This window comes from Bombina bombina, chromosome 3 (genome assembly GCF_027579735.1).
Source record: "Bombina bombina isolate aBomBom1 chromosome 3, aBomBom1.pri, whole genome shotgun sequence".
Lineage (NCBI taxonomy): Eukaryota > Metazoa > Chordata > Amphibia > Anura > Bombinatoridae > Bombina > Bombina bombina.
Genome location: NC_069501.1, coordinates 1223421597 through 1223709954, shown reverse-complemented (window position 1 = coordinate 1223709954; position 288358 = coordinate 1223421597). Strand labels below are relative to the sequence as shown.

The 288358-nt window shown below is 38.3% G+C and overlaps 1 protein-coding gene across 1 annotated transcript; it reads right to left on the bottom strand.

The window, feature by feature from the left end:
* Positions 1-61493: 61493 nt before the first annotated feature.
* On the bottom strand, positions 61494-224885 carry LOC128652673 (retinal guanylyl cyclase 2-like). Its single transcript, XM_053705603.1, has 17 exons — positions 224141-224885; positions 202520-202821; positions 185811-186165; positions 118471-118555; positions 103011-103107; positions 101233-101355; positions 90876-90956; positions 90040-90216; positions 87906-88062; positions 87667-87816; positions 86887-87035; positions 86109-86272; positions 83856-84048; positions 82478-82652; positions 72668-72766; positions 71105-71199; positions 61494-61583 (listed from the first exon to the last, which is right to left on the bottom strand). Exons 1-17 carry the CDS (start codon positions 224883-224885, stop codon positions 61494-61496), a joined length of 3237 nt encoding a protein of 1078 aa, XP_053561578.1.
* Between the last annotated feature and the right edge of the window lie 63473 nt (positions 224886-288358).

The window sequence follows — 288358 nt, the reverse complement described above, 5'->3', positions numbered from 1 at the left end:
GCACAATTTGAGCTAAATATGTCACAAGAGAGAAGAGTTAGCCACTATTTTCAGAAATGGCTGAAGGTCATATTGACATTTCCAGAGGGAGTACAAAAGCAAATTGTATTCCCATTTAGGAAGTCTGACTTCATCAGTATGGCATTGCTAACAGGCAGATTCCCCACAACATGGGCAGACTAAAGTGGGAAAGGTAGAGGATGGGGGGGGGAGAGGGAGGAGAATTTTTTTTTCTTTTCTTTTTTCTTTTTCTCTCTCTCTCCTGCTGTTTTTTTTCTTCCCTATTAGAAAAATATTGCTAGTAAATAATTTAACTAGATATATACAGAATAAGGTCATCTGTATTTTTTTTGTATTTCTGCCACTGTATATTGTTGATGGAAGGCGACTGACTCTCTCTAGTGTTATTGTTGCTGTTATTATTATTTAAAAAACAATGGGCGTTGCATTATGGATGCCAGCTATATCACTTGTTTTAACATGCTTGTATTATACTGAACTCAACCATAGATGTGAATACTGAAATAGGGGAGAGGGGGGTTAGGGAAGAAGGGGGAAGGGGAGGGAAGGGAGAGAATGAGAAGAGAAGAGGAAGAAAAGAAAAAAATAATTTTCAGTAGACATCTGCTAGACAAATAATTACTTGAAATGCAATTTTGATGCTTTGTTTTGTTTAAAGGGACAGTCAAGTCCAAAAAAAAACCTTTCATGTTTCAAATAGGGCATGTCATTTTAAACAACTTTCCAATTTACTTTTATCACCACTCTTGCTTTGTTCTCTTTGTATTCTTAGTTGAAAGCTAAACCTAGGAGGTTCATATGCTAATTTCTTAGACCTTGAAGGTCGCCTCTAATCTAAATGCATTTTGATAGTTTTTCACCACTAGGGGGCATTAGTTCACGTGTTTCATATAGATAACATTGAGCTCATGCACGTGAATTTACCATGGAGACAGCTCTGATTGGCTAAAATGCAAGTCTGTCAAAAGAACTGAAATAAGGGGGCAGTCTGCTGAAGCTTAGATACAAGATAATTACAGAGGTAAAACGTGTATAATTATAACTGTGTTGGTTATGCAAAACTGGGCAATTGGTAATTAAGGGATTATCTATCTTTTAAAACAACAAAAAATCTGGTGTTGACTGTCCCTTTAAGTATGTGTAGACAATGGAATCTGTCTTTTCTTTTTTTGAAGTTTTCATTATGTTTTGCTGTCTTGAAACTCCAATAAAAAGATTTAAAAAAAAAAGAAACTGCAAACACGTGTAAAAAAATATCTCAGCTCCTATAGGATAATTATTATTCAAGTTCTCATTTCCCTATTGTATTGTAAGAAAAGAGATAGAGTTTGGGTTGACATATGTAAATTGTATTGTCATTTAATACTGTGTAAAGGTATCATTTACATTACACCTCCAATACAGCTGGCGATGCTGCTTTTAAAAGTGGTGAGACTGCCCTAAAAACACTGATTTCAGCCCTTTATTAAATTTCACAGCCAATCTCGGATCCCTTTACAAAATATTGCTGTGATCACAATGCTTTTAACATTGGGACCAGAGTGAGATGAAGGATATGCATTGTCACGGTTACATAACGTTTGAAAAAATAGAGACATTTGTCATTTGTTTAACATTTGCTCATTCGCTAATAGAAAGAGATTGGGTTGGTCTCATTAGCATCTGACTAGGGATAGGCGAATGTGGCTAAATCAAATTTCAAATGGTAGAATGAATATTCCTTTGGATATTTGTTTTACACAATTGAATATTGACAAGAACGAAAATTCTTTAATATTAAAAAATCGAACGGATGAAGTTATATTGTTTGGTTAATAAGCTCCTTTGTTTGTAATGATGTACAGAGGGACTTACCATTCATTTGTCCATCGTCCTCTGTCCAATCCTGCTATAGTTTTACGAACGACTGATGTTTGGGACATACGGTCAGGCTGGATTTTAGTTATATAGGAGTTGTATGTTCTTTTAACATTGAAAAATAGGTTATTTGAATTGTTCAAATCCTATAAGGTAAGATTTTTGTTAATTGTAACTGTTTATTTTTGCTGTTTCCATTGAAAATAACAATAACAAATCTTAATCCAATATTTGTCCAAACCGAATGCCTGCATAGATGAAATTCGGCCGTACTAAACATTTTTTTAAAAATCCTAAACAAATCTGTCGGATAAAACAAATTTTTCGACCTTGCAAATATCTACTAAAAAAAAGGTGAAACAAATATCTGTAAAAATGTATATATTTGTGTACTGCACATTTACTTTAATAAATCCAGCACTGAAATAAACCAAATGCTGCAGACCACTGTCATTTCTGAATATTCAAAATAATTGCACAGCCCTAGGGCTTAGTATCATTCTGAACATTCAACTATAACAAAAAACACACGGCTAGATTATGAGTTTTGCGGTAAGAGGGGTGCGGTGCTAACTTGCACGTTATTGTCACCGCTCACTTACCTACAGCGCTGGTTTTACAGGTTTTCAGAAACCCGGCGTTAAAAGACAAGAAGTGAACGTAGAGCAAAATTGAGCTCCATACTGCACTCCAATACCAGCGCTGCTTAAGTCAGCGGTGAGCTGCTTGTACGTGCTTGTGCACGATTTCCCCATAGACATCAATGGGGAGAGCCGGCTGAGAAAAAGTCTAACCCCTGCAATAAAGCAGCGTAAAGCTACATGACACAGCCCCATTGATTCCTATGGGGAAACATATTTTATGTTTACACCTAACACCCTAACATGAACCCTGAGTCTAAATACCCCTAATCTTAAAATTATTAACCCCTAATCTTCCGCCCCCGACATCGCCGACACCTACATTATACTTATTAACCCCTAATCTGCCACTCCGGACATTGCTGCCCCTATAATAAACATATTATCCCCTAAACCGCCGCACTCCCGCATCGCAAACACAGCTAAATATTATTAACCCCTAATCTGCCGCCACCTACCTACATTTATTAACCCCTAATCTGCCGCCCTTAACATTGCCACCACTATACTAAAGTTATTAACCCCTAACCCTAACCCTAACACCCCCTAATTTAAATATAATTAAATTAAATCTAAATAAAACCTACGATTAATAACGAAATAATTCCTATTTAAAACTAAATACTTACCTATAAAATAAACCCTAAGCTAGCTACAATATAACTAATGGTTAGCTTAGGGTTTATTTTTATTTTACAGGCAAGTTTGTATTTATTTTAACTAGGTAGAATAGTTACTAAATAGTTATTAACTATTTAATAACTACCTAGCAAAATAAATACAAATTTACCTGTAAAATAAAACCTAACCTGCCTTACACTAACACCTTACCCTACAATTAAAAACATTATTAAAATTAAATACAATTAACTAAATTCAATACAATTAGCTAAAATACAAAAAAAACCCCACTAAATTACAGAAAATAAAAAACAAATTACAAGATCTTTAAACTAATTACACCAAATCTAATAGCCCTATCAAAATAAAAAAAGCCCCCCCAAAATAAAGAAAAAAACCCTAGTCTAAACTAAACTACCAATAGCCCTTAAAGGGGCCTTTTGTGGGGCATCAGCTCTTTCACCTGTAAAAAAAAATACAAACAACCCCCCCAACAGTAAAACCCACCACCCACACAACCAACCAAATAAAACCCTAACTAAAAAAACCTAAGCTCCCCATAGCCCTGAAAAGGGCATTTGGATGGACATTGCCCTTAAAAGGGCATTTAGCTCTTTTGCAGCCCAAACCCTAATCTAAAAATAAAACCCACCCAATACACCCTTAAAAATCCTAACACTAACCCCCGAAGATCCACTTACAGTTTTGAAGAGCCGACATCCATCGTCAACAAAGTCGGGAGAAGTCTTCATCCAAGCGGCAAGATGTCCTCAATGAAGCCGGCAGAAGTGGTCCTCCAAACGGGCAGAAGTCTTCATCCAAACGGAATCTTCTATCTTCATCCATCCGGCACGGAGTGGGTCCATCTTCAAGACATCCGATGCGGAGAATCCTCTTCAATCGACGGCTTCTTCTACAATGAAGGTTCCTTTAAATGATGTCATCCAAGATGGCGTCCCTTAGATTCCGATTGGCTGATAGAATTCTATCAGCCAATCAGAATTAAGGTTGAAAAAATCCTATTGGCTGATGCAATCAGCCAATAGGATTGAACTTCAATCCTATTGGCTGATCCAATCAGCCAATTGGATTGAGCTTGCATTCTATTGGCTGCTCCAATCGGAATTGAAGGGACACCATCTTGGATGACGTAATTTAAAGGAACCTTCATTGTAGAAGAAGCCGTCGATTCAAGAAGGTGCTCCGCGTCGGATGTCTTGAAGATGGACCCGCCCCACGCCAGATGGATGAATATAGAAGATGCCATCTGGATGAAGACTTCTGCACGTCTGAAAGGACCACTTCTGCCGGCTTCGTTGAGGACATCTTGCCGCTTGGATGAAGACTTCTCCTGGCTGGATGAGGATGGATGTCGGCTCTTCAAAACTTTAAGTGGATCTTCGGGGGATAGTGTTAGGATTTTTTAAGGGTGTATTGGGTGGGTTTTATTTTTAGATTAGCACTTTTGCAGCCAAAACCCTAAACACCCTTTTACGGGCAATGCCCATCCAAATGCCCTTTTCAGGGCAATGGGGAGCTTAGGTTTTATAGTTAGGGTTTTATTTTGGGGGTTGGTTGTGTGGGTGGTGGGTTTTACTGTTGGGGAATGTTTGTATTTTTTTTACAGGTAAAAGAGGTGATTTCTTTGGGGCAATTGCCTGCAAAAGGCCCTTTTAAGGGCTATTGGTAGTTTAGTTTAGGCTAGGGTTTTTTTAATTTTGGGAGCTTTTTTATTTTGATAGGGCTACTAGATTAGCTGTAATTAGTTTAAAGATCTTGTAATTTGTTTTTTTATTTTCTGTAATTTAGTGTTTGTTTTTTGTAATTTAGCTAATTGTATTGAATTTAGTTAATTGTATTTAATTTTGGTAATGTATTTAATTGTAGGGTAAGGTTAGGTGTTAGTGTAAGGCAGGTTCGGTTTTATTTTACAGGTAAATTTGTATTTATTTTAGCTAGGTAGTTATTAAATAGTTAATAACTATTTAGTAACTATTCTACCTAGTTAAAATAAATACAAACTTGCCTGTAAAATAAAAATAAACCCTAAGCTAGATACAATGTAACTGTTAGTTATATTGTAGCTAGCTTAGGATTTATTTTATAGGTAAGTATTTAGTTTTAAATAGGAATTATTTAGTTATTAATAGTAAGTTTGATTTAGATTTAATTTAATTATATTTAAGTTAGAAGGTGTTAGGGTTAGTCTTAGGGGTTAATAATATTTAACTAGTGTTTGCGAGGCAGGAGTGCGGTGGTTTAGGGGTTAATATGTTTATTATAGTGGTGGCGATGTCGGGAGCGGCAGATTAGGGGTTAATAATTATAATGTAGGTGTCGGCAATGTCGGGGGCGGCAGATTAGGGGTTAATAATAGTTAACTAGTGTTTGCGATGCGGGAGTGCGGCGATTTAGGGGTTCATATTTTTTTTATAGTGGTGGCGATGTCCGGAGCGGCAGATTAGGGGTTAATCATTTTATTTTAGTGTTTGCGATGCGATAGGGCCTCGGTTTAGGGGTTAATAGGTAGTTTATGGGTGTTAGTGTACTTTTTAGCACTTTAGTTATGTGTTTTATGCTACAGCTTTGTAGTGTAAAACTCATAACTACTGACTTTAGAATGCATTACGAATCATGACGGTATAGGCTGTACCGCTCACTTTTTGGCCTCCCAGGACAAGCTTGTAATACCGGCGCTATGGAAGTCCCATTGAAAAAAGACTTTACACAATTTGCGTAAGTTGATTTGTGTTAAGGCCAAAAAAGTGTGTGGTGCCCCTAAACCTGCAAGACTCGTAATACCAGCGGTAGTGAAAAAGCAGCGTTATAACCTGATAACGCTGCTTTTTAACCTTAACGCAAAACTCGTAATCTAGCCGAAAGTAAACAATAAAATCCATCAATACATTTTTTTAACATACTACTTATCATGGTCAAATATTAATTACCCAGTCTAATAAAACAAATACACAGTTTTTATCAAAGTATATTTATTTACAGAAATATATAATTTATAAACCTAAAAATATTGCACATATAAAAAGATATATTATCTAAAAACTATAAGATTTAAGGTATAATATCTATGTACATTTAATAAATATATTCAGACTGCATAAAGATTTACAATACATATGGAAACACAGGGGTCAGTCATTTTATACAAGAACCATAAGCCCCAGCAGGATGTGTGTATATATATATACATAGAATTGTTTTAAAACATAGCTCAATGTTAGATATTTTTTTGGTTAAAAAACAAAAGTACAAATTCTATAAATACTTTTAACAGGTAACATAGTCTATGTCAAAGATTCTAAAAGGGACATTAATCTCTGAATTGATCATTCCAAAAAAATGCTTCATCATGCATAGTTATATAAAAAAAAAAAAGGTACCTGCATTAATAAACCATTTTTCATTTTTTTGTGTAATTCTCTCTTCATTTTATTATTTAGCTATTTTACCCGTTCTTTCTTTATTTTGCTTAGATCAGTGCAGGGACATTTATTATCAAATTAATTTTCTTGATATCCGTTGTCTATACCTAGGTACGCTCAGGAGCAGAGAAGCGGAGAAGTGCACTACTGGGAACTAGCTGGCAACTTGATACTGCACATATATGCATCTTGACATTGCATACAGCTAATTCCCAGTAGTGCATTGCTGTTCTTCAAAAAAACCCCACAAATTTCATAATAGAATTAAACTGGAAAGTTGTTTAAAATTATTTACCTGCTCTTTCTGAATTATGAAAGGTTACTTTTGACTTTACTTCCCTTTAAATAGTTATTTGACCACTTATGTGCCATATATGCCAACAAGAAGATGTCAGCATTTTACTCTTGCTGTAGCGGATCATGTCCGCCGCACATCGCTAAATGGTGACAGCAAATGCTGTGATAGGAGAGAATAATATTCTTTCTACTAAGCATTATGCATCCCAATTAACATTGGCATATCGTTAACTGCCCTATTTGTAATGGATATTAGTTCAGGTGGTATAATCAGTTATCGCCATGTAGGTATATGTCACCTTCTTTATGCAATCATATAGGATTCATCTGCTCCTGTCCACTTTCATAAAACTCTTCAGTCTATGCAATATCATTAAACTGCACAAGACATAAATCATTGCTAATTAGCATGTACTGTGTTCTGTCTATACAGTTATGTGATCCAGCATAGCTTTAAACATAGCTACAATTCAATACCCACCCTTTTTTATTTAGCTTTCAGAGAGCTAAATCCCTAAGGGATCAACTTATCAAGTCTGACCCCAGAGGTTGCTACACCTGGCTCCAAAACAAACCAGGGTTTGCCTAGGATGCACAACCTGTGGAGGTCTATCCACTGGGAGCGAGTTCAGACATCCATACACTAACAAGAAATTCACCATCAAACATTGAGTGACTTGCACAACTAAATATGTGGTGTACCTCTTACATTGGACTGTTTTTTGTCGGTAAGACGGTGGATGACCTTTGGACCAGAAAGGTGAACCATAGAACAGCCATTAGAACAGCTATGAATAAAGGGACTTCTGATCAGCCTGTAGCCAGGCATTTTGCCTTGGCAAAACACAGGCCTAGATTTGGAGTTTTGTCGGTAAAGACCCGCGTAGCTAACGCCGGCTTTTTTCTGGCCGCACCATAAAAATAACTCTGGTATTGAGAGTCCACATAAAGGCTGCGTTAGGCTCCAAAAAAGGAGCATAGAGCATATTTAACGCAGCTTCAACTCTCGATACCAGAGTTGCTTACACAAGCGGCCAGCCTCAAAAACGTGCTCGTGCACGATTCTCCCATAGAAAACAATGGGGCTGTTTGAGCTGAAAAAACACCTGCAAAAAAGCCGCGTTCAGCTCCTAACGCAGCCCCATTGTTTGCTATGCGGAAACACTTCCTACGTCTGCACCTAACACTCTAACATGTACCCCGAGTCTAAACACCCCTAACCTTACACTTATTAACCCCTATTCTGCCGCCCCCGCTATCGCTGACCCCTGCATATTATTATTAACCCCTAATCTGCCGCTCCGTAAACCGCCGCTACTTACATTATCCCTATGTACCCCTAATCTGCTGCCCTAACATCGCCGACCCCTATATTATATTTATTAACCCCTAATCTGCCCCCCACAACGTCGCCTCCACCTGCCTACACTTATTAACCCCTAATCTGCCGACCGGACCGCACCGCTATTATTATAAAGTTATTAACCCCTAATCCGCCTCACTAACCCTATAATAAATAGTATTAACCCCTAATCTGCCCTCCCTAACATCGCCGACACCTAACTTCAAACATTAACCCCTAATCTGCCGACTGGAGCTCACCGCTATTCTAATAAATGTATTAACCCCTAAAGCTAAGTCTAACCCTAACACTAACACCCCCCTAAGTTAAATATAATTTAAATCTAACGAAATTAATTAACTCTTATTAAATAAATTATTCCTATTTAAAGCTAAATACTTACCTGTAAAATAAATCCTAATATAGCTACAATATAAATTATAATTATATTATAGCTATTTTAGGATTTATATTTATTTTACAGGTAACTTTGTATTTATTTTAACCAGGTACAATAGCTATTAAATAGTTAAGAACTATTTAATAGCTAAAATAGTTAAAATAATTACAAAATTACCTGTAAAATAAATCCTAACCTAAGTTACAATTAAACCTAACACTACACTATCAATAAATTAATTAAATAAACTACCTACAATTACCTACAATTAACCTAACACTACACTATCCATAAATTAATTAAATACAATTCCTACAAATAAATACAATTAAATAAACTAGCTAAAGTACAAAAAATAAAAAAGAACTAAGTTACAAAAAATAAAAAAATATTTACAAACATAAGAAAAATATTACAACAATTTTAAACTAATTACACCTACTCTAAGCCCCCTAATAAAATAACAAAGCCCCCCAAAATAAAAAAATGCCCTACCCTATTCTAAATTACTAAAGTTCAAAGCTCTTTTACCTTACCAGCCCTGAACAGGGCCCTTTGCGGGGCATGCCCCAAGAAATTCAGCTCTTTTGCCTGTAAAAAAAAACATACAATACCCCCCCAACATTACAACCCACCACCCACATACCCCTAATCTAACCCAAACCCCCCTTAAATAAACCTAACACTAAGCCCCTGAAGATCATCCTACCTTGTCTTCACCTCACCGGGTATCACACCGATCCGTCCAGAAGAGCTCCTCCGATGTCCTGATCCAAGCCCAAGCGGGGGGCTGAAGAGGTCCATGATCCGGCTGAAGTCTTCATCCAAGCGGGGCAGAAGAGGTCTTCCATCCGATTGAAGTCTTCATTCAAGCGGCATCCATCCGGAGCGAAGCGGCAGCATCCTGAAGACCTCTGACGCGGAACATCCATCCTGGCCGACGACTGAACGACGAATGACGGTTCCTTTAAATGACGTCATCCAAAATGGCGTCCCTCGAATTCCGATTGGCTGATAGGATTCTATCAGCTAATCGGAATTAAGGTAGGAATATTCTGATTGGCTGATGGAATCAGCCAATCAGAATCAAGTTCAATCCGATTGGCTGATCCAATCAGCCAATCCGATTGAGCTCGCATTCTATTGGCTGTTCCGATCAGCCAATAGAATGCGAGCTCAATCTGATTGGCTGATCGGATCAGCCAATCGGATTGAACTTGATTCTGATTGGCTGACTCCATCAGCCAATCAGAATATTCCTACCTTAATTCCGATTGGCTGATAGAATCCTATCAGCCAATCGGAATTCGAGGGACGCCATCTTGGATGACGTCATTTAAAGGAACCGTCATTCGTTGTTCAGTCGTCGGCCAGGATGGATGTTCCGCGTCGGAGGTCTTCAGGATCCTGCCTCTCCGCTCCGGATGGATGACCATAGAAGATCCCGCTTGGATGAAGACTTCAATCGGATGGAAGACCTCTTCTGCCCCGCTTGGATGAAGACTTCAGCCAGATCATGGACCTCTTCAGCCCCCCGCTTGGGCTTGGATCAGGACATCAGAGGAGCTCTTCTGGACAGATCGGTGAACCCGGTGAGGTGAAGACAAGGTAGGAAGATCTTCAGGGGCTTAGTGTTAGGTTTATTTAAGGGGGGTTTGGGTTAGATTAGGGGTATGTGGGTGGTGGGTTGTAATGTTAGGGGGCTTGGGTATTGTATGTTTTTTTTTACAGGCAAAAGAGCTGAACTTCTTGGGGCATGCCCCGCAAAGGGCCCTGTTCAGGGCTGGTAAGGTAAAAGAGCTTTGAACTTTAGTAATTTAGAATAGGGTAGGGCATTTTTTTATTTTGGGGGGCTTTGTTATTTTATTAGGGGGCTTAGAGTAGGTGTAATTAGTTTAAAATTGTTGTAATATTTTTCTTATGTTTGTAAATATTTTTTTATTTTTTGTAACTTCGTTCTTTTTTATTTTTTGTACTTTAGCTAGTTTATTTAATTGTATTTATTTGTAGGAATTGTATTTAATTAATTTATTGATAGTGTAGTGTTAGGTTAATTGTAGGTAATTGTAGGTAGTTTATTTAATTAATTTATTGATAGTGTAGTGTTAGGTTTAATTGTAACTTAGGTTAGGATATATTTTACAGGTAATTTTGTAATTATTTTAACTATATTAGCTATTAAATAGTTCTTAACTATTTAATAGCTATTGTACCTGGTTAAAATAAATACAAAGTTACCTGTAAAATAAATATTAATCCTAAAATAGCTATAATATAATTATAATTTATATTGTAGCTATATTAGGATTTATTTTACAGGTAAGTATTTAGCTTTAAATAGGAATAATTTATTCAATAAGAGTTAATTAATTTCGTTAGATTTAAATTATATTTAACTTAGGGGGGTGTTAGTGTTAGGGTTAGACTTAGCTTTAGGGGTTAATACATTTATTAGAATAGCGGTGAGCTCCAGTCGGCAGATTAGGGGTTAATGTTTGAAGTTAGGTGTCGGCGATGTTAGGGAGGGCAGATTAGGGGTTAATACTATTTATTATAGGGTTAGTGAGGCGGATTAGGGGTTAATAACTTTATAATAATAGCGGTGCGGTCCGCTCGGCAGATTAGGGGTTAATAAGTGTAGGCAGGTGGAGGCGACGTTGAGGGGGGCAGATTAGGGGTTAATAAATATAATATAGGGGTCGGCGGTGTTAGGGGCAGCAGATTAGGGGTACATAAGTATAACGTAGGTGGCGGCGCTTTGCGGTCAGCAGATTAGGGGTTAATTATTGTAGGTAGCTGGCTGCGACGTTGTGGGGGGCAGGTTAGGGGTTAATAAATATAATATAGGGGTCGGCGGTGTTAGGGGCAGCAGATTAGGGGTACATAAGTATAACGTAGGTGGCGGTCAGCAGATTAGGGGTTAAAAAAATTTAATCGAGTGTCGGCGATGTGGGGGGACCTCGGTTTAGGGGTACATAGGTAGTTTATGGGTGTTAGTGTACTTTAGAGTACAGTAGTTAAGAGCTTTATAAACCGGCGTTAGCCCAGAAAGCTCTTAACTACTGACTTTTTTCCTGCGGCTGGAGTTTTGTCGTTAGATGTCTAACACTCACTTCAGACACGACTCTAAATACCGGAGTTAGAACGATCCCATTGAAAAGATAGGATACGCAATTGACGTAAGGGGATCTGCGGTATGGAAAAGTCGCGGCTCAAAAGTGAGCGTTAGACCCTTTTTTGAGTGACTCCAAATACCGGAGGTAGCCTAAAACCAGCGTTAGGAGCCTCTAACGCTGGTTTTCACGGCTAATGCCAAACTCCAAATCTAGGCCACAGTGTTTCTGATTTGAAATACATTATCATTGACCACGTCCACCCCACTTTCTAGAGGGGGGACAGGGCCAAGATGTTACTGCAGCGAGCGTCTAGATGGATCTATAACCTAGGTACTATGGCACCGCAAGGGTTGAATGTCCATCTAGACATGCTCTGCTTTCTTTAACATGCCTTTTAGAATTCCTTTGATAATTATCTGCTCTAATTTTAACCCTAGACCCTGCATTGCAGTATTTTGCCCCTCCTATATATCTTTAGTTCAGTTTATATTGAGGTGTTAGGTGTTAAAGGCCTGTTAGGTTCTTTCTGCTTAAAGTGACAGTCTACACCAACATTTTTCTTATTTAAAAAGATAGATAATCCCTTTATTACCCATTCCCAGTTTTTGCATAACCAACACATTTATATTAATATACCTTTTACCTCTGTGATTACCTTGTATCTAAGCCTTTGCAGACAGCCTCCTTATCTAAGTGCCTTTGACAGACATGCAGTGTAGTCAATCAGTGAAGACTCCCAAATAACTTCACGGGAGTGAGCACAATGTTATCTATATGACACATGTGAACTAGCACTGTCTAACTGTGAAAAACTTTCAAAATGCTCTGAGCTAGGAGGCGGTTTTCAACTGTTTAGAAATCATTTTGAGCCTAGCTAGGTTTAGCTTTTCAAAAACACCACCAAGGGAACAAAGCAAATTTGATGATAAAATTAAATTGGAAAGTTGTTTAAAATTGCATGCCCTATCGGAATCATGAAAGTTTTGTTTTGACTAGACTGTCCCTTTAATCCTAGTATAACTTGGCTCAGCACCGTATCTATTTACTTGTGTAGATTTCTGACCATGCAATTTATAATGACTGCTCCCATGTAGACATAATAGAATGTGATTATTGTCTCTTTTAAATAAAAAAGGGTGGGTAGTGATTGGTAGCTAGGTTCAAAGCTACCATATAGACCGAACGCTGTGCATGCTAATTAGCAATGGTTTCTGTCTTGTGCGGTTTAATGATATTGCATAGACTAAGAGTTTTTATGAAAGTGGAAGGGAACAGATAGACTGAATCCTATATGATCACATAAAGAAGGTGACATATACATACATGGCGATAACTGATTACCACCTGAACTAATATCCATTAGAAATAGGGCAGTTAACGATATGCCAATGTATGGGATGTATAATGCTTAGTAGAAAGAATATTATTCTCTCCCATGACTCTGTCCTCCTCGGCCTCTAATATGAACTGCTGTCAAAATGCTTTTAACTTGTTTTAAATACTTACACAGATCTGCCTTTTTGCGTCTGGTTGCCAATAGCAGCCAATGACGTAGGCGTATACCACATATATATATACACACTTCCGGAAAGCCGCAGACAGCACCGTGGGTGGGAGTTAGGAGACTTTAAATGTTGGGTAAGTAGACTAGTTTTCTGTAATGTTTGTCTGAGGACGGGGGCAACCCTGAAACGTCACTGAAATAAAAGTATTTGTTTGATTTAGATCCGGTGAGTGCCTTTTATATTGTATACTTAATTGCACCCTGGGCAGAAGATATTCATAATATGTGCTACTGTGAGTGCTGCACCACTGAAAACTTGTGTTAAATTTAATTGCATTTACTTTCAACTTGTAATACACCCGCTCCATATAATGCACGCAAACAGCCTGGATAAACCGGATATCGCTCACGCGTAACTGAAAGTGCGCCATTCAGAATCTGCGCTTGTGTGTGATCACTAAAGTGATTGGTATACTGCACAGTTCCTTTATTTATAAACATATTATGCTTTTTTTATTGTTTTAATAAATTAATTTATATTAATATTAGACAACTCTTTCTTAATTTACTGCTTATATAACATAGCTGTGACCATCAGGGCAGAATTAAGGAAGCCAGTAAGTTCACAAGTTTGTCTCTAATAAAAATCATGGACTCGAAAATAATAGAAAGGGTAGAAAACCAAAATTGTGGGGTTTGTATTATGAATTGTGGGAATAAATTAAGTATGTGATTTACCAGCACAAAATGCCATTGCTCCTTATGAAATGCTTGTCACTTTTTGTCCACTAGATGTCACTTTTTCATCAAAATCACATTTTAATGATGTTTTGTATGCAAGCAGTACTATTAGACTAGACTTGGTATAGTTTATAGGAGGTTTTATTTAATACAATTTGCAGACCAATCTAAAAAATACTATTCAAGTCAAAATTGTTTGTTGCAATAACATTTAAATAATGTACTGGACTGTAGATGGTCTATACACATTATAAAACAGGAGAGAATTTGTCTTTGTAAATTATGATGCTACCAAAATATTTTATGTGTGAAACTATTTTTTGGTAGTTGCTTGTTGTAGAAACAGAAATGCTGTACAGGTTTAATTACATCAAAATGACATATTTTCAGCATATTATCTGACTTTGAATCCATCAAACCCAATGTTTCCTCCCATACACCTTGAAATTTAGCAAATAAAAACAATGTACCTTGACTATTAATTTTCTTGATCTCCATGTAATTTACCTCAGCAAATTATGCTTTTCTTACTCCCCCATACAAAACGGTAGTGCACCCGTTTTACTTATGTTTGCTGTAGTTTACATGACCTAGATACATATTACCCAGTGATTGCTTAGATCAATACTGGAGCTTATTTGCATCTGGCTGCTGAATGACAATAGCAAAGGAGACCAGGTAAACATTTACAGGACGTGTTTTAAAGGACCATTAAATACAGTAGAATTGCATAATAAAAAGGCAATGCAATAGCACTCTGAGTCTCAAATAAACATATTTGTTTTGTCCATTAGCTGGTCCCCTATATCATGTGATAGCCATCAGCCAATCACAGAATAGTATACATATACACTGTGAATGTGTGCACATGGTCAGTTGGAACTGGTGTCTCAGAAAGAGTGCGTTTAAAACACTAAAAAATGTGATAATGGAAGTAAATTGTAAAGTTTAAAATGTCATGCTCTATCTGAATCATGACAGTTTAATGTTGACTTTAGTGTCCCTTTAAGGGTTGTATCCCTGGCACCTCTGAGAAATTATGGTAGCAAAATTATAGTTTTATATTATTTAAGAATATATGCAGCAGTGCTTAAAAGGATATTACAGTCAACATTAAACCTTCATGAATCAGAGCATGCAATTTTCAACTATTTTCCAATTTAGTTTGATCTATTTGCTACATTCTCTTGGTATCCTTTGTTAAAGAGTAATTTTAGGAGGCGAATAACAAGGCTGAGAGCTAGCTGAATACATATGGTGAGCCAATGACAAGAGTCATATATATGCAGCCAACAACCACCAGCTAACATCCAGCAGTGTGGATCCTGAGCCTACCATAGGTATGTGCTTCAATAACAGATACCAGGGGGTCTTTATAACAAGGGCCGAATGGCCCCTGTTCCCCTTGTTTCTGTGTGAGTCTTCAGGCTCGCCGGAAACAGGAGTTAAGAAGCAGTGGTCTTAAGACTGAGGCTCCTTAACTCATACGCCGCCTCTGAGGCTGCGTATAGCAATCCGTCCGATCATGTAAGATCGGGCTGATTGACACCCCCTGCTAGCGGCCGATTGGTCGCAAATCTTCAGGGGGCTGCATTACACCAGCAGTTCACAAGAACTGCTGGTGCAATGATAAATGCTGACAGCGTATGCTGTTGGCATTTATCGATGTGCGGCGGACATGGTTCGCTATAGCGGATCATGTCCGTCAGCACAATGATAAATGGACCTCCAAGAGAACAAAGCAAATTTTATAACAGAAGTATATTAGAAAGTTGTTTAAAGGTATATGTCTATACGAATCATGATTTTTTACTTTACTCTCCCTTTAATTGATGATATATACTATGCATAGATAGTTATAACAAATGGCAGTGATACCATCTTTTGTATATATCATTTTGTATGAATCAATATGATAAATTGTTTCACTTTTCTGCATATTAACCCAAAACATATAATTTTCTAAAATAATACAGAAATACCTGTGTAATAAACTACCATTTTATGAATTTTTCATTTGCCGTACACAAAAAAATATATCTTTTCATACTTATATATGTATGGGAATGTGTATTCTTTGTTTCCATATGCAGATTTTTTTTTGTCTAACAGTGAAACAGTAAAAAAGTTTTTATTACATTCTGTATAACTACATAAAGTAAATTTAACACCTAAAAGTAATTTAAGTACGTGTCTCATGTTTAGTGGAAATGAATCAAATACAGTTAAAATCTGTGTTTTGTAGTGTTACCCTTTCCTTTAAAGGGGCATAAAAATCATATTTTACCTTGATGAGCAATCTGTACCCATGGATCAGTTGTGTACATTCACACTTTTACTCAGTAGTGGACCTACTCAACTTAGGGCCCTGGTGCAAAATTATTTTTGGGCCCCCTAAAAACCCAGTAGTAACCATTAGTAATAATATACTGGCTGCTCTGTATAATGATTTTTAGGATAGATAGATAGATAGATAGATAGATAGATAGATGATAGTATGGACTAGCAACCTACACTAATAAAAGACTCCCTTGAATAAGGATCTTACACATTCTGCACATGACTATTATATAGACTGGCTGATATGGGCCCCCAAAGCACTTGGGTCCTGGTGCAACTGCACCTACTGCGCCAATGGTAGTTCTGCCCCTGCACTTACTGTTAATTGCAAGATCAATTTAAACAGCTTTAACTAAAACTTTCATGCAAAAATAGTAACCATATTTTATATGCATGATAGAAATGTTCTCAGTTTAATACCCCTTTAACTTATGCTGTAATCATTTTTGTTTGCTAAACATTTCACCATATCGGCGCAGTGAAATCCAATATCCAACTTCCAATGAAACCCCTCCCAGCTATTCCCACCCTCACTTGATGTCTGTTCAGCAACTTGTGGGCATTTAATGTCCTTCACATCTTTGAATTTAACTGATCAGGCTCTTCTTTTTTTTCCGAAAAGTAGATATGATTTCTTTGTTTATGTCATCATGCCAGTCCTGTCTGTTGAAACAGAAAACAAAATATGTTTCTAACCCAAATGTTATTACAGGGAATTTATAAAACAATATATTTTTCAGTAGGTGTTGCTGGATATGGATTCAAGACCTGATACTTAATTACTTTATACTCCATAAATTAAATTCTATAAAAACATACATACATTAAAGAAATATGAAAAATAAAGAGATATGAAAATCAAAATTAAAGTTTCACAATTCAGATAGACCACACATTTTTAAACAAAGTTCTAATTTACTATTATTATTAAATTAACTGTTAACCGTTGTTAAAGGGACATGCAACTCAACCAATAGTGTTACACTTGATTTAATTAAAGTTTATATTTGTTATATAAGACTTATTTCCACGACTGGATTTTATACCCTACTTTTCACTCACTTATTGCAAGTGGAATTTTATACAGCATTTATTTTGTTCCGTCTTATAAAAGAGGTACTGCTGCTGACCTCTTTATTTGGAGCTATCTACAGAGTCAAATTAGAGGCTTCTATCGGCCACTTGCACTGCTCGAGAAAGCTCAACAGCTGATCGTTTTTTTTGCCAGAGGGAGAGCTATCTGGACGGATCCTAAGGGTCCAGCAGGCGCTTGTAGCACTTCTCAAGTTCTTAATACTCTGTGAGTATAATGTATTGTGCGTGTGTGTATATACTATTGCATTGACCTTGCACCATTGTGGCGCCTTCTTCTTTTTGCTACTTTCCAGATTTGTTCTACTTGATTCACCCCAAGTGTTTGGAAGAATTTAGCCACCGTTACTCTGTTAAGAAGACTATTTTCGTTTGGATCCTTTGGTACTTTCATATAGTGTTTTTTATAATTATATCCACTTCACTTTTATATGTGTGTGATATTTTACACTATTATTTTGTATTGTTCAGATGTTCACTAACACTATACATCTGTTGATATTACTATTTTAATGTTAGTTTGGTGCATTTTTTCAAAATGGTTCTTTCATGTTTTACAGTAGATAGAGCAAACAATTTTAAACAACTTTCTAATTTACTTCTATTATCAAATTTCTTTGTTCTCTTGGTATGTTTCATTGAAAAATGGTTAGGATCGTGCTTGTGTCTGGATCATTATATTGTAGCAGTTTGGCAAAAATGTTATTTATTTGCAAGAGCATTAGACGGCAGCACTGTTTCCTGCCCTGTAGTGCTCCAGACAATTACCTAGGTTTTTCTTCAACAAAGAATATTATGGGAACAAAGCAAATTTGATAAAATAAATAAATTGGAAACTTTTTTTATATAGGATTATCTGTCTGGTCCACAAAGAAAATGTTGGGTTTCATTTCCCTTTAAAAAGCAATATTTGGCTGCAGTGCTTGCAACAATATTTTAAACAGTGTTATACATTGTTGCTTCTAGTGTATAATAATATAAATAACACATTTATAACAAACAATGCTGCTATATCAGTGATACATTTTGATTAAGCACATCTAATAAAAGCATATGTTTTTAAAATACACATATTGTGGGAGTGCTGCCAAAGTGGCCATAAAGTAAATATAATTTTGAAACAGGTATTGGCGCACCTCCAAACACATAAGACCACAAATTATTTCACATATTTAAACTTTTTTTTCCTTTTTTTCCCTTATATTGCAAAAAATTGCCTTCATAATATTTCTTAAATTTTTCTTACATTTTTGAATAAAAATGGGATCTTAGTCACATAATAGGGCCATATTCTGCTCAGCCAGTCACCACTTACAAGGTATCCCATAAAAGACTGGTCCTACCTATATGAAATTAGACAAACTAAGCTAAATAATGCAATATTTAATATACCAAAATAGAATTTCCAATCTCTCATCCAGACTGCATGGGATGAGGCGTCCTGGCTACATATTAGTCCAATTATTTGAAACTTATTTCTTAATGCTGCAAAGAACTGTCTTCCCAATATTTCTTAATACTATACAATTAGCCAATACAATTCTAATATACCAAAGAGACATTTCCAACATTACAATACTATACCTCTCACCCAGACTGCATGGGATGAGGCTTTCTGGCTTTATATACACACAGTTAAATTACTGTCGGCTAGATTTAGAGTTCTGCGGCCAAAGGGGTGCGTTAGCTACGCGTGCTTTTTTTCTCCCGCACCTTTTAAATACCGCTGGTATTTAGAGTTCACAGAATGGCTGGGTTTTCAGTGTGTTAGGCTCCAAAAAGGGAGCGTATAGCATAATTTAACGCCACTGCAACTCTCGATACCAGCGGTGCTTACGGACGCGGCCAGCTTCAAAAACGTGCTTGTGCACGATTCCCCCATAGAAAACAATGGGGCCATTTGAGCTGAAAAAAAAACCTAACACCTGCAAAAAAGCAGCGTTCAGCTCCTAACGCAGCCCCTTTGTTTTCTATGGGGAAACACTTCCTACGTATGCACCTAACACTCTAACATGTATCCCGAGTCCAAACACCCCTAACCTTACGCTTATTAACCCCTAATCTGCCGCCCCCGCTATAGCTGACACCTGCATATTTTTTTTAACCCCTAATCTGCCGCTCCGTACACCGCCGCTACCTACATTATCCCTATGTACCCCTAATCTGCTGCCCCTAACACCGCCGACCCCTATATTATATTTATTAACCCCTAATCTGCCCCCCACAACGTCGCCTCCACCTACCTACAATGATTAACCCCTAATCTGCCGACCGAACCGCACCGCTACTATAATAAATGTATTAACCCCTAATCCGCCTCACTCCCGCCTCAATAACCCTATAATAAATAGTATTAACCCCTAATCTGCCCTCCCTAACATCGCCGACACCTAACTTCAAACATTAACCCCTAATCTGCCGACCGGAGCTCACCGCTATTCTAATAAATGTATTAACCCCTAAAGCTAAGTCTAACCCTAACACCCCCCTAAGTTAAATATAATTTTTATCTAACGAAATAAATTAACTCTTATTAAATAAATTAATCCTATTTAAAACTAAATTCTTACCTGTAAAATAAACCCTAATATAGCTGCAATATAAATTATAATTATATTGTAGCTATTTTAGGATTAATATTTATTTTACAGGCAACTTTGTATTTATTTTAACCAGGTACAATAGCTATTACATAGTTAATAACTATTTAATAGTTACCTAGTTAAAATAATTACAAAATTACCTGTAAAATAAATCCTAACCTAAGTTACAATTAAACCTAACACTACACTATCAATAAATAAATTAAATAAAATACCTACAAATAACTACAATTAAATAAACTAACTAAAGTACAAAAAATAAAAAAGAACTAAGTTACAAAAAATAAAAAAATATTTACAAACATTAGAAAAATATTACAACAATTTTAAACTAATTACACCTACTCTAAGCCCCCTAATAAAATAACAAAGACCCCCAAAATAAAAAAATGCCCTACCCTATTCTAAATTAAAAAAGTTCAAAGCTCTTTTACCTTACCAGCCCTGAAAAGGACCTTTTGTGGGGCATGCCCCAAATAATTCAGCTCATTTGCCTGTAAAAAAAACCATACAATACCCCCCCCAACATTACAACCCACCACCCACATACCCCTAATCTAACCCAAACCCCCCTTAAATAAACCTAACACTAATCCCCTGAAGATCTTCCTACCTTATCTTCACCTCGCCGGGTATCACACCGATCCGTCCTGGCTCCAAAATCTTCATCCAAGCCCAAGCGGGGGCTGGCGATCCATAATCCGGCTGAAATCTTCTATCAAGTGTCGGCTGAAGAGGTCCAGAAGAGGCTCCAAAGTCTTCATCCTATCGGGGAAGAAGAGGAGATCCGGACCGGCAACCATCTTGATCCAAGCGGCATCTTCTATCTTCATCTGATGACGAACGGCTCCATCGTGAAGACCTCCAGCGCGGATCAATCTTCTTCTTCCGACGTCCAACTGAAGAATGAAGGTTCCTTTAAGGGACGTCATCCAAGATGGCGTCCCTCGAATTCCGATTGGCTGATAGGATTCTATCAGCCAATCGGAATTAAGGTAGGAAAATTCTGATTGGCTGATGAAATCTACCCATTGCCCTGAAAAGGGCATTTGTATGAACATTATCCTTAAAAGGGCATTCAGCTCTTTTACTGCACTTAAAAGGGTATTCAGCTCTTTAAGATTGCCCAATAGCCCTAATCTAAAAAAAAAAAAAAACACCCCAAAAAAACCTTAAAAAAAACCTAACACTAACCCCTCTTTAGGTACGCACATTTGCTGAAGTCCAGCTTGAACAATCTTCATCCCAGTGGCTCCATTTTAATCCAGGCGGCTCCATCTTCATCAAGACGGCTCCATCTTCATCCATCAAGGGACCTGCATCTTCTTCATCCCTGTGGAGGGGGAGTGGTCATTGCTCGGAGGCGGAGGTCCAGGCGGAGGTCCAAGGCTGAGGTCCATCGATCCGACATGGAGGTCCTCTTCATGCGATCGTCCGCCGCACACTGAGGATTCAAATGCAAGGTACCCATTTTATACTGGGGGTACCTTGCATTCCTATTGGATGAAAAGTTTAAATCAGCCAATAGGAATTAGAGCTGCTAAAATCCTATTGGCTGTTCAAATCAGTCAATAGGATTTAGGCAGCTATCATTCCTATTGGCAAAAGAGATTATTTCTTTAGGGCAATGCCCTACAAAAGGCCCTTTTAAGGGCCCTTGTTAGTTTATTATAGATTAGGGTTTTTTATTTTGGGTTTTTTTTTTTTTTTTAAAAAGCAGAGTATTAGAATAGGAATATTTTTTTATTGTTTTGAATAATTTCTTTTGTTATTTTTTGTAATGGTAGTTTTTTTATTTTTTGTAATTTTAGTCTTTTTTATTTTTTGTAATGGTAGGTTTTTTATTTTTGTAATGTTAGGTTTTAGTGTAAGGCATCTTAGGTTTTACTTTTATTTCACAGGTAAGTTTGTATTTATTTTAATAATTGTAACTTTAATTAAGGTCTATTTTAATTATGTTAAAGTTAAGGGGTTTTAAGTTTAGGGTTAGGTTTAGGGTTAGGTTTAGGGGTTAATACAGTTTCATTTAGGTTGTTGCGATGTGGGGGCCGACGGTTTAGGAGTTAATAGGTTTATTTAGTGGCAGTGGTGTGGGAGGCCAGAGGTTTAGGGGTTAATAACTTTATTTAGTGGCGGCGATGTCGGGGAGTGGCGGAATAGCGATTAAAATCTTTATTACAGTGTGGGTGATGTTGGGGTACGGGGGAATAGGGATTAATAACTTTATTATAGTGGCGGCGATATCGGGAGCCGCAGTTTAGGGGTTAATACATTTATTTAGGTGGTGGCGATATCGGGAGCAGCAAATTAGGGGTGAATAACATTGTGTAGGTGTCGGGCGATGTCGGGGGCAGCAGATTAGGGGTGTTTAGACTTGGGGTTTATGTTAGGGTGTTAAGTTTATATGTAACTTTTTTCCCCATAGACATTAATAGGGCTGCGTTACGGAGCTTTTAATTCTGTGATCGCAGGTGTTAGGGTTTTCTAACACTCTCTCCCCATTGATGTCTATGGGGAAAGCGTACATGAGCACGTCAAAGCAACGCTTGTATTTTGTGCAGTATGGAGCTTAACGCAACCATATCGCACGCCCAAGGCAGCTTTTCAAAAACTCGTAATGGCAGCGCTATGGAAGGTGAAATAACGCTCCCTCTATAGCACAAAACTTGTAATCTAGATAATAGTGATTTAGATTTTTTTTATTATTCATACACAATTTTTTAGTAGTATTTAAAAAATGCTGTTCACAACATGATAGAAAGTGAGTAATATAACCTATTTTTTATTTGAGGTACTTGCAAAAAATATTATAAACGAAAGTGCCATAAAGATTATCATATATCAGATACAGGACAACAATTTGAGGCATAAATCAGATTATTATTCCCTATAAAGAAAAACAGTTGTGTTAAACATATGACATATGAATGATAGTCTACATCAGACATTCTCAAACTTGGCCTTCCAGAGTTTTGGAACTACATTTCCCATGATGCTCAGCCAGCATATCATAAAAATAGTAACAAAATTCTTCACCGAAAATTGTATTTTATTAAAAACATAAAATTCATATGGAAATTGCACAGGAATAAATTGTATTAAATATGCACAGCATAAATAGTTATTTAAAGGGACACTGAACCAATTTTTTTTCTTTTGTGATTCAGATAGAGCATGTAATTTTAAGCAACTTTCTAATTTACTCCTATTATAAAATTTTCTTCATTCTCGTGTTATCTTTATTTGAAATGCAAGAATGTAAGTTTAGATGCTGGCCCATTTTTGGTGAACAACCTGGGTTGTTCTTGCTGATTGGTTGATAAATTCATCCACCAATAAGAACGTGCTACCTAGTTAAAATAAATACAAACTTGCCAGTAAAATAAAAATAAACCCTAAGATATATACAATGTAACTATTATTTATATTGTAGCTGGCTTAGGGTTTATTTTACAGGTAATTATTTAGTTTTAAAGGGACAGTCAAGTATAAATTAAACTTTCATTATTCAGATAGGACTTTTAATTTTAATTGACTTTCCAATTTACTTTTATCATCAAATTTGCTTTTTTCTCTTGGTATTCTTAGTTTAAACTAAACAAAGGTAGGCTCATATGCTAATTTCTAAGCATTTGAGGGCTGCCTCTTATCACGTGCTTTTTAAATTTCTTTTCAACACAAAGAGACAGAAAGTACACGTGGGCTATATAGATAACACTGTGTTCAGGCACAGAAAGTTATTTAAGATCTAGCACAATACAATGCTAAATTTAAGACAATAGATAATAAACAGTCACAGTCATGTGATCAGGGGGCTGGAAGAAGGTTCCTAGATACAAGGTAATCACAAAGGTAAAAAGTACATTAATATAACTGTGTTGGTTATGCAAAACTGGGGAATGAGTAATAAAGGGATTATCTATCTTTTAAAACAATAACAATTCTATGGTTGACTGTCCCTTTAAATAGGAAAATTTTAGGTAATAATAGTAGGTTTTATTTAGATATATTTTAATTATATTTAAGCTGGGGATGTTAGGGTTAGGCTTAGGTTTAGGGGTTAATACATTTAGTATAGTGGCGGCGACGTTGGGGGCAGCAGATTAGGGGTTAATAACATTATGTAGGTGTCGGTGATGTTGTGGGCAGCAGATTAAGGGTTAATAAATATAATGTAGGTGTCGGCGAAGTCGGGGCAGCAGATTAAGGGTTAATAAGTATAATGTAGGTGGCGGCGATGTCTGGAGCGGCAGATTAGGGGTTAATAAATATAATGTAGGTGTCTGCAATGTCGGGGGCGGCAGATTAGGAGTTAATAAGTGTAAGATTAGGGGTGTTTAGACTCGGGTTCATGTTAGGGTGTTATGTGTAAACATAACTTTAGTTTCCCCATCGGAATCAATGGGGCTGCTTTACTGAGCTTTACGCTGCTTTTTTTCAGGTGTTAGACTTTTTCTCAGCTGGCTCTCCCCATTGATGTCTATGGGGATATCATGCACAAGCACGTATAACCAGCTCACCGCTCACTTAAGCAGCGCTGGTATTGGAGTGCAGTGTGGAGCGCAATTTTGCTCTACGTTCACTTCTTGCCTGTTAACGCCTGGTTGATAAAAACCTGTAATACCAGCGCTATAGGAAAGTGAGCGGTGAGAATAAACTGCAAGTTAGCAACACACCCCTGTTACTGCACAACTCGTAATCTAGGCGAATGTGTTTTCAATATAGTACTGGGTGAATTGAATTTCCAAATGACTGATTTTTTTTTTTTGCATTTTCCATACTGTCCCAACATTTATTAGAATTGGGGTTGTTAATTGGAGAATTGTATAAAATGACGTGCCATATATGAATCATGAAAGTTTAATTTGGACTTTACTGTCAATTTAAAGGGACACTAAACCCAAATTTTTTCTTTCATGATTCAGATAGAGCATATACTTTTAAGAAACTTTCTAATTTACTCCTATTATCAATTTTTCTTCGTTCTCTTGCTATCTTTATTTGAAAAAGAAGGCATCTAAGCTAAGGAGCCAGCAAATGTATGTTTGGTTCAGAACCATGGACAGCACTTGTTTATTGGTGCTGTCCAATCAGCAAGGACAACCCAAGTTGTTCACCAAAAATGGGCCGGCATCTAAACTTACATTCTTGCTTTTCAAATAAACATACCAACAGAATGAAGAAAATTTGATAATAGGAGTAAATTAGAAAGTTGCTTAAAATTGCATGCTCTATCTGAATCACTAAAGAAAAAAATTTGGGTTCAGTGTCCCTTTAAGAATTTGTTTCCTGATATGTTCCCACCATGCTCAGATTAAAAAATAAATACATTCTACTAGATTTTTCTTAAAAGCATCTGGATTGGGGGGCGGAGCCAACTACCAACACAGCCAGACGTGTTCCTGTACAGCTCCGGGCTTTTTTCTATTAATATAGTGAATAATTTATATTTAATAAGCCTGAACTTTTATTATTATCTCTTAAAACACAAATACTGGCCAGTTCGAGTTACAGGTGGAGAGAAGAGGACCGTTCTGAGGATATTTCATTAATATTTCCTCTTTAGACATACCACGTGGAGCTGCCGCATATCATATACCCTTCCCTGACTCGGCCAACATGGAGGCTCTGGAGGCTTGGGAGCAACACATTCATCGTCTGTTGGATGAGCACTTTCAGAGTATGACTGAAGACATACTAATGCTCTTAGCTTATCTACCAAAACAAGAGACCAGACGCACTAACCCTGTACCAATCGCGCACAACAAAATTACTGAGATGAGACCGGCTGTTCGGAAGCAGGAGAAAGAAACGGCCCCTGCACCGGAGCCATTTCAACTTGCAGATCCTATGAATGTTCTAACCGCTCGGGCCCCAGGGGATGCGGCCGGCCCACGGGGCAAGGGGATCCAAATCGAAACTAAGGATCTGACAGCCAACTCGGACCTGCTGGCGGCTCCCAACTTACGTCCCGCTAAGTGGAAAGTGGCAGCGCTTCTGATGACACTTAGTGCCTCCTGTCTCAATGTTAACGTGTTGCCTCTTCCACCCGGAGCTCTTAATCTTACTACAGAGGCGGTTGTTACTTCTTTCCCAGCATGGGGTACATTTAATGTTTACAGCACCGATTGTAGAAGGGGAATTGGGTAATGTCCCAGTGTCTCATGCAGCTCCCCACATCGCACTGATGATCTGCTGGCTCGACACTTTGGTATGAAATAGGGACACTAACTGCATACACTCGGCTCTACCTGGTGTCTTATCCTTTGAGATCTCCCTGAGAAGCTTTCACCATTCTGAACATTATACTCCCCGCTACCCAAGATTTACAAACTGCCTTGTTCTAAACTCCTAATCTTGTCACATAAATGTTAACTGTGTTAATATACCGCCCAAATTCTCAGTTCCATTTTATTTCTTTAGTTAAATTTTTTACATATTTGAACTGTAAGCTTACTTTGTCCATCTATTTTGTATTGAACTGAGAGACTTTATGGCCTACTGTTTTTACTGCCCTACATGTTATATTTGAGACTGAGGACCTCTTGGCGTTTATAGATCTCTAAAGTCTCCACTGTTTACTTAAATATTATAGTTCAGGAATGTATATTGAGAATATTGTTTTTTTTTATTTATGCTTTACTCACCTAACATAGGGTAGAATTTAAATGCTTAAACCCTATAGTTTCAGCTTAGTATTTGGGATTATAGAATAGCCCACTATTATACATTTTTATATCAGATGGCAAATATTGAGTATGGCAGTCTATCTGTCTAATTTTTTTTTATGCAACTTCAGAAAGTCTCACCCTGTACTTGCTGTGGGACCTCCATGTAGAGTCCTTAGATAATCACCTCAGTTATTAATATTTATTCATCTCTAATTGATGTTTGAGGATGATGTGGTTTTGTTTATGATACTCTTGCTGGGCTTGTTTTTTTTTTTCGTTTTTTTTTCTCTATGTTGGAGATAGACCCAGTTAACATTATATCTTATTCTAAGATGAACCCTTGCTTTACTGGGCTCTGCAGGAAGGTTTGATGGGGTAATATAATGTTTATGCTTGTTTCTCTCTTTGGCTATCGCTAATGGGGATCTACTGTTTTATAATATCCTCAGCAGAACTAGCTCTACGGTACAGTACAAACTCTACTACTTTATAACCCAGACTATTATGCCTAGGTAAGATACTAGCCTGTACTAGCAATATAGATACAAACATCTATCCCACCTAATTACTTATCATATGCAAGCTTATTCATTCTTATTGTTTTATGTTTTTGAAGTTCACATAACTTGAATATTTAAATTTTGTTATTTGGGCCTCATAGTTATGTCATGATAAACCAGCTCACAATCCTCCTTATTTATTGTTACATATTGAGTTTGTCTGTTAGCTAGCTATCTTATCACATTATATGCCATTGCTATGGCCTTAGGCTAGTGGAAGTATAGCTCCAGGAAGATTGTCCTCCGACTAACATCTCCCCCGCATATTCTTCACACTATTCCACTTTTATATGCAATGAGTATTTTCATCCTCCTTCTTTGAGTCCCCCTCCTCATATAATTAAATAGCCCTTTAGCCTACACCTTTATAACGTATATAGCCCCAGGAAGATTGTCCTCCTACTAACATCTCCCCTACATATTCTTCACACTATTCTACTCTTATACACATTTTTGGTCCCTGCATACAATTTACCTAGGTACCATACTAGTATTTAAGCTCCTTATTGTATTTACCTTATTGGAGGTGCAACACCCTTCTCTCTTTAGCTAGTATATATACCCTTGTTTTTATTTTTATGCTCATCACCTGTTACTATATGGTTTAATAAGCTTGATTTTTGTCCATATGTCAGGGTCTCAAAATGTGCTGACCTCAGCTCCTAGTGAATCCATATTCTTTTATTTTAACATTAGCTTAGTTAGTAACTTTGAATTACACATATTCTATAGTATGCATACCACTTCTCTATAATTTATCTGCCATGAGTATTTTCATCCTCCTTCTTTTAGTCCCCCACCTCATATAATTAAATAGCCCTCTAGCCTACACCTTTATAACGTATTGATTGGCTCCGCCCTCCCATCTCCCCTTTATTATAAGCGGCTTTGGTCCGCTGCTTCCCCCCCCCCCTTATATACAGGCCTATGGGAGGCCTGACAACAGCCAACTCCCTACCTCTTACTCTTATTTAATCTCTAGAACGCCTTTATTGCAGAGTGGGGACCATTAGTTTTCAGTTACAAAAAAAAAAAAAAAATGAGGCATCTATATATGTTCCAGTCACACATGTTTTTTTTATTTATAGTTTTACATTTCATATCAGAGATCACAATAGTAGTATTATAACTTATGTTCACCCTTATTTTTCTGTTTCTGACCTAGCTATTTATCTCATGCCACTGATCCCAACTTCCATACATGTATGGCACTACTATGGATGGGACGCTGTGATAACAAATACTATTCTAGCACACCAATGTCTTAATTAACTCTTGTTTACTCTTCATATGTGAAATGTATAAGTTTTTTTTTCTGTATCTACTGTTCTGTGACTGGATATATTCTTTAAGTTGTTAATTTTCAATGCCTCAATAAAAAATTATTTAAAAAATGGATCTTCATTTTACTCCTCAGGGTTAAAAATGAACTGGTAATCCAAGTATTTTTATAGGGTTGTCATTTCGGCAATAATTAGTAGTTTTCTACGTGTAATGAACTACTTGAAAATCAAACACAAGAACAAGTATTTATCCTTAAAGAGATACGAATCTCAAAAAAAATATTTTGTGATTCAGACAGAGCATAACATTTTTAAAAGGTTTCCAATTTTGCTTTGTTCTCATGGTATTCATTGTTAAAGAGATACTTAGGTAGGTGTTTGGATTATTATATGGCAGGAAATAGTGCTTTTATCTAGTGCTATTACAAATTAATAACATTCTTGCAAAAGTGCTGCCATATAGTGGTCCAGACACGTGCATTTTTTATCTGAGCTTACGGTCCTGCTTTTCAGCAAAAGATATCAAGAAAATTTGATAAATTAGAAAGTTGTTTAAAATTGCATGCTCTATCTGAATCATCAAATAATAATTTAAAGGAATATGAAACCCAAAACATTTACTTTGTGATTCGGACAGAGCATACCATTTTTTAAAAAAAAGTTTGAATTTACTACTATCAATTTGCTTCGTTCCCATGATATCCTGTGCTGAAGAGATACCTAGGTAGGCATCTGGATCACTACATGGCAGGAAATAGTGCTGCCCTCTAGTGCTCTGGCAAATGGATAACATTCTTGCCAAACTACTGCCATATAGTGATCCAGAAATAGGCCGGCTCCTAAGCATACGTCCCTGATTTTCACCAAAAGATAACAAGAGAACGAACAGTTATAATAGAAATAAATAAGAAAGTTGTTTAAATTCACATGCTCTCAATCAAATTCAATTAAAAATGTTGGGTTTCATAACCCTTTAATGGAATAAAAGAATACAATACTTTTTAGGAAGCAGGTCTACATTTTGGCCTTGTAACATTCATATATCAAATGTAACATTCCAATACTGCAATACTGGGAGCTAACTGAATTAATTAGGTAAGCCAAGTACAAGAGGTATATATTTGCAGCCACCAATCAGCAGCTAGCTCAAAGTAATGCATTGCTACTCCTGAGCCCACCTAGGTACACTTTTCAACAAAGGATACAGAAGAATGAAGTAAATAGCAATATATATATATATATATATTGATAGTTAAATGGAAAGTTGTTTAACCCCTTAACGACCAGCACCGTACCCTGTACGACACTGGTTGTTATGCCCTGGACTTCTCTTTGCCGCAATCTTGCTCAAAATAGCGAGATTGCGCTATTTTTTCCATGACCCACGAGGGGAGCACTGCAGAAATAGATTTGCAGAGTTGTCGATGCAGAGAGAGACAATCGTTGGTGGGCGGTGGTGCCGATCGTTGGTGGGTGGGAGTGTAATGAGGTGGGAGTGTAATGAGGGAGGCATGTGGGTGGCCCATCGCTGGAGGAGGCAGAAGGAAGGCGGAAGTGGGTGGGACCGCTCTGCCACACTACAGGGAAGCCCAAAATAAATAAAAAAAACTGCGTCATTGAGGGTGAAGGGGAGAGGAGGGGCAATGAGGGGGATCCCATGTAAGATCCGTTAACAGAAAGGGATCTGCGAGGGGGTAGTGTATTGAGGGGGCAGCTACACTACAGAAAAAATGGGATTTTTAAATTTTTTTTTTTTTTTTAAATATTGCCAATTTTGCAGCAAACAGCTGCTAGTACCTAAGATGGTGGCAAATAGGTAGAGGGGGTAGGTTTAGAGAGTTTTATTTGGGGGGATCAGGGAGGTTGAGGGGTTAGGGGGAACCTACACTGCAGCAAATATAAATATATATATATATATATATATATATATATATATATATATTTTTATAAAAGTAAAATAAAAGTAAAATAAATAGGCTTTTATTTTCATACTAGCAGACTTTCTGCCAGTACTTAAGATGGCGGTGACAACTGTAAAGTGGGGGAGTAAATAGAGCTGTTTGAGGGAGGTCAGGGAGTGATCAGGGGGTGGGATGAGTCAGGTGGGAGGCTGATCTCTACACTTAAGCTAAAATTATTCTTACAAGCTACCTAATTAACCCCTTCACTGCTGTGCATAATACATGTGTGGTGCGCGGCAGCATTTAGCGGCCTTCTAATTACCAAAGAGCAACGCCAAAGCATATATTTCTGCTTTTCTGAACAAAGGGGCTCCCAGAGAAGCATTTACAACCATTTGTGCCATAATTGCACAAGTGTAAAAAAACTCTCATATCACACAGTGCTGTATAGCACTGGGCTTGTCTCTCCTTCATATATAGAAAAGAGAGAGATCTCGCAGTGCTGGAAGGTTCCAGCCTTTTTGTTTTGAATATTCAGTGAGTTCAGCACCTGTGAAGTCTGATCTGTAATTTCTAAAGGAAAAACCCAGGCGCCAACTATACGAAGGCAGGTAAATACATATACTGATGAGTAAAATTAAATAAAAACAATTTATTACATCCAGATGGTTTTAACAATACAATAAAATACAGTTGAACCAAATTTCATGGATCCATGATGGTTTTACAATAAAAATAGAGATAAAAATAAAACAATGTGTTGTCACAAAAAAGAATAATATCAAGGATAAAATCAAGTGGTGGTAAAAACAAATGGAGCCTTCTATAAAATAATAATTAAGCCTTCTAATAAAAATGTTTCAACCAGAATAGATTCTAAATGGATTAAAAAGTCAATTTGTGATACTGCTGGTGTAGGAGGATGAAGAAATAAATAAATCAGCTGGAAAAAGTTATCTCCAATGTGTGTGAGGGCTGTGCTGATCCAAAAAGTATATTTATTTGTAAATCCAAGTGTTGTGTGTTAGAAAAAAGTCAAAAATGTAAAAAAAAATCATCAATAACAAAAACAAATTATGCTTTGAAAAAATAAATAAATGCAAATTGTGCCGGTGAAAAAAGTGCTAAAGCCAAATGTCAACCAGTGATAAATGAACGAAATAGAAAAACAAACGATGTAAAAGTCAAAACCAAATCAGAAAAAATATGCTCTAAGTTCCAAAGTCTATGTCTAAACAGACACCCCTGAGTAAAAAAAGAACCGTGATGTATGCAAAAAATATATGAATGCAAACAATAATGCAAAAAATGAAAAATGCTTCAATAAAAGGTTGATCTGAAAGTGTAGTCAGATTCCTAATCCCCTTGATAGATGAAAGTCCCACCATAAAAGGTTGATAGTAGAAAATATCACTAATAGATTTTGGGAGAAATATCTGTATATGCATATTGCAGGTATGTTCCCTCCTAGAAAAAAACAACAAATATAGTGTAGATTGTACAATAGAATGTCACATATAGATTAAGGCTTACCAGTGTCTACGCGTTTATTGAAGCATTTTTCATTTTTTGCATTATTGTTTGCATTCATATATTTTTTGCATATATCACGGTTCTTTTTTTTACTCAGGGGTGTCTGTTTAGACATAGACTTTGGAACTTAGAGCATATTTTTTCTGATTTGGTTTTGACTTTTACATCGTTTGTTTTTCTATTTCGTTCATTTATCACTGGTTGACATTTGGCTTTAGCACTTTTTTCACCGACACAATTTGCATTTATTTATTTTTTCAAAGCATAATTTGTTTTTGTTATTGATGATTTTTTTTGACATTTTTGACTTTTTTCTAACACACAACACTTGGATTTACAAGTAAATATACTTTCTCCTGTTAAGTGTAGTCAGTCCACGGGTCATCCATTACTTATGGGATTATAACTCCTCCCTAACAGGAAGTGCAAGAGGATCACCCAAGCAGAGCTGCTATATAGCTCCTCCCCTCTACGTCATATCCAGTCATTCTCTTGCACCTAACTAAAGATAGGACGTGTGAGAGGACTGTGGTGTGTTAAACTTAGTTTTTATTTCTTCAATCAAAAGTTTGTTATTTTAAACGGCACCGGAGTGTGTTGTTTGTTCTCAGGCAGCATTAGAAGAAGAATCTGCCTGACTTTGTCTATGATCTTAGCGGTCGTAACTAAGATCCACTTGCTGTTCTCGGCCATTCTGAGGAGTGAGGTAACTTCAGAACAGGGGATAGCATGCAGGGCCCACCTGCAAGGAGGTATGTGCAGTAAATTATTTTCTAAGGAATGGAATTGACTGAGAAAATACTGCTAATACCGATGTAATGTAAGTGCAGCCTTAAATGCAGTAGTAGCCACTGGTATCAGGCTGATATGTATGTATGTATACTCTGAGGTATTTCTGGGGAATGGAATTTCACTAAGAAAATACTGTCAATATTAAAGTAATATTTGAGCCTGCACTACAGTGAAAGCGACTAGCAGCAGGCTTATTAATAACACTTCATCATTTTCAATACGTTTACTGGCATGTTAATCGTTTTTTCTGAGGTACTTGGTGATAAAACTTTATGGGCATGATTTTTACCACATGGTTGTCGTTTTTTTCTGAATAAAAACAGTTTACTGAGCTTCCCCACTGTTGTAATATGAGTGGGAGGGGCCTATTTTAGCGCTTTATTGCGCAGTAAAAATTTAGTCAGTCTTCCTATTTCTTCCTCCATGATCCAGGACGTCTCTACAGAGCCCAGGGGTCTCCAAAACTAGTTTTGAGGGAGGTAATCAGTCACAGCAGACCTGTGACAGTGTGTTTGACTGTGATAAAAACGTTTATTATTTCAACTGTTATCCGTTTTGGGTATTAAGGGGTTAATCATCCTTTTGCTGGTGGGTGCAATCCTCTGCTAACTTTATACATTTTCTGTTAAAATTTGGTTGTTTTAACATATTTGGTTCATTGTTAATTCAACTGTGTCACATTTTTATGTTTCTTAAAGGCGCAGTAGCGTTTTTTTATATAGCTTGTAAATTTATTTAAAAGTTTTTTTCCAAGCTTGCTAGTGTTATTGCTAGTCTGTTTAAACATGTCTGACACAGATGAATCTGTTTGTTCACTATGTTTAAAGGCCAATGTGGAGCCCAATAGAAATTTGTGCACTCAATGTATAGATGTTACTTTGAATAAAAGTCAAACTTTATATGTTAAAAAAATATCACCAGACAACGAGGGGGAAGTTATGCCGACTAACTCTCCTCATGTGTTAGTACCTTCGCCTCCCGCTCAGGAGGTGCGTGATATTGTGGCGCCAAGTACATCAGGGCGGCCCATACAAATCACTTTGCAAGACATGGCTAATGTTATGACTGAAGTACTATCTAAATTGCCAGAATTAAGAGGTAAACGCGATCACTCTGGGGTAAGAACAGAGTGCGCTGATAATAATAGAGCCATGTCTGATACTGCGTCACAATTTGCAGAACATGAGGACGGAGAGCTTCATTCTGTGGGTGACGGATCTGATCCAAGTAAACTGGATTCAGAGATTTCAAATTTTAAATTTAAGCTTGAGAACCTCCGTGTATTACTAGGGGAGGTATTAGCGGCTCTGAATGATTGTAACACGGTTGCAATTCCAGAGAAAGTATGTAGGCTGGATAAATATTTTGCGGTACCGGCGTGTACTGACGTTTTTCCTATACCTAAAAGGCTTACAGAAATTGTTAACAAGGAGTGGGATAGACCCGGAGTGCCCTTTTCACCCCCTCCTATATTTAGAAAAATGTTTCCAATAGACGCCACCACACGGGACCTATGGCAGACGGTCCCTAAGGTGGAGGGAGCAGTTTCTACTCTGGCTAAACGCACCACTATCCCGGTGGAGGATAGCTGTGCTTTTTCAGATCCAATGGATAAAAAGTTAGAGGGTTACCTTAAGAAAATGTTTGTTCAGCAAGGTTTTATATTACAACCCCTTGCATGCATCGCGCCTGTCACTGCTGCGGCGGCATTCTGGTTTGAGTCTCTGGAAGAGACCCTTAGCACAGCTCCATTGGATGAGATTATGAACAAGCTTAAAGCCCTTAAGCTAGCTAATTCATTTATTTCTGATGCCGTAGTACACTTAACCAAACTTACGGCTAAGAACTCCGGATTCGCCATTCAAGCTCGCAGAGCGCTGTGGCTTAAATCCTGGTCAGCTGATGTGACTTCTAAATCTAAATTGCTTAATATTCCTTTCAAAGGGCAGACATTATTCGGGCCCGGCTTGAAAGAAATTATCGCTGACATTACTGGAGGTAAGGGCCATGCCCTGCCTCAAGACAGGGCCAAACCAAAGGCTAAACAGTCTAATTTTCGTAATTTCAAGGCAGGAGCAGCATCAACTTCCTCCGCTCCAAGACAGGAAGGAACTGTTGCTCGCTACAGACAGGTCTGGAAACCTAACCAGTCCTGGAACAAGGGCAAGCAGGCCAGAAAACCTGCTGCTGCCCCTAAGACAGCATGAAGTGAGGGCCCCCGATCCGGAAACGGATATAGTGGGGGGCAGACTTTCTCTCTTCGCCCAGGCTTGGGCAAGAGATGTCCAGGATCCCTGGGCATTGGAGATCATATCTCAGGGATATCTTCTGGACTTCAAAGCTTCTCCTCCACAAGGGAGATTTCATCTTTCAAGGTTATCAGCAAACCAGATAAAGAAAGAGGCATTTCTACGCTGTGTACAAGACCTCTTACTAATGGGAGTGATCCACCCAGTTCCGCTGTCGGAACACGGGCAAGGATTCTATTCAAATCTGTTTGTGGTTCCCAAAAAAGAGGGAACCTTCAGACCAATCTTGGACTTAAAGATCCTAAACAAATTCCTAAGAGTTCCATCGTTCAAAATGGAAACTATTCGAACCATCTTACCCATGATCCAAGAGGGTCAGTACATGACCACAGTGGATTTAAAGGATGCCTACCTTCACATACCGATTCACAAGGATCATTACCGGTATCTAAGATTTGCCTTCCTAACCAGGCATTACCAGTTTGTAGCTCTTCCCTTCGGGTTAGCTACGGCTCCAAGAATCTTTACAAAGGTTCTGGGCTCTCTTCTGGCGGTACTAAGACCGCGAGGCATAGCGGTAGCTCCGTACCTAGACGACATTCTGATACAAGCGTCAAGTTTCCAAACTGCCAAGTCTCATACAGAGTTAGTTCTGGCATTTCTAAGGTCGCATGGGTGGAAGGTGAACGTAGAAAAGAGTTCTCTATTGCCACTCACAAGAGTTCCCTTTCTAGGGACTCTTATAGATTCTGTAGAAATGAAAATTTACCTGACGGAGGACAGGTTATCAAAACTTCTAAATGCTTGCCGTGTCCTTCATTCCATTCAACACCCGTCAGTGGCTCAGTGCATGGAGGTAATCGGCTTAATGGTAGCGGCAATGGACATAGTACCATTTGCGCGCCTGCATCTCAGACCGCTGCAATTGTGCATGCTAAGTCAGTGGAATGGGGATTACTCAGATTTGTCCCCTCTGCTAAATCTGGATCAAGAGACCAGAGATTCTCTTCTATGGTGGCTTTCTCGGCCACATCTGTCCAAGGGGATGCCCTTCCGCAGGCCAGATTGGACGATTGTAACAACAGACGCCAGCCTTCTAGGTTGGGGCGCAGTCTGGAATTCCCTGAAGGCTCAGGGATCATGGACTCAGGAGGAGAGACTCCTTCCAATAAACATTCTGGAATTAAGAGCAATTTTCAATGCTCTTCTGGCTTGGCCTCAGTTAGCAACTCTGAGGTTCATCAGGTTTCAGTCGGACAACATCACGACTGTGGCTTACATCAACCATCAAGGAGGAACAAGGAGTTCCCTAGCGATGATGGAAGTCTCAAAGATAATTCGCTGGGCAGAGTCTCACTCTTGCCACCTGTCAGCGATCCACATCCCAGGCGTGGAGAACTGGGAGGCGGATTTTCTAAGTCGCCAGACCTTTCATCCGGGGGAGTGGGAACTTCATCCGGAGGTGTTTGCCCAACTGCTTCATCATTGGGGCAAACCAGATCTGGATCTCATGGCGTCTCACCAGAATGCCAAGCTTCCTTGTTACGGATCCAGGTCCAGGGACCCGGGAGCGCTGCTGATAGATGCTCTGACAGCACCTTGGGTCTTCAACATGGCTTATGTGTTTCCACCTTTCCCGATGCTTCCTCGATTGATTGCCAGGATCAAACAGGAGAGAGCATCGGTGATTCTAATAGCGCCTGCGTGGCCACGCAGGACCTGGTATGCAGATCTAGTGGACATGTCGTCCTGTCCACCATGGTCTCTGCCTCTGAGACAGGACCTTCTGATTCAGGGTCCTTTCAAACATCCAAATCTAATTTCTCTGAGGCTGACTGCATGGAGATTGAACGCTTGATCCTATCAAAGCGTGGATTCTCGGAGTCAGTGATTGATACCTTAATACAGGCTAGGAAACCTGTTACCAGGAAAATTTACCATAAAATATGGCGTAAATACTTATATTAGTGCGAATCCAAGAGTTACTCATGGAGTAAGGTTAGGATTCCTAGGATATTGTCTTTTCTACAAGAAGGTTTAGAAAAGGGTTGATCTACTAGTTCGTTAAAGGGACAGATTTCAGCTCTGTCTATCCTTTTACACAAACGTCTGGCAGAAGTTCCAGACATTCAGGCTTTTTGTCAGGCTTTGGCTAGGATTAAGCCTGTGTTTAAGACTGTTGCTCCGCCGTGGAGCTTAAACTTAGTTCTTAACGTTCTGCAAGGTGTTCCGTTTGAACCCCTTCATTCCATCGATATCAAGCTGTTATCTTGGAAAGTTCTGTTTTTAATGGCTATTTCCTCGGCTCGAAGAGTCTCTGAGTTATCGGCCTTACATTGTGATTCTCCTTATCTGATTTTTCATTCAGACAAGGTAGTTCTGCGTACTAAACCTGGGTTCTTACCTAAGGTAGTCACTAACAAGAATATCAATCAAGAGATTGTTGTTCCATCATTGTGCCCTAACCCTTCTTCAAAGAAGGAACGACTTTTGCACAATCTGGACGTCGTCCGTGCCCTGAAATTTTATTTGCAGGCAACTAAAGATTTTCGTCAAACTTCTTTCCTGTTTGTCGTTTATTGTGGACAGAGGAGAGGTCAAAAAGCTTCGGCTACCTCTCTCTCTTTTTGGCTTCGTAGCATAATACGTTTAGCCTATGAGACTGCTGGACATTCTACTAGAGCTGTGGCTTCCACTTGGGCCTTTAAGAATGAGGCCTCTGTTGAACAGATTTGCAAGGCTGCAACTTGGTCTTCACTTCACACTTTTTCAAAATTTTACAAATTTGACACTTTTGCTTCTTCGGAGGCTGTTTTTGGGAGAAAGGTTCTACAGGCAGTGGTTCCTTCCGTGTAAAGATCCTGCCTGTCCCTCCCGTCATCCGTGTACTTTTAGCTTTGGTATTGGTATCCCATAAGTAATGGATGACCCGTGGACTGACTACACTTAACAGGAGAAAATATAATTTATGCTTACCTGATAAATTCATTTCTCCTGTAGTGTAGTCAGTCCACGGCCCGCCCTGTTTTTTACGGCAGGTCTAAATTTTAATTAAACTCCAGTCACCACTGCACCCTATAGTTTCTCCTTTCTCGTATGGTTTCGGTCGAATGACTGGATATGACGTAGAGGGGAGGAGCTATATAGCAGCTCTGCTTGGGTGATCCTCTTGCACTTCCTGTTAGGGAGGAGTTATAATCCCATAAGTAATGGATGACCCGTGGACTGACTACACTACAGGAGAAATGAATTTATCAGGTAAGCATAAATTATATTTTTTGGATCAGCACAGCCCTCACACACATTGGAGATCACTTTTTCCAGCTGATTTATTTATTTCTTCATCCTCCTACACCAGCAGTATCACGAATTGACTTTTTAATCCATTGAGAATCTATTCTGGTTGAAACATTTTTATTAGAAGGCTTAATTATTATTTTATAGAAGGCTCCATTTGTTTTTACCACCACTTGATTTTATCCTTGATATTATTCTTTTTTGTGACAACACATTGTTTTATTTTTATCTCTATTTTTATTGTAAAACCATCATGGATCCATGAAATTTGGTTCAACTGTATTTTATTGTATTGTTTAAACCCATCTGGATGTAATAAATTGTTTTTATTTAATTTTACTCATCAGTATATGTATTTACCTGCCTTCGAATAGTTGGCGCCTGGGTTTTTCCTTTATCCATTGTATTTATGGGTGCCTGCTAGACGCACCTCCCCTGGGCTACAGGTACACAGTAGGCGCTTATATATCCCCCATCCCTGATCTGTAATTTCTCTCCAAGATGGAGAACCTTTGAATATCAGGGCCTAAGTATTGGGATTGGGGTATACAAACAGAGATAAGCAAATACACACACTGCATTATTTCTAAAATGGAGTGTGAAAAAAAATGACATGCTTTTATTTATTCGAGCATGTAATTTTATCACTTACTAACCTTGAAACTCAAATTTAAACACATAGGGAAATGCTGAAAACTGCTGTACCTGTGGAAACTGACACTGACCCAGTCGCCAGCACAAGCTGTTCAGCTGGGACGTGCATCTAGTGTGATTGATTCCAGCAGTTCTCTGCAAATCAAGTGTGGTACTTTAACTATGTGTTTAAACTATTTGAGGGGGTTAAACATATAAAGCTTGATTACAAATGGAGTGCAACCAATAGTGAGGGACACATTATCTTGTGCTTGGTCTTGCACTAAGAATAATGCACAATCTGGCATTACAAATTTTGCGAGTGCATCTTAACATGGACAAAAATATTTTAGCACATCCCTACAGTTTTAATGATTAGCGCAGGGAGTGATATTAGCTTGATTGTTGTGTGCATATCACAAATAGTAAGCTAAGCGTTTAAGTGCAATCCAAAATACTGCAGTAAAATTTAGTGTTTGAGACCTTAAACGGACAATAAAGTCAAAATTAAACTTTCATGATTCAGATAGAATATGCAATTTTAAACAATGTTCCAATTTACTATTACTATGTGGGGCCAAATTATCAAGCTCCGAATGGAGCTTGATGCCCCGTGTTTCTGGCGAACCTTCAGGCTCGCCAGAAACACAAGTTATGAAGCAGCGGTCTAAAGACCACTGCTCCATAACCTGTCCGCCTGCTCTGAGGCGGTGGACAGACTTTGCCGGAAATCAACCCGATCCAATACGATCGGGTTGATTGACACCCCCTGCTAGCGGCTGATTGGCACCAGACTTGGGAACTCTTTTGGCTAAACCCTGAGGTATTGGGGTTTTTTGTGAAATAGTCAAAGGATGAGCTTTCAAAACAAACTTTTTTGAAAATTAAGTTTCCAGTTCACTTCTATTATAAAAGCATCTAGATAGGTAGCGTGCACATATCTGGAGAATTATATGACAGCAATATTACGAGAATACTTTTCACAATGTTGAACATTTTGCAAGCACTACTGCCATCTAGTGCTCAAAAGTGTATACAGCATTGTTAAAAGTATTCTTTCAAAACTGCTCCCATAAGGTGCCCCTGCTGCCCCAGAAAAACACATGCTACCTACCTAGATATGCTCTTTACCAACGAATACAAAAAATAATTAAGTAAATCTGATAGTAGATGTAAATTGGATTTTTTAAAATTAAAAATGTATGGTCTGTTTAAATCATATAAGAAAAATGTGAGTTTTCATGTACCTTTCATGGACAAAAATATTGGCACCCCTGCATTTCTGTCAGATAATGCACTATTTCGCCCAGAGTATTGTTGCAATTACAAATGTTTAGGCATTCTCGTTTATTTATTTTGTTTGTATTGGTATGATGCAAAAAAGTGGGGGGAAAAAAGCCAAATCTGACACATTCCACGCAAAACTCCAGAAATGGGCTGGACACAATTATTGACACCTTCTCAAAATTGTAAGAAATAATTACATTCCAAGTTTGTGATGCTCCTGTAATTTGTAATTAAACTCACCTGTATCAATTAACAGGTGCTGGCAATATAGAAATCACACCGGCAACCAGTTAAAATGGTGAAAATTTTACTCAAGCTTTCTGTTGTGTGTTTTTGTGTGTCCCACTGAGCATGGAGAAGAGAAAGAGCAGCAAAGAACTGTCTGAGGATTAGAGAACAAAAATTGTGGTAAAGCATAGACAATCTGTAAGGTTACAAGTCCATCTACAGAGATCTTAGCTGAACCCAAAAAAAAATTCAGATAGAGCATGCAATTTTAAGCAACTTTCTAATTTACTCCTATTATCACATTTTCTTTGTTCTCTTGCTATCTTTATTTGAAAAAGAAGGCATATAAGCTAAGCAACCAGCCAATTTTTGGTTCAGAACCGTGGACAGCACTTGTTTATTGGTGGGTAAAATGATCCACCAATCAGCAAGACCAACCCAGGTTGTTCATCAAAAATGGGTCGGCATCTAAACTTACATTCTTGCTTTTCAAATAAAGATACCAAGAGAATGAAGAAAATTTGATAATAGAAGTAAATTAAAACATTGCTTAAAATTGCATGCTCTATCTGAATCATGAAAGAAAATATTTGGGTTCAGTGTCCCTTTAATGTTCATTAGTCCTCTGTGCGCAACATTGTCAAGAAGTTTACAGCCCATGGCACTGTAGCTAATCTCCCTGGACGAAAGAGAAAAATTGATCAAAGATTGCAAAAAGATTGTGCAAATGGTGGATAAAGCCCATCATTCTACTGTTTTCAGAAAAATAAAAGAGGCTTTTAAAGAAAAGAATACAGTCCCTACAGTCAAACATGGTGGAGGTTCACTGATGTTTTTGGGTTGCTTTTTTGCTTCAGGCACTGGATGTCTTGACTGGGTGCATGGCATTAATGAAATCTGAAGACTACCAAAGAATTCTGTGGTGCAATGTAGGTCAGAAAGTTGGGTCTTTTGCATAGGTCAAGGGTATTACAGCAAGACAATGACCCAAAGCACACATAAAAAAACACCCAGCGATGGTTTAAGACAAAGCGCTGGAGAGTACTGAACTGGCCAGCAATGAATCCAGATCTCAATCCCATAGAGCACCTGTAGAGAGATCTCAAAACAGCAGTTGGGAAAAGGAATCCTTCCAATCTGAGAGACCTGGAGCAGTTGGCGAAAGAAGAGTGGTCCAAAATTCCAGTAGAGAGGTGTAAGAAACTCATTGATGGTTACAGGAAGCGATTGATTTCATTTTTTTTCCCAAGGGGTGTTCTACCAAATATTAAATTGAGGGTGCCAATAAATTTGTTTAGTCCATTTTTGGAGTTTTGGGTGGAATGAGCCAGATTTGGCTTTTATTTTTTTACACGTTTTTGTATTATACCAATACAAACAAAAGAAATAAACATGAGGATGCCTAAACAATTGTAATTGCAGCAATTTTCTGGGCGAACTGGTGCATTATCTGACAGAAATGCAGGGGTGCCAATATTTTTGGCCATGCCTGTATATATTTTACTCCCATAGGCTAACATAGGACCGCGTAGTAAATCGGTATCCAATATCCAGCGCAAGGCCTTACGTGGCAAAAATGGAGAAATCTTACTCCATTTTTACCTCGCCATAAAAGGCAGCCATAACAGGCCTTGCGCTGAGTATGGGAGCACCGTAACTCCCGAAAATGCCTGCAAAAAAACACCTAACGCATGCGCAATGTCTATCTACCTGTCAACCGCAATCCCCCACCGCAATACTAATAAAGTCTATAAACCCCTATATCCGCCATCAAACCCACACCGCAAGTAATAGCTAAATTATTAACCCCTAAATCCGCCAACCCCAACATCGCAAACTACCTGTTAAAACAATTAACCCTTAATCCGCCATTAATACACAACGCAATAAACCTCTTCAAGTATTAACCCCTAAACCGCCATAGCCCACATAGCCTATTAAATGTACTAATCCCTAATCTGCCGCCGCCAACGTCGCCGCCACTATAATAAAGTTATTAACCCCTAAACCTAAGTCTAAACCTAACCCTAACACCCCCCTAACTTAAATATTATTTAAATAAATCTAAATAAAATTACTATTATTAACTAAATTATTCCTATTTAAAACTAAATACTTACCTATAAAATAAACCCTAAGATAGCTACAATATAATTAATAATTACATTGTAGCTATTTTAGGATTTATTTTTATTTTACAGGCAACTTTGTATTTATTTTAACTAGGTACAATAGTTATTAAATAGCTATTAACTATTTAATAACTACCTAGTTAAAATAAGTACAAATTTACCTGTAAAATAAATCCTAACCTAAGTTACAATTACACCTAACACTACACTATCATTAAATAAATTAAATTAATTAACTACAATTACCTAAAATTAAATACAATTAAATAAAATAAACTAAAGTACAAAAAAACAAATACTAAATTAAAGAAAATAAAAAAAAAATTACAAGAAGTTTAAACTAATTACACCTAATCTAAGCCCCCTAATAAAATAAAAAATAATCAGCCAATCGGATTGAAGCTCAATCCGATTGGCTGATCCAATCAGCCAATAGGATTGACCTTGCATTCTATTGGCTGTTCCAATCAGCCAATAGAATGTGAGCTCAATCCTATTGGCTGATTGCGTCAGCCAATAGGATTTTTCCTACCTTAATTCCGATTGGCTGATAGAATTCTATCAGCTAATCGGAATTGAAGGGACGCCATCTTGGATGACATAATTTAAAGGAACCTTCATTCAGTCGTCGGCTGATGGAAGAAGAGGATGCTCCGCGTTGGATGTCTTCAAGATGGAGCCGCTCCTCTTCGGATGGAAGAAGATAGAAGATGCTGCTTGGATAAAGACTTCTGCCCGGCTGGAGGACCTCTTCTGCCCGGATCGGATGAAGACTTCCGCCCGGCTGGGTGAAGACGGCTCAAGGTAGGGTGATCTTCAAGGGGTTAGCGTTAGTTTTTTTTTAAAGGGGGATTGGGTGGGTTTTAGAGTAAGGTTGGGTGTGTGGATGGTGGGTTTTAATGTTGGGGGGTTGTATTTCTTTTTTTACAGGTTATAGAGCTGATTACTTTGGGGCAATGCCCCGCAAAAAGTCCTTTTAAGGGCTATTTGTAATTTAGTATAGGATAGGGAATTTTATTATTTTGGGGGGCTTTTTTATTTTATTAGGGGGCTTAGATTAGGTGTAATTAGTTTAAACTTCTTGTATTTTTTTTATTTTCTGTAATTTAGTGTTTGTTTTTTTTTGTACTTTAGTTTATTTTATTTAATTGTATTTAATTTTAGGTAATTGTAGTTAATTAATTTAATTTATTTAATGATAGTGTACTGTTGGTGTAATTGTAACTTAGGTTAGGATTTATTCTACAGGTAAATTTGTACTTATTTTAACTAGGTAGTTATTAAATAGCTAATAACTATTTAATAACTATTGTACCTAGTTAAAATAAATACAAAGTTGCCTGTAAAATAAAAATAAATCCTAAAATAGCTACAATGTAATTATTAATTATATTGTAGCTATCTTAGGGTTTATTTTATAGGTAAGTATTTAGTTTTAAATAGGAATAATTTAGTTAATAATAGTAATTATATTTAGATTTATTTAAATAATATTTAAGTTAGGGGGGTGTTAGGGTTAGACTTAGGTTTAGGGGTTAATAACTTTATTATAGTGTTGGCGGCGGCAGATTAGGGGTTAATACATTTACTAGGCTATGTGGGCTATGGCGGTTTAGGGGTTAATACTTGAATAGGTTTATTGCGTTGTGGGTTAATGGTGGATTAAGGGTTAATCGTTTTAAGAGGTAGCTTGCGATATTGGGGTTGGCGTATATAGGGGTTAATAGTATAAATAGGCATATTGCATTGTGGGGGGTTGTCGGTCTAGTGGTTAATACATTTAATATTAGTAATGAGAGGGGGGAGTGCGGATATAGGGGTTTTACGTGTCAGGCTTATTTTTGGGAGGCGTGTTAGACTTTTGCAGGAGATTTTTTATTATCTTTACTTTTCTTAGGCGCCGGCAGTTTCTAAAGTGCCGTAAGTCACTGGCGACTCCAGAAATTTGTAGTTACGCTCATTTCTGGACATCGCTAGTTTATCCGACTTACGGCACTTTATGAACTGCCGGCGGGGTTTATGTAATACCCCGATGTGTGAGGTGAAATTACGGGCGAAGCGGGTTCCCACGCTTGCGCCGAAACCTGCGCCGTATATGTGATTGCGCCCTTTATTTTTACCATTTTAAGGTACTTGGTTAAATTTGTATAATAAATTATAAAATAAGTGCACCAGGTATTTTTCTTCACTGATTACCTGTTGAGCAAGGATCTCTGATATTGCACATGGTATATTTGCATGATGTGTTAACCCCTTCATGCCAGTGGCAAGTGTTTAACATCGTAACAAATTTCGATACTTATAAAAAAAAAATGAAACCATAGCTGGAAAGTTCCCAGGTATGGCACTAGTGCAGATAGAATGATGTTTAAGAAGGTCTTATAAATAACTTAATTCAACTTAAAGGGACTTTAGAATCTTTGTTTTCACAGTATATTGATAATTAACCAAAGTATTGCAAAACATGTTCTCACAAATTTAAAAACTTTTATTTTCTTAGTAAAATTTGCATTGCTTAGTAATCCAGGGACACACCCTTTGGAAAGTCACTTTAGAATGTTTATCTTTTTTTTTTTGCTATGGCCATTTAGTTACATATATAAATTAATTACTGCACAGAGCAAGCAATCACTATGTAGAGTGTTGCAAGGTCATTCCAGATCCTTGTGGAATCCACTCTAGCCTATGTAGGCCAGTGGAATAGAGTTAAATTACAAAAAGAAGCGATCAATACAAATAATGAAAATACATTGCAGTCATTTCCTCATTATAATTTAATATTTTATAAGGAAATACATTTTGAGTTTAATGTCCCTTTAATGATAAATTATTGAAACACATAAACAAGACATGATTCAAACAAAGCAAATAGATAAAAGTGTAAGGTTGTAACTACCTCATTTCTAATCCTTTTTAGCAAGGAACTTTTCAGCTTTTTTCCTTTTGAACTCTGCAATGTCCTCCGGGGTTAAGCCATGGGCATTACACCTGTGGTAGATATATATATATGTATATCATTAGTAAAGAAACTTATTGTAAAAAGGATTACAAGAATGAAAATGGCCTAAAGTATAAAGTGACCTATTAAGTGATAGTCACTTTACTGTGCTAGTGCAGAGGTGGTCTATCTATCCTATCTATCTATCTATCTATCTATTTATCTACTATCTGTATCTCTATCTATCTGTCTATCTGTATCTATCTCTCTCTATCTACTATCTGTATCTCTTTTTGTCTATCTATTTACTATCTGTATCTCTCTCTATCTATCTATCTATTTATCTATTTATCTATCTACTATCTCTATCTCTATCTATCTATCTATCTATCTGTATCTCTCTCTCTCTCTATCTGCTATCTGTATCTCTCTTTGTCTGTCTGTCTATCTATCTAACTATCTATCTATCTATCTATCTATCTATCTATCTATCTACTATCTGTATCTATCTATCTATCTATCATCTATCTGTATCTCTCTCTCTCTCTCATTCTCTCTATCTACTATCTGTATCTCTCTTTATCTATCTATCTATCTATCTATCTATCTATCTATGTATCTATCTATCATCTATCTATCTGTATCTCTCTCTATGTATCCATCTATCTATCTATCTATCTATCTATCGATCTATCATCTATCTTCATCTCTCTCTCTCTCTCTCTCTCTCTCTCTCTCTCTCTCTCTCTCTCTCTCTCTCTCTCTCTCTCTCTCTCTCTCTCTCTCTCTCTCTATCTATCTATCTATCTATCTATCTATCTATCTATCTATCATCTATTTGTATTTCTCTCTATCTATCTATTTATCTAACTATCTACGATCTGTATCTCTCTTTATCTATCCTATCTATCTATCTATCTATCTTATATCACCTATCGTCTATCTATCTATCTATCTAGCTATCATCTATCTTTCTATCTATTTTTCTATCTATCTATCTATCTATTGTCTAGCTGTATCTCTCTATCTCTCTCTCTCTCTCTCTCTCTATCTATCATCTATCTATCGTCTAGCTGTATCTCTCTCTCTCTCTCTCTATCTATCTATCTATCTATCTATCTACTATCTATATCTATCTATCTTTATTTATCTATCTATCTATCATCTATCTGTATCTCTCTTTATCTATCTATCTATCTATCTTATATCACCTATTATCTATCATCTATCTATCTATCTATCTATCTATCTTATATCACCTATCATCTATATATCATCTATCTATCTATCTATCTTTCTATCATCTATCATCTATCTATCTATCTATCTATCTATCTATCTATCTATCATCTGTCTGTCTGTTCCATTCTGTAGTCTATGTCAATAACTTAGAGTTTCAGTAACTTTAGTGCTATATTTAGTTTTCATACAGCAATAGACACTGGAAAACCTGCAGCTCCCAGAACCCCCCCCCCCCCCCCCCCTGTATTTCTTACAATTTTTGCTCATGTGACTAATACAGTATATTTCTTACATTCAGAACCACAGATGTATGGAAGGGTTGTTAGCCTCCAATAAACAACTATGATTTTTTAAATAAAAAAAAAAACTAATAAATAAAGCATTTAAAGAGCACAGGAGTGGAAATGAATTATGTGATATATCCACCCTTTATTATTTGCTATCCCCAAAAACCCTGCTGCCCTAGGCATAGGACTAGCTAAGCTTACTTTGTTGAATTGAATTATTCTAGTCAAGTTTACAACACAACTAAACACATAATTAGGGATTAGCTGGCTATGTGATCAGAACACAAGCAAGTAGACGTGCATTCTGATACTTCGTTAGGATCCAAATGCAGAAGAAGGCAGCTGCTTGTGCCATTCTGGCTTTTCAGCGCCAGATTTATTATTGTGAAAGTTAAACACACTAATATCTGAATTTGCACAGATCTTAATGTGCTGAACTTTCACAAGAATAAATCCTACTCTGATAAGAGCCGAATGCCACTAGCAGCTGCCTTCTTCTGCATTATCCTGACAAAGTATCCGATCGCTCAAGTCTATAAGCAATTATTATTCTAATTCAATTGGAATAAAATAAATAATATAAAGCTCAGAAAACATGAATAAAATAACAGCAAAACGTCATGGGAAAAGTTAAATATATCTTAAAAAAATGTCATCTTTCTTCTCACATAGTTTAGATGAGGTAATATTACATTTTATTGTAAATATCAGCATGGCTACAAAAGGATAGTTAGATACAAGGTTCACACAAAATAAATTCATAACACAAAGCACAATTTGACAAATCTTTTGATGAAAAGATGTAAACGTTTACTTAAAAACATCTATTCATATAAAACTGACCTATCTGAAAATAATCTATATCTGTTTAATGTTAAAGAGATATTGTACTGTAAGAAATGTTATTTACACAGTCTATCTGAATTATTAAAGTATACTTTTACCTTAAAGGGACATACAACCTAAAATATTTATTTTATTATTCAGATAGAACATACATTTTTAAACAACTTTCTAATTTACATTTCTTAACACATTATTGTAGCTTGATTCTCTTGGTATCCTCTGTTGAAGGTGCAGCATTGCACTACTGGGAGCTAGCTGAACGCATAGGGAGGCGTAGATGTGTAGACACCAATCAGCAGCTAGCTGCCATTAGTGCGGAACTACTCCTGAGCCTACCTAGGTATGCTTTTCAACAAAAAATACCAAAAACAAATTAGATAATAGAAGTAAATTGGAAAGTTGTTTAAAAATGTGTAATCTATTTGAATCATGTAATACAAAAAAGGGTTTTCTTGTTCCTTTAAGGGAAATTTTATTGATAGAATAGAATGACAGATAGGTCAATAGATAGAATGATAGATATATTTATACATATACATATATATATATATATATATATATATATATATATATACACATATATACACATATATATATATATATATATATATATATATATATATATATATATATATACATATATATATATATATATATATATAGATAGATAGATAGATAGATACATACACACACACACCCAGATGCATAAATCTATCAATTAATATACTATATACACATATACTAAATTGTTTTTCAATATAAATTAAGCAATGCACAATTCTAAGTGCTTATATTTAAATAACCAGGCTCATTAGATTTACATTCAAAATCTGTTCTTCAAAGTTCTTATTGTACAAAGCCATTTTTTATTATGTTGATTGTTGTGTTTATTTTGTATCACTTTTTTTTTCTTTTACAGCTTTTCAGATCCAATTATCTAACTTAAAGTAATGCAAGCAGTTTTATAGCCCAGACATCTTAGCTTATTAAACACAATTTATTGTGTTCTATAAAAGCAGTACCTATGAAGCTGCTGACATTTATCAAAATGAAAGGTACGTTTTTATGACAGTGTATAAGCTATACAGGTATTTGCCAAAGTAGGTGCTTTATATGCAAACAGAAACAACCAATAAAGATTGTTGAAATCCAAATTCTGTTTTATTATTTTTGTGAAATATATTCCTGCTTAGTGCTTAATAGTGAAAAAACTTACAGGTAAAACTTCTGAGCAATACTTGGGAAAATAAATATACATTTGTTAAGTCTGTTTCTAAGACAAGGATTAATATCCTTAAATCACCCACTAAATTTCTCACATGGAACATTTTGTTCTCTGCATTAGTTGCTGGTTGGTAAATCTGATCACACTCTGGGAACTATAGTTATTACAATGTTAGTAAAAATAGATGGACTATAGTGACCAATGAGAACTGCTTTTCTACATTTTCTCATGAGTTTGTTTTGTGTCTGACAAACTCTTAATGTGTTTGTCGTCAGACTGACCTCTAGGTGCGGAATTCTGCCAGACAGAGGGCTAGATTACAAGGGGAGCAGAATCCGGCTGCTTTGTCTTGCACTTATTCTCGGGCTAAGAATAACACACGATATGGAATTAAAAGTGGATGTTTAAAGTGATGGCAAAGTGATGGTAAACCTTAACTAATCAAATGCCATATATTTAAACTTTGCCATTAAAAAAGTACAGGGAGTGCAGAATTATTAGGCAAGTCGTATTTTTGAGGATTAATTTTATTATTGAACAACAATCATGTTCTTAATGAACCCAAAAAACTCATTAATATCAAAGCTGAATAGTTTTGGAAGTAGTTTTTAGTTTGTTTTTAGTTATAGCTATTTTAGGGGGATATCTGTGTGTGCAGGTGACTATTACTGTGCATAATTATTAGGCAACTTAACAAAAAACAAATATATACCCATTTCAATTATTTATTTTTACCAGTGAAACCAATATAACATCTCAACATTCACAAATATACATTTCTGACATTCAAAAACAAAACAAAAACAAATCAGTGACCAATATAGCCACCTTTCTTTGCAAGGACACTCAAAAGCCTGCCATCCATGGATTCTGTCAGTGTTTTGATCTGTTCACCATCAACATTGCGTGCAGCAGCAACCACAGCCTCCCAGACACTGTTCAGAGAGGTGTACTGTTTTCCCTCCTTGTAAATCTCACATTTGATGATGGACCACAGGTTCTCAATGGGGTTCAGATCAGGTGAACAAGGAGGCCATGTCATTAGATTTTCTTCTTTTATACCCTTTCTTGCCAGCCACACTGTGGAGTACTTGGACGCGTGTGATGGAGCATTGTCCTGCATGAAAATCATGTTTTTCTTGAAGGATGCAGACTTCTTCCTGTACCACTGCTTGAAGAAGGTGTCTTCCAGAAACTGGCAGTAGGACTGGGAGTTGAGCTTGACTCCATCCTCAACCCGAAAAGGCCCCACAAGCTCATCTTTGATGATACCAGCCCAAACCAGTACTCCACCTCCACCTTGCTGGCGTCTGAGTCGAACTGGAGCTCTCTGCCCTTTACCAATCCAGCCACGGGCCCATCCATCTGGCCCATCAAGACTCACTCTCATTTCATCAGTCCATAAAACTTTAGAAAAATCAGTCTTGAGATATTTCTTGGCCCAGTCTTGATGTTTCAGCTTGTGTGTCTTGTTCAGTGGTGGTCGTCTTTCAGCCTTTCTTACCTTGGCCATGTCTCTGAGTATTGCACACCTTGTGCTTTTGGGCACTCCAGTGATGTTGCAGCTCTGAAATATGGCCAAACTGGTGGCAAGTGGCATCTTGGCAGCTGCACGCTTGACTTTTCTCAGTTCATGGGCAGTTATTTTGCGCCTTGGTTTTTCCACACGCTTCTTGCGACCCTGTTGACTATTTTGAATGAAACGCTTGATTGTTCGATGATCACGCTTCAGAAGCTTTGCAATTTTAAGAGTGCTGCATCCCTCTGCAAGATATCTCACTATTTTTTACTTTTCTGAGCCTGTCAAGTCCTTCTTTTGACCCATTTTGCCAAAGGAAAGGAAGTTGCCTAATAATTATGCACACCTGATATAGGGTGTTGATGTCATTAGACCACACCCCTTCTCATTACAGAGATGCACATCACCTAATATGCTTAATTGGTAGTAGGCTTTCGAGCCTATACAGCTTGGAGTAAGACAACATGCATAAAGAGGATGATGTGGTCAAAATACTCATTTGCCTAATAATTCTGCACTCCCTGTATGTGTACCTTTTTATTTTTAATTCAGTTGTGAAAGGGTTAAATTAGTGCATATAGTAATGCTTCTATTGCAATGTTATGCTGGCCCATGTGGTTGAACCCTTTTATTTTATTATGACAATTTCAGTGAAAATCCAATCAATGTGTGTGCCATATGACAATCTTGAAGTCCAGCCCCTTTAAAGCCCTTAGGAAGGGTGGATGTGACTGCTGTATACATCACAGGCATCCCAGCCAAAAGAGGAAATGAAGGGGACGGAGATACAATACCAATAAGGATTATAAAGCTTTTAGTACTAAAAATATACATACACTTTAAAAAAATATAAATATGGGTTTTTACTAGCAAACTAATATATTTTTAATTGCAACATTCTTATAGTCTTAAATTTACATCATGAATGATTTTTTTTTTTTTTTTTTGCTGCACCATAATTTGTTTCTTTGTTTTGAAACTAGTGCAAACAATAAAGCAAAATATGTTTGTTTTTTTTGCATTTGTCCATTGGACACCCCCCCCCCAAAAAAACAAACAAAAAAAAAAAACAACATCAACAATGACTTCTGGTGATGACAACAAGAATGACATCTGGTGATGACACCAACAATGACATCTGGTGATAACACCAACAATGACATGTGATGATGACACCAGCAATGACATCTGATGAGGACACCAACAATGGCATCTGGTGATGACACTAACAATGACATCTGGTGATGACACCAACAATGACATCTGGTGATGACACCAACAATGACATCTGGTGATAAGACCAACAATGACATCTGGTGATGACACCAACAATGACATCTTGTCAGGGTGCCAGGAATCAGACTGAGACAAGAAGTGCAAAAATAATCAAACCTTTATTAATAGCAAAAAATTATAAAAAGTCCACAAGTCAAATAACAAGCCAGGAATCAAAACCAGAACTGGTAGTCAGATGAGCCGAGTAAGGAGCCAAAGCGAATAGTCAGACGGGCCGGAATCAGGAACAAGGAGAACAGCAGAGTCAGGAACATGCCAGGGATCAGGAACCCGGAGGGGCGTCAGACAGCCAGGTAATACACAGGAGCTCTCACAAACAGGTCTGAGACAACACAAGGGCAAAGCATACTGAACAGAGGCCCTTTAAATAATAAGTGATGATGTTACAATTCTGAGACTGTATCCTGTCTCACACGGATGATGACACCAGTCTGGCCATAAAAGGAAGTGCAGGAAATGAGCAGCATCACACAGTATGCACCAGGGTCAGCAAGAGAGGTGAGTAAAATGGCTGCCAGCAGCACATGGCAAACAGATCAGGGAAAAAACCCTTACAGTACCCTCCCCTCAACGACCCCTCCCCCGCAGGAGGACAAAAGGCTTATTGGGGAAACGTGCATGGAAGGCACGGAGGAGGGTGGGAGCATGAACATCAGAGGAGGGAACCCATGAATGCTATTCTGGACCCTAGCCCCTCCAGTGAACCAAATACTGTACGCGGCCCCTGGACATACGAGAGTCAATAATGCTGCTGACCTCATACTCCTCATGGTTGTCAACAAAGATAGGGCGGGGATGAGGCAACACAGTGGTAAATCGATTACAAACCAATGGTTTCAAGAGGTAGACATGAAAAACATTGTAGATGCGCATTGCAGGAGGAAGGTCAAGAGCGTAGGCCACAGGATTGACCCGTCAGAGTATTCGAAAAGGACCAACATAAAGGGGAGCCAGTTTATTGGAAGGCACACGAAGGTTCAAGTTGTGGGAGGACAGCCAAACTCTCTCACCAACCTGGTAGGAAGGCGCAGGCAGACGCCTACGATCAGCCTGGAACTTTTGGCGCTGCATAGAACGATGAAGGCAATCCTGAATCTGCACCCATGTGGAACGGAGTTGCCGGAGATGCTCCTCCAAAGCCGGATTACCCTGAGACATTAAAGAATCGGGCAACAAGGAAACCCATAATTCGCCATGAACGGGGATAACTGTCAGGGTTTTTTCCCTGTTGTGTTTGCCATGTGCTGCTGGCAGCCATTTTACTCACCTCTCTTCCTGACTATGGTGCATTGTGGGGGATGCTGCTCAATTCCTGCACTTTCTTTTATGGCCAGACTGGTGTGCATCATCCATGTGAGACAGGATGCAGTCTCAGAATTGTGATGTCATCACTTATTATTTAAAGGGCCTTTGTTCAGTATGCTTTGCCTTTGCGTTGTCTCAGACCTGTTTGTGAGAGTTCCTGTGTATTACCTGGCTGCCTGACATCCTTCCTGGTTCCTGATCCCTGGCTTGTTCCTGACTCTGCTGTTTTCCTTGTTCCTGATTCTGGCTCGTCTGAATATTCGCTTTGGCTCCTGACTCGGCTTTTCTGACTACCAGCTCTGGTTTTGATTCCTGGCTTGTTATTTGACTTGTGGACTTTTTATTATTTTTTGCTATTAATAAAGGTGTGATCATTTTTGCACTTCTCGTCTCAGTCTGATTCCTGGCACCCTGACAATAACTTGGAGGAAGCATTAATAGCACTATTATGAGCAAACTCTGCCCAAGGTAACAGTTCAGAACAATTATTGTGGGGATCTATGACATAGCAATGGAGGAACTGTTCCAGAGCTTGATTAGACCGTTCCGCAGCCCCATTGGATTGAGGGTGATATGCCAAGGAGAAGGAAAGCTGGATCCCCATTTGAGTACAAAAGGAATGCCAAAATCTGGAGACAAACTGGCTACCCCGGTCCGACACTATCTCCTTGGGTAACCCATGTAAACGGAAGACCTCCCGGGCAAAAATTGAAGCAAGCTCCTGAGCAGTAGGCAACTTCTTCAAGGGAATGCAATGTGACATTTTAGAAAACGGTCAACCACCATAAGGATAACAGTATTGCCATTGGAAACAGGGAGCTCGACAATGAAGTCCATGGAAAGATGTGTCCAAGGACGCTCACTATTAGCAATAGGTTGAAGAAGACCTACAGGAAGACGTCGGAGTCTTATTCTGTGCACAAACTGAGCAGGAGGCAACATACGCCGCAACATCAGAACAAAGAGCTGGCCACCAGAATTGTCGAATGACAGACCAAATCATTTGGTTCTTGCCTGGGTGACCTGCGTCTTTAGGATAGTGGTAAGTGTGCAAAAGTTTAGTTTGAAGAATCTCAGGAACAAAACACTTACCACTAGGTTTCTCAGGAGGTGCATTGGTTTGTGCAGCCAGGATCTCCTCCCCCAAAGGAAAAGTCAAATTAGTACGTATGGTAGCCAAAATATGGTCAGGAGGTATAACTGGAGTAGGTACAGACTCCTCCTTGGACAGAGGCAAAAATTGTCGAGAGAGGGCATCAGCCCTAACATTCTTAATACCAGGCAGGTAGGAGACCACATAATTAAACCAAGGCAAAAATAGCGCCCATCTGGCCTGTCGGGGCGACAAACATTTTGCTTCAGATAGATAAGTTAAATTCTTGTGGTCAGTAAGAATGAGCACTGGCACGCTAGTACCCTCGAGAAGATGCCTCCATTCCTTGAGTGCCAAAATTATGGCCAGTAATTCCCTGTCACCAATTTCATAATTGCACTCCTCTGGAGACAATTTTTTAGAGAAGAAACCACACGGATGCAAGGAACCATCAGGCGTAGGACGTTGAGACAAGAGGGCACCTACTCCAGTCTCAGACGCATTGACCTCAAGAACGAAAGGCAGGACAGGGTTAGGATGAGCCAGAACTGGAGCGGCAGCAAAGGCAGTCTTAAAACTATCAAAGGCCTTAATGGCAGTAGGTGACCAATGGAGTGGATCACTCTTTTTACGGGTCATGTCTGTGATAGGTTTGACCAAGGAAGAAAAGTTTTTAATAAACTTTCTATAGTAATTGGTGAACCCCAAAAAACGTTGAATAGACTGAAGACCAACTGAGCGAGGCCACTGCAGAACTGCAGATAACTTGTCAGGATCCATGGAGAACCCTGCAATGGAGATAACATAACCTAGGAAGGTTACTTGAGTCTGATGGAACTCACATTTCTCGAGTTTACAAAGCAGGCCATTCTCACGTAGTCTCTGAAGAACCCGTGTAACATCAGAACGATGAGCCTCAAGTGTGGGTGAGTGTATGAGGATGTCGTCTAAGTACACCACAACACACTGTTGCAACATATCTCGTAGGACATCATTAATAAATTCCTGGAAAACAACAGGAGCATTACATAGGCCAAAGGGCATTACAAGATACTCATAATGCCCGCTCCTGGTGTTAAATGCTGTTTTCCATTCGTGGCCCTCCTTGAGATTGTACGCTCCTCTCAAATCAAGTTTAATAAAGACCGTAGCTCCCTTGAGGCGGTCAAAGAGTTCCATAATAAGCGGAATAGGGTAAGCATTCTAAATGGTAAGACAATTAAGACCCCTATAATCGATGCATGGTCTTAACTCGCCACCCTTTTTCTTCACAAAGAAGAAGCCAGCCCCTGCAGGAGAGCAGGATTTGTGTATGATCCCCCGCGACAGAGCATCAGCAACATACTCCTCCATAGAACAATTCTCCGCAACATACAGAGGGTAAACCCGGTCCCGAGGAGGAATGGCTCCGGGCTGCAGGTCTATGGCACAATCGTAAGACCTGTAAGGAGGCAACGTACTGGCACGCACCTTGTCAAAAACGTCTAGGAACTCTTGGTACTCCTCTGGCAATTGAGATACCGAAGACGTGCACAAGACTTTAACTGGTTTCCAAAGACAAGTGGAAATACATTGCGGAGACCACTACAAAATTTCAGACCTGCGCCAGTCGAGACTGGGATTGTGCTTTTGGAGCCAGGGATAACCCAGAATGACCGGAAAATGCAGAGAGTATATTACCTGGAACTGGAGGGTTTCAAAATGGAGAGCCCCAACAGCCATGGATAACGGAGCAGTTTTGTGAGTAACAAGTGCGGGCTGAAGGGGCCTGCCATCAATTGCCTCAATAGCAGGCGGAATGGACCGAGGCAAAACAGTAATGGAGTGCTTTGATACAAAAGCACTGTCAATGAAATAGCCTCCAGCTCCGAAGTCAACAAGAGCCTGGGTGACTATGGAGGAGTCCACCCAGGAAAAGGACAACCGTGACCAAAGGTTTCTCCTTTAGCGGTTCCGGGATGAGGATAAACCACCCACGGTCTGCCCCCGACAGGACCTTAGGTGTGAGCGTTTCCCGGCCATGTAGGACAAGACTTCAAAAGGTGACCCTGTAACCCACAATAGAGGCAGAGCCCCTCCCTCCTCCTAAAGGCCCTCTCTGCCGCGGAGAGACGCGTGAATCCCAACTGCATCGGCTCAGCAGTACCTGGGGACTCGGGACCAGAAGGCATGGGAGGAGAGGGAGGCATGGATGGGAACGAACACGTAGGAGACAATGGTACAGGAGGCTTCCGCAAGCGTTACTTGAACGAGGACCTCTCACTTAGTCTGAAGTCAATTAGGATCAAAAAAGACACCAATGCCTCAAGATCTTCTGGTAAATCTCTGGCAGCAACTTCGTCTTTAATCGCATCAGAGAGCCCATGAAAGAAGGCGGCAACAAGGGCTTCATTGTTCCAACCTACCTCTGCGGAAAGCGTACGGAACTCAATGGCATACTGAGCAACAGATCTTGTACCTTGCTGAATGGACATGAGTCGTTTAGCAGCAGAGGAGGAGCGAGCTGGAACATCAAATACCCTTCGAAAGGAGGCCACAAATTCAGGGTAATTTTAAATCACAGGTTTATTAGTCTCCCACAAGGGATTAGCCCAGGCAAGAGCTCTGTCAGAGAGTAACGAGATGAGAAATCCCACCTTAGCTCTTTCAGAGGGAAACGCCTGAGGTAACATCTCAAAGTAAATGCCCACCTGGTTCAAAAACCCTCTGCACTGATTAGGATCGCCTCCATATCGCTGAGGTAGAGGTGCAGAACCGGGCATGCTCCTGATAGGAATAGGTGAAATAGCGGAAACAGGAGCAGCCATAACTTGCTTGACACTTTGGTCCAAATGTGCAGTGCGAGTCAGCAGGGTTTACAGGGCTAGTGCAAATTGATCCAAGCGGTGATCCTGTTCATCCATCCTGGAAATTATGGCAGGTAAAGGTGGATTATTAGCAACATCAGGATTCATGGCCCTTGCGTAATGTCAGAGTGCCAGTAATCAGACTGAGACAAGAAGTGCAAAAATAATCACACCTTTATTAATAGCAAAAAATAATAAAAAGTCTGCAAGTCAAATAACAAGCCAGGAATCAAAACCAGAACTGGTAGTCAGACAAGCCGAGTCAGGAGCCAAAGCGAATAGTCAGACGAGCCGGAATCAGGAACAAGGAGAACAGCAGAGTCAGGAACAAGCCAGGGATCAGGAACCAGGAGGGACGTCAGACAGCCAGGTAATACACATCACAATAAGTGATGACATCACAATTCTGAGACTGCATCCTGTCTCACATGGATGATGACACCAGTCTGGCCATAATAGGAAGTGCAGGAAATGAGCAGCATCACACAGTATGCACCAGGGTCAGCAAGAGAGATGAGTAAAATGGCTGCCAGCAGCACATGGCAAACAGATCATGGAAAAAACCCTGACACATCTGATGATGACACGAACAATGACATCTGGTAATGACAGCAACAGTGACATCTGGTGATGACAGCAACAATGACATCTGGTGATGACACCAACAATGACATCTGATGATGCCACCAACAATGACATCTGATGATGCCACCAACAATGACATCTGATGATGACACCAACAATGACATCTGATGAGGACACTAAGAATGACATCTGGTGATGACACCAACAAAGATATCTGATGATGACACCAGCATGGACATCTGATGATGACACTTTCTATGAAATCTGATGAGGAGACTAACAATGACATCTGGTGATGAAACCAACAATGACATCTGGTGATGAAACCAACAATGACATCTGGTGATGACACCAACAATGACATCTGATGATGACACCAACAATGACATCTGATGATGCCACCAACAATGACATCTGATGATGACAGCAACAATTAAATCTGATGATAGCAACAATGACATCTGATGATGACACCAACAATGACATCTAGCGATAACAGAAATAATGATATCTGATGGTAAGAGAAACAATGCTGACTCAGGGTCATATTTTGTTTTCACAATGAAATTTAAGCAGCCAAGTGACAGTGGTATCTAATGACTCAGATGTAAAATTAAGGGCTAATGTAAGTGACAGGAACAATTATGTGATGCCTTAAATTTAAGATTCACAGTCATGTCATTTTCATAAATAATGTGACAGACACTTAAAATTAAAGGTCAAGGTCAGTCATGTGCTTCACTGCAAAATACTAAAATACAAAGTAATAGTGATTAAACACCCCTGTTCAGCTCACTATCAGAGGCGGAAAACTCATTTTACAATAAGGAAAAGAATACGCTCTGAGTTTGTATTATAATACTTATTTCTCAGTGTTTTTTGCATGTGCAGTGTAGTTATATTACGATTTTACTGTGCACCTTAAATTGTTTCTTTCCTGCACAATTTGAATACGAATCTAAATTCTTCCATTAAATACGTTTTTTTTGTGACGATTTTTAATGCGATTAAACAATGCAAACTTTTACTGCATAATTTAATATCAAGTAATTTATTTGTTTTATATCATTTTAACATTACAATTTATTGTGGTCCCTATAGTAATGTATGATTCGCCTTCACGTATTTAAAAGCAAGAAACGCCCCTTTGCAAGATAAACTGTTCTCAAGGTAAAAACTGTGTTAATAGAATTAGAGCAGGGGCTTCATATTAATGGAGAGATTTCTTATTAATCTCAGAAGCCCAGATTGCTTAACAGAATCAGCCTCTTAGTGTGACACAGTTATTTTAAACTCTGTACTTATCCTAATATCTAAATTTGTGACTTGATTGTGTTCTAATATGCACCCCGGGTCTGAATAGTATATGGCACATACACCTTCCATTCAAACAAACAAATAATAACTCAGTTTAATGTGCCAATAAAAACTGCATATAGTCAACCTAATAAAACTAGAATATATTCAGTTAATTATCACCGTGGTATAAGGAGGAGAAATAGAGATATATGTATGTATTTAAATAGGTAATTAAGTTTGGAATAAAAAAAATATAAAAATATGGAGGTAAAAATAAAGTTGAAAAAAAGATACCATCAAGAAAATGCACCTGCCCACGGTGTAGACAGTTAAAGAGGGCATTCTACAGCACGTTTAACTTGTGTAATAGTGGTTTTATATGAATTATACTAGACAGATTTCCCAATATAGCAGATATTTCTTTCCATATTATTCAGAAACGGCTAGAATATGAATGGAGAGCAATATTGCGCTTTCTCAAGCTCGATATTTGCACTCCACTTATTTACGTGTGCTGGTATTACAAGTTAGTTGCTGGAAGCCTTGCACTCACGAGAGCGCGCTTCCATAGGCTTCAATGGCAAACCACCTAGCGCAGTGAAGCGGCAATTCACGTAGCTTCGGGCAGCAAAATAAAAATATATATGTATATGAATACATACATATATATTTATGTATTTATATATGTATATACACATATTAACATCAGGAAAAAAGAGTACTGGATGCTCCGGTAAAATTAAACAAATTTATTGATACTTCTTTAAAACAACAAAATCATGGAGAAGCAGATAGACACGATTGCAGGCGCAGCACCAGGGCTTACGCGTTTCGGCTGTGAAGCCTTAATCATAGCATGCTATGTTGTTTTAAAGAAGTATCAATAAATTTGTTTAATTTTACCGGAGCATCCAGTACTCTTTTTTCCTGATGTTCATTTCTCCAGACTCACTGGTTTGCTGCCGCTCCTGAGTTTCTCCAGTCCCTCCTTGCAACTGCCCTACCCCCCTCCTCCAAGTTGCCGCTGTTGCAGATTTACCCGCTACACTGCATATCATCGGATTTCCTATCCCTCCTATATACTTACACGGAGGTGGATATAGAGGTGAATGCCGATCTAGATGCTGCTATTCCTCGGAAGTATACACAGATTCGGAACCAGCTATTGACGGCACAGCGACTTCATTACATACCGCTCAGCACGAGTCAGCCGACAGCAGTTTGTTTTTTGAGAGCTGAGGAACCACCAGTTTGAGGTGAGTCTGGCATATGACATGCCAGTGTTCCCATTGTCTCCTACGATATCTACATATTTACTTAACGCTGATACCTGCCTATATGCGAGTGTGTATCTCAAGTGACTTTATCCATCTGTTGTTTGGGGTTTTTGGGCAGTTGCATTGTGCAACGATTATTGCTGTATATACTACGTTAGTGTGACTCACCTGACTGTTATCCTCCTCTGCCTATATTGTATACACATATTAACACATAAATATATATGTATATAAGCATATACATATATATTTACAGTTAAAAATACAGTCCCCATTCACCTGTATTCACCTCACAACCCCTCACCCCTTATAACTGCTTCATGCAGTTTTTTCATAAAAAAATAAAAATGCTCATATTTTTTATTTATTGAAAAGAACTCTCCACTTTATTTGGGAGGCAAATTGGGGCACATTTCTTTCATTAACCAGAGGTCTGACGCAAGCTCGTAACTTGTAATGGCTGATTATTTAATGTGCTCCTGTAAAAGGGCAAATTTGCCCCTTTATGTCACACGTTAAAATAGCTCAAAATGTTTAATAAAAACAGTGTACTGTAGGCTTGAAGATGTCCGTAGCACTATTTAATATTTAAACATATCACAAGGTGCAAAACTATAAAATATATGCCTTGCTTCACGGTTCTTCAAACTATAGGACACTACCCAACACTGGGGCCACCCCCCTCTTTTACAGCATGAATGGGCACTACTATGTGCATATTTCTGTACATGTATTTAAAACAGCGAATGTTAGTCACATGTTGAATATTTGAATTATTTTGCAAACAAATATTGCATTCCCCTGAAAATGAGCCCTTCACTTTATTGTAGATTATAATGAATTAACTATGAAGAATCTTATCAAATTAATACAGCACGTGTGGACTAATATGTTAACAGCTTGAAATCACTAGTTAATTTGTTTTATATAACGTTAGGCATTTTAATACTAAGCAAAGGATTTGGGTCATAGGAGTATGTGATGCTATTGCATTGGTTTATGGGGAATTGAAGGCATTTATTTATTATAGATATATTGGCACAGCCAAACCATCACAGACTACCACCTGCTATCTCTGGGGGGGACACAGCTGCAGATACACTTTCAGTTTGCCGTGCTTATGATTTGTGGGTGTAGGGGGAAAAAAACTATACTCACCCTGGCCTTATATCTGGTGGAACTGGTAACGGTTTTGTGAAGCCTTCTCTTCCTACTAACCAAAATGTTTCTTCTATTCCTTTCCCCTAGAAAACAAATAGTTCATTAGTGCACATAATTATTATAGTTAAAGGGATAGGAAAGGCAAAATTAAACTTGCATGATTCAGATAGAGCATGTTATTTTAAGACACTTTCAAATTCACTTCAATTTTCAATTGTGCTTCGTTCTCTTGGTATCCCTTGTTGAAAAAGAATATGCACATATCATACACTAGTGGGAGCTAGCTGCTGATTGGTGCCTGATTACATTTGTGTCTTGTGATTTGCTAAATAGATGTGTTCAGCTAGCTGCCAGTAGCGCAATGCGGTTCCTTCAGCAAAGGATAATAAGATAATTAAGCAAATTTGATAATAGAAGTAAACTGGAAAGTAGTTTAAAATGTATGTTCTATCCAAATCATGAAAAGAAAATATTGGGGTTTCCTGTCCCTTTAATTATTGCACATTATCAAAGTGACTGAACTAAAAAATATGCAGACATTAATTTTAGAAGGTAGATGCCCTTTGCTGAGTGAAAACAATTTTGTGAGTTATTCCTAACAAATAATGAGTAATGATCTAGTTGTAGACGATCATGAACGTCTTGATAGTTTCACATTAGATTTAAACGGCTTATACTTACAAAACATATGTTTACCATGTTTAAATGCTTCTCCTTCATATACAGATAATAAACTATATCTGAGTGATAAATCCCTTTAAGCGTCCCATGACAGTGGCGTCTTTAGAAATTACATCTTGAGAGCCCTTTGCAAGAGGACTACTGGTAGTGGGCAAGGCTACATCTGGAGAGCCATTTGCAAGAGGCCTACTGGTAGTGGGCAAGGCTACATCTGGAGAGCCATTTGCAAGAGGCCTACTGGTAGTGGGCAAGGCTACATCTGGAGAGCCATTTGCAAGAGGCCTACTGGTAGTGGGCAAGGCTACATCTGGAGAGCCATTTGCAAGAGGCCTACTGGTAGAGGGCAAGGCTACATCTGGAGAGCCATTTGCAAGAGGCCTACTGGTAGTGGGCAAGGCTACATCTGGAGAGCCATTTGCAAGAGGCCTACTGGTAGAGGGCAAGGCTACATCTGGAGAGCCATTTGCAAGAGGCCTACTGGTAGTGGACAAGGCTACATCTGGAGAGCCATTTGCAAGAGGCCTACTGGTAGAGGGCAAGGCTACATCTGGAGAGCCATTTGCAAGAGGCCTACTGGTAGTGGGCAAGGCTACATCTGGAGAGCCATTTGCAAGAGGCCTACTGGTAGAGGGCAAGGCTACATCTGGAGAGCCATTTGCAAGAGGCCTACTGGTAGAGGGCAAGGCTACATCTGGAGAGCCATTTGCAAGAGGCCTACTGGTAGAGGGCAAGGCTACATCTGGAGAGCCATTTGCAGGAGGACTACTGGTAGTGGGCAAGGCTACATCTGGAGAGCCATTTGCAGGAGGCCTACTGGTAGTGGGCAAGGCTACATCTGGAGAGCCATTTGCAAGAGGCCTACTGGTAGTGGGCAAGGCTACATCTGGAGAGCCATTTGCAAGAGGCCTACTGGTAGTGGGCAAGGCTACATCTGGAGAGCCATTTGCAAGAGGCCTACTGGTAGTGGGCAAGGCTACATCTGGAGAGCCATTTGCAAGAGGCCTACTGGTAGTGGGCAAGGCTACATCTGGAGAGCCCTTTGCAAGAGGCCTACTGGTAGTGGGTACGGCTACATCTGGAGAGCCATTTGCAAGAGGCCTTCTGGTAGTGGGCAAGGCTACATCTGGAGAGCCATTTGCAAGAGGACTACTGGTAGTGGGCAAGGCTACATCTGGAGAGCCCTTTGCAAGAGGACTACTGGTAGTGGGCAAGGCTACATCTGGAGAGCCCTTTGCAAGAGGCCTACTGGTAGTGGGTACGGCTACATCTGGAGAGCCATTTGCAAGAGGCCTACTGGTAGTGGGCAAGGCTACATCTGGAGAGCCATTTGCAAGAGGCCTACTGGTAGTGGGCAAGGCTACATCTGGAGAGCCATTTGCAAGAGGCCTACTGGTAGTGGCAAGGCTACATCTGGAGAGCCATTTGCAAGAGGCCTACTGGTAGTGGGCAAGGCTACATCTGGAGAGCCATTTGCAAGAGGACTACTGGTAGTGGGCAAGGCTACATCTGGAGAGCCATTTGCAAGAGGGCCTACTGGTAGTGGGCAAGGCTACATCTGGAGAGCCATTTGCAAGAGGCCTACTGGTAGAGGGCAAGGCTACATCTGGAGAGCCATTTGCAAGAGGCCTACTGGTAGTGGGGCAAGGCTACATCTGGAGAGCCATTTGCAAGAGGCCTACTGGTAGTGGGCAAGGCTACATCTGGAGAGCCATTTGCAAGAGGCCTACTGGTAGTGGGCAAGGCTACATCTGGAGAGCCATTTGCAAGAGGCCTACTGGTAGTGGGCAAGGCTACATCTGGAGAGCCATTTGCAAGAGGCCTACTGGTAGTGGGCAAGGCTACATCTGGAGAGCCATTTGCAAGAGGCCTACTGGTAGTGGGCAAGGCTACATCTGGAGAGCCATTTGCAAGAGGCCTACTGGTAGTGGGCAAGGCTACATCTGGAGAGCCCTTTGCAAGAGGCCTACTGGTAGTGGGCAAGGCTACATCTGGAGAGCCATTTGCAAGAGGCCTACTGGTAGTGGGCAAGGCTACATCTGGAGAGCCATTTGCAAGAGGACTACTGGTAGTGGGCAAGGCTACATCTGGAGAGCCATTTGCAAGAGGCCTACTGGTAGTGGGCAAGGCTACATCTGGAGAGCCATTTGCAAGAGGCCTACTGGTAGTGGGCAAGGCTACATCTGGAGAGCCATTTGCAAGAGGCCTACTGGTAGTGGCAAGGCTACATCTGGAGAGCCATTTGCAAGAGGCCTACTGGTAGTGGGCAAGGCTACATCTGGAGAGCCATTTGCAAGAGGCCTACTGGTAGTGGGCAAGGCTACATCTGGAGAGCCATTTGCAAGAGGCCTACTGGTAGTGGGCAAGGCTACATCTGGAGAGCCATTTGCAAGAGGCCTACTGGTAGTGGGCAAGGCTACATCTGGAGAGCCCTTTGCAAGAGGCCTACTGGTAGTGGGCAAGGCTACATCTGGAGAGCCCTTTGCAAGAGGCCTACTGGTAGTGGGCAAGGCTACATCTGGAGAGCCATTTGCAAGAGGCCTACTGGTAGTGGGCAAGGCTACATCTGGAGAGCCCTTTGCAAGAGGCCTACTGGTAGTGGGCAAGGCTACATCTGGAGAGCCATTTGCAAGAGGCCTACTGGTAGTGGGCAAGGCTACATCTGGAGAGCCATTTGCAAGAGGCCTACTGGTAGTGGGCAAGGCTACATCTGGAGAGCCATTTGCAAGAGGCCTACTGGTAGTGGGCAAGGCTACATCTGGAGAGCCCTTTGCAAGAGGCCTACTGGTAGTGGGCAAGGCTACATCTGGAGAGCCCTTTGCAAGAGGCCTACTGGTAGTGGGCAAGGCTACATCTGGAGAGCCATTTGCAAGAGGCCTACTGGTAGTGGGCAAGGCTACATCTGGAGAGCCATTTGCAAGAGGACTACTGGTAGTGGGCAAGGCTACATCTGGAGAGCCATTTGCAAGAGGCCTACTGGTAGTGGCAAGGCTACATCTGGAGAGCCATTTGCAAGAGGCCTACTGGTAGAGGGCAAGGCTACATCTGGAGAGCCATTTGCAAGAGGCCTACTGGTAGTGGGCAAGGCTACATCTGGAGAGCCCTTTGCAAGAGGCCTACTGGTAGTGGGCAAGGCTACATCTGGAGAGCCATTTGCAAGAGGCCTACTGGTAGTGGGCAAGGCTACATCTGGAGAGCCATTTGCAAGAGGCCTACTGGTAGTGGGCAAGGCTACATCTGGAGAGCCATTTGCAAGAGGCCTACTGGTAGTGGGCAAGGCTACATCTGGAGAGCCCTTTGCAAGAGGCCTACTGGTAGTGGGCAAGGCTACATCTGGAGAGCCCTTTGCAAGAGGCCTACTGGTAGTGGGCAAGGCTACATCTGGAGAGCCATTTGCAAGAGGACTACTGGTAGTGGGCAAGGCTACATCTGGAGAGCCCTTTGCAAGAGGCCTACTGGTAGTGGGCAAGGCTACATCTGGAGAGCCATTTGCAAGAGGCCTACTGGTAGTGGGCAAGGCTACATCTGGAGAGCCATTTGCAAGAGGCCTACTGGTAGTGGGCAAGGCTACATCTGGAGAGCCATTTGCAAGAGGCCTACTGGTAGTGGGCAAGGCTACATCTGGAGAGCCATTTGCAAGAGGCCTACTGGTAGTGGGACAAGGCTACATCTGGAGAGCCATTTGCAAGAGGCCTACTGGTAGTGGGCAAGGCTACATCTGGAGAGCCATTTGCAAGAGGCCTACTGGTAGTGGGCAAGGCTACATCTGGAGAGCCATTTGCAAGAGACTATTGGTAGTGGACAAGACTACATCTGGAGAGCCCTTTGCAAGAGGCCTACTGGTAGTGGGCAAGGCTACATCTGGAGAGCCATTTGCAAGAGGCCTACTGGTAGTGGGCACGGCTACATCTGGAGAGCCATTTGCAAGAGGCCTACTGGTAGTTGGCAAGGCTACATCTGGAGAGCCATTTGCAAGAGGCCTACTGGTAGTGGGCAAGGCTACATCTGGAGAGCCCTTTGCAAGAGGCCTACTGGTAGTGGGCAAGACTACATCTGGAGAGCCCTTTGCAAGAGGCCTACTGGTAGTGGGCAAGGCTACATCTGGAGAGCCATTTGCAAGAGGCCTTCTGGTAGTGGGCAAGGCTACATCTGGAGAGCCCTTTGCAAGAGGCCTACTGGTAGTGGGCAAGGCTACATCTGGAGAGCCATTTGCAAGAGGCCTACTGGTAGTGGGCAAGGCTACATCTGGAGAGCCCTTTGCAAGAGGCCTACTGGTAGTGGGCAAGGCTACATCTGGAGAGCCATTTGCAAGAGGACTACTGGTAGTGGGCAAGGCTACATCTGGAGAGCCCTTTGCAAGAGGCCTACTGGTAGTGGGCAAGGCTACATCTGGAGAGCCATTTGCAAGAGGCCTACTGGTAGAGGGCAAGGCTACATCTGGAGAGCCATTTGCAAGAGGCCTACTGGTAGTGGGCAAGGCTACATCTGGAGAGCCCTTTGCAAGAGGCCTACTGGTAGTGGGCAAGGCTACATCTGGAGAGCCCTTTGCAAGAGGCCTACTGGTAGTGGGCAAGGCTACATCTGGAGAGCCATTTGCAAGAGGCCTACTGGTAGTGGGCAAGGCTACATCTGGAGAGCCATTTGCAAGAGGCCTACTGGTAGTGGGCAAGGCTACATCTGGAGAACCCTTTGCAAGAGGCCTACTGGTAGTGGGCAAGACTACATCTGGAGAGCCCTTTGCAAGAGGCCTACTGGTAGTGGGCAAGGCTACATCTGGAGAGCCATTTGCAAGAGGCCTTCTGGCAGTGGGCAAGGCTACATCTGGAGAGCCCTTTGCAAGAGGCCTACTGGTAGTGGGCAAGGCTACATCTGGAGAGCCATTTGCAAGAGGCCTACTGGTAGTGGGCAAGGCTACATCTAGAGAGCCAATTGCAAGAGGCCTACTGGTAGTGGGTACGGCTACATCTGGAGAGCCATTTGCAAGAGGACTACTGGTAGTGGGCAAGACTACATCTGGAGAGCCCTTTGCAAGAGGCCTACTGGTAGTGGGCAAGGCTACATCTGGAGAGCCATTTGCAAGAGGCCTACTGGTAGTGGGCACAGCTACATCTGGAGAGCAATTTGCAAGAGGCCTACTGGTAGTTGGCAAGGCTACATCTGGAGAGCCATTTGCAAGAGGACTACTGGTAGTGAGCAAGGCTACATCTGGAGAGTCCTTTGCAAGAGGCCTACTGGTAGTGGGCAAGACTACATCTGGAGAGCCCTTTGCAAGAGGCCTACTGGTAGTGGGCAAGGCTACATCTGGAGAGCCATTTGCAAGAGGCCTTCTGGTAGTGGGCAAGGCTACATCTGGAGAGCCCTTTGCAAGAGGCCTACTGGTAGTGGGCAAGGCTACATCTGGAGAGCCATTTGCAAGAGGCCTACTGGTAGTGGGCAAGGCTACATCTAGAGAGCCAATTGCAAGAGGCCTACTGGTAGTGGGTACGGCTACATCTGGAGAGCCATTTGCAAGAGGACTACTGGTAGTGGGCAAGACTACATCTGGAGAGCCATTTGCAAGAGGCCTACTGGTAGTGGGCAAGGCTACATCTGGAGAGCCATTTGCAAGAGGCCTACTGGTAGTGGGCAAGGCTACATCTGGAGAGCCATTTGCAAGAGGCCTACTGGTAGTGGGCACGGCTACATCTGGAGAGCCATTTGCAAGAGGCCTACTGGTAGTTGGCAAGGCTACATCTGGAGAGACATTTGCAAGAGGCCTACTGGTAGTGGACAAGGCTACATCTGGAGAGCCATTTGCAAGAGGCCTACTGGTAGTAGACAAGGCTACATCTGGAGAGCCGTTTGCAAGAGGCCTACTGGTAGTGGGCAAGGCTACATCTGGAGAGCCATTTGCAAGAGGCCTACTGGTAGTGGGCAAGGCTACATCTGGAGAGCCATTTGCAAGAGGCCTACTGGTAGTGGGCAAGACTACATCTGCAGAGCCATTTGCAAGAGGCCTACTGGTAGTGGACAAGGCTACATCTGGAGAGCCATTTGCAGGAGGACTACTGGTAGTGGACAAGGCTACATCTGGAGAGCCATTTGCAGGAGCACTACTGGTAGTGGACAAGGCTACATCTGGAGAGCCATTTGCAGGAGGACTACTGGTAGTGGGCAAGGCTACATCTGGAGAGCCATTTGCAGAAGGACTACTGGTAGTGGGCAAGGCTACATCTGGAGAGCCATTTGCAAGAGGCCTACTGGTAGTGGGCAAGGCTACATCTGGAGAGCCATTTGCAAGAGGCCTACTGGTAGAGGGCAAGGCTACATCTGGAGAGCCATTTGCAGGAGGACTACTGGTAGTGGGCAAGGCTACATCTGGAGAGCCATTTGCAGGAGGACTACTGGTAGTGGACAAGGCTACATCTGGAGAGCCATTTGCAGGAGGCCTACTGGTAGTGGGCAAGGCTACATCTGGAGAGCCATTTGCAAGAGGACTACTGGTAGTTGGCAAGGCTACATCTGGAGAGCCATTTGCAAGAGGCCTACTGGTAGTGGGCAAGGCTACATCTGGAGAGCCATTTACAAGAGGCCTACTGGTAGTGGGCAAGGCTACATCTGGAGAGCCATTTGCAAGAGGCCTACTGGTAGTGGGCAAGGCTACATCTGGAGAGACATTTGCAAGAGTCCTACTGGTAGTGGACAAGGCTACATCTGGAGAGCCATTTGCAAGAGGCCTACTGGTAGTGGGCAAGGCTACATCTGGAGAGCCATTTGCAAGAGGCCTACTGGTAGTGGGCAAGGCTACATCTGCAGAGCCATTTGCAGGAGGCCTACTGGTAGTGGGCAAGGCTACATCTGGAGAGCCATTTGCAAGAGGACTACTGGTAGTGAGCAAGACTACATCTGGAGAGCCATTTGCAAGAGGCCCACTGGTAGTGGGCAAGGCTACATCTGGAGAGCCCTTTGCAAGAGGCCTACTGGTAGTGGGCAAGGCTACATCTGGAGAGCCCTTTGCAGGAGGCCTACTGGTAGTGGGCAAGACTACATCTGGAGAGCCATTTGCAAGAGGCCTACTGGTAGTGGGCAAGGCTACATCTGGAGAGCCATTTGCAAGAGGCCTACTGGTAGTGGGCAAGGCTACATCTGGAGAGCCATTTGCAAGAGGCCTACTGGTAGTGGGCAAAGCTACATCTGGAGAGCCATTTGCAAAGGCCTACTGGTAGTGGGCAAGGCTACATCTGGAGAGCCATTTGCAAGAGGCCTACTGGTAGTGAGAAAGTTTGGGTGTGATGCAGGCAGGGTCAGTTGGAGCTGGGACGGGCCTGGGCAAAGTGATTATGGGAGAGCAAGGGAAGACCACCACTGGGGCACATGGGGGACAGGCATTATGTTGCGCGGCTAGTGCCCTCCATACCCCTGGCAATACCACTGGCTCATGATAGTATATCCTAAAATTGTAATGTTGGATGCATAAGAACAGCTTAGTTAATATCTGCATTAAAGGGATAGTAAACCCCAAAAATGTTATTGTTTAAAAAGATAGATAATCCCTTTATTACCCATTCCCTAGTTTTGCATAACCAACACTGTTATAGAAATATACTTTTTACCTCAGTAATTACCTTGTATCTAAGCCTCTGCTGGCTGCCTTCTTATCTCAGATCTTTTGACAGACTTGCAATTCGGGTAATTAGTGCTGACTCTTAAATAACTCCATGTGCGTGAGCACAGTGTTATTTATATAAAACACATGAACTAACACCCTCTAGCTGTAAAACAAACCCTGTCAAATGCATTCAATAAGAGGTGGCCTTCAAGGGCTTAGAAATTAGCATTAGAATAGAATTAGAATATGAGCTTTTAACTAAGAATACCAAGAAAACAAAGTAAATTTGATGATAAAAGTAAATTAGAAAGTTGTTTAAAATGACATGCCCTATCTGAATCATGAAAGTTTAATTTATACTTTACTATCTCTTTAAGTTATAATGGGTCTGATTATGACAACTTTGCCAGATGGAACGTTAAAAACCACATCAGCAATTGTAGGGGATTCCCTAAAGGAATTTGCTTTAAAAAAAGGGTTATAGTTGTGAGTTGCGAGATGGCTTCCATAGAAAGTATGAAGTTTGCTGGAAAGAGAAACTTCGCTGAGGAGAAAGTAATTTAGCAGGGAGTAGAGGGCAAATGTAATTTTTTTTAGTTTATCCTGTTTTTGTTGTATATTATCTTACAGTTGCCTCTATTTTTATATACATATGTAATATGTGTTTTGAGTATTTTGACATAATCTCACCACACTATAATTTGCAAGAAAAAGCAGTGAGAACTGCAGAGGGAAAATGTTTAGAAACCTAGTGGAAAAATTTCCCTGGTTCAGCCAACTAGCAGAGGCAGGAAACTAATTTTACAATGATGAAAACAATATGCTTTTATACTTGCAATATACATTCAAATTTCACAGATTTTGTGCATGTGCAGTACAGTTTATTATGATTTCTACTGTGTCAGGTAGAACAGGCGACAAATATATGTCAAACAAAGAATACATGAGTGTTTGAAAGGGACTTGAAACCCAAACAATTTATTTCATGATTCAGATAGAGCATACAATTTTAAACCACTTTCATTTCATTTGCTTTGTTTTATTGGTATCCTTTGTTGAAAATCATACCTAGGTAGACTCGGACACTAAATGCTGATTGGTGGTTGCTCATATATAGCTCTAATTGGCTTTACCGATGTGATCAACTAGCTCCCAGTAGTGCATTGCTGCTCCTTCACTAAAGGATACCAAAAGAATGAAGCACAATTGATAATAGAAGTAAACTAGAAGGTTGTTTAAAATCATATACTCTATCTGAATCATGAAAGAAAAAATGTGGGTTTCATGTCCCTTTAAGGAAAAGTAGGAACCTTGTTTAGGATTAATTGTAATTTTTACCTTTAGTTCTGTTTTTCCTCTGAGATCTATTTTATATTTTTCTTTTAGAGTGCGAAGTGTTGTCACTGTACTTATGTTGACATGGATTCTATAAGCTAAAACAAAAGAAAAATATATTTCAGAAAGAAGTCATATGAATTTGTTACTAACACTTCACCTTGCTGTACCCAATAAACTATTCTCCTAGACCCTAGGTAACTCTCTATAATGGTGCTGCTATGAAAAAATATAGCATTTTTTGAGGTGACTCAATTTTAGCAGCCTAATTGTACTCAGATCTCTGCTATATGCAGTTCACAAAATATTTGTGCCTCCATATGGTTGGTTGCTATGATCACGGGCTAGGGAGTCTCTGACCCCAGCCAATATATTCATTAACCCTACCAGCACTGCAGTTAATGTTATATGCCACTATCCAAGCCCTCCAAAATGCAGATATTGTCATCCAGTCTTCCTTAACTCAATTAACCCTCACTATGATCCTGGCGTAAGCATTATTAACCATGAAGTCTTCTGTCACTATCTCCAAAGCAGCAATAATCCCTTTCTGTGACTCTCTTCTGCCATTACTTACCATCACCAACACTTACCTAATCCTCACCACATTTAACCCTAACCATGTCTGTACCACTCAAAAAGGTAAACAGGTTCAATTTTGTCAGTGAGCAAATACCTACAACCTTGATAGATTAATCAGAGTTTTAAGATGAACCAGAATGCAAAAAGGGTCAGGAAGATATTAAACTCTGTTGCCGTCAGTCGTAAATGAAACCCCTTTTTTTTGTTTGGTTAAGGGTCAAAAAGGTTAAGATTGGAAATTTTAATGGGGGGAGGGGGCGTTGTATGTCCAATCAAACTTGAAAATCTTCACCAGTCTCCACTGCTTAAAACAAGTCAGGATTATCTCCTGAATTGTTTAAAGGGACAGTATACACCAATTTTCATATAACTGCATGCAATAGACACTACTATAAAGAAGAATATGCACAGATACTGATCTAAAAACCCAGTATAAAACCGTTTAAAAACTTACTTAGAAGTTCCCAGCTTAGCACTGTTGATGAGGTAGTCTGGGGCACCCACTGAAAGGGGCTGGGTAAACAAAAAGAGCAGACACTCTCCACCTCCCCCCTCCCTTCATGTGAAAAGACAGATAACATAAACAGGAGCCAGCAGGAGTCTGTAAACGTGTGTATACATCTGACACTGTGGGGCTTGGTTAGGAGTCTGAAAATCAGCACAATGTTCTTAAAAATAAGCAAAACTATACATTTTTATAAAAACACTACCAGAAGGGCTATATCAATGGATCATCTACAAAACATTTATGCAAAGAATAATCTAGTGTACAATGTCCCTTTAATATGAATGTCTTTTTTTATTTTATTTTAGTATTTCCTCGGTTTGGATTACAGACCTTTTTAGCACTTTGAAACATTCACTCATCCTTATGTAAACATATTTATACAATTCAGCGGGGCAGTTTTGACCCAAAAATAAATAAACTGCTGATATGCAGCACTTGTAAACAATAGAATATATAAGAGATAACGCAAGACTTACGCAGCCCTGTGGATTCCATTCGGGAAGCAGTATTAACTGTGTCGCCAAACAGACAATACCGTGGCATAGTAAGGCCTACTACTCCAGCTACGCATGACCCTGAAATAAAGTGACAAAATATCCAATTATTTTACGGAGTAAAGGAAAAACTAACAAGTTGGTACTATATACAATATATATATTTCAGGCCATCTTAACTCTCCCTATTCAAGAGGGACAGTCCCTAATTTTGAGCTTTGTCCCACTCTGAGATATCCATATGTCTCTATTTGCAGAATTTTCCTTAGACCCGCCCATAGATCATCCAGATACACCCACAAACTGACTGTTAGAAATGCCCATAACCCAACCACTATCCAACTGTGACCCTCCCCCTTCCAACACAATCCCAGCACAAAACAGCAATGGCCCTTCTCAACCTCCCAAGTCCCTAATAGCTAATCACAAATGTTGGTAGGTATGATATATATATATATATATATATATATATATATATATATATATATATATATATATATATATATATATATACATATATATAACGTTAATACCGATTTATCATGGCACGAATGGGGCCAAATACATCTGTTCTGCATGAGCCTTCAGCCTTCTTAAGACCGCTGCTCCTTAGCACAGTCCCATATGATCGGGTTGATTGACACCCCCTGCTAGCAGCTGATTGGCCTTGAATCTGCAGGGAGTGGCATTACACAAGCAGTTCACCAGAACTGCTTGTGCAATGATAAATACCGACAGAGTATGCTGTCTGAATTTATCGATGTCTGGCAGGCTTGAACGCTACAGCAGATGAATCGGCCCCTTAGTATCTAATGCAAAAGAAGATATGCACTTAATCATCTGGTGCCTACAGCCTCCTGGTATAAACCCAGTCTCCTGGGATAGTAGTACTGACACCTACCTATGTATCTCTTCAACAAAGAATACCATGGGAGGGAAGAATATTTATTAATATAAGTGAATTGGAAACTTTTTAAAAATAGTATGCTCTTGAAGCTATACTTTTACAGTAGTCCTTATGGATTCTTCAATACGTATTCTTTTAAATTTTAATCACACTAAAGAATCTTTTTTTTGTCAATGGGGGGCGGGTCGACTGATATTTTAGTAAAGACATATGGTTTTGTACTGATTTACATTTATACTAAAATTGTCATAAGTAACACCTAATACATTATTTTTAAAGCTTTGAAATGAGGACTTTAAATGCTAAACAGCATTATAAACCTAAAAATATAGATTGTATCATCCTCAAACTAAGTTTAATGAACAAAAACATTTGCTAACAGCACCTAATAAAATAATCACACAACAGACTGCATCATCATCAAACTAAGTTTAATGAACAAAAACGTTTTTTTTACTTGCATTTTTCTGCATTCAGTTCTCTGCATTGTTAGCATGTTAGATAATATTGGGTCTGCACCTATTCTATGCATTTCAATCTGCAGTGATTAATAAGTAGTTAGGCACCCTCATCTCAAGCAGCTGAAGATAATAGGGAAGTGCCTGCTAAATTGTGCTCGATAGATCTGGTCTGATCTGTGTATACAGATCATTTTAAGGCTGTTAAATTGCATAACAATCGGACAGCTCCACCTACTGGCTATTTTAATTAGTGCAATAGCAGTCACATGACTGAAAAAAAAGGTTGTTATTCTGAAACGGCGCAAATTGAACCGGCGTAAACCGAGGGCCACCTGTATGTATATATATATATATATATATAGTTAACAGGTAGTATCTAATGCAAAAGAATAAATGCACTTGATCATTTGGTACTTACAGCCTCTTGGTATAAGCCCATAATTATTATTTTAGAAAAAATATAGAGAGAGAGTGAGAAAGGAAAAAGAAAGCAGGGTTTATGGTGCACAAAACTCTGAAACTCTGAGCTCTAAAATAGATTGAACTCCTCAAAAGAGAATAAAAAAAACAAGTCCAGGCTAAAGATCTAAGTAAAAAACAAATTATTTGTTTGAAGCTAAGAAAACGCTTGCAGTAAGTCACATCTGAGCAGCAGAAAAAAAGGCAAAATAAACCAGAAGAAAAAACTAAAAGGGTCTTTATCCCACCCTATGTGTTAATTATTTTGATAGATTAAATATTTTTTTTTCAACACCTTTGTTGCTAACGTTTTTGGACCATAAACCCTTCTTCCTTTTTTCTCTGTCTTTGGTAATTATGGATTATCACTTTTACAGTAGTTGTTATAGATTGGTTGCTGTATGGAGTTGTAGTGAATTACATTTACACCGTGTTTCAGATGTCGATGTGCATTTTCTATCTCAAGACAGTAGGAAATAATTTATTGAATCAAATATTTATTACATTTATTTATGAAAGTAAAATAACATTGGAAGTATTATAACAATGCACATTGCAATATCTAATTTGAAAACAGCATTATTTACCTTCACTTTAAATAATATAAATTAGGAAGTTTTTTTTTTTTATTTTGTGTTTTTATTGAGGTTATAAAACATACAAAGAAAAACAAGGTTACATTGTGTACATGGCCAGCATTTTGGTGTGATCGTTAGAAATCCAACTGATACATTAAGGTTTCGACATGTATTAAAGTATTCTTGAGCTTAAAGGGACAGTCTAGACCAAAATAAACTTTCATGATTCAGATAGAGAATGTAATTTTAAACAATTTTCCAATTTACTTTTATCACCAATTGTGCTTTGTTCTCTTGGTATTCTTAGTTGAAAGTTAAACCTAGGAGGTTCATATGCTAATTTCTAAGCCCTTGAATGCGGCCTCTTCTCTAAGGGCATTTTGACAGTTTTTCACCACTAGAGGGTGTTAGTTCATGTGTGTCATATAGATAACACTGTACTCACGCACATGGAGTCTAGGTGAGCCAGCTTTGATTGGCTAAAATGGATGTCTGTCAAAAGAACTGAAATAAGGGGCAGTTTGCAGAGGCTTAGATACAAGGTAATCACAGAGGTAAAAAGTGTATTTATATAACTGTGTTGGTTGTGCAAAACTAGGGAATGGGTAATAAAGGCAATATCTATCTTTTTAAACAATAAAAATTCTGGTGTAGACTGTCCCTTTAAGCAGCAAATTTGTATAACATTTCAACAAGACACATCTTGTACAATATAACCTAGATATAAGATACAACATTCTTAAGCATAAGCACGTCTAATTATAAGTAAACAACATATAGAATTAAACTAATGAATAATTGTAAATAGGCTTACAAGTAGGAGTAGGTAACTTAAATCTGTGAGGAAAATTTCCACCAATGCCCCAGCTGAATCAAGGCTAAATAGTTTTAATTAGAAAAAAATGTTTTTCTCCATTCACACACTAAAGTTTATTAAATCAAAATTTAACCACACATACATTTAGCAGAAGCTAAAGATTTAAAAACACTCCACCTAAGTTGAACTAAGATTTTTAAATTAATCTGAAATCAGTATCACTGGTATCTAGCAGCAAAAATTGTAGTTGTAAGCTAAGCCCTTACAATCCGAGGGCTAGTTTAAATTTTAAATTTTTACAAATTATTGAAGCTGCATTGTACCAGATCAACTAAGGTGAGCAAATTAAAAGAGAAGGGAAAGACAAAGCTTATCCCCAGGACCCCTGACGTACGTTTCACAAAAAACGCTTCCTCAGAGGGGTGTGGAGCTGCTGCAAAATGCTCTATTTATGAGTCATTAAGACTCTCCTCCGATGTTGGAGTGGATGTTCCTTAATTGCCAAAGTTACATTTTAATTGGCTCATACGAGTGTCAGTCACAAAAGTGACTGGTAATAGGGTACAATGAGAGGTTGGAATTCTAAACGTCACGCTACGTCCGAAATGGGCGTTGTTGTTTACATTGACATTTATTGGACAGATCTCATTGGAGGATTAATCGACCATATGTTATGCTGATGTATCTGGTTAATTGTCTGACATATCAATGCGAGGTATACTGCAGTTACTTATCAAATTCGACCGCTTACCATAAATAGATAGATCGTATTAGTATATCCCTTATATATAGACATTGTACTTGGGGAATACTGTTTAGTAAAGTTGCTGTCCGAATTATTCATACCTGAATACAGGGGATAGTACATATAAGTGCATAATAATGTGAATCGGCATACCGTATCTCCCCTTTGACATTAGTCAACAGCATGCTGCAGTTGTTACTATTGATGGATGTAATGGATCTGCTCAATATCATTTATTCAGTCTATACGAGTGCGCTGCTTATACGCTAACATCAGTGTTACGTCTAGAGTGGGCGTGTTTGTTTATATTCGCTTCTGTAGTAACGGTCTTATTGGCTGATCACTTTTAACATATGTTGCACATAAATCCAAAGCGTGGAATAGTCATTGGCAAATCTGATCGTATATTATAATCTATAAGATTTGATTTTGTTTTAATCCGCTGTTTGCTTATGTGAGTGATATGAAGGAATGAGATATATCTACGCGAAAACCATTCACTTAGTCTAATCTAGGTAGACTGCTTATACATTTAATTCCTATGTCAGATTCTAAAAAGAAAAGAAGAGTTACATGAAAGGCAACACTGTTTATTGGGAGATGAACAGATGCCAGGGATGATTTGTGGAGATGTCAGTATTATTTTAGGCACAAATATGATATGATACCTCTTATTGGAACATGTGTATACGAGATAGCCTTTAGTTCATATTGCTTACCTATTCGGTTATATTTTCAAAGTGCTGAAAATGAATAGTATACTTGATTTTATTAAGAATGAATAGTATACTTGATTTTGTTAAGGTATTATTATTCTCATTAATGCAAATGCTAATTTTATATACAATGTACTAGTCAGATCACTTTATCATTCATAAGTGAATAAAAATATTGTGAACAAAAATAGAAGTGAGAATGAGACATTAAAAATAAGGTGTATGAGGAGTGCTCTTGTGTGCTGAAGAATAATATTGCATATTAAGATTAACTTAAAGAGGGGGGACAAATGTGAGACATACCTCATTTAGTGTATATATATTCACTGGATGGAATCTGCTTATACAAAATGTACAGGCTGACGTGTATACAATGTGTAAATAAAATAAACAAGTCAAGTATAACTCTAAATGAGTTTAGCTTATACGAAGTGTACAGATTAACGTGTGTTCAATTTTGTGAATTAAATAAACGGGTCAAAGTATAATAACCTTAACCTTGAAATTAGGGTAGTGTGGTGATTGTTTGATCAATATAGGTGAAATGTGGAGTAAACCAAAAATTATAATAAGTGATAGGACAAGACAGTTATTGATAAGTGATACCTTATTTCATTTACAAATATACAAAATAATTATTGAAGTCATTCATGCCATTAGGTTTTACAAAATTTAAACGGTAGATCCATTTGCATTCGAGTTTGAGTAATGTTTTCTCCAGATTGCCTCCTCGTATTCCTAATGAGGCTTTTTGAATGACCATATATTTCAGATTGCTAGTGGAGCACTTGTGATGTATTTGAAAGTGTTTTGCTACTGATGTTAACTTTTTGCCACGAGCTTCATCCTTATTGGCATTTTTTATGTTGTTAGCATGTTCAAGGATACGTACCCTGATCTCCCGGGTTGTCATGCCAACATAGATCATTTTGCATTGGCAAAAGAGAGCATATACAACCGCAATAGTTCTACAGGAGAAATGAGAGGCTAGATTATATAACTGGCCATCTTTGTCTTGAATGGTTTTAGACTTCATTACGTATGGGCATGCGGAGCAAGTCCCACATGGAAACATCCCTGGATCAGTGTCCTTTTTCTTAAAGGCTCTTACATAATGGCTAGAGACGAGTCTATCCCTGAGATTTGTGGGTCTTTTGTACCCAATTGAAATTCTGTCACCGATATTTTCCTTCAGAGAGAGATCATTTTGCAGAATTTTCCAATGTTGGTTGATTATTTTAGTTATTTCTGGCATTTGTGGGTTATATGTAGTGATTAATCTTGGATTAGACTCACTAGTATTTTTGACCTTGGGAATGAGTAAATTTTCTCTGTGGATATTTAGGGCCTTGTATTTGGCTCGTTTGACTGCTTTTTTGCTATAGCCTCGTGCCATAAGTCTGTCCATTAGGTTTTTGCTTTCCGTGAGATATATATCAGTACTAGAGCAGTTACGTCTTAGGCGCAGAAATTCCCCAAAGGGGATAGCCTTAAGGGTACATGGTGGATGAGCACTAGATCTATGTAATAGAGTGTTAGTCGCTGTTTCTTTTCGGTAAATGGTGGTGTTAATGTAACCATCTTCTTTCTTGAATATAGTTATATCCAGAAAGGAAATTTTATGTTGATCGGCTGAATATGTTAATTTGATGTTTTTGTTATTCATATTTATTTTGTTCATGAATTGATCTAATTCCTGAGATGTTCCTTGCCATATGAATAAGACATCATCTATATATCTTATCCATAGCGGGATATGATCAGTATGATGTTGTAATTCAGTCGAAAATACATTAAAGAGCTCCCAATGCCCCAAAAACAGATTGGCATATTTGTATTTGGCTATTTCCCATTGTAGTGATCGGCCACTCTTGGGCAATAGATGTTTATAATATGAATGATTGGGAATAGTATTATCAGGATTAGGGGGATAAGGGGCAGAAGCAAATGACTAAATATTGGTACTAGTAGTAGGTAATGTGTAGATTTAAAGAGACACCATTGGCATATTTCCGGTAGATTTCACTTACTCTCTTCTAATTAACTGCAAGTTCATTTGGTGCATTTTCTAAGGAGCATAGTCTATAGTATAGGGGTGATGTAAGAAACTATCCTGTGACAACTTCTCACTAACCTATAACTTAATCCTCTAGAGTTGGACAGTGTTTGGTGGTAGAACTATACATAGATATTATATTCAGATCACCTGAGAAACAGTATATAAGCTGTAGCTTCTGGTATAAAACATCTATATAAATGTTTTGGGATATAGGATATCAATGGGATATATTTTCCTTTGTTTACTAAGTAAAATATAGGGGGGGGGGAGGACAGAACTAGCAATAAGGTAAATGAATTGCAAAATCTACAGTAAATATGATTTATAGGACTAAATGGGTCTACCAGTATTGGAAATAACTCTGGATATTAGGTATGAATTAACCATGCACATTGTCTGCTCTTCTAAAGCATCTTATGCAAAGACTTAGAGGAATTCTAGTGCACTGTCAGAAGTCTACTAATGGGCTCTAGTCATGAGAAAGAGGAACCTATTATATACTCATAAACTGTTATATATCCTTACTGGAGTTGTATATATGTATCTTTGCTGACACCTAGGTGGAAGAGTTCTTTATATAATAAAAGAACCGTGGATTTAAGATTCTTTTTGCGTTTCTAGAATATAATGGTACCGAATACACTAGCTATAGCTTCTATCATGCACAATTGCAAAGTAGAGAGGAAAACATTGAACTACACATGAAAAAAAAAATGCGGAGAAGGGTTAGCAAAGGAATAGTTATCTCACATATGTATATAAAGATCAAACCTTAGTGGAAGACACTCATAGATATATTATAAGGCTACCTTGTCTGTTTCAGATACACTAAGTACAGGGGATGGCATTGTGTCACTAGCTTGAGAACTTGAAACCTTAGAGGCATTGTGTATGACTGCCTCGGCCGCAGGGTGTTTAAAAATGTACTGATATGTTCTTATGTAAAAGCAATTCCATTTTACACAAATAATTTAATGGCATGTAATGTTATTCTTATATTAATATTAAATTTAACTACAGGGAGTGCAGAATTATTAGGCAAGTTGTATTTTTGAGGATTAATTTTATTATTTAACAACAACCATGTTCTCAATGAACCCAAAAAACTCATTAATATCAAAGCTGAATAGTTTTGGAAGTAGTTTTTAGTTTGTTTCTAGTTATAGCTATTTTAGGGGGATATCTGTGTGTGCAGGTGACTATTACTGTGCATAATTATTAGGCAACTTAACAAAAAACAAATATATACCCATTTCAATTATTTATTTTTACCAGTGAAACCAAAATAACATCTCAACATTCACAAATATACATTTCTGACATTCAAAAACAAAACAAAAACAAATTAGTGACCAATATAGCCACATTTCTTTGCAAGGACACTCAAAAGCCTGCTATCCATGGATTCTGTCAGTGTTTTGATCTGTTCACCATCAACATTGCGTGCAGCAGCAACCACAGCCTCCCAGACACTGTTCAGAGAGGTGTACTGTTTTCCCTCCTTGTAAATCTCACATTTGATGATGGACCACAGGTTCTCAATGGGGTTCAGATCAGGTGAACAAGGAGGCCATGTCATTAGATTTTCTTCTTTTATACCCTTTCTTGCCAGCCACGCTGTGGAGTACTTGGACGCGTGTGATGGAGCATTGTCCTGCATGAAAATCATGTTTTTCTTGAAGGATGCAGACTTCTTCCTGTACCACTGCTTGAAGAAGGTGTCTTCCAGAAACTGGCAGTAGGACTGGGAGTTGAGCTTGACTCCATCCTCAACCCGAAAAGGCCCCACAAGCTCATCTTTGATGATACCAGCCCAAACCAGTACTCCACCTCCACCTTGCTGGCGTCTGAGTCGGACTGGAGCTCTCTGCCCTTTACCAATCCAGCCACGGGCCCATCCATCTGGCCCATCAAGACTCGCTCTCATTTCATCAGTCCATAAAACCTTAGAAAAATCAGTCTTGAGATATTTCTTGGCCCAGTCTTGACGTTTCAGCTTGTGTGTCTTGTTCAGTGGTGGTCGTCTTTCAGCCTTTCTTACCTTGGCCATGTCTCTGAGTATTGCACACCTTGTGCTTTTGGGCACTCCAGTGATGTTGCAGCTCTGAAATATGGCCAAACTGGTGGCAAGTGGCATCTTGGCAGCTGCACGCTTGACTTTTCTCAGTTCATGGGCAGTTATTTTGCGCCTTGGTTTTTCCACACGCTTCTTGCGACCCTGTTGACTATTTTGAATGAAACGCTTGATTGTTCGATGATCACGCTTCAGAAGCTTTGCAATTTTAAGAGTGCTGCATCCCTCTGCAAGATATCTCACTATTTTTGACTTTTCTGAGCCTGTCAAGTCCTTCTTTTGACCCATTTTGCCAAAGGAAAGGAAGTTGCCTAATAATTATACACACCTGATATAGGGTGTTGATGTCATTAGACCACACCCCTTCTCATTACAGAGATGCACATCACCTAATATGCTTAATTGGTAGTAGGCTTTCGAGCCTATACAGCTTGGAGTAAGACAAAATGCATAAAGAGGATGATGTGGTCAAAATACTCATTTGCCTAATAATTCTGCACTCCCTGTACATATCTGATATAAGGAAGTATACTGGACCTAGGTTAATATATGTAGAAATGAGTGCAGCCCTGCAATGATTATTATATAGCTTCGTAGCAGTCTGTTACATAGAACTATAAATTGTGCCTAGCAAAACATTTGGGGATTGTTCTAGTACTAAGAAAAAGAGCACGTCAGAATGCAGTCAAAATACATGTTCCTTATTCTTTCAGTGTATCGGCAAATGATGTTCCTATTATCATCATGTAGCAAAGTCACAAATATCCTTAGAATCTGATTATTATTCCTTAAATAGCTAAACAAAATCAGAAGCTTTCATCATGCACGTCTTGTCGCTTCGGCTGTAAGCTCCGCCCCCCAAATTAAGAAGGTTTTAAATTAAACTAGTGCATTTTTTTGTGCAATTTCGAGTCACCTGCTGACATAATTTTACACAGCATTACATGTAGAACAAACCTATATTTGTCTACTGTACCTGAATGCAAACCTATCCGTATCCGGACTGGTACATCAGGCATATGTCTCATCTGGAAGGTTCCTACTGAGCTAAGGATATCTAGCGACATATTAGCTATTTCTGCAGCATGTCTGTTTCCATTTCTTTTTGGTAGCCCTGACGCCACCATGTACGCATCCCCAATCGTTTCTACCTACAATAAATAAATAAATGCAGAAAGTATTGTTAAATAGTGTTAGAATTATTGTAAGCATGTATATAATTTAGTATCTCAGGTGCTTGCACTCTTCTTCTTTACACATGAAATAGAAAAGCATGGAAATGTGATGTATACAAACATAATCCTGTATATATAAAACTGCAGAAATTGACTCCAGATTCTATCAAATTATCGTTCTAATTTAGGGTTGACATATTGGGACCGAATTATCAAGCTCCAAATCTTTAGACCGCTACTCCATAACTGGTCCACCTGCTCTGAGGCCGCGGACATCAATCTGCCCGATCCTATATGATCGGGCTGATTGACACCCCCTGCAGGGGGCAGCATTGCACAAGCAGTTTACAAGAACTGCTTGTCCAATGCTAAATGCTGACAGCGTATGCTGTCGGCATTCATCAATGTCTGTCGGACATGATCTGCTGAGTGGATCATGTCGGACAGACGGATGATAAATCTGCCCCATCGCCTCTTTAAGGGAAGACATTTATGAAAAATACATTGTCAGGGGCTATTGAAATAAATGTTTGAATAATGTTCCATTAGAAGAACCCTGACATATGTATTTTTCATGTGTGTCCCCCTTAAAGTGGCACTATTGCAACCCTATCCTAAATGGACAATAAAGTCAAATGAAACTTTCTTGGTTCAGATAAAGCGTGCAGTTTTAAGGAATTTTCTAATTTGCTTTAATTATCAGATGTGCTTTGGGTTCTTTCCCTTTGTTATAGAGAAAAGCTAGGTAAGTTCAGGAGCAGCAGTGCACTACTGGGAGCTAGCTGAACATACTGGGCGAGCCAATTACAAGAGCTAGCTCCCAGTAGTGCATTGCTGCTCCAGGGCTTACCTGCCTTTACAATACCATGAGAAAAATTTGATAATAGGTATATTGGAAAAAAAATAAAATTGTTCTATCTGAATCACAAAAGTCTAATTTTTACTCTTCTGTTCCATTAAGAGCAGTTGCACACAAACTTGTGATTTCTGTTAACTTCAAAATGAACAGCTGTGGCATAAGCTTTTTTCATGCAAAATATATTTTTAAAGTGTTTACATGGACTCTTTCCAATTCATGACATGAATTAGTTAACTGTCCCTTTAACAGGCATTTCCTTAATTTGTTGAGGTTTGCTAACAATACCATTAGATGCATTTCTGTTCCTGAAAAGGTCTTACCTTGTAAACATCATGATTCCCAAGAACAGCATCAAATAAAGTATAGAGGTCATTTAACAGGTCAACAACCTCAATAGGCTCACTGAGGGCAGATATTGTGGTGAACCCAACAATATCGCTAAAATAGATGGTAACTTGATCAAAATATTCCGGCTCAACCGTTGCTCCAGTTTTCAAAGCTTCAGCAACAGACCTGAAAAAAATAATTTTAATAAATAAGGGCTAGAGAAGTGGAGCGCTAAATTTGCCCATTTGCAGGAGCGAGATAATTAACCTGCAATACAGGAATATATATATATATATAAATACATATAGGAATATATATATATATAGAAATACAAAGAACATAATTGACTATGTGAAGTACATTGGAATGTAAAATATTTACAGTAAATACACAGTAAAATACCATTTAAAATATTAACATTCATTTGCGCTCGAAATTAGCTTAGTCACAATATTGCTTTTTGCGGCTTGTGCAAACAATATCGCAACACTTATAAACTAGCCCATAAACTTTCAGTCTGGTCAATAAATTTCAGTTTCATTTCCAAGTTTGGTTTTCCTGAGATATATAAATTCCTTTAAACAAGGATAATTGTACAGGGAGTGCAGAATTATTAGGCAAGTTGTATTTTTGAGGATTAATTTTATTATTGAAAAACAACCATGTTCTCAATGAACCCAAAAAACTCATTAATATCAAAGCTGAATATTTTTGGAAGTAGTTTTTAGTTTGTTTTTAGTTTTAGCTATTTTAGGGGGATATCTGTGTGTGCAGGTGACTATTACTGTGCATAATTATTAGGCAACTTAACAAAAAACAAATATATACCCATTTCAATTATTTATTTTTACCAGTGAAACCAATATAACATCTCAACATTCACAAATATACATTTCTGACATTCAAAAACAAAACAAAAACAAATCAGTGACCAATATAGCCACCTTTCTTTGCAAGGACACTCAAAAGCCTGCCATCCATGGATTCTGTCAGTGTTTTGATCTGTTCACCATCAACATTGCGTGCAGCAGCAACCACAGCCTCCCAGACACTGTTCAGAGAGGTGTACTGTTTTCCCTCCTTGTAAATCTCACATTTGATGATGGACCACAGGTTCTCAATGGGGTTCAGATCAGGTGAACAAGGAGGCCATGTCATTAGATTTTCTTCTTTTATACCCTTTCTTGCCAGCCACGCTGTGGAGTACTTGGACGCGTGTGATGGAGCATTGTCCTGCATGAAAATCATGTTTTTCTTGAAGGATGCAGACTTCTTCCTGTACCACTGCTTGAAGAAGGTGTCTTCCAGAAACTGGCAGTAGGACTGGGAGTTGAGCTTGACTCCATCCTCAACCCGAAAAGGCCCCACAAGCTCATCTTTGATGTACTCCACCTCCACCTTGCTGGCGTCTGAGTCGGACTGCAGCTCTCTGCCCTTTACCAATCCAGCCACGGGCCCATCCATCTGGCCTATCAAGACTCACTCTCATTTCATCAGTCCATAAAACCTTAGAAAAATCACTCTTGAGATATTTCTTGGCCCAGTCTTGACGTTTCAGCTTGTGTGTCTTGTTCAGTGGTGGTCGCCTTTCTTACCTTGGCCATGTCTCTGAGTATTGCACACCTTGTGCTTTTGGGCACTCCAGTGATGTTGCAGCTCTGAAATATGGCCAAACTGGTGGCAAGTGGCATCTTGGCAGCTGCACGCTTGACTTTTCTCAGTTCATGGGCAGTTATTTTGCGCCTTGGTTTTTCCACGCGCTTCTTGCGACCCTGTTGACTATTTTGAATGAAACGCTTGATTGTTCGATGATCACGCTTCAGAAGCTTTGCAATTTTAAGAGTGCTGCATCCCTCTGCAAGATATCTCACTATTTTTGACTTTTCTGAGCCTGTCAAGTCCTTCTTTTGACCCATTTTGCCAAAGGAAAGGAAGTTGCCTAATAATTATGCACACCTGATATAGGGTGTTGATGTCATTAGACCACACCCCTTCTCATTACAGAGATGCACATCACCTAATATGCTTAATTGGTAGTAGGCTTTCGAGCCTATACAGCTTGGAGTAAGACAACATGCATAAAGAGCATGATGTGGTCAAAATACTCATTTGCCTAATTATTCTGCACTCCCTGTATTTGACTTCGTTGTTTGAAAGGGACCTGTAATATTTCTTGTGTAGCTGCTTTATGTACTTGATTAGGGAAAAGCTCCAGTGTATTAAACATAAAGATTAATTGTACTTACGGAGGTAGCATTTGAGACAGAAGTTTTTCAGTTTTTTGTTTTTCTATTTCCAGTTCCTCTGTCCGTTCTCTGATTAAATCCTCCAGGTTACTCGAGTATTGCTCAAGCATTCTTAGCATGGAGTCTATGATATTGGTTTTCTTGCCTTTGTTAATGGTTTTAAACTGAAATCAAGAAACATTTTTATTACATCTCTGTCAAACCTAAGACAGAATAAAAAGAGGTTGTGAATTTGCATATAAAATACAGTTTAGACATTACAGACCTGTTGTTTGAGAGTTTTTTAAAGGGACATAAAACACTATTTTTTCTTCTTCAATGATTTAGATAGAGCATGTGACTTCAAACAACTTTCCAATTTACTTATATTATCTAATTTGTTTTGTTCTCCTGATATCCTTTATTGAAAAGGATACCTAGGTATGCTGAGGGGCTGTTAATTGGTGGCTGCATATATATGCCTCATGTCATGCTTTTTGCGACTCGTGCAAGCAATATCGCAACACTTATAAACTATCCCATAAACTTTCAGTCTGGTCAATAAATTTCAGTTTCATGGGCTCTTAGCTAGCTCCCAGTCATGCACTGCTGCTTCTTCAACAAAGGATACCAAGATAATTAAGAAATCTAGATAATTGAAGGGAAATGGAAAGTTTTTAAAATTGTATTCTCTATCTAAATCATGAAAGAAAATTGTCCCTTTAACCCATCAAGTGTAGGCTGACTGAAACTGCTGGATGCCATTTTTAAATTAAAAGAGGGTAAGTATTTCACTTACCTGATCAAAGATTTCATCAAATGTAGGCCGTCTCTCTGCCAATTCACTCCAACACTGTTTCATTAACTGTATACACTGAAGTGGGGCCTGGTCTGGGGCAACTGTTGGTCGACATAATGGAGGGGGCTTTTTCACCTTTCGAATGATTTCTTAATAAAACAAAAACAAATATGTTAGAAGGTAAATAGTAGAACAAACATCTGGTTTATTATTTGAAGATGCCAATGGGGGCAATTTATTATGCTGCAAATGCAGCAGTTTCCGCGTGAGCCTTCAGGTTCGTCGGAAACATAAGTTAACACAATTTAAATATCTATGTACTCATACTTATGTAAACAGGTCAGTCTTTATCCTAACATATTTTGTCTAATGATTTTAATGATTGTAAATGGTCTACTGGTTTTGTATAACGAATGTTTTGTTTTTTGTTTGCTGCTTTGAGCTCTCTGTGTGCACTGTGCAATCCACTGCCGTGTAAATCATCTGTTTATAGAAGGTTGGGTCTGTAGCGCATGCGCAGTGAGCACCACAAATCTCCAGCAGCTGATTACACGTCACCGGAAGTGATGTAGTTTGCGCATTCCTATGGTAGACAACTTAATTTAGAACACCGGAGCTGCGCATTTGCAACCCGTCGGATTGACAGGAACAACGTCTCCGGAAGTGACGTGGTTCCACATTATGATGGATTTAAATGTTTCGACAGAAAACCAGCATAGAGAGCTATCAGTGAACTGCAATCTACTCTTTAATATAAAGCATCTACAAAAAGATCCTCACCCTCAGCTGGAAGTCCCGACATGCAATATGGTGGACCTCGTACAACTACTTCTTGCAAAATAATAGCAAAACTATAGACATCCCCTTTAAATGTCCCTCTCCTTGCCAGGGATTGATCTCGAAGTAATTCTGGTGCTGTCCAAAACAATTCTATTTAAAAAAAGAAAACATTATTTGCAGTGAATAAAGAAAAAACTCTTTCCGATAAAAAAAATGATGTTAATGTTGTATTTCTTTACCTCCAGCAGAGTGTGAAACACGTGGAGCTTTCTGGTTTTCCACAATTTCATTGTATCCATAGTCTGTCAATTTCAGCACAAAGCGACCATCGACTACACAGTTTCGAGATTTTAGACGCCCATGAGAAAAATCCCGATGATGTAAATATCTCATTCCCTGTAAAATTAGTTATATTATTTATTTATAAAATATTTTACCAGGAAGGATACATCGAGATTTCTCTCGTTTTCAAGTATGTCCTGGGTCTCAAGTATATCTTGAGAAATGATTGGCCTTATCGGAAGAAAAATATTTACAAACAAAACTCATATATTAAAAACCATATTCTGTATTGCAATTTATATTAAAGAAAAAAAATGAAAAATGCTTTTTAGAAATAAATACACTACTTTTTTTTTTAATTATGTCATATAATAAAATATGACAATGTCACCAATGTTACAGATTTAAAATTTTTTGCTCCATTAAATTTAATAGTGACATTTTTGCCAGAAAATACCTGACATATAGGGGCCGAATTATCAAGCTCTGAATGGAGCGCGATTGGCTGCGAATCTGCAGGGGGCGGCATTTTTAAATATATAGTTATACATACATTTGTGCAAAAAAACCATCATATATATATATATTAAAAACATCTCTTTAAGAATAAATAGAACATATTCTGCTATGTGCAGAACATTTGATTATGAAAAATGCAATATTATCTTCTTATGTTTCGCTTTTAAATAACCGGGATCCTGTTTGCGCGACTTGTGGGTGTGGGTGTAATGACTGGTTATTTATTGCACATCCACAAATGGGCAAATTTAGTGCTTCACTTGTAATCTAGCCCTGAGGGGCATATTTAACAATGTGCGAGCGGACATGATACAAAGTAGCGTATCATATCCGCTGCACATCGCTGTCCATCGATAGCCTATGCTGTCGGCATTTATCATTGCACCAGCAGTTCTTGGTGCAATGCCGCCCCATGTAGATTCGGGGGTCGATCGGCCGCCAGCAGGGGGTGTCAATCAACCTGATTATATTCGATAGGGTTGATTTCTGTCCGCCGCCTCAGAGCAGGCGAACAAGATTTGGAGCAGTGGTCTTTAGACCGCTGCTTCATAACTTCTTGATAACTTCTGTTCCCAGCGAGCCTGAAGGCTCCCCCAGAAACAAGGGGCCTCAAGCTCTATATGGAGCTTGATAAATATGCCCCTTAGTCTTGCAATAAGAGTGCAAGAATCAGGAAGGATTGCGCTGTAGAGATGTTAACTCACCTTACCGCTTGCATGTTGGTGCCCCACTTGTAATCTAGCTCATAATTGTAAAAGAAAGGTCCGACATTATGTGCATATGGTCACTGTGTTCAAGACTCAATACGGTGACAGTATCACAATTGTTCATAGTAGACGATCACTATTTCAGTAAAAAAGTGACATGAAACACTTTTTTATTGTTTTGTAACAAATGAACATACCAACCAAACATAAAAGTTTTGTGAATACGTTTGTTGCAATAGTTTTTCAATGGCCAAACTCATACCAACATTTGTCTTATTTGGAAGAGCCAATGGGCTCCATTTATTAAGCAGGGGAGGCCCACCGTTTAAGGCTTGCCTAAAACGGAAGTTAAGAAGCAGTGGTCGTAAGGTTGAAATCATCCCATTCCGATCGGGATGATTGAGAGCCCTGCTAGCAGCTGATTGGGCGGCATTACACAAGCATTTCATCAGGAATGCTTGTGCAGTGATAAATGCGGACAGCTCGATAAATGATAAATCAACCCCATAGTCTCTTATCTCCTCTGTTTATGTCAGTTAGCGACAAATATAATTGAGCTTTTACAGTGAAGAAAAAATGTAGCAGAGTTAGGCTTGTGAAGTCTAAGGGGTAGATTTATCAAGCAGCGGTTTTCATTTATCGATCATGTCCGCCCACACAATGATAAATCAACCCCTAAGTATTCACTACCATAGTAAATATTGAAAATGTTTATTGTAATACAAATAATTTAACATTTTACATTATAATCTCAAAGTGTTGCATATCCTTTTGTAAATGACAATTATTATATGAGTGTCATTAGTTTTATTATAATGCTTATTGTTATGATTACTACAGAAGTAGTGTTCAACTTAAATGATACCTTGATCAAATCTAGGAGCAGTGATGACTTAAACATCCAGTCTAGTTTTACATCATCATTTCTGAGGAGGTCTTCCAGGCTTCCCCTTGAACAATGCTCGGTAATAATAGCAAATATTCCACAGTCTGAGAAGAAACCCAGGAAGGGATTCACATTTTCGTGTCTGAGGTCTTTCATCTGTATTATGCAAAAGTGGCAGTCAATATTGTGAGGCTAAACCAAATACATACATCCAAATGGCACATGCTAAAGAAAAGTAAGTAAATTACTTGTTTATTCCATACCACATTAATGGGGTTTTTTTTAAGTTAAAGGACATAAAACCAATTTTTTTTCTTTAATGATTCAAAAAGAATATACAATTTTAACAAATTTTAATTTCCTTCTGTTACCAAGTTTACTTGGTCCATTTGGTATCCTTTGGTAAACAGCCGGTAGGTAAACTCAAGACTTCAGAACTATATATGGCATCAGTTTTGCAAGAATGCTTTTAACAATGTTATACATTGTTCCAACACTAACGCCATACGCCATCTGTTGCTCAAAGGGATTTTTGAAAAAATAAGTCATTTACAGGTGAACTATTGGCTAATTAAATAAACCAATTGCAGGCTTTCAGAACTTTAAGATACAGTCTTCATGAAGAGATTTCATAACTATTAAAACTCTATACAGAAGCCCAAATTTATCAAGGTCCAGGTAGACAAGGTTCCCTGGCAGGGAAACTCTCTGCATTAAACATTGCACAAGTATTACAATGATAATAAACAATTAGAAATAGTTTATATAAAATATTAATTCACAAGACAATATGGATTTTCTATGAATAATATCACCTTGCGCAGAGTACTTGCAGTGCTCTGCCGCAGTTCATGGTACACCCCAGGCTCAAATTTCTTCAACCATACCCAGTCACCCTAAAAATAAAATTGAAACACATCATTCTTCATTTATATGACTTTCAAAGTAATTATAAACAGCCATTAATACATTCTCCTTTCCAAAAATAAAGGGCTAGATTACAAGGGCTAGATTACAAGGGCTAGCGCAGCTGACATAGCTCTAGTGCAAACTAAAATTTCAATAGATATTGTGACAGTACTTAATAGCACTGATATTAAAAGTTGAAAGTTATAGGTTGTGTTCGAACAAAAGCCGAAATTGTGATAGAATATTTACCGACATAAAAACGCCCACAACAGCAGTTAAGAAGGTATACCACGTGTGTTGTAGTACATGTGATGAAATGTCTAATCTTAAACTTCCTATTGGTGTGGGGATGGGCAAATGTTGTGCCAGATAGCATGGAACTGCAGGTCGTACAGCCTGTACACCTATAAAAGCCATTCTTCTTATTCCGCTGCAGCCAATTAGATGAAGTATAGCAATGGGCCGGATCTGTGATCATTAGAGAATCCTTCAAATTCTTGTTCCGCTTGTAATCCACTCTGGGGTGGTCCCACTCATCAAAAGGGAGGGAAGGATCACTCTTGATAATATGCCAGTGTTGGTTAAGACTTGCGCCTATGTTACTTATAGTTCAACTGTAGTGAAGTTAATCTTTGCTTGTCATTTCCTTCTGTCGTATGGCCCACAGGTTCTGAGTTGCTAACCTCACGCATTTTCTGGTCAATTAGGTGAGTATTATATCCCCTCTGTTTGAATTTCTCAGCCATCGCTGTTAGTTGTGTCAACATTATTTCAGGTTCACTGTTATTCCTTGTCACCCTCAGTAGTTGGGCTTTCGTAATAGCCCTTAGTAGACTAGTGGGGTGACTGCTACTCGCATGGAGCAGTGAATTCCGATCTGTGGGTTTACAGAACAAAGAGGTACCCAGATGTTGTTGGCCTTTTTTGAAAATCCTTAAGTCAAGGAATTCAATTGTTGTTTCCTGGATGTTAAGTTTAAACTTCACTGGGTTGTCGAGTATATTCAGCTGGTCAAACCAACTCTGTAGAGCCTCAGCCGTACTGTTCCAAATAATGAAGAGGTCGTCTATGTAACGACGGTAGAACTTCACTTCAGATTTACCATAAATGCCCATGGCCGATGTTTCATACTTATCCATAAAAATGTTGGCCAGGGATGGGGCCACATTTGAGCCCATAGCAGTTCCTGCTATTTGTTGATGGAAAGAATTTTCAAATCTGAAGTAGTTGAGGCGCAAACTTAGATACAACAACTCAATGAGGAATTCTCTGGGAGGACCAACATAAGGATAACGATCAAGTGCCTCTTCAACACACGTTTTACCACTCTCATGGGGAATGATCGTATAGAGGCTATTAACATCGGCTGTAGCCAAAATCCAGGAATCCTCCACTTCTATCTCTGTTAAATCAAGTATTAGTTGAGATGAGTCACGAAGATAGGACCGTATGTTCTTAACTAGTGGCTGGAGGAAGTGGTCCACATACACTGCTAGTCTGGATGTAATGGAAATCCGTGCCGAGACTATTGGTCTCCCGGGTGGTGTCGTCATATCTTTGTGAATATCTTTGTGAATCTTGGGTAAAGTATACAGGATTGGACAAGAGGGAAAATCCACTAGCAAATATTTCTTGGTGCTCTCATCAATCCAACCAGCTGTGAAGCCCTTTGTTACTGTTTCCTGAATAATTGATTTAAAAGCAGCAGTTGGATCGTGTTTCAGTGGCAGATAAGTATTCAGGTCACTCAGTTGTTGTAATATTTCACTCTGGTAATAGGAATAGTCAAGAACCACGACTGCTCCTCCCTTGTCCGCCGTTCTAATCACGATTTCTGGATCAGAAGACAGGGAGATGAGAGCTTGTTTTTCTTCTGCTGTTAAGTCGTTACAATATTTCACATGCTCCATTTTCGTAATGTCTTGGGACACCAGTCGCATGTATGTTCTGATACTGGAGTTCTGACTGTGTAGATCAAAAGAACTTTTCACTTTGAATGCTAGATCATTGGTCTGAGTTCTGTAGTTGTCTCTTTGAAGAATTCCTTAAAGGGACACTGTACCCAAAAAAATTATTTTGTGATTCAAATTGAGCATGAAATTTTAAGCAACTTTCTAATTTACTCCTATTATCAAATTTTCTTCATTCTCTTGGTATCTTTATTTAAAATGCAAGAATGTAAGTTTAGATGCCGGCCCATTTTTGGTGAACAACCTGGGTTGTCCTTGCTGATTGGTGGATAAATTCATCCACCATAAAAAAGTGCTGTCCAGAGTACTGAAACCAAAAAAAGCTTAGATGCCTTCTTTTTCAAATTAACGGCTAGATTTGGAGTTTGGCGGTAAAAGGGCTGTTAACGCTCCGCGGGTTTTTTTCTGGCCGCACCATAAATTTAACTCTGGTATCGAGAGTTCAAACAAATGCTGCGTTAGGCTCCAAAAAAGGAGCGTAGAGCATTTTTACCGCAAATGCAACTCTCGATACCAGAGTTGCTTACGGACGCGGCCGGCCTCAAAAACGTGCTCGTGCACGATTCTCCCATAGGAAACAATGGGGCTGTTTGAGCTGAAAAAAAACCTAACACCTGCAAAAAAGCAGCGTTCAGCTCCTAACGCAGCCCCATTGTTTCCTATGGGGAAACACTTCCTACGTCTGCACCTAACACTCTAACATGTACCCCGAGTCTAAACACCCCTAGCCTTACACTTATTAACCCCTAATCTGCCGCCCCCGCTATCGCTGACCCCTGCATTACACTTTTAACCCCTAATCTGCCGCTCCGTAAACCGCCGCCACCTACGTTATCCCTATGTACCCCTAATCTGCTGCCCTAACATCGCCGACCCCTATGTTATATTTATTAACCCCTAATCTGCCCCCCACAACGTCGCCGACACCTACCTACACTTATTAACCCCTAATCTGCCGAGCGGACCTGAGCGCTACTATAATAAAGTTATTAACCCCTAATCCGCCTCACTAACCCTATCATAAATAGTATTAACCCCTAATCTGCCCTCCCTAACATCGCCGACACCTACCTTCAATTATTAACCCCTAATCTGCCGACCGGAGCTCACCGCTATTCTAATAAATGTATTAACCCCTAAAGCTAAGTCTAACCCTAACACTAACACCCCCCTAAGTTAAATATAATTTTTATCTAACGAAATAAATTAACTCTTATTAAATAAATGATTCCTATTTAAAGCTAAATACTTACCTGTAAAATAAATCCTAATATAGCTACAATATAAATTACATTTATATTATAGCTATTTTAGGATTAATATTTATTTTACAGGTAACTTTGTATTTATTTTAACCAAGTACAATAGCTATTAAATAGTTAAGAACTATTTAATAGTTACCTAGTTAAAATAATTACAAATTTACCTGTAAAATAAATCCTAACCTAAGTTATAATTAAACCTAACACTACCCTATCAATAAAATAATTAAATAAACTACCTACAATTACCTACAATTAACCTAACACTACACTATCAATAAATTAATTAAACACAATTGCTACAAATAAATACAATTAAATGAACTATCTAAAGTACAAAAAATAAAAAAGAACTAAGTTACAGAAAATAAAAAAATATTTACAAACATAAGAAAAATATTACAACAATTTTAAACTAATTACACCTACTCTAAGCCCCCTAATAAAATAACAAAGACCCCCAAAATAAAAAATTCCCTACCCTATTCTAAAATACAAAAATTACAAGCTCTTTTACCTTACCAGCCCTGAACAGGGCCCTTTGCGGGGCATGCCCCAAGAATTTCAGCTCTTTTGCCTGTAAAAAAAAACATACAATACCCCCCCCCCAACATTACAACCCACCACCCACATACCCCTAATCTAACCCAAACCCCCCTTAAATAAACCTAACACTAAGCCCCTGATGATCTTCCTACCTTGTCTTCACCATGCCAGGTTCACCGATCCGTCCTGGCTCCAAGATCTTCATCCAACCCAAGCAGGGGTTGGCGATCCATAATCCGGTGCTCCAAAGTCTTCCTCCTATCCGGCAAGAAGAGGACATCCGGACCGGCAAACATCTTCTCCAAGCGGCATCTTCTATGTTCTTCCATCCGATGACGACCGGCTCCATCTTGAAGACCTCCAGCGCGGATCCATCCTCTTCTTCCGACGGCTAGACGACGAATGACGGTTCCTTTAAGGGACGTCATCCAAGATGGCGTCCCTCGAATTCCGATTGGCTGATAGGATTCTATCAGCCAATCGGAATTAAGGTAGGAAAATTCTGATTGGCTGATGGAATCAGCCAATCAGAATCAAGTTCAATCCGATTGGCTGATCCAATCAGCCAATCAGATTGAGCTCGCATTGTATTGGCTGATCGGAACAGCCAATAGAATGCGAGCTCAATCTGATTGGCTGATTGGATCAGCCAATCGGATTGAACTTGATTCTGATTGGCTGATTCCATCAGCCAATCAGAAAATTCCTACCTTAATTCCGATTGGCTGATAGAATCCTATCAGCCAATCGGAATTCGAGGGACGCCATCTTGGATGACGTCCCTTAAAGGAACCGTCATTCATCGTCTAGTCGTCGGAAGAAGAGGATGGATCCGCGCTGGAGGTCTTCAAGATGGAGCCGGTCGTCATCGGATGGAAGAACATAGAAGATGCCGCTTGGAGAAGATGTTTGCCGGTCCGGATGTCCTCTTCTTGCCGGATAGGAGGAAGACTTTGGAGCACCGGATTATGGATCGCCAACCCCCGCTTGGGTTGGATGAAGATCTTGGAGCCAGGACGGATCGGTGAACCTGGCATGGTGAAGACAAGGTAGGAAGATCATCAGGGGCTTAGTGTTAGGTTTATTTAAGGGGGGTTTGGGTTAGATTAGGGGTATGTGGGTGGTGGGTTGTAATGTTGGGGGGGGGGTATTGTATGTTTTCTTTTACAGGCAAAAGAGCTGAACTTCTTGGGGCATGCCCCGCAAAGGGCCCTGTTCAGGGCTGGTAAGGTAAAAGAGCTTGTAACTTTTTAAATTTAGAATAGGGTAGGGAATTTTTTATTTTGGGGGTCTTTGTTATTTTATTAGGGGGCTTAGAGTAGGTGTAATTAGTTTAAAATTGTTGTAATATTTTTCTTATGTTTGTAAATATTTTTTTATTTTCTGTAACTTAGTTCTTTTTTATTTTTTGTACTTTAGATAGTTTATTTAATTGTATTTATTTGTAGCAATTGTGTTTAATTAATTTATTGATAGTGTAGTGTTAGGTTAATTGTAGGTAATTGTAGGTAGTTTATTTAATTATTTTATTGATAGGGTAGTGTTAGGTTTAATTATATCTTAGGTTAGGATTTATTTTACAGGTAAATTTGTAATTATTTTAACTAGGTAACTATTAAATAGTTCTTAACTATTTAATAGCTATTGTACCTGGTTAAAATAAATACAAAGTTGCCTGTAAAATAAATATTAATCCTAAAATAGCTATAATATAAATGTAATTTATATTGTAGCTATATTAGGATTTATTTTACAGGTAAGTATTTAGCTTTAAATAGGAATCATTTATTTAATAAGAGTTAATTTATTTCTTTAGATAAAAATTATATTTAACTTAGGGGGGTGTTAGTGTTAGGGTTAGACTTAGCTTTAGGGGTTAATACATTTATTAGAATAGCGGTGAGCTCCGGTCGGCAGATTAGGGGTTAATAATTGAAGGTAGGTGTCGGCGATGTTAGGGAGGGCAGATTAGGGGTTAATACTATTTATGATAGGGTTAGTGAGGCGGATTAGGGGTTAATAACTTTATTATAGTAGCGCTCAGGTCCGCTCGGCAGATTAGGGGTTAATAAGTGTAGGTAGGTGTCGGCGACGTTGTGGGGGGCAGATTAGGGGTTAATAAATATAACATAGGGGTCGGCGATGTTAGGGGCAGAAGATTAGGGGTACATAGGGATAACGTAGGTGGCGGCGATTTGCGGTCGGAAGATTAGGGGTTAATTATTTTAAGTAGCTTGCGGCGACGTTGTGTGGGGCAAGTTAGGGGTTAATAAATATAATATAGGGGTCGGCGGGGTTAGGGGCAGCAGATTAGGGGTACATAAGTATAACGTAGGTGGCGGTCGGCAGATTAGGGGTTAAAAATTTTAATCGAGTGGCGGCGATGTGGGGGGACCTCGGTTTAGGGGTACATAGGTAGTTTATGGGTGTTAGTGTAGTTTAGGGTACAGTAGTTAAGAGCTTTATGAACCGGCGTTAGCCAGAAAGCTCTTAACTCCTGCTATTTTCAGGCGGCTGGAATCTTGTCGTTAGAGCTCTAACGCTCACTGCAGAAACGACTCTAAATACCAGCGTTAGAAAGATCCCATTGAAAAGATAGGCTACGCAAATGGCGTAGGGGGATCTGCGGTATGGAAAAGTCGCGGCTGTAAAGTGAGCGTTAGACCCTTTAATTACTGACTCCAAATACCAGCGGGCGGCCAAAACCAGCGTTAGGAGCCTCTAACGCTGGTTTTGACGGCTACCGCCGAACTCTAAATCTAGGCCTAAGATAGCAAGAGAACGAAGAAAAATTGACAATAGGAGTAAATTAGAAAGTTGCTTAAAATTGCATGCTCTATCTGAATTACACAAGAAAAAAATTGGGTTCAGTGTCCCTTTAAGTCTCAGGGATCGTTGAAACTTTTGACAGTCAATAAACACATCAAATTCATCTGCCCTACGTGTAGGAACAAAATTCGAGCCCTTATTTAGAAGGGACACTTCAGCAGATGTCAGAGGCTGATGACTGATATTCACCACTAGGTCAGTCTCAGGCCCAGTGATGTTTGTTACCTTGGGGGTAGTAGTGTTTTTTTCTCGCCACCCACCACTCCGTATGTGGGGCCTCCTCCTCTTCTCCTTTGGCCGGCTCTTGTGGTAACCCCCTGAAAAAATTGTTGTGTGGTACCAGTTGCACCAGTTGTTACATTGAGAGTATTTGGTGAATCAGTGTCAGAGCCTGAACTGGTGTCCACAGTTTGTAAGGATTGTTTTGTGTAATATCGCTGTTGTCTCATTCTTTACGCAAATGATCTCCTATTATCACCTCCGAGTAGCCACCTGTACACCCTTTTCTCTTTATGGTCTTCAGTGACCATTTGTAATTTTCTATTTTTAAATTGGAGTAGATTTTCTTTATATTCCTTAATTTGTGTGGTGTTTATCCAACCACGATTCTGTGGTATCCTCCCTCAAGACGTGTATGTTTTTTGTCTCGCAATCCAATATCTCCTGTTTCACTTTATCCAAGAGGTTTCTTACTTCCTCAGTGACCAGTAAAATCAAATCCAATGAACATTTGTTCAGGATAGCGCACCAACGCTTACAGAAGTCTGGATTAGTGTGTCCTATTATTTTTATTATTTAGGGATCCTGTATCCGGTTATATGTCCATTCTATTTCCCATGGATGGGTGCTAGGACTATGTAATCTACCTTTTGGGCCGTGTGTTTGTTGACACCGGTTGTCTAGGCAACAGTGTTGCCATGGTGTCTCTTCCACGCTCCTCCCCTCCCCTTTACTTCCGGCATTCGGCGTGGTGTAGCCATGGTTGATGGCTGTGTGTATCGCTCTGAAATAGTGCTTTATCTGTGGTTTTTAAGACATCCTGCTGTTTTTGTTTTTAATATCAGGTAGGAAGTCACAGTTTGCCATTCTATGCTATGTGCATATAAACTCTATTAGTATTGTTAAACACTTTATTGACATTGTTATAAAACGCCACTGGGTTGATCCAGTGATGTGTGTACCGGGTCTTAACAATTAAAGTACTGACATGTGTGTAAATGTGAGGCCTTTCCACATTGTTCCACAATATTAAGCCCAAAATATGATGCATAGATACTGTTTAAATAACTGATGATTACTTATAATGTTTGATTATTTTAGTTCAGTTTTTAATATTTTTACAATATAGTGTTGCTCACTTATTTCACAACCACTTATAGCTGTATGATTGATTTCCAACTATTTAGATTGATTTACCACTAACATCAATACTGCCACTGTGTTAGGGTGGTTGCTATGACTACATTTTGGCATTTTTTTTTTTCTTAATTGGGGGTAGGGGTTATCACTTTGTTTGTATTTTAAATTGCATGTGTTGCCCTTACACTTTGTCTGAGGAAGGGGATACTCTGTTTCCAAAACGTTACATTAAATGTGTGTTTTTGAAGGAAAGACCAGTGAGTGCAAGTTCTTGTTACTTTCATTTATATATATATATATATATATATATATATATATATATATATATATATATATATATATATATATATATATATATATATATATACATATATATATATATATACATATATATTTATCTATCTGTCTATCTATCTGTCTATCTATCTATCTATCTATCTATCTATCTATCTATCTATCTATCTATCTATAGCGTATGCTGTCAGCATTTATCGATGTGCGGTGGACATGATACGCTACATTGTATCATGTCCACTCGCACTTTTTGAAATTGACCCCATGGTGTTATTTGGATGGTGAGCTTTATTGGATTTCCTTCAGACATATCATTTGGTGTTGAGTTCAAATAATTAAATTTTATTCTCATCTGACCATAACACCTTTTTTCCATGTGGCCTCAGAATTTCCTAGGTGTGTTATGGCAAAGCTCTGTCATGACTGCATGTGGTCTTTCTTGAGGAGTGGCTTTTTTCTTGCAACCCTCCCATACAAGCCACATTTGTGAAAAATTCATGATATTGTTGTCACATGCACACAATGACCTCTCTTTGTCATAAATTCCTGCAACTGCTTCAGAGTTCCTATGGGCCTCTTGGTAGTCTCCTGGCTCTTTCATCCAGTTTGGAGTGATGTCATGATCCAGAGAGGGTCTGTGTTGTACCAAATACCTTCCACTTCTTAAAAATAATAAACTTCACTGTGCTTCTAGGCATCGATAAAACCTTTGATATTTTCTTGTATCATCTCCTGACTTGTGTCCGTCCACAACATTATCCCAGAGATCTTTTCACAGTGCCTTGCCACCCATAGTTGATTGTTTGCTTCAGTTGCACTACCAGGGACTGAGATGCTCCAGGAAAGCTCATTTCATGGTGAGCTTAATAATATGCCAACAGCTGATTACAGTTAAAGGTCAAATGGCTTTGTGTGTGCCATTTAGAAGGTGATTAGCTACACCTGATTGAGTTTACAAGTAATTTTAGGAGGGGGCGATTCTTTTTCCAACTCAGTGATTCTGTTTTTGAATTTTCTTTATTTTTGCCTGACATGTTGGTGTTATATCTTTCACTTGGATGTTATAAGTTGCACTGAGCAATTACAACTGGATAAACAAAAACCTTTGTCTGTCTTTATTTCAGGCTGCAAAGCAAAAAATTTTGATTATTCTTGAACCCCCCCAGGCGGAGGCAAAATAAATAGGGGCTGATTTATGAAAGTGCGAGCAGACATGATACGATGTAGTGTATCATGTCCGCTGCATATCGATAAATGCCAACAGCATTTGCTATCAGCATTTATCATTGCACAAGCAGTTCTTGTGAACTGCTTGTGCAATGCCACCCCCTGCAGATTCACGGCCAATCAGCCGCTAGCAGAGGGTGTCAATCAGCCCGATCATACAGGATCAGGCGGATTGATGTCTGCAGCCTCAGAGCAGGCAGACAAGTTATGGAGCAGCTGAAGGTGCATCAAGCTCTGTTGGCCCCATAGTGTAGATGGAGGAATTACAGTACATTGGGCTTTACCCACAGCCGCTTGCTACAGGTGGGTCACATCCTGAATCATATCCCAGGGTTCGTGGTTGGTTTATACTATTCTGTCTCACAATCTGAGTCGTCTGCTGTACTGACACTACAACACACACATAATTATTATTAATGAACCCCCAGTTCTTAAAGGTGCCAACACTTATAAATTTGTAGGGCAGTCCTATTGTTAACATGCCCCTTCTAAAGACAAGGATAATGGTATATGGGGGGATGGGAATTTAAATAAGAAAAAAACTAAAGATGTAGAAAACTATTCCCACCCCCCAAACACCAGTACTTCCCTCCACCATTGATATAAAACTTTCTGGGATCTTTTGCTCGCCCCCCACCCCCAACTGTAAATTGTAGTCTAGAACTTTGCTTGATTCTTACTATGATTTTATAAACTCTGCTAATATATTATTAACAAAAACAGCAAGTCTATTTGAATCTTTATGCACAGAACTGTCAGTGTCTTTGTCGTCTTACCTCATATACGGCCACATTGGAATTCTCATAGGTAACACCCACACTTTTTGTTGACATGGATCGAGTTAACGATTTGCAGTCAGAGACACTTTTAGTATCACTCATGTTGTCAATATTCAGTTTCTGTAGAAAAGAGAAAACATATAAACAAACTGTATTAAAAATGCAGACTATAGTAAAGCTTGATACAAAGACCCCCATTTGTTAAACTGTGGGTGAACAAGGCTCACATTCAATATTTTACAAGCCAGTGCTTGTGCAACCCTTCTCACTGCTCTTGAGTCAACAATTGTGCAAGTACAGGGCTTGTCATTCATCTCAGAAGAATCAGTCTGGGATGATTTAACTCTGCTATGTGTGACAAGCAGACAGGTGAAGGAACATTAGACTTAAGACCACTGCTTTGTAACTTGTGGTTGCAGGTTCACACAAGCAAACCTGCCCGCAAGATCTCCATCCTCAGCTCCTTTAATGGAGTACCAGTTTAATGAGCAGTTTCTTTCATCTGTAGTGTCCTGAAAATTATAACAAAAGTTGGTCCCCATTCAAATCCATCAGAATTTCCATGCAATGTGTTTCAGATATATAAAATCTGAGGTCTTTTCAATCAGGCAAATTTGTCTGCAGTCCCCCACTAACCATAACCATTTGAAATGCATGTGTGTGGAAATTCTTAAAAATAGTAACATTGTCACATAGTAGATGAGGTTCAAGGAAGTCAGAAGTCTACTGAGTTCAACCCATACTGATTCTAACTGGTTTACAATATGGAAGCTGCCAATTGAAAATCAATTATTAGTACAATTAGAAAGCTGGCCAATGTAACATAAGCAATCATATCCCGGAAATTTACTTTTTAACCCAAAATGTATCTAAGCCATTTTTTAATTTATCAAAGGTATTGGCATTCAGCCCATTGTTCCAATTTTTGTAATTCCCCTGGCAGAGCAATTGTATCCTACTCTGACCTAATCCCCTTACACAACTTTGTATAGTCTCCATAAATAGAGATGTTGCTATTTAACACATCCTTACTATTTCTACATAAAACCCTCCCTTCTGAAAGATTGTCATAGGCCTCATAAGCAAAATCTCAAACAAGCTATATCACAATGTTTTGCAAAGGAATTCTGATAGATTGCAGTGGGCACCTTAATGTTCCAAAGCTAATATTTATTTTAGGTATAAAACGGATGAACTGTAATATTTTTTTGATCTCATATCTCTTTTTAATAACCCATGGGGAGCTCTATAAATACAGGACCACAGATATCCTATATAACTGATACGAAAGTCTAAATGAACCTTTCATGATTCAGACAATCTAACAAAACAAAAAAACTTTCCAAATTACTTCTATTATCCAATTTACCTGTGTCCTTTGTTGATACTTTCCTTGAAAGCATACTGAGGTAGACTCAGGAGCGTGCCTCGTTTTGCAATGTTACGTGCCTGCTCCAATACCTATCTCAGTATGTTCTCCTGCAAAGGAGTTTCACAAAAAGTTTAGAGGAAAGATACATTTTATACAGTAATTAAATTATTGAAATAAAATGATAACTCTATCTGAATCATGAAGGTTTACATTTTACTATTGTGTCCTTTGGTGCATTGATTTCCTTTTAAATAAAAAAAAGCTCTAAAAAATATGTGTCACCTTTATCGATATAGTAATTGACAAATTCACAGCAGAAGGAAAATATAGTAATATTATAATATAGTGTTGAAAAAAAATGAAAACAAATTTGAGATCTTATATCACATTCTAGGAGTCTTACCTTCATACTCAGTTTTGGATTTATAAATGTGAGGTCATCAAGGGATAATAAAATTTTGTTGGGTCCTTTAACCAATTGAATCTGTAGTATGCTATGCCTTTAGAAAAAAACAAGAAGTATTACATAAAATGTCAAACAATTGAAAGTTTATGTAATTAACTGGACATTGTATTGCTTTTTGACAACAGTTCCAACTTATATATTTTCTTGAGCAAACCTTACACTAGTCAGACTCATTTGGACACCAAGAAGTGAGATTAATTAAGGCCAGAAATGCAATTGGATTTTCCTTGAAGGTGCTTCAGAAAAATTTTCAGCAGTAGCTTGCAACATAGGGGCCGATTTACTAATGTGCGGGCCAGCATGATCTGCTGTAGCCACACATCGATAAATGCCGACAGCATACGCTGTCAGCATTTATCATTGCACAAGCATTTCTTGTGAACTGCTTGTGCAATGCCGTCCCCTGCACATTTGCCACCAATTGGGCGCTAGCAGGGGGGTGTCAATCAACCCAATTGTATCCAATCGGGCTGATTGCTGTCCGCCGCCTCAGAGGTGGCAGACGAGTTAAGGAGCAGCGGTCTTATGACAGGTGCTTTTTAACTTCCGCTTCAGGCAGACCTGATGTGGAGTGGGTCGGAAGCAGCATCCGCTGCTTTATAAATCAACCCTATTATACTGTATGTAGTTTAGGTGCAAGATGCAATTTTTTTTTTTTAAATATAACTGATTCCTTGTTTGATCCAGGGTCCAATTTTTCTTTTAAATAAACATGGAATTAAAAATAAACCTTTCAGAATTCAGATGAAGCATACTATTACAAAAAATTAACTTTCAGATTTATTTCTGTTATCAAAATGTACCTCACTCTTTTAGTATCCTTGGTTGAAATGTAGCTCCTTACCATGAGAGCATAGTGAGGAAAACTAAGGAGCAAGCACGTATCCTGGGCACTCTATGTGAGCAGTGCGTGTAGCGTTAATAAACAAAGTACACTTTAGAGGGAGCTGTAGCTGCTGCAGCAGTACTGAGTAACTACAGGGAAAACTCATGACATTGCTTTCACTTAATACTACACACATTGTGTGGGTGACTCCTATCCAAAGACAGCTGCACACTCATCATCATCTAAACGTCACTGGATCAGATGTGGTTTTTCACACTGACCCTTGCAGGGGCTGCCACGGTGGAATTATCTTTATAAAGCTGCACTCAATGTGAGTGGTGAGATGCCTCCTATAGAAAGTAATGGAGCTACCTTTTAGTTTGCTAGAGAAAGTAGTGAGATCTGTAGGGCAAACTCTTTTAGATAATTACACTGGGATTTGAGAGAAAATTTCATATACGCCCAATGTTCAGCCCATTTTACGATAAAGCAATTACTTTTTGTTTGCACTTATAGTGTACTTAAATTACAATTTACTTTCTACATGTTTAAGTCAATTTATTCTTTCTGTAATTTACATACAAATGTTATGTTTTTGATAACATACTTTTTTGGTAAACAATTTTCTTACGATTTTGGATTTACCATAACAACTAATTTATGTGTTTAATTATTTATTTTGTATTATTTTTAATTTATGATCTTCATTGTGCACTTTTGTAATGTATGCATCTCCTTCCCATACGAAAATGCAGTATACATCCCTTAGCGAGACGCCCTGTTTTTAGAGTAAAAAGTGGCTTTAGATAATTCCACCAGGAAAAAAGAAGGGTTGGTGAGCATTCTTAAATAATCTCGCCAGCCAAGAAACCTTTAGATAATCAGCCCCTAAGTTTGTGGTAAAAAAGTCTTCTTCATTAAGCAGTGCTTCTCACTATACAGCTTTGCTTACCATAGGGTTTTATTGTAGAGAAGGGAAATCATTGTATCATAGAAAGAAATTACACTTTAATAAAGGTAACCAAGAGAAACAGGTTAATCTGATTTAAGGGGCCATGATTAGGGATGGGCGAATGTTTCGCAACATTCGAAAAACGGCACGAATTTTAACACATTCGTTCGTTCGAATCGAATTTCGAATGTTTACATAACATTCTAACATTCGATTTTCGAATGTTCGGTTTCAAATTTTACGATTACATTCGAAAATATTCGAATTCGAAAAATTCGAATTTAGATTGTAATAGTATTTCTAATGCTTTTTCTTTAAATGTAATATTCGAATTCTGCAATATTCGAATTCGAAAAATTCGAATTTAGATTGTAATAGTATTTCTAATGCTTTTTCTTTAAATGTAATATTCGAATTATGCAATACGTGTATTCGAATTCGAAAAATTCGAATTTAGATTGTAATAGTATTTCTAATGCTTTTTCTTTAAATGTAATATTCGAATTATGCAATATTCGAATTCGAAAAATTCGAATTTAGATTGTAATAGTATTTCTAATGCTTTTTCTTTAAATGTAATATTCGAATTATGCAATATTCGAATTCGAAAAATTCGAATTTAGATTGTAATAGTATTTCTAATACTTTTTCTTTAAATGTAATATTCAAATTATGCAATACGTGTATTCGAATTCGAAAAATTCGAATTTAGATTGTAATAGTATTTCTAATGCTTTTTCTTTAAATGTAATATTCGAATTATACAATACGTGTATTCGAATTCGAAAAATTCGAATTTAGATTGTAATAGTATTTCTAATGCTTTTTCTTTAAATGTAATATTCGAATTATGCAATACGTGTATTCGAATTCGAAAAATTCGAATTTAGATTGTAATAGTATTTCCAATGCTTTTAAATGTAATATTCGAATTATGCAATATTCGAATTTGAAAAATTCGAATTTATATTCGAATTCGAAAAATTCGAATTTATATTCGAATTCGAAAAATTCGAATTTCGAATGTAGACATTCGATATAATTATAAACATTCGAATTCGAAAGTGACATTCGAAAACTGTAAATAACATTCGATTTTCGAATTTTTAAGAATATTCGTTCTTATCGACATTCGAATTTAGAATTCGAATTTCGGTAATAACATTCGTTCTACATTCGAAATTCGAAAATTTGCACATTCGCCCATCCCTAGCCATGATACCCAAATGTTGAAACACTTAAAAGTGATGCAGCATAGCTGTAAAAAGCTGACTAGAAAATATCACCTGAACATCTCTATGTAAAAAAGAAAGATATTTTACCTCAAAATGTCCTAAGTATTCACACCCCATTGTAAAGGACTTTAAGCAGCAAATCAGTATGCCTGTCCCGGGACCGGCAAGGGAGTGAGCCTCGTGCACACTCGCGTTATTTCCCTATTCATTTTAAGGAACTTTACTATGAATTCTCATAAGAAATAAGTGAAATCTCATGAGATCACAGTAAAAGAGTTCATGACCTCAGCACTGTTGATGCTGATTGGCTGCTGTTCATTTCTTCATATATTTTTTTTTACCTGCAGCTGGACAGTAACCAAAATATAACTTTTTACACAGAACTTACTCTGCTGAGCTGAGGAAATTGTGAGGTAAAATATTTTCACATAGAGATGTTCAGGTGATATTTTCCTGTCAGCTTTTTACAGTTATACTGCATCAGTTTTAAGTGATTTAGCACATGAGTATTATGTCTCTTTAAGTATTTTTTTTTGTAACGTGCACTCTGTTTAAGTCATGAAACTTAAAGGGACATTAAACACTTTGAGATGGTAATACAAAATTTCAAATCACATTTATACAAAAACCTCTACAATATGCTTTCATTATTTATTTTGTCTTCTTTTCCTGTAATTCAATTCTCAAATTGTGAGCTTTTCAGTTCCTGTTGGAAATATTAGTGCATTGGCTGCACATTCTAGTGACCTATTTATAACTGTATCTAATTGGCCACAGGAGAGAAGGTAACTTAAGTTACAACATGGCAGCTCCCATTGTTTTATAGACGCTAACACTTTACACTTATTTTGCCATATTTAAATAACTAATGAAACGTTAAAAAAATCCATCTACATGTTATTCTCAGGCTAATCCTTTCATTAATGCATCATTCTATCTAGCATTTATGTAGTGTTTAATGTCCCTTTAAGTTTTGACTTCCTTATCCCTTTAAATTAAGTTGACACAATATGGGATATTCATCTGTGTTTGCATCAAAATGCCTGAATCACTTAATTACTCATTTGTGCTGACATTGATATGTTTTTATAATTTAGCTTGAGATCTGGTATAATGGCACTCTTGAGCATCTAGCTGGGATAATGGTGGTTGGCTTGACAATGCATCTGATCTGAGATCTTATATGAGCTTATATCTCACAGGCAAATATCTGTCATATGATATATATACACAGTTGTAATCAAACGTATTCAAACCCCATTACAAATCAGGTTTACTGTCAAAATGTACAGACTTTCAGCTGTTTGCAATGAACAAATCAAACAATAGCCCAACACATTGAATGCTTCAAGTGGTTTCCCCAAATTCAAATGAAAATGCAACTTTTAATAAATTCTGCAGTCTCAAAATTATTCAACCCCTTCAAGGTAAGCATCTTTAGTACTTAGTAGAGCACCCTTTTGCTGTTATGACCTTCTGCAAACAAGCTACATAGCCAGACCCAGCTTCTGACAGCATTGCTAAAGAATCTTAGTCCAATCCTTGTGAGCAATGGCCTCCAGTTCAGTAATATCCCACCAGAGATTTTCTATTGGGTTCAAGTCAGGTGACTGTGAGGGTCACTGTAGAATTCTCGAGGACTTCTTCTGCATTCAAGCATTGGTTGAATTTGAGGTATACTTTGAATCATTGTCCTAATGTAAGGTCCAATGATGCCCAAGCTTCAGCTTTCTCACAGATGGCATGATGTTTTCTCCTAGGTTTTCCTGATACTTTAATGAATCCATCTTGCCTTCCACATGCTACAGGTTTCCAGTGCCAGAGGATCCAAAGCAGTCCCAGAGCATCACCAAGCCACCACCATGCATAACTGTATGCAGAGTGTTCTTTTCAGCATATGCTTCATTCTTCTTCCTCCAGACATACCGCTGATCCATCAGTCCAAAAAGTTCAAGTTTTGTTTCATTGCTCCAAAAAACATAATACCAAAACTTCTGTGGCTTATTTATATGATTTTGAGCATATCGAAGCCAACTTTTCTTGTGCTTTTTGGTCAGTAGTGGTGTACGTCTTGGAGTTCTGGCATAGAATCCTTCAGCGTTTAGTACATGCCTTACTGGGCAAACTGAAACCTCAGTGCCTGTTGCCACCAAGTCTTGCTGTAGGTCTTTTGCACTCAAGGTTTTTTTTCAACCTACCTTCTCAGAAATCTGGTTGCAGCCATTGATAGTTTCATTTTTCTGCCCCGTCCATTGAGTGTAACCACTGTTCCTTTAACTTTGAACATGCGAACTATGCTTCCAATGGTGTCTCTATGAACATTCAGTGCCTTCACTATATTTTTGTATCCTGTTCCTTGCTTGTGAAGGGCGTGATAATCTCTTCTCTTAAATTTTTTAACCATTCTTTTAACTTATCCATATTTCTAACATGCAATCAAACGTGACACTCAACTAACCCCTAGCCAGTTCAGGTATTTCATGTGTTCTAGCTCAAGCACACCTGGTGCTACTAATGAAGCCCTTGATTAGTTGCATCAGGTGTGCTTGAGACAACACCTGTTTTGCATATTTGTTCTGTTTTGAGTGATTCTATTCAGGGAGTTGAATAATTGTGAGACTGTAGAATTCATTAAAAGTTGCATTTTCAGTTGAAATTTGGGGAAACCACTTGAAGCATTCGTTGTGTTGAGCTATTTCAATTGCTTTTGTTTGATTTGTTAATTGAAAACAGCTAAAAGTCTGCCACGTTTGACAATAAACCTGATTTGCAATGGGGGTTGAATATTTTTTATTACAACTGTGTATATATATATATATATATATATATATATATATATATATATATATATATATACACAGTTCCTTTAGGGAAAGCACTATCTCACCATTCCAAATAGTGCCACGGTGCTCTGCTAGATATCATCCAAACATTTCACAAATGCAGGCACTCACTGGGCTTGATAAAATCTCCAAAATTTATTAGGTCATTTAAAAAAAATAGTGACATAATGTTTCGGCACGGCATTGTGCCTTTGTCAAATGTCAACATATTTTCACAAAACGTACAACACACTTAAAATCATCTAACACATTTGTTAAAAACATACCCCTTATAAGGATGAGCTGAGGATTCAAATTACCGCCACACAGCCGCTTGCATCTTCCCCATTGCGGCAATGACATCATGTAAGCACAAAACGTACCTAGCGTATTGACGCATGGCACGTCGTTGCCATAGTAACGTTGGGAAGCCTAAAGCGTCAGAGCAAGTGTTAGCCACAGCGCGCCTGCGCATAACTAATACCCACATAGGATAGGCGCGTTGCCAACAGCAACATGTTAAATATAAACAATGGTGGCTACGGCAGATGTGTAAAATCGGCAACTTATGGCAGCATATGACAAATACAAAGAGTGTATGAGAGCGATCCAATGTGCAGACACACTACCCACACTGAAGACCCAAATAGACCAATCACAGGGTCATATCCAAATCACATAACATGTAATACCGGGTACAGCAAGGGGTATTAGTAATACACAGTGTCCGATATCATACACACATATGGTCAAGAGCGATCTGAAAGTTACAAAATTGAGAAAGTAGTGAATCAAAATAGATAAGCAATACTCCAATACCAACAACCATGACAGCAGACAAATAATTGTCAGACTACACATAGAACCACTGTCAAAAATATCATCATAATTGCAAGTAGTGGATATTGACAAATATATTCACTGAATATGTAATAAACCACAGAATAACAAGATATAACCCACAATAGTTAGTAGTTAATACATACATTTTACATGAAAAAAATATGTATATAATCCTGGCTATAACAGAAATAAAAGCCAATTGTGGAAAAAAATTAGTAACATCATGTCTCCATGGAGTATTGGTAGAAACTTATAAAGAGTGAGCTTCACATAAGGAGATTAAATGGGTTTTGGACAAAGATAGTCACAAGAGAGTAGGTTTAATAGAAAGGACTAAAATCAAGTGACGTATTCAGTCCTTTTGGGGCCAGTGTGTCCAATCTATGGATCCATCTACTCTCCAGTTACAGTAGTCTTTTGGCCCTATCACCCCCTCTTGGCATTGGTGGTACATGGTCAATCTGGTTAAGTTTGACCCTGTCAGCCATTACTGCAAGGAGATGTGGTTAAAATCAGCCAAAACGGGATGTTTTCCCTGTGGTAATTGGCTTTTATTTCTGTTATAGCCAGGATTATATACATATTTATATATTTTTTTCATGTAAACTGTATGTATTAACTACTAACTATTGTGAGTTATATCTTGTTATTCTGTGGTTTATTACATATTCAGTGAATATATTTGTCAATATCCACTACTTGCAATTATGATGATATTTTTGACAGTGGTTCTATGTGTAGTCTGACAATTATTTGTCTGCTGTCATGGTTGTTGGTATTGGAGTATTGCTTATCTATTTTGATTCACTACTTTCTCAATTTTGTAACTTTCAGATCGCTCTTGACCATATGTGTGTATGATATCGGACACTGTGTATTACTAATACCCCTTGCTGTACCCGGTATTACATGTTATGTGATTTGGATATGACCCTGTGATTGGTCTATTTGGGTCTTCAGTGTGGGTAGTGTGTCTGCACATTGGATCGCTCTCATACACTCTTTGTATTTGTCATATGCTGCCATAAGTTGCCGATTTTACACATCTGCCATAGCCACCATTGTTTATATTTAACATGTTGCTGTCACAACGCGCCTATCCTATGTGGGTATTAGTTATGCGCAGGCGCGCTGTGGCTAACACTTGCTCTGACGCTTTAGGCTTCCCAACGTTACTATGGGAACGCCGTGCCATGCATCATCACGCTAGGTACGTTTTGTGCTTACGTGACGTCATTGCCGCAATGGGGAAGACGCGAGCGGCTGTGTGGCGGTAATTTGAATCCTCAGCTCATCCTTATAAGGGGTATGTTTTTAACAAATGTGTTAGATGATTTTAAGTGTGTTGTACGTTTTGTAAATATATGTTGACATTTGACAAAGGCACAATGCCGTGCCGAAACGTTATGTCACTATTTTTTTAAAATGACCTAATAAATTTTGGAGATTTTATCAAGCCCAGTTAGTGCCTGCATTTGTGAAATGTTTATATATATATAAATATATATATACATATATATATATATATATATATACAGTATCTCACAAAAGTGAGTACATCCTCACATTTTTGTAAAAATGTTATTATATATTTTCCTGTGACAACACTAAAGAAATGACACTTTGCTACAATGTAAAGTAGTGAGTGTACAGCCTGTATAAATAACACAACACACAGCCATTAATGTCTAAACCGTTGGCAAAAAAAAGTGAGTACACCCCTAAGTGAAAATGTCCAAATTGGGCCCAATTAGCCATTTTCCCTCCCCTGTGTCATGTGACTTGTAAGTGTTACAAGGTCCCAGGTGTGAATGGGAAGCAGGTGTGTTAAATTTGGTGTTATCACTCTCACGCTCTTTCATATTGGTCACTGGAAGTTCAACATGGCACCTCATGGCAAAGAATTTTCTGAGGATGTGAAAAAAGAATTGTTGCATTACATAAAGATGGCCTAGGCTATAAGAAGATTGCCAAGACCCTGAAACAGAGCTGCAGCACGGTGGGCAAGACCATACAGCGATTTCACAGGACAGGTTCCACTCTAAACAGGCCTCGCCATGGTCAACCAAAGGAGTTGAGTGCATGTGCTTAGCGTCATATACAGATATTGTCTTTTGGGAAATAGACGTATGAGTGCTGCCAGCATGAAAGGGGGAGTGAATCAGGAGCGCTACAGCTAAAGGTGCTAAGAAATAAGACTATGAATTCTATACTTAAAAATATGACAAGGACAATATCGTATCTAAAATATGATACAATTTAATTGCACAAACGATAATAACAAATAATAATGACAAATAAAAACGGACGTCTCCGTAAGTAAAACTTCTTAAGTTGCCGCCATATAAATGTTGCAATAGCAAAAAGAGTTCGTGGTGTAAGTATAAACAGTTCAGTGTACACTTTCAGTATTTTTATTACGTGTTGGTTTGCTAGCAAACAAGGGCTTACCCCAGACTTTCCACTCGATGCTTTCTGTGGGTTAGTTACAGCCGTATGCGTGATGACGTCACTTATGTGGGCGCTGTCCCAAACGGGCTCTCTGATTGGTCCAAATTCGGAACCAGCCAACAGCGGTAGTGGTGACTCTTTTATCTAGAGTATAGCGATCATCCGATGACAGGTACCTGCTCTTAGTGCTAGGTAGCACACAAGGTACAAAAATGAATGATGTAAGTAAACTTGATTATCCGATAAGGAGTTCAGAGAGTTATTTGCAAAGTCTTTCCAATAGCTAATTATATTAGCGTAATTGCACAATCCTCATGAACACTGTGGTAGCTCCAGCTACATATAGTGAATCTCAGTAGTTGTTGCAGCACATCAACGCGTTTCTCCCTCTACAGGGCTTTCTCAAGATGAATAATCTGCAACAGGTGTATCTTCATTTAAAGGTGTAGCTTGCTTCTCATTGGTTATGAAACACCTGGGAGTGTTACTTAAGGCGGTCTTGATATTTTAAGATGGTATTGACAAGCAACCAAATAGATACTTCACATTAATATAAAAAAGGGTAGTCCCTATCAATAAATTTCACAGAGCTCCCTTAAAAGTGATCGTTATAGTAAATATTGTATCTTTTAGACAATATCTCAATAATTTCTGTTAAAATATATACTAAAAATATTTATTAAAAACATTTATTAAAAACAATGAGTACTTAGAATATACTTAGAAGATAGTTATATTGTGGGTCTAAATCGGTACTATCTGTGTCAGATAATAAAGTGCAAAAACGTGCATTACATAGCTATTATTAATCCAATAGAAATGGGGAAATGTCTAGTTCAGAATTTAGACCAGCCGGGAACAGAGTATTATGTCTATAAATCAATTCTGCCTCTTTTATTTTCAGAAATTTTTCTAAATTCCCCCCCCCCTCCAATTCTGCTTAACTTGTAGTATGCCCCAATACTTTAAATCTTTAGTATTGCCCTTGTGTACAGATTTAAAGTGCCTATATAGATTAGGGTCTATCACTCCCATCTCAATACATAATAGATGTTCTCTTATCCTATCTTTGATCATACGCTTAGTCTCCCCAAAATAAAACAAGTTGCATGTGCATTTAAGAATATAGATTACCCCTTTCGTGGTGCATCTAATGCATTCCTTAATAGAGATTTCTTCTCCTGAATTTGGAATAGTGATAGCTTTCCTTTTGTCACTATGTGTGCATGCCTTGCATGAATAGCGAGGGAAGAAACCTGATATTTTTCCCCCTTGTAAATCTTTTTGTATAAAATTTGATTTCTGATTTATCTTACGTGAACTAGGCGCAAGTATTGTTTTAAAGTTTTTTGTCTTTTTAAAGATTAGTCTGGGTTTATGAGGGAGTGCATCTCCTAATATTGGGTCAGCTTTTAGGATGGCCCAGTGTTTATTTAGAATTCTTCTCATGATGCCATGATCTACATTGTATTCCGTTATAAATGGGACGTCAATTAAATCTGAATTCTCTTTAGTTGTCTTTTGTTTATATGTGAGGAGGCTCTTTCTGTCAGTATTCCTTGCTCTTGTTACAGCCCTGTTGACAACTTCCTCATCATATCCTTTATCTCTGAATTTTTCAATTAAGGACTCTATTTGGTATTCAAAGTCTGAGATTCTTGAGCAATTTTTTCTCACTCTCAGACTTTGGCCCACAGGAATGTTGTCCTTCCATTGCTGGAGATGACAACTTTTAGAATGAATAAAGCTGTTAGAGTTGACCTCTTTAAAATGTGTTCTTGTTTCTATATTTTTGTTAATGGCCATAATTTCTAAATCTAGAAAGACAGCTTTATCTTTGCTGTGATTAAAGGTGAATATAAGACCTTTATCATTAGAGTTCATATCAGAAAACAGTTTTAGAAAATTTGATTCAGACCCTCTCCATATCAGTAAGACGTCATCTATGTACCGTCTATAGAGCACGAGGTCCGCGCCATAGTTACCCGATTGGAAGAAGGACTCCTCCCAATTGCCAACAAATAAGTTGGCGTAACTTGGCGCGAACCTCGTGCCCATAGCCGTACCTTCTATTTGTAAGTAGAATTTATTATTATACATGAAGTAATTATTCTTCAATATAAACAAAATACTTTTTAATAAGAATTCTTTTTGTTCTGGTCTCATCTCTGAATCATTATCTAAATATTTTTTAATAGCTAAAATCCCTTTGTCATGGTCAATTACTGTATAAAGAGAAGTAATATCTCCAGTCACTAGAATAAAGTCATCCTCCCAAACAATTTGTTCCAGAATATTTAGGACCTGGGTGGAATCCCTCAAATATGAGTCCAAATTCCTTACATACTTTTGCAGGAAAGTGTCCACATATTGTGAGAGATTGGAGGATAATGCCCCTATGCACGAAATAATCGGTCTCCCTGGTGGTTGAGTGAGGTTCTTATGTATTTTCGGAAGGAAGTAGAACACCGGGACCCTAGAATGAGTGGGGTCCAGGTATTCCACCTCCCTCTCATTTAAAATCCCTACCTTCTCTTATAAGCCTTTTTAAGAGAGCAGCAAACTTGTTCGTAGGGTTTAGATCAAGTTTTTTATAAGTTTTATTGTCATTCAATAGTCTTAAAGACTCTGTATCATAATAACTTGTATCCATAACCACAATCCCGCCGCCCTTATCGGCGGGCTTGATGGTTATCTTATGGTTCCTTTTCAAATTATCCAAAATGAGGGTCTCTTTTTTAGTCATGTTAGTTTTCATAAATTTTGATGGTTTACTACTCTTTAGATCTTTTAAAACCATTTGTTCAAAAGTTTCAAGGTGAGTTCCCTTAGCGGAGACAGGATTAAATGTCGATTTGGGTTTTAAGCTGGTATGAATAAAATTATCTTCTTTTATTTTATCTTTAGTCATAGACATTCTCTCAAGGGGGCTTTTCATAAAAAATCTTTTGAGGGTGAGGTTCCTAATAAATTTCTTTATATGGATATGTGTATTGAATTTGTTTAGTCTAACACTCGGGGCAAAAGAGAGGCCATAGCTTAAAATCTTTGTTTCCTCATCCTGTAGTGTGGTATTACTGATATTGAAAACTCCATTTATCTTTATCTCCCTCTTTTTGCTTCTTGTGCTGATCCCACTCCCTCTTGTTCCTCTAGAGGTCTTTTTTTGTTTTTTTGTTGTGGATATTGTCCCCATACACTTATCTGGTTGTTTCCCAGAAGATCTTTTGAGGTGCCCTCCCTTGGAGGGCTGTTCACTAAAAAAGGAGTGTCAGCTTCCCTATGTCTGGTTCTCTCTGTTACATGAGCCAGGGGTGAGAATCTATTTCTTATAGGTGTCTCCCATCTCTCTTTCTTATCCCAAATGGGTTTATTTGTACGGGAAGGTGCCTCTCTGTCTGGATAATGAGTATAATCATTATATCTGCCTTCAGTGTGATAATTATTTCTATTATCATATGTGTTATAGTTCCTATAATTATAGTACCTATCATTATATACTCTATTGTGATATGAGTAATTCGGTCTCCATCATCTATTAAGATCTCTATTCGAATCCCTATTGTTTCTCTCTATATAATCATAGGTGTTAGGTCTAAATGAATTGTAATTCCTTTTTTCTTTCTTTTTATTATGGTTAACTATTGTCCAATTTTCCTTAGGGGTATTAGACTCCCTCAAATTAGTATAACTATTAGTATTTAAATCCAGTTTGTGTCATATTTTAGATACGATATTGTCCTTGTCATATTTTTAAGTATATAATTCATAGTCTTATTTCTTAGCACTTTAGCTGTAGTGCTCCTGATTCACTCCCCCTTTTTAGCTATTTTATTTACCTATTTTGGGAACACATAGGTATTCTCAGGAGTTTGGTGTTGTTCACCCTGCGCTCACTGGTCTAATATCCTCTGTGCTGCCAGCATGACTGCAGAGGTTATATGGGTGGGGGGTCAGCCTGTCAGTGCTCAGACCATACGCAGCAGACTGCATCAAATTGGTCTGCATGGCTGTCGTCTCAGAAGGAAGCCTCTTCTAAAGATGATGCACAAGAAAGCCTGCAAACAGTTTGCTGAAGACAAGCAGAATAAGGACATGGATTAATGGAAGATAAACTTATTTGGTTAAGCTGGTGTCAAACGTGTGTGGCGGAAACCAGGTGAGGAGTACAAAGACAAGTGTGTCTTGCCTACAGTCAAGCATGGTGGTGGGAGTGTCATGGTCTGGGCCTGCATGAGTGCTACCGGCACTGGGAGGCTACAGTTCATTGAGGTAACCATGAATGCCAACATGTACTGTGACATACTGAAGCAGAGCATGATCCTCTCCCTCAAACGGAAGGTGGGGGAGCGCAAGATCTCTAACATCCACCAGCTCTGTGATGTTGTCATGGAGGAGTGGAAGAGGACTCCATTGGCAAACTGTGACGCTCTGGTGAACTCCATGCCCAAGAGGGTTAAGGCAGTGCTGAAAAATAATGGTGGCCACACAAAATATTGACATTTTGGGCCCAATTTGGACATTTCCACTTAGGGGTGTACTCACTTTTGTTGCCAACGGTTTAGACATTAATGACTGTGTGTTTGAGTTATTTTGTGGGGACAGCAAATTTACACTGTTATACAGGCTGTACACTCACTACTTTACATTGTAGCAAAGTGTAATCACATGAAAAGATATAATAAAATATTTACAAAACTGTGAGTGAGGTACTGTATATAAATAATAGTCAATGTAATATTTGTTTATATTGTTTAATATTTATATATTGTAACGTTAAAATGCTATAATTCAGAAGAGAATAATATACATTTGTATATTTAATATTTTGACAGCTGTCGACTACTAGCATTTTAATGTAGTTCCTTATTGTAGTTTCAAATGATTTGTAAATGAAACTGGATTGTAATTAATTCCAGGGCCGGATTGGGCCATGAGCCGCAGGGGGGGGGGGGGTGCTGAGCCATAGGGAGTGGGGCTGAGCCTGAGGGGGTTGGGCCGGGCCATACAAATTTCCAGGGCCGGTCTGATTTCGCAGTCCAACCCTGAATATGATCCTTTACAAATAAAACAACAGTTTCTCAGCAGACCTCACATAACTTAATGCAGCTTTAGTGAGCCAGGCATTAGGGATGGGCGAATGTGTTTATATTCGAATTGGAATGTTAGAAAGAATGTTATTGTAGAAATTTGATTTACATAATAGAATGTTGATAAGAACGAATATTCTTAAAAATTCGAATTTGATTGTCACTTTCGAATTCAAATGTCACTTTCGAATTCGAATATTACATTTATAAAACTTAATTGTAGACTAGAAACACTATTTCGAATTTGAATGTCACATTTGAATCGAATATCACATTCTAATCGAATATCACATTCGAATTTGAATATTACATTTATAAAACACAGTATTAGACTAGAAATACTATTTCGAATTCGAATGTCACATTCGAATTCGAATGTCACATTCAAATTCGAATATTACATTTAAAAAACACAGTATTAGACTAGAAATACTATTTTGAATTTGAATGTGACTTTCAAATGTAGCATTCGAATTTGAATATTACATTTATTAAACACAGTTGTAGACTAGAAATACTATTTCGAAATTGAATGAATACATAGCTAAACATTCCATTATTCTAATGAATATTTTCGAATTTTATTGAAAAATTTGAAAATGAAAATTCAAAAATAGAATGTTAGAATGTTACATAAACATTCAAAATTCGATTTGAACGAACAAATGTATAAAAAAAAAATTAAATTTAGAATTTTTAGAAACATTCGCCCATCCCTACCAGGAATGTCAGTCAGTGACTTCCTGCTGTAGGCAGTTACGGAGTGAAGATAAAACAATAGCGCAGTGATTAGAATATAGTACTTAGGTATAGTACCCTGTATGGTTTATCCATTTTTTAGGAGATTTAGCTGCAAAATAGGTGATGCATGTGAATTGCAAATTGTATCTACACCTAATGCTTTATTTAAATAGCCTATAATCATTTTGGTGTATAATGCCCCTTTAATCTTCCACATTTGCACGTTTCTAATATGCTCCCATGAAGAAAAAACAAACATCTAGCTGCTAAATTTCTGGGTTTCCTCCTAGATTTTGAACAAATTTGTTGAACCCAAAATGTATTGCCATTATTTTCAGTGATTCAGATGAGTATAAACCTTCTTTAATTATATAAACATATATGATATCAAATTTTTGTAACTCTAATTAGCAAAAAGAATAAATAACAGTATTTACCTAATAAGATACGAGACAATAATACCACAAAGCACCAAAGCGAACACTAAGCCAAATACCAGAATCACAATTGATGGTTCAATTCCTGAAATACAAAAATAAAATGTGAAAAATATACAATTTTTTAAATGTAAACTAGAAAAAAAGTCATATGAAGCATATGTGACTAGACGTCTCTACATAAACACTTTGTTTTGACTTTTTAAATTAAAACTATAACACTTTACACATAATAAAAGATGTCACACACTTAAATCACATGGCAGATTTCATAGTAAAACTGAACATTAAAAAGTTGTATTTATCAGTGTCTTGAATAAAATGATATTATGGGACATATTTATCAAGGTCTGGCGGACCTGATCCAACACTGCGGATCAGGTCCGCCAGACCTCGCTGAATACGGCGAGCAATACGCTCGCCGTATTCAGCATTGCACCAGCAGCTCACAAGAGCTGCTGATGCAACGCCGCCCCCTGCAGACTCGCGGCCAATGGTCCGCCAGCAGGGGGTGTCAATCAACCCGATTGTACTCGATCGGGTTGTATTTTGGCGATGTGTGTCTGCCTGCTCAGAGCAGGCGGACAGGTTATGGAGCAGCGGTCTTTGTGACCGCTGTTTCATAACTGCTGTTTCTGCAGGCTCGCCAGAAACACGGGGCATCAAGCTCCAATCGGAGCTTGATAAATATGCCACATTGTATAATCAGTATTTATTGCTTGGTAGAAATTCAAATTCAATTTCATGGTTTCCCTTTGTTACAGATAAAGTATTTATTTATTTTACTGTGTTCAATAATAAATTGCGTAGTCAATTTTATGACCATGAAGATATTTCTATTATTGACATTAATTGACTTTGTAATACAGGAGTTGCATGTTTTAGTTTGATGCCTTCATTTTTGACTCTTACTGTATCATAGGAATAACATCACCAGAAAAAGAAACCATGATCTCAAGTTTACAGAAAGGGTGGTTGACCCATGAAATAAGATCCCGTTAAAGGTGGTAAGGACAAAGAATATAAAGGTATTAAAAAATGCCTAGGATTTGCATACATAAGAATTTATTAAAGGACATTTTAAAGAAAAAAATGTGCTTTATTTTATAAGAGCATGTAATTATTTTGCATTACTATTTGTTTAACTACTTATAACAGCTTAAACACATAGGTAAAGTTCCATTTGGGAACCCCAAGCATTGTGGCCAAGTACTGGTGGCTATGTGCAACTGCGGCTCCTGATTGTTCAATGTCCGTGTTTCCTCAGGAACTGCAAAGCTCCCTTTTTGAGGGCTCAACACATAGTTATTTGGGGTCATTTACACACAAAAATGACATTTTGTAATGATCTAAAACATTTGCATTAGACTTCCTCTTAAGTTTACACTTTAGTAAGAAATACTGGCAAACTCAGTAGGCCTTCTGGTTCTGATATCATAATTTATGTTTCTAATTTGGGTTATAGCTAAATAAATAATTAGATATTTTTTTTTCGTGACATCTATTCCATAGACAGATGTGAGAACAGCGGTGCATTCGGTTTCTCACAAATGTAAATTTGTGATGAATATTTAGATATTCGCTTTGTTTTAACTAAACAAATATCTGAATGAATGCACTAATTTAAAGAATAACGAATATATACTAATGAAATACATTAGTATATTACTTATTCTTTAAATTAGGTGCATTAGGGAGCTGAGCTAATCTGCTTCTTCTACATAGCACCCAGGACCACGCTAATATGAGCATTAGTGCAGTGGATACCAGAGCTTATGCTAAAAGACCTTCTCCTTTAGTGCTTATCTTATCTTCTTCACAGAGTCCAGGGCTGTGCTAATAGGAGAAGCTCCTTTAACGCAGACTCTGGGATCTGCCTCACTAATATTTCTATTAGCTCGGCCCTGGACTCTCTGAAGAAGTTTAGTGCCACTCTCCAGTACGCTATAGGTAAGAATCCTACACGGTGCCACCTGCAGCAAGATAACATTTACATTTGCTTTAATGAAACAAATGGAAATGGAAATGAATATTCAGTATTCAGTTCATTTTAAACTAACCAAATACCGAATAGTGCAACACACAAAAATTCTGATAAACAAATTTTTCAAAATATTCGTTCTAAATTATTTGTCCGAAACTAATTATTCAGTGCTGCTCAAATACCTGAAAACACGAAATATAAAATTTTCTTCTATGTGAAGAACATTGGAATGTAAAATTATTCATAGCTATCTTTTGGTTAGTACTGTTGGGCTAATGCGTAGCGGGTTTAGTGAGCTCCATTGAAGTCTATGGGGAGAAGTGAACACGTTTGCGATATCTGAAGTCCTTAAGTTAGCGCTCATCGGGTTCCGCTCACGCCCAAACAATATATTTTCAACTTGCAATATGAGCACTAACCCTCCCACACATCAAAATGTTCCTTCTGGTAGTGTTTGTGCGCTAGAAAAATCGCTAAATAGTGGGCCACTTGTACTCTGGCCCATAGTTCAATAACCACATTTATGATATATAAACAGAGGAAGAGGATTTTCTTTCCATTGTACTCAACCTACCCTAATCAATCATTTTTTTTTCTCTTTCACTGTTGTGTCACGGTTTAGCTTTTTTCTTTCCACCTTATTTTATTAAACCCTTTTCCATATTTTTTTCCCTCATTTATCTCTCCTTGGATTTTTCTGCCAACCTCTTTAAGAATTACATGGACTGAGACAAAAGGAATCTCCAGTGGCGAAGGTTCCCCACCTCTATCAAAGGACATTCTACTTACTTCACAGCCAGAACACCCATAACACCTGCGGTTATTTAAATATAATGACAGCAGGTCAGTATTTAGGTCATTTGTAATATATTAATTGTCATTCCTTTGTGTTTATATGTTTTACAATAAAAAAGTAAGAAAAGTAAATTTATTAATTATTAAAATTTTACATCACTAATTATGCAATGACACAGAGGTAGATTATAATCTTTCCAATCGTGTTTATTGTCTGTTTTAAAGCTGCAATACACCTTTTCAACATTGGAGCAATCACAATGCAAAAAATAACACCATTTCTGTATTTGAATTAACCCTATTGGATCCGAGAGGATATCGAAAAACTAACCTTTACAATGTTATAAATTAAATATTTACCACAAAATGAACACATCAAGTTCAACAGCTAAAGGCACTTACAAGAGGATTCAGTACAAGACTGAAAAGGAGTGTACTTTTATAGCACTCAACAACCTGTATTTTGATAATAACACAACTGGTCACAGAAAGGAAAATGTATTTGTGTACATATCTGGTTCGAGACGTGTAAAACTTAACTTTTATTAATATTAGTAAAGATAAAACAATGGGAACAAAAAAAACCTAAATATTAAAAACACAGTAGCGTTGTATCTGGGTGACATGAACAATAGGGTCAGTAGAGAAACTCAACCCGAGGATCTAAATGGGTCTAAAAAATATATGGCAATAGCGGGCAGTGCCAGGGCAGAAATATAAATGACCTCCTGCGAAACCAAAATAAGTTTGAACAAATTATTGAACCTCAGGTTTCTCTTAATGTAGGAGTATATGCTGGTACTAATTTTAGAAAATTCAAACAAATTATTGGACCTCAGGTTTCTCTTAATGTAGGAGTATATGCTGGTACTAATGTTAGAAAATTCAAACTTAGAGTATTATTGTGGTGAATCATCCAAATTCATAGTGAATAGGAGCCTATAGGATATTCTCTATTACAGTATATATCCCATAGTCAGTATATACTCAGTCAGGGCAGTGGACTAATGTCTATAAAAATATATCAATATAGTCAGTGTGATTCACTTAGATAAGGTACATGAGGTAAATATCCAACTGCAGAGCTGTACTCAGGTACTGATTGGAAGAAGGATATATACTGAATGTGGTAAGTCCACAATAGCTGAGAAATATGTGATGAGTATCACCTTAAAATATTTCCTAGAATTATAATATTAAATAATAAATATTAAATATTCAGCACATTGTATATCCCATAATATCTGACTAATGTAATAGTGCGCTGTGAACTACTGTCTCACTGCAGCACTGGTATGGAATTATTATTTTACTGTAAGGACTTGATAGGTGGACACCTATAGAAGGGATAGTCAGTGTGATTCACTTGTGTGGTTTATTAACATCGGATTTCAAAGCTGGACACGGATTCAAGATGAAATGCTGGTATATATTCAATATTACATTCCCCAAAAGGACTAGGGAATGCCCAATGCGTATTTACATAAAGTCTGAATCCCTGTTATTAGGCATACATATATTTATGATATTATGCATTTAATACATGATGTAATGCGAGTGTGCCAATATCCTAATATCGCACTGTTATGCTGTGAACAAATGGCACCTTGCCGTACTAGTATAGGATGTTAATTATAGCATAAACGGAAAGCCCCAGTATTTTGTTTATACTAAATATAGATTCCGGTACCAAAGTAGTAAACCGGAGGTACGGTAAGAGCACATCAAAACGTGCCACCCTATTAGAGACTAGCCAAGATTAAATTAATAGGTAATGAGGTCGAGTTCTCTACGACTGTGTAGATGGTCAGACGTCAACATAATTAGTAATATAAATTTAAATTATTTAGAGCAACCATAATATTAGAAATAGAGGCACCCAGGGTACCGTTACCGCTGATTAAAAAATACACACACAACCGGAGAGAGACGGTAAGTCCCTACTCCCCTAACATGTTTCGCAACAAAGCTTTTTCAAAGGTGGGGCGGCCGGCTCTACTACAGATTTTTATAAGCCGAGTGTAAGACAACGTCTCTGTGTATAGCTTCTATGATAGGTGGAATATTTGGTAGCTATCCATAGGTCCTTCAGGGGGGGCGCGGTTGCCCTATCACAAACTGACACGTGTGACGCCTTCTCAGAATACCATGGCAACCGGACCCAGACAATAACAAAAATGCTGCCTTAACATCTATTGTCATGATCGTTTAGAGTAGATGAAGTAAGTTCGAAGTAAGATCAGAAACTGACTTATAATTATGATGGCAACATTCTCTATCTGAGATGAAGTCCGATCTGTATCATATTGTTATTCAGACAACCCGGAATTGTAAATTAATTGGTCATTTTCAGAAAGAAAAATAGTAATAAATTGGAATTGTCCTGTATGGACAGAATTAAATATCTCATAGTGCTGGAAATGTAAATCTGAAATTTGATTGAATCAAAAGACTTATATTTTGTTTGGTGACGTATATATATGTAACCCAAAACTGATGGGTATCTCTGTGCCTGAATGTAATAATATATTTAGTCGCTAAGCAGCCAAATTCCAGACCTTAGGGCTAACATCTCACTCCTCAAATTCCAGACCTTAGGGCTAACATCTCACTCCTCAAATTCCAGACCTTAGGGCTAACATCTCACTCCTCAAATTCCAGACCTTAGGGCTATAATATACATATCTGGGTGGCCCAGACTCTCCATATTATATAATACAAAAGAAACAACAAGAAGCCCCATATTGTTTATACAGTTAAGACTCAAAATATATCAGATATGGATAAAATATAAATTAATTTTTTCTAAATTAGAACTGAATTAGATAAGAGAGCATATTGCTTCTGTGTTCTATTTCTCAGGAATGTAAGGATGTACTGATCATATATCCATTATTTGTCCGTGAGGGCAGAGTATGGGTGGCTGATTGTGACTGTGGACAAAGTCATTGGAACAAATAATATTACTTATGTGTGGCCCCTGAGGGTGGTCTAAGTGCATCCAAAGGGTTGTATAAATATATCTCAAATACAAACGGGGTGGAGGGAGACTAGGTGAGGTAATAACGTGGCAAAGTAAAAAGTGCTAAAAAAGGGAATATATAAGTGACTTAACAAAGGGAAATATACGCTTGGAAAAAGTGTAATGGAGGACAGGGGAAAAAAGAGAGGGGGTCGGTAATATAACCGATCCAGCATAATTAATGGTGCTCTAGTATATGGTGATATAGTGCCCTTAATTTAATGGGAAGAGAATCATTACTGTACCTCCGGTTTACCACTTTGGAACTGGAATCTATATTTAGTATAAACAAAATACTGGGGCTTTCCTTTTATGCTATAATAATCATCCTATACTAGTGCGGCAAGGTGACATTTGTTCACAGCATAACAGTGCGATATTAGGATATTGGCACACTCGCATTACATATGTATTAAATGCCTAATATCATAAATCTATGTATGCCTAATAACGGGGATTCAGACTTTATGTAAATACGCATTGGGCATTCCCTAGTCCTTTTGGGGAATGTTATATTGAATATATACCTAGTAATTTAAACTCGGAAGAGAAGTTAGCACTCAAAAACATAAAAGACTGGGAAGATGTGATAATCAGGGAGGCAGATAAGGGTGGCAACATTGTCATCTGGCCTAAAGACATGTATATTAAACAGGTCGATAAGCATCTAAAGAACAAACAGTGCTATCAAAAACTATTTAACAACCCCAGTGAGGCATTCTTAAAAGTGTTTAATAAGATCATTAAAGAAGCCCATGATATGGGCACAATTAACTCTGCCGAAATGAAATTCCTTACAGTTAAAGAACCTAAAGTTGCCACATTTTATCTCATCCCGAATGTTCACAAAAATATTGACAACCCCCCGGGTAGACCAATTGTATCTGGTAATGAGTGCCTTTCTGAACATGCCAGTCAGTACGTTGACTTTAGGCTAAGTGAATTTGTTGAAGCTTTACCTTCTTTTGTAAAGGACATGATGGAAGTATTACATCGACTAGACAATATTACCATCAGGAAGGAAACCTGGCTGGTAACTGCAGATGTTGAGGCCCTCTATACATCCATCACAAATGACAGAGGCCTCCGGGCAGTACAGTTCTTTTTAGAAGAAGGTTCAAAAGAAGAACCTATACATGACCTATTCATTCTAAAATTATTAGAATTCGTATTGAAATACAACTTCTTCACCTTCGCCAATCAATTCTACTTACAAACTCAAGGCACGGCGATGGGCACTGCTTGTGCGCCCACATACGCCAATCTCTTCATAGGATGGTGGGAGCAAAAATGCGTATTTACTGATACTTTAACTGAGGATACGAACCAGATACCTCTCTGGATTCGTTACATAGATGACATCATGTTCCTATGGGAGGGAACCCGAAAAGAACTGGAAACATTCCTATGTAAATTGAATGATAACTCACTTAATATCAAACTAACATACAATATGAGTCAATCCAGGATAGAATTCCTAGATCTAATGATATTCAAAGATGAAGATGGCAAAATTCACACGGACCTCTTCAGAAAACCTACTGCCACTAACAGTCTACTATACAAAACAAGTGCGCATTCACCTGGCACCACCAAATCTCTACCAGTTGGAGAATTCCTCCGGATCAGAAGAAACTGTAGTGATTTAACATTATTTAAATCACAAGCCAAAGACCTGGAGAAGAGACTATTAGATAGAGGTTACAGCAAGCGAGGAATTAAAAAAGCTAGATCTAGGGCACTCAATATGGAACGTACAGATTTACTTAAAAAAAAGACAAATAAAGACAAAGATGCACAAACCAGATTGATATTAATGTACAATCTCTCAGTACATTTAATAACTAAAATTATTAATAAACATTGGGCAATTCTCCTATTGGATGAAGATCTGAAATCCACTATTGGAGATTCAGTCAAAGTAGGTTACAGAAGAACCAAAAATATCAAGAATATATATATACGTCACCAAACAAAATATAAGTCTTTTGATTCAATCAAATTTCAGATTTACATTTCCAGCACTATGAGATATTTCATTCTGTCCATACAGGACAATTCCAATTTATTACTATTTATTTATTATTACTATTTTTCTTTCTGAAAATGACCAATTAATTTACAATTCCGGGTTGTCTGTATAACAATATGATACAGATCGGACTTCATCTCAGATAGAGAATGTTGCCATCATAATTATAAGTCCAATTCTGATCTTACTTCGAACTTACTTCATCTACGCTAAACGATCATGACAATAGATGTTAAAGCAGCATTTTTGTTGGGTCCGGTTGCCATGGTATTCTGAGAAGGCGTCACACGTGTCAGTTTGTGATAGGGCAACCGCGCCCCCCTGAAGGACCTATGGATAGCTACCAAATATTCCACCTATCATAGAAGCTATACACAGTGACGTTGTCTTACACTCGGCCTATAAAAATCTATAGTATAGCCGGCCGCCCCACCTTTGAAAAAGCTTTGTTGCGAAACATGTTAGGGGAGTAGGGACTTACCGTCTCTCTCCGGTTGTGTGTGTGTTTTTTAATCAGCGGTAACGGTACCCTGGGTGCCTCTATTTTTAATATTATGGTTGCTCTAAATAATTTACATTTATATTACTAATTATGTTGACGGCTGACCATTTACACTGTCGTAGAGAACTCAACCTCATTACTTATTAATTTAATCTTGGCTAATCTCTAATAGGGTGGCACGTTTTGCTGTGCTCTTACCGTACCTCCGGTTTACCACTTTGGTACTGGAATCTATATTTAGTATAAACAAAATACTGGGGCTTTCCTTTTATGCTATAATAATCATCCTATACTAGTACGGCAAGGTGACATTTGTTCACAGCATAACAGTGCGATATTAGGATATTGGCACACTCGCATTACATCATGTATTAAATGCCTAATATCATAAATCTTAGGCCTAGATTTGGAGTTCGGCGGTAGCCGTCAAAACCAGCGTTAGAGGCTCCTAACGCTGGTTTTGGCCGCCCGCTGGTATTTGGAGTCAGTGATTAAAGGGTCTAACGCTCACTTTTCAGCCGCGACTTTTCCATACCGCAGATCCCCCTACGCCATTTGCGTAGCCTATATTTTCAATGGGATCTTTCTAACGCCGGTATTTAGAGTCGTTTCTGAAGTGAGCGTTAGAGCTCTAACGACAAAATTCCAGCCGCCTGAAAAAAGCAGGAGTTAAGAGCTTTCTGGCTAACGCCGGTTTATAAAGCTCTTAACTACTGTACCCTAAAGTACACTAACACCCATAAACTACCTATGTACCCCTAAACCGAGGCCCCCCCACATCGCCGACACTCGATTAAAATTTTTAACCCCTAATCTGCCGACCGCCACCTACGTTATATTTATGTACCCCTAATCTGCTGCCCCTAACCCCGCCGACCCCTGTATTATATTTATTAACCCCTAACCTGCCCCCCACAACATCGCCGCCAGCTACTTAAAATAATTAACCCCTAATCTTCCGACCGCAAAGCGCCGCCACCTACGTTATCCCTATGTACCCCTAATCTGCTACCCCTAACACCGCCGACCCCTATATTATATTTATTAACCCCTAATCTGCCCTCCCTAACATCGCCGACACCTACCTTCAATTATTAACCCCTAATCTTCCGATCGGAGCTCACCGCTATTCTAATAAATGTATTAACCCCTAAAGCTAAGTCTAACCCTAACACTAACACCCCCCTAAGTTAAATATAATTTACATCTAACGAAATAAATTAACTCTTATTAAATAAATTATTCCTATTTAAAGCTAAATACTTACCTGTAAAATAAATCCTAATATAGCTACAATATAAATTATAATTATATTGTAGCTATTTTAGGATTAATATTTATTTTACAGGCAACTTTGTATTTATTTTAACCAGGTACAATAGCTATTAAATAGTTAAGAACTATTTAATAGCTACCTAGTTAAAATAATAACAAATTTACCTGTAAAATAAATCCTAACCTAAGTTACAAATAAACCTAACACTACCCTATCAATAAAATAATTAAATAAACTACCTACAATTACCTACAATTAACCTAACACTACACTATCAATAAATTAATTAAACACAATTGCTACAAATAAATACAATTAAATAAACTATCTAAAGTACAAAAAATAAAAAAGAACTAAGTTACAAAAAATAAAAAAATATTTACAAACATAAGAAAAATATTACAACAATTTTAAACTAATTACACCTACTCTAAGCCCCCTAATAAAATAACAAAGCCCCCCAAAATAAAAAATTCCCTACCCTATTCTAAATTAAAAAAGTTACAAGCTCTTTTACCTTACCAGCCCTGAACAGGGCCCTTTGCGGGGCATGCCCCAAGAAGTTCAGCTCTTTTGCCTGTAAAAAAAAACATACAATACCCCCCCCCAACATTACAACCCACCACCCACATACCCCTAATCTAACCCAAACCCCCCTTAAATAAACCTAACACTAATCCCCTGAAGATCTTCCTACCTTGTCTTCACCATCCAGGTATCACCGATCCGTCCTGGCTCCAAGATCTTCATCCAACCCAAGCGGGGGTTGGCGATCCATAATCCGGTGCTGAAGAGGTCCAGAAGAGGCTCCAAAGTCTTCCTCCTATCCGGCAAGAAGAGGACATCCGGACCGGCAAACATCTTCTCCAAGCGGCATCTTCGATCTTCTTCCATCCGGAGCGAAGCGGCAGGATCCTGAAGACCTCCAGCGCGGAACATCCATCCGGACCGACGACTGAACGACGAATGACTGTTCCTTTAAGGGACGTCATCCAAGATGGCGTCCCTCGAATTCCGATTGGCTGATAGGATTCTATCAGCCAATCGGAATTAAGGTAGGAATTTTCTGATTGGCTGATGGAATCAGCCAATCAGAATCTAGTTCAATCCGATTGGCCGATCCAATCAGCCAATCAGATTGAGCTCGCATTCTATTGGCTGATCGGAACAGCCAATAGAATGCGAGCTCAATCTGATTGGCTGATTGGATCGGCCAATCGGATTGAACTAGATTCTGATTGGCTGATTCCATCAGCCAATCAGAAAATTCCTACCTTAATTCCGATTGGCTGATAGAATCCTATCAGCCAATCGGAATTCGAGGGACGCCATCTTGGATGACGTCCCTTAAAGGAACAGTCATTCGTCGTTCAGTCGTCGGTCCGGATGGATGTTCCGCGCTGGAGGTCTTCAGGATCCTGCCGCTTCGCTCCGGATGGAAGAAGATCGAAGATGCCGCTTGGAGAAGATGTTTGCCGGTCTGGATGTCCTCTTCTTGCCGGATAGGAGGAAGACTTTGGAGCCTCTTCTGGACCTCTTCAGCACCGGATTATGGATCGCCAACCCCCGCTTGGGTTGGATGAAGATCTTGGAGCCAGGACGGATCGGTGATACCTGGATGGTGAAGACAAGGTAGGAAGATCTTCAGGGGATTAGTGTTAGGTTTATTTAAGGGGGGTTTGGGTTAGATTAGGGGTATGTGGGTGGTGGGTTGTAATGTTGCGGGGGGGGTATTGTATTTATTCTTTTACAGGCAAAAGAGCTGAAATTCTTGGGGCATGCCCCGCAAAGGGCCCTGTTCAGGGCTGGTAAGGTAAAAGAGCTTGTAACTTTTTTAATTTAGAATAGGGTAGGGAATTTTTTATTTTGGGGGGCTTTGTTATTTTATTAGGGGGCTTAGAGTAGGTGTAATTAGTTTAAAATTGTTGTAATATTTTTCTTATGTTTGTAAATATTTTTTTATTTTTTGTAACTTAGTTCTTTTTTATTTTTTGTACTTTAGCTAGTTTATTTAATTGTATTTATTTGTAGCAATTGTGTTTAATTAATTTATTGATAGTGTAGTGTTAGGTTAATTGTAGGTAATTGTAGGTAGTTTATTTAATTATTTTATTGATAGGGTAGTGTTAGGTTTAATTATATCTTAGGTTAGGATTTATTATACAGGTAAATTTGTTATTATTTTAACTATTTTAGCTATTAAATAGTTCTTAACTATTTAATAGCTATTGTACCTGGTTAAAATAATTACAAAGTTGCCTGTAAAATAAATATTAATCCTAAAATAGCTATAATATAATTATAATTTATATTGTAGCTATATTAGGATTTATTTTACAGGTAAGTATTTAGCTTTAAATAGGAATAATTTATTTAATAAGAGTTAATTTATTTCGTTAGATGTAAATTATATTTAAGTTAGGGGGGTGTTAGTGTTAGGGTTAGACTTAGCTTTAGGGGTTAATACATTTATTAGAATAGCGGTGAGCTCCGGTCGTCAGATTAGGGGTTAATAATTGAAGTTAGGTGTCGGCGATGTTAGGGAGGGCAGATTAGGGGGTTAATACTATTTATGATAGGGTTAGTGAGGCGGATTAGGGTTTAATAACTTTATTATAGTAGCGCTCAGGTCCGCTCGGCAGATTAGGGGTTAATAAGTGTAGGCAGGTGTCGGCGACGTTGAGGGGGGCAGATTAGGGGTTAATAAATATAATATAGGGGTCGGCGATGTTAGGGCAGCAGATTATGGGTACATAGGGATAACGTAGGTTGCGGCGGTTTACGGAGCGGCAGATTAGGGGTTAAAAAAAATATGCAGGGGTCAGCGATAGCGGGGGCGGCAGATTAGGGGTTAATAAGTGTAAGGTTAGGGGTGTTTAGACTCGGGGTACATGTTAGGGTGTTAGGTGCAGACGTAGGAAGTGTTTCCCCATAGCAAACAATGGGGCTGCGTTAGGAGCTGAACGCGGCTTTTTTGCAGGTGTTAGGTTTTTTTTCAGCTCAAACAGCCCCATTGTTTCCTATGGGAGAATCGTGCACGAGCACGTTTTTGAGGCCGGCCGCGTCCGTAAGCAACTCTGGTATCGAGAGTTGCATTTGCGGTAAAAATGCTCTACGCTCCTTTTTTGGAGCCTAACGCAGCATTTGTTTGAACTCTCGATACCAGAGTTAATTTTATGGTGCGGCCAGAAAAAAGCCAGCGGAGCGTTAACAGCCCTTTTACCGCCAAACTTCAAATCTAGGCCTATGTATACATAATAACGGGGATTCAGACTTTATGTAAATATGCATTGGGCATTCCCTAGTCCTTTTGGGGAATGTTATATTGAATATATACCAGCATTTCATCTTGAATCATTGTCCAGCTTTGAAATCCGATGTTAATATACCACACAAGTGAATCACACTGACTATCCCTTCTATATATAGGTGTCCACCTATCAAGTTCTTACAGTAAAATAATAATTCCATACCAGTGCTGCAGTGAGACAGTAGTTCACAGCGCACTATTACATTAGTCAGATATTATGGAATATACAATGTGCTGAATATTTAATATTTATTATTTAATATTATAATTCTAGGAAATATTTTAAGGTGATACTCATCACATATTTCTCAGCTATTGTGGACTTACCACATTCAGTATATATCCTTCTTCCAATCAGTACCTGGGTACAGCTCTGCAGTTGGATATTTACCTCAAATCTAAGTGAATCACACTTACTATATTGATATATCTTTATAGACATTAGTCCACTGCCCTGACTGAGTATATACTGACTATGGGATATATACTGTAATAGGGAATACCCTATAGGCTCCTATTCACTATGAATTTGGATGATTCACCACAATAGTACTCTAAGTTTGAATTTTCGAACATTAGTACCAGCATATACTCCTACATTAAGAGAAACCTGAGGTTCAATAATTTGTTTGAATTTTCTAACATTAGTACCAGCATATACTCCTACATTAAGAGAAACCTGAGGTTCAATAATTTGTTCAAACTTATTTTGGTTTGGCAGGAGGTCATTTATATTTCTGCCCTGCACTGCCCGCTATTGCCATATATTTTTGAGACCCATTTAGATCCTCGGGTTGAGTTTCTCCACTGACCCTATTGTTCAATGTCACCCAGATACACCGCTACTGTGTTTTTAATATTTAGGTTTTTTTTGTTCCCATTGTTTTATCTTTACTAATATTAATAAAAGTTAAGTTTTACACATCTCGAACCAGATATGTACACAGCTACATTTTCCTTTCTGTGACCAGTTGTGTTATTATCAAAATACAGGTTGTTGAGTGCTATAAAAGTACACTCCTTTTCAGTCTTGTACTGAATCCTCTTGTACATTCCCTCTAATTAGTGTACAGCACCTGCCCAATATCTCATGAATACTTAGCCTTACATGAAGGTCTTATTTCACTGAAACTATTATTGGCAACAACCTCTGTAGTGCCATTGTTATTGTTCTCTAGCTATTGATGAGCTAAAGGCACCTTGTAAATGCTCATCAGCCAAATAATGATTGCTCGAACTAGAAAAACGAGATGCTACAACCCATGTCAACAATTGTTGACATGCCATTTTTGTTGGTGATAGATTTGCAGCAAGTAGCAAACTATACTGAATAGGTCATCATCATCATAAATATGTAAATGTAAAAATATTAATAAAACATTTCTATAATATATTTCAGCAGTTGAAAAATTGATACAGATATTGACACCACAAACCCAATATAAAAGGAAGCACTCAATGATAAGTACCATGTTGGTCATGTTGTCAATGTCTCTGATTATAAAGGGATGTGATGTAAGGTAAAAAAAAGTGTGAATCTGCCATTTTAGGTTTGGTTAGGTTATTAAAGGGACAGTCTAGTACAAAAAAAACTTTCATGATTCAGATAGAGAATGTCATTTTAAACAATTTTCTAATTTACTTTTATCACCAATTTTGTTTTGTTCTCTTGGCATTCTTAGTTGAAAGCTAAACCTAGGAGGTTTATATGCACATTTTTAAGCCCCTGAAGGCCGCCTCTTCTTTCAGGGCATTTTAACTGTTTTTAACTACTAGAGGTTGTTAGTTCATGTGTGTCATATAGATAACACTGTGTTCACGCACATGGAGTTCCAGTGAGCCAGCTGTGATTGGCTAAAATGGATGTCTGTCAAAAGAACTGAAATAAGAGGGCAGTTTGCTTAGGCTTAGATACAAGGTAATCACAGAGGTAAAACGTGTATTTATATAACTGTGATGGTTATGCAAAACTAGGGAATGGGTAATAAAGGGATTATCTATCTTTTTAAACAATAAAAATTCTGGTGTAGACTGTCCCTTTAACAATGCAGTATTTTACTCTATAAATATAAAAGTGGGGTGAGTGAATGACTGAGGTTCATAAACTAAATACTTGCTAAAGGTAGAGAAAGATAGACAGGTATGAAGATAACAATTATGAAGTTTATTATATAGCTTGAACACAAGATGAACACACTAAGTTCAACAGCTATAGGCACTTTACAAATGTTCATCAACCACAGAATTTTTGCTAGGACAAGAAAAACAAAATGGTGCAGCCCAGGTCAACAATGGCTACAACCATTTGTAACAAATAAATTATATTGAATATGACATCATCATCAATATGTAAATGTAAAATACTACTTAACTATAGCCCTGCATAAGAATGCCTCCTGTTCCTTGGCAATAAGGGTTTTTACTACAAGTAGGGTACTGCTTTTCCTTCAACTAAAAGGACATTAAGTCCTTCTCTACTTTGTAGAGAGAATCAGGAATGATTCAGCCCACCAGGCAGATTTTGTAATATTAGGACCATTCTATATTGAGACACCTTGAAAGCTGCTGACTGACTAAGCAAAGTATGGTCATACAGTGTGACTAAGTTCTTATTTTTTGGGCCAGATTACAAGTGTATCGCTAAATATCGCTTTAATGAACGCAATATCAGCGCTCGACTTTGTAATACCAGCACACGGTAATGTGCACTGGTATTACAAGTTCACAGCAATGCAAACGCGAGCTCGCATTCGCATTGCTGGGAAACATTGCACTCACAAGAGCGTACTTCTATAGGCTCCTATGAGAGCCTCATTCTATATATATTTATTTATGTGTTAATATGTGTACATATGATGCGTACTGATCTCTGGTTAATTTTATAAGCGTTAATTGCGACTGCGATCTCAAACTTTGTGTTTCTATTTGCTCTCACTGGTAGCACTCACAGATTTGGAAAGATTACAGGTAGAGGGCTATTTTTATCGCAAATCGCGGAAATTATATTGCGCAGTCCTGTTAATTGCACCCCTCAAATCCATATTACAAATTGGAAATGTTAACCAAAGAAAACAGCTCTTGTAAAGTCAATGCAACTGCTCATACAGGACTTGATAAATTACAAAAAAAGCCTATTAGATTTTATCTTCACACCATTTCAAGATGTTTTAAAAAGGAACATTGCATTTGTGCCTTTCAACACACACTGTTGCAATTAAGTGTAGAAGTAGCATTGCATAATCAACAAAAGTGTAATAAAAATACAATGCAATAGCACATACTCTTATTTTTTTCCTCACAAATTTACAGCTAGATTACGAGTTTTGCGTTAAGCTGAAAAAGTAGCGTTAACAGGTCCTAACGCTGCTTTTTCACTACCGCTGCTATTACGAGTCTTGCAGGTTTAGGGGCACCGCAAACTTATTTGGCCTTACCGCAAAACGACTTACGTAGACTTCGTAAACCCTTTTTTCTATGTGACTTCCATAGTGCTGGTATTATGAGTCTGTCCTGGGATGCCAAAAAGTGAGCGGTACACCCTCTACCTCCAAGATTCCTAACGCATACTAAAGTCAGTAGTTATGAGTTTTACACTACAACTCCGTAGCATAAAACTCATAACTAAAGTGCTAAAAAGTACATTAACACCCATAAACTACCTATAAACCCCTAAACCGAGGCCCTCCCGCATCGCAAACACTATAATGCAATTTTTAACCCCTAATCTGCCACTCCGGACATCGCCGCCACTAGAATAAACATATTAACCCCTAAACCACCGCACTCCCGCCTCGCAAACACTAGTTAAATATTATTAACCCCTAATCTGCCACCCCTAACATCACCGTCACCTACATTATACTTATTAACCCCTAATCTGCCATCCCCATTGTCGCCGCCACTATATTAAATGTATTAACCCCTAAATCTAAGTCTAACCCTAACACCCCCTAACCTAAATATAATTTAAATAAATCTAAAGAAAATTACTATAATTAACTAAATTATTGCTATTTAAAACTAAATACTTACCTATAAAATAAACCCTAATCTAGCTACAATATAACTAATAGTTACATTGTAGCTAGCGTAGGGTTTATTTTTATTTTACAGGCAAGTTTGTATTTATTTTAACTAGGTTATTAAATAGTTATTAACTATTTAATAACTACCTAGCTAAAATAAATACAAATTGACCTGTAAAATAAAACCTAACCTAAGTTACACTAACACCTAACACTACACTACAATTAAATAAATTAACTAAATGAAATACAATTAAATAAATTAAATTAAATTAGCTAAATCACAAAAAAAACAACTAAATTACAGATCTTTAAGCTAATTACACCTAATCTACAATCTAATAGCCCTATCAAAATAAAAAAAAGCCTAGCCTAAGATAAACTATCAATAGTCCTTAAAAGGGCCTTTTGCGGGGCATTGCCCCAAAGTAATCAGCTCTTTTACTTGTAAAAAAAAAATTACAGGCAACCCCCCCAACAGTAAAACCAACCACCCACACAATCAACCCCCCAAGTAAAATACTAACTAAAAAAACCTAAGCTCCCCATTGCACTGAAAAAGGCATTTAGATGGGCATTGCACTTAAAAGGGCATTTAGCTCTTTTGCAGGCACAAACCCTAATCTAAAAATAAACCCACCCAATACACCCTTACAAAATCCTAACACTAACCCCCGAAGATTCACTTACCGGGAGAAGTCTTCATCCAATCGGCAAGATGTCCTCAGTGAAGCCGGCAGAAGTGGTCCTCCAGATAAGCAGAAGTGGTCCTCCAGACGGGCAGAAGTTGTCCTCCAGACAGGCAGAAGTTTTCATCCAGAAGGCATCTTCTATCTTCATCCTTCCGGTGCTTAGCGGGTCCGTCTTCAAGACATTCAACGCGGAGCATCCTCTTCAAACGATGGCTTCTTCGTAATGAATATCTCTTTAAGTGACGTCATCCAAGATGGCGTTCATTAGATTCCGATTGGCTGATAGAATTCTATCAGCCAATCAGAATTAAAGTAGAAAAAATCCTATTGGTTGATGTAATCAGCCAATAGGATTGAGCTGGCATTCTATTGGCTGTTCCAATCAGCCAATAGAATTCAAGCTCAATCCTATTGGCTGATTGGATGAGCCAAAAGGATTTTTTCTACCTTAATTCCGCTTGGCTGATAGAATTCTATCAGCCAATCGGAATCTAAGGAACGCCATCTTGGATGACATCACTTAAAGAGATATTCATTACGAAGAAACCATCATTTGAAGAGGATGCTCCGCGTCGGATGTCTTGAAGATGGACCTGTCTGGATGAAGACTTCTGCCCGTCTGGAGGACCACTTCTGCCGGATTCGTTGAGGTTAGTGTTAGGATTTTTTTAAGGGTGTATTGGGTGGGTTTATTTTTAGATTAGGGTTTGGGCCTGCAAAAGAGCTAAATGCCCTTTTAAGGGCAATGCCCACCCAAATGCCCTTTTCAGGGCAATGGGAAACTTAGGTTTTTTTAGATAGTATTTTATTTGGGGGGTTGGTTGTGTGGGTGGTGGGTATTACTGTTGGGGGGTTGTTTGTATTTTTTTTTACAGGTAAAAGAGCTGATTACTTTGGGGCAATGCCCCGCAAAAGGCCCTTTTAAGGGCTATTGATAGTTTAGTTTAGGCTAGGGTTTTTTTTTATTTTGGGAGGGCTTTTTTATTTTGATAGGGCTATTAGATTAGGTGTAATTACTTTAAAGATCTTGTAATTTGTTTTCTCTTGTAAGATGTATCGAGTCCACGGATTCATCCTTACTTGTGGGATATTCTCCTTCCCTACAGGAAGTGGCAGAGAGAGCACCCACAGCAGAGCAGTCTATATAGCTCCCCCCTTAGCTCCACCCCCCAGTCATTCTCTCTGCCTGCTAGGAAGGGCAAAGAGCTATATGGTGACTAAAATGTTAGTTTTTTATTTCTCAAGCAAAAGTTTATTATTTTAAATGGTACCGGTGTGTACTATTTACTCTCTGGCAGAAATGGGATGAAGATTTCTGCAAGGAGGATGATGATCTTAGCACTTTGTAACTAAGATCCACTGCTGTTCTCACAAGGCCTGAAGAGTATTGCAAAACTTCAGTTGGGAGAACAGTTTGCAGGCTAAGCTGCATATGAGGTATGTTCAGTCTATATTTTTCTAGACAGACTGTGTTAAATCTAGAAAAGGCTGGCAATATCCCCATGAGGGAAGGGTAAGCTGTATTCAGACACTGTAATAGGAATTTCAGCTTGCTTGAAGGGCTCATTAGTTACTGGTGACACTGTTAGGAAAAAACGTTTTGTTTATTGATACATTTATAGCGTTTTTTTTGAAGGGACTAAAGGGGTCATTGTGGCTTGGTTTGGAGTTTTGTAACTCACATGGTTAATTAAGAGACACTCTGGTGTTTCTCTGATAGGCCTCAAAACATCGAGTGAGGTGGGAGGGGCCTATTTTCACGCCTCAGTCTCTATAATGCTACTGTAAAAATTTTGTTAAGTTTACTGCTTTTTTACACTGTTTTGCAGAACTGGTGCAGCATTTTTTCTCTTAAAGGCACAGTACCGTTTTATTTCTAAGTGTTTTTTACTTTGATTACAGTGTTTTCCAAGCTTACATTACTAGCCTGTTTAACATGTCTGACACCAAGGAAAATCCTTGTTTAATATGTTTGGAAGCCATTGTGGAACCCCCTCTTAGAATGTGTCCCAATTGTACTGATATGTCTATAAACTATAAAGAACATATATTAGCACTTAAAAATAGAGCAATAGATGATTCTCAGTCAGAAGTAAATGAGGGTTCGCCATCTAGCTCTCCCCAAGTGTCACAACCAGTAACGCCCTCACAAGTGACGCCAAGTACCTCTAGTGCGTCAAATTCTTTTACTTTACAAGACATGGCCACAGTTATGAATACAACCCTCACAGAGGTTTTACCTAAACTGTCAGGTTTACAAGGAAAGCGGGACAGCTCTGGGTTTAGAAAAAATGCTGAGCCGTCTGACGCTTTAGTAGCCGTATCTGATATGCCCTCACAATGCTCTGAAGTAGGGGTGAGGGATTTGTCATCTGAGGGAGAAATTTCTGATTCAGGAAAGACGCTTCCTCAGACAGATTCTGATATGACGGCCTTTAAATATATATAGAAATTTAGAGGGCTATAGCGCAAGTAAGAGCGCAAGTACGAGCGGCTTACACCGCAGCCTAGTGGTATTTATCATAGAACAACCGCACAGTACTATGACTTCTTTAACCTAAATATCGCCTACATAGCTATACAAGTTGGTGATCAACACGGGGTCTGGGAGCCAGTGAGCTTAATCTATTAATAGTGATACTTATTACTTTTATTATTACAATTGACTTTAGTGCTTATGGCTACACGCTAAGCAAACATAAACTGAATAAATACAAATACGGCATGCTTGGTTTAACTACAAAATACAAACAAGCTATTATTTAAAATCTATCAGTAGATGACATAACAGAATGAGTTCACTATAGTGCACTGCAAATCCAAAATTTAAAAGTATCTTTTATATCTTTTACAATAACGAATAAAGGTACAACCTAGTGACAGCTATATAAGTGAATATTTATACTAAACGTTACTATTACGTCTCATCGGATACTAGTTGATACTGCAGCCAAATATGTCACAGCGTTTGCAGACGGCGTCCTATGCTGCACAAATCTTGATATGGCTACCTAGTAGGCCATTGTTATTAACGATGTTGACTGTAATTTAATTTTATGATCTACAAGAGAACCCATCAGCCATCTGATACCTTAGATCATCGGCACTTATAACGACACGAAAACGGTATATTAGTGAATATTTTATATGTGGCTAGACACTTCCAAGTCAACTTAAACACATGACAGCTCTAGTGCCAGCAGCAATAGGAGAATTAGAGACTGCTAGCAGACTAGAATCTGCATAGACATTGCCATTAATTTGCTGCCATCATTTTATTACTAATACGGAAGTAATCCGATAAGCCACAGGGCACTGATATGCATCTCAAGATAGAGTATGTGAACACAGTGGTATACACTAGATAATGTTACCAGATGAACATAATGAAACATATATAACCTTATCATAAATACTGTCGGATGGTGGATAACATAACCTGACAGATCCGATAACACTACATTGAAAATACTAGAATAAGTACTAGTATTACGCATCTCCCACCAATAAACACACATATGTGTATATTAATCTAGTGGAGGAGGATTATATGATCTACTGTCATATATAACCTTATCATTAAAACTGTCGGATGGTGGATAACATAACCTGACATATCCGATAACACTACACCGAAACGACTAGAATAAGTACTAGTATTAAACACACATATGTGTATATTAATTTAGTGGAGGAGGATTATATGATCTACTGACAGATCCTGGACCATGGATATTTGATCTACATAATAATATTAGAGAGATATTAATTATTTTTATATATCCAATCGGTATCAACACTAACAATATACTCAGAGAGTTTGTTAATGCTACATCAATACTCCCCACAAGTTCCATGATATGTACCTATCTAGACAGGTCATACTATCTGATAATCAGAGCCTTATTCGCAAGCATATCAGGGCCTATTTCGATATAACACTTTTATATGTTCACCTTTAACCACCCACTCCGCTATTAATTTACACACTTTTTATCGAACCATACCAGACCTCTCATCCAGCTCCCAACTTGTATTTAACCGCAGTCCACCTACTGGTTTATATATCATTATGTAGGATAGTTATCCTAGTTGCAACCCTCCAACTTGCTATTTATTCACATTAGCATTGGAATAGCAATACTACAGTGAATCTAGTAATAGATACAATATATTCACAACTGTGAATTTAACCACTGACCCACTAGATCACTTTAATCATGAGTTTCTCTCTCTTTGGGATTTTAATGTTTGAATGATGTTGTTGTTCTCAATATATTTTACATTTTCTAAATAAAAGTTATATTTTAATATATCCGTGTAGTACTAGCCCCTAGTCTGGGCAGCAGAGTGCTAGAAGTGCACACTTTTCAGTGAAACTACTCTTGTTTCACTAACTTGCAGTACAGTACATTGATTAACCCCTAATCTACCCCCCCTACACCGCCGCCAATATTTTAAATGAATTAACCCCTAAACCTAAGTCTAACCCTAACACCCTCCTAACTTAAATATTATTTAAATTAATCTAAATAAATATTCCTATAATTAAATAAATTAATCCTATTTAAAACTAAATACTTACCTTTAAAATAAACCCTAAGATAACTACAATATAACTATTAGTTACATTGTAGCTATTTTAGGGTTTATTTTTATTTTACAGGCAACTTTGTATTTATTTTAACTAGGTACAATAGCTATTAAATAGTTATTAACTATTTAATAGCTACCTAGCTAAAATAAATACAAAATTACCTGTAAAATAAATCCTAACCTAAGTTACAATTACACCTAACACTACACTATCATTAAATAAATTAAATTAATTAACTACAATTACCTAACATTAAATAAAATTAACTAAAAATAACTAAAGTACAAAAAAAACAACTCTAAATTACAGAAAATAAAAAAAAATAAAGTTTAAACTAATTACACCTAATCTAAGCCCCCTAATAAAATAAAAAAGCCCCCCAAAATAATAAAAATCCCTACCCTATACTAAATTACAAATAGCCCTTAAAAGGGCTTTTTGCAGGGCATTGCCCCAAAGTAATCAGCTCTTTTACCTGTAAAAAAAAGTAATACAACCCCCCCAACATTAAAACCCACCACCCACACATCCAACCCTACTCTAAAACCCACCCAAACCCCCCTTTAAATAACCTAACACTAACCCCTTGAAGATCACCCTACCTTGAGCCGTCTTCACCCAGCCGGGCACAAGTGGTCCTCCATACGGCAGAAGTCTTCATCCGATCGGGGCAGAAGAGGTCCTCCAGACGGTAGAAATCTTCATCCATGCGGCATCTTCTATCTTCATCCTTCCGGAGCGGAGCGGAGCCATCTTCTATCCAGCCGACGCGGAGCCATCCTCTTCAATCGAAATCCTAACACTGAATGAAGGTTCCTTTAAATGACATCATCCAAGATGGCGTCCCTCGAATACCGATTGGCTGATAGGATTCTATCAGCCAATCGGAATTAAGGTAGGAAAAATCTGATTGGCTGATTACATCATCCAAGAGAATGCAAGGTCAATCGCATTCTATTGGCTGATTGGATCAGCCAATCGGATTGAACTTCAATCCGATTGGCTGATTACATCAGCCAATCGGATTTTTCCTACCTTAATTCCGATTGGCTGATAGAATCCTATCAGCCAATCGGAATTCGAGGGACGCCATCTTGGATGACATCATTTAAAGGAACCTTCATTCAGTTTTAGGACTTCGATTGAAGAGGATGGCTCCACGTCGGCTGGATAGAAGATGGCTCCGCTCCGCTCCGGAAGGATGAAGATGCCGCATGGATGAAGATTTCTACAGTCTGGAGGACCTCTTCTGCCCCGATCGGATGAAGACTTCTGCCGTATGGAGGACCACTTGTGCCCAGCTGGGTGAAGACGGATCAAGGTAGGGTGATCTTCAAGGGGTTAGTGTTAGGTTTTTTTAAGGGGGGTTTGGGTGGGTTTTAGAGTAGGGTTGGGTGTGTGGGTGGTGGGTTTTAATGTTGGGGGGGTTGTATTTCTTTTTTTACAGGTAAAAGAGCTGATTACTTTGGGGCAATGCCCTGCAAAAAGACCTTTAAAGGACTATTTGAATTTAAAATAGGGTAGGGAATTTTATTATTTTGGGGGGCTTTTTTATTTTATTAGGGGGCTTAGATTAGGTGTAATTAGTTTAAACTTCTTGTAATTTTTTTTATTTTCTGTAATTTAGAGGTTTTTTTTTTACTTTAGTTATTTTTAGTTAATTTTATTTAATGTCAGGTAATTGTAGTTAATTAATTTAATTTATTTGATGATAGTGTAGTGTTAGGTGTAATTGTAACTTAGGTTAGGATTTATTTTACAGGTAATTTTGTATTTATTTTAGCTAGGTAGCTATTAAATAGTTAATAACTATTTAATAGCTATTGTACCTAGTTAAAATAAATACAAAGTTGCCTGTAAAATAAAAATAAACCCTAAGCGAGAAATTCATATAAATAACATTTCCTACACACATGCCCAGTTTACCCATAATGCACCAGCTCAAATAGATAAAACACTTATTTATAAGTTTCCCTATTATTTCACAAATTGTAAATTGCTATTGCCATTTTACACTGTAGAAAAGCGTCAATCCAAACATCTGGAATCTAATGGATGCACCTGCTTATAGGTTGTTGAATTAATGATTTGCATTTGTTTAATTTGAAACTGGAAGGTTTCAGAAAACTTATCAATGGGAAACTGGTTTTAATTGCTAATCTGCTAATTTGTGCAAAAAATTATATTTTGCTCTCCAGTGGAAAAACTTGAATTTGGTAATATGAGCACATATTTGCTTTCAATATCAATTTCATTGATCTAGTTACCACTAGATACCACTCACAAAACAATGATCCACTTGTTATTTAAGACTATTGGCTAGATTACGAGTTGTGCGTTAGGCTGAAAAAGCAGCGTTAACAGGTCCTAACGCTGCTTTTTCCCTACCACTGCTATTACGAGTCTTGCAGGTTTAGGGGCACCGCACACTTCTTTGGCCTTACCGCAAAACGACTTACGTAAACTTTGTAAAGTCTTTTTTCTATGGGACTTCCATAGCTCTGATATTACGAGTCTGTCCTGGGAGGCCAAAAAGTGAGCAGTACACCCTACCCCTGTTCCAATAAGGCAATAGAATCCAAGCTCAATCCTATTGGCTGATTGCATCAGCCAATAGGATTTTTTCTGCCTTAATTCTGATTGGCTGATAGAATTCTATCAGCCAATCGGAATCTAAGTGACGCCATCTTGGATGACGTCACTTAAAGGAACAGTCATTCAGTAAGAAGACTTTGTTTGAAGAGGATGCTCCGTGTCGGATGCCTTGAAGGTGGAGCCGCCTGGATGAAGACTTCTGCCCGTCTGAAGGACCACTTCACCTGGCTTGGATGAAGACTTCTCCCGGCTTCGTTGAGGACTTCAGCCCGGTTGGATGAAGACTTCTGCGGCTTCCTTGAGGATGGATGTCCGGTCTTCAGAACTGCAAGTTGATCTTCAGGGGGTTAGTGTGGGTTTTATTTTTAGGTTAGGGTTTGGGCCTGCAAAATAGCTAACTGCCCTTTTAAGGGCAATGCCCATCCAAATACCCTTTTCAGGGCAATGGGGAGCTTAGGTTTTTTAGATAGTATTTTATTTGGGAGGTTGGTTGTGTGGATGGTGGGTTTTACTGTTGGGGGGTTGTTTGTATTTTTTTTTACAGGTAAAAGAGCTGATTACTTTGGGGCAATGCCCTGCAAAAGGCCCTTTTAAGGGCTATTGATAGTTTAGTTTAGGCTAGGGGCTTTTTTATTTTGGGGGCCTTTTTTTATTTTGATAGGGCTATTAGATTAGGTGTAATTAGTTTAAATATCTTGTAATTTGTTTATTATTTTCTGTAATTTAGTGTTTGTTTTTTTGTACTTTAGCTAATTTAATTTAGTTTCTTTAATTGTTGTTAATTTAGTACATTTATTTAATTATAGTGTAGTGTTAGGTGTTAGTGTAACTTAGGTTAGGTTTTATTTTACAGGTACTTTTGTATTTATTTTAGATAGGTATTTATTAAATAGTTAATAACTATTTAATAACTATTCTACCTAGTTAAAATAAATACAAACTTGCCTGTAAAATAAAAATAAACCCTAAGATAGCTACAATGTAACTATTAGTTATATTGTAGCTATCTTAGGGTTTATTTTACAGGTAAGTATTTAGTTTTAAATAGGAATTATTTAGGTAATAATATTAATTTTTATTTAGATTTATTGTAATTATATTTAAGTTAGGGGGTGTTATGGTTAGGGTTAGACTTAGGTTTAGGGGTTAATAAATGTAGGTAGGTGGCGGCGATGTTAGGGATGGCAGATTAGGGGTTAATAATATTGAACTAATATTTGCGAGGTGGGAGTGCGGCAGTTTAGGGGTTAATTTGTGTATTATAGTGGAGGCGACTTTGGGGGTGGCATATTAGGGGTTAATAAATATAATTTAGGTGTCGGCGATGTTAGGGGCAGCAGACTAGGGGTTTATAAGTATAATGTAGGTGGAGGCGGTGTCCGGAGAGGCAGATTAGGGGTTAATAAATATAATGCAGGTGTCGACGATGTCGGGGATGGCAGATTAGGGTTAATAAGTGTAAGTTTAGGGGTGTTTAGACTTGGGGTTCATGTTAGGGTGTTAGGTGTAGACATAAATTTTATTTCCCCATAGAAATCAATGGGGCTGCGTTACTGAGTATTACCTTCTTTTTTGCAGGTGTTTAGACTTTTTCTCAGCCGGCTCTCCCCGTTGATTCCTATGGGGAAATCGTGCACAAGCAAGTACGACCAGCTCACCGCTGACTTAAGCAGCGCTGGTATTGAAGTGCTGTAAGGAGCAAAATTTTGCTCAACGCTCACTTCTTGCCTTTTAACGCCGGGTTTGTAAAAACCTGTAATACCAGAGCTGCATTTAAGTGAGTGGTGAGTAAAAACTGCTCGTTAGCACCGCATAGCCTCTAACGCACTCGTAATCTAGCCATATGTATTTAAACTCTTTTTTTTTTGTTACATGTGCTAATCATTTGTATTTGTACATAAAATATAATCTGTTGCAGCTGGACATACAAGTTCATAAATCATCAAAATTATCTCATTTAATTTCACATATCAATAATCTGCAGATCAAATGGAAACATCTCTCTACTTTTTTAATTCATCAGAGAAATCAATAAACCAACATCTGAAAATATATATCACACAGGCGAACAGTATATAACTGTAACTAGTTTACTGCAAATAAGGTCCACTGAAGGACCAAGCATTCATATTGGGATTGCAGTTTCTCCTTGGCAAAGGGGAGGGGGGTATACTGATAAACTCTAAGACAGCTATGACAAAATGGTAGTAACCAGAAAATAATAAGACTGTAGCCTGATTTTTCTTTCCCCATCCCCACAGCTACTAGCAATAATATAGATTCCAGTTAAAAACAAATGTATAAATATATCCTACATCACAATTATGGTCTTATATAGGCTGACCATATTGCCGCTTTAAGAAGGAACACATATGAAAAATACATATGTCAGGGTTCTTATACAAAACATTTCTTTAAACAGCCCTGAAAACAGCCCTGACATATGTATTTTTTATATGTGTCCCTTTTTAAAGCGGCAATATGGTCAGCCTAGTCTTATAAGTAACACTTGACTTGGGTCAGCGTTTACAATACTAGTGGACCTTATTATTGGAGAACATCACAACCAACTTGACCACAGTTCACTAATGTCTGTAGCAGATTCCCAGTTTTACAACCTTCCATAGTTTCTGTCTAATGATGATATGAAAATCTCCCTGCATATTTAATTGGTTTATTCACAGATTTAGTAGCATATTTAGGTTTAGTGACACCAGCCCACCAAATCCAGTTATATATTATATTTACCCTATATACATTTGTCTGAACTGAGAAGTTACTCATTAACCTCTTCCGGTCACACACATATAGATAAGTAGATATGTGTATATAGCAGCTTCTTTAGCTGTCGAATGCAAAAGAAGGAGGCCGCACACAGCCTTCAGCTTTTTTTTGGAGCTGGATTTATTCTTGTAAATGTTCAACACACTAATATCTGGATTTGCACAGACCTTAGTGTGTTGTACTTTCTGTATTTTCATTATGAATATGCATTCATAACAAAACATATGCATATGTCTAGTGCCTACTAGATATCAACATATAGACCAGGGATTACCTTTCCAAGCAGCACACATAGACCAGTGATTTACTTTATTTATGGAATCACATATAGTGCATTGATTACCAATTTGATTACCACTTCTAGGCCTTTTATGGAGTTCCTCAAGTGATCAATATTGCACACTCTAACAGGCTATTCACTACTCCACTCAACTGGCAAAGACTCTTGAATCAGGGTGAGGGTAAATTACATCACATTTAATATTTCCAATAAACTGTTGAATGTGACATTATTTGCCCAGTGCAGATAGTGATTTGCTGGTTAGAAAGAAGTAGCTAGCAGTATACTTTTGGTGAAGTACATATGGTCAGTGAGTGCCTCACACAAGGGATTGTTAAAATAAAATATGTCATAAGTAAGGAGTAGAGAGGAAGAAGGCCATTAAGCTGTGGAGAGTATGTTGCCCTAGAATATCTATGCATGCATACCACTTAAATGCCTCTTACTATACCAAGGCATAAATACTTCCTTAGTTACTGTAAGATCTGACAATGCGGCCGGAGCGGTGCTGTCCTTAGTGGGTGGTTGGTGCAGTGTGTGTAAAGAGGCGCTGATGGTTTGATACACTAATGGCCGCACTGCTCACACCTTCAGGAGGTCCATTTTCACTAATGGAGCAGTATCCGCTGCTGTAGCAGTCAGAGGCCGTGCTAATTGATGTTACATTAGTGCATCTAGAATTTTACTTACAGGTATTGTGCTCAGCACTTCTTTTATGCTTTTTGGAATTGTGATGACCTTTGGCCAAGATTTTGGTGCCAAGCCTGAATGGGAGGTGTTAAAATGCCCTACTGGATTCCCATTCAGTGCTTGGTTATTCTTATATGATGTCCAAAAAAATTTAAGTTCCAGACCTGTCTACCTGAAGTTTCTGTACTAAGCTATTCGTTTAATTCTTCTGCTGAGAAACCTGTTTTAATGACTGACCTTCTGGCTTCTGAACCTTGGAATAGTACCTGGATCCATGTGCTTGTTTTTCCCTTCTACTTTGACATTTAGTGTTGAACTGAACCTCTGGCCTTGACCCATGGCCTGTTCTTTTACTATTCTATGAAATTATCTTCTATAAGGAGCTGCCTGATCTCTGTGATACTGGTCCTAGCCACTAAAACAGGAAAATTAGTTTTTGTTGCCTTACAGGTACCTAGATATAAATATGTCCTAGTGCATCTAGGCATAAATTGTTACTGAGGAACCTAGGCATAAATACATACTTGTGTATCTAGGCATAAATACTTCCTGGATTATTTACGTATACATTTCTTCTTATGTACCTAGGCATGAATATTTACTGCCGTACCTAGGCATACAAATCTTCTCATGTAGCTAGGCATAAATATTTCTGCCGTATTTAGGCATAAATACATCCTGGATTATAAATATATAAATATATTTTCATGTACCTTGTCATAAATACTCCATGCCGTACCTAGGCATAAATACATCCTGGATTATCTAGGTATAATTATCTTTTTATGTACCTGGATATAAAAACTTTCTGATAAGTACCTCCTCAGACATATTCAGAAAACTATTATTTCTCTTTTGCTAAAGGATCATTACCTGTATATATATTTAATTATACTACAAACCTTCATTTGGATCATTATAATAATATGCTGTAACTAAAATCATATAACAGTTTAAATACTTTGTTGGAGCCTTTATAAGAAATATAGCAGCAAATATAAACTAATACTAAACAAACGTTGGGCTAGAAACTGTTTTGCGCAAGTGTTTTTTCGCAAGCATTTTTAATTGCGCTGATATTACAAGTTTACTCTTCAATCCTTACAACTTTACGTTTCAATCCTTACCGCAATCTCAGAGCTGTGGTTAACTGTTCAAAAATACATTACAAGGTACAGTTACACTCATAATAACACTATCTAACAAAAATGATTTAAAAAAAATATTGCACACAAAAGTTTTAAGGACTCAAAGATATGAGATCTCAGGTGTTAGAAAAAAAGGCAGGTAAAGGGCTTTACCATTGAGATACATACATATACATGTCTAATGATGTATTTGTATGTATATATATTTATATACAGTATATATAAATGCACAAAAGAAAATGTCCAGGCACTCCACTCCATAAAACATCCAAGGTTTATTGAGAAAAAGTCTAAAAACAGGAGGTAAGTGTCTACAGCGTAAGACACCGGACCAACAAACTATGTACAACAATGCCGAGAAAAAGATCAACTAGGTTCCCATGCAGCAGACATATATATATATATATTTCCATCTTAATATGGGAAGAGTCCACAGCTGCATTCCTTACTTTTGGGAAATACTGAACCTGGCCACCATACTGAACCTGTGTGTGTGTTTATATATGTGTACATATATATTAATGTATCTATATGTGCATATATGTATTTACTGACATATATACACATATAAACACATAAATATATATGTACACACATATAGAGCCCTTAAGTAGATAAAACATAATAAAACTCATTCATATTTAATAAAGGTTTTAAATATGTATTTACTGTAAATATTTTACATTTGATAATGCAAATAGCCTATGCATTATAGCCTTTCTTCTTTACATGCTGTTAAATTAACTAGCCTTACAGTGGGGTGTAGTAGCTATTATTTAGTAGCTGTGGACTAAAGAGCATTGACTCATCTTCGAGAGAAAACTATATAAACAATACAATCATTATTTTTATTTTTTTAATTAATATTAGCAAAACCTAAAGGCTAACATTCTATTCAAATGTGACACATGCAAACAACTAGGAGAATTAAAAAATAAATACTTTTCTCAAGTGGCAGTTGTGACTAATGCATGTGATTAAGGGGCCTATCTATCAATCTCCGAACGGAGCTTGATGGCCCGTGTTTCTGGCGAGTCTTGTGAGCTGCTGGTGCAATGCTGAATACAGAGAGCGTATTGCTCTCCGCATTCAGCGATGTCTGTTGGATCTGATCAGGTAAGTATAAGTATAAACAAATTCTGCTACCTATGAGAAATCCACAATGTTGCTCTACTGCACTCAAGTAAAAAAAAGAAAATCTGTATTTACATTCCATATTAAAAACAATGTGACTGTCAGGAAGAGATTAATTACTGCTTAATGAAACTGGTTTCAGGCTTAGTCGCTGCACAGGGTTATTCACTGCTCTCAGGAAAGAGATACAGTGTTTGCATTTACAAAGTGTAAATGTTACATATATAAAATCTAATAAGTGAAGGTTACTTTTTATTTTTTACATTTGTTTTTTTATTGTCTTCTTTTTTGTGATTATTAGACACACGTTTGGTTTATAGGAAAAAGAGTATAGATGAGAGAGATTGGAAGGAGAGAGTAGAAGAAAACAACAGACTAAAGCAGAGACAAAAATAAATTGGTAAAAATAAATTAAAAGAAATGACTGCAATTGTGAGATTATATTTAGTACAGATGATATTAATTAAGGAAAGGAAATGAGGGTGTGGCCGAATTGACTGGGCCTAGGGCAGTATTAATCCTGAATATGCCACTGTAAATGTATCACTTATGCATAAGAGTACATCAGTGGTGTTTTAGGGTAAATCAGTCCTTTCTTATGCTGTGATATATATAAATAAAAACCACACAAATATTCACCCAACTCTCAATTATTATTAGTTACAAGCGGACTTAACTAGATATACTGCTTTGATTATAAATTTGAAAGCAGGCATTGGGGCCTATCTATCAAGCTCAGAAACAGCAGTTATGAAGCAGCGGTCACAAAGACCGCTGCTCCATAACCTGTCCACCTGCTCTGAGCAGGCGGACAGACATCGCCGGAAATCAACCCGATCGAGTACGATCGGGTTGATTGACACCCCCTGCTGGCGGCCCATTGGCCGCGAGTGTGCAGGGGGTGGCGTTGCACCAGCAGCTCTTGTGAGCTGCTGGTGCAATGCTGAATACAGAGAATGTATTGCTCTCCGTATTCAGTGAGGTCTGGCGGACCTGATCCGCACTGTCGGATCAGGTCTGCCGGACCTTGATAAATAGAGGCCATTGAGTATTCACATTTGAATGAATGAAAAAAAAATGATTAAGGGCTAGGTTACGAGTGGAGCACTAACAGTTACACCCAAACGATAAAGGGTTTATCACCGTTGTTTGTGAGTGTCAGGTTTTTCGCTCATATTACAAGTTGAAAGTAAACGTGATCGCGTAAGTGCAATTGAAGTTATCCTCAGAGCTTTGGTTAACTGTTTCACACAAAAAATGTCACAAAACACATCAAAAATACATTACTTAGTACAGTTACATTAATAATAACACCATCTAATAAATACATTACACAGTACAGTTACACTCATAATAACACTATCTAATAAATACATTACACAGTACAGTTACACTCATAATAACACCATCTAATAAATACATTGCACAGTACAGTTACACTCAAAATAACACTATCTAATAAATACATTACACAGTACAGTTACACTCATAATAACACCATCTAATAAATACATTATACAGTACAGTTACACTCATAATAACACCATCTAATAAATACATTACAAAGTACAGTTACACTCATAATAACACTATCTAATAAATACATTACACAGTACAGTTACACTCATAATAACACCATCTAATAAATACATTACACAGTACATTTACACTCATAATAACACCAGCTAATAAATACATTACACGGCACAGTTACACTCACAATAACACCATCTAATAAATACATTACACAGTACAGTTACACTCATAATAACACCATCTAATAAATACATTATACAGTACAGTTACACTCATAATAACACTATCTAATAAATACATTACACAGTAAAGTTACACTCATAATAACACTATCTAATAAATACATTACACAGTACAGTTACACTTATAACACCATCTAATAAATACATTACACAGTACAGTTACACTCATAATAACACTATCTAATAAATACATTACACAGTACAGTTACACTCATAATAACACCATCTAATAAATACATTGCACAGTACAGTTACACTCATAATAACACTATCTAATAAATACATTACACAGTACAGTTACACTCATAATAACACCATCTAATAAATACATTATACAGTACAGTTACACTCATAATAACACCATCTAATAAATACATTACAAAGTACAGTTACACTCATAATAACACTATCTAATAAATACATTACACAGTACAGTTACACACATAATAACACTGTCTAATAAATACATTACACAGTACAGTTACACTCATAATAACACCATCTAATAAATACATTACACAGTACAGTTACACTCATAATAACACCATCTAATAAATACATCACACAGTACATTTACACTCATAATAACACCATCTAATAAATACATTACACGGCACAGTTACACTCACAATAACACCATCTAATAAATACATTACACAGTACAGTTACACTCATAATAACACTATCTAATAAATACATTACACAGTAAAGTTACACTCATAATAACACTATCTAATAAATACATTACACAATACAGTTACACTCATAATAACACCATCTAATAAATACATTACACAGTACAGTTACACTCATAATAACACCATCTAATAAATACATTACACAGTACAGTTACACTCATAATAACACTATCTAATAAAAATTATTTAAAAAAAATATTACACAATAAAGTTATAAGGGCTCAAAGATAGGAGGTCTGGCAAAGGGCTTTAACATAGACATACATACATATACATGTCTAAATATGGATATGTATGTATGTATGTATGTGTATATATATATATATATATATATATATATATATATATATATATATATATATATATATATATATATATATATATACTGTATGTATTTATGTATTTAAATGTGTATATTTGTATTTACAGAAATATATACACATATAAATAGAGTCCCAAGGAACCCCACATATGGCTACTGCGTATTGAGATTCCCAAAGCAGGCAAAACCAAACAGGGATTTGTATCCAAACAAGCTTTTAATGAACAAGCAAAAAGCCTTATCCAAACATTTCGGCTCTCACCCGAGGCTTTCTCAATGGAGGCTGTGCAGACTTGCACGGCCTCCATTGAGAAAGGCTCCGGTGAGAGCCGAAACGTTTGGATAAAAAACAATGCAGTGACAAAGGTATATATCTCAAAAAACAATCAAGCAATTTAATATAGGATATATTTCATATATAATGTATAATCAGACAAGGATGCACATACATAAAAAAGAAAACAAATAAATACTGGGCATCTTCAGTCTTAGCAAATAAAGTGTAGACGTCAGTCAAACCTATATGGAAAGCCAAACCCTTAGGCTGAAAAGTTCCATGGTCAAATTATGCATATTTAAGAAGTAGAAGCAGGCTGTGAGTTAGAAAGCAAATGCAGGAGAGGTATATGCAAGCGGTTTGAAGTGGCATATGTAAGGTGTTACGTGTAAGAACAACAATAAAAGAAAATGTACAGCTGTATACATTTTCTTCTATCCCCTGAGGACTGGGTGAGATCGCTCATTGAGCGAAGTATTATTACACTGTTTTTCTTTACTGGCGGACTTTGGTCCTTAAGTGTCGGTGCCTGTTCTTACACCTTACATATGCCAAATGTCATGCTGAGGATATTTATATCTACACTACTGCTACGCTCTGCATAAGGCTATCTCAATGCATGAACTGCTATTCTATTTTGAAGCTGATGCACTTCAAACCGCTTGCATATACCCCTGCTGCATTTGCTTTCTAACTCACAGCCTGCTTATACTTCTTAATTATACATAATTTGACCATGGAACTTTTCAGCCTAAGGGTTTGGCTTTCCATATAGGTTGGACTGACGTCTAATTGGAATACATAAAGTGTTCCACATGGACTTTAAAAACGCATCATGAATTAGAAATATCTATTTCACTGATCTAATATGTGTTTCCAGTATGAGGATAGAATTATTTATCTTTCATATTATTTTATTAGGGAAAAAGCGTTCAGCTATGGTTTTTAATAGCATTTGTGCTATAGAGTGCAGATACTATTGTATATATTGTCTATTATATCTACTCATGTGTACAACAATCTGACCTCAGTACTCATGGTATGAAGGTGACAAGTTGTGATGTTTGTAATCACTTTAAAAGATTATTTACTATGGTGTAAAAAATAAAGGTTATGTTGCTCTATTCTTGTAATAAACAGGAAAAAATCACTTATTTAACTTGCTTATACAAGGTGAGACTTTACTTTTGTAATTGAAATGTGAATAAGGGACATATTAGAATAAATTGGAAGATATTGGAATCAGATAGATTAATAAATCTGGATATGAAAAATATCAAGCTATGAGCAGTAATGAGGAATAAGGTATTCACTGATAAAGATAACGTCACTTTCAGAAGTTAGTTTCAAATGGATAATTCCAAGAACAATTTGATAAGTTTGGTTCAGCAATAACTTCACGCACTCACACAGTCACACAGATAAAATATTTACAGTCCAAGACAATAACGCTAATATCCCAAAATAGTGCAGGTAAACTTAGATTAAGTATCCAAACATAGGGAGACACTTATAAGGAGTCAAACAAAGGAGACAACAAAATGGTTAATAACGATACCAAGATGTGCGTGGAGAGCGGTACTTATCCTTCAGATTGTAGCGTGGAGAGCGGTAGCACCGCTGAGTGTGAGCTGACAAGGAGGAAGCTTACAGTGTTCAGATCCGGTGACCGCTTAGTGTGAGCGCGACTTCGGCGTGCGTGAGGATGAAGATCCGGTAAGCGTATGAATCCAGATGAGGCTACCGGTAGAGGTAAGGATGAGAGGCAAGGAAACAGCTGATACCGAGCGGGTATCGCAAGGAATGTAAGTAAGACCTGAATAGACAACACAAAGTCAGCAAAAGAAGTTCACAGAGAACACAGCATAAGTGAAGATCAACTTCAATTTTCAGGCCCTGAGTGAGGTAAGAGGACTTCCTTAAATAGGAAGGAAGTACTTAGAGCTTGTGAGTCTTAAAGGGATATCACATGTCCCCCCCCTCAGGGAATCACCCCCGGGGATTCCGGATGCGGCTTGAGAGGGTATTTCCTATGGAAGGCCCTAACCAATTGGGGTGAATGGACTTCAGATTGGATGAGCCAAGAGTTGTCCTCAGGACCATAACCCTTCCATTTAATGAGGTATTCCAATTTATGCCTATTTATCCTAGAATCTAGTATAGATTCTACCTCAAATTCTTCTTGATGATCCACCATAATAGGAGGTGGAGGGTTGTCCAAAGTGATATTCTTTGTTGGGAATGGTTTCAACAATGAAATATGAAAAGAGGGATGTATCTTGTAGTCTTTAGGTAATTTGAGCTTGACCACATTGGAATTGATCACCCGTTCTATTGGGAAAGGTCCCAAGAACTGATTCACAAGTTTTTTGCTAGGAACACGAAGCTTAAGATTCTTCGTTGATAAGAGCACCAAGTCCCCAATTTTATATTCAGTACCTATTCTATGTTTCAGGTCATAGTATGTTTTTTGATATTCTTTGGCTTCTGATAGATGTGTCTTTAGTATATGTAATCTTTCTTGAAGGTTGGATGTAAATTCTGTTGCTGTGGGTGAATTTACTGTTTTACTAGATAGGGATATGGTGTTAGGGTGAAACCCATATGTTGCAAAAAAGGGGGATGTTTTGATAGTCACTTATCGAATTGTTATATGTGAATTCGGCCATGGGGAGAAATACCGTCCAATCGTTTTAGAGATGTGAGATATAACAACGTAGAAATTGTTCTATGGTCTGGTTAAGTCTTTCTGTTAGTCCATTTGTCTGGGGATGGAAAGCAGTGGTGTAACGGTGGTCTATTTTTAACAACTTACATAGGGATCTCCAGAAAGAGGAAGTAAATTGGGTTCCCCTATCAGTAATTATGTTAGAGGGTAATCCATGTAATCTGACAACCTGATCAAGAAAGACTTTAGCCGTTGTTATGGCTGTGGGTAATCCCTTAAGAGGGATGAAATGTGCTAGTCTGGTTAAGTGGTCAAACTATTACCATGATAGTGTTATACTGTTGTGCAATGGGTAGTTCTACAATGAAATCCATGGCTATAGTACTCCATGGTTTATCTGGAATAGGCAGAGGTGTGAGTAAACCAATGGGTCTTTTGTGAACTAATTTGTTTCGGGCGCAATTCTCACAGCCTGATACATAATCATAGATGAATTTATTCATGCCAGGCCACCAGAAACTACGTCTGGTGAGGTCAATGGTTTTTTTAATTCCTGGATGACCAGACATGGTATCATCATGGGTGTGTGAGAGAATTGATGTTCTGATACTCTCTGGTATATACAATTGAGTGTCATGGTAAAAGAGTCCAGTTTGAGGATCTTTAGAGCAATACTTGAGGGGTATTGAATCTTGTTTTAAGGCTGTGTGAACTTCTTGTTCTATGGGTGTCAAGTTGCCTATGATTTTTTCTGGAGAAACAGTAAAATTAGGTGGTTCATGAGGGAGAATTTCATGTATACGAGATAAAGCATTGGCTTTAGGGCTTTAGTATTTTGACTACCAGGTTTGTAGGTAATTACAAAGTTAAAACGATCCAAAAATAATGACCATCGTGCTTGTCTGGCCGTCAAAGTTTTGTTCTTTTTCAAGTATTCAAGATTCTTATGATCAGTAAAAATAATGAACGGGATCTTTTATCCTTCTAAGAGATGTCTCCATTGTTCCAATGAACTCTTTATTGCTAGGAGTTCTTTGTCTCCCACACTATAGTTACATTCTGCACTAGTTAGAGTTCTTGAATAGAAGGCTATAGGGTGGATTTCATTATTGTCATTTTTCTGCTGGGAGAGTACGGCTCCTATGCCTGTATTGGAGGCATCCACTTCAAGTTGGAATTGGAGATCAAAGTTGGGTAATGATAGAATTGGAGCTGTAGTAAATAACTCTTTAGGTTTATCAAAAGTTTCTTGGGCTTTTTCAGAACATTTGAATCTTTGATTATTGCTAGTTAGTTGTGTTAGTGGTCTAACTACTGAGGAGAAATCTTTGATAAATTTTCAGTAAAAATTTGCGAAACCTATGAAGCGTTGTAACGATTTCACAGTAGTGGGTGTAGGCCAATCCTTAATGGCAGATACTTTTTCAGGATCCATTTGTACTTTGTTAGGAGTTATTATATAACCCAAAAATTTTATCTTAGAAACAAGGAAGACACATTTTTCTAATTTTGCATATAGTTTATGCTCTTTAAGACGAGTAAGTACCCATCTCACGTGTTTTTCATGTTCCGAGGGAGATTTAGAGTATATCAAAATATCATCTAAATAGATGATAACACAGATATCCATTAGATCATGGAATATTTCGTTAATAAAATGCTGGAAGGTTGCAGGAGCATTGCTTAGGCCAAAAGGCATTACATTATATTGGAAAAGTCCATAACGCGTTCTAAAGGCGGTTTTCCATTCGTGTCCTTCTTTCATACGTATCAGATTATAAGCCCCCTTAAGATCCAGTTTTGAATAGATAGTAGCTTCATTCAACCGTTCTAGTAATTCAGGTATTAACGGTAGGGGATACCTATTTTTAAATGTTATTTCATTTAAGGCTCTATAGTCAATAATTGGTCTTATTGTACCGTCTTTATTACATACTAGGAACATTCCAGCAGCAGCTGGGGATGTTGAGTGAGAGATAAATCCCTTACGGAGATTGTCATCAAGATAAGACCGTAGGTATGTTAATTCTTCTTGTGATAGGGGGTATATTTTACCGTGAGGTATTTGAGACCCTGGAATTATATCAATTGGGCAGTCAAACTCCCTATGTGGTGGGATATTTTCTGCTTCTTTTAGATCAAACACCTCTGCCAAGTCCTGATACATTTTTGGTAATTCATGTTCTATAACAGAAATTAACTGAAATGGAAAACAGGTCTTTAAACAGAATGGAGATTCTAATGTTACCTGTGTAGATGACCAGTCTATGCTGGGGTTATGCTTTTGTAACCATGTGAAACCTAAAATGAGAGTATGCATGTGGATAGGTATTAGGTCGAAAGATAGATATTCAGTATGCCCATTGTCTGTAGTTACTAGTAGAGGGATTGTTTGGTGTGTAATGGGGCCATGTTGTATGAGTGAACCATCAATGAGTTTAACAGAGACAGGTTGTGCTTTACAAACAATAGGGATTTTATTAAGTTTAACATAGGTAGTATCTATATAATTTCCGGCTGCCCCAGAATCGATCAGAGCGTTAGAACGTACGTTTTTCTGATCCCACTGTAAAGAAAGGTTAAGAGTCAGTTGAGGGTTTTGTGTGAAGTGTAAACTATTATGTCTTAACTGAATCTTACCCTTCTTCTGTCTTTGAAGTATTGGGCAGTTAGTAACTGAATGTTCTTTTTGCCCACAGTAAAGTCAAAGATTCTCAGATCTGCGTCTGGCCTTTTCTTCGGGTGTTAATGGACCCTTTATGGCTCCAATCTCCATTGGAGTCTGATTTGATGCAACCTTTTCCATGGTTGGGGTGTAGAGGTAAGAACGTCTCGGTGTACTGTCATAAGAAGCTCTTTCAGCCTTCCTTTCACGCAGTCTGCGGTGTAGGGTTGTACTTAATTTCATGAGTCCGTTTAGAGATTCAGGCATCTCCAAACGGGACAACTCATCTTTTAATGCTTCCGAAAGTCCCAATCTGAATTGATTTTTTAAACTAATTTCATTCCATTTGGAATCAGCTATCCACATTTGGAACTCAGTAATATATTCTTCGACGTTCCTTTTACCCTGCTTTAAAGATCTTAACTTTGTTTCAGTCGTTATCTGAGTGTGGGAATCCTCATATAAGGCTGTCATAGCCAGAAAAAATTCTTCCAAGGAATCCAGTATAGGATGGTCACTCTCAAAATATCTATTAGCCCATGAGCGAGGCTCCCCCTGGAGGAAAGAGATAGTTGTACAGACCTTGATCCTTTCAGTATGATAGGCTTTAGGCCTAAGTGAGAATAGTAAGTTGCAAGCGTTTTTAAAGTCTCTGTACTCGCTTCGTTTACCAGTAAAGGGTTGTGGGTAATGAATATGTGGTTCAGGGACTTCTGATCCTTTCACTGGCAAGCATTCTTTTACTAGAGTTTTGAGAGCTTTATTTCTCTTGTTAAGTGTATTCAGTCCACGGATCATCCATTACTTATGGGATATATTCCCTTCCCAACAGGAAGTTGCAAGAAGATCACCCAAGCAGAGCTGCTATATAGCTCCTCCCCTCCACGTCATATCCAGTCATTCTCTTGCAACTCTCAACATTGTAGGAAGGTCTGAGAGGAGTGTGGAGTTTTTTATACATAATTATTTCTTCAATCAAAAGTTTGTTATTTTTAAATGGCACCGGAGTGTGCTGTTTTTTTCTCTCAGGCAGTATTTAGAAGAAGAAGCTGCCTGCGTTTTCTATGATCTTAGCAGAAGTAACTAAGATCCACTGGCTGTTCTCGCACATTCTGAGGAGTGGGGTAACTTCAGAAAGGGAATAGCATGCGGGGTTCCCTGCAGATGAGGTATGTGCAGTAAATAATTTTTCTATGGAATGGAATTGACTAGAAAATACTGCTGATACCGATGTAATGTAAGTACAGCCTTAAATGCAGTAGTAGTGACTGGTATCAGGCTGATGTATGTAGGTGCAGTAAAGTAATTTCTAAGGAATGGAATTTGACTAAGAAAATGCTGTTAATACTGAACTAATATATGAGCCTTAACTGCAGTAGAAGCGACTGGTAGCAGGCTTATTAATAACACTACATAACTTTTAAAATGTATGTTTAAAACGTTTACTGGCATGTTATTCGTTTTTGTGAGGTACTTTGGTGATAAATCTTTTGGGGCATGATTTTTTCCACATGGCTGACGTATATTTCTGCATAGAAAAGGTTAACTGAGTTTTCCCACTGTTGTAATATGAGTGGGAGGGGCCTATTTTAGCACTTTTTTGCGCAGTAAAAATTCAGTCACAGTCTTCCTGCTTCTTCCTCCTTGATCCAGGACGTCTCTAGAGAGCTCAGGGGTCTTCAAAATTCATTTTGAGGGAGGTAATCAGTCACAGCAGACCTGTGACAGTGTGTTTGACTGTGATAAAAACGTTAATTGTTAAATTGATTATCCGTTTTGGGTATTAAGGGGTTAATCATCCATTTGCTAGTGGGTGCAATACTTTGCTAACTTAATACATTTACTGTGAAAATTTGGTTGCTATAACTGTTTTGGTTCATTGTTATTTCAACTGCGACAGTTTTTTTGTGCTTCTTAAAGGCGCAGTAGCGTTTTTTATATTGCTTGTAAACTTATTTGAAAGGATTTTCCAAGCTTGCTAGTCTCATTGCTAGTCTGTTTAAACATGTCTGACACAGATGAATCTGTTTGTTCACTATGTTTGAAGGCCAATGTGGAGCCCCATAGAAATATGTGTACTAAATGCATTGATGTCACTTTAAATAAAAGTCAGTCTTTATCTGTAAAGAAATTATCACCAGACAACGAGGGGGAAGTTATGCCGACTAACTCTCCTCACGTGTCAGTACCTTCGCCTCCCGCTCAGGAGGCGCGTGATATTGTGGCGCCAAGTACATCAGAGAGGCCCTTACAAATCACTTTGCAAGACATGGCTGCTGTTATGACAGAAGTATTATCTAAATTGCCAGAATTAAGAGGCAAGCGCGATAGCTCTGGGTTCAGGACAGAGCGCGCTGATGATGTGAGAGCCATGTCCGATACTGCGTCACAATTTGCAGAACATGAGGACGGAGAGCTTCATTCTGTGGGTGACGGATCTGATCCAGGGTAACCGGATTCAGAAATCTCTAATTTTAAATTTAAGCTTGAGAACCTCCGTGTATTACTAGGGGAGGTTTTAGCGGCTCTGAATGACTGTAACACAGTTGCAATTCCAGAGAAATTATGTAGGCTGGATAGATACTATGCGGTACCGGTGTGTACTGACGTTTTTCCTATACCTAAAAGGCTTACAGAAATTATTAGCAAGGAGTGGGATAGACCCAGTGTGCCCTTTTCCCCACCTCCTATATTTAGAAAAATGTTTCCAATAGACGCCACTACACGGGACTTATGGCAGAGGGAGCAGTTTCTACTTTAGCTAAATGTACCACTATCCCGGTGGAGGATAGTTGTGCTTTTTCGGATCCAATGGATAAAAAATTAGAAGGTTACCTTAAGAAAATGTTTGTTCAACAAGGTTTTATCTTACAGCCCCTTGCATGCATTGCACCTGTCACTGCTGCGGCATTCTGGTTTGAGTCTCTGGAAGAGGCCATTCGCACAGCTCCATTGGACGAGATTATGGACAAGCTTAAAGCACTTAAGCTAGCTAACGCATTTGTTTCTGATGCCGTTGTACATTTAACCAAACTAACGGCTAAGAACTCCGGATTCGCCATCCAGGCATGCAGAGCGCTATGGCTTAAATCCTGGTCAGCTGACGTGACTTCTAAATCTAAATTGCTTAATATTCCTTTCAAAGGGCAGACCTTATTCGGGCCCGGCTTGAAAGAAATTATTGCTGACATTACTGGAGGTAAGGGTCATACTCTTCCTCAGGACAGGGCCAAATCAAAGGCCAAACAGTCTAATTTTCGTGCCTTTCGTAACTTCAAGGCAGGAGCAGCGTCAACTTCCTCCGCTCCAAAACAGGAAGGAACTGTTGCTCGTTACAGACAGGGCTGGAAAGCTAACCAGTCCTGGAACAAGGGCAAGCAGGCCAGAAAACCTACTTCTGCCCCTAAGACAGCATGAAGAGAGGGCCCCCTATCCAGGAACGGATCTAGTGGGGGGCAGACTTTCTCTCTTCGCCCAGCCTTGGGCAAGAGATGTCCAGGATCCCTGGGCGTTGGAGATCATATCTCAGGGATATCTTCTGGACTTCAAAGCTTCTCCTCCACAAGGGAGATTTCATCTTTCAAGGTTATCAGCAAACCAAATAAAGAAAGAGGCATTTCTACGCTGTGTACAAGACCTTTTAGTGATGGGGGTGATCCACCCAGTTCCGCGGACGGAACAAGGGCAAGGTTTTTACTCAAATCTGTTTGTGGTTCCCAAGAAAGAGGGAACCTTCAGACCAATCTTGGACCTAAAGATCTTAAACAAATTCCTAAGAGTTCCATCATTCAAAATGGAAACTATTCGAACCATCCTACCCATGATCCAAGAGGGTCAATACATGACCACAGTACACTTAAAGGATGCATACCGTCACATACCGATTCACAAAGATCATTATCGGTACCTAAGATTTGCCTTTCTAGACAGGCATTACCAGTTTGTAGCTCTTCCCTTCGGGTTAGCTACGGCCCCGAGAATTTTTACAAAGGTTCTGGGCTCACTTCTGGTGGTGCTAAGACCGCGAGGCATAGCGGTAGCTCCGTACCTAGACGACATTCTGATACAAGCGTCAAGTTTTCAAATTGCCAAGTCTCATACAGAGATAGTTCTGGCATTTCTGAGGTCCCATGGGTGGAAGGTGAACGTGGAAAAGAGTTCTCTATTACCACTCACAAGAGTTCCCTTCCTGGGGACTCTTATAGATTCTATAGAGATGAAGATTTACCTGACGGAGTCCAGGTTATCAAAGCTTCTGAATGCTTGCCGTGTCCTTCATTCCATTCCACGCCCGTCAGTCGCTCAGTGCATGGAAGTAATCGGCTTAATGGTAGCGGCAATGGACATAGTGCCATTTGCGCGCCTGCATCTCAGACCGCTGCAATTATGCATGCTAAGTCAGTGGAATGGGGATTACTCAGATTTGTCCCCTCTACTAAATCTGGATCAAGAGACCAAAGATTCTCTTCTCTGGTGGCTTTCTCGGGTCCATCTGTCCAAGGGGATGACCTTTCGCAGGCCAGATTGGATGATTGTAACAACAGATGCCAGCCTTCTAGGTTGGGGCGCAGTCTGGAACTCCCTGAAGGCTCAGGGATTATGGACTCAGGAGGAGAAACTCCTTCCAATAAATATTCTGGAGTTGAGAGCAATATTCAATGCTCTTCTAGCTTGGCCTTAGCTAGCAACACTGAGGTTCATCAGATTTCAGTCGGACAACATCACGACTGTGGCTTACATCAACCATCAAGGGGGAACCAGGAGTTCCCTAGCGATGTTAGAAGTCTCAAAGATAATTCACTGGGCAGAGTCTCACTCTTGCCACCTGTCAGCGATCTACATCCCAGGCGTGGAGGACTGGGAGGCGGACTTTCTAAGTCGCCAATCTTTTCATCCGGGGGAGTGGGAACTTCATCCGGAGGTCTTCGCTCAACTGATTCATCATTGGGGCAAACCAGAACTGGATCTCATGGCGTCTCGCCAGAACGCCAAGCTTCCTTGTTACGGATCCAGGTCCAGGGACCCAGGAGCGGCGCTGATAGATGCTCTGGCAGCCCCTTGGGTTTTCAACATGGCTTATGTATTTCCACCATTTCCGCTGCTACCTCGACTGATTGCCAAGATCAAACAGGAGAGAGCATCGGTGATTTTGATAGCGCCTGCGTGGCCACGCAGGACCTGGTATGCAGACCTAGTGGACATGTCGTCCTGTCCACCATGGTCTCTGCCTCTGAGGCAGGACCTTCTAATACAAGGTCCTTTCAACCATCCAAATCTAATTTCTCTGAGGCTGACTGCATGGAGATTGAACGCTTGATCCTATCAAAGCGTGGCTTCTCGGAGTCAGTTATTGATACCTTAATACAGGCACGGAAGCCTGTTACCAGAAAAATTTACCATAAGATATGGCGTAAATATTTATATTGGTGCGAATCCAAGAGTTACTCATGGAGTAAGGTTAGGATTCCTAGAATATTGTCCTTTCTACAAGAGGGTTTAGAAAAGGGCTTATCTGCTAGTTCGTTGAAGGGACAGATTTCTGCTCTGTCTATTCTCTTACACAAACGTCTGGCAGAAGTTCCAGACGTCCAGGCTTTTTGTCAGGCTTTGGCTAGGATTAAGCCTGTGTTTAAGACTGTTGCTCCTCCGTGGAGCTTAAACTTGGTTCTTAAAGTTCTTCAAGGGGTTCCGTTTGAACCCCTTCATTCCATTGATATTAAACTTTTATCTTGGAAAGTTCTGTTTTTGATGGCTATTTCCTCGGCTCGAAGAGTCTCTGAGTTATCTGCCTTACATTGTGATTCTCCTTATCTGATTTTCCATTCAGACAAGGTAGTTCTGCGTACTAAACCTGGGTTTTTACCTAAGGTAGTTTCTAACAGGAATATCAATCAGGAGATTGTTGTTCCATCATTATGTCCTAATCCTTCTTCAAAGAAGGAACGACTTTTACATAATCTGGACGTAGTCCGTGCCCTGAAGTTCTATTTACAGGCAACTAAAGATTTTCGTCAAACTTCTTCCCTGTTTGTCGGGTACTCTGGACAGAGGAGAGGTCAAAAAGCTTTGGCAACCTCTCTCTCCTTTTGGCTTCGTAGCATAATACGTTTAGCCTATGAGACTGCTGGACAGCAGCCCCCTGAAAGAATTACAGCTCATTCCACTAGAGCTGTGGCTTCCACCTGGGCCTTTAAGAATGAGGCCTCTGTTGAACAGATTTGCAAGGCTGCAACTTGGTCTTCGCTTCACACTTTTTCAAAATTTTACAAATTTGACACTTTTGCTTCTTCGGAGGCTGTTTTTGGGAGAAAGGTTCTACAGGCAGTGGTTCCTTCCATTTAAGTTTCTGCCTTGTCCCTCCCATCATCCGTGTACTTTAGCTTTGGTATTGGTATCCCATAAGTAATGGATGATCCGTGGACTGAATACACTTAACAAGAGAAAACATAATTTATGCTTACCTGATAAATTTATTTCTCTTGTGGTGTATTCAGTCCACGGCCCGCCCTGTCTTTTTTAAGGCAGATCTAAATTTTAATTAAAACTCCAGTCACCACTGCTCCCTATGGTTTCTCCTTTCTTGTCTTGTTTCGGTCGAATGACTGGATATGACGTGGAGGGGAGGAGCTATATAGCAGCTCTGCTTGGGTGATCCTCTTGCAACTTCCTGTTGGGAAGGGAATATATCCCATAAGTAATGGATGATCCGTGGACTGAATACACCACAAGAGAAATAAATTTATCAGGTAAGCATAAATTATGTTTTTCTGTTTGTACCTCAGTTAAGGCCCTGGCTAGATATTCCAATTTCTGATGGATATTAGAGAATTCATTCTTTATTTCATTAGGATCCATCTTAAATTTTTTTATTATATATAGGTTATAACCTTTTTAGGCCTGAAAATTCTGTAATGTTTGTAATCACTTTAAAAGATTATTTACTATGGTGTAAAAAATAAAGGTTATGTTGCTCTATTCTTGTAATAAACAGGAAAAAATCACTTATTTAACTTGCTTATACAAGGTGAGACTTTACTTTTGTAATTGAAATGTGAATAAGGGACATATTAGAATAAATTGGAAGATATTGGAATCAGATAGATTAATAAATCTGGATATGAAAAATATCAAGCTATGAGCAGTAATGAGGAATAAGGTATTCACTGATAAAGATAACGTCACTTTCAGAAGTTAGTTTCAAATGGATAATTCCAAGAACAATTTGATAAGTTTGGTTCAGCAATAACTTCACGCACTCACACAGTCACACAGATAAAATATTTACAGTCCAAGACAATCACGTTAATATCCCAAAATAGTGCAGGTAAACTTAGATTAAGTATCCAAACATAGGGAGACACTTAAAAAGAGGGAGACTAAACGGCACTACTATCCAGTATTCTTAAGATGCTCTAGATTATTTGCAACACTTAATTTACCTTACTATAATACTAAGAGTTAGGTGCTGTGTACTGTTTTATTCTGAAAAGAAGAGGGTTTTTTCAATACTAAGATTGAAAGTGTACACTTACTAGCACTCACATCTAAGAGAAAGTGGCTGTAAATAAGAACATATAGTTCCAAAGGGGGGGACGGTCTATGCCGTAATTAAAATATAACCTTTATTGGAATTGCTTAAAATACTGTTCCACAAAACAAACACATACATATAAAATAAAAACACAAATGTTGAAAGGGTATTATATACTAGATATATGTGTTATGCGTCCGCAAATATACTGGGAGATCTCTCTTATGTCAGGATTATGGTACTTCTGATCACAAGAATATCTCTTTATTTAAACTACGTAAGTATATAATATATCGCTTGTAATTACAAGTCTATGTACTTCTTAGGTAATCTATTTGCTGATGCTTATATATTTCACTATTACTCCTAGTCACGGAGGTATAGTCTTATCAAGTAATTCTAATACTCAATATAGTACTTATGAGTACAAATATATATCCTTCTGGGGCATGTACATTCGATTTTTAAGGTTTTTAATGCTTCAAGTCACAATGACAATGGTACTTAATACTTAGTACTTATAGGCTATTAATTCCTGGATATGCAGGTATTTTCAGCAGTCAGTATTGACCTTTGATTCGGTCTGTTTAGTTGTGTACTAAATAGAATTATACATATGTATTAAGTTGCATAACCTTGTAATATGCTCCAATTGGATTAGATGAAAGGATATCAGAGTATTACTATATACGTGTTACAACTTAAAATCTGTGTGCATTTTTATTGGTAGATACAGATGTTTTCAATTAAATGCAGCAGCTGTACGAAATCTCTCACTATAAGTTTTTTTATATTATTATCAGTTCTTATGTGGTGCTTTTCTAAAAGCTGTTTGGCATGAAGATTCAGGGGCTTCACATCAATAATAAAGAATGATTTTGATACTCATAGTAATCATGCTATTATAGTGGAATGTATTGCCCTTAGCATACTATTATATATAGCGCTGATCCTTTAAATGGTGGAATTCTATCAGCATCGCATGCTATCGTTATATAATATGCTTCAATTCGCTTGATGTAGGTATGGTCAGTTTGTTAACTTTATAAATATACTGATCCACTTCATAGTTGGATACCTCACCATTCATTCATGCTCTAATATCAAAGTGCTTTACATAAATACTGTAAATTCTATCAACACTGCATACTATTGTTATGCAGCGAGCTTTAATTAGCTTTTTATTTTATATCACTAGTAACATTCCATTTTCCATTCATACGTTTTGCTGTTAGTCGTTCTCTATTGTATGAGAGTGTTTCAACTACCCCTGTAACGTTCTGCTATATTTGGCTATATACAGGTCTATAGGTTTTGAATGTGCACTATTTCTACCGTTAGATGGCTAATAGTACCCAGGTTGTTATGATAAAATGTACTGCTGTGGGCTTGATACTATGTATCGCTGGCCTTTTAAATGGTTATATTCTATCAGCATCCCATGCTATGATTGTGTAATATACTGCAATCCGCTTAACCTTTAATATGGTTAGTTCAATGACTTATTCGATATAAAAATCTGCGGACGCATAACACATATATCTAGTATATAATACCCTTTCAACATTTGTGTTTTTATTTTATATGTATGTGTTTGTTTTGTGGAACAGTATTTTAAGCAATTCCAATAAAGGTTATATTTTAATTACGGCATAGACTGTCCCCCCCTTTGGAACTATATGTTCTTATTTACAGCCACTTTCTCTTAGATGTGAGTGCTAGTAAGTGTACACTTTCAATCTTAGTATTGAAAAAACCCTCTTCTTTATAGGGAGACACTTATAAGGAGTCAAACAAAGGAGACAACAAAATGGTTAATAACGATACCAAGATGTGCGTGGAGAGCTACTTAGAGCTTGTGAGTCTTAAAGGGATATCACACAAGTACTCTTATTAGATGAAAGGGAGCTGTCAGTATCTTTAGCTTATGGTCACTGTTACTATCTCTTCTGGCATGGCCGTGGATAAATGTAGCCATCAATCAGCAAGCTCTACCCAGTGTTCTGAACCAAAAATGATCTGGCTCCTAAGCTTTTTCAAATAAAGATATCAAAAGAACAAAGAAAAATTGATAAAAATTGCATGCTCTGTCTGAATCACAAAAGAAAAAATTTGGGTTTCATATCCCTTTAAATCTCCACTGCCAAATTTGTCTTGTATTTCTGACTTCCCTTTGTCTACTGCTTATTCTGCTTGTAGCTTGACCATTACTGATCATCCTTGTATGTGTCTCTGATCTGCCTGCGGAAGATTTCAATTTATCTTTTTTATTTTATTATCTTTTTATTATCAGAGATGAGCTGTCTGCATTGAATGACAACAAAAATCAGCTAACAAAGAGGTAACAATTGCATGTTAGAGACATCATGCAGAGTATATTTGTCAGATAGAGATATAGAAGATGTGCAGAGAGGACCAGAGTCTGTGGCCCCTATTTATCAAGGTCTGGCAGACCTGATCCGACAGTGCGGATCAGGTCTGCCAGACCTCGCCGAATACGGCGAGCAATACGCTCGCCGTATTCGGCATTGCACCAGCAGCTCACAAGAGCTGCTGGTGCAACGCTGCCCCCTGCAGACTCGCAGCCAATCGGCCGCCAGCAGGGGGGTGTCAATAAACCCGATCGTACTCGATCGGGTTGATTTCCGGTGATGTCTGTCCACCTGCTCAGAGCAGGCGGACAGGGTTATGGAGCAGCGGTCTTTGTGAGCCTGCAGGCTCGCCAGAAACACAGGGCATCAAGCTCCATTCGAAGCTTGATAAATATGCCCCATTATGTATTGGACAAGTATGAACAAACAACAATGGGTTTTAATACATATATGTGGTATGTGTCAGTCTTAGAAAGCCAAATCAATAAAAAGTACACTCACATGTAGAGCTCCAACTGTCCCCACTAAGGGCTCAATGATCTAAAGGTCTCTGGGATGGAGAGATTCTTTAAGAATTCTCCCTAGTATTTCTATTTTCCTGGTGAAGTTATATAAAGCCACTTTTTACCCGTACAACAGGCTGCCTCACTAAGGGGTGTATACTGCATTTGCGCATGGGCAGGAAATGCAGACATTACAAAAGTGCACAATGAAAGTTGTAATTGTGAAAATCATACAAAATGAATAATTAAACCATTCACAAAAAATTACACACACAGAAATTGTATTGTTAAAGCGCATCAAAAGTCGTAACAAAATTTTTCACCAAAAATCATATTTTATCAAAAATGTAAAATGTGTATGTAAATTACACAGGAATAAATCATATTAAATTTATACAGCAAACATTCGGCTAGATTACGAGTTTTTCGTTTTGAGCTGTGCGGTGCTAACGAGCAGTTTATGCTCACCACTCACTTACAGACAGCGCTGGTATTACGGGTTTTTTCAACCCAGACAAGAAGTGAGCATTGAGCAAAATTCTGCTCCTTACCACACTCCAATACCAGCGTTTCTTACGTTAGCGGTGAGCTGGTGTAACGTGTTCGTGCACGATTTCTCCATAGGAATCAACGGGGAGAGACGGCTGAAAAAAAATCTAACACCTGCCAAAAAGCAGCGTAAAGCTCCTTAACGCAGCCCCATTGATTCCTATGGGGAAATCAACTTTATGTCTACACCAAACACCCTAACATGAACCCTAAGTCTAAACACCCCTAATCTTTCACTTATTAACCCCTAATCTGCCGCCCCTGACATCACCGACACCTACATTATATTATTAACCCCTAATCTGCCGCTCTGGACACCACCGCCACCTACATTATACTTATGAACCCCTAATCTGATGCCCCCAACATCGCCGATACTTACATTATATTTATTAACCCCTTATCTGCCTTCCCCAATGTCACCTCAACCTACCTACACTTCTTAACCCCTAATCTGCCGCCCCCACTATAATAAACATATTAACCCCTAAACCGCCACACTCCCGCATCGCAAATATTAGTTAAATATTATTAACCCCGAATCTGCCGTCCCTAACATCGTTGCCACCTACCTATATTTATTAACCCCTAATCTGCAGCCCCCAACGTCGCCGCCACTATTCTAAATTTATTAACCCCTAAACCTGTCTAACCCTAACAACACCGAACTTAAATATAATTTAAATAAATATAAATAAAATTACTATAATTAACTAAATTATTCCTATTTAAAGCTAAATACTTACCTATAAAATAAACCCTAAGCTAGCTACAATATCACTAATAATTACATTGTATCTAGTTTAGGGTTTATTTTTATTTTACAGGCAAGTTTGTATTTATTTTAACTAGGTAGAATAGTTACTAAATAGTTATTAACTATTTAATAAACTACCTAGCTAAAATAAATACAAAAGTACCTGTAAAATAAAACCTAACCTAAGTTACAATAACACCTAACACTACACTATAATTAAATTTATTCCCTAAACTAAATAAAATTAAATACAATTAAATAAAATTATCTAAAGTACAAAAAACAAACAGACTAAATTACAGAAAATAATAAACAAATTACAAGATTTTTAAACTAATTACACCTAATCTAATCCCGCCAACAAAATAAAAAAGCCCCCCCCAATAAAAAAGCCCTACCCTACACTAAATTGCAAATAGCCCTTAAAAGGGCCTTTTGCGGTGCATTGCCCAAAAGTAATCAGCTCTTTTACCTGTAAAAAAAAATTACAAATCCTCCCCAACATTAAAACCCACCACCCACACAACCAACCCTACTCTAAAACCCACCCAATACCCCCTTAAAAAAACATAACACTAACCCCTTGAAGATCACCTTACCGGGAGAAGTCTTCACCCAACCGGGCCGAAGTCCTCAACGATTCCGGCAGAAGTGGTCCTCCAGACGGGCAGAAGTGGTCCTCCAGACGGGCAGAAGTCTTCATCCAGACAGCATCTTCTATCTTCATCCATCCGGCGCGGAGCGAGTCCATCTTCAAGACATCCGACGCGGAGCATCCTCTTCTTTCCACGGCGACTGAAGAATGAAGGTTCCTTTAAGTGACGTCATCCAAGATGGCGTCTATTAGATTCCGATTGGCTGATAGAATTCTATCAGCCAATCAGATTTAAGGTAGATAAAATCCTATTGGCTGATGCAATCAGCCAATAGGATTGAGCTAGCATTCTATTGGCTGATTGGAACAGCCAATAGAATGCCAGCTCAATCCAATCGGTTGATTGGATCAGCCAATAGGATTGAAGTTCAATCCTATTGGCTGATTGCATCAGCCAATAGGATTTTTCCTACCTTATTCCGATTGGCTGATAGAATTCTATCAGCCAATCGGAATCTAAGGGACGCCATCTTGGATAACGTCACTTTAAGGAACCTTCATTCTTCAGTCACCGTGGAAAGAAGAGGATGCTCCGCGTTGGATGTCTTGAAGATGGACCCGCTCCGCGCCGGATGGATGAAGATAGAAGATGCCATCTGGATGAAGACTTCTGCACGTCTGGAGGACCACTTCTACCCGTCTGGAGGACCACTTCTGCCGGATTCGTTTCAGACTTCGGCCCGGGTGGGTGAAGACTTCTCCCGGTAAGGTGATCTTCAAGGGGTTAGTGTTAGGTTTTTTAAGGGGGTATTGGGTGGGTTTTAGAGTCGGGTTGGTTGTGTGGGTGGTGGGTTTTAATGTTGGGGGGGATTTGTAATTTTTTTTACAGGTAAAAGAGCTGATTACTTTGGGGCAATGCCCGCAAAAGGCCCTTTTAAGGGCTATTTGTAATTTAGTGTAGGGTAATTTAGTGTAGGGGCTTTTTTATTTTGTTAGGGGGATTAGATTAGGTGTAATTAGTTTAAAAATCTTGTAATTTGTTTATTATTTTCTGTAATTTAGTGGGGGGGTTGTACTTTAGATAATTTTATTTAATTGTATTTAATTGTATTTAGTTTAGGGAATTAATTTAATTATAGTGTAGTGTTAGGTTTAATTGTAACTTAGGTTAGGTTTTATTTTACAGGTAAATTTGTAATTATTTTAGCTAGGTAGTTATTAAATAGTTAATAACTATTTAATAACTATTCTACCTAGTTAAAATAAATACAAACTTTCCTGTAAAATAAAAATAAACCCTAAGCTAGATACAATGTAGCTATTAGTTATATTGTAGCTAACTTAGGGTTTATTTTATAGGTAAGTATTTCGTTTTAAATAGGAATTATTTAGTTAAAGGGACATTAAACCCCAAAAAAATATTTCATGATTCAGGTAGAGAATACAATTTTAAACAACATTCCTATTTACTACTATTATCTAATTTGCTTCATTCTTTAGATATCTTTTCTTAAATAAATAGCAATACAGAAGGGTGAGCTAATCACATGAGGCATCTATGGGCAGCCACCAATCAGAAGCTACTGAGCATATCTAGATATGCTTTTGAGGAAAGAATATCAAGAGAATGAAGCAAATTAGATAATAGAAGTAAATTAGAAAGTTGTTTAAAATGGTATTCTCCATCTGAATCATGAAAAAAAAATTGGGTTTAATATCCCTTTAATGATAGTAATTTTATTTAGATTTATTTAAATTATATTTTTTAGGGGGTGTTAGGGTTAGGGTTAGGGTTAGACTTAGATTTAGGGGTTAATAACTTTAGCATAGTGGCGGCGACGTTGGGGCGGCAGATTAGGGGTTAATAAATGTAGGTAGGTGTCGGCGATGCTAGGGATGGCAGATTAGGGGTTAATAATATTTAACTAATGTTTGCAAGACGGGAGTGCAGCGGTTTAGGGGTTAATATATTTATTATAGTGGCGGCGATGTCCGGTTTGGCAGATTAGGGGTTAAAAAATGTATTTTAGTGTTTACGATGTGGAGGGGCTCGTTTTAGGGGGTTAATAGGTATTTTATGGGTGTTAGTGTACTTTTTAGCACTTTAGTCAAGAGTTTTATGCTACGGCGTTGTAGTGTAAAACTCTTAACTACTGACTTTAAAATGCGGTACCAGTCTTGACAGGAGACGGCGTACCGCTCACTTTTTGGCAGACTCGTAATACCGGCGCTATGCAAGTCACATTGAAAATATAGGGTACGCAATTGACGTAAGTGGATTTGCGGTATTTCCAAGTCTGGCCAAAACAGTGAGCGGTACACCTGTACCTTCAAGACTCGTAATACCAGGGGGCGTTAAAAAGCAGCGTTGGGACCGGCCAACTCTGCTTTTTAAGCCTAACGCAAGACTCGTAATCTAGCCGATTGTAATTTAAATACACTGAATGTGCAATGTTGTCTCTCAAATTCAATTGTAATAGTCTAAACATTTTGGACCTACAGATCTCACAGTTTTTCCTCACAAAATAAAAGGTGGCAAGCTTTCATTAAAACACTAATTACTCTGAAAGGAAAACCTATACATCCAAAAATAACAAAATGAAGATTGCACTGAAAACAGAGTATTTTCATTTGTATTAGGCGTAATACTAAAGATACAAATTTACCCTGCAAACTTTATTGCAAACTTTTACATAGCAGAGAGCTCTCATTATTTATATGGGAAACAGCCCACAACTTGCAGGGACAGCACATTTTCTTTGATAATTGCACCACGACTGTCCCTGTGAGGCTAAATATGTTTTTTCACATTTTTGCTAGTGAACTTTTAATCATCGGACCCTTAGGAAGTTCTGCCCATTTGTCCCTTTTCTGGTTAACAAATTTCCAAGTTTCCAAAGTGAAACCAAGGACTGCCTATACCCATCACAGACTACCCTGAATCCACCCATTCAATTAATTAGAAATACAGCACTTGCCTCCCAATACACACCACCAGAGGTCACCACCATATCCTCTTTAATGGTCAAGAGAGCAAGAATCAGGAGCTCTTAAAGGGACATTAAACACTAAATACATGTTAGATAGAATGATGCAGTTAAAGAAAAGATTAGAATAACATGTAAATACATTTTTTAAAGTTTCATTAGTTGTTTAAATAATGACAAAGTAAGTGTTAAGTTTTAAGACTAGTTTCAAAGTGGAGCTAAATGGGAGTGAGATAATTAACCCCTTAGTGACCAGACCATTTTTCAATTTTCTTACCGTTAAGGACCAGAGCTATTTTTATATTTCTGCAGTGTTTGCGTTTAGCTGTAATTTTTCTCTTACGCATTTACTGTACCCACACATATTATATACCGTTTTTTTCGCCATTAGATGGACTTTCTAAAGATACCATTATTTTCATCATATCATATAATTTACTATAAAATAAATTATAAAATATGATGAAAAAATGGAAAAAAACACACTTTTTCTAACTTTGACCCCCGAAATCTCTTACGCGTCTATAACCACCAAAAAACTCCCAAGCTAAATAGTTTCTAAATTTTGTCCTGAGTTTAGAAATACCCAATGTTTACATGTTCTTTGCTTTTTTTTGCAAATAAAAGGGCAATAAATACAAGTAGCTATTTCCAAACAATTTTTTTTCAAAATTTGCATAAGTTACATTTTAAAACTGATAATCTGTGAATCTGTGCAAAGGAGGGCTACCAAAATGGTACATGGTCTAAAAAATAAAACTTACCAGGATAGGCTCATTGACCTAAATATGTATAGCTTAGAGGAGAGAAGGGAAAGAGGTGATATGATAGCAACTTTCAAGTACATTAAAGGCTTTAGTAAAACTGAGGCTGTGGGTATTTTACATAAAATGGAAAATTCAAGAACAAGGGGTCATGAGCTCAAGCTAAAGGGTAGTAGATTCAGAAGTAATTTGAGGAAGCACTTCTTTACAGAAAGAGTGATTGATTTATGGAATAAACTTCCTCAAGAGGTAGTAGCAAAAAACACTGTGGGGGACTTTAAAATGCATGGGACAAGCATAGGGCTATCCTACGAACTAGATAAGTTTATACTGTTAGGTAAGGTCGGGCAGACTTGCTGGGCCTATGGCTCTTATCTGCCGTCAATATCTATGATATCTGTCAGGAATCCCTAAATAACCATTTACATGTGTGTGTGTATATATATATTTCTCTCTCTCTATATATATATATATATATATATATATATATATATATATATATATATATATATATATAAAATAATATATATATATATTAGGAGACAACCCAAAGTATTGATCTAGGCCCATTTTGGTATATTTCATGCCACCATTTCACCTCCAAATGCGATCAAATAAAATAAATCGTTAACTTTTCACAATTTTAGGTTTCTCACTGAAATTATTTACAAACAGCTTGAGCAATTATGGCACAAATGGTTGTAAATGCTTCTCTGGGATCCCTTTTGTTCAGAAATAGCAGACATATATGGCTTTGGCATTGCCTTTTGGTAATTAGAAGGCCGCTAAATGCCGCTGCGCACCACACTTGTATTACGCCCAGCAGTGACGGGTTAATTACGTAGCTTGTGGGGTTAATCTAGCTTTAGTGTAGAGATCAGCCTCCCACTTGACACATCCCACCCCCTGATCCCTCCCTGACACCCCTCAAACAGCTCTCTTCCCTCCCCCACCTAACAATTATCATCGCCATCTTATGTACTGGCAGAAAGTCTGCAGTACTAAAATAAAAATATTTATATATATATATATATATATATTCTGCAGTGTTGGATCCCCCCTTAGCCCCCAACCTCCCTGACCCCCCCCCCCCCCCCCAAACAGCTCTCTAACTCTCCCCCCTCTACCTATTTGCTGCCATCTTGGGTACCGGCACCAAAATACTGTCTAGTGTACCAAATGGCACCAAATGGCACCAAAATATTGTCTAGTGTAGTTTATAAATAAAACAAAGATGGCAACATCTTTATTTTTTAATAAAATAACTGCACTAGGCAGTATTTTGGGGCTAAAGTTGATGGGAGTGGGGTGAAAAGTGCCTTTACATTGTAGTCTATGGGAACTTTGTGTTCCCTGTAAATATACTATATATGTTTATGCTATATACATATATATTTATGTGTTAGTATTAACTTTTAAACCTATGGGCAACCAGGGAATGGGTTTAAGAATCTCCTTAGAACAATTGACCATTAGCTAAGATTAAGGTCAGGTGCCGAAACATGTCAGCATTTATGGTCTACCTCTTCTCTGTCATGTACTCTGTGTTTTTGTAATTGCTTTTCTAAGCTGCCATAGGCCTTTATTAAAAGTCAAGTTTTATTTTACTGACCTAGTGCTTCGGACTTTCATTTTTCATTTATATACACATATTAACAAGTAATTATATATGCATATCAGCATGTACATTTATATACACATATTAACAAGTAATTATATATGCATATCAGCATGTACATTTATATACACATATTAACAAGTAATTATATATGCATATCAGCATGTACATTGATATACACATATTAACAAGTAATTATATATGTATATCAGCATGTACATTTATATACACATATTAACAAGTAATTATATATGCATATCAGCATGTGCATTTATATACACATATTAACAAGTAATTATATATGCATATCAGCATGTACATTTATATACACATATTAACAAGTAATTATATATGCATATCAGCATGTACATTTATATACACATATTAACAAGTAATTATATATGTATATCAGCATGTACATTTATATACACATATTAACAAGTAATTATATATGCATATCAGCATGTACATTTATATACACATATTAACAAGTAATTATATATGCATATCAGCATGTACATTTATATACACATATTAACAAGTAATTATATATGCATATCAGCATGTACATTTATATACACATAGCATGTACATTTATATACACATATTAAGAAGTAATTATATATGCATATCAGCATGTACATTTATATACACATATTAACAAGTTATTATATATGCATATCAGCATGTACATTTATATACACATATTAACAAGTAATTATATATGCATATCAGCATGTACATTTATATACACATATTAACAAGTAATTATATATGCATATCAGCATGTACATTTATATACACATATTAAGAAGTAATTATATATGCATATCTGCATGTACATTTATATACACATATTAACAAGTAATTATATATGCATATCAGCATGTACATTTATATACACATAGCATGTACATTTATATACACATATTAACAAGTAATTATATATGCATATCAGCATGTACATTTATATACACATATTAACAAGTAATTATATATGCATATCAGCATGTACATTTATATACACATATTAACAAGTAATTATATATGCATATCAGCATGTACATTTATATACACATATTAACACTTAATTATATATGCATTTCAGCATGTACATTTATATACACATAGCATGTACATTTATATACACATATTAACAAGTAATTATATATGCATATCAGCATGTACATTTATATACACATATTAACAAGTAATTATATATGCATATCAGCATGTACATTTATATACACATATTAACAAGTAATTATATATGCATATCAGCATGTACATTTATATACACATATTAAGAAGTAATTATATATGCATATCAGCATGTACATTTATATACACATATTAAGAAGTAATTATATATGCATATCTGCATGTACATTTATATACACATATTAACAAGTAATTATATATGTATATCAGCATGTACATTTATTTACACATATTAACAAGTAATTATATATGCATATCAGCATGTACATTTATATACACATATTAAGAAGTAATTATATATGCATATCAGCATGTACATTTATATACACATATTAACAAGTAATTATATATGCATATCAGCATGTACATTTATATACACATATTAACAAGTAATTATATATGCATATCAGCATGTACATTTATATACACATAGCATGTACATTTATATACACATATTAACAAGTAATTATATATGCATATCAGCATGTACATTTATATACACATATTAACAAGTAATTATATATGCATATCAGCATGTACATTTATATACACATATTAACAAGTAATTATATATGCATATAAGCATGTACATTTATATTTGCTGCCATTGCTGCACGGCTTACCCCTTCGCTGGCGCAGAAGTTCCCTCTGCCCTTATCAGTTACCCACCCTCCCCCTGTCTGCTCTACACTTTCTCATTATAAAAACCTGCATTTCATCACAAATATCCAGTGTCATCACACAGCAGCCCTACAGACAGATATCTCACTTCCCAGCAAGAAACACAAACAAACTCTAAACACTTTGCACCCTATCGTTTGCTCATTTTTATAACCACTCCCTTAATTGTATCCCTATTTTCTTACGCAAAACTGCTCCGTTCACATATCCTCAAATCACCACGCTTGCCTCTGTTTTTTCTCCCCTCTCCTTCTTTGTTTAGCTCACTTTGTATAAAAGTGTGTCTACTGCTGAATGTGCTTAAAGGGACAGTCAAGTACAAAAAAAACTTCCATGTTTTAAATAGGGCATGCAATTTTAAACAACTTCCCAATTTACTTTTGTCACCAGTTTTGCTTTGTTCTCTTGGTATTCTTAGTTAAAAGCTAAAACTAGGAGGTTCATATGCTAATTTCTTAAACCTTGAAGACTGCCTCTAATCTGTATACATTTTGACCACTAGAGGGCATTAGTTCACATGTTTCATATAGATAACTTTGAGCTCATGCACGTAAAGTGACCTAGGACTGAGCACTGATTGGCTAAACTGCATGTCTGTCAAAAGAACTGAAATAAGGGGGCAGTCAGCAGAAGCTTAGATACAAGATAATTACAGAGGTAAAAAGTATATTAATATAACTGTGTTGGTTATGCAAAACTGGGGAATGGGTAATAAAGGGATTATCTTTCTTTTTAAACAACAAAAATTCTGGTGTTGACTGTCCCTTTAAGCACAGTACACTCTGATCACCCATTGTCAAAAACTTCACTTTTAGGGGCCGAATTATCAAGCTCTGAATGGAGCTTGATGCCCCTGTTTCCACACGATCCTTTAGGCTCGCCGGAAACAGTAGTTATGAAGCAGCGGTCTAAAGACCGCTGCTCCATAACTTGTCCATCTGCTCTGAAGCCGTGTCTGATTGACACCGATTGATCGTAAATCTGCAGGGGGCGGCATTGCACAAGCAGTTCACAAGAACTGCTTGTGCAATGATAAATGCCTACAGCATATGCTTTCGGCATTTAACGATGTGCTGTGGACATGATACTCTACATCGTATCATGTCCGCCCGCACTGTAATAAATCGGCCCCATAATGTTTTAAGGGACTTTTTGTATTGTTTGTTAAAGACGTTTGTGCAATGTATGTAACTTATCCTTGTATAATATGTCATTGTAACATTAATAATAATCATAGGTTTCTGTTTGTGTGTCTGTGTGCAGTGTCTATGTGTGTGCGTATGTGTGAGTGCCTGTGTTTGTGAGTGTGAGTGTCTGTGTGTATTGTGGGTGAGTGCCTGTGTGTAGTGTGTATATGTGTGTGTTTTATGCATGTGATTGCCTGTGTGTAGTGTGAGTGCCTGAGTAGTGTGTGTGAGTGCCTGTGTGTAGTGTGTGTATGTGTCTGTTTGTAGTGTGTATGTGTGTGTGTGTGTGTGTAAATGTGCCTGCGTGTAGTGTGTGTGTTTAGCATTTGTTACTTTTTTTCCATAAAAATAAACTTAAATGGACACTAGAGTCAAAATTAAACTTTTATGATTCAGATAGAGCATTCACTTTTAATAGACATTCCAGTTTACTTCAGTTATCCAATGTAATTGTTTTATATGCATACTTTCTGAGGGACAAGCTACTACTGAGCATGTGCAAGAGACCACATTGCATATGTATATGAGTCTGTGATTGGCTTATGGCTGTCACATGATACAGGAGGCAGCAAAGTGAAATAAAACTGAAAAATTTCAGAAAAAAATAGATTATTTAAATTTCACTCTACAAATAACTGATAATCATAATAATAATTGGTTTATCCTGGGAAATGGGAGAATGAGAAGAATGTATTTGTAATTGCAAGGAACTCACATGCCATCAGTTTTAACAAACTGATTAATTAGAGTGTCTCTCCCACTTCTGCTTGCTTTTAATTAATATCTTTAATTAACAGAGCATTTGCTAGGAATATCTGAAGTCACTGTAAAATGAATATTTAAAAGTGCATTAGTGTTGCTTTAGATTTTTATTTGCACCTTTCACCCCACCTGTGATGGGATTTATTACTAAAATGTTTGTTTTTTGGCATGTATTTTGCAAGATGCCATCTCCGGTATTTCTCTAAACCAATTATTTATATTAATGAATGCAGGAGAAGCAGCTATATCTTGCTAATTGCCAGGTAAATGTACTATTATGCACAGTAAGATAATTTATTCTAGACAGATGTAGGTAGAAAGTCAGTGAATTTGATGTGTTGCTCAAAGATTCTGAAGAATAATAAGGTATTTTATTTTACATATACAGTCAGGAAGTTGAAGATCTTCCCTTTCGATAAGCTTGTAGAAAGGAAACCTTCTGTTAACTCAAATAAAACAAGAAATAAATCAATATCTATTTACCACACAGCAAATGCTGATATACATAAAGCCCCATACAAAAGATTAACTATACCATATGTTCATCATTCTTTTTAGCTTTTCTAAATCCGACATAGCAACTCACAAAAGCAATAAGTCTTACAGCGCTCCTAAAAGGTATCCAACATGCATTGTTATATGTAATGCACAGCAGCACCAAAACTGCCGCCCATCAACTATATAACATTATAGTTTTAAACAGTTTTACTTTATAAAAACAATTTATTTAATAATAAACAAGGTTCTGATGGAGATGGTAACTTTGTCTCTAGAAAATATAACCTGCCTATCTCATGTGTTATTATATGGAACATATTGACTAAGGGCTAGGTTACAGGCGACATTTAGCGCTCCACTTTGTAATATCAGCACACAATAATGTGCCATGGTATTACAAGTAAATCGCAATGTGAATGCAATATTGTGTTCGCATTGCTAGAAAGCATTGCTCTCACGATAGTACGCTTCCATAGGCTCCTATGGGAGCCTCGTTCTGATGCCGTCAGAGATGGCATCAGAACCTCGCGCAGCGAAGGAGGTATGTAGCGCAGCGATGGGCAGCATTTTTAAATATATATGTATATGAATATATACATATATATGTATGTGTTAATATGTATATATACACACATATTAACACATAAATATATATGTACAGGTATATAATCATATACATATATATTTACTATAGACCACAATGTAAAGGCACTTTTCAGTGCCGGTTTTTTTTTCTAACACTCCACTCCCACCAACTTTACAGTCCCAAAACTGCCTAGTGTAGTTATTTTTTAAAAAAAGTACTTTTTTTTTTAATAAAAAACTATAATGCCCTCCATTTTGAGGGCATTTGGGGCACTTTTAGAAAATTAACCAGAGATCTAATCTCTGGTTAACTTTCTGAGCGCTAATTGGTACCGTAAGCTTGCGGTAGCAATAACCAGCCATTAGTATTGGCTGGTTAATTATCACACTCCCGCAAACGGGCAAATTTGCCTGTTTGAGGGAGCGCCATAATTTAGTGCTCCACTCGTAATCTAGCCCTAAATTGGTGATATTATATGCACCTTAATGAATAGTTTATATACTTTGGATTCAGCATCATATACTGCAGGTATGCACTGTTGTGTGCTAATCCTATCGAAGTATAGTTAGTTTTGGCTACACGTTCCATTTTCCAAATGAAATAGAGACATTTCCCAGAAAATAATAGTCATGGATCAATGAAAAATGTATATGATATTACACACTCCCTATTCAAAAATAAGCTATTAGTCAAATCTGGATACACTGTATTGAAAAACATGCAAAATAACATAAATAAAATGCTCTAGATTTAGACACATAGAGAGATATTTATCAAGCCGTCAACCGCAAATACGCTGGAATTCCGCAGCGTAATTGTGGCGAGCTTGATTCAACCTAGTTATCAAAGCCTACAGACCAGCAAAAGTTGAAATCTGTGACATAACATACGATCCGCAGGTCTCAATCCGACACAGATCGATGCTTAGGTCATTACAGATGTTCCGAATACACATTCAACACTATTTAACACTTTTTAAAAGTTATCAAATAGTTAACAGGTACACTCGCGGCTATTCTGGCCCAGCGTACCTGGTTTTCAATTCGCCACTGTGGAGGCCGCGGATACCATAGGAATCAATGGGAGTCTGAAAGCAGCGAAAGCTCATGTTCGATGCTGCCAGATATCCCATTCTATGGTAGAAAACCAGTAACGTTTACACCTAACACCCTAACATAAGCCCCAAGTCTAAACACCCCTAATCTGCCTCCCCGACATCGCCGCCACCTACATAATGTTATTAACCCCTATTCCGCCTCTTCCCCGACACCGCCTCAACTAAATAAAAGTATTAACCCCTATCCCACTGCTCCCGCAACCTAAATGAAGTTATTAACCCCCGAAACCGCCAGCCCCCATCGCCATAAACTCAATTAAGCTATTAACCCCTAAACCGCCAGACCCCCATATCTCCATAAATTAAATTAAGCTATTAACCCCTAAACCTAATAACCCGCTAACTTTACATTAAAATTACAACATCCCTATCTTATAATAAATTAAAATTTACCTGTAGAATTAAAAGAAACTATATTAAACTATTAATTAATGTACCCAAACTATTATACTAAAATTACATTAAACTAGCAATTAAATTATCTATATTACATATTGAAAAACCCTAACCCTACTCAAATTATTTAAATCTACTATTAAAAATGACTAAATTACAAAAATAAATTAATGCTAAGTTACAAACAAAAAACTAAATTGCGAGAAAAAAAACCCCGCAGTATCAAAAATAAAAAGAAATTACACCTAATCTAATAGCCCTATCAAAATAAAAAGCCCCCCCCCAAATAAAAAAAACCCTAGTCTACAATAAACTACCAATGGCCCTTAAAAGGGCCTTTTGCTGGGCATTGCCCCAAAGAAATAAGCTCTTTTACCTGTAAAAAAAAAAAAATACAAACACCCCCAACAGTAAAACCCACCATCCAACCAACCCCCCCAAATAAAAAGCCTTTCTAAAAAACCTAAGCTCCCCATTGCCCTGAAAAGGGCATTTGTATGGGAATTGCCCTTAAAATGGCATTTAGCTCTTTTACCTGCCCAGACTCTACTCTAAAAATAAAACCCACCCAAAAAAACCTTAAATAAACCTAACACTAACCCAGACGATCCACTTACAGTTTTTGAAGTTCCGCTTGAAGGATCCATCCAGCCGGCAAGAAGTCTTCATCTGTGTGGCAAGAAGTCTTCATCCATGCGGCCTCTTCCATCTTCATCCATCCGGCGCGGAGCGGGTCCATCCTGAAGACATCCGGCGCGGAGCTCTTCTTCAATACGGTCGCCGCCATAAACTGGAACTTGAATGCAAGTGATGTCATCCATTCCTATTGGATGAAAGGTTCCAATCAGCCAATAGGATTATAGCTGCTAAAATCCTATTGGCTGTTCCAATCAGCCAATAGGATTAAGCTCTCATCCTATTGGCTGATTGGAACAGCCAATAGGATGAGAGCTGCTCAAATCCTATTGGCTGATTGGAACAGCCAATAGGATGAGAGCTGCTCAAATCCTATTGGTTGATTGGAACAGCCAATAGGATTTTAGCAGCTCTAATCCTATTGGCTGATTGGAACAGCCAATAGGATTTAGCAGCTCTAATCCTATTGGCTGATTGGAACATTTCAGCCAATAGGAATGCAAGGGAAGCCATCTTGGATGACGTCACTTGCATTCAAGTTCCAGTTTACGGTGGCAACCATATTGAAGAGGAGCTCCGCACCAGAAGTCTTCAGGATGGACCCGCTCTGCGCCGGATGGATGAAGATAGAAGAGGCCGCATGGATGAAGACTTCGCCGGATGGATGCAGATGAAAGAGGCCGCATGGATGAAGACTTCTTGCTGGCTGGATGGATCCTTCAAGCGGAACTTCAAAAAAGTAGATCATCAGGAGTTAGTGTTAGGTTTATTTAAGGGTTTTTTGGGTGGGTTTTATTAGGGTCTGGGCAGGTAAAAGAGCTAAATGCCCTTTTAAGGGTAATGCCCATGCAAATGCCCTTTTCAGGGCAATGGGGAGCTTAGGTTTTTTAGATAGGCTTTTTATTTGGGGGGGTTGGTTGGTTGGGTGGTGGGTTTTACTGTTGGGGGTGTTTGTATTTTTTTTTACAGGTAAAAGAGCTGATTTATTTGGGGCAATGCCCCGCAAAAGGCCCTTTTAAGGGCCATTGGTAGTTTATTGTAGGCTAGGTTTTTTTTTATTTTGGGGGGGCTTTTTTATTTTGATAGGGCTATTAGATTAGGTGTAATTCATTTTTAATTTTGATACTGTGGTTTTGGTTTTTTCGTAATTTAGTTTTTTGTTTTTTTGTAACTTAGCGTTAATTTATTTTTGTAATTTAGTAATTTTTAATATTAGATTTAAATAATTTGAGTAGAGTTAGGTTTTTTTTAATATGTAATACAGTTAATTTAATTGCTAGTTTAATGTAATTTGAGTATAATAGTTAGGGTAGGTTAAGTAATAGTTTAATATAGTTTCTTTTAATTCTACAGGTAAGTTTTAATTTATTATAACATAGGGATGTTGTAATTTTAATGTAAAGTTAGTGTGTTGTTAGGTTTAGGGGTTAATAGCTTAATTTAGTTTATGGTGATGTGGGGGGCTGGCGGTTTAGGGGTTAATAGCTTCATTTAGTTTATGACGATGTGGGGGGCTGGCGGTTTAGGGGTTAATAGGTTTAGTTAATGGTAGTGATGTGGGAGGCCAGAGGTTTAGGGGTTAATAACTTTAATTAGTGGCGGCGGGGTCCGGAAGCGGTGGAATAGTGGTTAATAACTTTATTTATTGGCGGCGGGTTCCAGGAGTTGCGGAATAGGGGTTAATAACTTTATTTAGTGGCGGTGGGGTCCGGGAGTGGCGGAATAGGGGTTAATAACTTTATTTAGTGGCGGCGGGGTCTGGGAGCGGTGGGATAGGGGTTAAACATTTTAGTATAGTGGAGGTGTTTAGTGACAGGATATAAATAAAGTTCGTAAAAAGCTGAATAGCAGTGAGATAGATGACTGCTAGTTAACAAGAGTCCGATGCTCATTGCCCCGTACTTGGTGCGCGTCTTTTTGCCGGCTTTTTTTATAAATAAGGAGATCGTATTCAGGTCCGCAGTCGTGATGTTAGGCAAGCGTATTGGTGCCGGCGAATGCAGAATAGTTGAGGCTTTGATAAATATCCCCCATAAACTGCCTGGTGTATTATGTGAAATTTCTATATAAAAAACAAGCGATTATCGGATCTGCCACACAAATTCTCGCTTAATCACTTTACAAAAGTTCTCCATCTGGTTTGTGGTGAATTCATTTGTAAGTGATGGGTCAAAAAGTGCCAAGAAAAATAATCTATTCATTATAGCACCAATTCTTCATCTGGGCAAATTGCAACAAATATGACATATAAGAAGCATTCATAAAATATCATTTTCCCTAAAAGAAAATCTGAAAGGTTGACAAACTTTCATATAGAAAAGATACATAAATCTGTATGCAAAGGTTTAAAGGTTGATATACAAGCTTTTACTTAGTTTTCACATGTAGGGCTGAGTTTCTTATTAAAGTATAATGTGTTTTCATCTCCATGTGTTAGTTATTTTTTTCATTTTATTTATTAAATTAACATAAAAAAAACATGTGCATGGATAGTAATTGTAGAATATATGCATGCATTCATGTAGCAGATCTTTAGCTGTTAAAGTGTGTTAAATGGACACAAAATCCAATTTTGTTCATTTATGATTCAGATAGAGCATACAATTTTAAACAACTTTTCCATTTACCTCAGATTTGTTTCATGTTGGTATCCTTTGTTGAAGGATCGGCAACGCACTACTGTGAGCTAGCTGAACACGTCTGTTGAGACAATGACAAGAGACATATATGTGCAGCCAGAAATAAGCATCTAGCTCCCAGTAATACATTGCTACTTCTGAGCCTACCTAGGTATGCTTTTCCACAAAGGATAGCAAGCGAACAAAGCAAACATGATAAAATAATTAAATTGGAAAGTTGTATGCTCTGTATAAATCATGAATGAAAATGTTGGGGTTTTATGTCCCTTTAACAATCAGTTTCCTCAATTACTTATTATTTTAATTAAAACAATATATTTGTTGGTAGATGTAGTAGACAGGATTGAGGCACTGTAGGTCTATGGATACAAACACCTGTATTTGTGTACATATGTATACATGCTCAGCTATTATGTAATCCTATGTATATTTATATTTATTCTTCTGAAACATATACATATTTCTGAACAATTTATACATTTACCAGTGACATTCTGCTTATCCTTTACAACAAAATGACAAAGGGATGCATGGAATACAATCTGAATAGCACCAACATGTACCACATGCAGATCCTATACCAACACTTGAATTATCTAAAGTACATCAATAATGGCATCATATTTATAGACTTTAAAAATAAATACAATGTAAATACAAACAGTACCTCCTATGCATAAGGTGCCTGGATCAAACCAACAGCTGGAATCTGCACGAGGAGGTGTTCCACCAGGGAACCTTATGGTTTTTCCCAAAAAACGCACTAAGTTGGAAGCCATTTCCACTGAGTAGGTTGGATAAAGTTGGTTCACTTTTCCATCAGTGTCTAACACTACAAAATTCCCAAGACTATTCCCTTTTCCATCAGTATAAAGCATTTGGGTAAATCCAGGATAATCCAGGTCTTTGGTGTATTCTGCTAGGTTTGTTCCAGAGATCCAGGCTCCTTGCTTCCATGCATTGCTCATTGCTTTTGCCATGAAGTATATGGAATCATAGATGGTCCCAAACAGTGGAGAAACCTAATGGAATAGATACAGGCTTTTTTATGGATTTCAGATTTATGCATAATCAAAAGCATGTATTTACTTTTATTACTCTATCTTTATCATTTTCTTTCTTTCACTCAGCACTACCTGCTGCATCTAAAGCTCTCTCTACTGATCACCTGTGTAACTGCCACTCCCGCTCCTGAAAAGCTGCATAGTGCACAAGACAAGCACTCTTGTGAGCATACCTCAGTATGACGTTATTAAAATAGCCAACTTTAAAGCAAGGAGAATGAGGTACATTTGGTAATAAAAGTAAGCACACCATGTGTAGTTAACATTAAAATCATATGATTTTGCCTAATTTTATAATAAGCTTTTTTTAAAGTATTAACATTTTAGCTAATATTACAAGTGGAGTTCAAAAAGCCCTTTATTGGCAATAATAAATATTATGGTTATTGTACAAATTTCATAGATAAAAATGTCACTTGAGCTTTAGTTTGAATTTGTATTACATCAGAAAAGGCACATTATTGCTTTTTTACATTTACATAACTAATATTGCGCACTCGTTAAAGTGAAGGTAAACTATTAAAAACAGGGGCACTTTTATTCATGAAAGTTTACATTTCACCCGTTTTTTTTAAAATACTTTCCTTTTATTCTTGAAGTCGCTCCAGAGCTTCACCAGCTCGTCGCAAGCCTCTTCATACATCAGCAATGACGATTCTGACATACTACAATCACGGCTTCCCCCTCGGGGAAATTATTGCCTGAGGCAACGCCGTGATTGAAGGAAGCTGGTTTCATAATTGCTGGGTAAGTTAACCAGAAAGAAGCAGGCGTGGGGCATCGTTTCAGAACGGCGATCTGGCGTTGCAGAAGAAAAAGTATTTTTAAAATCCGGTGCAATGTCAATTTTTATGAATGAAATTTCCCCTGTTTTTAATAGTTTTTTTTAAAAAACGGGCACATTCACATGAAAATTGACATTCACATTAAACAGCGTAATGCAAACTGAGAAACCGCGTGCCCGTTCACGTATTCCCCATAGAAGTCAATGGAGAAGACAAATATAGTAGAATATAAAAATCACGCAAAAACACTAATCTGTTGCGCAAAACCTATGATGTATTCTCCTTGAAAAGTGTACAAGAAAATGTGAATATTTTATATTGCGAAAATGTTTTTTCAATGGAATATGTTCTATTTAATTCTTAATAAATATTTCTCTATATATGTGATGATTTTTGGACTGATATATCTATTTATTGGGAGATGCTGTATATATATGAATATTTATATGTCTAGATATCTCGAGATCTATATGCGAAAATCTCTTTGAAAATCCGCCAATCAGCAGCAGCAGTTGTGCAACTGGGTCAGTACTGCTAAAATGACATGGTCTAATGAATTATCTAATAAATTAACTTGTGATCTATAAAGTTGCCAAATAATGTTACTTTTTCTGCTGCTAATACCTATTTCTATACAATAAAGCATCATGCTGGTCTTACCTGCTGTGAGACTGCATTGTTTACCAAATCTTAAAGGGACATTAAACCCAAATTTTTTCTATCAGGATTTAGAAAGAGTATGCAATTTAAACAACTTTCTGATTTACTTCTATTATCTGATTTGGTTCATTCTCTTGATATATCATAAATAAAGCATATCTAAATAGGCTCAGTAGCTCCAGATTGATTGCTGCATATAGGTGCTGCGTGTAATTGGCTCACCTAAGTGCATTGCTATTTCTTCAACAAAGGATATCTAAAGAATTAAGCAAATTAGATAATAGAAGTATATTGGAATGTTGTTAAAAATTTGTATTCTCTACCTGAATCATGAAAGAAAACTGCATGTCCCTTTAATTTATTTGATAAAAATAATTACCAACTCCTGTTCCTCTTTTGTTGCTGTCAGTAAAGTGCAATTGGGTATATATATTTAATGTCAACAAGTCCTAAAAGACACAAAAACGAGAGGCGCCCTTGGTGCCCTAACTTCTAAACGAGCACAGTGAATAAAATTGTAACGTTCATGTACTCACAAAGGTGACTGCACATCCAGTGCAATAGTAGACAAGCCGAAGCTTTAGAGCCGTTTGGCTGACTCCCCAATGGCCAGTGGGCTGTATGCAGAACTCGTCTCCTGGTGATGGCACAGCTTACGGTGCTGTTATCCAGATCAAGACGTCAACTATACGCCAACAATAAGTCCCAAACAAGGCGGGTTTCCAAGAGGTGTATATATAATAATCCAAGAGCAAGGTAAAAGTATAAAGATACTTTATTAAAACAAATTTAAAATGTTGCTTAGCAACGCGTTTCTCAGCTCAGTACGCCGTTTCATCAGAAAGCTGTGCCATCACCAGGAGACGAGTTCTGCATACAGCCCACTGGCTATTGGGGAGTCAGCCGAATGGCTGTGAAACTTCGGCTTGTCTGCTATTGCACTGGATGTGCAGTCACCTTTGTGAGTACATGAACGTTACAATTTTATTCACTATGCTCGTTTAGAAGTCGCTGCACCAAGGGCGCCTATCGTTTTTGTGTCTTTTAGGACTCATTGTCATTTCTTCTTCCTGTGGAGAGAGCTGCCCTTTGGTTTACACGTTGCTTCGTTGCCCAAAGAATTTGTTGAAGGACTATCTGGCATTAGTATACACCTATACACTATATGTTCAAGGGTTTGTTGAATCACAACTAACATCTGTTAGTGTTATAACAATTTTTAACAGACTTTATTGTTTCACCTTTATATGTTTATTATAGCTCTGTTTGCTTATATGTAATATTGTTCATTTTCACATTGTTCACTCACCATAGGGTAATTGGTTTTGTGGCGCACCTCTCTCTTAGACACACATATTGTGTGTGGTCCGGTGGTCTGTTGTAATATATTTAATGTGCATAAGATTGTAAAGTGAAATCTTTTCATTATCTCCATAGTTAAACACTTCTCTATAGATATAAATCCATGCTCTTCTATATATGTGTATGTACAGTAAGTCAATGTAAACTCCCTGCTTATTTTTTTTTTTTTTTGTAACACCCGAGATCTCATATCTTTGAGCCCTTATAACTTTTGTGTGCAATATTTTTTCAAATAATGTTTATTAGACAGTGTTAATATGAGAGTTACTATACATTGTAATGCATTTTGGAAGTTTTTTTTGTTGCGCAAAGCTGTTAGCTACAGCTCTTCGAGCACAGAAAGGATTGTTGCATAAAGGGCGAATGCACGCAATCGCGATTTTCAATACTTGTAATACCTGCGCTATGGAAATTGATTACGAAAAGATCACATTGCGCACGGAAAACTCATGACACGCTACTTGTAATCTTGCCCAAAATGATCACGTTTGCCCAAAAAGCATGGAAACAATGAAGATTTGTAGTGCAAAACAGTTCAAATATAAAAATCACTAAAAACTGGCATAGAAACGGCTAGATTACGAGTTGTGCGTTAGGGTTAAAAACCAGCGTTGAGAGGTCCTAACGCTGCTTTTTAATGCCCGCTGGTATTACAAGTCTTGAAATGACAGGCTCACCGCTCACTTTTTTGGCCAGACTCAGAAATACCGCAAATCCACTTATGTCAATTGCGTATCCTATATTTTCAATGGGACTTGCATAGCGCCGGTATTACGAGTCTAATCAAAATTGAGCGGTACAGCCTCTCCTGTCAAGACTGATACCGCATTTAAAAGTCAGTAGTTATGAGTTTTACACTACAATGCCGTAGCATAAAACTATTAACTAAAATGCTTAAAAGTACACTAACACCCATAAATTACATATTAACCCCTAAATCGAGGCCCTCCCACATTGCAAACACTAAAATAAATTTTTTAACCCCTAATCTGCCGAACTGGACATCGCCGCCACTATAATAAATATATTAACCCCTAAACCGCCGCACTCCCACATCGCAAACACTAGTTAAATATTATTAACCCCTAATCTGCCTGCCCTAACATCGCCAACACCTACCTACATTTATTAACCCCTAATCTGCCGCCCCCAACGTCGCCGCCACTATAATAAAGTTATTAACCCCTAAACCTAAGTCTAACCCTAAACCTAACACCCCCCTAACTTAAATATAATTTTAATAAATCTAAATAAAATTACTATCATTAACTAAATTATTCCTATTTAACACTAAATACTTACCTGTAAAATAAACCCTAAGATAGCTACAATATAACTAATAATTACATTGTATCTAGTTTAGGGTTAATTTTTATTTTACAGGCAAGTTTGTATTTATTTTAACTAGGTACAATAGTTATTAAATAATTATTAACTATTTAATAACTACCTAGCTAAAATAAAGACAAATTTACCTGTAAAATAAAACCTAACCTATGTTACAATTACACCTAACACTACACTATAATTAAATTAATTCCCTAAACTAAATACAATTAATTACAATTTAAAAAAATTATCTAAAGTACGAAAAAAAACATAATTTATGTAAGAACTTACCTGATAAATTCATTTCTTTCATATTGGCAAGAGTCCATGAACTAGTGACATATGGGATATACAATCCTACCAGGAGGGGCAAAGTTTCCCAAATCTCAAAATGCCTATAAATACACCCCTCACCACACCCACAATTCAGTTTAACGAATAGCCAAGTAGTGGGGTGATAAAGAAAGGGGTAAAAAGCATCAACAAAGGAATTAGGAATAATTGTGCTTTATACAAAAAATGATAACCACCATAAAAAGGGTGGGCCTCATGGACTCTTGCCAATATGAAAGAAATTAATTTATCAGGTAAGTTCTTACATAAATTATGTTTTCTTTCATGTAATTGGCAAGAGTCCATGAGCTAGTGACGTATGGGATATCAAATAACCAAGATGTGGAACTCCACGCAAGAGTCACTAGAGAGGGAGGGATAAAAAATAAACAACAGCCAAATGCTGAAAAAATAATCCACAACCCAAATATAAGTTATTCTTATGAAGAAAAAACTTAAAACAACAGCAGAATAATCATACTGAAACAGCTGCCTGAAGAACTTTTCTACCAAAAACTGCTTCAGAAGAAGCAAATACATCAAAACGGTAGAATTTAGTAAATGTATGCAAAGAGGACTAAGTCGCTGCTTTGCAAATCTGATCAACTGAAGCTTCATTCTTAAAATCCCACGAAGTGGAGACTGACCTAGTAGAATGAGCTGTAATTCTCTGAGGCGGGGCTTGACCCGACTCCAAATAAGCTTGATGAATCAAAAGCTTTAACCAAGAGGCCAAGGAAATAGCAGAAGCCTTCTGACCTTTCCTAGGACCAGAAAATATAACAAATAGACTAGAAGTCTTCCTGAAATCTTTAGTAGCTTCAACATAATATTTCAAAGCTCTTACCACATACAAAGAATGTAAGGATCTTTCCAAAGGATTCTTAGGATTAGGACACAAGGAAGGGACAACAATTTCTCTACTAATGTTGTTAGAATTCACAACCTAAGGTAAAAATTCAAATGAAGTCCGCAAAACTGCCTTATCCTGATAAAAAATCAGAAAAGGATATTCACAAGAAAGAGGAGATAGCTCAGAAACTCTTCTAGCAGAAGAGATAGCCAAAAGGAACAACACTTTCCAAGAAAGTAGTTTAATATCCAAAGAATGCATAGGCTCAAAAGGAGGAGCCTGTAACGCCTTCAAAACCAAATTAAGACTCCAAGGAGGAGAAATCAATTTAATGACAGGCTTAATACGAACTAAAGCCTGTACAAAACAGTGAATATCAGGAAGATTAGCAATCAGAAAGAGCAGAGATTTGTCCCTTCAAGGAACTTGCAGACAAATCCCTATCCAAACCATCCTGGAGAAACTGTAAAATTCTAGGAATTCTAAAAGAAGGTCAAGAGAATTTATGAGAAGAACACCATGAAATTTAAGTCTTCCAAACTCGATAATAAATCTTCCTAGAGACAGATTTACAAGCTTGTAACATAGTATTAATTACTGAGTCAGAGAAACCTCTATGATTTAATACTAAGCATTCAATTTCCATACCTTCAAATTTAATGATTTGAGATCCTGATGGAAAAACGGACCTTGAGACAGTAGGTCCGGTCTTAACGGAAGTGGCCAAGGTTGGCAACTGGAAATCCGAACAAGATCCGCATACCAAAACCTGTGGGGCCATGCTGGAGCCACCAGCAACACAAATGATTGTTCCATGGTGATCTTGGAGAGCACTCTCGGAAGAAGAACTAGAGGCGGGAAGATATAAGCAGGTTGATAACACCAAGGAAGTGTCAGCGCATCCACTGCTTCCGCCTGAGAATCCCTGGACCTGGACAGGTATCTGAGAAGTTTCTTGTTTAGATGAGAAGCCATCAGATCTATTTCTGGAAGACCCCACATCTGAACAATCTGAGAAAACACATCCGGATGGAGAGACCACTCCCCTGGATGTAAAGTCTGACGGCTAAGAAAATCCGCCTCCCAATTGTCTACACCTGGGATATGAACCGCAGAAATTAGACAAGAGATGGATTCTGCCCAAACACGTATCCGAGATACTTCTTTCATAGCTAGGGGACTGTGAGTCCCACCCTAATGATTGACATATGCCACCGTTGTGATATTGTCTGTCTGAAAACAAATGAACGGTTCTCTCTTCAACAGAGGCCAAAACTGAAGAGCTCTGAGAATTGCACGGAGTTCTAAAATATTGATTGGTAATCTCGCCTCTTGAGATTTCCAAACCCCTTGTGCTGTCAGAGATCCCCAGACAGCTCCCCAACCTGAAAGACTCGCATCTGTTTTGATCACAGTCCAGGTTGGCCAAACAAAAGAGGCCCCTTGAACTAAACTCTGGTGATTTAACCACCACATCAGAGAGTGTTGAACATTGGGATTTAAGGATATTAATTGTGATATCTTTGTATAATCCCGGCACCATCGATTCAGCATGCAAAGCTGGAGAGGTTTCATGTGAAAACGAGCAAAAGGAATCACGTCTGATGCTGCAGTCATGAGGCCTAAAACTTCCATGCACATAGCCACTGAAGGGAATAACTGAGACTGAAGGGGCGACAGGCTGCAACCAATTTTAAATGTCTCTTGTCTGTTAGAGACAGAGTCATGGACACTGAATCTGGAAACCTAAAAAGGTGACCCTTGTCTGAGGAATCAAAAAACTCTTTGGTAAATTGATCCTCCAACCATGTTTTCGAAGAAACAACACAAGTTGATTTGTGTGAGATTCTGCAGAACGTAAAGGCTGAGCTAGTACCAAGCTATCGTCCAAATAAGGAAACACCGCAATACCCTGTTCTCTTATTACAGAGAGTAGAGCACCCAGAACCTTTGCTAGGCCAAATGGAAGAGCAACAAATTGGTAATGCTTGTCTAGACAAAAGAATCTCAGGAACTGATAATGTTCTGGATGAATCGGAATATGAAGGTAAGCATCCTGCAAGTATATTGTAGACATATAATGTCCTTGCTGAACAAAAGGCAGAATAGACGTTATAGTCACCATCTTGAAAGTTGGTACTCTTACATAACGATTCAAAATTTTCAGATCCAGAACTGGTCTGAATGAATTTTCTTTCTTTGGGACAATGAATAGATTTGAATAAAACCCCAGGCCTTGTTCCTGAAAAGGAACCGGCATGATTACCCCTGAAACCTCCAGATCTGAAACACACTTCAGGAAAGCCTGAGCTTTTACTGGATTCACGGGGATGCGTGAGAGTAAAAATCTTCTCACAGGAGGTCTTACTCTGAATCCTATTCGGTACCCCTGAGAGACAATGCTCTGAATCCATTGATTTTGGACAGAATTTATCCAAACATCCTTGAAAAACCTTAATCTGCCCCCTACTAGCTGTGCTGGATTGAGGGCCGCACCTTCATGCAGATTTAGGGGCTGATTTTGGTTTATTGAAAGGCTTGGATTTATTCCAATTTGAGGAAGGCTTCCAATTGGAAACAGATTCCTTGGGGGAAGGATTCGATTTTTGTTCCTTATTTTGACGAAAGGAATGAAAACGATTAGAAGCCTTAGATTTAACCTTAGGTTTTTTATCCTGAGGCAAGAAAAACTAATTTCCCTCCAGTAACAGTTGAAATAATAGAATCCAACTGAGAACCAAATAAATTATTACCTTGGAAAGAAAGAGATAGTAATCTAGACTTAGATGTCATATCAGCATTCCAAGATTTAAGCCATAAAGCTCTTCTAGCTAAAATAGCCAAAGACATGGATCTAACATCAATTTTGATAATATCAAAAATGGCATCACAAATAAAATGGTTAGCATGTTGTAGTAAGTGAACAATGCTAGCTATGTCAGAATCCAATTCTTCTTGCGCTAATTTCTCCAACCAAAAAGTTGAAGCAGCTGCAACATCAGCCAAAGTAATTGCAGGCCTAAGAAGATGACCTAAATATAAATAGGCTTCCTATCTAAAGGATCTTTAAAGGAAGTACTATCTTCCATAGGAATAGTGGTTCGTTTAGCAAGAGTAGAAATAGCCCCATCAACTTTGGGGATCTTTTCCCAAAACTCTATTGCAATCGCTGGTAAAGGATACAATTTTTTAAACCTTGCAGAAGGATTAAAAGGAGTACCTGGCTTATTCCATTCCTAAGAAATCATGTCAGAAATAGCATCAGGAATAGGAAAAACCTCTGGAGTAACCACAGTAGGTTTAAAAACAGCATTTAAACCTTTACTAGTTTAATATTAAGAGGATTAGCTTCCTCAATATCCAAAGTAATTAACACTTCTTTTAACAAAGAATGCATATACTCTATTTAAAATAAATAAATAAGTAGATTTGTCAGTGTCAACGTCTGAGGAAGGATCTTCTGAATCAGATAGATCCTCATCAGAGGTTGATAATTCATTATGTTGTCGGTCATTTGAAATTTCATCAACTGAATGAGAAGTTTTAAAGACCTCTTACGCTTATTAGAAGGTGGAAATGCAGACAAAGCCTTCTGAATAGAATCAGTAACAAATTCTTTAAAATTCATAGGTATATCATGTACAATAGAAGTTGAAGGAACTGCAACCGGCAATGTACTATTAAAGATGGACACTTTATCTGCATGTAAAAGTTTATCATGACAACTAATATAAATGACATTAGGAGATATAATCTCCACAATTTTACATCAAATGCACTTAGCTTTGGTAGAACCGATGTCAGGCAGCAAAGTTCCAGCAGATACTTCTGAGACAGGATCAGATTGAGACATCTTACAGAATGTAAAAGAAAGAACAACATATAAAGCAAAATGATCAATTTCCTTATATGACAGTTTCAGGAATGGGAAAAAATGCAAATAGCATAGCCCTCTGACATAGAAAAAGGCAAGAGGCAAAAGCAATGGGGCAATAAATAATGAAAAAAAGTTTGGCGCCAAGTATGATGCACAACGTAACAGAAATTTTTTTGGTGCCAACCATGTCCGGAAATGACACACTCGCGTCAATAACGACGTGAACCCCTGTGTCAACTACGACACCGGAAATGACGAACTAGCATCAACGGACGTGCCTTTTCGCGCCAAAAATTCTCGCGCCAAGAATGATGCAATAAAGTGTAGCATTTAGCGCACCCGCGAGCCTAAGACAGCCCGCAATTTAAAACAAGTAGTCAATTGAAAAAAAGACTAAACCTCAGGTAAGAAAATATTTCTCAATATTAACTTTCCCAAATATGAAACTGACAATCTGCAAAAGGAAATACAGGAACCTGACTCATGGCAAATATAAGTACAATGCATATATTTAGAACTTTATATAAATGCATAAAATGCCAAACCATAACTGAGGTGTCTTAAGAAATAAAAACATACTTACCAAAGACACTCATCCACATATAGCAGATAGCCAAACCAGTACTGAAACAGTTATCAGTAGAGGTAATGGTATATGAGAGTATATTGTCGATCTGAAAAGGGAGGTAGGAGATGAATCTCTACGACCGATAACAGAGAACCTATGAAATAGACCCCCATTAGGAAAATCACTGCATTCAATAGGTAATACTCTTTATGTCCCTCTGACATTCGCTGTACTTTGAGAGGAATCTGGCTTCAAAATGCTGAGAAGCGCATGTCAACGTAGAAATCTTAGCACAAACTTACTTCACCACCTCCATAGGAGGCAAAGTTTGTAAAACTGAATAAAAAGAGAGAAGCGCTCAACCTGGAAAAGAACAATAGCATAATAGCTTGTTCTATGGCTAGTTACCACCCAAGAAGCAGCCTCTTTTTGCTCAACATGTGCCTTTCACAGAGAAGTACTTTCCTGAAGCATATCAGTCTGATCCTGACTTCACAGTACAGTCCAGCCCCGAAATACCAGGCAATCCTTCTCTGAACGAGAGAAACAGCAAAACCCTAGACGTACGTTTCGGCCTATTGTGGGCCTCTACAGTGAGATGCAGCCACATCCCTCCAGGCACACTGAGCAACGGGTCCACGTCTGGATTCCCGCATCACACTTAGGGAGACTTCCCAAAATGTCATTATTTGCATAAATAAAAAGAGAGAAGCGCTCAACCTGGAAACGAACAATAGCATAATAGCTTGTTCTATGGCTAGTTACCACCCAAGAAGCAGCCTCTTTTTGCTCAACATGTGCCTTTCACAGAGAAAAACTTTCCTGAAGCATATCAGTCTGATCCTGACTTCACAGTACAGTCCAGCCCCAAAATACCAGGCAATCCTTCTCTGAACGAGAGAAACAGCAATACCCCAGACGTACGTTTCGGCCTATTGTGGGCCTCGTCAGTGAGGTGCAGCCACATCCCTCCAGGCACACTGAGCAACGGGTCCACGTCTGGATTCCCGCATCACACTTAGGGAGTTTTCCCAAAATGTCATAATTTGCATAAATAAAAGAGAGAAGCGCTCAACCTGGAAACGAACAATAGGATAATAGCTTGTTCTATGGCTAGTTACCACCCAAGAAGCAGCCTCTTTTTGCTCAACATGTGCCTTTCACAGAGAAGAACTTTCCTGAAGCATATCAGTCTGATCCTGACTTCACAGTACAGTCCAGCCCCGAAATACCAGGCAATCCTTCTCTGAACGAGAGAAACAGCAAAACCCTAGACGTACGTTTCGGCCTATTGTGGGCCTCTACAGTGAGGTGCAGCCACATCCCTCCAGGCACACTGAGCAACGGGTCCACGTCTGGATTCCCGCATCACACTTAGGGAGACTTCCCAAAATGTCATTATTTGCATAAATAAAAAGAGAGAACCGCTCAACCTGGAAGCAAACAATAGCATAATAGCTTGTTCTATGGCTAGTTACCACCCAAGAAGCAGCCTCTTTTTGCTCAACATGTGCCTTTCACAGAGAAGAACTTTCCTGAAGCATATCAGTCTGATCCTGACTTCACAGTACAGTCCAGCCCCGAAATACCAGGCAATCCTTCTCTGAACGAGAGAAACAGCAATACCCCAGACGTACGTTTCGGCCTATTGTGGGCCTCGTCAGTGAGGTGCAGCCACATTCCTCCAGGCACACTGAGCAACGGGTCCACGTCTGGATTCCCGCATCACACTTAGGGAGATTTCCCAAAATGTCATAATTTGCATAAATAAAAGAGAGAAGCGCTCAACCTGGAAATGAACAATAGGATAATAGCTTGTTCTATGGCTAGTTACCACCCAAGAAGCAGCCTCTTTTTGCTCAACATGTGCCTTTCACAGAGAAGAACTTTCCTGAAGCATATCAGTCTGATCCTGACTTCACAGTACAGTCCAGCCCCGAAATACCAGGCAATCCTTCTCTGAACGAGAGAAACAGCAAAACCCCAGACATACGTTTTGGCCTATTGTGGGCCTCTTCAGTGAGATATATGAGAGTATATCGTCGATCTGAAAAGGGAGGTAGGAGATGAATCTCTACGACCAATAACAAAGAACCTATGAAATAGACCCCCATTAGGAAAATCACTGCATTCAATAGGTAATACTCTCCACGTCCCTCTGACATTCGCTGTACTCTGAGAGGAATCTGGCTTCAAAATGCTGAGAAGCGCATATCAACGTAGAAATCTTAGCACAAACTTACTTCACCACCTCCATAGGAGGCAAAGTTTGTAAAACTGAATTGTGGGTGTGGTGAGGGGTGTATTTATAGGCATTTTGAGGTTTGGGAAACTTTGCCCCTCCTGGTAGGATTGTATATCCCATACGTCACTAGCTCATGGACTCTTGCCAATTACATGAAAAAAACAAACACTAAATTACAGAAAATAATAAAATAATTACAAGTTTTTTAAACTAATTACACCTAATCTAATCCCCCTAATAAAATAAAAAAGCCCCCCAAAATAATAAAAAACCCTACCCTATACTAAATTACAAATGGCCCTTAAAAGGGCCTTTTGCGGGGCATTGCTCCAAAGTAATCAGCTCTTTTACCTGTAAAAAAAAGTACTATACCCCCCCAACATTAAAACCCACCACCCACACACCCAACCCTACTCTAAAACCCACCCAATACCCCCTTAATAAAACCTAACACTAACCCCTTGAAGATCACCCTACCTTGAGAAGTCTTCACCCAACTGGGCCGAAGTCCTCAACTAAGCCGGGCGAAGTGGTCCTCCAGATGGGCAGAAGTCTTCATCTAAGCCTGGAAAAAGAGGTCCTCCAGACAGGCAAAAGTCTTCATCCAGGCGGCATCTTCTATCTTCATCCATCCGGCGCTGAGTAGCTCCATCTTCAAGACATCCGACGCGGAGCATCCTCTTCAAACGACGTCTAACTGAAGAATGAAGGGGAAGAAGAGGAGATCCGGACCGGCAACCATCTTGGCTCCATCGTGAAGACCTCCAGCGCAGATCAATATTCTTCTTCCGACGTCCAACTGAAGAATGAAGGTTCCTTTAAGGGACGTCATCCAAGATGGCGTCCCTTCAATTCCGATTGGCTGATAGAATTCTATCAGCCAATCGGAATTAAGGTAGAAAAAATCCTATTGACTGATGCAATCAGCCAATAGGATTGAACTTCAATCCTATTGGCTGATCCAATCAGCCAATAGGATTGAGCTTGTATTCTATTGGCTGATTGGATCAGCCAATAGAATGTGAGCTCAATCCTATTGGCTGATTGCATCAGCCAATAGGATTTTTTTTTTCCGTACTTTAGATAATTGTATTTAATTGTATGTAGTTTAGGGAATTACTTTAATTATAGTGTAGTGTTAGGTGTAATTGTAATTTAGGTTAGGTTTTATTTTACAGGTAAATTTGTCTTTATTTTAACTAGGCAGCTATTAAATTGTTAATAACTATTTAATAACTATTCTACCTAGTTAAAATAAATAAAAAGTTGCCTGTAAAATAAAAATAAATCCTAAACTAGCTATAAAGTAACTATTAGTTATATTGTAGCTATCTTAGGGTTTATTTTATAGGTAAGTATTTAATTTTAAATAGGAATAATTTAGTTAATTGTAGTTATTTTATTTAGATTTATTTAAATTATATTTAAGTTAGGGGGGGTTAGGTTTAGAGTTAGACTTAGGTTTAGGGGTTAAGAACTTTAATATAGTGGCGGCAACGTTGGGGGCAGCAGATTAGGGTTTAATAAGTGTAGGTAGGTGGCAGCGACATTGGAGGCGACACATTAGGGGTTAATAAATATAATGTAGGTGTCGGCAATGTTGGGGGCAGCAGAATAGGGGTTAATAAGTATAATGTAGGTGGCAGCGGTGTCCAGAGCGGCAGATTATGGGTTAATATAATGTAGGTGTCTGCAATGTTGGGGGTGGCGGATTAGGGGTTAATAAGTGTAAGGTTAGGGGTGTTTAGACTTGGGGTTCATGTTAGGGTGTTAGGTATAGACATAAATGTATTTTCCCCATAGGAATCAATGGGGCTGCGTTAAGAGCTGAACGCTGCTTTTTTGCAGGTGTTAGTTTTTTTTTCAGCCGGCTCTCCCCCATTGATTCCTATGGGGAAATCGTGCACAAGCACGTTTTGCCAGCTCATCGCTACCGTAAGCAGCGCTGGTATTGAGGTGAGATGTGGAGCAAAATTTTGCTCTTCGCTCACTTTTCTGCGGCTAACGCCGGTTTTCTAAAGACGTGTAATACCAGCGCTGTCTGCAAGTGAGCGGTGAGTCAAAACTGCTCGTTAGCACCGCACCCCTGTTACCGCAAAACTCGTAATCTAGGTGAAAGTGTTTTCTGTTGGATTAAAATAATGCTGCAAAGCGAAAGGCTTTCAATGCATCAAGTAGAAAACAAAGCACTGCAAAACCAACTGAATTTTTTTTTCAACAAGGCCTTGAATTTAAAGGGAAAGAAAGGACAAACTTTAAATGTGCATGAACGCATTTAAATTTCAAATAGAAAAAATAGCTTCTAATAAAAGTTATTGTCTTAGTTGTATATGCACATATGCTATGTATGACTAGAGCATCAGAATTCAAACACCATGCCAGAGAGCTGGTGGTGATGTGTATTGTATCAGACTGTGTCATATAAGCCACGCTGACTCTCTGAGAAGGTGTGCTGTTTGAATGCTGGTGCACGGAGCACTAACAGCATATGTGTGTATGCTAATGAAAAACTAATAATATTAACTAGAAGCATTTATAATAATGGAAGTATATTACAATAATGCTAATATTAAAAATCTAAATGCACTTTCAGTTATATCCTTTCAATCAATTTTAAAAGCCTGCAAAACTGCATGTGAATAGCTTTACACATAATTGTATATATAAAAGGTAGAATATATACAAAATATATCATAGTAAAAAATTTGTACTGATGTTTTGATGATCTTTTGTTTGTTATGTTTCTCCTCTTTTTTTATTCTGTTTGATTTAAAGTGAATGTCAATTTTGATGCTAAAGTGCACGGTTTTTAAAAATTAGATTAAAAACAGGGGCACTTTATTCATCACAATTTACATCTTACTCCTGTTGAGAAAAAAATTACCTTTTAATCTTCACAGCAGCTCCAGCTTCCTCCGCCTGTCGCAAAGCCTCTTCCTGGGTCTAAAATGAGGAATCCGGCTTCCTCCAACCACGGCGTTGAATCAGACACTGATTCCCCCGGGGGGGGGGGGGAGCTGTGATTGGAGGATAACCTATCCATCATTTGTGACATCAGAAATGGCTTGCAACAACCGGAGGAAGCTGGAGCTGCTGTGAAGATTAAAAGGTAAGTTTTTTTTTTTTCTCAACAGGAGCGAAATGTAAATTTTGATGAATTAAAGTGCCCCTGTTTTTAATTGAATTTTTAAAAACCGGGCACTTTAGCATCAAAATTGACATTCACTTTAAAAGGAAAAATATTTGATCAGTTTGGTGCATTTTAGGATGCAGGATTTTTTTATTTTTTTTAAAGGGACATGAACCCCAATTTTTTTTTTCATGATTCAGATACAACATACAACTTTAAACAACTTTCCATTTTACTTCTATTATCAAATTTGCTTTATTCTCTTGGTATCCTTTGTTGAAGGATCAGCAATGCACTTCTAGGAACTAGCTGAACACACCTAGTGATCTAATGACAAGAGGCATATATGTGTTGCTACTCCTGAGCCTATCTGGATATGCTTTTCAACAAACGCTAACAAGAGAGCAAAGTAAATTAGTTAATAGAAGTAAATTTGAAATTTGGTTCAAATGACATGCTCTATCTGAATCAATAGAAGTTTAACTTTGACTTTACTGTCTTCTTAGCATGGAATTTCTCAAGCACTTGTAACCCGTTACCGTGTTAAGGTAGCTGGTTTGCAGACTTTCAGTGTTGGCGATACAAAGGATTTATTGTACCACAAAGTATTTTAGTTGGAAACCCCTATTTTGTTTGACTCTTAAAAGTATACACATATGTACACAATTGCAAAAATGTATGTATAAAAATGCTTTCAAAACAACCAACAATAATGAAATGCTTCTGATTAGCTTTAAACACAGTTATTCAGTTATACTTTAGAGAATAAAAAACATGACTTGAACTTTTCAACAATAGGTTAGAGCAATTACTGCGGGATGGCAGTGTTCAGTTATTTTATTGAAAGACGGTCTCATAAAAATATAGAACTTGACGGTATCTAAGAACCAAAAAGACCCCTCAAGTCTACCCAATTTACATGTTACTGTTTCTTAGGATAGCCTTATGCATGTCCCAGGCAATTCTCAATTCTTTTTTACAGTCCCTGTGTTTACCACCTCTGTTGGAAGTTTATTCCACAAATCCACCACCCTTTCTCCTGAATTTGTTATCCTCTGTTCTATTATAGTTATATGATGTTTATAGCATGAGCATTTAAACTGGCCAACTATGACAAATCAATACAATATGTAAATACATCAAATGAGAAAATATTTTATAGGTACGTACTTGATCTGGTGCCAAATTAGTTTTTATTATCTTCTTCTCTTTAACCTCTGCAAATACATCATAGAAGGACTTCTCCTCATAATCCATAGTTATTGTCAGCACGGCGTCATAAGCCTCTTGAAGTTTGTTGATTTTATCAAGGGCGTAGAATGAATTGTTTTTGTAAGGAAGGCTGTAAAGTAAAGTGTCGTATGGTACAAAGACATATCTTCCATCTGTTAGTCCCATTTCATGCGCTTTTGTAAGAAAGGTGGCCTGTTCTTCACCTCCAATGAGTACAGAATGCATGCACATAACAATAACTAAAACACAAAAACCACAAACCAAGTTACACAATATGAGCACTCCAAGAACTGAAATGTGATTATACAGGAAATAATTGTGACCCAAATACAACTATGCCTTTTTTAATCACAATTTTGACCTTAAAGGACCACTAAATACAGTAGATTTGCATAATCAACAAATGCATGATAAAAAGACAATGCAATAGTACTTAGTCTGAACTTCAAATGAATAGTAGACTTTGTTCTGACAAATTTCAGTTATGTCAATTTCCATTCCCCCTATATCATGTGACAGCCATCTGCCTGTAAAACCGCTGCTCCTTAACCTGATCCGATCGGGATGATTGATGGCCCCTACTAGCGGAAATATTTCTACATATATTTGTATATACTATATAAATATATATATATATATACAGTATATACTGTATATATACAGTATATATATATATATATATATATATATATATATATATATATATATATATATATATAAACAGGTATACCTCCCTTTTCCACGCTTCACTTTACCCGGCTTCGCTAATACAGCGCTCCGTGGAGCTGAAGTTTAAACTCCAACGGCTAGATTTAGAGTTTGGCGGCCAAAGGGGTGCGTTAGCTACGCGTGCTTTTTTTCCCCTGCACCTTTTAAATACCGCTGGTATTTAGAGTTCACAGAATGGCTGGGTTTTCAGTGCGTTAGGCTCCAAAAAGGGAGCATAGAGCATAATTTAACGCCACTGCAACTCACGATACCAGCGGTGCTTACGGACGCGGCCAGCTTCAAAAACGTGCTCGTGCACGATTCTCCCATAGAAAACAATGGGGCTGTTTGAGCTGGAAAAAACCTAACACCTGCAAAAAAGCCGCGTTCAGCTCCTAACGCAGCCCCATTGTTTCTTATGGGGAAACACTTCCTACGTCTGCACCTAACACTCTAACATGTACCCCGAGTCTAAACACCCCTAACCTTACACTTATTAACCTCTAATCTGCCGCCCCCGCAATCGCTGACCCCTGCATATTATTTTTAACCCCTAATCTGCCGCTCCGTACACCCCCGCCACCTACATTATCCCTATGTACCCCTAATCTGCTGCCCTAACATCGCCGACCCCTATATTATATTTATTAACCCCTAATCTGCTGCCCCCAACGTCGCCTCCACCTAACTACACTTATTAACCCCTAATCTGCCGACCGGACCTGAGCGCTACTATAATAAATGTATTAACCCCTAATCCGCCTCACTCCCGCCTCAATAACCCTATAATAAATAGTATTAACCCCTATTCTGCCCTCCCTAACATTGCCGACACCTAACTTCAAGTATTAACCCCTAATCTGCCGACAGGAGCTCACCACTACTCTAATAAATTTATTAACCCCTAAAGCTAAGTCTAACTTTAACCCTAACACCCCCCTAAATTAAATATAATTTAAATCAAACAAAATAAATTAACTCTTATTAAATAAATTATTCCTATTTAAAGCTAAATACTTACCTGTAAAATAAACCCTAATATAGCTACAATATAAATTATAATTATATTGTAGCAATTTTAGGATTTATATTTATTTTACAGGCAACTTTGTAATCATTTTAACCAGGTACAATAGCTATTAAATAGTTAATAACTATTTAATAGTTACCTAGTTAAAATAATTACAAAATTACCTGTAAAAAAAATCCTAACCTAAGAAACAATTAAACCTAACACTACACTATCAATAAATTAATTAAATAAAATACCTACAATTATCTACAATTAAACCTAACACTACACTATCAATAAATAAATTAAATACAATTCCTAAAAAAAAATACAATTAAATAAACTAACTAAAGTACAAAAAATAAAAAAGAACTAAGTTACAAAAAATAAAAAAATATTTACAAACATTAGAAAAAAATTACAACAATTTTAAACTAATTACACCTACTCTAAACCCCCTAATAAAATAACAAAGCCCCCCAAAATAAAAAAATGCCCTACCCTATTCTAAATTAAAAAAGTTCAAAGCTCTTTTACCTTACCAGCCCTGAACAGGGCCCTTTGCGGGGCATGCCCCAAAGAATTCAGCTCTTTTGCCTGTAAAAAAAACACATACAATACCCCCCCACAACATTACAACCCACCACCCACATACCCCTAATCTAACCCAAACCCCCCTTAAATAAACCTAACACTAAGCCCCTGAAGATCTTCCTACCTTATCATCACCATGCCAGGTTCACCGATCCGTCCTCGGAAGTCTTGATCCAAGCCTCGGAAGTGTTGATCCAAGCCCAAGCGGGGGGCTGAAGAGTGACGTCCATCCTTGGGCTGAAGTCTGGATCCAAGCGGCGGCTGAAGAAATCCATCATCGGGCTGAAGTCAGAAGTCCATCATCGGGATGAAGTCTTCTATCAAGCAGCATCTTCAATCTTCTTTCTTCCGGAGCGGAGCGGAGCCATCTTCTTCCCAGCCAACGCGGATCCATCCTCTTCTAACGACGCCTACTAGCCAAATGACGGTTCCTTTAAATGACGTCATCCAAGATCGCGTCCGTCGAATTCCGATTGGCTGATAGGATTCTATCAGCCAATCGGAATTAAGGTAGGAAAATTCTGATTGGCTTATGGAATCAGCCAATCAGATTCAAGTTCAATCCGATTGGCTGATCCGATCAGCCAATCAGATTGAGCTCGCATTCTATTGGCTGTTCCTTAATTCCGATTGGCTGATAGAATCCTATCAGCCAATCGGAATTCGACGGACGCCATCTTGGATGACGTCATTTAAAGGAACCGTCATTCGGCTAGTAGGCGTCGTTAGAAGAGGATGGATCCGCGTCGGCTGGGAAGAAGATGGCTCCGCTCCGCTCCGGAAGAAAGAAGATTGAAGATGCTGCTTTATAGAAGACTTCATCCCGATGATGGACTTCCGATTTCAGCCCGATGATGGATTTCTTCAGCCGCCGTTTGGATCCAGACTTCAGCCCGAGGATGGACGTCACTCTTCAGCCCCCCGCTTGGGCTTGGATCAACACTTCCGAGGCTTGGATCAAGACTTCCGAGGACGGATCGGTGAACCTGGCATGGTGAAGATAAGGTAGGAAGATCTTCAGGGGCTTAGTGTTAGGTTTATTTAAGGGGGGTTTGGGTTAGATTAGGGGTATGTGGGTGGTGGGCTGTAATGTTGTGGGGGGGTATTGTATGTGTTTTTTTTACAGGCAAAAGAGCTGAATTCTTTGGGGCATGCCCCGCAAAGGGCCCTGTTCAGGGCTGGTAAGGTAAAAGAGCTTTGAACTTTTTTAATTTAGAATAGGGTAGGGCATTTTTTTATTTTGGGGGGCTTTGTTATTTTATTAGGGGGCTTAGAGTAGGTGTAATTAGTTTAAAATTGTTGTAATATTTTTCTAGTGTTTGTAAATATTTTTTTATTTTTTGTAACTTAGTTCTTTTTTATTTTTTGTACTTTAGTTAGTTTATTTCATTGTATTTATTTGTAGATATTGTATTTAATTAATTTATTGATAGTGTAGTGTTAGGTTTAATTGTAGATAATTGTAGGTATTTTATTTAATTAATTTATTGATAGTTTAGTGTTTAGTGTAGTGTTTAGGGTTTAATTGTAACTTAGGTTAGGATTTATTTTACAGGTAATTTTGTAATTATTTTAACTATTAAATAGTTCTTAACTATTTAATAGCTATTGTACCTGGTTAAAATAAATACAAAGTTACCTGTAAAATAAATATAAATCCTAAAATAGCTATAATATAATTATAATTTATATTGTAGCTATATTAGGGTTTATTTTACAGGTAAGTATTTAGCTTTAAATAGGAATAATTTATTTAATAAGATTTATTTTATTTCGTTAGATTAAAATTATATTTAACTTAGGGGGGTGTTAGTGTTAGGGTTAGACTTAGCTTTAGGGGTTAATCCATTTATTACAGTAGCGGCGAGATTCGGTCGGCAGATTAGGGGTTAATAATTGAAGTTAGGTGTCGGCGATGTTAGGGAGGGCAGATTAGGGGTTAATACTATTTATTATAGGGTTATTGAGGCGGGAGTGAGGCGGATTAGGGGTTAATAACTTTATTATAGTAGCGGTGCGGTCCGCTCGGCAGATTAGGGGTTAATAAGTGTAGGCAGGTGGATGCGACGTTGAGGGGTGCAGATTAGGGGTTAATAAATATAATATAGGGGTCGGCGGTGTTAGGCACAGCAGATTAGGGGTACATAGCTATAATGTAGGTGGCGGGGGTGTACGGAGCGGCAGATTAGGGGTTAATAATAATATGCAGGGGTCAGCGATAGTGGGGGCGGCAGATTAGGGGTTAATAAATATAATATAGGGGTCGGCGGTGTTAGGGGCAGCAGATCAGGGGTTCATAGGGATAATGTAGGTGGCAGCGGTGTGCGGTCGGCAGATTAGGGCTTAAAAAATTTTAATAGAGTGGCGGCGATGTGGGGGGACCTCGGTTTAGGGGTACATAGGTAGTTTATGGGTGTTAGTGTACTTTAGAGCACAGTAGTTAAGAGCTTTATAAACCGGCGTTAGCCCAGAAAGCTCTTAACTACTGTTTTTTTTCTGCGGCTGGAGTTTTGTCGTTAGATTTCTAACGCTCACTTCAGCCACAACTCTAAATACCGGCGTTAGAAAGATCCCATTGAAAAGATAGGATACGCAATTGACGTAAGGGGATCTGCGGTATGGAAAAGTCGTGGCTGGAAAGTGAGCGTTAGACCCTTTAATGACTGGCTCCAAATACCAGAGGGCGGTAAAAACCAGCGTTAGGAGCCTCTAACGCTGGTTTTGACGGCTACCGCCCAACTCTAAATCTAGGCCCAAGTATTTTGAAACTGTGCTGTAATCTTCGGGAGATTGCAAGAAAAGGGACTGACTCCATTTTGTTATGCACAGTTCACTCTGTTTACAGCAGTGCTTTCTAAACTATGTGTCGTGACACATTAGTGTGTCGGCGGCAGTTTGTAGGTGTTCCTCCGCCCAGAAAGGATACTCTAGTTCTTACTTCAGTTACGATTCAGGCTGTAGACAATCATAATGCGCCCCCTTTGGTGTCCAGCAAGTAAATAATAATGCCCCTAGTTTTGGATTCCAAAGGCTACAGCCGGAATCGTCACTGAAGTTAGAACTAGTGTATCATTTACGGGCGGAGGAACGGTGGAATGTATGCCCAAATGTAGGGCTCTACCTTACATTGTTACACAAATTCAGCAGGTCTGCATTTCACACATGGGATATACTGCTTAGGGTCACTTGCCAAGATTGTAACATTAGAAACAGGTGGTTGACATGGGTCACAATGTGTACAGCAGAAATTTGTTTTGCTTCTTGACACACCTGCTTCATAAATTATATGTGATTCTTGGAAGATTAAAATATAAATCAAAAAGATTAATTAAAGGGGATATTAAACAGCCAAGTCCATACCTGACATGGGAATAAATAACACAAATGTGTTTTTGTCAGCAATGGAAAACACCTGAGATAGCAGTATCCTAGGCACATTCCAATGACTCAAAATCGAAGTGCATTTTATTATTGTTCTTACGATATACACATATTAGTAAGGATGTTTCTAGATAAATCTATCACTGTTCCTGCGATTGCTTTTACTGTTCACTGAATATATACACACACACAAGTTGATTTCGGACAATATTCAGGCAGTGAATGGGTTATACAGTGTATCCTGTATTTTATTTGATATTTGCTTTCAGATAAATGTTTCCCAGTTAATTGGCCACTCCATTCCACCTCTGTACCGAGGGAGACCTTTTAGGATGACTGTGCATTTCAGGCATGTTGTGCTACTATTATGATGTTGCTGAAAATGTTTTGCAACATATGTCAATTTTTTGCAATTTAGTTAATCTCTGGTGGCATTTTTTATGTTGTTGGCATGTTCAAGAAAAAAGACTCTCACTTCACGTGTCGTCATACCGACGCAAGTCATTTTACATGAACCGCATAGTGTGTACACTACTCCTATGGTTCTACATGAGAAGTGAGACTTTAGAGCGTTATTCTTTCCTGTTTTGCCAGTGATATTTTTAATTTTCAATGCATATTTACAGGCAGAGCATGTTCCACAGGGATACATGCCTTGGTCAGTGTCCTTTTTTCTTGTGGTGCGTACAAAGTGACTGGTGACTAGTTTATATTTAAGACTTGTAGGTTTCCTGTATCCTACAGAGATTCTATCTCCTATTTCCTGAATTGATGTATGATCATTCTGTAATATTTTCCAATGATCATTTATGATCTTGATCACTTGTGTCATTTGGGGATTATAGGTAGTTATTAATCTCAGGTATGCTTCAATCGATGTTTTGTCTTTAGGGGCTAATAGTTATTCTCTTTTAATGTGTAGTGCTTTGTATTTAGCTCTTTTGACCGATTTGACAGCAGCGGTCCGCACTCCCTCTGATGAAGCCTTCTTATGAAACGCGCGTCAGGTGTCAACAGGAGAAACTCTGTCTCTCCTACTTTTAATTTGCTTACCCGAATGATTTAACTTACATTAATATTTGTATTATTGACTCTCAGCAGTTCAGATTCTCAGCATAATATTAAAGAAGCCCCCGGATTGAAGTGACAGTTTTTTTCTGTCTGCTGTAGTAGTCATATAATTCACTCCTTTGATATATCGCAATTCTGGTTGATCATTCTGGTTTAAGTGTTTTTAACATAGCCAACGTTGTTTGTATGAATAGATGATTTCTTTGTATCCCATAATGAAATACTCTGAGTTACACTTAGTTAAAGTCCATTCATGAATTGCAGTGCACAGCAAATGAGCCAATTAGGAGCAATGTACGTGCATAGCCACCAATTAACTGCTTTTTTCTGTTGAAGACCAGCACGGCTCTGCAGAAGGAGATTTATTATGTGTTACACAGAAACGTTTATGTTATAATATTATGTTTTAACATTGTGAAACATTTTATTATTTCAATGTTTGTCCCACTAATTTAATAAATGGATATTTAATTATCTATTTTACAAAGCACTTTATAGAAATCTGGAAAACATTGACAGGCTGCTGAATTTGGCTTATAATAATTCTCCTGACAACAGAGCTATATATATATAATTCTGTTTGTTATTGATTGTAGCTTCACTGTACTTTCAAAAAGAATAGGAACCGGCATCTGCCGTTATGTGAAAAAATAGAAACACAACAGAAAACTCCTACATCTAAGGATGTCAGCCCATTATGTTATGTGAGAAAAGCTGTTTATTTTGACTATTTGATCATAACATTATGAGTGTGATTATTTTTGATAACCCTAAAAAGGATTTGAAGCAACTATCTGCAAAGAGATTTCTTTATGCAATGCATTTAACCTCCCAGTGCTAATACTAAATGGTGTTTGTATTAAATGAAGAATAAAGGGCAATATCCTACTGACATGAAAAGGGAAACTTTTTCAATAAAGTTTGACTGTTATATAACTTTCACAAATGATTTGGAGGTTTTTTAGCTTTGTTTTGTAAGATTTGATGGTGATAGCAGAACCTCCTCCCTCCAACTGCACGCAAACAGAACAGTGATGATGCAATTATTATTATTCTTTATTTATAAAGCGCCAACAGATTCTGCAGCGCTGTCCATGGGTACAGAGATAAAAGTACAGTACAATATAAAAAGACACCAGACAAAGTTTAACAAACAAATACAGGGGGAATTGAGGGCCCTGTTCCCGTGGGAACTTACAATCTAGATGGGTAGGAGGGTGAGAAACAGGAGGTGGGGACTGCAAAGGTAAGAATGATGTTAGTGTGGAGTTAGATGAGGCAAGTGGAATTCAATTGTTACTGATTTGGAGATGCTTCCATGAACAGAAAGGTCTTTAGGGAGCATTTAAAGGAGGAAAGGTTAGGGGAGAGTCTAACAGCTCTAGGAAGTGTATTCCAGATGGTTGGTGCTGCACGAGAGAAGTCCTGTAGCCTTGCATGGGAGGAGGTGATGGTAGAAGATGCAAGGAGCAGGTCATTGTTGGATCTTAGGGGGTGGGCTGGAGTATATTTGTTGATGAGTGAGGACAGGTAGGGGGGCTGCGTTGGTAAGGGCTTTGTAGGTCAGGATGAAAATGTTTAATTTAATTCTGCTGTGGATGGGTAGCCAGTGAAGGGACTCGCAGAGAGGTGCAGCAGATACAGAGCGTCGGGAGAGGTGGATTAGCCTAGTAGAGGCATTTAGGATGGATTTAAGAGTGGAGAGAGGAAGGCCAGTTAGTAGGTTATTACAGTAGTCAAGTCGGGAGATTACCAGGGAGTGGATTAGCTGTTTAGTAGTTTCAGCACTCAGAAACGGACGCATTTTGGAGATATTGCATAGGTGGTTGCGACAGGAGGAAGAGAGCAATTGGATGTGGGGTATTAAGGACATATTGGAGTAAAGTGTAACTCCTAGGCAGCAGACTTGGGGTGATGGGGAGATAGTGGTGTCACCAACAGTTATTGAAAAGTTAGAAACTGGGGTAGAATTAGAGGGGGGATTAGAAGGAGCTCAGTATTGGACATGTTGATTTTTAGGTGGTGAGAGGCCATCCAAGAAAATATGCCAGATAAGCAGACACTGATGTGAGAAAGGACAGAAAGAGATAGTGAAGGGGTGGATAGGTAGATCTGAGTATCATCAGCATAGAAGTGATAGTTGAAGCCATAGCTACTGATAAGTTTACCCAGTGAGGATGTATAAATAGAGAAGAGTAGACGACCCAGAACAGAGCCTTGAGGTACTCCCACAGACAGAGGCAATGGAGAGGAGCAGTCACCAGCAAAGGAAACAGAAAAGGACCTATTAGAGAGATAAGAGTGGATCCAGGAAAGGGCAGTGTCAGAGAGCCCAAGGGAGCTGAGAGTTCATAGGAGAAGGGGATGGTCAGTGGTGTCAAAGGCAGCAGACAGATCAAGTAAGATAAGTATTGAGTAGTGGCCGGGTTTTTTTTTAGCAGAAAGAAGATTATTAGTTTCCTTGGTGAGGGCTGTCTCAGTTGAGTGTTGGGAACAGAAGCCAGATTGCAAGGTGTCAAGCAGTGAGTTGGAGGACAAGAAGTGGGTTAAGTGATCGAAGACTAGTTTTTCCAGGACTTTTGAAGCTAGAGGAAGCAGTGATATGGGGCGGTAGTTTGCAGGAGAATTGGGGTAGAGGGAGGGTTTTTTGAGGATGGGGTGAACTTTGCATGTTTGAAGGAAGATGGGAATGAACCGGTAGTAAGAGATAGGTTGAATATGTGAGTAAGAGCTGGAGTGAGGGTAGAAGACAGAGAAGTTATTAGATGTGAAGGGATAGGGTCAAGTGGGCAGGTAGTGAGGTGTGAGGAAGACAATAGGGGACTCACTTCATTCTCAGTGGTAGGGGGAAAAGTACTGAGAGTGGTGGAGGGGGTTGCCGGAGGCGGAGATGGAAGGTTGCAGTCTTGTGTTGGGACATTACTTCGGATGGTAATTGTTTTGTTGAAAAAGTAAAGGGAGGAAATGTGTGATGGCACTACTAGGAATAAAGAGGGATAGGCTAGTATTTATCAAAGAAAATGGCCTTATATTGATTAGTTGATGCTCTTGGGTGCTGTGTACTTGAACACAATACAGAATAAGTGACCAAGCAGTCACAAAAAAAAAAAAGAGTACACTTGAGAGCACTCACCCCCTCATGAGTTTATAAAAATGTGGCATGGTGTGCGTGAAAGAAATGACACAATAAAAACATAAACACTTTAATAGAACTTAATTAAAAACTGGGTGCATTTAAAAACACTAGAGAACTATTAGGTAGTATTGTATAATTTGTCTGAGGTGTCTGACCACGTATGGTAATATGGATGATCAGTCAGGTTTGCAATTAAGCTGAAGTCTCAATTTGCGTGAAATGAACCAGATAGATAAAGAGTGTATAATTAAGGTTTAAGCACTAGAAATTCTGTATTGGACCAATAAGTAGAGTTATTTGGTCTAGTTAAGTGCTAATAATTACTTAGGCGTCGTCTCCTATTCTGGTTCTATTCACATATTACCGCTGCTCATTTGGTAATGTATGAGTCAAGTTTCATAACTGATGGTGTACACCATCCTATAAGGGCATAATAGTCACTTGGCTACCCCTATTAGCAGAATACTTATATATCACCTATTGGCTTAGTTAGTCAATATTCCAGTGTTGTAACGCTCCCCAACGTGAGCAAGATACAGAATTCTACCAATTATATTGGGTGTGTGGAGAAGAGATTCACTCGCGTGCATTTGGCTCAGTGGTTCTAAAAATAATGCTAAGTAGCGTTATGCCCTTAGGACTGGTAGTTGTCACATTAACCAAGGTTGACAGTTATAAATATCAATATTATTAGGCTGGCTAAGTTGCAGCCTTGTAATTGTAACCTTATTGCAACAAGGGTTAACTTGAATCCCAGAGGACTTTATATAGATTGGCATGTATTAAACTAGCAACAATGGATGATAAATAATGCACTTGCCTCTGTACGTCCACAGAGATATATACGGAGAGCTGAATGCCAGTATACCAATTTTGAGTATTATATAAATTGCTTTATAAGTAACAATATAACAGGCAATTCTATAGTTGCTCCAAAACACCCTTTACCTTTACTGTAACTGAAAGGGTATAATTATACTGGATGCTCTCTGATCTATACCGTATATTTGTATATAGGATTGTTGCGTGCATTGGTAAAGTTACGTACTAAAGCACTATAACATTGTGATTCTGCTTGACAGATGTGATTTGCCGCAATAGCGGTCTGGCAAGCACATTATGTGACAGGGTATGTTATCCTTTAGCTAATAACCCATGCTAATAAGTAAAGTTGAAAATAAATTCGTTATTACGTAAATATCTGGGGGTAACAATAAGCCCTTAACCTGATCCTTATTGTGCACTATCAAATAGGTTTGTTGCGACTGCAGTCATTAAAATTACAAGTATAGTTGTATGTATGAGACTGTGCAGTGTGTTACAAACCTATAGCATAATAATGGAAGGACAAACCAAGCGCTTGGGGTAATCCCTAAAGTCGCTCTACACAAAGGTGCTCTAGCTCACATGATGAGGAATAATGTAAATCAAATAAACAACGTGTAGAGCGCCAGAAGGTTAATACAAGATTTATAAGAGTTTACATATATAAAAAGATAAAAGTATAAAAAGTCGTATGGTCTATCTAACTATCTAAGGATATATCCAAAAAGAAGGTCACAATAAATAGAACATAACACAATGCTAAGTAATAATAAAACAAGTCATAATAAAACAAGTAAATATTAGGTGCACCTAATAGTGTATAGAAAAAACGTCTAAAGATAAAACGGAGATAAGTCCTAATCCCTGTAATCCATTAGGCAGAAACAGAGTCAAAGTCAATGTCAATTGTATCCAGGAAATAAATAAAGTGATGAGTGGCTCCGGTGTGTGTTCGTGGGGAATCCAGTGAGTGTGCACAAAAAATAAAAATATAAAAGTCAAAATGCTAAAGATATAAAAAATATATAAAAATGTGTGTTACACGATGCTGTGTTAAACCATCATGAAGGATCCGTGTGTGACGAAATCTTGAAAAATCGTGAAAAGTGAAAAAATGTGAAAAATATAAAATGTAAAAAATAAAAATATAAAAAATAAAAAATATAAAAAACAAAAGCAAAAAACAATCAATCAATCAACAATCAAAAAAGGAACTGGTGATTAGTTATCAGAAGTCGTTCCTTTGGTGTATAAGCTCTTCTATTGTTCTTCAAATACCTGTGGAAAATAATATGACATAGTGCAATATTGCTAGTGAACCAATATAACAAATTGAAATAAGGCTTACCAATACTGTCGACGCGTTTCGGCCTTCTATCATAGGCCTTTATCAAGACTCTTGATAAAGGCCTATGATAGAAGGCCGAAACGCATTGACAGTATTGGTAAGCCTTATTTCAATTTGTTATATTGGTTCACTAGCAATAGTGGGATTGTTAGGATTGCGTGATCTAGAGTTTTTGCATTAAAAATTTAATTTTAATGTCATCTTCATGTAATCATGTCTAAGGGACATTTAACCCAACATATTTATTTTATAATTTTGATAGATCATGCAAGTTTAACCCCTTAGTGACCAGACCATTTTTCAGTTTTCTTACCATTAATGACCAGGGCTATTTTAACATTTCTATTTCTACAGTGTTTATGTTTAGTTGCAGTTTTCCTCATACTCATTTACTGTACCCACACATATTATATACCATTTTTCTCGCCATTAAATGGACTTTCTAAAGATACCATTATTTTTATCATATCTTATAATTTACTATAAAATTATAAAATTCGATGAAAAAATTGAAAAAAAACACACTTTTTGTAACTTTGACCCCCAAAATCTCTTACACATCTACAACAACCAAAAAACACCCATGCTAAATAGTTTCTAAATTTTGTCCTGAGTTTAGAAATACCCAGTAGCACTTTGCTATTACAAAACATTTTTTTTAAAATTAGTAATAGTTACATTATAACACTAATATCTATGAGGAATCCCTGAATAAGCCTTCACATATATATATATTTTTTAGTAGACAACCCAAAGTATTGATCTAGGCCCAATTTGGTATATTTCATGCCACCATTTCAACGCCAAATGCGATAAAATAAAAGAAATTGTTAAACTTTTTCACAAACGCTAGGTTTCTCACTGAAATTATTTACAAACAGCTTGTGCAATTATGGCACAAATGGTTGTAAATGCTTCTCTGGGATCCCCTTTGTTCAGAAATACAGATATCTGTGAATGGGAATCACAAAGAAAGGGCGCCTAGCGTAATACTGCAAATTAAACCAACGGTAGTAGATCTTGAGAGAAAAAATATACTCACAAAATGAGCAGCACCAATGTGCTCAATGACGCAGTCTGAGATATCACAGTTTCCAGCAAACTGATTCTCTGAAGGATGTGGGGGCCCAGGGGTGTCCAAAGTAGGTTTAGGTAAGACTCAGGCTTCCAGATAATTCAGCAAACTTTTTATTAAAATCAGTTAGTATAAAACCAATGGGTGTGTACAATACCCAAAGTGTATAAAAGCAAAGTTTCAGACAGATTGCAACGCGTTTCTCAGCTGTGCTAGCTGTTTCAGCAGGCATCTGTTGAAATGGTGGAAGCTCTGTCTGTTGTAGCTGTCTTACCTAATCCCTAATTGGTTACAACCTCTTTACAATTGAACAGGTGCATCATCATAAAAAAACAATCCGAAAGTGGCTTATCCCACATGTAAATATATAAACACACAAACACATAATATCATAATACAATTTTGATAATTGCCATTTTATAAATCCACATCGGATGCAAATGCGATCCATAGCAGGCTTTCCTTACTTATTCCCTACACATTTGTTTGAGAATATTGCCTTAATCTAAACCTGCTAAAGCCTTGAGTCAAAACTCAGCCGTCACATGTTTACATTGCTACAATGTATAAGTAGCGGACTTAACATATAAATACACTGTTCCAATGCTTAAATGCTATGATAGGTCGCTGTTGCAGTGTACATAACTTTTGATGATCACTAGCACTCACCCTTCTCTTTATGACTGTCTTAACGTTATATACCAAATGTATCGTCACTTGGCGTTATTTTATGAAATGCCGACGTGTTAATCATCCCATGTCCAATCTAATCTGCCGTGACATTACCTTGAAAAAATGTTTAATGAACATGTATGGCCTGCATATTGCTACCCTTCACCTGTTAGTTACTTACATTCCTGATTCCACCTATAATAACGATCCAGCAGTATCTCTCTTATCGGCACAAGTTTACGAGCCCTAGTTTCACGATCATAATTTAGACTTAACACATTTTTTCCTATTAGGACACTCTCTCTAATCACGACACAGTCTTTATAGCTACTCCCCCCCCCTTCGCTGTCACACACCATTTCGCACACACCAATATTTTAGAATGAATATAATGAAATAAACTGAGATGGAGATATATAGGTCCATCAAGCAGGAATGTAAGTAAGTAACAAGTGAAGGGTAGCAATATGCAGGCCATACATGTACATGAAACATTTTTTCAAGGTAATGTCACGGCAGATTATATTGGACATGGGATGATTAACACGTTGGTGTTTTATAAAATAACGTCAAGTGACTATACATTTGGTATATAACGTTGAGACAGTCATAAAGAGAAGGGTGAGTGCTGGCGATCAGCAAAAGTTATGTACACTGCAACAGCGACCTATCATAGCATTTAAGCATTGGAACAGTGTATTTATATGTTAAGTCGGCTACTTATACATTGTAGCAATGTAAACATGTGACGGCTGAGTTTTGACTCAAGGCTTTAGCAGGTTTAGATTAAGGCAATATTCTCAAACAAATGTGTAGGGAATAAGTAAGGAAAGCCTGCTATGGATCACATTTGTATCCGATGTGGATTTATGAAATGGCAATTATCAAAATTGTATTAGGATATTATGTGTTTGTGTGTTTAGATATTTACATGTGGGATAAGCCACTTTCGGATTGTTTTTTATGATGATGCACCTGTTCAATTGGAAAGAGGTTGTAACCAATTAGGGATTAGGTAAGACAGCTACAAAAGCCAGAGCTTCCACCATTTCAACAGATGCCTGATGAAACAGCTAGCACAGCTGAGAAACGCGTTGCAATCTGTCTGAAACTTTGTTTTTATACACTTTGGGTATTGTACACACCCATTGGTTTTATACTAACTGGTTTTAATAAAAAGTTTGCTGAATTATCTGGAAGCCTGAGTCTTAACTACACCTACTTTGGACACCCCTGGGCCCCCACATACTTCAGAGGATCAGTTTGCTGGGAAACTGTGATATCTCAGACTGCGTCATTGAGCGCATTGGTGCTGCTCATTTTGTGAGTATATTTTCTCTCTCAAGATCTGCTACCGTTGGTTTAATTTGCAGTATTACACTAGGGGTCGCCCTCTTTTTTGTGATTCCCATTCACAGATATCTGAATTCCTTATCTTCTGTTTGGAGAGGAGCTGCCGAGACCACAACATTGGCCTATACCGCTGGAGCGGTCTGGGATCTACTTGACCCATTCTGTGTTCTCAAATAAGGACTCAGCTAAAACTTTTTATAATTTGCTTTTCTGCATATTGTGAATTTTATCACTATGTAGTGTATTTTTATATCACCATATTAGTTATAATGAGCACTTTTTTAATTATACAGTTGTAGTAATTACAGTAGCCAACACATCTGTGTATATAAATTTATTATATTATCTAGCTTTCTAAGTGCCCCCTAGAGTTGAAAACGCCAGTGTACCAACAGTTGGTCTTTGTTCAGAAATAGCAGATATATATGGCTTAGGCATTGCTTTTTGGTAATTAGAAGGCCGCTAAATGCTGCTGCGCACCACACTTGTATTATGCCCAGCAGTGAATGGGGTTAATCAGGGTTAATTTTAGCTTTAGTGTAGCGATCAGCCTCCGATCTGATACACCCCCCCCCCCGATCCCTCCCTGACCCCTCTCAAACAGCTCTCTTACCTCCCCCACCTCACAATTGTCACCGCCATCTTAAATACTAACAGAAAGTCTGCCAGAGTTCCAGTACTAAAATAAAAGGCTTTTTTTCTTCTTTTTTTTATATATATATATATATTCTGTAGTGTTAGCCCCCAACCTCCCTGATGCCACCCACTAAAACAAATCTCTAACCCTCTCCGCTCTACCTATTTGCCACCATCTTGGGTACTGGCAGCTGTCTGCCAGTACCTAGTTTGGTAAACATTTGGCTTTTTTATATATATATATATATATATATATATATATATATATATATATATATATATATATATATATATATATATATAAACATTTTTCTGTAGTGTAGCTGCCCCCCCTTAATACCTTCGACCCCTTCCAGATCCCTTTCCCAACACTTATTTCCCCCCTCCCTCTCCCTCCATCCCTTAAACTTATTATTGCACTGTAGCGGCCCAGCCGCTCCGCCCCCTCATGCATGCTCCCGCCCGCACGCGTGCTACCTCCCCTCATGTGCGCATCCAACATCCACTCTGAACCGGAACTCCACCAGTGATCGATTTACTTGTATTATCTAATTTGCTTCATCTTTCGGTATCCTTTGTTGAGAAGTATACCTAGATAGGTTTTGGAGCAGCAATGCACTACTGGGAGATAACTGCTGATTAGTGTCTGCACATTTACGCCTCATTCATTGACTCACCCAATGTTCAGCTCCTAGTAGTGCATTGCTGTGTCTTCAACAAAGGATACCAAAAGAAAGAAACACATTCGATAATAGAAGTAAAATGGAAAGTTGTATACAGCTGTGTTGTGAGACTAGTGCTGCTGATTGGATCAGTCAGGGTCACTTTGAGGGGCGTGCCAAATGGGCAGCTTCCCAGGGTGCCAGGTGCAATTAGGATTAGTGCTGGTTGGCTGGTTCATGGAATATTAATTGAAAAAATATTATATTCCTTTTATTTTTATTTTTTTAGTATGAAATGAAGATTAAGGGCAATATCTTACTGACATCCAAAAAGGAGCATCTCATTTTAACACATACATTCATATATGTGTATATAATTATAGAAATATATATTTAAAAAGACTGTCCATCGCTGCACTACTTACCCCTTTGCTGCGCAGAACAAGGCTCCCATAAGAGCCTATGGAAGTGCGCTCTCGCAAGCGCAATGCTTCCTTGCAATGTGAACGCGAGCTTGTGTTTGCATTGTGATTTACTTGTAATGCCTCAAGCCTGGGAATTTTAGTTCCCCTAGGGGGCGCTAATACTCAATCCTATATACAGACCCAGTATATCAATAGAAAAGATACAAATAAATATACAGATAAATATACTTGGATTAATAGAGTCCCAAAATGTCCATATAGTGATGGTCCAAGCAAAGTGGATGCAAAGGGAGATATGGAATCATCCTTGATTTGCAGGATACACACTAAATCACAGCTGCTCCTCTTCACAAATTATAAAATCGGTAACATGGATTCTAAAAGTAGAAAAAAGAGGGCACTTCATGTGCGTATCAGTATATTGACAAATCTCAGGCAATAAAATTTCACAGGGTACTCAGACAATGTAGCGGCACCCTAGTGTGCTAATAGAGGTGTTCTGGAGACTTCTAGTGCTCCAGTTCACTGATCTGAGGCCACTGGTTCTCTTCAGTAGAATGGCAGCAGGCTAGTGCACTCAGTAACAGTGTAATGAAGCACTTCAGTTAAAAAGTTTTTATAAAAACACAAGTTTTACTAAAAGCATGAAAAGTGCACAAACATGGGGGTTTGAATATGATATATATGCCCCCTAATATGCAACGCGTTTCTCGGCTGTTCTAGCTATTTCATCAGACATCAGTTTTGAACAGCCGAGAAACGCGTTGCATATTAGGGGGCATATATATCATATTCAAACCCCATGTTTGTGCACTTTTCATGCTTTTAGTAAAACTTGTGTTTTTATAAAAACTTTTTAACTGAAGTGCTTCATTACACTGTTACTGAGTGAACTAGCCTGTTGCCATTCTATTGAAGAGAACCAGTGGCCTCAGACCAGTGAACTGGAGCATTGGAAGTCTCCAGAACACCTCTATTAGCACACTAGGGTGCTGCTACATTGTCTGATTACCCTGTGAAATTTTATTGCCTGAGATTTGTTAACATACTGATACGCACATGAAGCGCCCTCTTTTTTCCACTTTTAGAATCCATCATACTTGTAATACCAGCGCATATTATTGTGTGCTGGTATTACAAAGTGGAGCGCTAATATCGCTAGTACGCAAACAATATTTAGTGCTCCTCTTGTAATCTACCCCCTAATGTTTAACTGCTTCCCTCCAGTGCAAGATAATCATTCATTGCTTTGTTTATAATGCAGTGACAGTGCAGAGTTTAAATGTTCACTCTGTCCCAAAGTTTTAACTTATTTGCACACTTAAGAAAATGATATTACTTAATTTATAATTATGCTTAGGTAATTTATATATATTCAAATATTTGAGCTGCATGGTTTATAGATTTCAAATAACTATGGCATAACTTTCTCTTTTGCACTTTTGCATTGGGTAGTTTTGACAGGTTTACATTTCTACTACCTCACATTTTAGCCTGGGGTACTGTTTATATGATGTAGTATTGTTCCCTAAGTAGAGTAGTTGTGTTGCTCACTACAGTGTTCATATAGTGACATATAGTAGATTCAGAAGACATGCACTTGGTTTGGCACATATCTGGCATACATTCTGCAGGGGAGAATCATGTCTTATTAGATAATTTTCTGCATATGTTTAGCAAATAATGTAACGGAGAGGGTCCTGGCATGTTTTCTGGGTTCTCATATGGCATATGTGCTCTAGAGCAGCGGTCGCCAACCAGTGGTCCATGGACCACTGGTGGTCCACGAGAAGATATTGGTGGTCCTTGACACCATCAAGCAGGAATTAATCTCCTCTGATGGTGTCACCCCCATTGCGCCGCAACTCCCTACAGTGCCTTGCTGGAGATCAGTGAAAACCAACGGAGGAAGAGTTAAATTGCAAACTCCCTACGCACGTTGCATAGTACTGTGCAACTTGCATAGCTAGATTGTGTTTTTAACTCATCCCTCCAGGTATGCTGCTCAGAGGAAGATGCTTCCATTTTAAAACCAGCAGAGGTAACTAAAGTCTTGGCTTGAAATAGTAGTATATAAAAGAAAGAAAACAAAATTCCCCTCATATTTCATGTATTTTCTTCCCTTTACCTGTCTCTTTGTAGTAGTTTTCCTAAGTCTTTCAGATGGACTTACATCAAAGTTTTTAATTCTAATAATTTTCCAATGCACAAAGCCATTCCACCTGAATTCCAGTAATTGCCATCCAGCAGATCAGCCATATCCCACTCGTATTATAGTACTTGCCAGTAACATCAGTTGTGGTTAGCTCACAACCATATTGAGAGCTTTCTTATATAAACTTAATTTATGACTGCAATGTCTGTCCATGATCATAAGTAGCTTTGAATAATTCCTAACTGGGTAGGTAACTCGGAAGTCTTGTGGTCCTTTTAAACATAATTCTTTTTTCCAACTTTCTGCCTCTCTGTTTCCAGCTCAAAAGTTGGCACTCACCCTTCATCTGTCATTTGAAAGTATTCTCTCAGTTATGTGTTTCAGTTAGTAAATTCCAAAAATAATTCTTAAGAATGTGTAAATATATTTGCTATTGACATTTCATACAATGGTCATTTCAATAACTCCAGCAGAAAAGCAGCAGTTGCACTCAGAGGTGTGGGAATTTTACAATTAAAGGGACATGAAACCCCAAAATTTTATTTCATGATTTAGATAACGAATACATTTGTAAAATATTTTTATAATTTACCTTTATTATCAATTTTGCTTGATCCTCTTGCTATTCTTTCTTGAGGTAGCAGCAATGCACTACTGGGAGCTAGCTGAGCACATTAGTAAACTAATCACTAGAGGCACATATGTGCAGACACCAATCAGCAGCTAGCTCCCAGCTCCTTTGCTTATCTGAATATGCTTTTCAACAAAGGGTGCCAAGATAATGAAGCAAATTGGATAAACAATTTAAATTAGAAAGTTGTTTAAAAAAAGTATGCTCTATCGAAATCATGAAATAACATTTTTGGGTTCCATGTCCCCTTAAGGCTTTAGTAACATACTTAACATACTTAAAGGGACATTCCACCCACATTTTTTCTTTCATGATTTAGAAAGAGAATGCAATTTTAAACATCTTTCTAATTTACTTATATTATCTCATTTGTTTTATTCTCTTGATATTCTTTGATGAAAAGCATTTCACAGCCATTCTTGGAGCAATGTATAAAGGAACTTAGTAACACAGTATCTTTTTCCTGTATTTATTTTAAACTTTTTGATGGCTTTTAAGTTGTTAAATAATTAAATACCCCCGGGCCCCTCAAAACTCATACTCAATGTTATCAATATTGTTGCCATATAGCGCTCATATTATGTGCACACTGCTGACCATATTTCTGTATGCCCTCATGGAAAGGAGCTACGTTTTAAACAATGGATACCAATAGAGAGGATTTTTTTGTCATGAATGAAGTATTGTGTTCTATATAAGAATCATAAAACCTTTATTATGATTTTCCCTTTAAAGTCCCTTTAAAGAAACACTAAAGTAAAAAAAAAAACTTTCATGATTTAGATAGAACACACAATTTTAAACAACGTTCCAATTTACTTTGATTATCTAATGTACACAATCTTTTTTATATTCACACTTTCTGAGGAATCATCTCCTACTTAGCATGTGCAAGAATTTACCGTATTTACGTATATGCATTTTGTGATTTGCTGATGGCTGTCACATGATGCAATGAGAAGGAAAATTAAACTAACTAAAATTTGTTAGAATTTTTTTTACTAATCATTTGGAGTTCAAACTCAATGCTTTTGCATTGTCTTTTTGTTATGCATTAATTGATTATGCAAATTTACTGTGTAATAGAATATATTGTTTTTAAAGCATTTGAAACCTTTTTACCACCAGAAACTACTGATTTATTTTCTTTACAAATGTATAGTAGGATTATTTTAGTGTGACCCATGTTTTTAATGTGATTTCAGTTTTGTACATATTTTACTTTCAGAGTAACTATTGATTTGTCATCACTGACTTCAAACAGTTGGGCAATCTTTAATTTCTGATTTTTATTATATTTAGACAAACTCTGATAAAGGGGCAGTGCTGAAACATTATCCTTTATCACCTTTCAATAATTATTTGCTCCTGGGGGCATTAAGCAATTTGTGTCTATAAACACATCCAGATTGTTATTTGTGGAGTAGACTGCATTGGGCTTGGTCCATTTACTTAAATACTTCAAATACATTTAATACATATTACATAAAATTGGTATTTATAGTATACATTAATTAAAGGGACAGTAAAGTCAAAATTAAACGTTCATGATTCAGATGGAGAATACAATTAAACAACTTTCCAATTTACTTCTGTTATTAAATTTGCTCAATTCTATTGGTTTCTTTTGTTGTAAATTGGAAAGTTGTTTAAAATTGTATCCTTTTTCTCATTAAATTTTATTTTGACTTTCCTTTCTCTTTTGGAGACTTTTCAGTGAACATGAATGTGTGCTTTTGAGAAAATGGATCAATTGCTACATCCGTATACAAATAAAAAAAATAATCCCTTTATCTGTTTAAACCTAACGTTATTTTGAGAAGAACAAAGTTCCAAATTGAAAATGCATTAAAGATAACAAATTCCACTCTTACCTCGGAGATCATGAGTTTCTTTTATATTTTTCAAAGTAGTTTTGATGCCTTGGTCTCCATAACCAATGGATGTCACAATTCCAATGGGAAGGCCAAGATTTCTTAGAGAACTCGCTACTTTTCTTGCTGTATCCACCCATATGTCCTCATTGGAGGATACAACACCTACATGAGCCCACCGAAAATATTTCATGAAATTGAACAGAACTTTTGTTGGTGTAGGAATAGTTCTGGCAAATGTTGGAAAACTGTGTCTGTTATCCAGTTCATGATTGATGCAGGCCCAGGAAAATACTGCTTTATTCCAGTTTTTGCCCAATAGTATTGCAGCATCACAATATCCAGGATTTAATGGACCTAAAAATGCATTTGAGAGTTTGTCAAAGCTGGCAAATTCCACTAGTGCCTTAGATGTTTCACAGTTCTCAGCTAGAATTTTATATTCAAACCAATGACTAAGCTCTAGTGTGGAATCATTGTTTATTTTATCCACGGCTAATTTTGCAGCTAATTCTGGAAAGGCTTTTGCAAATAATGGATCACATTGCCAAGGACCAACTACCCCTATTGTAAAGTTCACACACTGCACATTCAAGGGTTTCATTATGATTCCTAAAAGTAACCACCAAGTTAAGACATAAAAGAGGAACGTCCTGGAAGATCCTAGCCCTTGTAGCCCGAACAATTCTTGGAGTCTTGATGGTTTTAACTGGAAGTCTCCAAGACTTGTAGGAAGAAAACACATTGTCCAACAGCACAGCTTCGTACTGACAAGCTACAAACCTCAGGAGGCCATGTATTTGTATTCCCAGAAATATCTGTAAATAGAAACAAAAAAATATATATATATATTATTTTGCTACATAACACAGATATGTGTTAGTATCTTCTTTAAAGTATTAGTCCTCTGGTAAACACCTTTATTTTAAACAAGATTTGTATTTCTTTCACTTGATAAATTAATTATCCATACATATCTTTGTCAAACCATTTTGTTTAGTATGGAACTAGAATGTAATACAGCATACCTAAGTATCTAAAGTTTTAAAGTTTAATGAATTACAGGAGGGCAGCTTTTTTTTTTTTTAGAATTTATTTAATAAGATCATGTGCATATTACAAATATTTTCCCATTTAGTCTGTTTTATTACAATTTTTTTCCATAAAATAAATAAAATACAATAATTAAAATAAAATAAAATCATTGATCTGAAATGTAGTGAATATACATTTTTAATGTCTGCGATTAACCTGTTCCCATTCTGGGAAGTGTAGTGAAGTAGTGTAGTGTAGTGAAAAGGGCTTATCGCGGGTGTTTGCACACGTCGGGTTTACCGCTTGTTTTACAAGTTGAAAGTAAAATTGATTTACGTCCTCAGAGTTCTGGTTAACTGTTTAGTGAAACAACAAAGTGTCACAAAACACATAAAAAATACATTTAAATACAGTTACACTCATAACACTATCTTATAAAAATGATTTAAAAAAAAAATATTGCACAAAAAAGTTGTATGGGCTCAAAGATAAGAGGCAGGCAAATGGCTTTAACATTGAGAAACAATAATATACATGTCTAAATATGCATATGTATGTGCATGTGTATATATATATATATATATATATATATATATATATATATATATATATAGTGTGTGTATATATATATATATATATATATATATATATATATATATATATATATATATATATATATGTATATACTGTATATATATATATGTTTATATATGTGTACATATGTATTTATTTATATTTGTTTATATGTATGTACAGACGTATACACACATATAAACACATAAATACATATGTGTATATATATATATTTAAGTGCATCAGAGTCCTTTGCAGTTAAGTACATGAAAACATGTAAAAACATATTTATGCAATATTCATATTTGATAAAGTGTTATAGTTTGAATTTACTGTAAATATTTCACTTTTCAATGTTCGTCACATAGGGGAATATATCATATGAATTTTTAAATAGATATTCCTATATATATCTGTATATATCTATACCTTTATATAATTATATATATATATATATATATATAAATATATATATATATATATATATATATATATATATATATATATATATATATATATATATATATATATATATATATATATATATATATAGGTATAGATATATAATGTACCAAAATACCATAAGTTATATATATAGAAAATATATTTATTAATAAATAGAACTTATATTCTGATATATGAAGAACATTGGAATGTGAAATATAAATATTCTCATGTCGGGTTAGCACACTTCAGAATATGTGATCGGGATTGCGTGTGAGTAGGGTGAGGCTTTTTTCCATTTGTTTTGCTCCATTGACTTCTATGGGGGAATATGTTATTGCGTGCTCAATAGTCTAAGTTCGCTTTTTTACACACATCGGGTAAACACGCAAGGGAAAACAGTTTACTTTCAACTTATTATACGATCGTTACCCTATGCGCGCAGAGTTAGCACTCGAGTGGGAACGTTAAATACTATTCAACTCGTAATCTGGCCCTTACTCTGTCCTCACAGCTGTGTATAGCAGGGGTATTAAACTCAATGTATCTGGGGGCCACTGGTCAAGTGTTTTATTCCCATGGGGGCCACTTGAACTGAGTATGTGCTGTGGAACTGGATATATTAGGAACTGAAAGGGACATTTACCCAAGTAGTAGTGCATGATGGGAGTTGTAGCCTACATTAGACATACAGTTGTCTATATTTATCTTGTGAGTGCCAAGTGAAGTGATCATTCTGGAGCTGTATAAAAACATAAAAAGTGACATTTATCCAAGCAGTGCATTGTGGGAGTCTACACTGGACACTTGTCTTTATATTTATCTTGTGAACCCTAAAAAAAATTGACTGCCCAAATTAACGGTTTACCTATTAAGCAAGGGAGGGCCAGATGAAACTATCTTGAGGGCCGCATAAGGCCCTAGAGCCAGTACTTTGAGACCAGTTCTCTTGCAAGATAGTCACCAATAAACTATTATTAAAATGATTGACTGGAAGCAGCTGTATTGATTCTTATGTGATAAAGACTTATGTACCTAGAGGGTACCTGAGTTAGATGGGACATTCCATGGAAAAAATATTTTTCAAATGTAATAACTTTTTAATTAATGAGCAAATTTTGCTTTCATTCATTAATCCTTGAAATGTCAAATTACATTCTTTCAATAATTTGGGATTGTTATATGGTAAAAAAATATGTTTTCCTTAATACTACATGATGATATTTAGGCAAATAAACGTGTTTCAATTTTAACAAAATTTGGTACTAAAATAAATACAAAAAAGTAGACTTAAGGATAGATTTAACAAGCAGCGGATGCTTCAATCTACCCCCGTAGTTTCCAGATCGCTGGAAACATAAGTAAAGAAGCAGCTGTCATAAGACCGCTTCTCATTAACTCAAAGGCCAACTCTGGGCAGCAGACAGCAATCATTCCGATCAGATACGATTGGGATGATTGCCACCCCCTGCTAGTGGCCGATTGGCTGTGAATCTGCAAGGGGCGGAATGTTAAATGCTGACAGCGTATGCTGTCAGCATTTAGCGATGTCGGGCGGACATGATCTGCTACAGTGGATCATGTTCGTCCAACATTTAATAAATCATCCCCTTACTCTTAGTTTAAATAACTTAAATCTTTTAAGAAACATGAAATGCTTAAATCTGCAAATGTGTTTGCTGTCGTCATTAGAAACCAACCAGAAAACGCTTCCATAATGCATTTATAGAAGCATTTTTAAAAAATATTTACAGCAGTGCATAGGGAAATAATATTAATTTTATGATAAAACATACAAAAATTTTAATATTAGGTTAAAATTCTGCCAGCCATCCAGCTGTTTTGCAAGTGCCGACTGGCCAATGAAAATTAAGATTTGCCTGTTTATATGTAATAAAAATGTAATGTCACGCTCAGCTGCTGGGAAGCTCTGCAGTCCTCTCTGTGTGCTTGATTGACAGGTGTCTGAGCCACCTCTTCCTGATGATGTCACAACCAGGCTTTTTATTCTTGGCTTCCTGTTTCTCCAGTGCCAGTTTGTTTGTTAACTTTGTGGCTTCTGATAGGATTTCGCTGAGGAATCTCTCTAACTGCTGCTTTTCTGTTGCCAATCTCTTCAATGATTTACTATGCTGGATTAACCTTCAACCTCCTGATTACCTGTCTCCAAACAATGCAAGTACTGTTTGTTTTGTGAAACTTTCAAACTTCCTGTTTACCTGCTGCAAACCCTGCATATTCAGACTACTCTGTGTACTGCCAAACTATTCAAATACTGTTATTTCTGTGAAACCTTCAATCTGCATGTTTACCTGTTTCCAAACTCTGCAAATACAATTATTCAGTGTAAACCTTCAAACTGCTTGACATCCTGTTGCCAATCTCAACAAGTACTGATTAATCTGTGTTAACCTTCAAACTGCCAGCTTACCTGTTGCTATCTCTGCAAGTTCTGACAACACTGTGTTAACCTTCAAACTACCTGATTACATGTTGTTAATTCTGCAAGTTCTGACTACACAGTGTTTACCCTCAAACTGCCTGATTACCTGTTGCATACTTTGCAAAGACTGTCTACACAGTGTTAACTCTCAAACTGCCTGATTACCTGTTGCATACTCTGCAAAGACTGTCTACTCAGTGTTAACCCTCAAACTGCCTGATTACCTGTTGCATACTCTGCAAAGACTGTCTACACAGTGTTAACCTTCAGACTGCCCGATAACAAATAACCAACTCCTGCATTATTAACTGTTTCCTGTTTTACCCTTCTTCTGTCTGAGTATAAGTGGACTATCCCTGCTCTCCTGATACTGTGGAAGACATTTCCTGAAACCAGTTCCTTATTCAGAAATCTATCTGGCTGATATCTTGAATTACTTTGGCACAGGCTAACCCTGCTCCATATCGTGAGTACTTTGTTTTTTGGAGGTTGTCGTGGGGTCACGTCCTGGATTAAACTCAGAGTGCAAGGGTGTTGTTTAAGTTCGCCCTAGCATTTGGGTCTTCTTCTGGACATTTCCTAACCTGACAGTACAAACTGGCCATAATATGGACCCTGACGAGTTATCCAGGGCTGTGGCTCTACAAGGGCAACTTCTAGGAAATCATTCTGCTCATTTGCAATCTTTGGATTCCAAGCTTGACCAGATTACTGCTCTGCTACATAACCTCTCCGCTCCTTCTCAAGCGACGGTGACTCCTGCTGCCGCTGCTACTAGCACCAATGCTGTCTTTAATCCATCTCAAACTGTTGGACAGAATATACCACGAATCCCACTTCCAGATAAATATGACGGTAATCCTGAAGAATGCCGTGGATTCCTTAATCAGTGTCGTTTACACTTCAGAAACAATCCTCAAGTTTTTTCCAATTCTACTTCCAAAATCACCTTTATTATTTCTCTCTTGAAGGGTAAGGCTCTAGCCTGGGTGTCCCCTCTTTTAGAGAAGAATGATCCGTTACTACAGGATGTGGAATTATTTGTGTCAATTTTTTCTTCTGTTTTTGACAAGCCTGGGAGGTCTGCAGCTGCTGAGGCAGGATTGTTGGATCTGAGACAGGGATCCCTTTCGGTAGCTCAATATGCTATTGAATTCAGGACTTTAGCCGCAGAAACTGATTGGAACCATGGAGCCTTACGGGCAGCCTTTTACAAAGGACTTTGCGAACGCCTTAAGGATGAACTTGTATTTCGGGAACTCCCCGATTCATTGGAGGGTCTTATCAATTTATGTATTACTCTTGATGCCCGGCATTCTGAACGTCTTCAGGAGAGAGATAGGAATCGGAGATCCTTTGTTAAATCTTCTTTTCATCCTCCTATTCGAACCTCAAGTCTTTCTAATAATAATTCCCAATCTCCTGAGTCTGTGGAACCCATGGAAGTAGGAGCTATTAAATTGTCAGAAGCTGAACGCCATAGAAGGCGTACTCTTGGGTTATGTCTATATTGTGGTACCAAAGGACATTTACTGAAGGACTGTCCTATCCAGCCAGTAAAAGCCAAGGCTTAACTTTTGATAGACGGACAGAGTTAAGCCAGAGTCCCATGTCTTCCCTCAATTCAAAACTTTTTGTTCCTGTAACTATCTCTTTTGGGAACACCAAGTTTCGAGCTCAAGCTCTCATCGATTCTGGAGCTGCTGGAGTATTCATTGATTCAAACTTTGCTGACTCTCTCAGGATTCCTCTTCAAGCCAAGAAACAGTTAATTAAGGTAACTACTGTCAGTGGACAGCCTCTAGGTACTGGTATCATAGAACATTCTACCATTCCTCTTCTTTTGACTGTGGGCATACTTCATTCTGAAATTATTCGTTTTGATGTCATTTCTTCTCCCCACATGCCATTGATTCTGGGGTTACCTTGGTTGCAGCTTCATGATCCAGTTTTCTCATGGTCTAAAGGAGAACTTATTTACTGGGGAACTACCTGTTTCAAACATTGCCTGCAAAATCCCTCTAAACCATCCTGTCCTGTCATAGCTATGGTGGAAGTTCCTGAATCATTGCCCAATTACTATCATGCCTTTTGTGATGTGTTTTCTAAAAAAGAGGCTGAGACGTTACCTCCACACCGGATATTTGACTGTCCTATCGAATTGTATTCAGGGGCTCCTCTACCTAAGGGAAGGACCTATCCCCTCTCTCGTCAAGAAAATGTCTCTCTTGAGGAATACATAAAGGACAACTTAGCCAGAGGATTCATTTGTCCTTCCTCTTCACCTGTGGGTGCAGGTTTTTTCTTCATTGGGAAAAAAGATGGAGGTCTTCGTCCCTGTATTGATTATCGAGCCTTGAATCAGATTACTGTCAAAAACAGCTATCCTCTGCCGCTGATTTCTGAGTTATTCGATCGTCTTCAAGGTGCTTCTATTTTTTCCAAGTTAGATTTCCGTGGGGCCTACAATCTGGTCAGAATCCGTAAAGGAGACGAATGGAAGACGGCATTTAACACTAGATTTGGTCACTACGAGTATCTAGTAATGCCATTTGGATTGTGCAATGCACCAGCAGTATTTCAGCACTTTGTCAACGAAATCTTCAGAGATTATCTAAATCAATTTGTTATCATTTACCTCGATGACATTCTAATCTATTCGAAAACATTACAGGAACATGTACATCATGTAAGACTGGTTCTTCAGAGGTTACGAGACAATTCCCTGTTCGCTAAATTGGAGAAATGCTCTTTTCATCAGAGTTCCATCCCCTTTTTGGGGTATATCATTTCTGAATCAGGTTTTGAGATGGATCCTGCTAAACTGTCGGCTATCAAGGACTGGCCCAGACCAACTACTCTCAAATCCCTGCAGAGGTTTCTTGGATTTGCCAATTACTATAGAAAGTTTATAAAGAACTTTGCTGACATCACGTCTCCACTCACTTCTCTTACTAAGAAAGGGCAAAATTGTAAGAACTGGTCCTCTTCGGCAGTACAGGCTTTTGAAACGCTAAAATCAGCATTTTCTTCTGCACCTCTTCTCAGTCATCCAATTCCTGATTTCCAGTTTATTTTGGAGGTTGACGCTTCCTCTATAGCAGCTGGAGCTGTTCTCTCCCAACGTGATCCGACTACCAGCAAGATACATCCTGTGGCGTTCTTTTCGAAAAAATTCAATCCTGCCGAGTTAAATTATGATGTGGGCAATAAGGAGCTTTTGGCTATAAAATAAGCTTTGGATGAATGGAGGCATTGGTTAGAGGGTGCCAGTCAACCTTTTTTCATTCTGACAGATCACAAGAATCTTTTATCCCTCCAAACAGCTACACGTCTCAATCCTCGTCAGGCTCGGTGGACCTTGTTCTTCTCCAGGTTTAATTTTGTACTTTCCTATGTTCCTGGTTCAAAAAATTCCAAGGCAGATGCTTTATCTAGGCAGTTCCAATCCTCTGAACCTTCTCCATTGGATTCAGAACCTATACTACATCCAGTCAAAGTTTTGGCTCAAGTATCCTCTTTTCCAGTACAGGCTTTACATGCTGCTCAAGTCCGGGTACCATCTTCTTGCAAACTACCTTCTGGTATCCTGTATGTACCCAAAGGATTACGTCTTAAGCTTCTACGTTGGGCTCATGACAACATTTCAGCAGGTCATCCGGGAATAACCAATACATTGTGGAAACTGAAGCAGCATTTTTGGTGGTCCACTATGAGGAGGGATGTTAAGGATTATATTGCTGCTTGTAGTTCTTGTGCTTCGAACAAACAATCTTCTCATCGACCGTTTGGTCTATTACACCCTCTTCCTATTCCTCATTACCCTTGGTCTCACTTATCCATGGACTTTGTTACAGATCTTCCTGTTTCTGCTGGAAATATGACCATTTGGGTAGTGGTGGATCGGTTCTCCAAGTCTGCTCACTTCATAACTCTTCCAGGCTTGCCTTCAGCTCAAAGACTTTCTGAACTCTTTGTTCTACATATATCTTGTTTACATGGTTTTCCCACTGACATAGTCTCAGATCGTGGAGTCCAATTTGTTTCCAAATTTTGGAGGTCTTTTTGTAAACACTTCGGAATCAACATATCACTTTCTACTGCACACCATCCTCAATCCAACAGACAGACTGAGCGTGTAAATCAAGCCTTGGAATCTTTTCTAAGACATTATGTAGACCATCACCACTCCAACTGGTCTCAGTTATTGCCTTTGGCGGAATTAGCTCACAACTCACGTTATAACGCCTCATTACAGACCTCTCCCTTTAAGGCAGCTTATGGATTTGAACCTAGAACCTTTCCTATGATTACCAGTTCTACTGAAGTCCCTGGAGCAGATCGTATAGTGAAAAATCTCAGTAATCACTGGCAACTCATTCGTCAAAATCTACTCTCTTCTTCCTTAAGACATAAGAAATATGCTGATCGCAGAAGGTGCAAGGCTCCTTTACTTCGTACTGGAGACAGAGTATTTTTATCCACCAGATTCATACGTCTAAAACAACCTTGTACCAAGTTGGGTCCTAAGTACATTGGACCTTTTCGAATTGTTTCCAGAGTTTGTTCTTCTGCATACCGCCTGGCCTTACCGAAGACTCTCAAAATCCATCCAGTGTTTCATGTCTCCCTACTCAAGCCAGTCATCTACAATCGGTACTCTATCAAGAGTAAACCACCTCCTCCACTTTCCGTAGAGGGAACTTCTGAGTTTGAAGTCAGCCAGATTCTCGATTCCAAGCTACGGGGCAATCGGCTGTACTACCTAGTCCATTGGAAGGGTTATCCTATCTCTGAACAATCTTGGGAACCGGCCTCTCATGTTCATGCTCCAGCTCTTGTCAAGTCTTTTCACACGAAATACCCTGCTAGGCCCGGTCGGGTCCCCTGGAGGGGTCCTTGAGGAGGGGGCACTGTCACGCTCAGCTGCTGGGAAGCTCTGCAGTCCTCTCTGTGTGCTTGATTGACAGGTCTCTGAGCCACCCCTTCCTTATGATGTCACAACCAGGCTTTTTATTCTTGGCTTCCTGTTTCTCCAGTGCCAGTTTGTTTGTTAACTTTGTGGCTTCTGATAGGATTTCGCTGAGGAATCTCTCTAGCTGCTGCTTTTCTGTTGCCAATCTCTTCAAGGATTTACTATGCTGGATTAACCTTCAACCTCCTGATTACCTGTCTCCAAACAATGCAAGTACTGTTTGTTTTGTGAAACTTTCAAACTTCCTGTTTACCTGCTGCAAACCCTGCATGTTCAGACTACTCTGTGTACTGCCAAACTATTCAAATACTGTTATTTCTGTGAAACCTTCAATCTGCATGTTTACCTGTTTCCAAACTCTGCAAATACAATTATTCAGTGTAAACCTTCAAACTGCTTGATATCCTGTTGCCAATCTCAACAAGTACTGATTAATCTGTGTTAACCTTCAAACTGCCAGCTTACCTGTTGCTATCTCTGCAAGTTCTGACAACACAGTGTTAACCTTCAAACTACCTGATTACATGTTGTTAATTCTGCAAGTTCTGACTACAAAGTGTTTACCCTCAAACTGCCTGATTACCTGTTGCATACTCTGCAAAGACTGTCTACACAGTGTTAACTCTCAAACTGTCTGATTACCTGTTGCATACTCTGCAAAGACTGTCTACTCAGTGTTAACCCTCAAACTGCCTGATTACCTGTTGCATACTCTGCAAAGACTGTCTACACAGTGTTAACCTTCAGACTGTGATAACAAATGATCTACTCCTGCATTATTAACTGTTTCCTGTTTTACCCTTCTTCTGTCTGAGTATAAGTGGACTATCCCTACTCTCCTGATACTGTGGAAGACATTTCCTGAAACCAGTTCCTTATTCAGAAATCTATCTGGCTGATATCATGAATTACTTTGGCACAGGCTAACCCTGCTCCATATCGTGAGTACTTTGTTTTTTGGAGGTTGTCGTGGGGTCACGTCCTGGATTAAACTCAGAGTGCAAGGGTGTTGTTTAAGTTTGCCCTAGCATTTGGGTCTTCTTCTGGACATTTCCTAACCTGACATGTAAAACCATTTATTATTGCATGTACTGTTTAACCCCTTAATGACCGAGGACGTGCAGGGTATGTCCTCAGAAAAAAGGCAGTTAACGCCTGAGGACGTACCCTGCACGTCCTCGGTGTGGAAAGCAGCTGGAAGCGATCCTGCTCGCTTCCAGCTGCTTTCCGGTTATTGCAGTGATGCCTCGATATGGAGGCATCCTGCAATAAGCTTTTACGGCCATCCGATGCAGAGAGAGCCACTCTATGGCCCTCTCTGCATCGGACATCGATGGCCGGTATCGTTGGTGGGTGGGAGCCTGTGTGGGAGGTGGGTGGCGGCCATCGATGGCCCTGGTCATGTGGAGGGGGGCGGGATCGTGGGCGGGGAAGTCCGGGGGAGCGCTCGGGCGCGCACATGTGCACGTGCATGAGGGGCAGGGGCGGGCGCGTGCACGGGGAGGGAGCGGGTGGGAACCGCTACACTACAGAAAAAATGTGTCCCAAAACAAAATAAAAGTGGGACCTATAATGTAATAAAAAAAACCCATTAGGTGTCATTTAGGTGGTGGGGCTTGGTCCGTGGGGGGGGGGGGGAAGCTACACTACAGAAAAAATAAAAAAATAAAATAAAATAAACATTTGATTGTGCAAACTGGGTACTGGCAAACAGCTGCCAGTACCCAAGATTGCCCCCAATAAGGCAGAGGGGGAGGCTTAGAGAGCTGTTTTGGGGGGATCAGGGAGGTTGGGGGCTAAGGGGGATCCTAAACACAGCATATGTAAATATGCATTTTTTTTTTTTCTTTAAAAATAAAAAAAAATAAAAAATTATTTTAGTACTGGCAGACTTTCTGCCAGTACTTAAGATGGCGGGGACAATTGTGGGGTGGGGGAGGGAAGGGAGCTGTTTGGGAGGGATCAGGGGGTGGGATGTGTCAGGTGGGAGGCTGATCTCTACACTAAAGCTAAAATTAACCCTGCAAGCTCCCTACAAACTGCCTAATTAACCCCTTCACTGCTAGCCATAATACACGTGTGATGTGCAGCAGCATTTAGCGACTTTCTAATTACCAAAAAGCAACGCCAAAGTCATATATGTCTGCTATTTCTGAACAAAGGGCATCCCGGAGAAGCATTTACAACAATTTGTGCCATAATTGCACAAGCTGTTTGTAAATATTTTCAGTGAGAAACCTAAAATTGTGAAAAAATTAACGTTTTTTTTTTTATTTGATCGCATTTGGCGGTGAAATGGTGGCATGAAATATACCAAAATGGGCCTAGATCAATACTTGGGTTTGTGTACTACACTACACTAAAGCTAAAATTAACCCTAGAAGCTCCCTACATGCTCCCTAATTAACCCCTTCACTGCTGGGCATAATACACGTATTGTGCGCAGTGGCATTTAGCAGCCTTCTAATTACCAAAAAGCAAAGCCAAAGCCATATATGTCTGCTATTTCTGAACAAAGGGGATCCCAGAGAAGCATTTACAACCATTTATGCTATAATTGCATAAGTTGTTTGTAAATAATTTCAGTGAGAAACCTAAAGTTTGTGAAAAAATTTGTGAAAAAGTGAACAAATTTTTTTATTTGATCGCATTTGGCGGTGAAATGGTGACATGAAATATACCAAAATGGGCCTAGATCAATACTTTGGGATGTCTTTGAAAAAAAAATATATACATGTCAATGGATATTCAGGGATTCCTGAAAGATATTAGTGTTCCAATGTAACTAGCACTAATTTTGAAAAAAAAGTGGTTTGGAAATAGCAAAGTGCTACTTGTATTTATGGCCCTATAACTTGCAAAAAAAGCAAAGAACATGTAAACATTGGGTATTTCTAAACTCAGGACAAAATTTAGAAACTATTTAGCATGGGTGTTTATTGGTGGTTGTAGATGTGTAACAGATTTTGGGGGTCAAAGTTAGAAAAAGTGTGTTTTTTTTCCATTTTTTCCTCATATTTTATAATATTTTGTATAGTAAATTATAAGATATGATGAAAATAATGGTTTCTTTTGAAAGTCCATTTAATGGCGTGAAAAACGGTATATAATATGTGTGGGTACAGTAAATAAGTAAGAGGAAAATTACAGCTAAACACAAACACCGCAAAAATGTAAAAATAGCCTTGGTCCCAAACGGACAGAAAATGGAAAAGTGCTGCGGTCATTAAGGGGTTAAATGGGCTTTAAGCATAAATAAATCTCAATGGAAAATGATTTTCTTGTAGCGATATATAAACTATAGCAGACGGATACCAAAGGGACAGTAAACTATTTGTAACTACAAGGTAATTATGTTGTCTTGGTAAACATTTTTAATTAAACTGGTATCTTGTTTGATGCAATTTTTATGTAATTAGCCTAACTCTGCCCACTACTTGCCTCATTTGGAGGAACCAATGTTAGCTTAAAGTGATGGTGAACTCTCCCCTTTATAAAATCAGATCCGGAATGTTAGTGATATTTTAGATGGAGTTTTATTTATCAGTTGTAATGAAGTTGCGTTTTTACTTACTTTTTAATAAAGATATGAAATTCAAACATCCGCCGCCTACTTTAAAAGTCAATTTTTCTGTGAGCTAACAGTTTGACTTGTTCTCCAATCAGTGCTCTCCCCATATGGTACTTTTGTTGTAGCTATAGCGCTGATTGGACAACAATTCAATCCATTACTAGCTCACAGAAAAATTGACTTTTGAAGTAGGTGGCGGAGCGCGGGGTATTTGAGTGTCATATCTATATTAAAAAGTAAGTTACAGCACAATATCATTACAACTGAAGAATTAAACTCCATCTAAAATATCACTAATATTCCGGATCTGATTTTTTAAAGGGGTGAGTTTATCATCACTTTAAGGGGCTTGCCGAAAACAGCAGTTATGAAGCAGCAGTCTTACTGGTCCGCCTGCTCTGAGGCTGCGGACATCAATCCGCCCGATCCTAAGCTATTCAGGCTGATTGACACTCTCTTCTAGCAGTTCTGCAGATGATAAATCTCTAGGTGTTTACGGTCCCATAATTAAAGCCCATGGGAAAACCTTTATACTCATACATTACTTGAAGTTGTTTTTTTGTTTTGTTTTTTCTCTATGTATTTGGGTGTAAATACATTTGTCAAAATAAGTGCTTATTTATGCAATAATTCATAACCTTCACACAATCTAATACAGATAATATGAATGCAAATGATCCTAGAATTCAGTATTCACATGTGTAAGAATCCAGCCAGCTAATTATAATTGATTAAATTATTTGCATTGAAGTATTTTTCTTGTAATGGCAAGAAACTCAGTTAAATAGGCCTATGTCATTTAAACACAATAATAATCAAGTGCTCTCTAATTTATTTGCCAACCCTATATAATTATTAGTAAATTCTATATTTGAATAAAAACATTTAACCATTGTAGATATGTTTGCAAATAAGAACTTTAGTCAAATTCATTACAGCTTTAGTGATAACAGACTGTGTACATAACCCACTTACCTTAGGGTGGTAGGTAGTGAGATTGTACATTTGTGTTGTGCTATACTCTGCGGAATACATGTACAATTAATTGTCACAATACCAATTCCTTTAAATGGTCTATTTAAAATAGTTAGGCTTCTATACCATATTTAATAAATGAAACTGATAAACATAAGACTATGTGGCCATTGCTTTGATACAATTAAGAATGAAGTTGTAGGTGAAGTAAGATTACAGATTAGACATAACTGCTTAGGTTTGCACTATAAGGGATTCACTAAGCTGCCTTAATACATTGTTCCTCGCTTATCATTTTGAATATGTCATTTACAATTCATTCGACTTTCTTTAAAAACGCCAGTAATTTAAAAACCTAACAAAATGATTTTTTTTTTTTTAACTTCAGAATAGTGGTTTGATATATTTTTGTGGATACTCTCACTTACGTCTTACATAAACATAGTAGTTTATCTTATAATATTATTGTAATGAAAGTGAACCCTATTTATATACATGGTTATAGTTGTACATTTAAATCACTTAGGAGTGAAATGAATGGAAAATTGTACTGACATTTTTTTGGAGGAGCTTAAATCTATGCAGAGGTGGTGAACTTTTTTGAGAGTGTGTGGCTATATTCTCTATCTGAATAATGAAAGCTTAATTTTGTATTTACTGTCCCTTTAAAGTCAGATTCAGAGCAGCAATACACTACTGGGACCTAGCTGAACAATTCTGGTAAGCCAATAATAAAAAAGCTGTATGTGTGTAGCCACCAGTCCCCAGCTATCTCCCAGTAGTATGTTGCTTCTCCTGAGCCTACTTAGGTATTCTTTTCTACAAGAGAAAAAAGGGTAAATTTAATAGTAGAAGTAGATTCAAAAGTCTTTTAAAAATGCCTGCAATCATGAAAGTTTCATTTTGACTTTCATGTCCCTGTAAGCACTACAATTTCAGGCAATGAAACCAAGTAGGGTGGTAGTCCAGAGGAGCAGTGACAGCAATAGTATGATGGTTGCCCCTGTAGGCTCTAATATATTGGGTTTGCCAGCCCTGCTCTATATAATGTTGAGCTAAGTCTAACCATACAATTATCAGTTCAGCTCTTAACTTAAAACTCACCACAGTTTCACAGTTTATTCATTTTAGGAGAATATCTTGAAGAAAGTGTAAATAATAATGCCTTAAACAATGTAATTATATATATGTATGTATATATATATATATATATATATATATATATATATATATATATATATATATATATATGTGTGTGTGTTTGTGTGTGTGTTTGTATATATATATATATATGTGTGTGTATATATATATATATATATATATATATATGTGTGTGTGTATGTGTATATATATATATATATATATAATTATATCCGATAAATTAATGAACAAAGTATTTATAAAATGTGCCGCCCATGCTAATTCCTTCTACCATAGGCAACATATCAGCCAATAAGTTAAATCTGACTGTGGTAGTACAGACTTCATGATATCATTTTTTGTTTATATTTTCTTTTACAAGATACGACGAGTCCACGGATTTCATCCTTACTTATGGGATATCGCCTCCTGGTCAGCAGGAGGAGGCAAGGAGCACCACAGCAGAGCTGTATATATAGCTCCTCCCTTCCCTCCCACCCCAGTCATTCTCTTTGCCTGTGTTAGTGATAGGAAGAGGTAAAGTGAGGTGTTAGTTTAGATTCTTCAATCAAGAGTTTATTATTTTCAAATGGTACCAGCGTGTGCTATTTTACTCAGGGGTAGAGCTACAGGCTTTTCAGCAATGAGAACTGGGGAGATTTTCATTCTCTCTGTGCCTCCAATACTGTTTGCTGCCCTGCTGATGGTCTTAGCAGATATTATCTAAGACCCTGTTTGTTCCCACAGATCTGCTGGAGGTGATGAAAAGGACATCTTCATTGTGTGGGACAAGTTCATGCTGTGCTCAGCATTAAGGTATGTACAGTCGTTTGCTTATGGGGAGACTGAGTAACTCAGAACAGACTGGCCTTTATTCCCTATACCAGGAAGGAGTAATCAATTTGCACAAGGTACATAAATTGTGTGCATGGGAATCCCCTCTTTATTAGGTGAGCTGAAGTTCAGCTGTGCTATCAGTGGGCTCTTAAGTAATTAGCCCGGTTGATAAACATAAATTGTGGGCTTGATGCTGGGAGATTGTGACCGGGAGCTCTTACTCCAGTGACCTAACCTTAACATTTGCTAAGCTAATTAGCAGGAAAGGGGCATGGTTTTTCACATTGGTGGTTCATGGTCCACTCGCTAAAGGGGTTCCGTTTTTCCGACATTATTATTTCCCCATCCGGTCTCTGCTTTTCCGGGGGAGTTAGTTTCCGCCAACGATGGGCAGGGCTTAGCGTTCACGCACTTAGCCGGGCAGTTGATATCCGTGTCCTGATGATTGGCAGCATGCCTCGAGGCTCCGGTGTGGCCTAAGTCAGCTTGTTTCAGTAGTACTCACAAAGCCTCCATACCCCCAATACAGAGCCCTGGGAGGGTACATTGGAGATCGCCATCAAAGCATCAGAAGTTGCATGGACCACATGGGCCTGTTTCCTACTGCATTTGCCTTGTAACACTGGCTAATTAGATAAAACCTCTAAAAGAGTGGATGACATAACTGCAGCCATATCCTGCAGAGTGAATGAAGCAGACGCAGTTGAAGAACAGGGCGTCACCTGAGCGGGCGTTAAAGGCTGTAATGCTTGAGGAGAAACTTCAAAGGAGTTCTGTCTTCATCTTCCGCTAAACAGGAAGGGAATTATTCACAAAGCAAGTCCCCTTGGAAACCCAACCAGTCTTGGAACAAGGGTAAACAATCCAAGAAGCCAGCTGCTGCTACCAAGTAAGCATGAAGGGTCGGCCCCCGATCTGGGACCGGATCTAGTAGGGGCAGACTTTCTCACTTTGTGCAGGCTTGGATCAGAGATATTCAGGACCCTTGGACACTAGAAATTGTGTCTCAGGGGTATCGGTTGGAGTTCAGAAATTGTTCCCCCAGAGGAAGGTTACTTCTTTCTTGATTATCTGTCGACCAGATAAAAAGAGAGGCATTCTTACGTTGTGTAGGAGACCTCTTTTCCATGGGAGTAATATGTCCTGTTCCAATTCAGGAACAGGGACAGGGGTTTTATTCAAATCTGTTTGTAGTTCCCAAAAAAGAGGGAACATTCCGACCCATTTTAGATCTCAAAAGTCTAAACAAGTTTCTCAGGGTTCCATCTTTCAAGATGGAAACTATTCGTACCATTCTTCCATTGATCCAGGAGGGTCAATTTATGACTACCGTGGATCAAAAGGACGCATATCTACATGTTCCTATCCACAAAGATCATCACAAGTTTCTCCGTTTTTCCTTTCTGGACAAGCATTTTCAGTTTGTGACTCTTCCTTTCGGCTTGGCCACAGCGCCCAGAATCTTCACAAAGGTTCTGGGGTCTCTGCTAGTGGTCCTCAGGCCACGGGGCATTGCAGTGGCGCCTTATCTGGATGATATTCTGATCCAGGCGTCATCTTATCAGCTAACAAAGTCTCATACCGACATTGTTCTGTCTTTCCTAAGGACTCACGGGTGGAAAGTGAATCTATAAAAGAGTTCATTGGTTCCACAGACCAGGGTTTCCTTTCTTGGAAACTTTAATCAACTCTCTGTCCATGAAAATTTTTTTGACGGATGTCAGAAAGTTAAATATTGTGAATACATGCCAAGCCCTTCAGTCCAATCCTCGGCCGTCAGTGGCTCAGTGCATAGAGGCAATTGGATTGATGGTGGCGGCAATGGACATCATTCCGTTGGCTCGTTTTCATCTCAGACCTCTTCAACTGAGCATGCTAAGACAGTGGAATGGAGATTATGTGAATTTGTCTCCTCAGATAGATCTAGATCGGGAGACAATGGACTCTCTTCTATGGTGGTTGTCGCCGGATCATCTGTCCCAAGGGACGTGCTTCCGCAGACCCTCATGGGTGATAGTGACAACGGACGCCAGCCTGATAGGGTGGGGAGCAGTCTGTAACTCCCTAAAGGCTCAGGGTGTGTAAACTCGATCAGAATCTCTACTTCCCATCAATATTCTGGAGTTGAGAGCAATATTCAATGCGCTTCAGGCTTCATCACATTCCAATCGGACAACATCACGACTGTAGCTTACATCAATCATCAGGGGGGAACGAGGAGTTCCTTAGCGATGACAGAAGTAGCCAAGATAATTCAGTGGGCGGAGGCTCACTCTTGTTATCTGTCGGCGATCTACATCCCAGGAGTAGAAAACTGCGAAGCGGATTTTCTGAGCTGACAGAACTTGCATCCGGGGGAATGGGAACTTCATCCAGAGGTATTTACCGACCTGGTTCTCAGGTGGGGCAGGCCGGAGTTGGATCTTATGGCATCTCGTTAGAATGCCAAGCTTCCAAGATACGGTCCAGGGATCCCAAGGCCGAATTGATAGATGCCTTGGCGGTGCCTTGGTCGTTCAGCCTAGCTTATGTGTTTCCTCCATTTGCTCTTCTTCCCTGGGTGATTGCTCGAGTCAAACAGGAGAGGGCTTCGGTGATCCTCATTGCTCCGGCTTGGCCTCGCAGAACTTGGTATCTCTGGTGGACATGTCCTCTCAGCCTCCCATGGATGCTTCTATTGAGGAAAGACCTTCTAATTCAGGGACCCTTCCATCATCCAAATCTAGTTTCTCTGCAGACTAACTGCTTGGAGATTGAACGCTTGATTTTAGCTAAGCATGGGTTCTCTGAGTCAGTCATTGATACTTTGATTCAGGCGCGTAAGCCTGTTACTAGAAAGATTTATCATAAGATTTGGCGTAAATATCTTTATTGGTGCGAATCCAAGGGCTACTCATGGAGTAGGGTTAGGATTCCCAGGATTTTGTCTTTTCTCCAAGAAGGATTGGAGAAAGGGTTGTCAGCAAGTTCCTTAAAGGGACAGATTTCTGCTCTATCTATTTTGCTACACAAACGTCTGGCAGATGTTCTGGGTGTTCAATCTTTTTGTCAGGCTCTGACTAGAATCAGGCCTGTGTTTGGACCAATTGCTCCTCCTTGGAGTTTGAATTTAGTTCTTAATGTTCTTCAAGGGGTTCCGTTTGAACCTATGCATTCCATAGATATTAAGTTGTTATCTTGGAAAGTTTTATTTTTGGTTGCTATTTCTTCTGCTCGCAGAGTTTCTGAGCTTTCGGCATTACAATGTGATTCTCCTTATCTTATTTTTCATTCCGATAAGGTAGTGTTGCGTACCAAACCTGGTTTTCTTCCTAAGGTTGTTTCCAACAAAAATATTAATCAGGAAATTGTTGTTCCTTCATTGTGTCCTAATCCTTCTTCTAAGAAGGAGCGTCTGTTACAGAATTTGGATGTAGTCCGTGCCCTGAAGTTTTACTTGCAGGCGACTAAGGAATTTCATCAATCATCTTCATTATTTGTTGTTTTTTCTACAGCAGCCTCCTGAATGAATTACGGCTCATTCCACTAGGGCTGCAGCTTCCTCATGGGCATTTAAAAATGACATTTTTAAACATTTAGCTCTGCTTCTTAGCAAAGGGATCAAACTAAAAAAGGATCAAATACATAAGGATATTTGAGTTATTTCAGAAAGGTGGTAGACCTGAACTGTGAATTAGTTTCACTACAGAAATTGAATAGTTAAAGGTGGTAGACCTGAACTGTGAATTTAGTTTCACTACAGAAATTGAATAGTTAAAGGTTTGAGTTAATTTACATTCTTTTGTATTCTGGTTTTTAGTATTGCAATTAGATAACAATTAGATTGTTTGCATAGGTGAGCAATTAGGAGGGACCCCACCTTATCTTTCTGAGGGTATTTAAAGAGATCTGTTTAGCTCTGCTAAACATTTAGCTCTGCTTCTTAGCAAAGGGATCAAACTAAAAAAGGATCAAATACATACGGATATTTGAGTTATTTCAGGAGTTATTCAGGGTTATTCAGTAGTAAATAATACTTATATTTTTCTTATTGTTAAAGTGTTGCATAGTTTAAAATGTCTCAGATACAGTGCAATGGGTGTTTTGCACTTTTTAATCGTTCTACTTTTTGGAGATTTAGGGGCTGTCCTGTTTGTAAGCAGTTTTCCCTGTTAAGGGAGGAAATAGCTAAACTTCAAGCTAAGGTAAGTAACATACCTGTTACCTCTACAAAGCTGCCTCAGAAAGAAGCCCCTCTACCCCAGAGATCAGCAAGGAGAGGCAGATGGATCACTGTAGGCTCTGGAAGAATTAGAACAGTAGACCAGAAGCATTGCCCACAACCTCTGCCATTGCAAAACTCCTATGCTGCTCTTGCCGAATACACTTGTGATGAGGAGATTGCTGTTTCTGAGCCCTCTGAAGCTGTAACAGGTAATTTAAATCTATTGGCACCTGATTCTCCAGGTAACATAACACAGGAAAGAACTGCAGATGTGTTTTTGAGAAAAAGACTGTTAGTGGGTGACTCTATTTTGAGGAATGTGTATTTAGGTGAAAGTAAAGGAGAAACAAGGGAGGTTAGATGTCTTCCAGGAGCTACTGCTCACAGGGATAGGAATCGTATTTTGAGAATTGTTAAGGCAGCAGGAAAGGGAAGTGAGTTAGATGTGATTGTTCATTTAGGAACAAATGATCTGGCTAGTAATCATGTTGCTGCTGTTCAGAAAGAGTTTTGTGACCTAGGTAATCATTTAGAGACTGTGGCATCAACTCTATCATTTTCTGCTATTTTACCTGTGTATGACCAGGAAGCAGGAAAGATGGAGCGGATAACAACATTTAATTCTTGGTTAGATAAGTGGTGCAGGGAACGAGGATTTGGTTTTATTGGCCATTATAGCTCTGTTTGGAAAGATACTAGGTTATTTAGGAGAGATGGCTTGCATTTGGATGCTAAAGGAACAGAGTATCTGGGAGAGGAGTTCAAATACTTTATTAGAAATCATTTAAACTAATAAAGGGGGGTAGCATTAATATATCCACCTGCCCCCCACAGCATGCCAAAACTGTTAGTCCAAGTAACAATTCTAGAAATTCTAGTAGAAAAATTCTTCGTGCCATGAGCACAAATGCTCGCAGCTTAGGAAATAAATTACCTGAACTCATTTCAATAATGACTAGGGACAACTTGGATTTAGTAGCTATAACAGAAACATGGTACAATGATTTGCATGACTGGGACATAGTCATACCTGGATACAGGTTATTTAAAAAGAACAGAGTAGGAAAGAAAGGTGGAGGAGTTGCTTTGTATGTAAATGAAAATATAAAGGTTACTGAAATTGTAGGAACAAATGATGAGGTGGAAAGTATTTGGGTGACTTTGGAAATTGGAGATAAAAATGTTTTTAGAATAGGGGTTGTATATAGGCCTCCATTGCAGGATGAAAAACTGGACAATCTGTTATTAGATGAAATAACCAAAATGACCATGAAGGGTAAGGTTATAGTACTGGGGGACTTTAATTTGCCAGATATAGACTGGAAGATTCCTTCTGCTAGATCGGCTAGAAGCAGGTATATTCTTGAATCTCTGCTAGGGGAATCACTTGAACAATTAGTCAAGGAACCAACTCGTAAGGAAACTATATTAGATCTAATACTTACAAACAGTGATACAGTTTCAGATGTGTCTGTAGGTGAGAACTTAGGATCCAGTGATCATCAATCTGTTTGGTTTAGTATTCATGTTCAGGAACTGTCCACCCAGACTAAAACAAAAGTTTTAGACTTTAGGACGGTAGATTTGTCATTAATGGGAGAATACCTAAAAAACTATTTAAAGGGGAAAACTCTTATTACAGGGGTTCAAGAACAGTGGGAATTTGTGAAAGGTGCCGTTTTAGATGCAACCGCACACTGTATTAGACATGTCTGTAAAAGTAAAAGAAAGCGGAAACCAATTTGGTTTTCCAAAGAAGTAGCACATGCTGTAAAGACAAAAAAGATAGCTTATAAAAATTACAGACACACACAAGCAGATGATGATATGAAAATATGGAGACTCCAACAAAAAAAGACTAAGCAGTTAATTAGGAAGGTTAAAGCTCATGCAGAAGAGCAGATAGCACAGTCAGTAAAACATGGGGACAAAACATTCTTTAGATATATCAGTGAAAGAAGAAAAAATAAGGTAGGAATAGTAAAATTGAAATCAGTTGATGGTAAAATAATAGAAGGAGATAAGCAGATTGCAGACTGTCTCAATGATTACTTCTGTTCTGTTTTCACTAAAGATTGTGAAGATACAATGTCTACATTAAGGGATGCTACGCAAAATAGAAACAAGCTTAACAGTAATCTTTTTACAGAGGATGAGGTTTTGTTAGCATTATCAAAAATAAATGTTACAAAGGCAGTGGGTCCTGATAATATTCATCCAAGGGTTTTAAAAAGAACTTCGATCAGTGCTAACTGTCCCATTAACTGATCTGTTTAATCAGTCACTATTAACAGGAGCTGTCCCAGATGATTGGAGAATAGCAAATGTAATACCTCTTCATAAAAAGGGCAGTAGAGAAGAATCTGGCAACTACAGGCCAGTTAGTTTAACTTCAGTAGTAGGGAAATTAATGGAAAGCCTCTTAAAAGAAAGAATTATGACTTACATAAAGACAAACAATTTAGAGGACCAAAATCAGCATGGTTTTACTTCAGGGAGATCATGTCAGACTAATCTAATTGACTTCTTTGATTATGTAACAAAAGTATTAGACAAGGGAGGAGCAGTTGATGTAGCATATCTAGATTTCAGCAAAGCATTTGACACCTTCCCACACAATAAACTTATTCACAAACTATATCTCCTTGGTCTAGATTCAAAAATTGTGAACTGGGTGGAATGCTGGCTTAAGGACAGAAAACAAAGTGTCTTAGTAAATGGAGTTCATTCAGCAGAGGGGGCTGTTACTAGTGGTGTTCCTCAGGGGTCAGTTCTGGGGCCTGTTTTGTTTAACATATTTATCTGCGATATCAGCAAAGGGCTACAGGGGAAAGTATGTCTCTTTGCAGATGATACAAAAATTTGCAACAGAGTGGATGTTCCAGGGGAGGTAGACAAAACGAGAAGTGATATACAACAATTGGAGGATTGGACAAACGACAGGGATCTAAAGTTTAACACAGCAAAGTGTAAAATAATGCATTTAGGGAAGAAAAATCCAAATGTTAATTACAAACTCAATGACACTTTACTGACTGTTACAGATGAGGAACAGGACTTGGGAATTATTTCAGATGATTTAAAACTTAGTAAACAATGTAGTAATGCAGTAAGTAAGGCTAGCAGAATGCTTGGATGTATTGGTAGAGGTATTTGCAGCAGAAATAGTAAGGTTCTTATGCCACTTTATAGATCATTAGTTAGGCCTCATCTTGAGTATTGTGTGCAGTTCTGGAGGCCTTATCTTCAGAAGGATATTAACAAACTTGAATCTGTGCAAAGGAGGGCTACCAAAATGGTACATGGTCTAAAAAATAAAACTTACCAGGATAGGCTCAATGACCTAAATATGTATAGCTTAGAGGAGAGAAGGGAAAGAGGTGATATGATAGCAACTTTCAAGTACATTAAAGGGTTTAGTAAAACTGAGGCTGTGGGTATTTTACATAAAATGGAAAATTCAAGAACAAGGGGTCATGAGCTCAAGCTAAAGGGTAGTAGATTCAGGAGTAATTTGAGGAAGCACTTCTTTACAGAAAGAGTGATTGATTTATGGAATAAACTTCCTCAAGAGGTAGTAGCAACAAACACTGTGGGGGACTTTAAAAATGCATGGGTCAAGCATAGGGCTATCCTATGAACTAGATAAGTTTATACTGTTAGGTAAGGTCGGGCAGACTTGCTGGGCCTATGGCCCTTATCTGCCGTCAATATCTATGTTTCTATGTTTCTTTGTTTCTATGATGCTTCTGTTGAACAGATTTGCAAGGCTGCAACTTGGTCGTCTCTTCACACTTTTTCCAAATTTGATACTTTTGCCTCATCCGAGGCTGTTTTTGGGAGAAAGGTTCTTCAAGCAGTGGTGCCTTCCGTTTAGGTTCCTGTCTTGTCCCTCCCTTTCATCCGTGTCTTATAGCTTTGGTATTGTATCCCATAAGTAAGGATGAAATCCGTGGACTCGTCGTATCTTGTAAAAGAAAAGGAAATTTATGCTTACCTGATAAATTTATTTATTTTACGATACGACGAGTCCACGGCCCACCCTGTTTTTTGTTTTTTTTCTAAGACATGTCTTTATTTTTGTTAAACTTCAGTCACCTCTGCACCTTGGCTTTTGCTTTCTCTTCCTAACTTCGGTCGAATGACTGGAGTGGGAGGGAAAGGAGGACCTATATATACAGCTCTGCTGTGGTGCTCTTTGCCTCCTCCTGCTGACCAGGAAGCGATAAACCATAAGTAAGGATGAAATCCGTGGACTCGTCGTATCGTAAAAGAAATACATTTATCAGGTAAGCATAAATTTCTTTTTTTTATTAGGAGATTCACCTCTAAAACATCCTATGGTTCTTTAATATACATATAATAACATCTATACCTATCTTTTTTTAATGTGATTGCCCTGTCTCATTTACATTAAAAAATATATCACTCAAGATTTTTTTAAGTACATCATCTTTAGCGTATACTAGTATAGAAGTACTATATGCTAAATTGACAGCATTTTACTAAATAATTGATTTTAAATAAATATTTAACAGTTTTCTGTGAGAAGAAAAATATTAAATTTTACAATAGGTTAACAAAAGCATATTAAATATTCAGTTTAATCTTCTGGTATTATCTGCTAGTGGAGCCTAAAAGATACGTCACAAGTCTCCGGCAGAAAGGGGTTAAGAAAGACGTAGGTCATATACTCTGTAGCTTATAACAGATTAGTATAAACTGAGCAGTTATTCTCACTGCACAGGTCTCAGAGACCTAATCTTCTTTATAATCCTCTCATGTAATCTAAGTCATACATGTATATTTGATAAATATATCAAATTATTTGCTTGATCATTCTGTGTTATTTATTTACAGTAAATGTGTTATGTTACATGCTTATATGTTTTATATAATATTATACTGTATATTTTTAACATTAAATGATTATATGTATCCAATCGAAATAGACATGTGAGGTCATAAACACAGTATAGTGATGCAACACACAGACTATGCAAGTAGTATAAATGGTGATCTTACAAGGACTCTACTAATTGTGTTCATGTAGATGTTCTACCAATATAGATTCTAACTGTGGGTCTGTATTATTGGGTATATAGAGATTTAAGCACCAGGCCCTAACTCATATCCCTTTTATGACTGAACGCTGACCGTGCATATATAATTACATTTACATTTACATTTTTTTGATTATATTTATATTGAGTCTAGGGCCAGACTCCATCCCGTGCCGGAGCACAGTATACTATATTAGGTGGTGCGGTCACTATTTGTGTATTTCATATATAATTATATGTTTCACTATGAATTCTGTATTTGGCTAAATGATTGGCAGATTAAACTAGAAGACGTTTATTGAAACAATGATCAAATTAGCAAATTACAGTATCAACATAAGACTGATGGCACGCCATGCTACAATCCATCATTACACATTCAATGAACTAGAAATTACTAATACTTTTTTATGCTAGAGTTTTAGCAACTGGAAAGTTCAAATCACATGGGATATTTCATAGCCCTAGTCAATAAAGCCAAAGGGCCCACAAAAGTAACTGTATCATAAATCAAGCAACTTTGGGAACTAGTTGTGTTAGATTGATATTAATTTGCAAGTAGAGCCAAAATAGGTACAGCTATTTAATTTACTGCTATGCTACATAATAGAATAATAAAAGAGGTTCACATAAATGTTAACATCATCATTCATTATTTTTGTTTAAAATGTTAAATAAACAACTTCATTAAAAAATCTAGAATTGTAAACTAAACATTGGAATTTTTGGTGTTTTGCTTACCATTTAGAACCCATTGCGATAGTGCATAGACGTTTAAGAGAAAGAGTCTCTAACATAAAGTATACATGTCCTTACTGCCCAGAAAGGTCAGGGCAGAGTCAGCTATTTCCTTTCTGTCTCTCCAACAGCCAAGCTTTCAGCACCATGGACAGCTCCAAGTTGTGCTCTTGAAACTGCCACTTGCACTATTTACTTTATTTCTCATTTCCAACTTTTGTATCCAAACTCCAGTTTCCTGTAATGAACTACATTCATATCTTTGTTCCTGAGTTTTCTGTCCTAATGTGTCCCCATACCACTGGGACTCTTCTTTTCTTATTTGGCTTTGATTGTGCAGTCAGCAAATTCCACATCAGTAGGACATACTCCCATCAATTAAACAATTGAACCATAGTCATTAAAAGCACCATTGGTATAATGACTGTGTTATATAAATTAATTGTCATGCACTATACCTCTTTAGATTAATCCAGTAACCTTTTAGAGCTTATAAAAAAAAAAAAAGATCCCTTGCACCTTGGTTGTTCACAGTTTGTAACTATCCAGGTATGTTTGTAAATTTCATGTATGTTTCTCAAAAAATTTATAGTCCACCTGGAATCACAATGGAAAAGCTTTGTTTCTGCAGCATTTTTCAGCTAGCGACCTTTAGGTCAGGCTCCTGGTATTATTTGGATCTGCGTGTGTATATCTATAATCCCTGCTTTGTGTAGGAAGCCTCATAAGAAGATTGTTTTCTCTCTCCCTCTCACACCTCAAACTCTTGTCTGTACCTTTCATCCTCCCTTGTGCACTCTGCTTCTATTCGTCTCTCTGATTTTTCTCATGCATCACATATTTAGAACTGACACATCTGGGAAGTACAGACTCTGTTTTAGTTTACTGTGACCTAAAAATGATTGGCAGCACAACAAAATACTAAAATATCAGAAAGAAAGAGATCTAACAATAAACAACACCATAATTATTTATTCGTTTAGCATTGATTTTATATTGATTCCTAATTTAAGAGTCATTTCATATATGTAGCACTTTTAAACTTGATATTTTTGTTAAACAGTAAATATATAAATACATAAATATTACGTTTTTTTTTTTTTTCTTTAGCAGCCTGGTTCTGAATACGCAGCTCCAGTGAATCAAAATCCTCTTCTGTTTTATTTTATCCTGTGGATCAACAACCCACTCTAGTTATTTATATTTGTTGTTTTCTTAAATAAATGTTGCTCAACCATCAATGATAATTGACCTGATACTTAATTAGTTAGCACTCAAATATATTTTTACATTTATACTTTTAATTTATACTTATCCATTTGTTGAGATTATCACAGTTCACAATCACTAAATGGCACGGGTACAGCTAGTGTGGGCATTTTAAATTTGTCATTGTTTTCCCTCTCAGTTGTTTCCTAATTATTACAATGGGTTTTACATCATCAGGATTAGTGAATGATAAAAGTTATTGGGGGCATCACTTTACAAGCAAATACGCTCATTTGCAACACGTTAATGCAATACTATGCTGTTTTTATGGTACATGCAATCCTTTATTAAATCTATTGCTCCTGAATTATAATTTTTCATCATTCTGGGCATGAATATTTATTTTCTATGAGGATTAATTGTTGTTGAATAAAAAAATTGATTAAGGCAATCTTATGGCCTGAAATTAACACACACATGTACTATTTATAACTTGATAATTGGAGCCATTGGTAATTCGATTTAAAGGTTTGTAAACATAACACACATCTGTAGATTGCTTAAAGACTTGTAGTTTATTTAATTACATTTGTTCAGTTCATTACAATTTTGTATAAAAAATATCAGAGAAGAACGATTTATATTCTTACTATTTTCTATTTTTAAAATTTCACCATATTTGTTTATTCAAGTTATTTGATTCCCAGAATAACTTCAGAGCTAAGTAATATTTGCAGTACTCTGCGACTGCATCCATTACATATTCTGTTGTGTGTAGTGAATATCTCCTGCACTTTAAACATTTGTCACATTACCCTATTTCATCCAGAAATATCTAAACATGCAGTATCTGGGTCCCCCGAAATCATCAACTAACACTACCCCAAATTCACATAAAATACCCTAAAACCCTAAAATTACAGGCACAAACACATAAAATACCCTCAAACCATAAAATTACAGGCACAAACACATAAAATACCCTAAAACCATAAAATTACAGGCAAAAACACATAAAATACCCTAAAACCCTAAAATTACAGGCAAAAACACATAAAATACCCTCAAACCCTAAAATTACAGACACAAACACATAAAATACCCTAAGACCATAAAATTACAGGCACAAACATAAAATACTCTAAAACCCTAAAATTACAGGCACAAACACATAAAATACCCTAAACCCTAAAATTACAGGCACAACACAGAAAAAAATACTCTAAAACCCTAAAATTACAGGCACAAACACATAACATACCCTAAAACCCTAAAATTACAGGCACAAACACATAAAATACCCTAAAACCCTAAAATTACAGGCACAAACACATAAAATACCCTAAAACCCTAAAATTACAGGCACAAACACATACAATACTCAAAAACCCTAAAATTTAAGGTACAAACACATAATCTTTGAAGTAGTAAATGTCTGCAGCTGAACACATTATTATTATTATTATTATTATTATTCTTTATTTGTAAAGTACCAACAGGTTCTGCAGCGCTGTCCATGGGTACGAAGATAAAAGTACAGTACAATACAATATAAAAGACAACAGACAAAGTTGAACAAACAAATACATGGGGAATTGAGGGCCCTGTTCCCGTGGGAACTTACAATCTAGATAACACATCCAATAGTAATCATACAACATACTTTAATAATGTCATGACTAATTCTATTTTCAACCCAATAACCTCAACCAGCTAGTGACATAGCCCGCAAACTCCACATCTGTCACAGAGCCAATTCCCAATGATAAGAAGTCTATAACCAAGAGTTTAACACCTCCGCTATGATGGAAGGCCCATTTACCATTTACAATCTGGTTGACCAGCACTCATAGGAGGGCAGACACCAGCTGCAACATAAATTAACATTAACAATCTTATCACCTCCATCTAGTCAACTGACCAGTCACCTAAAGCCCCTTAACTTTAAACTGCCATTCTCAAAACCATCATTATTATTGTTATCAGTTATTTGTAGAGCACTAACAGGTTCCGCAGCGCTATCATAAAACCTTATAATGAGGGAAAGACTATCGCTGAGAACTATGGCCTCACTTCCATTTCTCTCACCTATATACCCTCCTATCCTCCACCCCTTCCCCTCATAAAACCAGGTGGGTCAAATTCTCCCCCCCCCCAATATATTCCCCTACTCTGAGAGAGATCGCCTATTTACTTCTGAATTTTTAAAACATTTAGGTGTAAACAACAGTATTCATAGCAGTAAACATGAAACATGCTACACAGTGATTTCTAAATTAGACTAAAACTTTACCCCCCCCCCCCCCCAACTGGCATACTGTTACATACAATAAAAATACTAACACAAATAACTGGGTTATAAATGCTGCCGCCCAAATTTGTTATCCACAATAAATATAAAACAATGCCTAACAATAACTTAACATATTTTTAAAGTCTCTCCAAAAGGTCCATGCCCTAGCTACTTAAGCATATCTTCTGTTACCTCCATCTAGGTATGCCCCAAATATCAACTCTCTCCTGTTATCAGGAAGTAATCCCATCAACTATGAAAATTCATCCAAAAAGGTCTTGCAGCAGTTCCAACCAACTGCCATTGACCCCAAAAACCTCAGGGAGGGTGGGTGACATAGCTTCTCCTTGCATCTTTAGCTCCTGAATCACATGGCTTCTGCTTCCCCGTCACCCCTTGCTAATGTCTGACCCACTGCACAGGGCCATAGGGTCATAAACTCTCCTTCAATTATTCTTCCATATGAGGTTAACTTTACAATAATAATTTTGTATTTTCTTAACATTAATGCTCAGTAAAGGATCAGATGTGGTGTACGGACATAGCTAGGAACCCTGTTTATCCAGTATCACAAGGGGGGGGGCCAAGACGGGCACTCGGTTCCCCTGGTTTAATGGCTGATCCCCCATTTACCCCCCAAATGTGATCATCCATGGTTTTTCCACCACTGCTCTGCCCAGCACCCCAACTCCACCCAACCCTACATTGGATTAGTACAACTCCTCCTAATACCTAATCCCGCCTCTCCTGTGATGGCCCTGTCACTCCCATCACATCCTTGCCCTCAAAATGATGTAGACCTATGGCAATACATTCTTTAATTGTGGATATATGCTATGCATATACACAAATTACTTTAATAGTGCTTTAATTATTTAAACTAGACATTTATGTGCCCCTTTATTTAGTAACTCTTTTAGTTGCATAGATTAATTTGATACAAGACTATGGTATTGAAATTAGGGCACACATATTTATATTTATTTATTTTTTGTTCCTTTACATGATCAAAATACAGGAGACGCTGGGTTAACAGATTCAGTAAAAAAAACATATGATTGAAAGGTGAACAGATGATTTGTCACATTAATATTCCCACATATGGCGAACCACAGAATTCCCATAGCAGCGACTACTTTGGGAATTATGTAACCCAGAGTTAACCTTCTATATTGCTCATGTTTATAAAAACAACTGATTCAAATTATGACCAATGGACAAGCTTTATAAAATGAATAAATTATTTATACATTTGTATTTTTTAATATTATACAAATATAATATTTGTTTTACATATTAGTAAAAAGAAAAGAAAATTAAAAGCAAAATTATTATTTTGTTCTGAAAAAAATATTGTTGATTTGTTTTAAAAGAATTGCTTTTATAACTGTGTTCATACTGGAAGCTTATTCAGCTACTTTGGCAGATAAAGGCATATTCCTTGGAGTTTGTATCTTTTTGCCAGCAAATACTTTAAAAGCAATAATCATAGTAAATTATTAGACTATTGTATAGGAAACGACAGGGCTACATCAATATAAGTATCACATTTAATGCTTTTACCATTTATTCATAATTTACATATTTACCTATTTTTGTATTTTTTTATGCCTTTTGTTTCATTTATTTATATTTAATACAAATTGTCAGATAGTGAAAATGCAGTAAAGCGATCTGTGGTGATTGAACAAAAACATAATTGAATGAAATGAAGAGAAAACTATGCTGATAGTGTAGTTTACGTTGTTGTAAATAAAACTAAATCAATGCTGAAGAAATGTATTTCTTACATAGAAAAACACTGGGTCGTAATCGCATGGCTACTGAGCATTATATGTTTTTTGGTTTATTATGCACAACGGTTGCGTTACACATTTTATATATGTAAAGGGTTGCCATAATGCCAGATTTTTCAGGGTTCTTCAATTTCTTTAAACAGCCCCTGACATATGTATTTTTCATAAGTGTCCTCCCTTAAAGGGACATGAAACCCAAAGTTTTCACTTCATGATTCAGAAAGAACATACAATTTTAACCCCTTAAGGACCGGGCATTTCAGACTTAAACTTCCCCAAAAGACCAGAGCATTTTTGCCATCACTACATTTAAACAGAAATAGAGCCTTGGTTTGTTTTTTTATTTACCTATAAAAACTATATATATTTTTTTAATAGACAACCCAAAGTATTGATCTAGGCACATTTTGGTATATTTCATGCCACCATTTCACCGCCAAATGTGATCAAATTAAAAAAAAAAATTGAACTTTTTCACAAACTTTAAGTTTCTCACTGAAATTTACAAACAGCTTGTGCAATCATGACACAAACAGTTGTTAAAGCTTCTCTGGGATCCCCTTTGTTCAGAAATAAAAGACATATATGGCTTTGCCATTGCTTTTTGGTAATTAGAAGGCAGCTAATTGCAGCTGCGCACCACACTTCCCAGCAGTGAAGGGTTCAATTAGGTACCTGGTAAGGTTAATTTTCATTTTAGTGTATAGATTACCCTCCCCACCTGACACTTCCCAACCCCTGATCCCTACTTGATCCCTCTCAAACAGCTCTCTCTCCCCCCCTCTTTAGTCACCCATCTTAAGTACTGGCAGAAAGTCTGCCAGTATGCAGTTTTACACCTTTTTTGTTTTTTGTTTTTTTATTATTATAATTTTTCAGTGTAGGATTACCCCCTTATCTTCCCATCTCCATGATCCCTCCCAAAAAGCTCTCTAACCTTCCCCCCTCTAACTGATTTCTGCCATCTTAGGTACTGGAAGCTGTCTGCCAGTACCCAGTTTTCTATAATTTGAATAAAAAAATAATTAAAAAAAAACAACTTTTTTTTCTGTAGTGTAGCTGCCAAACCCACCCTGAGTCTAATTTGCAGTAGTCAATCACGGTGGGCAACCTGGGTTCCCAGAACAAAGCGACAATGTCACTGTGTAAGTGATCACGTGACCGTTGCGCAGTTATGATTTGGCTATTCATTTCTACTGGCTGACGTCACGGCTCTTGTGCCATGTGACAAAGGGATATCAGATATAAGGGAAAGAAATATCAGGAGTTCTTATGCACAAGCATTACATTTTAGTCTCCATCTTTAGCAAAATCCAGGGATGTAATGAGCATGCGATTCTACACATTTGCATATGGGAACATGCACAGCATAAATTAATATGCAAATGTATTTATTTATTTATTTATTTACTTTTTTAAATACTATATTTCTTATACTGATGCTTTGACAAACTTTTGTAATCCTTTAAGCTTAAAAAGATGCCCAAATTCTCCTATGCTGCATTAAAGTTGTTCTCTGTAAGAAATAAGGGGTTAATACATTTCCATTTAAAAACAAATAATGTTGTTGAAATTCAGCCAAACTAAACAACCCATGAACAAAAATTAAAGAATAAAGAATTTGTCTAAAACAGTTTTTTCCCCTAAGGTTAGATTACAAGTGGCGCGCTAACACCAGGGTGGGTATGATATTGCAATATTGCGACAATGCTAATTGACGTGCATATTACAAGCTGTAATTAAAGGCATACCACCGGGCACAATCTAAATTCACATTTGTCAGTTTAGCGTGACTGAAGACCTTATGTAAATACATTAAAATAAAGTGTTACACTCATATATACCCTATCTAATTAAAATTATTCATATGAACATTGATTAACAATTTTTTTAAGGGTGAAAATGCAAATTTAAATGAATTCTGCCATCTCAAAATTATTCATCCCCTTCATGGCAAGCATCTTTAGTACTTTTTAGAGCACCCTTTTGCTGTTATAACCTACTGAAAACGAGATGCATAGCCTGACACCAGCTTTTGGCAGCATTCCTGAGGAATCTTTGCCCATTCCTCATGAGCAATGGCCTTCAGTTCAGTAATATTCTTCGGTTTGCGTGCTGCAACTGCCTTCTTCAAATCGCACCAAATTGTCTAGGGGATTCAAATCAGGTGACTGTGTTGGCCACTGTAGAATCTTTCAGGACTTCTTCTGCAAACAAGCCTTGGTGGAATTTGAGGTATGTTTGCGAACATTGTTCTGTTGGAAGGTCCAATGATGCCTAAGCTTCAGCTTCCTAACAGACTGTCTTGCTGCAGGTCTTTTGCAGTCACTCAAGGGTTTTTCTCAGCCTGCCTTCTCAGAAATGTGGTTGCAGCCATTGATAGCTTCCTTTTTCTGCCCCGTCAAAGTAGTGTAACCACTGTTCCTTTAACTTTTGAACTTGCAAACTATGGTTCCAATGGTGTCTCTAGGAACATTCAGTGCCTTCCCTTTCTTTTTGTATCCTGTTCCTTGTTTGTGAAGGGCGATGATCTCTTCTCTTTTGACTTATTTCTAACATGGAGTCAAACGTGACACCCCTAGCAAATTTGGGTATTTCATGTGTTCTAGCTCAAGCACACCTGGTGCAACTAATGAAGCCCTTGATTAGTTGCATCAGGTGTGCTTAAGACAACACCTGATTTGCATATTTGTACTATTATGAGGGATTCTAGAGACTGCAGAATTCATTAAAAGTTGCATTTTCATTTGAATTTGGGGAAATCACTTGAAGCATTCATTGTGTTGAGCTATTTTAATTGCTTTTGTTTGATTTGTTTATTGCAAACAGCTGAAAGTCTGTAAACTTTGACAATAAACCTGATTTGCAATGGGGTTTGAATAATTTTGATTACAACTGTATATGGTATATAACAAGGTGTTTAAACAGAAAGGTCTAAATTGTATGTGTGTGTGTATGTATGTATGTATATATATATATATATATATATATATATATATATATATATATATATATATATATATATATGTCTAAATATGTGTATGTATGTATGAATATGTATATACTTACCAGATGTCCCAGTGTCTCACCTGATTGTTCATTCTGTCTCAGCTGGTACCAGCATTAGAAATACTGGCAATGCAAAAGCCATTTTGCAATTGGCTAGCATAGCTGACATGAGCGGTATTTTCACAAAATGCTATACTGTGTAGGTCCCTGAATGATCTCTCTAAACTCAAAATACATTGTAAGTACCACACAACCCTTTGATTGGAAGCCACACTCAGTGACACACCCAAATATCTTTATTCATCCAATCCAAAAATGCGCTGCGTTGAGAGGAATTTAAGGTGTCATCTGACAAAACACTGACAGCAGCAGTGACAGTGCAAGTCATAACCGGGCTATAAGGAACTGGTAATAATCGTGGAAGAAAAAGGAAGAAAAGACTGAACCAGGACACAAAGAGAGTCAGTAACCGAAGCAAAGCTGGACCAGGAAAGAGTTAATCATAACCGTGGCAACAAGGCACACAGGGCAGAACAGGCGCAAAAAAATACCAGGAATATCCAAGCTACCTCCCGTACACACTACCATGCCTCCCCTCAGAGTAAGCATAATCGGTTTGGGAAATTTGTGAATCAGAATCAGCAGTTATCACTGTGCCACAAGCAGTAAATATCACTCATTTGGGTCATAGTTTTATAAGGACTGACCCGTTGAAACTAGGAGGTAAACAATGAATGCAACCAACTGTAATCTTGGTGTAGTATTATCCAGTACTGGTATTTATTTACCGTAGCAACAATTACGTCACTTAATTTCCTAAAACTAGACTCTTATTTTACTGGTACAGTCTCCAACTCCCACCAATAAATGGTGAAATCCTAATCTTTTCACTGTTTGGGTCAGCGGTTTCCTTGAATACTATGTAAATAGTTATAATTCACTACCAACTGCTTCTACTCTAACCTCCCATCACTAGACTAGCGCTGACCTCTCAACCACAACCATTAACCACTAATTACTTCTAGTTACTATAAGCTTATCGATTAAGATGCGAAGAATGTAGTTGTTATCCCTCCCAAAGCTCTAAGGAGCAGCATTAGACATATTTTTCTGTCTCTTCTCTCTCTATTATACAGCAGACGCAGACTGGTCAAGCTGTAGCCTCCCATCAATGAGCATTCTGCCCCTGCTCTTCAACTACCGACTGTTCATTCAGTTTTATTACTAAAATCTGGTCATGAACACAGACCAGCAGTTTAACCCCTTAGTGACCAGAGCACTTTTCCATTTTCTGTCCGTTTGGGACCAAGGCTATTTTTACATTTCTGCAGTGTTTGTGTTTAGCTGTAATTTTCCTCTTACTCATTTACTGTACCCACACATATTATATACCGTTTTTCTCGCCATTAAATGGACTTTCTAAAGATACCATTATTTTCATCATATCTTATAATTTACTATAAAAAAAAATATAAAATATGAGGAAAAAATGGAAAAAAACACACTTTTTCTAACTTTGACCCCCAAAATCTGTTACACATCTGCAACCACCAAAAAACACTCATGCTAAATAGTTTCCAAATTTTGTCCTGAGTTTAGAAATACCCAATGTTTACATGTTCTTTGCTTTTTTTTGCAAGTTATAGGGCAATAAATACAAGAAGCACTTTGCTATTTCCAAACCACTTTTTTTCAAACTTAGCGCTAGTTACATTGGAACACTGATATCTTCCAGGAATCCCTGAATATCCCTTGACATGTATATATTTTTTTTTAGAAGACATCCCAAAGTATTGATCTAGGCCCATTTTGGTATATTTCATGCCACCATTTCACCGCCAAATGCGATCAAATAAAAAAAATTGTTCACTTTTTCACACATTTTGTTACAAACTTTAGGTTTCTCACTGAATTTATTTACAAACAGCTCGTGCAATTATGGCACAAATGGTTGTAAATGCTTCTCTGCAATCCCCTTTTTTCATAAATAGCAGACATATATGGATTTGGTGTTGCTTTTTGGTAATTAGAAGGCCGCTAAATGCCACTGCGCACCACACGTGTATTATGCCCAGCAATGAAGGGGTTAATTAGGGAGCATGTAGGGAGCTTGTAGGGTTAATTTTAGCTTTATTGTAGTGTAGTAGACAACCCTAAGTATTGATCTAGGCCCATTTTGGTATATTTCATGCCACCATTTCAACGCCAAATGCGATTAAATAAAAAAAAAAGTAAAATTTTTCACAATTTTAGGTTTCTCACTGAAATCATTTACAAACAGCTTGTGCAATTATGGCACAAATGGTTGTAAATGCTTCTCTGGGATCCCCTTTGTTGAGAAATAGCAGACATATATGGCTTTGGCGTTGCTTTTTGGTAATTAGAAGGCCGCTAAATGCCGCTGCGCATCACACGTGTATTATGGCTAGCAGTGAAGGGGTTAATTAGGTAGCATGTAGGGAGCTTGCAGGGTTAATTTTAGCTTTAGTGTAGAGATCAGCCTCCCACCTGACACATTACACCCCCTGATCCCTCCCAAACAGCTCTCTTCCCTCCCCCACCCCACAATTGTCCCCGCCATGTTAAGTACTGGCAGAAAGTCTGCCAGTACTAAAAAAAAAAGCTATCCTTGATAAAACATAAATAAAAAAAATGCATATTTACATATGCTGCTCTGGAGGATCCCCCCTTAGCCCCCAACCTCCCTGATACCCCCCAAACAGCTCTTTACCCATCCCCCTCTAACTTATTAGTAGCCATCTTTGGTACTGGCAGCTGTCTGCCAGTACCCAGTTTATAGTAAAACCTTGTTTTATTATTTTTTTAAAATAATTTTCTGTAGTGTAGCTTGCCCCCCCCCAAAAGACCAACCCACCACCCCTCCCCGATCTCTTAGATCGATATATATATATATATTTTTGGCAATCACTGCCACTTTTCCCCCATACATGTTCTGTAGTGTAGCGGTTCCCACCCGCTTCCTACCCCCCCGCGCGCGCGCACCCTCGTGCACGCGCGCGCACCCACGCGCGCACCTGGCGTTCCCGCCCACGATCCCGCCCCCCGCCACATCATACGGCCCATCGATGGCCGCCCACCCGCCTCCCAGACTGGCTCCCACCCACCAACGAAACCGGCCATCGATGTCCGGTACAGAGAGGGCCACAGAGTGGCTCTCTCTGCATCGGATGGCCAAGGGGGGTTATTGCAGGATGCCTCGATGTTGAGGCATCACTGCAATAACCGGAAAGCAGCTGGAAGCGAGCAGGATCGCTTCCAGCTGCTTTCCAGACCAAGGACGTACGCCACACGTCCTCGGTCATTAAGTGTATTTTTTTAGAGGACGTGTGGCGTACGTCCTTGGTCGTTAAGGGGTTAATGCTTCCATATCACAGTACCTACCCCCATCCCTTTACAATTGCAGGGCCTGTATGTGTCTCCTTATGTGCATCATGCTGTTGCATTGGTCATACTAATAATGATTAACACTGCAAACACAGATGCCAACATGTATATTGTTCAATATAATATAATTCCTCTACATATGTAGAAATACTAATTTGCATAGCCACATCCTCACCATCTCTGAGTAGTTTATGCTTTAACTTCTGCTTTTTCTAACCATAACTACTTTCATATAACTGAATGATCTAGTGGCACTTATTGATACCTTCTATTCCAGTCATAGCCTATTTTAAAAGAGATTACATTATGCATTTGTTAGTTTTTTGGAAAATTAGTTCCGGTCTGCAATTGCCACGCCCCCTTGATCATGCCCCCCTGACCACACCCCTACTGGCACAGCTCCAGGTGGTCCTAGTTTCACCTCTAAATATTATGGTAAGCCTATATATATATATATATATATATATATATATATATATATATATGTATACATGTATATTTATGTATCTATTAGGTATGTGCATTTAGATCCTTTGTGAGGATCCTAATGCGGAAGTAAGAAGACGCTCGTTCCCTTTGGATATGTTCGTCACCAAATTGATTCCTATAGAGGTGGAATCTTTTACAGGAATCAATTTGGCTATGAAAATATCCAAAGGGAACTAGTGGCATCTTACAAATGCACACACCTAGTATTTATATATGTATATATGTTTATAGACACATATATACACATTTAAACACATGTATACCCAAGTATACATGTATATATATATATATATATATATATATAAACATATATATATATATATATATTTAGTACAATAAAATAGTATAATTGTTCAATGCAATACTCTTGCTATTTTGGTTTCCATATATAGATATACCTGAAAACACAAAAAAAACATTTTAATTGAATTTTAATATTTAATATGTGTTTTAATGTGTATTTAATGTAAATATTTTACATTCCAATGTTCTTCACAAAGGAGAAAATGTTCTTTGTATTTTTAAATATATATTTTGTTTTACATCTGTATATACTTATATCAGTATATATTTATATAGGTATAGCTATATACTTTACAAAACAAAAATCATATATATAGTAATATATATTTAACCCTTTCGTGACAGGGTTAAAGTGCCTACATCGGAACAACTGTTCCGATGTAGACAAATTGAAACTACGCGATCGTGCATACGATCGCGAGATTTCAATTATTGGATCGCATCTGGGGGGCGTCCCTACAATCCTAGGAACGCCCTCCAGACCGCGATTAAATCCCTGAAGCACAGAAGGCTTCAGGACAGCCGTTAGTTATGACGTTCCATTCCGTCATAACGGCTTTAAAGCCCAGTCTAATTATGACGGAATGGAACGGCATAACGGCTTTAAAAGGTTAAAAATAAAAAGAACATTTTCTTCTGTGGGAAGATCATAGGAATGTAAAATATGAAAAACTCATGTCGGGTTAAGCACAGTTGGTCTAGCGGGGTCTCAGGTTAGCATGCAAGCGACGAGCAGCGATTCAGCAGCGTGGGGAGAAGTTAACGCAGTCGCGATAGCCAAAGTCCTGAAGTTAGCACATGTCGGTTTTCACTCACACACAAACCTTTTACTTTCAACTAGTACTACAATTGCTAACCAGAGCACGTTAAATGTTTGCTTCTAGTAGTGTTTGCTCTCAAGCAAAAGCGCTAAATAGCGCACCACTTGTAATGTAGCCACTAGTATTTACTGTCTTTTTTAATGAGGGCACTCAAACCTCGCTGTAGGAAGTAGAACAAGCACTCTTTTCAGAGGTTTTTAACATGAAAAGCAGTCACAATCAATAATGAATATATATTATATATAAAAGTCAATTAGAGCCCTTTTCAGTTAAGTAGATGAAAACATGAAAAAACATATTTATGCAATATTAATTTTTAATAAAGGTTTTTAATATTTATTTACTGTAAATATTTCACATTCCTATGTTCTGCACATAGCATAATATGTTATTTTTCTAAATAGATATTCCTATTTATGATCATGTGTGTATATATATATATATATATATATATATATATATATATATATATATATATATATATATATATATAAATAGAGGTATAAATATATATTGTACAAAAAAACATCAAATATATATAGAAATATGTACTTATGAATAAACAGAACAAATTCTTCTATGTGGCAAACATTGGAATGTGACATATTCATATTTTCATGTCGGGTTAGCACACTTGAGAAAATGCGATCGGGTTTGCTCTCGACTTGGGTGTTCTTTTCCCTCCATTGACGTCTATGGGGTAATATCACGTGTGCAATATTCGTTCGGGTTAGTACGTGAGTGAAAACAGTTTACTTTCAACTCATAATACGAGCGCAACCTGACGCACGCAAATATCTTACTTCTAGCACAGTTAACGCTCCACTTGTAATCTGGCCCTTTGTTGATGATTAAATTTAGAGTCTGGTGTCCCTTTTACTTTGTGTGATCTTGGAGTTAAATTGTAGACTTCACAGGGACAGACCTCACTGCATAGCCTCTATTCAGATAGAGTATGCAAGTTATGTATTCTTTGTTGAAAAGTATGCCTAGGTAGACTCAGAAGCTGCTTGTTAGTGACTGCACATATATACGCTAATTGTCATTTGCTTTTTAGCTAGCTCCAAGTAGTGCATTACTGCTCCTTCAATAATTGGTTTAAAATGACGTTCTATCGGAATCCTGAAAAGAACAATTGTGGGTTTTGTGTCCCTTTAAGTAGCAGCAGTCGTAAGACCACTTCTATTTAACTAATGTTGCAGGCTCATTCATGTGAGCTACATTGCTGGGTCTCTGAATCTTCATTTACAGCTTTATAAATGGAGTCCAAAATCTCAGTATGTTGTTGTGAATACAAATTAAATTACGTTTTCAGTACAGTTTAACTGTTCATTATTTTTCATTTAGTGCACATTACTTATCCGCCAATTAAATAAGTGTATTGTATATTTTAAACAAATTTCATCATTATACAATTGGTGAGATAAATCAGTGAGAGATGTAAATTGCTTAGAAAATATAATGAGAGTTGTTAGAACACTTCAGACACACCCAGGAAACAGCTCTGTCCCTCCCACTTTTTTTAACGACCAGGTACAATTCAATATGGAAAAAATATCAAGTGCAAAACAATTTTTAAAAGAAACACATACATATACAAAGTGTGATCATAACTTGTTAGGGATACACAGAAACAAACAAAGTAGAAAAAAACATTTTATACAGTACATTGCATTCACCTGACAACGATAAACATGCCATGCCTTTAATAAAAAAATAAAATAACTATAAAACTATTGTATGTAATACAAAACTTTTGTAGATTTTCCCATGCAGTTAAAATTTTACTCTAAAGACAGGAAAGGCTTTTTTTTGCAGACGGGAAAGGGTTCAAATTTACAGGGTTAAACTATTCAATATGGATCCAGCAATGTTGAAGTTAGTTGATTGATTCTTGTAGCAGCCAATAAGTATGTTAGCTTCACTTCTATTCCTGGCCAATCCTGACCCCACTGAAAAAAAATAAAAAAATAACAAAGTTTTCTCTTGTAAGGTGTATCCAGTCCACGGATTCATCCATTACTTGTGGGATATTCTCCTTCCCAACAGGAAGCTGCAAGAGGATCACCCACAGCAGAGCTGTCTATATAGCTCCTCCCCTAACTGCCACTACCAGTCATTCTCTTGCAGCTCTCGACAAGAAAGGAAGTATCAAGAGAAATGTGGTGAATTAGTGTAGTTTATCTTCAATCAAAAGTTTGTTATTTTTAAACGGTACCGGCGTTGTACTGTTTTTACCTCAGGCAGAAATTAGAAGAAGAGTTCTGCCTGAGGTTTTTTGATGATCTTAGCAGGTTGTAACTAAGGTCTACTGCTGTTCTCACACATAACTGAAGAGTATGGGAAAACTTCAGCTGGGGGAACGGCCTGCAGAATTAACTGCTCCGAGGTATGTTCAGTAAATTTTGATAAGGTCTAGAAAATGCTGACAGTGCCTGATATATTTAAGGTAAGCCTGATTACAGTCATTTAACAAACGACTGGCATCATGCTTGCAGTAAAGGGTAATATTCATGTTACTTGCTCTTATTACTTAGTATGTAAAACGTTTGCATGATATATAAAAAATGTTTTTTACTGAGGGTGATAAATCTTTATTTGGGGCCTAGTTTTCCACATGGGTGACTAGATTTCTCCTAGGAGTAGTTATTATGGCCCTTTCACTTTGAGTGCATGGTGGGAGGGGCCTATTTTCGCACTCTAATTGCGCAGTAGTTTTTACATTCTGAGACATCCAGCTTCCCTGAAGAAGTCCCCTGACATATTGGACCTCTGTAAACGGTTTTTGTGCCTACAAAAGTCGTTTTATGGGCAGGTAGGAGCCACAGTAGAGCTGTGGCAGTTTTTGCTTGTGACTGTTATAACGGTTTTACCGTTTTTCTGCTTCGTTTTTGATCCTGAGGGGGTTAATCATCCATTTGCAAGTGGGTGCAATGCTATTTTAGTCTATTATACACACTGTAAAAAGTTCGTAGAGTTAACTGCTTTTTTTCACTGTTTTGCAGTTTTTGTGTTTGTTTTTTTCCATTAAAGGCACAGTACCGTTTTTTATATTCTGCTTTTTCACATTAATTAAAGTGTTTTCCAAGCTTGCTGGTCTCATTACTAGTATGTTAAACATGTCTGACATACAGGAAACTCCTTGTTCATTATGTTTAGAAGCCATTGTGGAACCCCCTCTTAGAATGTGTACCAAATGCACTGATCTTACTATAAATTTTAAAGACCATTTTCTGGCTTTAAAAGATTTATCACCAGAGGAAATTGACAAGGGGGAAGTTATGCCGACTAACTCTCACCACGTGTCAGAGCCTATAACTCCCACTCAAGGGACGCCAAGTACATCTAGTGCGCCCATTGCGTATACTTTACAAGACATGGCGGCAGTTATGAATCATACCCTTACAGAGGTATTGTCCAAACTGCCAGGGTTACAAGGAAAGCGAGACAGCTCTGGGGCTAGAACAAATACAGAGCTCTCTGACGCTTTAGTAGCTATGTCTGATATACCCTCACAATGTGCAGAAGCCGAAGCAGGAGAGCTTCTATCTGTGGGGGATTTTTCTGACTCAGGGAAGACACTTCAACCTGATTCTGATATGTCTACATTTAAATTTAAGCTTGAACACCTCCGCGTGTTGCTCAGGGAGGTTTTAGCAACTCTGGATGACTGTGACGCCATTGTAGTCCCAGAGAAATTGTGTAAATTGGATAAATACTATGCAGTGCCTGTTTACACTGATGTTTTTCCAATACCTAAGAGGTTTTCAGAAATTATTACTAAGGAATGGGATAGACCAGGTGTACCGTTCTCTCCCCCTCCTGTTTTTAAAAAGATGTTTCCTATAGATGCCGCTACACGGGACTTGTGGCAAACGGTCCCTAAGGTGGAGGGAGCAATCTCTACCCTAGCGAAGCGTACAACTATCCCTGTCGAGGACGTGCTTTTCTAGATCCAATGGACAAAAAATTAGAGGGTTACCTTAAGAAAATTTTTATTCAACAAGGTTTTATGCTTCAGCCCCTTGCATGCATTGCCCCTGTCACTGCTGCTGCGGCCTTCTGGTTTGAGTCTCTAGAAGAGGCTCTACAGATAGAAACCCCATTGGATGATATCCTTGACAAGCTTAAAGCTCTTAAGCTAGCCAATTCATTTGTTTCTGACGCCGTTGTTCATTTAACCAAGCTAACGGCTAAAAACTCAGGTTTTGCTATTCAGGCGCGTAGGGCGCTATGGCTCAAATCCTGGTCAGCTGACGTTACTTCAAAGTCTAAGCTTCTCAACATTCCCTTCAAGGGGCAGACCCTATTCGGGCCTGGACTGAAGGAGATCATTTCTGATATTACTGGAGGAAAAGGTCACGCCCTTCCTCAGGATAGGTCCAACAAATTAAGGACCAAACAGACTAATTTTCGTTCCTTTTGAAACTTCAAGAGTGGCGCAGCTTCAACTTCCTCTAATACAAAACAAGAGGGAAATGTTGCCCAGTCCAAGCCGGTCTGGAGACCTAACCAGGCTTGGAACAAAGGAAAGCAGGCCAAAAAACCTGCTGCTGCCTCTAAAACAGCATGAAGGGTCAGCCCCCGATCCGGAAACGGATCTAGTAGGGGGCAGACTTTCTCTCTTCGCCCAGGCTTGGGCAAGAGATGTCCAGGATCCCTGGGCATTGGAAATTGTGTCCCAGGGATATCTTCTGGAGTTCAAAGCTTCTTCCCCAAAAGGGAGATTTCATCTCTCACAATTATCTGCAAACCAGATAAAGAGAGAGGCCTTCTTACATTGTGTTCAAGACCTCCTAGTTATGGGAGTGATCCACCCAGTTCCAAAGGAGGAACAGGGGCAAAGCTTCTATTCAAATCTGTTTGTAGTTCCCAAGAAAGAGGGAACTTTCAGACCAATCTTAGATCTCAAGACCCTAACCAAATTTTTCAGGGTCCCATCCTTCAAGATGGAGACTATTCGACCATCCTACCTATGATCCAGGAGGGTCAATATATGACTACCGTGGACTTAAAGGATGCTTATCTTCACATTCCGATACACAGAGATCATCATCGGTTTCTCAGGTTCGCCTTCCTAGACAGGCATTACCAGTTTGTGGCTCTTCCCTTTGGGTTAGCTACGGCACCAAGAATCTTTACGAAGGTTCTAGGGTCACTCCTAGCGGTCCTAAGGCCGCGGGGTATAGCAGTAGCCCCTTACCTAGACGACATTCTTATACAGGCGTCGAATTTTCAAATCGCCAGGTTCCATTCGAACATTGTTCTGGCATTCCTGAGGTCTCATGGGTGGAAAGTGAATGAAGAAAAGAGTTCTCTATCCCCTCTCACAAGAGTTTCCTTCCTAGGAACTCTGATAAATTCTGTAGAAATGAAGATTTACCTGACAGAGGCCAGGGTCAAAACTTCTAAATTCCTGCCGTGTTCTTTATTCTACTTCTCGCCCTTCAGTGGCTCAGTGTATGGAAGTAATCGGCTTAATGGTAGCGGCAATGGACATAGTGCCGTTTGCCCGCCTACATCTCAGACCGCTGCAACTCTGCATGCTCAGTCAGTGGAATGGGGATTACACAGATTTGTCCCCTCTACTCAATCTGGATCAAGAGACCAGGGATTCTCTTCTCTGGTGGCTATCTCGGGTTCATCTGTCCAAGGGCATGACCTTCCGCAGGCCAGATTGGACAATAATAATGGCAGATGCCAGCCTTCTGGGCTGGGGTGCAGTCTGGAACTCCCTGAAGGCTCAGGGCTCGTGGACTCAGGAGGAGGCACTCCTTCCGATAAACATTCTGGAACTAAGAGCGATATTCAATGCTCTTCAGGCTTGGCCTCAGCTTGCTGCGGTCAGGTTCATCAGATTTCAGTCAGACAATATCACGACTGTAGCCTACATCAACCATCAAGGGGGAACAAGGAGTTCACTAGCAATGTTGGAGGTTTCCAAGATAATTCTATGGGCAGAGGTTCACTCTTGCCATCTATCAGCTATCCATATCCCAGGAGTAGAGAACTGGGAGGCGGGTTTTCTAAGTCAGCAGACTTTATATCGGGGGAGTGGGAACTCCATCCGGAGGTGTTTGCACAGTTGATTCAACTTTGGGGCAAACCAGAACTCATGGCATCTCGTCAGAACGCCAAGCTTCCTTGTTACGGATCCAGGTCCAGGGATCCCAAGGCTGCGCTGATAGATGCTCTAGCAGCGCCTTGGTCTTTCAACCTGGCTTATGTGTTTCCACCGTTTCCTCTGCTCCCTCGTCTGATTGCCAAGATCAAGCAGGAGAGAGCTTCGGTGATTTTGATAGCACCTGCGTGGCCACGCAGGACTTGGTATGCAGATCTGGTGGACATGCCATCCCTTCCACCATGGACTCTGCAGCTGAGGCAGGACCTTTTACTTCAGTGTTCTTTCAACCATCTAAATTGATCATAAGATATGGTGTAAATATCTCCATTGGTGTGAATCCAAGGGTTACTCATGGAGTAAAGTCAGGATTCCTAGGATATTATCTTTTCTCCAAGAAGGATTGGAGAAGGGATTGTCAGCTATTTCCTTAAAGGGACAGATTTCTGCTCTGTCTATTCTTTTGCACAAGCGTCTGGCGGATGTTCCAGACGTTCAGGCGTTTTGTCAGGCTTTAGTTAGAATCAAGCCTGTGTTTAAACCTGTTGCTCCGCCATGGAGTTTAAATTTAGTTCTTAAAGTTCTTCAAGGGGTTCCGTTTGAACCTCTACATTCCATAGATATCAAGCTTTTATCTTGGAAAGTTCTGTTTTTGGTAGCTATCTCTTCGGCTCGAAGAGTTTCAGAGTTAACTGCCTTACAGTATGATTCCCCTTATCTGATCTTCCATGCAGATAAGGTAGTTTTGCGTACCAAACCTGGGTTTCTTCCTAAGGTGGTATCTAATAAGAATATCAATCAGGAGATCGTTGTTCCGTCACGGTGTCCTAATACTTCTTCAAAGAAGGAACGTCTATTACACAATCTTGCTTTAAAGTTTTATTTACAAGCTACTAAGGATTTTTGTCAAACATCTGCATTGTTTGTTGTCTACTCTGGACAGAGGAGAGGCCAAATGGCTTCAGCAACTTCTCTTTCTTTTTGGTTAAGAAGTATAATCCGCTTAGCTTATGAGACTGCTGGCCAGCAGCCTTCTGAAAGAATTACAGCTCATTCCACTAGAGCGGTGGCTTCCACATGGGCTTTTAAAAATGAGGTTTCTGTTGAACAGATTTGTAAGGCTGCGACTTGGTCTTCGCTTCATACTTTTTCTAAATTCTAAAAATTTGATACTTTTGCTTCTTCGGAGGCTATTTTTGGTGAGAAAGGTCTTACAGGCAGTGGTGCCTTCCATTTAAGCACCTGCCTTGTCCCTCCCTTCATCCGTGTCCTATAGCTTTGGTATTGGTATCCCACAAGTAATGGATGAATCCGTGAACTGGATACACCTTACAAGAGAAAACAAAATTTATGCTTACCTGATAAATTTATTTCTCTTGTGGTGTATCCAGTCCACGGCCCGCCCTGTCATTTTAAGGCAGGTGTTTTTTATTTTTAAACTACAGTCACCACTGCACCCTATAGTTTCTCCTTTCTCTTGCTTATCTTTGGTCGAATGACTGGTAGTGGCCGTTAGGGGAGGAGCTATATAGACAGCTCTGCTGTGGGTGATCCTCTTGCAGCTTCCTGTTGGGAAGGAGAATATCCCACAAGTAATGGATGAATCCGTGGACTGGATACACCACAAGAGAAATAAATTTATCAGGTAAGCATAATTTTTGTTTTTGTGCAGCTGTAGGCTTTAATCAGTTTTGAGTAGCACTAGCTACTACTTTAACTTTATTTAAAAGTTAAAGCAGATGTTCAGCTGCTCCTTCAAACGACCCATGAATGAATATTGGACAAATCAAAATAAATATTTTTTTCCTATGTTGAATGATTAATCCTAATTTTTCATCTGTGCAAGTCTTGTAATAGTGTTCACTGGCACAGTGTATGTAAATTAGTTTGGAATCAGTGCGCTAAACCTCTTTCTCTTTTCTCTTTGTTTTTATTCAATTTGGTTTTACAAAGTACAGTCAATATTTTTACAAATCACAATTCTAAATACAATCCAACGTACAACACAATTTAAATGGTATACAATTTAAAATCTGTTGTGAAAAAGTAGATTGAAATACAAAGTGTGAAGCACAACTATAATTTCATGCCATCTTATATTGTACTGTGGAATGCTGCTTAGAGAAAGAAAGTAACATTTCTGACTTTCTGGAATCCTGTGAAGGACCTTGTGGTACAGATACAGTTGTAATCAAAATTATTCAACCCAATTGCAAATCTGGTTTATTGTCAAAATTTACAGACTTTCAGCTGTTTGCAATGAACAAATCAATCAAAAGCAATTGAAATTGCTCAAAAAAACGAACGCTTTGGCCTCTAGTTATCAACCTGTCTACTTACCTGCATTCGCCGCCCCCAATACGCTCGCCTAAGCTCGCCTATCATCGCCGCCGCAGACCTGAATACGTTCGCCAAATTTATCAAGAAAGCTGTCAAAAAGCCGCGCACCAAGTATGGTGCGATGAGCAGCGGACTGTTGTTAACTGACACTCGATCTCGCTGCTCATCAGCTTATTTGCAGCTTTCTTGCTAGCCTGTCACTAAGCACCCACACTATACTATACTATTTTACCCCCTAAACCGCCGCTCCCGGAGCCCCCCGCAACTAAATAAACTTATTAACCCCTAAACTGCCGCTCCTGAACCCCGCCTCAACTATAATAAATATATGAACCCCTAAACCGCCGCTCCTGGACCCCACCGCAACTATAATAAATATATGAACCCCTAAACCGCCGCTCCTGGACCCCGCCGCAACTATAATAAATATATGAACCCCTAAACTGCCGCTCCCGGACCCTGCCGCCACTATAATAAATATATGAACCCCTAAACCGCCGCTCCCGGACCCCGCCGCCACTATAATAAATATATGAACCCCTAAACCGCCACTCCCGGACCCCGCCGCCACTATAATAAATATATTAACCCCTAAACCACCGCTCCCGGACTCCGCCACCACCTACATTATACCTATTAACCCCTAATCTTCCGCCCCCTATACCGCCGCCACCTACATAAAGTTATTAACCCCTATCCTGCCGATCCCAAACCCCGCCGCAACTAAATAAAATGTTTAACCCCTAAACCGTCGCTCCAGGAGCCCACCGCCACCTACATTACATTTATTAACCCCTAATTTGCCCCCCCTACACTGCCGCCACCTAAATTATATCTATTAACCCCTAAACCTAAGTCTAACCCTAACCCTAACACCCCCCTAACTTAAATATTATTTAAATTAATCTAAATAAATATTCCTATAATTAAATAAATTATTCCTATTTAAAACTAAATACTTACCTATAAATAAACCCTAAGCTAGCTACAATATAACTAATAGTTACATTGTAGCCATCTTAGGATTTATATTTATTTTACAGGCAACTTTGTATTTATTTTAACTAGGTACAATAGTTATTAACTATTTAATAAACTACCTAGCTAAAATAAGTACAAAATTACCTGTAAAATAAACCCTAACCTAAGTTACAATAACACCTAACACTATACTACCATTAAATAAATTAAGTTAATTAAATACAATTACCTACAATTAAATTAAAATAACTAAAATTAACTAAAGTACAAAAAAAAATCTAAATTACAGAAAATAAAAAAAAAATTACAAGAAGTTTAAACTAATTACACCTAATCTAAGCCCCCTAAAAAATAAAAAAGCCCCCAAAATAATAAAATTCCCTACCCTAAACTAAATTACAAATAGCCCTTAAAAAGGCCTTTTGCGGGGCATTGCCCCAAAGTAATCAGCTCTTTTACCTGTAAAAAATAGAACAATCCCCCCCAACATTAAAACCCACCACCCACACACTCAACCCTACTCTAAAACCCACCCAAACCCCCCTTAAAAAAACCTAACATTAACCCCCTGAAGATCACCCTACCTTGAGCCGTCTTCACCCAGCCGGGCTTAAGTCCTCAACCAATCCAGGCAAAGTGGTCCTCCAGATGGGCAGAAGTCTTCGTCCAATCCGGCCAGAAGAGGTCCTCCAGATGGGCAGAAGTCTTCATCCAATCCGGCCAGAAGAGGTCCTCCAGATGGACAGAAGTCTTCATCCAAGCGGCATCTTCTATCTTCTTCCATCCGGCAAGGAGCGGTACCATCTTGAAGACATCCGACGCAGAGCATCCATCGATCACGGCGACTAAACGAAGAATGACGGTTCCTTTAAATGACGTCATCCAAGATGGCGTCCCTTGAATTCCGATTGGCTGATAGGATTCTATCAGCCAATAGGAATTAAGGTAGGAAATATCCGATTGGCTGATGAAATCAGCCAATCGGATTGACCTTGCATTCTATTGGCTGATTGGAACAGCCAATAGAATGCAAGGTCAATCCTATTGGCTGATTGGATCAGCCAATCGGATTGAACTTCAATCCGATTGGCTGATTTCATCAGCCAATCAGATTTTTCCTACCTTCATTCCGATTGGCTGATAGAATCCTATCAGCCAATCGGAATTCAAGGGACACCATCTTGGATGATGTCATTTAAAGGAACCGTCATTCTTCATTTAGTCGTCGGGATCGATGGATGCTCTGCGTCGGATGTCTTCACGATGGTGCCGCTCCTCGCCGGATGGAAGAAGATAGAAGATACCGCTTAGATGAAGACTTCTGCCCATCTGGAGGACCTCTTCTGGCCGGATTGGAAGAAGACTTCTGCCCATCTGGAGGACCTCTTCTGGCCGGATTGGATGAAGACTTCTGCCCATCTGGAGGACCACTTTGCCCGGATTCGTTGAGGACTTAGGCCCGGCTGGGTGAAGACGGCTCAAGGTAGGGTGATCTTCAATGGGGTAGTGTTAGGTTTTTTTTAAGGGGGGTTTGGGTGGGTTTTAGATTAAGGTTGGGTGTGGGTGGTGGGTTTTAATGTTGGGGGGTGTATTTCTTTTTTTTACAGGTAAAAGAGCTGATTACTTTGGGGCAATGCCCCGCAAAAAGCCTTTTTAAGGGCTATTTGTAATTTAGTTTAGGGTAGGGAATTTTATTATTTTGGGGGGCTTTTTTATTTTATTAGGGGGCTTAGATTAGGTGTAATTAGTTTATACTTCTTGTAATTTTTTTTAATTTTCTGTAATTTAGAGGGTTTTTTTGTACTTTAGTTAATTTTAGTTATTTTAGTTTAATTGTAGGTAATTGTATTTAATTAATTTAATTTATTTAATGGTAGTATAGTGTTAGGTGTAATTGTAACTTAGGTTAGGTTTTATTTTACAGGTACTTTTGTATTTAATTTAGCTAGGTAGTTATTAAATAGTTAATAACTATTTAATAACTATTCTACCTAGTTAAAATAAATACAAACTTGCCTGTAAAATAAAAATAAACCCTAAGATAGCTACAATGTAACTATTAGTTATATTGTAGCTAGCTTAGACCTAGATTTGGAGTTTGGCGTTAGCCGTGAAAACCAGCGTTAGAGGCTCCTAACGCTGGTTTTAGGCTACCGCCGGTATTTGGAGTCACTCAAAATAGGGTCTAACGCTCACTTTTCATCCGCAACTTTTCCATACCGCAGATCCCCTTACGTAAATTGCGTATCCTATCTTTTCAATGGGATCTTTCTAACTCCGGTATTTAGAGTCGTTTCTGAAGTGAGCGTTAGACATCTAACGACAAAACTCCAGCCGCAGGAAAAAAGTCAGTAGTTAAGAGCTTTCTGGGCTAACGCCGGTTTATAAAGCTCTTAACTACTGTACTCTAAAGTACACTAACACCCATAAACTACCTATGTACCCCTAAACTGATGTCCCCCCACATCGCCGACACTTGAATACATTTTTTTAACCCCTAATCTGCCGACCGCCACCTACGTTATCCTTATGTACCCCTAATCTGCTGCCCCTAACACCGCCGACCCCTATATTATATTTATTAACCCCTAATCTGCCCCCCACAACGTCGCAGCCAGCTACCTACAATAATTAACCCCTAATCTGCCGACCGCAAAGTGCCGCCACCTACGTTATCCTTATGTACCCCTAATCTGCTGCCCCTAACACCGCCGACCCCTATATTATATTTATTAACCCCTAATCTGCCCCCCACAATGTCGCAGCCAGCTACCTACAATAATTAACCCCTAATCTGCCGACCGCAAAGCGCCGCCACCTACGTTATCCTTATGTACCCCTAATCTGCTGCCCCTAACACCGCCGACCCCTGTATTATATTTATTAACCCCTAATCTGCCCCCCACAATGTCGCCTCCACCTGCCTACACTTATTAACCCCTAATCTGCCGACCGGAGCTCACCGCTATTCTAATAAATGTATTAACCCCTAAAGCTAAATCTAACCCTAACACTAACACCCCCTAAATTAAATATAATTTACATCTAACGAAATTAATTAACTCTTATTAAATAAATTATTCCTATTTAAAGATAAATACTTACCTGTAAAATAAATCCTAATATAGCTACAATATAAATTATAATTATATTATAGCTATTTTAGGATTTATATTTATTTTACAGGTAACTTTGTATTTATTTTAACCAGGTACAATAGCTATTAAATAGTTAAGAACTATTTAATAGCTAAAATAGTTAAAATAATTACAAATTTACCTGTAAAATAAATCCTAACCTAAGTTACAATTAAACATAACACTACACTATCAATAAATTAATTAAATAAACTACCTACAATTACCTACAATTAACCTAACACTACACTATCAATAAATTAATTAAATACAATTCCTACAAATAAATACAATTAAATAAACTAGCTAAAGTACAAAAAATAAAAAAGAACTAAGTTACAAAAAATAAAAAAATATTTACAAACATAAGAAAAATATTACAACAATTTTAAACTAATTACACCTACTCTAAGCCCCCTAATAAAATAACAAAGACCCCCAAAATAACAAAATGCCCTACCCTATTCTAAATTACTAAAGTTCAAAGCTCTTTTACCTTACCAGCCCTGAACAGGGCCCTTTGCGGGGCATGCCCCAAGAAGTTCAGCTCTTTTGCCTGTAAAAAAAACATACAATACCCCCCCAACATTACAACCCACCACCCACATACCCCTAATCTAACCCAAACCCCCCTTAAATAAACCTAACACTAAGCCCCTGAAGATCATCCTACCTTTTCTTCACCTCACCAGGTATCACCGATCCGTCCTGGCTCCAAAATCTTCATCCAACCCAAGCGGGGGCTGGCGATCCATCATCCGGTGGCTGAAGAGGTCCAGAAGAGGCTCCAAAGTCTTCATCCTATCCGTGAAGAAGAGTAGATCCGGACCGGCAACCATCATCTTCCAAGCGGCATCTTCTATCTTCATCCGATGAGGACCGGCTCCATCCTGAAGACCTCCGACGCGGACCCATCTTCATCCGGCGACGTCCAACTGAAGAATGAAGGTTCCTTTAAGTGACGTCATCCAAGATGGCGTTCCTCGAATTCCGATTGGCTGATAGGATTCTATCAGCCAATCGGAATTAAGGTAGGAATATTCTGATTGGCTGATGGAATCAGCCAATCAGAATCAAGTTCAATCCGATTGGCTGATCCAATCAGCCAATCAGATTGAGCTCGCATTCTATTGGCTGATCGGAACAGCCAATAGAATGCGAGCTCAATCTGATTGGCTGATTGGATCAGCCAATCGGATTGAACTTGATTCTGATTGGCTGATTCCATCAGCCAATCAGAATATTCCTACCTTAATTCCGATTGGCTGATAGAATCCTATCAGCCAATCGGAATTCGAGGGACGCCATCTTGGATGACGTCCCTTAAAGGAACCGTCATTCGGCTAGTAGGCGTCGGGAAAAGAGGATGTTCCGCGTCGGAGGTCTGCAAGATGGATCCGGAAGAAAGAAGATTGAAGATGCCGTTGATAGAAGACTTCATCCGGATCATGGACCTCTTCAGCTCCCGCTTGGATGAAGACTTCAGCCGGATCATGGACCTCTTCAGCTCCCGCTTGGATGAAGACTTCAGCCGGATCATGGACCTCTTCAGCCCCCCGCTTGGGCTTGGATCAGGACATCGGAGGAGCTCTTCAGGACGGATCGGTGAACCTGGCAGGGTGAAGATAAGGTAGGAAGATCTTCAGGGGCTTAGTGTTAGGTTTATTTAAGGGGGGGTTTGGGTTAGATTAGGGGTATGTGGGTGGTGGGTTGTAATGTTTGGGGGGGGGTATTGTATGTTTTTTTTTACAGGCAAAAGAGCTGAATTCTTTGGGGCATGCCCCGCAAAGGGCCCTGTTCAGGGCTGGTAAGGTAAAAGAGCTTTGAACTTTTGTAATTTAGAATAGGGTAGGGCATTTTTTTATTTTGGGGGGCTTTGTTATTTTATTAGGGGGCTTAGAGTAGGTGTAATTAGTTTAAAATTGTTGTAATATTTTTCTTATGTTTGTAAATATTTTTTTATTTTTTGTAACTTAGTTCTTTTTTATTTTTTGTACTTTAGCTAGTTTATTTAATTGTATTTATTTGTAGGAATTGTATTTAATTAATTTATTGATAGTGTAGTGTTAGGTTAATTGTAGGTAATTGTAGGTAGTTTATTTAATTAATTTATTGATAGTGTAGTGTTAGGTTTAATTGTAACTTAGGTTAGGATTTATTTTACAGGTAAATTTGTAATTATTTTAACTATTTTAGCTATTAAATAGTTCTTAACTATTTAATAGCTATTGTACCTGGTTAAAATAAATACAAAGTTACCTGTAAAATAAATATAAATCCTAAAATAGCTATAATATAATTATAATTTATATTGTAGCTATATTAGGATTTATTTTACAGGTAAGTATTTATCTTTAAATAGGAATAATTTATTTAATAAGAGTTAATTAATTTCGTTAGATGTAAATTATATTTAACTTAGGGGGGTGTTAGTGTTAGGGTTAGACTTAGCTTTAGGGGTTAATACATTTATTAGAATAGCGGTGAGCTCCAGTCGGCAGATTAGGGTTTAATGTTTGAAGTTCGTTGTCGGCGATGTTAGGGAGGGCAGATTAGGGGTTAATACTATTTATTATAGGGTTAGTGAGGCGGATTAGGGGTTAATAACTTTATTATAGTATCGCTCAGGTCCGCTCGGCAGATTAGGGGTTAATAAGTGTAGGCAGGTGGAGGCGACGTTGTGGGGGGCAGATTAGGGGTTAATAAATATAATATAGGGGTCGGCGATGTTAGGGAAGCAGATTAGGGGTACATAGGGAAAATGTAAGTAGCGGCGGTTTACGGAGCGGCAGATTAGGGGTTAATAATAATATGCAGGGGTCAGCGATAGCGGGGGCGGCAGATTAGGGGTTAATAAGTGTAAGGTTAGGGGTGTTTAGACTCGGGGTACATGTTAGAGTGTTAAGTGCAGACGTAGGAAGGGTTACCGCATAGCAAACAATGGGGCTGCGTTAGGAGCTGAACGCGGCTTTTTTGCAGGTGTTTGGTTTTTTTTTCAGCTCAAACAGCTCCATTGTTTCCTATGGGGGAATCGTGCACGAGCACGTTTTTGAGGCTGGCCGTTTGCGTAAGCAACTCTGGTATCGAGAGTTGAAGCTGCGTTAAAAATGCTCTACGCTCCTTTTTTGGAGCCTAACGCAGCCTTTATGTGGACTCTCAATACCAGAGTTATTTTTATGGTGCGGCCAGAAAAAAGCCGGCGATAGTTTTTCGGGTCGTTACCGACAAAACTCCAAATCTAGCCGTTAGGGTTTATTTTATAAGTAAGTATTTAGTTTTAAATAGGAATAATTTAGTTAATTATAGGAATATTTATTTAGATTAATTTAAATAATATTTAAGTTAGGGGGTGTTAGGGTTAGGGTTAGACTTAGGTTTAGAGGTTAATTCATTTAATATAGTGGCAGCAGTGTGGGGGGGGGGCAGGATAGGGGTTAATAAATGTAATGTAGGTGGCGGCGGGCTCCGGGAGCGGCGGTTTAGGGGTTAAACAATTATTTTATTTGCGACGGGGTCCAGGATCGGCAGGATAGGGGTTAATAACTTTATGTAGGTGGCGGCGGGGGCGGCAGATTAGGGGTTAATAGGTATAATGTAGATGGCAGCGGGGTCCGGGAGCGGCGGTTTAGGGGTTAATAAATTTATTATAGTTGCATCCGGGTCCGGGAGCGGCAGTTTAGGGGTTAATATGTATAATGTAGGTTGCGGCGGTGTCGGGCGGCAGTTTATGGGTTAATAAGTATAAAGTAGATGGCGGCGGTGTAGGGGGGTAGATTAGGGGTGTTTAGACTCGGGGTACATGTTAGGGTGTTAGGTGCAGACACTTCCCATAGGAATCAATGGGATATCGGGCACCAGCGAACATGAGCTCTTGCTGCTGTCAGACTCCCATTGATTCCTATGGGATCCGCCGCCTCCAGGGCGACGGATTGAACACCAGGTACGCTGGGCCGGAATAGTGGCGAGCGTACCTGGTTGTTCTTTGATAACTTCCAAAAGTAGTCAGATTGTGCCGAACTTGCGTTCGGAACATCTGTAGTGACGTAACCATCGATCTGTGTCGGACTGAGTCCAGCGGATCGTATGTTACGTCACTATATTCTACTTTTGCCGGTCTGTAGGGCTTGATAACTATGGCGAATCAGCCTCGCCACAAATACGCTGCGGAATTCCAGCGTATTTGCGGTTGACGGCTTGATAACTAGAGGCCTTTAAGTGGTTTCCACAAATTAAACTGAAAATGCTACTTTAATGAATTCTGCAGTCTCAAAATCATTCAACCCCTTCATGGCACGCATCTTTAGTACTTAGTAGAGCACCCTTTTGCTGTTATGAACTGCTGCAATGAGAAGCATAGCCATACACAAGCTTCTGGCAGTGTTCCTGAGGAATCTTAGCCCATTCCTCATGAACAATGGCCCCAGTTCAGTGATATTCTTAGGTTTGCGTGCTGCAACCGCCTTCTTAAAATCCCACTAGAGATTTTCTATGGGGTTCAAGTCTAGAGATTTTCTATGGGGTTCAAGTCAGGTGACTGTTATGGCCATTGTAGAATCTTCCAGGACTTTTTCTGCAACCAAGCCTTGGTGGAATTTGAGGTATGCTTGGGATCATTGTCCTGTTGGAAGGACCAATGACGCCCAAGCATCAGCTTCCTCACATTAATTTTCTCCTAGGATTTCCTTACTTCAATGAATCCATCTTGCCTTCCACACGCTGCAGGTTTTGCGTGCCAGAGGATGCAAAGCAGCCCCAGAGCATCACTGAGCCATCACCATGCTTAACTGTAGGAAAAGTGTTCTTTTTCATTCTTCTTTATCCAGACATACAGCTGATCCATCGGGCCAAAAAGTTCCAGTTTTGTTTCATCGCCTATAGAATCCCAAAACTTCTGTGGGTTATTTATATGATTTTGAGCATATTTTAGCTGACTTTTCTTGTGCTTTTGGGTCAGTAGTGGGGTAAGTCTTGGAGTTCTTGCATGGAAACCTTCTGCATTTAGTAGGCGCCTTACTGTGGGATCTGAAACCTCAGTGCCTGTTGCCACCAAGTCTTGCTGCAGTTTTTTTGCAGTCACTCGAGGAGTTTTCTCAATCTGTCTTTTCAGCAATCTGGTTGCAGCCATTGATAGCTTTCTTTTTCTGCCCCATCCAGGTAGTGTAACATGCAAACTATGCTTCCAATGGTGTCTCTAGGAACATTCAGTGCCTTTGCTATCTTTTTATCCTGTTCCTTGTTTGTGAAAGGGGATGATCTCTTTTCTTTTGGACCATTCTTTTGACTTAGCCATATTTCTAACATGCAGTCAAACGTGACACTCAACAAACCCCTAGCTAGTTCAGGTATTTCATGTGTTCTAGCTGAAGCACACCTGGTACAACTAATGAAGTCCTTGATTAGTTGCATCAGGTGTGCTTGAGACAACACCTGATTTACATATTTGTGCTGTTGTGAGAGATTCTATTCAGGGGGTTGAATAATTTTGAGACTGCAGAATTCATTAAAAGTTGCATTTTCATTTGCATTTGGGGAAACCAATTGAAGCATTCATTGTGTTGACCTATGTTAGCTGCTTTTGTTTGATTTGCTCATTGCAAACAGCTGAAAGTCTGTAAACTTTGACAATAACCTGATTTGCAATGTGGTTCCAATAATTTTGATTACAACTGTAGATCCTATTCAACCATCTTTGCTTGGTTGAGGAGTTCTTGACAATCAGGCCCTTGGTTTCTAATTTTACCACTATATGCATCCATTAATATTTTCCTTCCCTTATCTTTTAAAATCCTTGTACTACAAAATAACATTTATAGGTGGTATATATGAGTACATCTGGATTTTCTACTTCCAATTAGTGATGTCGCGAACCGAAAATTTTCCGTTCGCGAACGGCGGACTCGAACTTCCACAACTGTTCGCGAACGGGCGAACCGGGCGAACGGCCATTGAATTCAATAGGCAGGCGAATTTTAAAACCCACAGGGACTCTTTCTGGCCACAATAGTGATGGAAAAGTTTTTTCAAGGGGACTAACACCTGGACTGTGGCATGTCGGAGGGGGATCCATGGCAAAACTCCCATGGAAAATTACATAGTCGATGCATAGTCTTGTTTTAATCCATAAAGGTCATAAATCACCTAACATTCCTAAATTGTTTGGAATAACGTGCTTTAAAACATCAGGTATGATGTTGTATCGATCAGGTAGTGTAAGGGTTACGCCCACTTCCCAGTGAAAGACCAAACTCCCCGTTTAACGCACTGCAAACAACCGCAAACAGTCCATTTCTACAACCACGAGATAGATAGATTTGATAGATACATAGATACATAGATTAGATAGATAGATAAATAGATGCAATATACATTTGATAGATACGATAGATAGATAGATTTGATAGATAAATAGATAGATTTGATAGATATATAATTTCCCAGACAGTGAATTACAAGATGTGCGGTCTGGGACCCATTGTAAGGTTCCCAGAGGCAATTGCAGTGCCAGGGGACGTGTATATGGCATGGATTTTAGGAACCGGGAGATGGAAAAAGATGCTTGGTCGGTTCTCCTACTTCAAATTTGGGGCACTGCGCGTGCAATCTACTGTGCCACCAGATATGAGTGGTGTGTTAAGTAGTACTATTCTGATCAGTTTAATACCTGTTACTCCCCCTATCGGGGGAGGTGTATATGGCATGGATTTTAGGAACCGGGAGATGGAAAAAGATGCTTGGTCGGTCCTCCTACTTCAAATTTGGGGCACTGCGCGTGCAATCGTGGCCGGACTTTTAGCCAACGGACATTTGGCCGATGGACATTTGTCCGACAGACATTTGGCCGAAACACAAGTGGCTGTCACAAAACAGTCCGGCCATGAGATAGATAGATTTGATAGATAGATACATAGATTAGATAGATCAATAGAGGCAATATACATTTGATAGATACGATAGATAGTTAGATAGATTTGATAGATAAATAGATAGATTAGATAGATATATCATTTCCCAGACAGAGAATTACAAGACGTGCAGTCTGGGACCCATGGTAAGGTTACTTCCTTTTGCACAATCGAGTACAGGTTGGGGATTGCCTTTTGTGCAAAGAAATTTCGGCCGGGTACCTTCCACTGCGGTGTCCCCTATCAGGGGATGTGTATATGCATGGATTTTAGGAACCGGGAGATGGAAAAAGATGCTTGGTCGGTCCTCCTACTTCAAATTTGGGGCACTGCGCATGCAATCTAATGTGCCACCAGATAGGAGTGGTGTGTTAAGTAGTACTATTCCTATCAGTTTAATCCCTGTTAAGTGTCTTTTTTTTGTTTTTGTTTTTGAAGCCACAGTGCAGCACCAGAGGCCAGAAAAATTTGGAATGTACACATGCCTGAAAAATTAGGTATTGTTGCAGCCGCTGCTGTAGCAGTGGCCAGAAAAATTGATGTTTGTTTCCCAGGCAGAAAGTGCCCTAAAACATTGCGGCTTGAACCCTGGTTGGTGGCGGATAAGTCACGCAAGTCATCTGGCATTTGAAGATAAAATACAGCAGCGTGTGGACCATTTTTAGCCCAAGGCAGCTCATCTCATCAGACCTTTTTTACTCGAATGTATCGCCCAATGTCAGTCCCTTCGGGATCCATCCCTCATTCATCTTAATAAAGGTGAGGTAATCTAGACTTTTTTGACCTAGGCGACTTCTCTTCTCAGTGACAATACCTCCTGCTGCACTGAAGGTCCTTTCTGACAGGACACTTGAAGTGGGGCAGGCCAGAAGTTCGATTGGAAATTGGGATAGCTCAGGCCACAGGTCAAGACTGCACACCCAGAAGTCAAGAGGTTCATCGCTCCTCAGCGTGTCGAGATCTGCAGTTAAGGCGAGGTAGTCTGCTACCTGTCGGTCGAGTCGTTCTCTGAGGGTGGACCCCGAAGGGCTGTGGCGATGCATAGGAGTTATAAAGCTCTGCATGTCCTCCATCAACAACACGTCTGTAAAGCATCCTGTCCTTGCCAGCGTGGTCGTGGGAGTCGGAGGATTACTTTCAGCTCTTCCCATGTTAGATTCACGTTGTGCTGTGACATCACCCTTATACGCTGTGTAAAGCATACTTTTTAATTTATTTTGAAAATGCTGCATCCTTTCCGACTTGTTGTAATTCGGTAACCTTTCTGGCACTTTATGCTTATACCGGGGGTCTATTAGCGTGGACACCCAGTACAGGTCGTTCTCCTTCAGCTTTTTTATATGAGGGTCCCTCAACAGGCACGACAGCATGAAAGACCCCATTTGCACAAGGTTGGATGCCGAGCTACTCATGTCCCGTTCCCCGTCCTCAGTGATGTCACTGAAGGTATCTTCTTCCCCCCAGCCACGTACAACACCATGGGTACTAGATAGGTGACAAAGAGCACCCTGGGATGCCTGTTGTGGTTGGTCTTCCTCCTCCTCCTCAAAGCCACATTCCTCCTCTGACTCCTCTTCCTCACAATCCTCTTCCTGCGTTGCCGCAGGTCCAGCAAGCGATGCTGATAAGGCTGTTTCTGGTGGTGATGGTGACCACAACTCTTCCTCTTCACGCTCATCTATGGCTTGATCCAGCACTCTTCACAGGGCACGCTCCAGGAAGAAAACAAATGGTATGATGTCGCTGATGGTGCCTTCGGTGCGACTGACTAGGTTTGTCACCTCCTCAAAAGGATGCATGAGCCTACAGGCATTGCGCATGAGCGCCCAGTAACGTGGCAAAAAAAATTCCCAGCTCCGCAGAGGCTGTCCTAGCACCCCGGTCATACAAATACTCGTTAACTGCGTTTTCTTGTTGGAGCAGGCAGTCGAACATTAGGAGTGTTGAATTCCAACGTGTCGGGCTGTCGCAAATCAAACGCCTCACTGGCATGTTGTTTCGCCGCTGGATATCGGAAAAGTGCACCATGGCCGTGTATTAACGCCTCAAATGGCCACACACCTTCCTGGCCTGCTTCAGGATGTCCTGTAAGCCTGGGTACTTATGCACAAAGCTTTGTACGATCAGATTACACACATGTGTCATGCACGGCACATGTGTCAACTTGCCCAATTTCAATGCCGCCACCAAATTACTTCCTTGCCAGAAACCACTTTGCCAATCTCCAGTTGGTGCGGAGTCAGCCACTGATCCACCTGTGCGTTCAGGGCGGACAGGAGTGCTGGTCTGGTTTAACTCTCTTCTTTCAGGCAAGTCAACCCCAAGACGGCGTGACACTGCCGTATCCGGGATGTGGAATAGTACCTGCGGAGCTGGGGGGGTGCCGTTGATGTGGAGCAAGACGCAGCAGCAGAAGAGGACTCAGCCGAGGAGGTTATGGAAGAGGATGGAGTAGGAGGAGTAGAGGAGGTGGCAGCAGGCCTGCCTACAAGTCGTGGCGGTGTCACCAACTCCTCCTCTGCAGAGCCACGCATTCCATGCTTGGCAGCCATCAGCAGGTTTACCCAATGCGCAATGTAGGTGATATACCTGCCCTGACCATGCTTTGCAGACCAGCTATCAGTGGTCATATGGACCCTTGCCCCAACACTGTGTGCCAGACATGCCATTACTTCCTTTTGCACAATCGAGTACAGGTTGGGGATTGCCTTTTGTGAAAAGAAATTTCGGCCGGGTACCACTGCGGTGTCCCAATAGCTACAATTTTTTTGAATGCCTCAGACTCCACCAGCTTGTATGGTAAAAGCTGGCGGGCTAAGAGTTCAGACAAGCCAGCTGTCAGACGCCGGGCAAGGGGGTGACTTTGTGACATTGGCTTCTTACGCTCAAACATGTCCTTGACAGACACCTGACTGTTGGCAGATGAGCAGGAACTGCTCCGGAAGAGAGACGGAGTGGCGGATGGTTGAGAGGGGGCAAGGAGGACAGCAGTGGTTGACGTGGCTGAAGATGCTGGACCAGGAGGAGGATGGCGGCTTTGAGTTTGTGTGCTGCTTCTACTCATGTGTTGATCCCATAGGCGTTTGTGATGTGCGATCATGTGCCTTCGCAAAGCAGTTGTACCTAGGTGGGTGTTGCACTTCCCATGACTCAGTTTCTTTTGGCACAGGTTGCAAATGGCATCGCTGTTGTCAGAGGCAGACACACAAAAAAAATGCCACACTGATGAGCTCTGCGATGACGGCATTCTGGTGGTGGCAACAGCATGCGTTGATTGGCGTACTGTCTGGCTGACCCGGGTGCCAATGCATGCTGTCTGACTGTGCAACTAGCTCCTTGCAATGACCTCCCCCTGCTTCCAACTCGTCTCCTCCTCCTCCTCTCTGTCTCCCCATCTGAACTTTCCCCCTGTTCTTCTTCTCTTCTAGCGGGCACCCACGTGACATCCACGGACGCGTCATCATCATCAACCGCTTCACTTGTATCTGACAAATCAACAAAGGAAGCAGCAGCGGGTACAACATTATCATCATCACACCGTACGTCCATGTCTGTAATGCTGCCTGACTGAGACATATCACTGTTATCTACATCCTCTGTCAATGATGGTTGCACATCTATCATTTCTTCCAACTGTAAAAAACTCCTCTGACAGATCAAGTGAAGCAGCTGTGGTGCTAGTGTTGGTGGTGGCGGCAGACGGGCGAGTGGTGGTAACTTGAGAGGTGCCCGAAGATAAGCTGGAGGAGGATGGTGCGTCAAGGTTCGGAGCGGAAGCTATAGAAGATTGGGTGTCCTGTGTTAAAAAGTTAACTATGTCCTCCTCAGAACTTTTCGAGTTCATGGGACGTGGCCTCTGAACACTGGGCATTATTCTATGGCCAGAGGGAATCACAGCACCATGACCACGACGGCACCTGCGGGGTGGCCTGCCTCTGCCTGTCATTTTTTTTAAATGTACACTTACACTACTATTAAACAATATATGAGTGGTGGCCCTGGGCAAGTGGGCACAGTATACGCGGTGCGCCTGACACAAAAAAGCAGACTGATGTTTGACAGTCCAAAAAGTTTTTATTTTTTTAAATGTACACTTACACTACTATTAAACAAGATATGAGTGGTGCCACTGGGCAAGTGGGCACAGTATACGCTGTGAGCCTGGCACACACACTGGCAGGCAGGCAGGCATCTGCAATTAGATTTAACAAGCAGACTGATGTTTCACAGTCAAAAAAGTTTTTTTTTTTAAATTTACACTACTGTTACACCAGATATCAGTGGTGGCACTGGGCAAGTGGGCCGGGCAGACACTTTGGCAGGCAGGCAACTGCAATTAGATTACTCTAGCAGACTGATGTTTCACAGTCAAAAAAGTTTTTTATTTTTAAATTATTTACACTACTGTTACACCAGATATGAGTGGTGGCACTGGGCAAGTGGGCCTGGCACACACGCTAGCAGGCAGGCAACTGCAATTAGATTACACTAGCAGACTGATGTTTCACAGTCAAAAAAGTTTTTTTTTTTAATTATTTACACTACTGTTACACCAGATATGAGTGGTGGCACTGGGCAAGTGGGCCTGGCACACACGTTAGCAGGCAGGCAACTGCAATTAGATTACACAAGCAGACTGATGTTTCACAGTCAAAACATTTTTTTTTTTAAATTATTTACACTACTGTTACACCAGATATGAGTGGTGGCACTGGGCAAGTGGGCCGGGCACACACGTTGGCAGGCAGGCAACTGCAATTAGAATTACACTAGCAGACTGATGTTTCACAGTCAAAAAAGTTTTTTATTTTTAAATTATTTACACTACTGTTACACCAGATATGAGTGGTGGCACTGGGCAAGTGGGCCTGGCACACACGCTAGCAGGCAAGCAAGTGCAATTAGATTACACTAGCAGACTGATGTTTCACAGTCAAAAAAGTTTTTTTTTTAAATTATTTACACTACTGTTACACCAGATATGAGTGGTGGCACTGGGCAAGTGGGCCGGGCACACACGTTGGCAGGCAGGCAGGCAACTGCAATTAGAATTACACTAGCAGACTGATGTTTCACAGTCAAAAAAGTTTTTTTTTTTTTTTAATTATTTACACTACTGTTACACCAGATATGAGTGGTGGCACTGGGCAAGTGGGCCGGGCACACACGTTGGCAGGCAGGCAACTGCAATTAGAATTACACTAGCAGACTGATGTTTCACAGTCAAAAAAGTTTTTTTAAAAAATGATTTACACTACTGTTACACCAGATATGAGTGGTGGCACTGGGCAAGTGGGCCGGGCACACACGTTGGCAGGCAGGCAGGCAGGCAACTGCAATTAGATTACACTAGCAGACTGATGTTTCACAGTCAAAAAAGTTTTTTATTTTTAAATTATTTACACTACTGTTAC

Excerpts from the sequence above, each read along its gene's own strand:
- LOC128652673 (XM_053705603.1), bottom strand. The coding sequence starts at position 224,885 with ATGTGTTTTCTTCCTACAAGTCTTGGAGACTTCCAGTTAAAACCATCA. Across the intron at positions 87,817-87,905 it reads TGTTTCACACTCTGCTGGAG|AATTGTTTTGGACAGCACCA; the intron begins GTAAAGAAATAC and ends TTTTTTAAATAG. Across the intron at positions 71,200-72,667 it reads AATGGAATCCACAGGGCTGC|CTTATAGAATCCATGTCAAC; the intron begins GTAAGTCTTGCG and ends CTTTTGTTTTAG.